Genomic DNA, 288,358 nt, shown 5'->3' with positions numbered 1-288,358 from the left:
CTAGTGAGAATAGCCCTAAATGGGTTTACTAAACAATGGAGTGTCTTTGTTCAAGTTGTCAGTGGACGAGATACTTTACCGATTTGGGATCGACTATGGACTGATTTCACTCAGGAGGAGTTTAGACTGAGTCTTGTCAATGGGGCCAACAAGAGTCAAAAAAATGAGGTGGAACAAGAGAACATTGCCCTAGTGGGTAAAGGGAAAGCAAAGAAGGGATCTAGCAAATGATCAAATTCACAAAAAGAAAAGAAGAAGAAGGACCTTTCTACAGTCAAGTGCTTTGGATGTCATGAGTTTTGCCACTATGTCAGTGATTTCCCAGAGAGGAAGAAGGGTAAGAAGCAAGTGGTAGCTTCAACAAGTGTAGAAGAACTCTCCAGTAGAATGGAAGATGATTTTGCACTCATAGCTTGTACGGTTAGCTCAACCTCATAATGTGTTTGGTATATAGATAGTGGGGCGTCATTTCATATGACAGGAGTTAGAGAGTACTTCTCTTGTTACAAGGAGGAGGACACCAACATCCAGATTTCTATGGGAAACTTGTCCAAACTTAACCCTATTGGGAAAGGGACTATTCAATTTCAGAGGGAGAATGGAAAGATAATTCCACTTCATGATGTGTTATATGTGCCAGGCTTAGGTATGAATTTGATTTATATATCTGTTCTTCAGGATAGGGGGTATAATGTACTCTTTAGAGGGACAAATGTGTTGATTAAGCACAAGGATTGGAAATCACCCATAACTATTGAAGTTAGGAGTGGTCACCTTTATAGATTGTTGTTTGATACTCCTAAGGCACTCATGAGAAACAGTAATCCTAGAGATCTTGGAGAGCTATGGCATAGGAGGATGGGCTATATTCATCGTGGAGCACTTAGATTGCTTTGTGAGACGGTGACAGGTGTTCCAGAGGTGAGCACAGAGCATGACGATGTATGTAAGGGATGTGTGTTGGGGAAGTTTACGAAAACATCTTTTCCAAGGAGTGACACCAGATCTAAGGGTGTTCTTGATCTAGTACATTCAGATGTTTGTGGACCAATGTCGACGAAATATCTCAGAGGATATGAGTACTATGTTACTTTTATTGATGATTTCTCTAGAAAGACCTAGATATACTTCTTGAAGACTAAGGATGAGGTTTTCAGTTGATTCCAAGAGTTCAAGGCTCTTGTGGAGAATTTGACAAGAAAGAAGATAAAGGTTCTTCGGTCAAACAATGGAGGCGAGTACAAAGGAAATGTCTTCCAGGAGTTCTATACCAGAGAAAGAATCAAGAGAGAATGGATTGTTCCTTACAATCCATAGTAGAATAGAGTTGCTTAGAGGAAGAACCATTCTAAATCAGAGGTAGTAAGAGCTATGCTACATGACCAGGACATGCCTCGTTACTTATGGGCAGAGGCATGTAATACAACAGTCTACATCCATAATAGAGTTCCACACAAGGTGCTAGAGAAGATGACACCAGAGGAGGCTTTCATAGGGAAGAAGCCAGATGTTAGTCACTTCAGGATATTTGGTAGTTTGGCATATTGTCATATTCTTAGAGATACACGTACAAAGTTAGATCAAACTGCAGAGAAGGGGTACTTTGTTGGGTACAGTGAGACCTCAAAGGCATATAGGATTTTCATTTTGGGGACTAATAGAATAATTGTCAGACGTGATGTCAATTTCATGGAGGACAAGACATTTAGGAGATCAAGAGATTTTCTAGTAGATGATCAGAGTGAGCAGCCAATAGAAGCTCCATGACCTAGTCAAGGGCAACAAAGCTCAAGTACAGTTACTAGTACGATTGTAGACTCAGTTAGTGAAGATTCACAGAGTATGGAGCAACAGGTGCAATAGGAAATGCATCTAGAAGACTTAGAAGTTGAAATTTCATCCTCTACAGTTGGTAGTGGGAACCATGAGGTTCCAGATACACAAAGGGATACTCAAGAGTTTGTGGGAGCTCATAGGAAGAGTACTAGATAGTGAAGACAACCAGCCAAGTTCAATGACTATGTGGCATTAGTTAGTCAGTTGGTAGATAGTGAGCCTTCTAGCTATCAAGAAGCTGCAGAACATTAGGTATGACGAGATGCTATGGTTGAGAAATATTCTTCAATAATGCAAAATGATGTGTGGGAGGAAGTACCTAGATAGGGTTGTAGTTGGATCACGCTAGATCTATAAGATAAAGCATGGTGCAAACGGTAGCATCAAGAAATACAAGGTGAGGTTCATGGCAAAGGGGTTCTCTTAAAAGGAGAGAATAGACTCTTAGGAGACATTTTCTCTAGTTGCTAGGTATACTTGTATATGAGCTATAATCTCACTTGCAGCACAAATGGGATGGAAAATCCATCAAATGGATGTCAAGACAACATTCCTTAATGGTGAGTTGAAGGAGGAGGTATACGTAGAACAACCACAAGGCTTTGTAGCACACAGCAAAGAGACCCACGTGTACAGATTGAAGAAAGCATTGTACGGACTCAAGCAAGCTCCTAGAGTGTGGTATGAGTGCATTGATACATACTTGTAGAAAATGGGCTTTGTGAAGAGTGAAACAGATGCTAACCTCTACTACTTTGTGGTTGGGGGTGAGCTTCTCATTCTTGTTCTTTATGTGGATGACCTATTTCTTACAGGTTCACTAGGGCTCATAGTGGATTGCAAGAGGAACCTTGTAGAAGAGTTCGAGATGAAGGATTTAGGACTTATGCACTACTTTCTAGGCATGGAAGTATGGTAGACAGATGGGGAGATTTTCCTTGGCCAAAGGAAATATTGCATTGAAATCTTGAAGAAATTCGGGATGAAGGATTTCAAAGCCATGTCTACACCCATGATTACGAATTGGAGGAAGGTAGATACATCTAAGGAGAAGGATGTAGATCCCACTTTATATAGACAATTGATTGGTTCGCTTATGTATTTGGTCAACACTAGGCCAAATATAGCATTTGCAGTTAACTCTCTTAGTCAATTCATGGTTGAACCAAAGAGAATGCATTGGATAGCGGCTAAGCATGTGCTACGTTACTTGTGTGGTACAGTCGAGTATGGAATCAGATATGTTCGAGGTGAAGGTATCAGGTTGATAAGCTATACTAATGCAGATTGGGGAGGAAGTACAACAGACAAAAGGAGCACTTTAGGGTGTTGTTTCAGCTTGGGATCAGGAGTTGTTTCTTGATTCAACAGGAAGCAAAAGCCTGTGGCTCTGAGTTCAGCAGAAGCAGAATACATAGCAGCTAGCATGGTGACATGTGAAGCTATATGGATTTGGAAGTTGTTAGTAGCTTTGTTTGGTCAAAAGGTTGAGACTACTGTGATACATTGTGATAATCAGAGTTGCATCAAGTTGTCTGAGAATCCAATGTTTCATGATAGGTCTAAACATATAGATATCAGATATCACTTCATCAAAGATTGTGTATAAAGGGGAGTTGTTTAGCTACAATACATACCTACAGAGGAGCAGGTAGCAGACATTCTGACTAAGGCATTAGGGAAGGCAAAATTTATCTTCTTCAGAGATAAGTTAGGTGTCCTGTAGAACAGCTTCCTCGCTAAGAGGGAGTGTTAGTTTTGTTAGCTTTGGACAGTTGTTCATCCATTTGCTATTATTTAGTAAGTAATTGTTTTGCTAACTAATTGGTTAGATTAGAAACAAATATTTGTTAATTAATTGACCACTTTTGGAAACAACTAGAAACCAACTTGGTTAGGGTTGTTAAGTTTTTTTAATCTCAACCGTTGATTATAAATCAATCTCGATTATTGGTTTACCAACAGGAGTAGTATAAAAGGAGGTCAGGGGGGCATTTGGAGAACATGAAGTTTGGAGAAACATTTGCAGTGCTAGTAAATGAGTTTGTAAGTTTGCAGTGTTAGCAAGGGCACAATGTTAGCGTGGGAATAGCAGTGGGAAATATCAACGGGATAAATTAGGAGGTTGTCAGAATTCTGCCAGTAAGAGGCAAGGAATTTTGTATCTCTTGATTTGCTGAAGTTTAATATAATTTCTCATCTGTAGAACTGGTTTTCCCTTAGGGGTTTTTCCAAGGACAATTTGTCCGAAAATATTGTGTTCATTGTGTTGCGCTTTCTTTCCGTATTTTATAAGTGAAGTTGCAGTTGTGTTATTTTTTTGATATTAGCTGGGAATTTATTTTTAGCAATTTAATAATCGTTTATGATAGGAGATTAATAATCAGTGATTGCAATAGTTAAATTTTTCACCGCAAATACATGAGGGACTTTCATTTCAAGGAAACTCAACACTACATTGTGCATAGATTTCATGCATATGGCGGCACCCTAGGTATATGAATTTTTTTTATTCATAACTACTTAATGTGAATATAGTTGTGCGAGTTCATTATTGGACTATCCAAGAACCTGATGGAGTCAAGTCCAAAACATGAAAATGCATGGTCATACACGTAGCTTGGGCAATGCATGTAATATATCTGGTATAGTGTGTGATATGACATAGCTTCTTCTTCAAAATTCAGAACTGATGGTAAAATTGCAATTATTCCCATTCACCACATGGCATCTATCGGGCCATAACCCAAGGCCACATACATGTCAAAACTTCTGCTTATTCCTGAATTTGTCATCCTTGTCTTGCGGTATGCAAACTCAAAGCTCAACTTGCAAGAAAACAATAAAGACCATACTACCAGAAGAAGTGAAACCTGTATGCATCCCTTTCTCTTGTGTTGTGATCCATCCAGAGAAGATGGGTAAAATCTTCGTGCTTGGAGAAATCTTAAATTAATGCTTTAAGTTGTAGGCTGAAAGATACTGCTATTGATGTTTCTATGCACTCAAAGATGGAGAACCGATCTCAAGATGATTTTGTGCAGATATCAGATGTTGTGATGGAAGGATGGGGTAATCGAGTTCCATCATAAGGAAATGTGGAGAAAAGCATATTATAAGAAATGATCGAGAGCTAGATGTAAATATATATATATATATACTGGATACCAGTATATATATATATATATACACTGGATACCGGTAGAGATATATGTCTATAAAGATTAAAAGTGCGGGTTGATGGAATATTGTAAAAAAGCATATAATGTTTTGACAATTCATTAAACCTTATATTCATTCTTGATGCTTTTTGTACCGAGGGGCTAATATTGTAAATCACACGAAGATAGAATATATCGACAAGAGAATTGGTGGTAGAACTAAAGCAATTATATCCTAATAGGAATGATCACCATGATTTGTAAAGTGATCGTGAAAGCAAGTTAGTGCCACCTGTCAAATGCAGTTATGAAATTTTCAAAAGGTCTAAATTCAAGAATATATCATTAGAATGTTCTTCTAGCTGAGCATAAGGAAATATCCGGAGCCTCTTAATCTATAAAAAAGAGTTAAATTGGAAAGGAATTAGTTTTAGTAACCGAAAGGAAAAAAACTCAAGAAAGGAAATAAAGGTATGACAAAGTAACGGCAGAGGGGTTCCACTTCTATTCTTTCCTGGAGACTGTAGACTATGTGCTACAGCAGGGAGGGGAAATTTTTCAGATTTGTTCCATTTTCTTGTGAGGAAGAGAGGGTAGAGTTTAGTTCTGAACTGTGTTAGAAATAGGAGAAATTTTGATTTGTTAATGTAACGTTAATGAAAAGAGTTTTAGCTTTTCTCAAGATAGTGATTTTGACCGTAAATGTGTGATAGAATCTTAGTTGTCATTTACATTTTGGAGAAGGGAGACTGGAGGATAATTGCATCAGAGCTTTGATTATGATACATTTTCCTTCCACTGATCACAATATTTGTATCGTTCTCAGTTTTCTCTGAAATACATTTCAATGACACTGTTTCTTGATTACATTATCATTTGAAGATATCTTTAATAGCTCTGACTCTTCATTTCCTCAAGAGGATGGAAGATATTTTCTTCATTTTTACTTTGTAATACAACATCTAGCAAATAGATTTTGTGTTATTTGTTGTTCTTTCCTTTTTAGTTTCTAAGTTTCTGCATCTACTTTGTGTTTATGAATAGATGTTTGCAATCCCTTCATGCTTTCTGGTTAAATGCATCCATATTTAAATTCATTGTAAATCATATAAGAGGAGTTGTACCCAGATAAATTCAGAGGGCGCTTACAGTTTTCAATAGTGAAGTGACCTAACTGTTAGTGCTGATTAGTCTTCTTACTTGGGCATTTAGAGTTAATTTGCATGTATTTTCTTGGAAGACAATCTGTTCACTAACAAATAGTAAAACAAGTATGACCAATGCCGCAAAATAGATAGCAAAAGAAGAGTAAGGTGACTAATCCAGGCATAAGAAATTTCAAAAATTCAATGCTAGGCATAAGTGAGTTTAATCTGATTGCAAGTTATACTACTTTTTATCTAGTGGTGTACCATATGCCTAGAGTTTTTAGTGTAGAAACTTGGGCTTTGATACCAAATGTAACACACCACTCGAAATCCCAAGATAAATTAACCTACTATGCTACAATGTTTTACTAAATATTTTTTTAATGTTTACACAACATAAGTTAACAATGTGGAAGTAATATGCAGATACACATAAAATACACAAGGAATTACAAATACAATTTCCATTCCTCAAGGGTTTCTTCATATTGAGTCATGCTAAGAAAGTTTTATTGATTAATTTTAATATTAAGTACAATGACCATAATCATAAAGGAATAATATACACATAATATAATAAGTAGATGCATCAGTACAACTGATAAAATGAGGCACATCTAAATAACCACATTCTATGTACATGTTGTAGGGTATGTAATAATAAATACAAGTACATCAATAAATAATACATTATCTGCATCAAAAAACATCCAACATCAGTGCCAATCTAAGGGGGACCCAAATGGTAAGAAGTCACTACCTCCCAACTATGTAATCACCTAGTCAAGCTCCCACTCCCATTGTGCAGGGGAGATAATGTACAATCAACATACGACTAATCAAGGCATACAATAAACAATACAAATCCTAGACAAGGATCCTAAAGGCTCTCTACAACGAGTGGTACTACTCATACAAAAAGACAATCCCAAAGGCAACCCAAAATAAAACCATAAATATAAATATAAATAGGAAACCTAAGCTATGTATGGGGAAGTGTCATCACATGAGTCAACTCTAAGGTTACACTAGTAGTCTTTCTAGACTCTGACCCCCTAGTAACTCTATGTGGCATCAGTAATCCTTTCGTATAGATAAGGAAGCTAACTATTCAAGTTCACAATCAAGCATCTTCTCCCACTCCCATTCTAGCTTGTACTAGTGGTCAAGACATAGGCGAGGGACACTCAACACTTTTAATTTATTTTTAAAAAATCCCATTTAATGTATAGTGTTATAACTTAATTAAGTTACTTAGAATGGGTTACCCTAGCAGTCACTTAGGGCCCTGACCCCCATTACAAGCCACTTCCCCCCTGTACACCTAGATAACCTACCCTAATGCTCCATTTAAAGTAAATCAAAAATACCAAAAACATTCTTGTAAACCATAATCATGAAAGTCGGCAAAGTAAAATAATGGAGCATAGGAAAGAATATCAAACCCATACAAGGATTCATTATCTATCTCAAGATTACATCTCAAAGAACCATTCATCCTATAATGAATATCTCATAATCATAGTAACAATCCATAAAGTCTCATAATCATGAGAACAATATATCAATATCAATAACATCCATCTCCATCATAGAGTACATCACACATACAGATAACCATTCAACTTATAGATTAAATCATAGAATAACATACTCAACAACACAACCATCCAAAACATAGATCAACATAATTGATAACATAAGGTGACCAGGTAAATCAGATTTAATCAGATTTAACAAAAATAATGGTCGTCGCCCCCTTTGGTTAAAAGATATAATGATCGAATCAAGAATGATTACTGACACTTACACTCCAAACAATACATGGACTAATCGAGACATAAAAATGGTTATATCATTTCACATAACAAATATAATCCCATTGCCTTGAGTGTACATTACTAATTGGTGAACTTCATAACCCCAAACATCATACAAGAAAATGCAACAAAGTCATATACTAAGAAATGACAATAATAATAAAAGTTTAGTTTTACAACAAAATAAATTTATATTCTAAGGTTTGATTTGATTATAAGAGTTTATGTATAAAAACATGCTTGAAATCCTATGGTATAGGTGTAAATAAATACTTCATATATATATATATATATATATATATATATATATATATATATATATATATATATATATATATATATATAATCGTCATAATTAATCAATATTATAATGATATTATTTATGATACTTTATTGAATAATTTAATATTCAGGTCAAAAATTAACAATATTAATATTTTATCAATGCTAATTATTATATTATTCATGTTATTTATTTAAATGATCTTAGATTATAAATGACTTATTTAATAACAATACAAAAAGCATTAGATGAAATATTAATATCAATATCATTCTTGAATTATTACTTTAACTTCCATAAAGTCTAATATTAATATTTAATTTCTAATAAACTTATAGTTCAATTATAAATAACTCAATTTAAATTATAATTATAATTATATTATATATAATTCAACCCCATGTATTAGTTAACTTTTTAAATTAAATAATCGATTGATCAAAAAGGAAAGTTACAATATCAAAAGGAGAGGTGAACCTCTATCCACCAAGTTCAATTTGAAAGCATAAGAAAGCAACTAGCACAATATGTAACAGTTTATCTAGTTAACAAAAAAGAGGACAAAGTATCTAATCCAGGATATCATCTTGATCCTCAACCCAGGAGGTCCATCCAAACAACTTTCTTACACTTGAGAATATGAGCAAATAACTCTAGCCTATCAAAAAAGGGGCCTCTAGTATCCCTCATGTCTTTAAGCAGATTCTTGAGAACTTCATCAAATGCTGCCTGATTATCAATAATGCTGGCCCATTCCAACCCATTCTTCATCTTGTAAATGAACATAGTGGCAAGCCCAGCATGAAGGAATCTTCTCAGCTTGTCTCTTTCCAGTCTCAAAATACAGCAAACCTACGAGACAATCTTAAAACATATGAGTTTCAATTGAAACAAAGTAAGAGTTCTACCAATACTTTGGAATTTGTCCTCATCTCTGCATTTCCAAATAAACCATAGAATATGAGAAGAGAGAATATTTCAAAAGAAGTTAGCATCCATTTTAAGACCAGAAATATTTCCAAGAATAATATCAAGAACAGAGGCATGATCAGTAATAGAGATCCCAAAAAACTTCCATATAATTCTATCAAAATGATAGCTAAAATATATATGCCTTATGTGCTTAGGGGTCTTGTAGATAATGCAAGAATCATTATCACCAATATGATTCCTAACAGGAAGTCTATCTAGAAGGAGTTGCCATTTAAAAAGAAGAATCTTAGGAGGAATAGGAGACTTTCAAAAAAATTTAAGGGTTTTCTGCCATTCAGAAGGGTCAAGGTTCATATACCAGAGGGAGTTAAGGTGGGAAAGAACGGAGTGGTCTTTATTTAAGGACTTTATAGATATCTTTAGCTTTGATCTTATGTATTAGTTAACTTCACTATAACTCACTTAAAATATAAATAAATAATAGTTAAATATCTATTAATGTGCAACTACACTTGCATTATTATATCTAGTAAGATTTCATTCCACCAAGAGTTAACTGAACTTGGTAATATAAATGCATTATTATTATTTTTAACTAACTTATAAAAATATTATATATTTATTTTTCAAAATAAATATATAATCATATTTTAAGTTCATTTATTTCAAATATGAAATTAATATTTCTTTTTAATTTCAAAAATTAATACATATTTATTATTATAAATAAAAATAAACTTGCACGCATTGTTTACTCTTAAACATGTAAAAATATTATATCAATTTTTCTAAAATGTATTTATTCACTTTTACATTCATAAATATATTTATTTATTTACATACACAACTAGATTGATTTACATGTATATTTTTATGAATAATTTTTTTCACAATAAATATATTATGTAAAATATGTAAATATAATTTTCACATATAATTTTTTCAATTTTATTTTTTCTAGATATTAGATTTAACTTCTAATTTGTATAATAATGTCTAATTTATCTTTGACTTTCAATTTATTTTAATTTTATAAATATTTTCAAAAGTATTTAATCAAACTCTAAATTGGATGGAATTGTCATATTTTCTAATTTTTGCATGTAAGTTTTCTCAAAAAGAACCTAGGGTTTTGATAGGTTTCATGAGACATGATTTTGCTAATTTTGAAACAAGGGTTTCTAGATTCAACGTGGTTTTGCTAACTTTAAAACAAGGGTTTCTATATTTAAGTTTTATGAGAATTTTACGCAAGAGCCTACAACACAATGGTAAATTATGAACCTCTTATCGAAGAGGTCTTGGGGTTGAATCTACTAGCAATCACGCTTAATAAATAATAATAATAATAATAATTAATTAAAACACATAATAATTAATCTTGGCTTCAGCCTCTTATTGATCAAAAAATAAATAAAATTATGAGAATTTTCTACACAACAACAATAAATGTTCTTCCTTCTAATTTCTCAAAATAATTTCTCTTTTTAATTTTAGCAATCACTACAATGCAACCTGACAAGCATGAAGAAGACAATCTTTTAAAGGAAAGATTTGCAAGATTCTCAAACCCTACCTCAAATCTTCCAGTGAAATTTCTAAAATAACACAAGCCCAAAACATGCAATCCAAAATATTCTTAAACTTTGAACAAATTATTTAACTTCAATGTAAGATCACCATGAATATCTATGTAAACCTATTAATTCTAACTCTCATTTCAATTGCTCTCCCAGAACCTATCTAACTCTAATTTGACAAAAAAGCCTCTAATAAAGAGTCCTAACCCTAACTAGGGTTTCCTAATAATTAATTTAATAAAAATCCTTTTACTTTTAATTAAATGTTAGATAACTAACTTATTAAATATTTTCATGCACACTCAAAACACATAGCCATGTCCCTAATGAGCAAAAACTCTCTCTGTGTTACTCAATTTTGAAACCTTCCATAGTATCAGTGGTTAATAGCATACCTATTGGATCCCAAGAAAAAACAAATTTATAAGCCTCCCATGTATTTCATTAATCCTTCCTCAAATTGTGGCCCATATATCGCTCCACATAGGAAAATGTCTTTGCAGAAATATGTCCAACATAAATTAGGATCTATTAAGTCAGATACCCTAGAGGCTAAGGAAATTTTAGCCAACCCTCCCCTAAAAATTTTTAATGGTAGAATAAATTTACTAGCAAAAGATAAAATGTTTCAATCCTCTGTCCCACTTTCCAACTCTCCCCAAGTTAAAATAATTAGCAACCAACACTCTGAATAAAGGTGGGCTGAATATCTCAAAGTTGGGATATATGGATACTGGAGTGGTCCAGCAAAGAAAAATGCTAGTTTAGTAAATTGGATTCAAAGAGTTTGTAAAAACTAGGTAAGTATCTCAAATCATATCAACTAGATATTTATTGTGATAATATTAATATTAGAAATCAATTCATTTCAAATTCGCATTATTTTTTACGTGTCATTCTATAAAATTTATTTTATGGGAGCCAAACCTAAATGAACATAGGTTAAAAGAGTTAAGGTACCTACCTGGCTTATATGCAAATCTTCCCGCCCCCACTCCCCCCCCCCCAAAAAAAAAAAATTAAATCAAATCCAAATAATAGAACAAATAGGAAGATATTTGGGAAATCTTATACGTATAGAAGAAGGAGATCATCTCTCTAGTGATATTAAATTTCTTCTATATCTAGAAGTAGGATCAACATAAATCAACAAAAAGATCATTAAAAATAGGTTCTTATACAATTTATCATTTGGAAAATATGAAGGAAAGATTAAAGTCAAAGACTTGGATACAACAATACCTCTAAAATACCTTAAAAGAACTTCAAACCTTGAACAAATTTTTAGAAATAGTAAGGGAAGAGAAGAGTCCAGAGATAAGAGATTTGGGGTCCCAAAACCTTCCCCCAATCTTATGAGCTCAATAAAAACTTTTGAGATGAAAATAGGAGGAAGAGAAGAGGGAGAAATCACAGATATAAAAGAAGCAAAAGAGGCAAAAATCTCTGCAAACAAGGAAATAGAACACATCTTAGCCTCCAATATATCAAGGTGTTATCCAAAAATGAGAACCCTACAAGAATGTGAGCATTGTTAAGAAAAGAGTTTACAATCAGAAGAAACAAAGATGAGTTTAAAAGCTTATAATAAGATAATTTATGAACTGCTACTAGTAGAAGAAGATGTAAAAGATCAGTTAGAATCATGGGAGATGGCATACTTAGATCATATGGATTCTCGTAAATTGGGAATGGAAGGAGAATAGATCGATATCAATAGACCCATAAAAGAGATTAAGAAAAATGAACATTGATCCCATTCAAAGATAGAGCTACCACCTATAACAGAGAATCAAGACACAACTATACAGAGGAAGAAGATTAAGACTGACAGCAACGAAGATGTCTATATACATAGAATAAATGAAGAATTTCCAAAACAAACAGAAGATGATAAAGTAGAAAATAGCAAAGAAGATTCAAAAGACATAACTCTTAATGAAGAACAACAGATACAGGAAGTCAACATAACACCAACTTCTTCAAATTATTGGGGTAATGTGAGCATGCAAAATAATATAAAGAAAATATCATACAAATTATGGAAAACTCTAGAAAATGGAAAAGACCCTTGGGTAAATAATGACATAAAAAAAGACCAAAAGGAAGTTACCCAAAATGAGGGTATTCAAATACTAGTTGAAGTATCAACCCTCCTTGACAAAATAAAAGTTGCTAGTTTAGAGTATCATAATATATGGGCTGAATATAGGATGGATAACAATGATCAGATAGTCACCCATGAACTATGGGAAGAACTTGGAATTATAAAAGAAGTAGAGAAATGTTGGGAGATGATGATACTTAAAAGTATAGATCAAGAGCAAGAAAGTGGTAGGGATCTAGATTTGGAAGAAACGTGTACACATGAGAAGTTAATGAAGGAGATAGAAGAGGAAGAAGGAGATTTAGGAGTTAATATTTCAGATAACATAGTAAAGGATCAAAACTGCTTGGAAAATCTAGGGATAGCAATTAATCAAGAAGGTTTTAAAAACCCAAAATGTGGCAAGGAAAAAATGAAGAGGGGAAGAAAGTCACTCAAATATTTAAGAACAACAATAGGACAAGCTAAGAACCAGAAAAGATTATTGAAATATTTAATATAGGGAAGGGGAAGATCCATCCCACAGACCAATGAGGATAACAACATGGAATTCTAGAGACTTAAATGCCTATAGCAAAAAATGCTTGTTAAAGCGTAATTTAACTTTATTCAAATCAGAAATAACTCTGATTTAGGAAACCAAACTGAATAAAGAAGAAGGTAGTAAACTAAAAAATAAATTGGGAAATTAGAGTTTGGATTTAGTGGAACCTAATGGAGCCTCGAGAGGAATAGAAGTTGTTTGGAATCCCTACAAAACAACATATACTCAAATAATCACAAATAATAATTAGATGGGGAGCAGAGTTAAAAGCTTTAGACATAATTTACAATTTATCCTTATCAATGCTTATGGGCCAACCCAAACAATAAATAAGAAAAAAAAATGGAATGAAATCAATTCCTTTATGGAAACTAACCACAATGAGTATTTTATTATAGGTGGAGACTTCAATGCAATATTAAATCTGGAAGAGAAATTTGGCAGATTATAGACAGTAAATCAAGTAACAATAGATTTCAGACAATGGGTCAGTATATATAACTTTATGCACATACCAACCAACAATGGGGTATACACTTGGAACAAAAGAAGAAAAGGCTTTTGTCATAAAGTAGAAATATTAGATAGATTTTTCTTCATAGGAGACCTAAGTAATATGGACTTGACATTACAATCATCCATTCTACCGTATGTGGGCTCAAATCATTTCCTAGTCAAAATTGAACTCATAGAACCAGTTAAACCTACAAGGAATCCATTCAAATGTGAAAAAATGTAGTTTTTGGACAATAGTTTTATGGAAAATATTAGACGATGGTGGAAACAAGGAAACTTTCAAGGATCGAGAATGTATTGCTTCATATCCAAACTTAAAATGTTAAAAGAAAATATTCTGAAATGGAGCAAAACACAATTTAACAATATTATAAAGAAAAAGTAGAGAATAAAGAAGAGATCAAAAAAACTAAACAAAGAAATTATTAAAAAAGGAATGGATAACGAAAAATATAATAAAGAAAAAGAATTATTAACAAAAGAGAAAATTTATTGGAAACAAAAATCAAGAGAGGATTGGACAGCAGTAGGGGATCATAATACAAAAAAAATTCATAACATCCCTATAACCAATAGATTAGTTAATAGAATCTTAAAAATAAAAAACAATGAAGGGAATGGAGAAGAAGATACTACTAAGATAGCAAAGATATTTGTAGAATATTATAATAATATTTTAAATAACTTTGACTGTTCTAATCTAAAAGCACAAGAAACAATGTTGAAAACAATACCCCAATTGGTCACAGCTTCAGATAATCAATTTTTAAATAAACCCTTCACCCTAGAGGAAGTCAAACAAGCTCTTTTATTCTAAGCCCAGATAAATCACTAGGACCAAATAAATTTCAAGCATTTTTCTTCTAGAAATGTTGGGATATCACACGAATAGACCTTTGGAAGGCAATAGAAGCATCAAGGAATGTTGGGGGGTCAATTTTGATGGAGATTAATCATACATTTTTAATGCTTATACCTAATAAATTGAATTATGAAGGACCTATAGATTTTAGATCTATAGCATTATGCAACACGATTCATAATTTTTTATCAAAAACCTACCTTTTAGACTCAATAGCATCCTCCCTCAGCTTATTTCTAAAGAAAAAATTGATTTTGTACTAGGAAAATCAATTTTAGATGCCATAAAAATCATTCAGGAAACCATACACTTAGCAAAAATAAACAAAGAAGCTTGTATGCTAATGAAACTAAACATACAAAAAGCATATGGTATGGTAGACTGGCGTTTCCTATGTAAGACACTAGAAGCTTTTGGGTTTTCTCATTAATGGATAAACATTATCTTTAAATGTATATCAACACCAAAAAATTTACTCCTAATAAATGGTTCTCCAAAAGGTTTTTTCAGTATCTCCACAAGGATCAGACAAGGAGATCCTATATCACCATTATTTTTCATCATCATCGCAGAAGCATTTGGTTGAGCAATCACAAAAGCTTAGGTATAAGGAAAAATTAAAGGAGTTACTGTAGTAGAAAATATCCTAAATGTTTCTTATCAACAATTTGTTGATGACACAATTCTACCAGAGGAAAGTACTATAGTAGAAGTAGATAATTTCAAACAAATCATACAAGAATATATGAAAGCATCTGGACAAAAGGTGAACATAGAGAACTAAGATTTTTTTTTTTCATCATCACATCACCAGAAATAGAAGATGTCATATACAATAATATGGGATTCAAAAAGGGATCCTTCCCTGTAGGTATATAGGGATACATTTAGAAAAATATTCAAAAAGCACTAAAACATGGAATAATATCTTATAAAGAGTTGAAAAGAAAAATGAAAATTGGAAAGGAAAATGGTTAACTAAGGCTGGAAGAACTTCAAAAATTAAAATGGTTTTATCAACCATCCCAACATACCAAATGTCATGTCTACCCTTACCCAAGAATGTTAATAAAAAAATTAGAAGGAAAACTTAGAAATTTCTTTTGGAAAGGAATAAAAGAGAAAAAGAAATGAGCATTAATTAAGTGGGACAATATATGCAAACCCAAAGAATTGGGAGGACTAGATATTAACAATCCAAACTAGAAGAACAAAGTATTAGGCACAAAACTGGTATGGTGAATGTATCAAGAAAGAAATAGAAAATGGGCCAAGATTCTATATCATAAATATTTAAATATCATTGATCCAACATCATTATTCAAAATAAAAAATTCTCCAAAAGGGTCTGAGGTTTGGAACTTCATGCTTAGTTGCCAACATCTTATCAACAAATCTTTGACTTGGGATTTAGGAAATGGATAACAAGCTCTATTCTAGGAGGACTCTTGGAGTGGTCACCATCCTCTAGATAGCCTCAAAGTTCCTATAAATATCAAAAAATCTTTAGTGAATCAATGGGGTAAGCAGGTAATAAATTACAAATAACTGCAAAGGGTGAATGGGGAGGAAATTTGGACGTGGAAATCTCTAGAAGGTACAAATTTAATATATGAAGATAAACTTACCTTTGAACAACTTCGTAGTCAATGAAAAGTCAACCATAAAAAAAGAGAAGATAGACTCATATGGGGTGCTTCAAAAGATGACCAAGTAAAGAAAGGATACGAACTAATAATCACCTCACAAAGATGGGAGAAAGTGAACACTCCTCTTAAGCTATGTTGGGATTCAACATATTTGCCAAAGGTAGGAGTGTTTCTATGGGGCAACATCTCAAAAGAGCATACTAATAGCTAATAGATTTATGAAGACGAGGTTTGAGGGACCCTCGAGATGCTCTCTTTGTAAAGAAATTTTTGAAATGATAGAGCATATATTATATCAATGTCCATACACTAAAGCCTGTTGGACCTAGCTTCACAAAATGTTAAATTGTTCTTTTCCATTCCTAGAGCATATGGATTGTTATCTAATTGGATGGCCTGAAGGTAGTAAACCTAAGGTATATAGTAAATTATGGAACATTTCTCCTTCCATTCTCCTATGGGAATATGGAAAGAAAGAAATATATGAATGTTTAAAAATTCAGAACTCAATATTTCCCCCCTCCTTAATAAAGTGAAAACCTATATAATAGAGGTAATGAGTAGCCACTTAATAAAAGATGAAAAATAAGAAGGGTATTTTTTAGTATGGGATGTAGAGATGAAGAAGAATTAGATCAATTTAATCAATCCTTCATTAACTTACCATAAGAAAAACCACCAAGCTCGTAAAGATTGTATATGGGAACTGCCACCAACTGGGTGGAAAAAATTAAATTTTGATGGAGCATCAAGAGGAAATCCAATGAAAGAAGGGATAGGATGTATCATTTTTTTTGAGTCAGGAGACTGGATTCTTAAGGGAGCTAAACCAATAGGCATTGCAATGAATAATATAGCTGAATTAGAAGCGCTACAGGAAGGGCTCAATCTTACATTAAAATTAGGTATAAGGAGATTAATCATCGAAGGGGATTCTTAAATCGTCATTAATGTCTTAAGGAAAAAGATGACACCAAATTGGACTATTAACTCAAAACTTTAGATAGTTCTTAACCTCATAGATAAGTTTTAGGAAACAAGACTTCTTCATATTTATTGAGAAGAAAATAAAAAGCGGATCACCTAGCAAACATGGGTACAGATGGAGAGGGCATTATTATTCTAGTGTTAGAAAACATCTGATAACATGCAATTACTTTCTCTCTACTATCTATAAACCTAAGTATACTCATATCATCTCTACTTTGTTTGGATCTTCCACTTTGCGTATCATTAATTTGTCTTGTATTTATTCATAATTCCCCCTTAGATTATAATCGACTCTTATTATCAACTCTTATAATATCCTATAATATTATAAAAAATTGAATATAGAATATTTTATGGATAATAGAACCAATATAACTATTTTCTAACCTAAATGAGTACTTCAACAAGTGTCTCATTATAATATGGTATTGTTGTTTGCTCCTCGGTAGAGTTGATGATGAATAATCTAGAACCATCTAGACTTCTACTAAAGGATGAGTTAATTAAATTAGTCTATTTAAGACCTTCTCCTCCACTCACCTTTCACCATCGCTAAATACTATTTTTTTTATGAGTTGTAGTTTAAAAGTGGAGTCAACTATATCTCTGTATCATGCATCTGAAGCTAGAACTATGGCGTTTATCGATACAGTTAAACTAGAGCAATAGAATAGGATGCTTAACCCTATTGACGTTATGACTAGGGTCGTTGTGTGTAGGAATTTAGGGGAAAGGTCCTTCTATTATGGGTATACATGGCGAACCAACAGTAATGTTATAGGGTATTTCATAGCATGTATGTTTAGGGCTAATGTAGGTCAGTGGGAGATAATCTTACTCTGTTATAATATTTTTTATCCTATCTAGTTAGAGGGCCTCAAGGAAGCAATCTTGAGTGTCAATAGGAATTTGGAAATTCTATTTGCAGAAATATACATGGAAAATCCACCAGGTAGTTTAGGGTAAGAAAATGTAATTAGGCCTCCCATTTTATATATCAAAGATATTAATCAGTTCAACCTTGTATGGCCTAAGATTGAGGCAAGTGTAAAATTTTTGCTTTGTTGGAGATGTATTGTCGTGGACTTGGATAATGCATGGTTGTTTCATTATCTGCATATCTTTGACTCCTACATTGAGCCAGGGGTAGAAACTGACAATCTTAACAAGCTTAAGTTGTTCCTTCTAAATCTATATAAATCTAGTAGGGAGAAGACAAACTATGTTCTTGCACTAGGTGCCATGGTAGCAGACTTGGAGGAAGTGGATGATATGGTCATGGTTTTTTGGAAGCTAGAGGAAGATATGTAATGGTTCCTACCTCCTTTCTTTTTTGGTGGATGATAGATATATCCTCAGGGGTCTGTTGATTGGGGTGTTGGTTTCGAAAATGTTCCTCGTATGGTTCTCTATTTTTGTTTGGACGATGTAGGTTTTCAGTTTCTTTTTGGCCTCTTGTCCTTCTTGTGGCTGTGTCAGGTTGGTCTTAGTCTTATTTCTTTTTCCCTTTGTTAATCTGTTGTTCTTCTAGGCTTCCCCCTAAATATCATCTCAGATCAGAGGACATGTTTTGGAATTTTTCTTTAATGTTGTATTACATAATCCTAGTTCCTTGGTTTTTGCATATTTAGCCAAGAGGATCTTAATGTTACAGCCTCTTGGTTCTGGTCTATTATCAACATTATGAATATTCTACATTTTACCAGATAATTAATATAATGAAATTTACAAGCAATGAATCGATTTGGGTCCTATCTATATATGTGATATTATTATCTTATTGTTATTATCTATTAAGATATTACTTGCAAATTTTCTTCCTTGAGATTGACTTTTGTCAAGATTTTTCAATTCTCATCAGCTCTCAGAACTTATTTATGCCTCTCATGGTATATTTAGGATAATTTTTGTATTGTTATTTAGGATGGCTAGATGATTTGGAATCCTATGTTATTACATATGGACGATGGGTAAATGAATTGGTTGAAAATTTAGGTTTAGACCCTAAACAGAATAATATCACAAACTTCTAACTAGACATGAATAGAACTGGCATTATTAAGGATAGTTATACTGTTATAGGTACTCCTTTTTAGATAATTCATTCACATATCAGAGAATAATTCTTAATTTTTGGTCCTTTTTCTAGAATTCTTTTAACGTGATTAGACCCAGTTATACTCTTTATAGGGTTATAAATTTAATTTTGGAATATTTTTGTTAAATCTTTCAAATGCCAAGTTTATTTTAATCTAAAAAGATATTTAGATGAAAATCCTAACAATACCTCAAGAGACAAAGTTAAAAAAGAAGCAAGATGTTTAAATTATAGAATATGTAATAGTAATTAAGGACTAATGTTTCTTGTGAGCATGAAGTTTTCAAAAATTGCAGAAGAGATAGGAAAGAATAATATCTAATCTTAATTCATTTTGATGGAGTGAGACATTTCATTTGATAGCAAAAGAGCACCATTATACTTGTAAGAACTTCTCCCAAGGTATAATCAAGATGTAAAAGAAGGAATGCCTTCTTAAGACTCTAAATGTGATAAGGGAAAATATTCATAATTTCAAATATTAATGATGGTTTTCATCATGAAACCAAGCATAAAAAGACAAAGAAGGATGTATTTTGAAAAAATTGAGACTGAGGCAATCCCCTTATAAATATGTAATTTGTATAGGACCTCAGTCTTGGGCTTGACTATTGTCATCATTACAAGGGTTATACACATCATTAAAGTTATCATCCCCAATATCAATATGTCCTTATCTATTCACATTCATGTATGCATTATATCCCATCAAAATTAGTGACATGTTACAAGGCTCAAATTAAGAGACGTAGATTCATAATATGTCATATGATGAGAAGCTTGTAAATCTAGAATCTATATCTTTAATTCATGGGCCATAGTAGCAAAAAGAGATTGTCTTTTCTGACATGACCCAAAATTGTGTCTCTTTTCCTTATCAAACTCTATTTGTTGTGAATAAGAAGTTGAAGGAAATATTCTTTAAGGAAAAAATGATTCTATATTCTTAATAAAATGCCTTGATTCATCAATATCCCTCTTACAATAGTGGTGTTCTTTAAGTTAATTCTTCTTGCAATGTGCACAAGTAGACATCTCCTTCTTAGACAAATCCCTTTTAGGAGAGGATGTAGAATCTCCTTATTCAGGAAACAAATATTGTGCTATATGCTTGTGTTGTTTTGGTTTTGACTACTTATGCTTCTTGTTGGATCCTTTCTCGTGACTAGTCATTAGTGCATTTTACTTAGATGGATTACAAATATCCAATGTGATCAATTCTGAATACTCAAACATAAAAATAGCTATGAAATAATTAAATAATGAAGGTATAGCATAGGAAATTCCCATTCAAAACTGAAAAGTATGAAAACTTGAAAAAAAACAAGTATGAAACTTGAAACAAAAGTTAAACACTCTAAATTTAGCTTCCCCAAAATATTGAAGACCAACTGATCATCTTTCTTCTAAATGCCACAACATTTGAGTTGTGCTCTTAGCTCATTTTATGTAATGACATAGTTTTTGATTGCAGTGATTTTTTTAGAATGCAAGTTGAGAAGTGCATTTTCAAGTGTTCATCCCTTAACCTCATCCACTCGACCATATTAATGAGAAATTTTATCCTAAACCAAGTGATATACATTTCCTCAATTTTCCAAGAGAAATAGAATCATTAATGAGTCACTCAGTTTTTAGATCAAGATCATCCTTAGAATCAAATTGTTCTGAAATTGTTCCATCAACGTAATGATTAAACATTTTTTTATCAATTTACTCCATGCATTAATTTTTCATGTGGCATAATTATGTGGACTTAAAATTAGAAATTTAGGATAACCCATAACTATAAATGAAGAGACAACCAAAGATACACATAGACAACCAAAGATACACATACATGCATACATACATGCATGCATACAAGCACACACAACACCCCATAAATTACTCAATCAAAGAACTCCTAAAAAATGTGATTTGATATTTTATGCTTAGTATGTGTACAATGGTCAATTATAAAATAAGAGAAAAGTAGGATTTGATTTTGATGTTTACAATTACCTATATCAAACTATGTCGCACTAAAACCATTGATGTAAAAGATCGAATCAAGATCCTCAGACTACTATTAGGAAAAAAATGATCAAGTTTTGAAATTGGTATTTATGCTAGAATGACTACAAGATAATAAAATAATATAGAAGTAGATAATAAAACTATGTACTTAAAAAAATGACACTTGAAAATGATTTTTCATGAGTTTGAATGAATCTTTTCAAGTTGCAAAAATGGGGATTAATCAACTATAATTGTAAAAAATAGTTTTTTAAAATAGTCCATGCATCAAAATAAAAAACCAATGCCATTAAGAACCTCGTGGAATTCTACACCAAATAAACAAATACTTGACAAAAAGAACATCGATAATAACTTCTTTTTTTTGAAATTTGCCTACATAATTATGATGCCCAAATTGTCGCTAGACCTCCAAACTTTAAATATATTTAGATTTGGCCTCCAATGTCTTATTTGGATGAAACAAAGATTGATCTCGATTTAGACCTCCTCAATGTGATGCCAACCTATGAATTTGACTTGAATCTCTAATTTTTCCTTGTAATGGAAAGCTGCAAAGTGGACCCCCCTCCTTAAATCTACCAAAAAATACACTCAAACTTCTCAATAGATAATCCAATGAAACTCAAGTAGTTCTAGATGGTGTAAGCTTTGGCTATGCCCATAAACACCAAAGATCTAGAATCCAAATGAAAAACAAAATAACAATAGAGAATGAATATGACAAGAATACATTGTATTCCTATAAAGAATGTAACACCAACTAAATGAAATAATTAAATTTTATTGGATGACCATCACATGGGAGACTCTTTGTTAATATATAAGGTGAGTAAAAAGGAGTGAATGAGACAATGACAAGTGTTTTTATCTCGTTGCATGACAATCAACATGAAAAACTATCACTCCATGAAAGGTGGATAATCAATATTGTGATAACACCACTAAAGGTGGAATATTTCATCCACAATAGATGAATATAACAAAATAATAACATTGAAAGTCAACCTTATTTGGAAATGCTCCGACTAATCCTATGTAAGTCCCTAAATAAGCTTAAGTAAAGTGTAACTATGACCTAGGTGAGAAATAACCAAGGTAGAATACCTTGATGAAACCAAAAAAGAAAAAGAAAACATCCGGGTTTGTATACTTTAGGGGCTTACCTTTGTCAAGCCCTCATATTGGTCTTTCAATCCCATGAATAGTCAAATTATACTTTTAAATAAAAGAAGTGACAAATCATTTTTTTTAATTACAACATGATAATATAAAAATGTAAGTTTGAAATATTTAAAGATTTCCTATGATGATAGAGATAATATTTTTGAGGAAAATAAGCCTAAAAAACACCAAAGAACCCTAACATGGACTTACATGTAATAGCCAAATTGTCCTTCACAATGTCACCATGAATAAAATAAACAACATTGCAAGAACCATTTTCAACTTCAATTTGGTATGGTGATTGTTGATAGGAGGCTAGCTTTGGGCAAGAGTTTGTAACCTCCATTTTTATGTGAACTTTTAGTATCAACTAGCTATGTCCACTTTGGTGTGAACTAGAATTTTTGTATAAAAAATTTCATGGTGTGCTACTTTGGTGCCATCTAACTTGGCATGAAATTTGGCATGATAATTTTCAATAATTATTTTGTGAAGGAATTTCCTAAATTTACATAAGGAGGGGACAAAACCTCTAATTGAGTGAAGCTCTTAGTCATATGATGTTCAAGCCCTTGGTTTTCTTCAATGCAAGCAAATTCAAATTCATCTTCATTTATACTCTCCTTTTTTCTCCAAATTTACAAAAGCAATTCATTTTTAACTTGTATTTGTCAAAAGAACGTTAATTTTTTTGTATAACAATTTTAGTTATAGAGGCAAAAATTGAAATAGACATAACTTTTATTTGGAAACTTGAATTGGAGTTTCATTCTTATAGTGGTTAGTTCTTTATGTTTGGTCAATTGGAGATAATTTTGTAATAAAATTACAAAGTGTAAATTTTATGTACCAATTTGACTTGCCTATACACAACAATCATAAAGTGGCGAGTTATGTGTGTGGTGGCATATATGACAAAATTGGAGGGGGGAGAAGGGTGTTCATGTGTTCTTTTCACTTGCACATAACATATTCACCTTTTTAATATCATTTGATGAGTTATTCACTATGCCAACACTAATAACATGTCTCCTTATTCACAAGTCTTCATTTCAACCCACCCTACAAATTTCTCAAAAATACTAATAATTGATTGATATTTGAATGGTAATGGACAAATAATAAGAGATACATGTGTTGCTACACATATAATGTCTTATACATTATGATATTGACAATTTATTCATTTATTCATTTATGTTATCTCACTTTCTTATGGAAGATATTTTAGTTTTCATCTAAATTGATATTCATAGAGATTCTTAGCATAGAGAGATAGTTGTAGTTGAGAGATTATTTCACTTCTCTCATAACTACATTTTTTCTTACTTTACATATGATGATTCATTTGAAGTGGATACCTCTTCTCTAATATTTCTTGCAACTTCATCAAAAATTCTTTTTAATTATTTTTGAGTTGTCATTGATCTTTTGTAATTAGATCTAGAGGATTCATTTTATTGACTTGATTTCTTAGATGTTTCTTTGTTTATTTGTAGAGGTACTTGATTTTTTAGATCTAGATGACATTTCTATTATACCAATGTCCATTCAAAGTTTTGAGTTGCTTCTTTACACTGTTACATTTGGGCCCAAATTGCGGCAGCGAGCCGTTGCAATTATGATAGTAAACTGTCACCCAACCAACATCAGTCAAAATTGGCTCTTGTTAGACGGATGTCAAACTTTTTTTATCACAAGTTATGACAGAAAGAGTTACCATCACAATTGTGATGCCTACAGGTGTCGTAAATTGTGCTATCATTCTGGCAAATCGTTCATTTTCACCATAAGCATTGTGACAGAAATCTGTCAAAGACACCATCATAATTGTGACGTTCGTGCAATAGAAATGCTATGGGTCTAACGACAAGCCGTTAGAAACTTCCATTGCAATTGGGATGGGCATGTGGTAGGAATGTTGTAGGATCGACGACTAGCCATTGCAATTGCAATGTTGTGATGTATTATTTAAAAAAAATTGATAGCAAGTGTTGAATAGTTATGATGCAATCATAGGTTAATACTAAGCTTCACTTGGTTTAGAGATTAGTTTAATATTCTCTACTAATCAGGGCCAACCATGTGAAGGTGGAAGCTCATTTTCCCCTCGACCTCCCCAACATATAAATTCCTTGTTAACATCTAAAATCTTTAATAAATGATCAATGTTTAAAGTACAAAAAAGGTTCCAAACCTACAAAAGTGACATCACTTTCCCATCTTCTAGTGCATGTCATTTTTTTGTTGCATCTAAAATAAGATTCTACCACTCTGAATCGAGAATTCACGTGCAACTGCATTCTTTATGCATGGATAATAGGCAAAGCTAAAAAAATGCAGCACAATTACATTTATTTAATAGGTCTATTAAGTTTTTAAAATTAGAGACCATCATCATGAACAATGTTTGTGATGGTCTATAACTTAAAATACCTAATTAAAGACCCCGAACAAAAATATAAACCTGTTGTGTTTTTTAGTTCTGCCTAATGTCGTATGCATATGAATTGACATTGCATATTCAACAATGGCGTCCTTTTGCATTGCTTGAAACCAAGAGATCCACATAATCATAGGTTATTGTTGAGCTTCACTTGGTTTCAAGAATAGTTTAATATTCTCTACTAATCAGGGCCAACCATGTGAAGGTGGAAGCTCATCCCCCCCCCCCCCCAAAACATCTAAATTCCCCGTCAATATCTAAAATCTTTAAGAAATAATTAATCTTTAAAGTACTTGGAATGTCCTCATAGCCTCTTGTACTTTCAGGTGAAGTCCATCTTCATTGCTCATGGGCAATTCATCACACAAATACATCTAGGAATGTCCTCATCACCATATGCATAAAATGAATCCAATATTAGAAAATACCCTCTAAGAAATAATAGTTCAAGTGAAATAAACACATAAAAAATGAGAGAGACAAAGAGGAATCTACTTACCAATAGGCGTTGCCATCGCATCTATGACCATGCTACTTTTTGAGTGAGTTTTATTATTTTTTCGTTGTGTTAAGATCTCTTTGTTTATATACATGCATACATACATACATATACACATATATATGTATGTATATATGTATATGTATATATATGTTTATATATACATATACATATATATGTATATATATGTTTATATATACATATACATATATATGTATATATATGTTTATATATACATATACATATATATGTATATATATGTTTATATATATATATATGCATATATATATATGTATATATATGCATATATATATATGTATATATATGCATATATATATATATATGTATGTATATATATATGTGTGCATATATATATATATATATATATATATATATATATATGTGTGTGCATATATATATATATAAATATGTATGTATGTATGTATATATATATATATGCACACATATATATATATATATGTATATATGTATATATATGCATATATATATATATATATATATATATATGTATATATATGCACATATATATATATATATGTGTGCATATATATATATATATATATATGCATATATATATGTGTGTGTGTGTGTGTGTGTGTGTGTGTGTGTGTGTGTGTGTGCATATATATATATATATATATATATATATATATATAATGCATATATATATGTGCATATATATACATATATATATATAATGCATATATATATATATATATGCATATATATATATGTATGTATATATGCATATATATACATATATATATGTGTGTGCATATATATATACATATATATATATATATATATATATGCACACACACACACACACACACACACATATATATATACACATATATATGCATATATATATATACATATGCATTTTATATATGCATATACACACACACACACACACACACACATATATACATACATACATACATATACAGAGGTCACAAGGGCACGACAACCTGTTGAGTGAGTTTTATTATTTTTGTGTTGTGCCAAGATCTCTCTCTTTAGCAACATACAAATGGGGAATGTTTAATATCATGTTTTCTTTTTTTTTTTGGTTTATAATCCATAATCCACAAGATCTCTATAGTGATGCCCAAATTAACTTCAATACCCAACTAATAAGCAAGTAGACCAATTTAACTAGGTTATGGCTCGGGCACGTGCTATTCCCATTTAACATATGGTTGCAATGTTGGAGGCAACATTTTTTCAAAAGTGGCAGCAGGTTTTATTTCATTGGTGGGTAAAAGCACAAACCTGTGTCACCCTTTTGTAAAGGAAAGGCTAACAAAAGTATAACTGTTCAACTTCACTGATATAAAATTGGTATTATTATTTAGAATTTAAAAATGAAGTAAACTAATGAAATGTGTAGAAACTGGTCAAGTTTAGGATTATAATTTTTAACAATTATTTGGAATAGGAATTGATATATTTTCATATTTTTTATGTATGATTTTTTAGTTGCTAAAAAACGTTGAGGTCTAGTTCCCACCACAAAACTATATGGAAATAAATGTATTTCCCTTTGATCTCAGACTGTGTTATATATAACATATATATGTAGAACATTCAAATATAAAAATTAGCTTTAGACCTATCTTTTCTCTTTTATAATGATTCAAATTTCAACACACCTGAAATTGACAGTTTTCATCTCCCACAACATTTTTCAAAACAAATCTATTCTAACTTGAATAAAAATTATACATTCTAGAAGAGGACTGTCTCCTCTAGAACATCATATAATTTTTATATTTTTTTGATATGATTAAATAATTTTTTTCTTTCTCAAAATTGACATCTTTTCGAGTGTTAAAATGCATGCTTGTAGAATTTTTTAATTACAATATACTATATCTAATTAAAACACTATAAGATCTATATGAGAATATTCTTGACTTTGAGCTATATAAAATGGTGTTTATAAGTTATTAAAAAAATCATAAAATATAGTAAGAGTTATTGAAACATCAATTTTCTAAAATAATTATACATCTTTAGTAATTGGATACAAACTAGTATAGAACATGCATTCAATAGACATTTCCAATTGAAAAAGTATGAGACCATATATAACTTAGTTATAATGAATTTATCTTAGATCATATGTTTGAACAAAATTGGTTTTTAGATAAAATACTCAAATTATTTTGTTTTGATAAGTCATCATAAAAGGTGACACAACTTTGAACTTTTACCCTAGCTTGATTTTAATAAAGTAACAAAGTGATTTTTAGAGTGGAAAGGATTATTTTGCCCTGAGCTTCTTGCTAATGAGAGGATAAGAAGTCGGGTAAATGTAGCCCTTGAAATGATAAATCAATTTGTAGAGGGTACGACTGTGGGACAACATGGGGCTAGAGAGAATGTAAGTTATCTTATGGTGACAGAGCAGAGCCAATTTGAGGCACTTCAGCAGCAACATATGCTCAACAACAAGCCTGTACTTCCATGGGTAGTGGGATTCATCTGAATAACTCCATGGGTGCACTTCAATTGAGTTTGAAGGAAGTGATTGTAATATATGCACAAGAACATGACATCCAATTGTTCCCTATAGTGGGATGCACACATGATGGTCTTCGGGTTTATCGCTTTGTAACTTTTAGTATCTATCTAGATTTTGTAAATCAACAAGTGCTTGCATAATGTGGAGATAGATGGTTGATTGCATCATTGGAGCAACTAGTTAAGATGCACTATAATTGAACTAGAGGAAATCATTGATAAACCAAACATATAATGAAGAGCAAACTTGAAAACCTAAATGTTAAAATGTTGAAATGAAAGCTATCGAGGATCAAACATCTATGCTAGAGTTACAACACAATGTGAAGTTGATTTTAGATATAAAAAAGAAAAAAGAAAAAAAAATGACATAAATCATTCCCAAATTTATGTTCACAACTCAAATGCTCTCCCATGGCCTAAGCTAAAACCCTCATTACTACATCCAAAATTAAGGAATAAAATATGATTATGTCAATTGAAATGTAATTTAATTTAGGATTCCACTTAGCATTATGTCAATAAATTCAAGAAATTCTACTACCATGCAAATTAACATGCATTGATTCCAAAGCTTAGGCCCTAACAATAGTCGAAAGGTAAATTGTTGTCAAAGAATGTGCTAAAAACAAGCAAGAGTACATATTGAGAATGAAGATAGATATTGGCAACAATGAAGAAACATATAATCCTCTTATAAATAATTAGAATTATGTCCAAGGTGAACTCAAGAAATTGAGCAATATAGGAGATTCTTAGCCAGATATTCTAGCCATCTTAGATGATTTGGTGAGAGGCTTTTGCAAGGGAATACGCCTCATGAGTTAACATATAATGTCTAAAGATAGTTAAGTGCTACCTAACTATGTCCAAGGCTGTCTGCACACTAAAGGCATACTCTGCCTACTAGGCTTCCTATATTCCCGTATCCACAGGATCAAGACCCTTGAACTACTCAGTCTTAGGAATATGTAGTTTTTGGTTTCTAATTGTTTTGATGTAGTTGTATTCCTATAACCACTAGTGAGATTTACTCACCTAATAAAACTCTTCGCCATCATACACCCACTCAAGCAAACCAGGTTGTTTTTTATAATTATAATACTATAATACCCTAGTGCAACCTTTGTGTTGTAGTTTATAATTAATGTAAGGTTAACCTATATATGTCCTAACTCACTCCTTATATAGTTCAAGTGAAATAAACACATGAAAAATGAGAGAGAAAAAGAAGAATCTACTTACCAATAGGTGTTGTCATTGCATCAGTGGCCATGCTACCTGTTGAGTGAGTTTTATTAGTTTTCTTATTGTGCCAAGATCTCTCTGTTTATATACATACATACACACATATATATACACATATAGATATATATATATATATATATATATTCATACATACATACATACATATACAAAGATCACAAGGGCACATTAATGAAATGCATCAATCACAAGGGCACATACATACATATATACATACATACATATATGCATATATACATGTATGTATATATATAGAAAGAGATCTTTTTTAAGGTGCTAAGTGACTTACCTCAAGATCCTCCACAAAAATAATGCAAACCACGAAAATGGGCAGAGTTTACAAGGAATTTTACAAAAAACATATCATAACAAATATTTTTAGAAAGAAACAAGCCATAACCAAGTTAAATGGGTCTAGTTGCTAATTAGTTGGGTTGATATACATGTATATTTAACTAGGTTATGGCTTCTCCAAGGGAATGAGCCTTGTGATTATGACATTTACATAGACGCAAAACTTGCTTCTTCAACTCGTTACACTCAACTCTTCACTGAAGTTATTAGCTACTACAAATTCTTGGGAACCAAGGGACCCTGAACCTATGCTACATTTCTAGAGACATGGGAGAAGTTACTATTGATTTTAGTACTTCATAACATTCTGGATCATATAGTGATGCCCACATTAACAACAACAATAGATACTTGGGATGCAAAGATCACAAGGGCAAAACAACAAAATCCTAGATCTCCACATGATACATATATATATATATATATATATATATATATATATATATATATACATACATACATACATACATACATACATACATACATACATACATACACACACACACACACACGTGTGTGTGTGTGTGTGTGTGTGTGTGTGTGTGCAGAGAGATCTTTTTTAAGGTTCTTATTACATATTAGCTACACAACAACAAAAATTGATCAAACTGCATACATAATCCAGAATCCAAATAATAAAACAATCAAACTTACTCAACCTGTGCTAAGTGACTTAGCTTGAGATCTTGTGTGTGTGTGTGTGTGTGTGTGTGTGTGTGTGTGTGTGTGTACAGAGAGATCTTTTTTAAGGTTCTTATTACATATTAGCTACACAACAACAAAAATTGATCAAACTGCATACATAATCCAGAATCCAAATAATAAAACAATCAAACTCACTTAACCTGTGCTAAGTGACTTAGCTTGAGATCTTGCACAAAAATAATGTTGATTGTTCCTTTTATTGTACCTAATATGATGACAATTCTACAAGAATTTGTAATCAACCTAGCTAATCAAAAACTGGACCAAATTAACAGCAACAATAGATACTTGGAATCATCATAGGGAGAGCATGCCAATACAATTCAAAACCTGCAAAATTTAAATCAAGTTATTTATCTACAATTCTTTTAAACCTTTAAAAAGATAGGCATAAAATACCAAGTCTACCAGATCCATACATTCCATTTAAATTTACTGGCAAACATAGAGCAAATAATAACATAGTCCACTGGGTTTCCCAACATGTTCCTACATTGTTAATACCTTGTCTTAACTAATTTTCCTGATTATAATTGAAGTCAAACTGGAATTTCAAAAGTTCATATTTCTTGAGCAAATAGAAAATATAGTTATAATTAAGAGGTGCAGAAAAGTAAACATATTTCAAACCCCATTGCAAAAGAAAGAAATCATTAAACACATATATTCTTTAAAAAGTTGAACAAATTTGCCCCTAACAAAATTAGATATATTGTACAATTCTATACGATATTTCAGCTAGATTTTCTTGTTAGAAATCATAGAATTTGGGGGGAAAAAATAGATTTGAAATAAAATTTTGTATTAGCCAAAATCAAATAAAAATCAACTCAATTAGATATATTCTAAGATTTCTATTAAATAAAGAAATAGGTCTTATCACCTACCTAATTAGTTTGGAATATTTTTCTCACCAAAAATCAAAAAATGTAAGAACAATTATGCCAAAAAGAATGTAAAAAGTTGATTATTGTGCACAATCAATTTTTTTAGCTCTTTTGGTAGAATCGTTCTTACAATTTTTTGGCTCAATCTCCAACTGGTCAGTATGTGTTTTGAAAAATTATTCTTGGACCGTGAGTCAAGAAAAAGAGAAATATTAGACTTGAAAAAGATGTACGTAAATGCAATTAACTTTTAAACTTTAATTTTATAAACTTACAAATAGAAACATAGAATTATAAGAAACTATTGTGGTTTGTACTATTTGAAAATTATAGTTACAACTGATAAAGTTATATACCTTTGATTCAGAGAGTGCAAATAATGATAATGAAGTATATCACCAAATAATGCAGAGATATATCACTGGAAAGAAATGCACCAAACACATATGCATAATCACGAGGATCATTCCCTTGAAAATGCCATAACCCAGTTAAATATACGTATATATCATCCCAACTAATCAACAACTAGACCCATTTAGCTGTTTATGGTTTATTTCTTTCTTAAAATATCTACTATGATATGTTTTTGTAAAATCTCTTGTGAACTCGGCCCATTTTTAATGGTCTGCATTATTTTTGTGTAGGATCTTGAGGTAAGTCACTTAGCAAGAGTTGAGTGAGTTTTATTGTTTTATTATTTGGATTCTAGAATATGTACACAGTTGGATTGTATATGTAATAAATACCTTGAAAAAGATCTCTTTGAATATATAAAGACATACATGTTTACAAGAAAAGAAAAATTCATTTACATACGTACCCCTTCTCACCCTTGAAAAAAATCACAGAGCTGGGGCACATAGATTACAAGGGCACAAGACAACAATGAAATCGTAGAGCAAGGGCACGACACAATAATTAAATTGTAAAGCAAGGGTACGACACAACAATGAAATCATAGAGCAAGGGCATGACAATGAAATGTAGATATCATAAGGTCACAACAACCAAATGTACTGATCACAAGGGCACCATAACAACGTTCATACCTCTCCATCTCTTTCACGCACAACTCTCTCCAAAATCAAAACAAATGAAAAATTATTGTCATGTTTCTTTTTTTATATACTCACGAGGGTGTTGCAATTATGATGCCAGCATCAGTATTGTAAAATTGTCAAGGACAATTGCAACAAAAAAGAGTGAAAATAAGCACAAATTGCACCACTGTCGCAAATTGTCATCACAATTTGAGCCCAAATGTTATAGTGTCATGAGCTTCAAGTAACTCTCTACAATTGTTCATCTTACTCTTTCAACTAATTTTTTGTTCTTCCACCTATGATTCTAAGGACACTTTATAGAAAGCACTTAGAGATTCTTTCTAGTAGGACTATTAGTACAAGAGATTATGGGAGACTTCACAAAGAACATCCAAAGATTCTATTTTTTACAACTATTATTACACAATATTATAAGTATACTTCATAGATAGTATCGAAAGATTATTTCTTATTAATCACATGGACCATTTGATTGATGTTAAAAAAAGATCATCTTGTTTTTCATGTGTTTTTGAGTGCTCTCTCTCTCTCTCTCTCTCTAGGGAGGCTGTTTACTCATTTTCTCCACTTTGTGAGAGTGTGAATTGTATTTAGGTATCTTATTAAGGCTTCTTGTTGGGACCCACTTGTTTTCTAGCTATACTTGGTGGGGGGGTGGGGGGGTGGTGGTTTGGTGTATAATTGGTCTTACATGACAACTTGTTTATGTGGTGAGTTGGCTATAGAGGTGGTTAGAGAGGTTGTAAGTTTAATACATTTTTCCTACTAATTTGGAAATTTCATTCCCCAAATAATTTTGCCAACTTTTCCCTCCAAACTAGGAATTATGTTGCCCTAATGTATAATCATCAATATTCTATTGACGTATTTTTTCATACATTTCTCAAAATATTTTTTCCAAATTTCTTAGTTTATATATTACGTTATAAAGTTTTAAATTTTATTCTTGAAATATGTGTGTGTGTGTGTGTGTGTGTGTGTGTGTGTGTGTGTGTGTGTCTATCTATATATATATATATATATATATATATATATATATATATATATATATATATAGAACTATAATCAATAAAGAAGAGCTAGAGCCACTCATCTCCCCACTGAGTTTAATATATACTATAAAACACTCTTATGTTTTCATTGTTTACTTCAACAATTGTACTTATTCTTGTTGCACATTGTTTGTTCAACAATCACTTGACATAATACACATAACCCCTAGCTTGTATATTGTCCTTTAGGTTTTTGCATTATTTAGATGTCATTTTCATATTAATGAATGAATATTATGTAAATTCAAACACATTGATAACATTCCTCAACAATAATTACATATGCATTTCCTAATAACTTTTTAACCATAACAAAATTTTAAAAAATGAATCTTCAAAACAAATATGTATTGAATTGTTAACATTATCTTCTATATTTAACATTTCAAATACAAAATATGATCATTTACATAGTAAAAATAAACTCATATCATGTATGAAGAATAATTTTTAAAACATAATTTCATAAACAATTTATGGCCCTTCCCTTTTATCAAGAAAAATTAAAGAAAACACAATTTGATAAACAAATTAAAACCATCTCTTCTATGACTACTACCTCCCTGCCTTGTAGTGCCCACCTATAGTTTGATTTTTGTGAGGCCTCGCCCCGACCCTTCGTAGCCTTAGTTATTACTTTATCATTTTGATACTCACGACTCGGGATGTTGAGACATTATCAGATACCTAAACATATTATATTATTTCATGTTGTGTGATGTTACTTCTAGATATTTGATGTTCGTCATTTAAGGTTTTAGGTATATGTATGTTGATGAATTAAGTAAAATGTAGGATTAACACATTGATTTTGGAATCTTTATGATTAAGGATATAAGTAGGATGAAAGAAACCATGATTGATGTATGTTGCAATTTATGTGAATTTCTGATACATATATATACATATGTACATGTGATTTTCGGGACTACTGATGTGTGCAATGAGTGTGCAGATATTTTAGCCAAGAAAATTGATGCAGGAACAGAACTGATCTCTATATGTTAATTTTGAAAACCTTGTTGTTCGTAATTCAAGTATTTTAACTATGAGATGTATGTATTTTCTTTTTGTGTTCAGTGAATGTTAATGTTTGTAACTATGTTCTTTTAGTGTCACTTGACACTCGTGAATTGTTTGTGCTCTTTAGCGTGCTAGTTAGGGTTAGTTGTGTAACACATGGATCTAAGTCGATTTAAGTTAGTGTTAGTTTGGTACTTGGGTTCTTAATTGAGTTTAGTCACCCTTAATCTGGATTAGTGCTTATCTGCATTGTTAGAGTTGTTGGATGGTCTTATTTAATTTTCTAGCCTTTGTTTGGCTCTAAACCTATTCCTAAGGCATTAAAACATGAAATTTTTATACCCAGGGGGTATGGGTATGGGTTAGGGGTCTTTTCCAACCCCTAAGCCCCTTTTATTGACTTTTGAGGCCACTCAAAAAGTCTCTTTTTGCTTTTGTGCGAAAATTGACTATGGCTACCATGAGTTGGCTCACCCCACCTCCAGTTAGTGTTTAACCATAGTGTGGGTTGAGTTAGGAGCTTCTAGATTTGTAGGTGGGTGGGAGAAGTTATTGATCCCTTTGGTGGTTGAGTTTGAGATTTATTTAGGGGCCCTTCTTGGGCTAGTGGAGGTTGTTACCCAATCTCTACATTTAGAGAGGAGTCTTTGAAGATTGATGCAAGGAAGGGGAAAGCTCTACTCAAACTTGTTCATTGCCATTACCTCTTTGTGAAGGTAGGAATTGTCATCTCCCTTGTTTAGATTTCATTCTTGTTTCATGCTTATACTACCTTATTGTTGCTTGAATGTTTGTATGTTTGTGGGTATGTTGGGAAGATTTGAAAACCATGTTATTTTTTTGGATGTTTTCCTTTCATGTTTATGTTTGCAATTTTGAGATTTTCTTGCATGGGTGTTTTGGTATTACTCACCCTTGGATAGGGCAGAAGTGACCAATTTTGGGAAAGGTCTGTTTAGTTGGACTCCAACCAATGTAGAGTCTCTTCTCAGGGTGAGAAGAGGGAGAGACAATAGGGTGTTATGGCCCCTACCTGTTAGCACAAACCTCGTATGAGTATGGCATGTTGAAATGGAAGAATGGAAGTTCTTGGTTTATAGCCCCGATTGGGCATCTATTTTGGTGTTGTGTTTGACTTCTCCTGGTTGGAAGAATCCACCTTTCCCTAGTGTTGATTCATTGTGAATCTTATTGTGATAACCTTGTGTGAATATGCATGGTTGAATTGTTCTTGGTCATGCTTGTTGTCACCTGATCAGAATTATGTTCCCTCCATGGTTCTGGAAATATGATGCAGAAATTGTTATGAATCCCTTGATGAGGGTCATGAAGAAAGTTCAATTAAATTGTTGAAATTCAGGATTGAAATCCTATGTAAATTTGTATTTCAAACTTTGTTTTAATGGCAATGAAGCCGAGTTTTCTTCCTGATTCTTTCCTGGCTGAGCCTTTGAATCAGGTTTGCCAATAAAATTGGTATTGAGTATAATTGTTATCATGTGATTCTATCATAATCTTAAATTAGATGGATGCATATCAGAAAATAGGACGTAAATAATGATGATGTTTAAATTTGGCAAAATTTCAAGTTTTCATATATGTTGAAAATGAAAATTATGATCATGGATGTAGATTCAGTTTGCATGATTATTTGAATCAAACAATTCTTGCATTATTGATTAAAACGGATAATTCAAATTCTTGGTATATTAAGTTGTAACAAGTCCTTATAGATTTTCTTTGAAAGGAAAATTTTAAATTTTCCCTCCCTTGGTTACAAATCAACTGAAATTTTATTACTTAGAAAATTTAGACCAAAAAAATATATATATTTGCATTGCCTTGTAATTCTATACTTAGAAAGTTTTCAAAAAAAAAAAAAATGTGGATTAAGAGAGTAAAAACTCTCTGCCTTTTGTATGGGAGATCAAATTAAATCCTTTTTGGTAACAAAGAATCAAAAGATTCCCTAAAAAAAAAATCCTTTTTTCTTTATTGAAAAATTAGATTTAAAATTAAAAACAATAATAAAATAAACATCTAGTAGAAAAGGGTATCATAGCAAATTATTTATATACTAAATATCCTTTTAAATATCTATTCTACCTAGAAAACTTTAAGACTTAAAGACCTATCACCTCTACTTGGATGTCAGTTGGAAGGAGGTTTTAAAAAATAATAATAATAATGTTTTATTTACTTGTCTTTGTGTCATCATAATGATGATGTCACCCCTATTCTGCACCCCCCCTTGACTTTGTGCTTGTCACAGCTCATGAGGAAATGTGGGGCCTTCGGATGAAGTGATAACTTTATATTCAAAACTTTATTTCTTTTCCCCATGTCCCATCCCCTCAGTTTGAGCGCTCACTTGCCTTCTCATTTATGGAATGTTGTAGTTTGCTTTGTTTAAATTTTGCCGGGGCACTATTTTCTTTGTTGGGGCCTGCCACCATACTGCTCACATACTTGACCCAAGGTTGGACTGCACCTTGCAGACCTTGGGCTACATGGGGCAGCTTTGGTATCCGCCCAAGCATGTTGGTGGGGGGGGAGGGGGGGGGGGGTGAGGGGTAGGTTAGATGGTTAGGTGTAAGTTAGTAATAGGTTTTGGTATTTTGTTAGTATATTTTGTTTAATATAAAATAAGTGTAAAATATGTTTTAGTAAGTATTTACTTTTATTATTGTCTTTTCATATATTTTTAATTAATTAAATTTTAAATGTAAATTAAATTTGTTAGTTGATATTAGTAGATAGTTAACTAATTAAAGTTTAAGTTAGTTATTCATTTTGTTAAGTGATTTAAATTATTTATTTAATAATTGTTTTAGTTAGTAGCATATATTCGATTTTATAGTTACTTTATTTATTTTTTTGCTAATTTGTTATTTATTTTAATTAGTTAAGTTGTAAACGTAAATTAAGTTAGTTTTAGTTAGTTATTACTTGTGTTATTGGTGTAAGCCATTGTTCAAAATTTAAATATAATTTTCTTAGTAATGTTAGTTTTTATATTGATGTTATATTAGTTAAATGTATTTAGTTTTAGTAATGAAGTTAGTTTAAATTTTTTAGTATTAATTGGCTTTAAATTTAGGGTTATTGTTTTATTTAAATGAGTTTAAATGTAGATGTTAATTGCTTAGATTTTTTAATTAAGCTAATTTGAAGTCATCTACATTATTATTAAATAAATTGTACTATAATGTTGTATAAGAAATGTAAGATCATAACTTTATCGATATAAATCTAATAACAAAATTTTCAAAATCTTAACAATGTATTCATCCTCTAGAGTTTTAAATTTAAGATGTATTGTAGTGAACTTGCACTTCTCATGCAAGAGATCAATTTTAAACTTAGAGAACTTTAATTAATAATTATAATTAAAAAATAAATAAATAATTGTGTGTTTTTGTCCTCGTAGTTTGTGTTAGATTAGGTGATTAACTAATCTCCCAAGAACACCTGCATGCATAAACCTGTCACATGGATGAAGCAAAGAACAGAGGCAAGGAAAAATCAAGGAGGCCAAAAAGCCAGATCCATCTTATGGACATGCAAAGAGCAATCTCACATATAATCCAATAAGTGAATGTATAAAATACAAAGAGGTGAATCCTTATAAAGGAATCATGAAACCCGAAAAGGGAAACTAAAGCCTAAAAAAGCTAGGGTTGCACAATATAATTAATAAAATATTAATTATATGCACCTACAAGATAGCTTAAGAAAACTAGAGTAATAGGCAACTTAATTAATTAAATCAAAGTGATTTAATTAATAAGTTAGAACAAATAATTACTCTAACACCCCCCCTTAAGCAAAGCTTGGGAGGAAGCTAACCTAGCACAACTATGAAAGAGAATTGGGTCCCGACAACAAGGCCAGATTAGGTACCCAATCACAACAAAATCTCTATAAAGAGGAGAAATAGAGAAAACCACATGGGAAAAACCCTACTCCAAAAAGAGATAGAAAAGAATGTTCCAGAAGAAGGAACAAAGAGATCAGAAGAGAATCATTGAAGCATGAAGAACCGCAAAACTCTGTCAAAATGCTGATCTGTAGAACCTCCATGGAAATAGAAGGCACGAACCATCAACCAAAGAAGCATAGAACAACAATATAACCTCCCCTTAAGGCAGGTGAGGTGACAGGCAGCTGAAAAGATGGGCCAAGAATCTCCTACAACACAAGAGCCAAACACATCGAGAGTGAGGTACAAAACACCAATAAAGGCATGTGTCATTGACACTGCATGAGGAATTAGAGAAAGAGGGCCTATAAGCGGCAAACAACTATCCCCCCCATGGCACTTTATATAATAGTGCGAGTACAACGAATCACAATGATGAAAAGGATCCCGAAACGCAAGAGTGGCACTTTATCTCAGTGCGTTGCATAAAAATGCTTACAATGAATATCAAAAATGATTAGAAAAGACATAAGGCTGAAACAACAGAAGGTAGAGCCCAAAACGAAGCAACTGAAGCAACAAAATCAATCTCCGGACCTGAAACAAACAGGATATCCACCAGAATGCTAAAATGCAAAAGACTGAATAGGATGTGCTTGGAATAGAATCTGGAACAACAACTAGCATCACTGGAAAGAGCATAGAAAGAGCTTTCCAACGATATAAAGAAGTCCAAAATCGGAGATCGGAAGCTCAAGATACGCCTCCCAGAGTGCAAAATAGAATATCTAGCTTTGACTGCCAAAATAGGCAACCAAACTATATCAAAAGTCCAAATAACTAGTAACATCATAACGGGCTCGGAAAGAGCTTTCCGACGATATAAGATTCATCAAAAAATACCTCCGTATGACAAAGATATGGCCAAAAAACCACAAACAGCTTTTAAAACAAAATAAATTATAGAAATGATGATTTGAAAGCCGTCAAATTTCAGCCCAAAGATGGATGACGTCAGCACCTGCGGCTGTCAGACCTGCTTCAGTACCTTGCTGATGTCACTTCTTTGTCATACTTTGCTGATGCAGCGTCCTTTTTTGGAAGATTTTGAAAATGTTTTTTTTTTTTAAACAAAAAACAAAAAACTTTGAAGAATTTTTGCAAAAAAAGCAAACGCTTTTTTTAATAAAAACTCATGAGCCTTTTTTTAATAAAGCCTTTTGATTTTATGATTTATTTTTTTAATAAAAAAATAAATCTTTTCTTCGGAAAGCGTGCCCAAATCTGGTAACAAATTTTTGCATCAAATTTCAACTGTGTCCAAATTGGACAAATTTTATATGGAAACAGGGGATTTTGGGTGCTACGAATCCAACGGTGAGGTCCATTTGGGCTCAAAATGCACCGAAAAAAATGACCCCTCCAAATCCAATACAAAATAACTCTAAAAATTGAAACCCTCTGAAAAATGCAACTTCTGAAATGCTTCAACAAACCACGAACAGCGAGCAGCAAGCTTGCTCTGATACCATGTTAGATTAGGTGATTAACTAATCTCCCAAGAACACCTGCATGCATAAACCTGTCACATGGATGAAGCAAAGAACAGAGGCAAGGAAAAATCAAGGAGGCCAAAAAGCCAGATCCATCTTATGGACATGCAAAGAGCAATCTCACATATAATCCAATAAGTGAATGTATAAAATACAAAGAGGTGAATCCTTATAAAGGAATCATGAAACCCGAAAAGGGAAACTAAAGCCTAAAAAAGCTAGGGTTGCACAATATAATTAATAAAATATTAATTATATGCACCTACAAGATAGCTTAAGAAAACTAGAGTAATAGGCAACTTAATCAATTAAATCAAAGTGATTTAATTAATAAGTTAGAACAAATAATTACTCTAACAGTTTGGGCATGACAATTTTTCATTATATTTACCAAACTCTTTTATGTCTATTTCATGGATGTGTTAGTTTCAAAAATATTATTTCATAACTTGGAATAGAGATATATCAACAATGATTACTAGTTGGCTATATTTCATGTGTTGTTTAATGATTATGGTTACTAGTGCATTAATGATACTTTAATGATTTGTAGTTAATAAATAGGATTTCTGTCATAGCAATGTCAGATGATGCTTTAATAATGATTGCTTCATTTTCATAACAATGTATTATTTTATCTAAGCATTTGATGTTTGACTTATAATTATTAGGGTACTTACCCCATACTTGCATGTGTATGGTGTGCGTGTTTGTTTTATCTTTCCGTTTGTCATGTTTGATGTGGTTAAGGGAGGGAGTTGTAGTCACCTGTTAGTCAATATCTACACGATGTACCACTCCCTGCCATTGCATGTTTAGTTTAGATATATTTATATACATGTACATACTCGTCTTTTATGCAGGATGTAGGTAGCAGGCATCGACTTCCCTGAATTGCCAGGATGAGCGTGCCCTATCGCAATAACTCAATGGTAAGAATGGGGAGATAATATTCAAGTCCAATCCTAGCCTTAGCCTAAATACTTGTCTTGCAAGGAGGACTCGTAACTGACTTTCCACCCTTTTTAAAACCCATGAGTTTATCTTTGTCTGTGTTGTTTGATTTTGAGTTTTAGTCTGTTTTGGTAATGTTGCTTTTATGTGGATTTCACTATGTGACTTATTTGGTAAATGATTTAATTATAATATTTGGGTTAATCATATAATTAAATATTATTTGATTAAAAAGAAAATATTAAAGTATGAGAATATTCAATTAATTTAAAAACTAATTAAATGTGCTTTAATTTAAAAGTCTTAATTTAGAAAATTGGTTAAAAAGAAATTAAAATATGATGATATTTAATTAATTCTTAATTATTTATTAATTAAATATGTACTTCAATTTAAAAGATTTAATTTAAAAATCTAATTTAAGAAGTTGGATAAAAAGAGAATTAAAATATTAATGGTTTAATATTACTTTATTATAACTATTTATTTATTGATAATTAAATTAGAGTTACATTTAAACAATGAGCTTTGATTATTATTATTAATTTAAATAATAAACTATGCTTTAATTAGTGCTTGCACTAATTCATAAACTGGAGAAAAATAAAATTTTAAAGAATACAATCTAAAAATAAAGTTAGAGTTCTAATTGTGGCATAGTTATATTTATTTAATTTAATGATAATTATTTAGGAATTTTATTTTAATAATAAACCCTAAATGATGTTATTAATTAAATTAATAAATATATTATTAAAAATGTTTCAAAAATTAATTAAAGAAATAAAGCTTATTATTTAAATTAAGATATTTTATAATTACATATCTAAAAGAGTTGTGCATGAAAAGGTAAAATGTAATAAAGTAATAAACAACAATTGATGAGTTCCCTCTCATGATTGCACAATCAGAGCCCAAATTTAGGGGAGAACTCAGCTCATTTTGCAATTACATGGATTTTGGGGAGCAAAATTTAGAATTGGATCAAAAGAATTATCGAAAATTTCAAAAGATTTGGATTTGCATGCATTCACAGAATGTCTCAGATTTTAGCTATGGTTTTGAGGTAGGGTTTGAAAACCCATTGTAAAATTTTATTGAAAGATCTGTATACTTCGTGTCTTCCTGAGTGTTTGCATATTGCTTATTAATTTACTATAGTGATTGTTGAATAAGGAATTATGTTGTAGATTTTGAAAAAAAAAAAAACTTATTAATCAAGAAAACTTGATTGAGGAAAATTATAGAAAAACATTGTACAAAATTATTGTGACTATATTCTTATAAATCCCTTTCTAATATAACGAAAATTTGATTATTGAAAATTGGAAGAAAACAATAAATTGAACAGTTAGGGTTTCAACTTTAAATTTGTCATTAGAACTATGTGATTATCATGAATTTTCTAAATATAGATGAATATTCTTCTTATGTCTAAAATAATTTAATTGTATTGTTTATTGGAAAAAGAAAAAAGATTAATTAAGAGGAAAACATGTTGTAACTAAACTTATGTATGCATGTGAAAACAAATATACTAAATTAGAAACTAAGTATAGTATGGTTACATGCAGGTGAAAACAATTATGCTAAAAATAGAAAGCTAAGTATAGTAGGGTTACATGCATGTAAAAACAATTATGCTAAAAAAAGAAAGCTAAGTATAGTAGGGTTACATGCATGTGAAAACAAATATGTTAAAAATAGAAAATCAAGTATAGTATGGTTACACGCACGTGAAAAAAATAATGCTAAAAATAGAAAACTAAGTACAGTATGGTTACATACACGTGAAAACAATTATGCTAAAAATAGAAAGCTAAGTATAGTATGGTTACATACATGTAAAAACGATTATATGCTAAAAAAAGAAAGCTAAGTATAGTAGGGTTACATGCATGTGAAAACAAATATGTTAACAATAGAAAATCAAGTATAGTGTGGTTACATGCATGTGAAAATAAATAAGCTAAAAATAGAAAGCTAAGTATAGTATGGTTACATGCATGTGAAAGCAAATATGTTAAAAATAGAAAACTAAGTATAGTATGCTTGCATGATTTGAGAGATCAAAGACATGCAAAAATACTAATTGCATGTTTATTTTTATTTTATAAAAATATAATTTAATTTGGCACCAAGTAAAGTAGAATTATTTTAGGTGTTGAGTTGTTCAGTACACATAGTTGGTTGTTGAGTTCAACAAGAAGGTAATTGAAGTGGAGTAATTCTGATAAGCTTTAGATACCTACGTTTAGGTGCCGAGTGAAGCAGAATTGTATTAGGTGTCGAATTGTCAACAAAGCATAGCTGATCCTGTTCTAGTTTGAAAGTGATATATGTCGAGTGAAAATAACAGGTGCCGAGAGGTGCCGAGTTAAGATGCTGAATTCAGCAGGATTGTTTCAGGTACTGAGCAGAGTTCTTGGTTGCTGAATTCAACAAGAAGGTAATTGAAGTGGAGTATTGCTGATTTAGGTGTCGAGTGAAGTAGAATGATATAAAGTGTTGAGTTAAGGTGCCAAGTTTAGAGGGATTGTTTCATATGCCGAGCAGAGTAGATTTTTTAGATGTCGAGTCAAGGTCATGTGTATTAGGTGTCAAGTTGCCTGGATACAGAGTACAATTCAAAGATCATTAATGTCGTATGATTTTATCATAAGCATTTATGATGACATGACATGCACAGTATATTTTGACTGTTTCAAATCTGATTATTCTTTGATGACATTTAATTTATGTTTCTGTGATTCGATTTCCTCATGTGGCTAAATTTGAGTCATTAAAATGCATCATCATTAGTACTTTTTCCAACTCTTTCTAGGATGTTTTCTATGCGAGCATAGATGGCTTATATCATGTTGCACTGTGTAATTTATTGCTTGAGGAATGACATCTTCAATTGCACATATATGCAAGAGCTCAATTCTGTGATCTGTGCTCATGTTTGTGTTACAAGATGAGTTATGGGTGGGATATAGCTCTAGCTTGTGAAATGTGTCACAAACAACATTTTGCCATCATGCCAAAGAATTTTTGTATATGCTTGCCACTGGCATTGGAGGAAACTGTGTTACCGAGTATTATTTCGGATGAGGTGTTGGATCAAATGTTTTTAATTTCTTCACTCACAGTCTAAAGAGTTATTCGGCGTATCATTAGTGAAGAATTTTTACATCCTTCGGCACTTCTATTTTTCTACCCGTCTCAGCTCATTTCAATTTTCCTTTCCAATGCTATGGATCTCCTGTAGTCTTCTGAGATGCTTCAAGCTTTGGCCCATAAGATGGTGGGTCAGGCTATGATTGATTTGCAGAAGGAATCTAATGTTTCAAACTCCAAGGATATGAATTTTGCTTCTTTGCAGCCGATTGAACAGAATTTTTGGGATTTAATTGATGAAGTTAACTTAGATTTGGATTGGATTCATGGCACTTTAGAGTTTTGTTCTGGCTGGGGTCCTATTCCTGGTGGGCTTGGGTCAATTGAAGGTGGTTTTGTGTTTGATTGGAAAGATTTGTAAGATAAGTGCTAAGTGCTAATTGCTAGGATAAGTTTGTCATGAAGATAGTGCTTGGAAAAGTCCAAAGGAATCATTGTCAAGGTACTCTTTGGTTCACTGTTGGGTGGTAGTTGATACACCCCTTGTAATTATTTTCTTAAACTATTTAAATCTATGTATATATTAGGGATGATGCTGGGTTTTCTTCACTGATTATTTCCTAGTTGACCTCGTTGAATCAGATTTAATAGAATATTATAGTGGCTTGCCACTTTTGCCTATAAAAAATAAAAAATTTAGATTTATTTTTTAATAATAATAATTTATTAATTTCTAAATGAAATAAGTATTATCCATCTAGTTATAAAGTGAATGGTAGTATTAGTGATTATTTAAATTTAATTAAACTCTTAGTTACATATAAATGATTTTATAATTATTAATGCAAGAGGGAAGTTAATATATAAATATTTATAATTTTATTATATTTTAAGAGAAGTTGTGGTATCATTTGGTTAATAACTATTTGACTTTATAAGAGAAATTATAAATAATTTAATCAAATTTATAATTTTATCTCTAGTTGCATTATGAATTAAAGGAAAAAGTAAATATTAATATTAGACTTAAATAGAAGTCATAGTAATATTTTAGAATTGAAATTGATATCAATATTTAAATATATTAATATATATATTTATATTATTAATTAAATCATTTATGATTTAAGATTATTTAAATTAATAATATGATAATGTTGCATGATATTTTATATGCACAAAGAGATTGAATATTCGAATACTTATTGTTTTAAATAAGTAAATTAGCATAACAATTTATATTAACATATATATTCTTACTTTCTAAACACATCCTTATGACCCAACCTAAAGAAGAGAAAATGACGGAACTAAATCATTTTGCTAAATACTATGTGTTTTCTAATATTCTAGTTATGGTCTTGTGATGTTTATTTTCATAATGGTTTTTCTTTGTGGGTAGTTTAGTTGGCTAAGTTGGGATGTGCACTAGAGGCTTTTTTTGAGATTTCTTTTATGATTATTTGACTGGATGTCATGATAAACTTTATTATTTGAATTGGAATTTTTGTTTTATGAGTTTTATGCTATTGAGTAATTATGAGAACTTGGGTTTTGACAACCAATGTTATTTTTTTGGGTTGCTTGTTAAGGAACCAAATTCGATCAATATTACTTTTTGTGGCATGGAACACTATTGTGGTTTGCAATTTTTGAGAAGGTAGTCTAGGTGCATGTCTATGAGAGTGGCTTGCAATAGGGGCCAGGGCCCAAAGTGGCTGTCAGGGTAACTTATTGTAAGTTGTGTAACAAGTGATAACATAGTAATTAAAATATCTTGCCTAGCCCTTTTTCTTGAGATACATTAAAAAGATAAGTTAGAGATTTTTCCTCATCCATGCCTTGAGTGCTTGTATAGACTAAGGATGAGATGCAAATGATACCTTGAGAGGTATGCCTAGTTTCATCGTCATCACAAGAGGGTATTCTGGTTTCGCATAGAGTCACTAGGGGGGTGAGGTCCTGAGAGACTGCCATGGTAACCTTAGAGTTGGCTCATGTGATGACACTCCATAGTATGTAGCCTGAGTCTCCTTCATGATTTTTTATATATTTGCCTCTAGTGGTGTACTTGTTGGATATTACTTTTGATGGTGCATTTATTGTGAGTTGTTACTCATGATTGGATGTAATTCATTGTTGACAGTTGACTTTTATTAATGAATGATTAGTTATTCATTGGTGGTGTTTTTATTGTTGGAGCTAGTAATTGGTAGTTTACTTTTATTCATGATAGTTGTTATCTATTGGTCATTGTGCTTATGGCACTTGACATTGATTTCGAAGTGGTTGTATATTTTTGGTCTTGGTATTTGTATGTTGACTTGGTACAAGATGTTAGTATTAGAATGAGTGTCCTTTCGATTTTGATTATCTCTTCTTCTTGAGCAGTTTGTGTTACCCTTTAGGTAGTTTTGACTATCAAGATTCCTTGTCTAGGATTATTTTACAATTTGATTATCTATGTGTGGATCGTACATTATCTCTCCTACACGGTGGGAGTGGGAGCCTGATTAGGTGACCACACGGTTGGGAGGTAGTGTATTCTTACTATTTGGGTCCCCCTTAGATTGATAGATGTTGGATGCTCCTTGATACAGTGATACCATTATCATTATTTTCTTATCTTGAAGACTTCTATTCGTTTGATGTATCTATGTATCATGTGTTTTGAGATCCTACGGGATATTGTATTGTTTATTGATGTACTTGTATCTATTTTCACATACCCAGTGACATGTGCAGTGGATGTTATTAAGTAGATATGCTTTCATCTTATTAGTTGTACTTATGCATATGCTTATATGACTATGTATGTGTTTATTCATTTTATGATTATAAACATTGTAATTGAGACTAAACTTATTAATAAAACTTTCTTAAATGTGACTCAACATGAAGGAACCCTTGAGGAATTGAAATTGTACTTGTAATTTCTTATGTGTATTTGATGTATATGTAAATATTGCCTCTGCATTATTGTTACTTTGATGTTGTTTAAATTTTTTTTTAAATAGTTTAGTAAACTTTGTAACATATTAGGTTTATGTCTTTTGGGTTCCCGAGCGAGGCCTTACATGCCTCATACCCTTGGTAGAAGTAAACTAGTTTCTATTCGTGGTAGAAGTACTAAGGACATCGGGGGGTTAAAAATATGATAGTGGTTGTTGTGGGGGTTGTGTTTTTAATGAGGAGGAAACCATGCAAATAAAAAAGGGACTTTGATATTCTGGATAAGACCTTCTCTAGGATGATTCATTTTGCATTGAAAGTCATACATTATTTGGCTACAACTATGTGCCTTGTGCAAAAAAATAAGGAGAACAATGAGGACATTGGTGGAGATGTTTAAATTCCTTACAAATGATTGAACGAGATTGATCTTGTTGAAGCTGAGGGAGGAGGGAAAGAACAATTAGTAATGAGCTTGCTCATATATGTATTGGGCATTTTGTGGCTTGGTGCTCCTAATTTTCAGGCTCTCTATAGTTCTAGGTATTAGTTTCTAAGTTTTAGTAGACTTTGGTGGATCCTCATGGATCTCTTCAATGACTTTGCCCTATGTGACACCTTTTGTTAAGAATTGGTAGCTTTAGTTGGATAAACTATAGTGCAAATATATATATTATAAATATAAATGTGAGATACTATATATATATATATATATATATATATATTATATATATATATATATATATATATATATATATATATATATATATATATATATATATATATATATATATATATATATATATTTATTTATTTATTTATTTATTTATTTGTCATTATATTAATTGCATTCTAATCAATAGACATGTCTCATGAAGAGACATGTCTATCCATACTTTATCCTATATTAGAGAGATGGTTGTCATTTGGAAAGTACTTACCAAATACAATGGTAGTACTATTACATTTGCAGTTGATCAGGAAAACTCAACATGGTATCAGAGCCAAGTTGGACTGAAAATATATGGAAAGAAATTAAGATTAGAAAAGTGATATTATTGCAGAAGATAATGAAGCAAGTATCAAGCATTTTTATTTGAGAAGTGTTTTCTTTATATTGGGTATAGAGAGTCCCAATAAAATATAAATAAAAGTCTAGATAGAAATATCAAACACCAAATTAGAATAATAGCTTGTAGATTGGTTTCAATATTATAGGTTGACTTCAATGGTCCATCAACGTGCTTGGTAATGGATAGCGGAGAATTTTGATAGATCATTGAGCTCTATCTTTGTCCACTAACTCATGGACTAATACGATTGATCATATGTGTTTAGTCATTGAATACACCCAAGGAGTCTGTATGAAGAAAGTTGTGGAACTCTCTGTCAATGTTTTCCATGGGCGACTAATGTGATGAAATCAGTGGGTCTTCTTAGATGAGCCCTATGAGATGTTTTTTCGGCAATGCTCCATAAGAAATCTGAGATTGTTGGATCTCTACCCTCTTGGGTTGAGAAATATCAACACTTTCCTTGTCATCAGCATTGAATGCAAGGAGGAATCTAAATTAAAGAGTGTGCATAGTTCAAACTGATTGTTGGAGGTGACGTGGAGAAAGAGACATCAAGCAAAAATCATTAAGTGTAAAAGCCACATCAAAGGATCAACAGTACAAATACTATGTCAAATATGAAATGTTGCAACAAAGGAGGAAAGATTTAGAATAGTAAATGGTTCAAGAAGTTGATTCTACATCAACCCTCTATTGGTTAGTTTTACATGGCATGTGAGAGCAATGTGAAGCATAAGACAAAGCATGAATTTGATGAATATGATCCTTCGGTCAAGATAGAGAGTGGGGGCATGTGGAAATCTAATAGGGAGCATGGTAAGAAATAGAAATGTGCAGAGAAGGCATGTGAAAACATTTTTCAATGTAAAATGTCCTATGAAGCTGCAACTCTCATTTGTTATGTCTACACTTGAGTTGTAAGCCAAGATAAAAAGCAACTAGCCTCTATTCCCTTTAACTAAATTTTGCTTGTGCCCCAAAAATCATCCAAGAATAATATTAGAATGATTGCAATGTTGTATGTGAGTAGAGAAAGCAAGATCCACAAGCATTTAAAATAATTTTTATTTAGTGTCTTAATGTTTTTCAAACAATGATTACACTTGTGACTATAAAGGCGGATTTGTGCAATTAATGAGTTTTGAATAAAGGTATTTGTAAATACTGACACCGTTAAAAAATGTTGGAATTAAAAGTTGAATGGGTGATACATGGAGGACAAACATGTAATGCCAAGTGTATGAGCGAGACATTCCTACACATATTTGATTAAATTAATGGATAGTAGCAATCTTCCTATATTATTCCATGAATCGATGGGGAATAAACAATTGCAGTAGAAAATTATGTGGAAGTAGGAGGTTTATATTTCTACAGTCAGCAACCTTATGAGTTGGAGATACAATAAGAAACACATACCATATATCTAGTCAATGGATGGTAGAGTCAAGCGATAAATATTCATGAAGGATGATAATTAATTCATGTGTTATATTTCGTATATGGGTTCACCTTATGAAAGGAAAAATTTAAATCATAAGGATGAAAGCACGTGGAATTCATATTCAGTGGGAGTGTAGATGCTTAAAGTCATCCCAAATGCTATATTAATTCATTTAATATTTTCTCTAACATTATAATTATTTATTTATTTATTTATTATATTTGTCATATTCTTCTACTTATTTAATTAAATAGGTTCATTTCCCTAATGTATTTAAATTTAATTTAAATGCGTACCCTCTAAAGTATTACATTTTTTAATGCATAGTGCTCCATAAATCCCCTTTTAAATAAATTCTAATTTATTTAATTCCTTCCACTTCATTAAATTCTTTAATCCTGTAATTAAGTTAATTCTTATCTAATTTAATCATAATCTCATCCTAAAAACCTAGTCTACACCCATCACTCTCATCCTTCTAAGCCTATCCATTAGTTAATCCCACTTATTTATCTTAAACACCTTTCCAAAGACCTTTTAGCTCCTAAGTGTTTGCTCACACGTGCGAGAAGCAGCTCCTAAGTGTTTGCTTACACATGTGCGAGAAGCACGTGATCCAATAAAGCTTCCACTTTATTTACACCTCTTACACACTTGTCCCTAGTCAGGCTTTCCTTTCTCCAAGGTTTCTCACACATGTGTGAGCAAACCTTGAGCTATCACTTTCATCTAAAAGGCTTATGTTGACTTTTGCATGGCTTGTCCCTTAGTTCGCATGTCTCCCTTGTGACACCTATGTGGATACCACATAGATGCTACCTCCCCAAGGTCTCTCTCAAACTTATAAATAGAGTCGTTGTCTCAAGCATTTTCCATCTCCCTGATTTGCATTGTTATCATGCTAGTATAGTTCTAGAGCTTTTAGAGGTTTTATGCATTGTTACTAACCTTTGGTAGTTGTTAGTTCATTTGCATTTTCATTGTTAACTTAGTTTATTTATTGCATCCACATTCACCTTCCTTGAGTGTTTTGAACATAGTGCTTAGTTTATTTATTGCATCCACATTCACCTTCCTTGAGTGTTTTGAACATAGTTGTATCCATAGCCATTGTTGGAAACACTCTCTTCATATCTAGTTAGTCCATACACTTTGCATTTCATTCTTGGACATATTGGGATTCAATAGTTGTGTTTGGGGAGAGCACATTCACATCTCTCTAATCAAAAGCACACCAACAAGGCCTCTTATGGGCGCCCTTGTTGAGCTGCTTTGAGGTTGCATGAGGAGTTTTCTTTTTTGTTGCATTGAGTTGTAAAACTCAAGCATAGTGTTAGTTATATTTTATTTTCTTTTGAATATTTGATATACATGTGCAACTAACGTTTGCTTGTTTACACGTGCTCCTGATAGATTAGGTTTTCTTGTATATATTTTGGCACGCCTAGTGGGACCCACGTCCCTCTAACCATTTAAATTTAAAGCTAAAATTTGTCTTTTTTTGAAAAAATCATAGATTTTGATTTTTGTTGCAATGTCACCTATGCAAACGAACTATCGTCTGCATTTTTTTAAGCGTCTCTGCCATGTAAAGTGTCATCTATCCCATGTAAACTAGTGTCTTCGCCTCTTAATTGGCATTTATGCCTCTAAATTGGCATCTATGCCGCTAAACTAGCGTCTCTGCATCTAAACTAGCGTCTTCGCCTCTAAACTAGCATCTTCATTGTAAACTATCATCTGCATTTTTGTGGCGACCTTCTATTTTAGCATCTGCGATTTATCGGTGACCTTCTATTTTGTCGTCTATGTGGTTTGGCATCCCCGCTTTGCTACTATTGTCTATGATCTGTGAATGTAAGTGACAGGTATATCATACTTTCTTTTTATTTTGTTATCTGTGTGTTTTGTCATCTCTGTTGTTTATCATCTTTGCCTACATTCTGTCATCTGTGATTTTATTTTTTAAAAATAGTATAAAACAAAATTTGACTTTTAGTGGTTTTGCGAGATTGGAGTCATTCTAAGCCTATTTACGTATAGAAAAATCCCAAAAAAAAGTTAAAATATATTTTTCCATATTTAGTCTTCATTTTGGGGATTTTTTTTTGTGAGACTAATCAAGTTGTTTATTGCAGCATCTACAAATTGGAGCATTCTAAAAACAACTAACCATGTTTCTTGCAAGTTTTCCTTTTTTTTTTTTGGGGGGGGGGGGGGGGGGGGGGGGTGGGGAATGAACTTGAATAATTAAACACTTGTTTTTGAATGTATGTTGCACTTAATTGCATAAATCAAACACACTCTTAAATGTCTTCAAGCTAAAACAATCTAAAACTCAATCTTGACTAACTTAAGGGAACTTACAATCTATCATTGGAATGAATTCTCTAAACTCAATCTTGAATGCCATGGATTAAAACCTACCTGTATTTTATTGGAATAAATGCTAAAATACACTCTTGAGTTCCCTAAAGTGAACACATCTTTTATTGGAATGCATGTTAGTCAAATACACTCTTGAATGCGTAAAGGTCAAAGAACAATGTTGTGATACACATTTCAATTTGGGTTTAAAATGAATCTCATCAAATCTTGAATGCTTGAGGATCAAAGAACATTGCAATGAACCTTTGGATTTGGTGTTTAAAATAAACACTCACTCAATTTTGAATGCAATAAAGGAACTTGCTCTATCTCTACCGATTTTCTTATGTTGACATTGATCGATTTATTTTTGTTGACGAATCCTCAATTTTATTATGTTGACAATGTTGTCAAGTTGAAAAGAATATTATATGCTATAAATATGAGTGTCTTCAAGAATATATCACAAAACCTAAAGCTCCATTAGGAAAGAACAAGTGTCTTTTAAACCCCGAGGCCACTTATGTATTCTCTCCTTTCACACCTTCAGGTGATCTTGAGTGCACAAGAAATAAGTGGTCTTATTTTTATTTTTAGGAGGCCTACTTGGGAATTTCATCACCCCTTGGGATGACCTCAACTCTAGCATTCTGGCAGAGTATAAATATTGAAAGGTGAATCAAATGACACCTCTCTTGGAAGTAAAACTTCACACTCTTGACTAAGCCCTAAAGAACTTTATACCTTTGGGAAGTGAAGGTGGAGATCTGGGTTACCGTCTCCTCTCAGTTGTGTGGCATTATTTTCTTTCATCTATAGATTTGGGCCTCATGTACCTTGCGTATTACGAGGACACCCCTCGCTAAGTTTGTGTTAGTGTAGTTTTTTTATTTTTCTAGTGGGTTATTTATTTTTTCCCTATATTACTAGTTTTTTTCTACACTTTTAATAATCTTGCTTAGGTTAATAAAGCATGTCTTATTTAGAAAGTGGTTGTGAGGTGTCACCTTCCTACATGTGAGCATCCATTAGCTATCTTAGAAAGATACTTTGCTATCTTTAGTCTAATAGATGGTTGCTCCTCATTGGTCGGTGTTGCCATCTCCTCCCTCTTCCTAGTCTCTGTAAGCATGCTACTTGACTTGTATTTATAATTTATTTATTTTGCATCCTCTTAATACTATTTTGCTTCTAGCATTTGCATTACTCTCTTGGAGACTAACTCTATGTTTCTATTTTGATTTTGTATCATTTGCATTCATAGTTTAGATAACTATTCTTTGCACTAGCTTTATGGGTTATCAATCTTTTTAGATTCTAACATGGTAGCAGAGCTTTTCTATGTGTAAGAGTAGATTTTAGTTTCCTTATTTGAGAGATTCGGGGAGGGGGGGCTAATAAATCTTATTGTAGATTTTTTTTTAAATGAAGTCTTCTCTTGCATCTTTGGATGATCTTGAGAATAAAAACGTTTTTAATCTCTAGGGTTTCAATCTCAAATCTGACAACCAACGTGTATATTTGAAGTTTTAAATCAATATTACAGGTTCCAGCATGCCATTGATGGACTTAGAAAGCTAATTCAACATTTGTATGTCAACTTTTGGTTACTGGGGTCGTTTCTTGGTTTTTGGTGCCATTTTTTATAGTTAAAGGCGTCTGATTTACATTGCACCTACATCTTTTGTACATCAGCAAGACAAATATTTTTTGGGTTTTGTTTGCAACATCAAAAAACTATTTGGGTATATTTTATTTTTTGCATGCAAGCTGTATATTTTGCAAAATCGAGCGCGGAAAGCTACAGTTGTACCCCTCTCTGTTGGCAGTCACAGATTTGAACATAGTTTTCAAATGCCTCATTCTTGCTCATACAAACTCTAATTTCAATGATTCTTATTATGACCTTGGCTATTATTTTGTGCTCTATCCACTAGTGGAGTTGTTTTTTAATTTTTATGCATAAATTCTCTAGAAATTGTAAATTCTTGGCTGTGACTGTGCACAATTCTCGTTTTGAAAACTTTGGAGGATCATAACTTTCTCATACAACCTCATATCGAGCCGATTCTTTTTCTGAAAGTGCATGATTTTTTTTAGTAGATCATAGTGGCGCTATTTGTTTCTTTAATTATTATGCCCAAGTTTTACTTTCAACATATGCTCTTCATGAGAGTTTTATAATGCATTAAAACCAAGACCACTTAGTATTCTTGCTAGTGGTAGTTGTAAACACACTAAAATAAAGTGCCAAATAATATTTCTTTGCGAGGGGGGGTTCTTTGATTAAGTAAAATGAGGGGGGGCATTGTTGAGGCTAGGTTTTTTTGGCATCTCTTCTCTGCATTTCTTCATCATGGATCAAACAAATATGCCCATCCTAACTCCATAAAATTACTTTGAGTGGAAATCACGCATGGTAATTCACTTAGGGAAAGCTGGATTAAATAGGATAACTATGTGACTTGAAACTGAACCTGATAAAGATGAAGATAAGCTTAAGTGGTTTAACAAATGTGATAAGGCATATGGAACATTCTATTTGTTTGTTTCTCCTGATTTGTTATTTCACATTAAATCTTTGGATACACCAAATAAAATATGGTTAAAGCTAGAAACACTATTTGGCACACAAGATTCAATGAGGGGTCATATGTTGGAAAATGAATTAATTAGTTTAAGTCTAAGCAATTTCAACACAATCTAAGATTTCTTCACTAAATTGAAGTCACTAAGGTTGTAGTTAAAACAATGTGAAATTGAAAAGCAAGATGAATAATTGATTCTTAGTATTCTCTCTAAGCTAAGTTTGAAATATTCTATGTTTGTCTCTACCTTCTATGCTACTATGGGTGCACTTGGTGCTTAATTCACCATGCCATCTTTAGATGATTTTTTTGTCAATCTCATTCAAGAACAGGACAAGCTAATCCAGATGGGCACTCTTAAGTCCTCTGCCAACCAAGGCACAAAAGAACAAAAAGGAAAAAGTAGTAACAACAATAGTAAGGAGAAGAAACAAAAGAATAGTAAGGAGAAGAAGGATCAGATACTGGTTGCCTCAAAAGAAACTATTGATACACCATCTTCCAAGGGCGATAAGCCTAAGAAAGAAAAGGTCCAATGTACCTATTGTAAAAGACCTAGTCATGATGAACATAAATGTTTGAAGAAACAAATTGATCACTTGACACACATTCTTGAGAAGAATAATATCAGTGTTCCTGAGTCTATCAAACAAATTTTGAATGAAGGGTCCAACAAAGCAAAAGAAAACAGCAAGGGGAAAGGAAAGGGCAAGGCCCTTGTTGCAATTGCTTCCTCACCATCCACTTGGATTCTTGATTCAAGTGCTTCGTACCACATGGCTTCATCTAAGGAAGAACTTTCATCCTTGGAGCCGTGTACTATGCCTTCTATTTTGATGGGTGATGACACTCCTGTTGAGGTGTGTGGAAGAGGGTCTGTTGATGTAGGGGATGGCACATTTCATGATATTCTTTGTGTACCCTCATTGTCAACTAATCTCCTATTGGTATACTAGATCACTCACATAGGTTCAGGCAAGCGGGTTGAGTTCGCTCCTAATTTATTGGAGATAAGTGAATTGCACAATGATTCTACAGTTGCAATTGGGAGAGTAGATCATCAGTCATGACTTTATCTATTTTCTCACTTTGTTCCTGATCCTCCTTTGACTATTTTGCTCACTCACTCTAATGATGTGAGTAAATTATAGCATGAGCGGTTTGGCCATCTTAACTTCCACTACTTGCATCAGCTCAACAAGAAGAGCATGGTCATAGGGTTGCCTTCAGTTTAGTTCTCAAGTGGTGTTTGCCAAGGTTTCATTCTTGGTAAGCATCCTAACAAAAGGTTTGACAAAAGTAAGGCATGGAGAGCTTCATAGATACTAGAGTTAGTTCATAGTGATTTGGCTGGTCCATTTCAGCATCCTTCTTTTAGCAGGGCTCGATATGTCCTCACATTCATTGATGACTTTTCTCAATATACTTGGGTGTACTTTCTCAGATAGAAGTCAGAGGTATTTGATCATTTTCAAGACTTCAGAACTTTTGTAGAGAAGCAATCTAGGAAAGCCATCAAATTTTTGCGCACAAAAAATGTGTTAGATTGTGGTGGCTAATAAGGAAAGTATTGTACATACTTCATAAATTCTTTGGAGTTCAGGTGGAAAAAAAAATTTGGGCCCTATTTTATTGGGATTTTGGGCCAACATGTCATTTTTAATTATAACCCTAAAGCGCTTAAAATACTTGTATAAAAGGGCTTAGGGTTAGGGATTTTTTCATAAGGTGTGATGCAAAATTGGTTCTTGTGGCGGTATTGAGTTGTAAGGGATTACGGATTGTAATCAGGTTGTAATCACTGGATCGTAAAAATATTGGACTTGCTATTTGGTGGATGTAGCCCAGGGATTGGGTGAACCACATTAAATCTTGGTGCCTTGTGTTCTTTTCTGTGTGATCTATTATTTTTTTGTTAATTGGTTATATTTGCATGTAATTATTATTTATGTCTATGGTTTAATCCTAACAAGTGCTATCAGAGCCTAGATTTTTTTTAGTTATCCTGTGCAGGAAAGTCTCACAGTTGAGTGGGAGCAATGGCATATGAGGGTAAGCTGAGGGTTGATAGGTTTAATGGGAAAAACTTCCAGTTATGGAAGATGCAAATGGAAGACTATCTGTATTAGAAGGATTTATGGAAGCCTTTGGAAGGAAAAGCCAAGAATCAAAGAGGAGGATAAGATCTCCAAGGTACCCTATGCTTCAACTATAGGAAGCTTGATGTATGCTATGGTATGTACTAGGCCAGATATTGCACATGCAGTGGGAGTTGTTAGCAGGTATATGAGTCATCCAGGAATTGAGCATTAGAATGCAATCAAATGGATTCTTAGATATTTGAGAGGAACATCCAATAAGTGTTTACACTTTGGGGGCTCTACTACTAATTTATAGGGCTATGTTGACTCAGATTTGGTAGGGGATATTGATACCAGGTGGAGTACTACAGGTTACATCTTTACTATTGGTGGGGTAGCCATGAGCTGGGTTTCTAGGTTACAAAAAGTAAATGCTTTATCCACGACAGAGGCAGAATATGTAGCTGCTATAGAGGCAACCAAGGAGATGATATGGCTTCAGTTCTTCTTTCAAGAATTGGGACATCCTTGGAAGGATAATTATTTGTTCATAGATAGTCAGAGTTCCATTCATCTTGCAAAGAATTGAGCTCTGCATTCAAAGACCAAACACATATAGTTGTGGTACCATTTCATTTGGTCAATTTTGGAGGATGGATAGTTAAAGTTGGAGAAGATACATACCAATGACAATCCAGTAGATATGTTGACAAAGGTAGTAACAAGGGAGAAGCTAAACTCCTCTTCAGCTTCGGTTGGTCTTCTAGACTAAATATGAATGAAATAACAGTAGAGTCCAGGGTGGTTTGATCCAGTGGGAGCCCCATGTGGTAGCAGTATTGCTACAGGATCAATCTCCAAGTGGGAGATTGTTTTTTAGTGTGGAGCTTGATCAGTCCTCGAAAAAAAAAATTGGGCCTTATTTTATCGAGCCCTATTTTATCAAGATTTTGGGCCGACATGTATTTATTAATTATAACCCTAAAGCAGTTTAAATACTTGTATAAAAGGGCTTAGGGTTAGGGATTGTTTCATAAGGTGTGATGTGAAATTGGTTCTTGTGGCGGTATTAAGCTGTAAGGGATTACAGATTGTAATTAGGTTGTAATCACTGGATCATAAAAATATTGGACTTGTTGTTTGATGGATGTAGCCCAGGGATTGGGTGAACCATGTTAAATCTTGGTGCCTTGTGTTCTTTCCTGTGTGATCTATTTTTTTTTGTTATTGGTTATATTTGCATGTAATTGTTATTTATGTCTATGATTTAATCCTAACAAAATGGTGGTGCGTATGTCAACCATCGGTTTGAAAGATTTTGCACTTTAGAGGGGATTGATTTACAACATTCAATTCCATACAATCCTCACTAGAATGGTGTTGTAGAATGGAAGAATAGATCCTTGAAGGAAATGGAAAACTATATGATTCACTCTAGATCTCTTGCACCACAGTATTGGGTAGAGGCCATTAATTGTGCTTGTTATATCCAGAACCGTGTTCCTCACTGAGCCTTGAAGGGAGTTACTCCTTTTGAAGCTTGGAACAATCAAAAACCATCATTTAAGCACTTTTGAGTTTTTGGCTCTCCTGCATGGGCCCATATTCCTGTAGAGAAATGCAAGGCCTTGGATTCACAGAGCAGACCTTGCATATTTGTAGGTTACCTTGATGATGTGAAGGGTTATTAGTTGCTCCACCCTACTACACATGATTTGTTCATTGAGAGTAGTGTTCAATTTGAGGAGGGACCTTCAAGCTCCATTTCTATCACTTCTCCAACTCCTTCTACTTTGACATTGAAGTCACTTGGAATACATGACAGATATTTTGATGAGTCAGATTCACCTGAGCAATCTTCTACCTCCACTTCTGATGTAGAGAGTGATATAGAGGACTCACCTCCTTCCTCTCCTAGTCATCATTCATAGGTTGATGATTCTCCTCTAGATTCTCCATCTTCCAATCTACTTTGGGCTAGACAAACCTTGCAGTCTTCTGGTGATTGGGTTGGGGATCCATCAAAAACTAGGCAAGCTCGTTCACAATTCTAGGATGCTCCACATGTCTTCATTGCTACTGCCTCAAATCCACAATCCTTTCATGAGGCTTTTGGTATTCCTAAGTGGGATACAACTATGCAGGAAGAGTATAGTTCCTTGATGAGGAACCACACTTGGGATCTTCTCCCTCTTCCTAAGGTAAGAAAGCTTGTTCAATGTAAGTGGATCTATTGGACAAAATTTGGAGCAGATGGATCAACTGACAAACACAAGGCTCACTTGGTTTCCAAAGGATTCTCCCAGGTTCTTGGGATTGACTACTCTAAGACTTTTGTGCTAGTTGCCCGAATGAATTCTATTCGACTTGTTCTTGCCATTGCTATAGCTAATCGTTCGAAAGTACATCAGATGGATGTGAAGAATGTTTTTCTTCACAATGACCTTCATGAGGAGATCTACATGGAGTAGCCACAAGGTTTTCTTTAGGATTCTTCACTTGTGTGCCACCTTTGAAAGTCTCTTTATGGCCTTGAACAGGCTCCTTGGCCCTAGTATGCCAAGATGGACTCCTTTCTTCTATCAGTTGGGTTCACTTGGTGCCATTCTAATGCTAATGTCTACATTCTACAACTGGGTGATTCGCTCCTATTTTTGGTTTTGTATGTTGATGATTTTCTGATCACGGGAAGTACTTCACCCACCATTAAGGCTATCAAAGTTTCCCTTTAGGACAGTTTCTTGATGACTGACTTGGGCTCGTTGCATTACTTTCTCAGGATTGAGATCTTTCAGTCTCCTTTTGGGATCACCATCACATAGTCCAAGTATGCTTTAGATTTACTCTTGAGGTTTCATATGGCTGACTATATGCCTACTCTGACTCCCTTTCTAGATTCAAACTTGAGGCTTAGTGTTCTTCTCCACTTGTTGATGGCACCTTGTATCACCAACTTGTTGGGAGTCTCATTTATCTAACTCATACAAGACCTGACATCTCATATGTTGTAGGCATGGTCTCTCGATTCATGTAGGAGCCTCACGAGCTACACAGGAAAGCAACCAAGTGGATCCTTCACTACATTCAGGGTTCTCATGATTATGGAATTCATTGTGCAACAGGTATTGAGCTTGATCTGGTGGGCTACATAGATTCAAATTGGGCAAGTGATTCTCAGGATTGCAAGTCTACTTTAGGTTATAGCTTCTCACTTAGCTCTGATCCTGTTTATTGGTCGAGCAATAAGTAGTCTACTATTGTTGTATCTTCTAATAAGGCTGAGTATCGGGGGGCTGTGAATGCTGACACTAAGGCCATTTGGCTTCAACATATTCTCACTAAGTTTGGTATCCAGATCAAATGGCTATCAGTCATATTTTGTGACAACCAGAGTGCCATTCAGATCTCACGAAATCCAATCCATCATTAATAGACCAAACATATCAAGATCCACATGCATTACATCTGGGAGCTCATCCATGGTCATTTCATCGACCTTCGCTATTGTCCAAGTTTCAAGTAGGTTGCTGATATCTTCACCAAACCCTTCACTGAGAGCAAGTTCCTTCATTTGCGAGCTTTGCTGGGGGTGCAGAATGTTTCATCTTTTGGGGGGGGGGCCTCTTCCTCTCACTCAAAGTCCTAATTATTTTTGGGGGTCTCTTCTCTCTATTTTTTGGGGGAATTTTATGTACATGGGTACCTTATCAGGTCTGACTTTTCGGGACCATTTCTACATCCACCTAAGCTTTGCTTATGGGGGGGTGTTAGTGTAGTTTTTTTAAATTTTCTAGTGGGTTATTTATTTGTTTCCCTATATTACTAGTTTTTTCCTACACTTTTAATAATCTTGCTTAGGTTAATAAAGCATGTCTTATCTAGAAAGTGGTTGTGAGATGTCACCTTCCTACATGTGAGCATCCATTAGCTATCTTAGGAAGATACTTTGCTATCTGTAGTCTAATAGATGGTTGCTTCTCATTGGTTAGCATTGCCACCTCCTCCCTCTTCCTAGTCTATATAAACATGCTACCTAGCTTGTATTTGTGATCAATTTCTTTTACATCCTCTTAATGCTATTTTCCTTCCAGCATTTGCATTACTCTCTTGGAGACTAGCTCTATGTTGCTATTTTGATTTTGTATCATTTGCATTCATAGTTTAGATATATATTCTTTGCACTATTTTTTTGGGTTATCAATCTTTTCAGATTCTAACAGCTTCTATATCCTAGTCAAAACCTTATAGGATTGTTAGTGTGTTTGACGTGCTAAGTGTTAAAAAAAAAACCTCCCCATTTGAAGGGGACACACCATCTAAGATTTTCTTGTATATATATTTCATTATATGCTTTCCATGTTATGTTTCAAAAAAATCCAAAAACATCATAAAAGTTCAAAATCCAAAAACATTTTAAAAACAAAAATAACAAAAAGAAGCTCTTGTTTTCCACACCACTTCTTCTATCCATCAAATTCATCATCTCTTATCTTAATCATTCAAATCATTCCTCAAAGTCTTAATAATTTCTATTCATCCAAATCATTTCCTCATTTTCTTAATCATTCAATCAAATCCATAATCGTCATCCTAGTCATGGTTCATAATCCACATCAAGATCCAATTTCCTTAGTGAATCTCATAATTCATCCTTAATCCAATCTTTCAAATCATCATCATTCTAATTCAACCGCTTATCAAATTCATTATATTCTAATCAATTCCTAATTCAATCCATTTACATCTTCAACCCAAAATCAATCTTTCTAATTTTATCTATTCAAATATTCTTCTAATTCAATTTTCATAAAATCTTCTACTTTGGACTTAGGAGCACCATCATAATCCTTAGACTTTAATCCCAGTTATCTTGAATGACCCAAATCTTATCAAGGTTATCTCAAACCTTCATCCAATATCAAATCAAATCAAATCCAACCAAATCCAATCAACATCAAGTAAATCTAATCCAAATCAAATCAAACACAAAGTCCAAAATTGCTCCTAGTCCTAAGGTCATATTTCACCCATCATCAAATCTTTTATCACTCCTTATCTAGCCTCATGGACAAAAATTGGCTTAACCAAATGGTTGGGAACCTTCACAGGCAATATGGAGTCACACCTCCAGCACAAACCCCATATCAAATCAATCCTCAAAACTTCATATCTAAGTCTAACCCATCTTATGTTCATTATTCTTCTACCTTTCACAAGGGAAATCCACCTCATTATCCCTTAAGCACATACGATTCCGCTCATAGCCCACACAATTCCTCAAATAGAAATGTCATTGGCAAAGAGAGGAACTCAAGAATTCTATCTAGAGCCTAGCAAATCAAAAGCAAAAATCTATCCTCCAAGACATATGTCTTCTTCCCCCATGTTTTGAAGACCATAATCCTCATGTTCCGTCCAACCCAAATCTTCCATGTGGTTCCCCATACTTCCAACTTGATGTTCAAAACCGTCCAAAACCATCATCCCAATCCCCTACCCATGCCTCAACCTCCATGCAATCTTAATACTCCAAAATCAACATCATCCCTACCTTTTAATAGGTTTATCTCACTAGAAACCTTATCTAAGTACAAAACTAAAGTGCTCCAATCACCTAAATTCATACATCCAATGCCATCTCAAAAACTTGTTCCAAAGCATGTCATTATAGATTCCTCTTCTCCTCTAGATCTGAGCATTTCTCCATCCCATTATTCCCTTATCCCTTGAGATCTATTTATCCCCCTTAGTCCATCTCATGATCCCCTTCCTAATCAAGATCAAAACATTCCATGTACCACACACATTACTGATTCCATTTCATCTCAAGGGTTGGCATCCATACATCCTCCACTTCATGAAGATTCTCCTTCCAATCCATCCACTGATACTCCTCCATGTCAAGATCAAAATGTTCCATCTCATAATTCTATTCCATCCACTCCATTATATGATTCCATTCTGTTATATGATCCAATCATTCCTTCCATTCCACTACATGGTCGTCTTTAAGTCAAGATCAAAGTACCCCTTCATTTTCCTTTCATAATCCCACTCCATCTCAAGATCCTATTATCCCTACATGATCCTTTTTTAAGTCAAGATTAAAGTACCCCTTCATTTTCCTTTCATGATCCCACTCCATCTCAAGATCCTATTATCCCTCATAATCCCCCTTGTGATCCTAATCCTCCACATGATCCTATCACACCTATCCACTCATGAACCCCATATACATGGACTCACATCTTGTATTGAAAATGATAAGTATTCCATTGAAGAAATAATGTCTCAAGATGTTGGTACACCTTCCACTCCTTCCAAATCTAAAATTCCTCCATCCAAACCTAAATGTTCCTATCATCCATATTCCAAGTCCATTTTGGGCCCTTATATCCACATTCCCATTCCTTCCTCATTTCCATCCATTTTGGGTCTTTATGTTCCAAAGCCAAGCCCTTCATCCCTTCCTTCCATTTTGGGTCCTTACATACATCCATCCATCATATCCATATTTTCCACTCCATCCCCTCATACTCCTAATCAAGATCAACAAAGACACATATCCTTGAATTCCTTACAATGTTCACCATCCATAAGCTCTCCATATCATTTATCTACATACACCCTTACCATGGCCAATGGAAGCAAATTGGATGCCAAAGATAAAGTGCATAAAGCCAAATATCCATAAAAATCCAAGGATCAACATGTCCCCTCTAAAATACATGTTCATGAAAAGAAGAATACGATCCAAAAGAAAGAAACAATTCAGAGGCCACAAAGACTGAAAATAAAAAGTGTAAAAATTATGTGGATTCCAAAGCTACTTAATGAAGCAATGAATCTAAAATAAAGATTCAAAATGGCATCCAATTTTGCTAATCCAAAGGCTTTCCTCATTCATAAATTATCCAAGCTTCCATTTTTCAGCTCCATTTTGGGTCCTTATGTCCCAAAATCCACCATCCTAAATCCATTATCTGCTTTATCCATTTTGGGTCCTTATATCCCAAAATTCAAACTTTCTCCTACATATCCTCCAAAATTCCCTTATTTCCATCACCCTTCAAGGTGTGTGCCAATGGTGATCTTTCCAACTCCTTCATCCACTCATTCACAAGTCATCCAAACTAGCATCCATCAACCATGTATTCCTCCCCACCACTCCACCCCCTTAATCAAAACTTTTTCATAAGTCCTTGACCTTCATTTACCAATCCACTTCATCCTTATTTTCACTATCCTTCCAACATCTATGAGAAAATAGTCAAAATTCCTTGAAAATAAAAAAAGAAAGAGAAATAAATATCAACAGATACCATCCATATATCTAGATGCTTGATTCCTCCCTTTGTATTTAGTGTCTTCCTATTCGACTCATCCATCCTCTTCCACTTACACTCTACACCAGGGGCAAGCTCCATCCATATTGCATTGCCTTATATATCTTCCATATCCCTATCTACCATTCATCATCCTTGTCCATCTTTAATCTTGACTATCCTATTCCTTCCATCCATATGCTCACTTTCCATATCCCTTGCACATTATCCATACATTATCCTATATACTTCCATAATCCTTTCATATATTTGATCTTGACATCATATCCATATCTTGTATCTCATAGTCCTTGGCATTTTCCTTTCCTCTATCCTCCATCCATACTCCTACATACTTCCATGCTCCTTTCATATGTCCTTGGTCTTGGTTACCCCATCCATTTCATGTCCCACATTTCATCCATACTCTTCATATCATTATCCCTATTTCATACCCTCCCTCACATATCCCTTATTCATTCCACTTTCATGCCTATGCTCATGATCAAAATTAGAGGCACAACAAAAAACGTTCATACATACTTTGGAAATATACATGCCTTCACTTCCTCCATACAATAGCCTTCGCACCATCTTTCCATTTCCATGCATCCTTTCCCATCATATTTCCTTCCATTTTCATATCCTTCATATGGGGCATTTTAACTCCTTTGAAACATGGTCCTTGCCTCCCCATTGTCCTATATCAGATCCTCCAGTCCCCCATATTATTCCTCCATTTAGATATCTCCACCCTTCTCATCCATTTACCACTCCTTGGATTTCCCTTATTAGTGGTCACAATATGGTTATTTTCATCAATTCAATCAATTCATTTCTCCTCTAATCTAATCATATTCACTTCTTCTAAACATTTCATACAAATCATTTTGCATAATCAATTGATTCATTTTTCCATCTATTTGCATATACCTTGATCAAATTTCTAGTCTCCCATTAAACAAACTTTCCTCCAATGAACATTTATCACTTGCTCTCTCACATTCCCCTTCCATTCCAATTCAATTCATTGATTATCTTATCATATCTTATCCAAATTCTTCTATTTATCTCATAAGATTGAGCTTCAACCCATCAAATTGATCTTATAAAAATAGTGATTGCAAACAATCTCACACAAATTCACACTAAGACTAAATGTTTTGAGAACCTTGTTCCTTTCACAAAATTGCTAGCGAACAATCACAAACATTTCAATACAATTCAATAAAACAATCAATTTTTGCTTTACAGGATGAATCCTTCCTACATAGGATTTAAAAATTCACCATCTGAATAAGGTTCATGGCAAGAACTATAGACTGAATGACTACTTGGTCATAAGGTCTTTTGTTGATTTTATCTTTGCGTGTCAGTGATAGCCTCCTCATGTGTGCCTCGATCTTCAATATCTTGGTATCATTTGAACGGCTTAACCTGATTACACAGGTCATTTTGTGATATGATTTATTTTCATAATTCTTTAGCACATCTATGTCAGTTTCAAGCTATGGTTATGCATTGCTCACTGGGGGCAATGGTTAGCACACTTTTTACCAAAATCCTTGAAAAGACTTTGGGTGTGCCTAGACCTCTCCACAATGTATATGTCATTTGTTCCATCATGACTATGAAAACTACATCTAATTTCCTAGAGTCTCTATTTTTGAGAGTCTATTCCATGCAAAGGAATCTTGTCATCTATGCTACTATAGCATTTGATGCATAGCTCCTTTTGCAATATCAAACTAGGGTGTGCTCTCCCATATGAACACAACTGAATCCCATGCATTCATGTAGTTAGGATCCATTTAGATTAATCATTATCCAATTCACCCCGCTTCATTCCGATCTTACCAACAAGTCATGCAAGGCCTTATTTTAAGCCTTTTTCCTTCCCTTTTCCTTACTGTGTCTATTTTCAAGAAAATTGGGCAAAATATATTCCTTTTTCACCCCATTTCCTTGAGAGGGCACCATCCTCCCTTGTCGTTGCTACAACACAACTCCTAAGACTCCTATCCTCTCTAGGGCAACCTATATATTCTTTTCTTTGATATAATGTCATCTCGACGTCACATCAAAGAGGGACAAAATGTAAACGCTTAAAATCATCCCAAACACTATATTGATTCATTTAATATTTCCTCTGATATTAATATTAATTATTAATTAATTAATTATATTTGTCATATTCTTCTACTTATTTAATTAAATTTATTTAATTGAATAGGTTCATTTCCCTATTGTATTTAAATTTAATTTAAATGCATACCCTCTAAAGTATTACATTTATTTAATGCATAGTGCTCCATAAATTCTCATTTAAATAAATTCTAATTTATTTAATTCCCTCCACTTTATTAAATTTTTTATTCCTATGATTAAGTTAAATCTTATTTAATTTAATCATAGTCTCATCCTAAAAACTTAGTCTACACCCATCACTCTCATGCTTCTAAGCCTATCCATTAATTAATCCCACTTATTTATCTTAAACACCTTTTAGCTCCTAAGTGTTTGCTCACACGTGTGAAAAGCTCATGATCCAATAAAACTTCCACTTCATTTATACCTCTTACACACTTGTCCCCCTTTCCTTTCTCCAAGGTTTCTCACACATGTGACCAAACCTTGAGCCATCACTTTCATCCGAAAGGCTTATGTTAACCTTTGTATGGCTTGTCCCCTTAGTCCATGTGTCTCCCTTGTGGCACCTATGTGGATGCCACATAGATTCCACCTCCCCAAGGCTTCTCTCAAACCTATAAATAGAGCCCTTGTCTCAAGCATTTTTTATCTCTCTCATTTGCATTGTTATCATGCTAGTATAGTTCTAGAGCTTTTAGAGATTTTATGCATTATTACTAACCTTTGGTAGTTGCTAGTTCATTTGCACTTGCATTGTTAACTTAGTTTATTTCTTGCATCCACATTCGCCTTCCTTGAGTGTTTTGAACATGGTTGTATCCATAGCCATTGTTGGAAACACTATCTTCGTATCTAGTTAGTTCATACAGTTTGCATTTCATTCTTGGAAATATTGGGATTCAATAGTTGTGTTTGGGGAGAGCAGATGCACATCCCTCCAATCTAAAGCACACCAAAAAGGCCTCTTATGGGCACCCTTGTTGAGATGCTTTGAGGTTGCATGAGGACATTTCTTTTCGGTTGCATTGAGTTGTAAAGCTCAAGGATAGTGTTAGTTGTATTTTGCTTTCTTTTGAATATTTGATATACATGTGCAACTAATGTTTGCTTGTTTACACATGCTCCCGAGAGGTTAGGTTTTCTTGCATATAGGGATATTTAGAGGGAGTCTGGCATCTTCAAGAGGTCTAAATGTTGATGAATCGAGCTTTAGAGGGAGTAGATGGGTTCAGTCAACTTGTGCAATCTTGATCGTAGCAATTGAGATGGAGTTTCACTATTAAAGGTGAAATACTTATGAGTTAAACTTGATTTAATTGATTATTATACTAATGATATCATTTAAATGTCTTATGGGCCCTGTGTAAATCATGAGGAAGTGACAACTTCCAAATGTTTGTCACCTATATTTGTTAATGTTATTGGAAGATGATAATCTTACACTAACTTAATCTTCTATCATGATAGACATCATGTGATGGTTGGAACAAATTAGGATAGATGATTTCTAGCATGGTAAATTTAGTTCCTTAATTAGACCATGACTTTCTAGATTGTGGTAGACATCGTGTGATGGCTCAAACCAGTCACAATAGATTATGAATGTTCCTATGGTAAGTACACATTACCTTTGAACAATTTTGAGCTATGGTGAATATCATGAGACTTGATATTCTTGATCAAACCATATCTTTTCTATTATTGAGATGATGTCTAAAACTAGGTATCACATGTTAGGTGATATGTAAAACTAGGTATTACGTGTTAGGTGATATGTAAAACTAGGTATCATGTGTTAGGAGATTCCTCATATCATGTGTTAGGTGATACGTAAAACTAGGTATCACATCTTAGGTGATATGTAAAACTAGGTATCACATGTTAGGTGATATGTAAAGCTAGGTATCACATGTTAGGTGATTCCTTATGTCACGTGTTAGGTGATATGTAAAACTAGGTATTATATATTAGACGATACTTCATATCATGTATCATATGATCACAAGATATGTAATGTGATTATACCATTTATCTTCCCTAGCTAAGAGGGAGTGTTGATGTTTGTAGCATCGATCACATGTCAAATGAGTCGATGTTCAAATATCAAATGAGTTGATATTCAAGAAAATAAAAATTCAAATGAGTTTACATTTGCCAAATGAATTGGCATTCAATAACCGAGGAAGTCAAATGAGTTGACATTCTAGAATTTTTTTATATTTACGTTGAGGTAATATGTTAGTCATATTATGTATGAATCTTGTTTATCCTCTTTAAGCTAAGAGGGAGTGTTAATAATTGGTAGCTTTAGTTGGATAAACTATAGTGCAAATATGTGTATGTGCGTGTGCACGCGTGATATATATATATATATATATATATATATATATATATATATATATATATATATATATATAATATGAGATATTTATTTGTCATTATATTAATTGCATTCTAAGGAATAGACATGCCTCGTGAAGAGACATGTCTATCCATACTTTATCCTATATTAGAGAGATGGATGCCATTTGGAAAGTACATACCAAATATAATGGAAGTACAATTATATTTGCAGCAAATCAAGAAAAGTCAACACTTTTTTATAGTTTCATTAGTATTCTTTGGACTAATCTCTGTATGACTAGCCTTTGACTTTTATGTTTATTACTGCTTATAAGACTTATGTGGATACATTGCTATACTTACTTCCTGTTTTGTTCCCTGGATAGGGTTAGCAGAGAGCGAGACACGATTTTGTTAATGTTGATTTCCATTAGCTTATAGGAGAGGTTTTTGATATTAAGGGTGGCAATTATTGTTAGTTTTCTATCAATGTATTGTTTATTTGTTGTTGATTTTTTTTTTTTTTTTTTGTAATTCCTAATATGTAGCTTGACCACTCTAGCTTGTTGTAGTTGAAGGACAACTCCCTTGTTTTGATTGCTTCAAAATAAAAAATTAAAAACCCATCTTATATAAATATTTTAAAAATATATTTCAAATATACAAATAAATAAAGAAAATAAGTTAAACAATTGAAACCAACAACACATGCTTATGCAATAAAGTTAGTGTCTTATAAAGTTTTTAATTTTTTTTCTTAAAATATGTATATATAGACATTGAATTATAATCAAGAAAAAAGATCTGGAACCACTCATCTCCCCACTGAGTTTTATATATATTATAAAACTCTCTTATGTTTTCATTGTTTGCTTCAACAATTGTTCTTATTCTTCTTGCATATTGTTTGTTCAACAATCACTTGACATAATACACACAATCCCTAACCTATATATAGTCCTTCAAGTTTTTGCATGATTTAGATGACATTTTCATATCAATGAATGAATATTATGTAATTCAAACACATTGAAAACATTTCTCAACCATAATTACATATACATTTCCTAATAACTTTTTAACCATAACAAAATAAAATTTAAATCTTCAAAATAAATATTCATTGAATTTTTAACATCATCATCTATATTTAACATTTCAAACACAAAATAATCATTTACATAGTAAAAATAAACTCATATCATGTATCAAGAATAATTTAAGAAAATACAATTCCATCAACAATTTATGCCCCTTCCCTTTTATCAAGAATACTTTTTAAAAACACAATCTCATCAACAATAACCATATCTCCTATGGCTACTACCTCCCTACCTCATACACTTGATGGAAGTAAACTAACTTCTATTGGTGGTAGAAGTACTAAGGACACCAGGGTAAAAAATATGATAGTGGTTGTTGTGGGGGTTGTGTTGGAATTCTTTAGAATGATTGAGAGGGTGGAGGTGGGGTGAATCGGTTATCCAAGGTCCACATGTACAGATAAAACTTTTCACAGCTTAGTGAACCCATATCCATTAAAACTTAATATGCATGCATTCATTAGATCATACAATGTTAAAACTTGTATGTTATTGTCTTAGGTCAAAATATATTTGCACAAATGTAAACATGAAACATAACAGATTCAATAACACATTTGACAAATGGATTTTACGTGGAAACCCAATTTAGAAAAAACCACCAATAACATGTTACTAATTCTCGCTCTTCTAAAGTGATGCTTTATGAAAGGCCAACCCTATTAAAAATTACAATACACACTGTTAAATGTGACCTGGTTAGAGGATTTCAAACACCCTATTAGGAGTGAGCCTTGTTAGAGGAATTTAGATCCCTCACTTGTAATGCCACTTGACTAAAGGATTTACGAATGACTATTAGGTCAACCTTAATCCACAGGATTTACCTAGACAAATACAATGATTAGAAAGTAATAGTAAGGCTAGAATTGATAACAATTTACAACTCACTTGCAAATTATAGATCTCTATTTTAGTCATCCATTGTGCTTGAATTTCACACACTTCAGATTTGATAGCTCATTTACCCTTCAAGCATTCATACTCTTAAGCCGTCTTGCTTTGCTTGCCAATAGTAGTCTCTTCTATTTAGCCACTGAATGAAGCAATACCCTAGAAACCTTGGCTTCCTTAGGTTCTCACACATGAAAACCTTTGCTTTTGATCATCTTTCTCTATAAATAGAGATTTAAGATCTTTTGTCATTCAACCTCACTCATCCATTTTAGGTTTAGGTAGGATTAGGTAGTATACAATGAATCTACCCACTTTTCTATTTGGTTCCTCTGGAAACTTCTCCCTCAATCCTCTTTGAATTTGCCTCAAAATGGTTTACCTTGAATTATATGTCACCAACTCATCATAGTTATCTTCCACATGCTTCACACAATTCAAGAAAAAAAATAGTTGGCTCAGATTCATCAAATCTACGATTTAACATGAATACTGGCACTCGACATCAATATGTTGTCACTCAACTTCCATATTGTTCTTCCACTCGTCATCCACTAGATAACTTGGAAAACACTAAAGTTTATTGGTGTTCAACATCAACTAAACTTTACTCAGCTTACACTACGTTTACTCGACATACACTAAAACTTTACTTTGCTCGGCTTCAGTTGATTTTTTGCTTGACTTGTACTAACTTTTCTCGTCACCTACTATCCACTTAGTCAAGCTTGGCCAACTCAATTCTTCTTACTTGTTCTTCTAGACTTAATCAATGTATCCATCCTTTGCAGCCTCAAGTAGATAATCAAAACACTATGTCATCATTGTCTTAACTGATCTTTGTACTCATTTTAAATACCATAACTCAACCTTTCTTCTAGGTGTTCTTGTTATCTTATTTGATCAAAACCTCCTCGTTAATCAAACAAATGATAGTACTCAAATAAACTAAGTAGTTGTCTTACCAGCAAGTAGCAGGTTTGACATCAGTGACAAAACAATGATTGAAACATTACAATCTCATACTTTTATCAATCAATTTTCAACAATCTTCCTCTTTGGAATTGATGGAAAACTATACCAAAAACAATATAAAAAAGAAAACAATTCTTTATATTGAATTCTATCCCTCTATCAACATCTTTCATCTTCTACATAGGCTACAAAACTATGTTTTGATCAATAGATAATCAACTCATCCTTATGACTCCCTCTTGATTACTTCCTCTTTTTGATATTTAGGGTTCTTTGTTCTGTTCTCATATCTCCCTCAACACTAGGTAGATGTATTTATTTTAGTCATGTCTCCCTCTGTAGTAAACATCAAGTACACTAACTCCCTTTGAGTAGATATTTTCTCCCTTTACTATACTATTTCTCTCACTGTCTGATATCCTTTTTTTCTTTATATCTCCCTTTTTGACAATAATGCCAAAGACTTGTCATCTTAATATGCAGATATGAAAAATTTTAGTTGCTCCATCTATCACCTTACTTGTGACTAATCTTCTATTTTAGCTCTTTGATTACTTTAGACAGCTCCTAAAGTAATATCCAGTACATCAATGTGTAAAATACAACATTAAGCTCCAGTGGATGCAGTGCACTACTTAGCCTTTTAATCAGCTTTGGATAGGGATAGCACCTTACTTTACCTCTTAGATACTCATGAGCATCCTTAGGTAATGCTTTTGTGAATATGTCAACTATTTGCTCTTTTATATTCACATATTCCATCTTCACCTCTTTGTCTTGAACTAACTCTCTCAAGTAATGATACTTGATTGCAATGTGCTTAGTCTTTGTATGCATCACATGGTTTTTTGATATATTTATAACACTTGTATTATCACAATAAAGCATAATAGGTGCAATGATTTCTCCTTTCATACCTTTGAGTAGTTGTTTGATCCATACAATGTTTGTACAATTTACTGCAACAACAACATATTTAACCTTATTAGTAGATTGAGATGTGCAATTTAGTTTCTCCTTGGTCTAGGTGAGCAACCTCTTTCCTAAGAAAAATGCTCCTCCACTAGTGCTCTTCTTGTCATCAATGTTTCTAGCCCAATCAACATCAGTGTAGGCTTTCAACTCAAACTTCTCATTTTTCTTGTAGTATAGACCGTTGTCTTTTGTTTCCTTCAGATATCTCATAATTTTCCTAACAACCATCAAATGATTCTTCTTAGGACTAATAGAGAATCTTGCAACTTAACCAACATATAATGCAATGTCAGGTCTACTATGCACTACATATTGCAATTTTCCAATCATAGACCTGTATAATATTTGATTCGCATCAGCTAAATCATCATTCTTTGACAACTTGTGTCCTATCACCATAGGTGTGCTAACTAGTTTGGAATCTTCCAGTCTAAAAGTTTTCAATATCTCCTTCACATACTTAGACTGAGTGATGCATATACCATATTTCATTTGATATACTTGCAAACCAACAAAGAACTTGATCTCTCCAAACATAGACATCTCAAATTCTTTCTTCATTTCATTTGCAAATGTTTTACATAATCCATCTTGACCTCCAAATATGATATCATCAACAAAAATTTCAGCTAGTAAAACACCTTTACCTCCTTTCGTCTTCAAGTACATATTGTTGTTATCATCAATCCTCTCAAATTCAATTTTCACAAGATAATTGTGAAGTCTTTCATACCGTGTCTTGGTGCTTGCAGCTTTAAACCATATAATGCTTTGTGTAGTCTACATACCATATTCTTGTTGTTAGCATCAAAAAATCTTTCTAGTTGTTCAATATAGATCTCTTCTTCTACTATGCTATTCAGAAATGCATATTTCACATCCATATGATAAGCTTTGAAACCTTTGTATGCAGAGTAAGCAAGTAAAATTCTTACTCCTTCCAATCTTGCAACAGGGGCAAATGTTTCTCCATAGTCTATCCCTTCTTCTTGTGCATACCCTTTACAAGCTAATCTTTTCTTATTCCTTGTGACTTGACCATTCTCATCTAACTTTTCTCTATACACCCACTTGGTTCCAATCACATTCTTGTCTTCTGATATGGGAACTAGAGTCCATGTCTTGTTCTTCTCAAATTGTTCAATCTCTTCTTTCACGGCTTTACTCTAGTCCACATTGCCAATGACATCTTTCATCGACTTAGGATCATGCATGCTTAGCAAACATGCATCATTTCTTAGCTTGTTCCTTGTCATGGGTCTAGCATTTCTGTCTCCAATAATTTGTTTAGAGGGTGATGTCCCTTGACATACTTTGACAATCTTGGTTTTTCTCTATTTTCCTCATTAGGTCTGTCAACTTCAGAATCACTATGTACTTCTCTATTAGGTAATTCAACATCTCTTTTGTGTACACTAATATCTAAATCATAATATGTCTCAACTTCAATTTGCAACTCGACACCTTATTGCAACTTGGTTCTTGAATGTGGCTCGACATTCATTGTACGTGACTCGATAGTCATTGAAACTTGTTATTGATTTGCAACTTGATTTACAACATCTTCATCAGCAATTATACCTTCATAAAAGTATACAAAAGGTTTGTCTCCCTTTAGTTCCTTCATAGGTTTAGCCTCATGTACTTTTGTATATTCATCAAACTTCACATTTGCACTTTCCACAACTTTGTTAGTGTTAGTATTTAAACACTTGTAAGCTTTACTTCTTGTGGAATAGCCAAGGAATACACCTTCTTCACTTTTAGCATCTAATTCTCCGTTCCTAAAATCTTTAAGAATATAGCACTTGCTTCCAAATACCTTAAAATATTTTACATTGGGTGAGTATCCATACTATAATTTAAAAGGTGTTGAATGAGTACCTTTCTTGACTTGCACATAGTTCAAGGTATAGACAACTGTACTTACAACCTCTCTCTAGTATTTCAAAGCAACATTCTTCTTCCATCATGAGTGTCCTAGTACAATTCATTACATATATGTTCCTCCTTTCGGCAATTCTATTTTGTAGAGGGGTCCTAGGTGCAGATGTTTGTCTTTTGATTCTTTTGTCATTATAGAATATCTCAAAATTATTTGATGTAAATTCTCTTCCTTTTTCAAATCTCAAATATTTCAAGCTTTTAACTATTTCCTTCTCAACTCTTGCTAAGTGTCACTTAAACATTTGAAAAACATCAGATTTCTGTCTCAGAAAGAAACATAATTGTTGTCATCATAGAATAATCATCAACAAATAGCATAATGTACTTGTCACCCTTGTAGCTTTGCACATTAATTGGTCCATATAAGTCAACATGAATAATCTCCAAATTTCCTTTAGAGGTGTGAGTCTTACTCTTAAAAGTAGATTTTGTCATCTTGTCTAACTGACATTGTTTGCAAATTATAATGTTAGATTTTTCAGTTTAGACAGACCTCTAACTCTTCTTATGTTACTAATACTAACCAAGTTATCAAAATTAACATGACATAACCTCTTGTGCCATCACCACACATCATCAAATTCTACAACAAGACAAGTAGCATCATCCATATCAAGATAAAATAGACTACCGCTAGTTTGATCACCTTTTCCAATTAGTTTCGCATCAGTATCATATATCTTAGCTATCTTGTTCTCAAACTCAACCTTGCAGCCTGAACTATTTAGTTGTGACACACTCAAAAAATAATAGTTAAGTCCTTCAACATAATAAGAATTATCACATATAAAAAAAATTGCGAGTTTGATAAAACCTTTTCCTTTTATCAGACAGGGTGCATCATTACCAAACCTTACACTATTTCCATCATAATAATTTAGGGTAATGAACTTACTTTTATCTCCAATCATCTGATGTGAACACCCACTATCAATGATCCATCTATCATTCTTGTTCACACAAGACACTAGTGCAGTTGCCTTATCCTCATCAGATTCATCCTTCATTGCAACATACACCACTTCATCATCATGATCATCTTATCCATCTTTGGTTTCCTCTTTTTCAATGTAGCAAGACTTTCCCTTTGTCTTTGTAATCTTTGTTGTCCTCATCTCTTCTACCTCTGTATTTGTCACCACCTCTCTTGTTCTTCTTCTCTGGACATCTAGCAACAATATCACCAACCTCATTGTCACCACCTCTCTTGTTCTTCTTCTTTGGACATCTAGCAACAATATGACCAACCTCATTGCAACTAAAACACACGATAGACAACTTACCTTTAAATTTTTCTTTGCCTCTGTGAAATCTCATTGCTAGTGGTGCTTCAAGTTGTTCTACATTTCCTCATCTGTGTCACTATCACTAGAAACATATTTGACCTTTTTCTTCTTCTCTTTAGGTTCTTTTAATGACAACTTAACTTTGAAAGCATATTCAACATTGTTAGGTTTGAAATTATGAAAATTTTAGAGCTGAAAGGCAATAAGCCTGCCTACCAAACCTTCCAGAGTTAGATTAGAACTTGGTATACATCTCAGTTCTTGTATGACAGAAACTCTAATAGCATTGATGGACAATAGTGTTCTTGGTACTTTACTCAATACAATATCACCATCTATCTTTCCAGTAGCTCCTCTTATAACATTAACATCTTTTATTCTAGAGCAATATTGAGCAACATTCTCACCTTCTTCCATTCTCATATCATCAAACTTACCTCTAAGACTTTCAAATTTGGCTCTTAGAACATTTGTGTCTCCTCCATAAATGGTGTGAAGAGCATCCCACATCTTCTTTGCACTATCACAACCCTTGATATCATCAAACTTATAATAACTTAGGGCATAGGCAATCTCCAACATTTCCTGGTTGTGTTCTTTATTCTTTATCAGATCTTTAACAGTTAGGGCTCCAACAAGATCAACATGCTCATTAGTAATAGTAGATTGTACATGATCTCCAAGACCTCCTAACTATAGCTTCATTAGACTTTGTCATGCAAGGAAGCTGTCCTTGTTAAGCATGGGTACCTCTCTTTTTGACATCTTGATCTTTTGCTTCTAGTACCTTCAAATTAGTCCTCTTAAGCAGATAGCTTTGATACCAATTGTTGGAATTCTTTAGAATAACCGGGGGGGGGGGGGGGTGCTGGTGTTGAATAAGTTGTCCAAGGTCCAAATGTACAAATAAATTTTTTCATACCTTAGTGAACCCATATCCATTAAAACTTAATATGCATGCATCCATTAGATCATATAATGCTAAAACTTGTACGTAATTGTCCCAGGTCAAAATATCTTTGCAGAAATGTAAACACGAAACATAACAGTTTCAATAATACATTTGACACATGGATTTTACGTGAAAACCTAATTTGGGGAAAAAACCACTAGTAACATGCTACTAATTCTCACTCTTCTGAAGTGATGCCCTATGAAAGGCCAACCCTATTAAAGGTTACAATATACGTTGTTAAATGTGACTTTGTTAGAGGATTTCAATCAATCTATTGGGAGTGACCCTTGTTAGAGGACTTTAGATCATTCACTTGGAATGTCACCTGGTTAAAGGATTTACAAATGACTGTTAGGTCAACCTTAATCTAAAGGATTTACCCTAGACTGATACAATGATTAGAAAGCAATGATAAGGCTTGATCTGATGATAATTTACAACTCATTTGCATATTACAAATCTTTGTTTCAATCCTCCATTCTGCTTGGATTTCACACACTTCATAACAGTTTCAATAATACATTTGACACATGGATTTTATGTGGAAACCTAATTTAGGAAAAACCACCAGTAACATGCTACTAATTCTCACTCTTCTGAAGTGATGGCCTATGAAAGACGAACCCTATTAAAGGTTACAATACACGCTATTAAACGTGACTTGGTTAGAGGATTTCAATCACTCTGTTAGGAGTGAGCCTTGTTAGAGGACTTTAGATCATTTACTTGGAATGTCACCTGGTTAAAGGATTTACAAATGACTGTTAGGTCAACCTTAATCTAGAGGATTTACCCTAGACTGATACAATGATTAGAAAGCAATGATAAGGCTTTATCTGATAATAATTTACAACTCACTTGCATATTACAGATCTCTGTTTCAGTCCTCCATTCTGCTTGGCTTTCACACACTTCGGCTCTAATAGCTTGTTCACCCTTTAAGAATTCATACTCCTAAGCCTTCTTATTTTGCTTAAATAGCAGTCTCTTTTGTTCGACCACTGAATGAAGTAATACCCTAGACTCCTTGTCTTCCTTAAGTTCTCGCACATGACAACCTTTGCTTCTAACCAACTCTCTCTATAAATAGAGATTTAAGATCTTTTGTCGTTCAACCTCAATCACCCATTTTAGGGTTAGGTAGGATACAATGAATTCACTCACTTTTTCATTTGGTTCCTCTAGAAACTTCTCCCTCAATCCTCTTTGAATTTGCCTCAAAATGATTTACCTTGAATTCTGTGCCACCAGCTCATCATAGTTATCTTCTATACGCTTCACACAATTCAAGAAAATAAAATAGTCAGCTCAGTTTCATCAAATCTATGATTTAACATGAATACTGACACTCGACATCAATATGTTGTCACTCGACTTCCGTACTTTTCTTCCACTCATCATCCACTAAATAACTCGACAAACACTAACGTTTACTAGTGCTTGACATCATCTAAACTTTACTTGGCTTACACTAAGTTCACTCGGCATACATTGAAGCTTTACTTTGCTTGGCTCCAATTAATTTTTTGCTCAGCTTGCACTAACTTTACTTGACACCTACTGTCCACTCAGTCAAGCTTGATGGATTCAATTCTTCTTGTTCTTCTAGACTTAATCAATGTATCCATCCTTTGCAACCTCAAGTAAATAATCAAAACACAATGTCATCACTGTCTTAACTGATCTTTGTACTCGTATTACATACCATAACTCAACCTTTCCTCTAGGTGTTCTTGTTATCTCATTTGATTGAAACCTTCTTGTTCTTCTAGACTTAATCAATGTATCCATCCTTTGCAACCTCAAGTAAATAATCAAAACACAATGTCATCACTGTCTTAACTGATCTTTGTACTCCTATTACATACCATAACTCAACCTTTCCTTTAGGTGTTCTTGTTATCTCATTTGATTGAAACCTTCTTTTTAATCAAACATATGATAGTACTCAAATCAACTAAGCAGTTGTCTTACCACCAAGTAGCAGGTTTGACATCAGTGACAAAACAATGATTGAAACATTACAATCTCATACTTGTATCGATTTGTTTTGAATAGGTTGTGTTGTTAATGAGGAGGAAACCATGAAAATAAAAAGGGAGTTCAATATTATGGATAAGACCTTCTCTAGGATGACTCGTTTTGCATTGAAAGTCATACATTATTCAGCTACAACTCCATGCCTTGTGCAAAAAACAAGGAGAACAATGAGGACATTGGTGGAGATGCCACCAAGGAGTTGTTTAAATTCCTTACAAATGATTGAATGAGATTGATGTTGTTCAAGCTGAGGGAGGAGGGAAAGAACAATTAGCAATGAGCTTGCTCATATATTCATTAGGCATTTTGTGGTTTGGTGCTCCCAATATTCAGGCTCTCTATAGTTCTAGGTTTTTGTTTCTCAGTTTCAATAGGCTTTGGCGGATCCTCATGGATCTCTTTAATGACTTTGTCCCGTGTGACACTTTTTCTAGTTTGATTAGTAATCTCTGGACTAATCTCTATATGACTAGCCTTTGACTTTTATGTTTATTACTACTTGTAAGACATGTGTAGATACGTTACTATACTTACTCCATGTTTTGTTCCTTGAATAGGGTTAGTAGAGAGTGAGATGTGATTTTGTTAAGGTTAATTTCCATTACCTTCTAGGAGAGGTTTTTGATATTAAGGGGGGCAATTATTGTTAGTGCATTGTTTATTTGTTGTTGATATTTTTTTGTTGTAATTCCTAATGTGTAGCTCGACCACTCTAACTACTTGTAGTTGAAGGACAACTCCCTTTTTTGACTGCTTCAAAATTAAAAATTGAAAACCCATCTTATGTAAATCTTTTAAAAATATATTTCAAATATACAAATAAATAAAGAAGATAAACAATTGAAAACAACAAACAAATGCTTATTGTATTTGCCGTAGGCAATATACTATTGTAATTAGTTATCTATAACTAGTGATTATTCTTTTTTTATTTCAACCAATCAAATGCAAGTATTTCTACTTTCAAGTTTAAGTTTTGAGTTTTGTAATGTTTAAAGGTATGATTTTTAACTTTGAAAATTATGAAAATTATTTTCTTACAATTTGATTGGCTCATATAGTTTGGGTCTTATAGGAGCGGATTTGCAGAAACCACTACCCAAAATTTTCGAATGAAATATTTATTAAAGTTTAAAACCAATATAATAACATATGATAAATTTCATATTTGATTTTTCTACCTTAGAGCTACGAATTCTTTTCTAGCATTTTCCTGATAAAGTTTAAATTCAATAATAATTAAAATTCTTCCTATTTCAATTTTTAATTTTTAATTTTAATTTTAATGTTTATCTCTAATTTTTAATTTCTAAAATCATCAATTTATTTTACTTGGTATTTTGAGTCTTACTACTCTATTAATATTTTTACTATTATAACAAACAATACTATTATAACTGACAATAAAACATATTATAACTAACAATAAAACATATAAAATAATTTATATTATAATAATAACATTACATTAATATGAAATGTTAATTAGATTAAATACTATTAACTATTATCAGCACAATTATTGCTTTTTAACTATTAAATTTTTAACTTTCAACTATTAGAACTTTAGGCAAATACATGCCACTATGTGACACTTGTTCAATTCCGTTGCCACTTTATTTTTCTTAAATGTCAAATTCTATTATTAAAATATTTCAAGGAGATGTAGCAACATTCACTATCAGTCCGTACACTTCATTGGATACAGAGTTCATTTCCAATCGGGACTTCACGAGACGATGCCACCTAACCAAGTCAATCGTTGTTTCCAAACATTAAATTAGTATCGAAATTCAATATTTCGTCCTTACTTTAATCTCTGTCCATTCATTAAAACATAATTCAATTCAATTCATCCGAAGTAAATTACAAATTTCTTTTCCATCCAAAGCGAAACAGAGGAGACGATAGGTACGATAGAGGCATACAGGCATTGACTCGCCATTTTGAGGAAATGGAGGTCCAACATACCAACGGAGAGAAAACAAGTCCACAAAAGAATCGACGCCGTGTGATCAACGCGTTAAAATAAACGCGCGAAAGATAACCCCGCACAATTCTGTAGAATTTAACCAGTTATAAATACCACGTCTCAGGATCGATTCTCCCCACGTTCCTTAACCTAATTGTGAACCAATTAGCTGCCGTGCTTCCACGTTTAGCGTCGGCATTGTTGTCTTCACACAATTTCAAGGTTAGTTCTCTATTGCCACTTGCTTAAAATTTGAGGCTCATGACTCTCAATAGCCGTTTGCTCTAAGGTTAACTTTAATTAATATTCAAGTATTAAGCTACAGTAGCGGCAGACTGTAATGTTTATGGAAATGTTCGAGAATTAACGTAGAATTAAGTTGAATTTAAATACGTTTGCTGTATTCTTAGGACCATTTCAAGGCTGTGAGAAAACTTGAGGAGTTGTAGAGTTTGCTCCCCGACATTCTTTGTAGCGCTTTTGGTCAATCTAGAGTGAAGTTTCATGGAAAGATATGAAAAGTAGAATCTAATTTTCTTTTGATATATAGAGGTAGTCGGTCCTGTTTCTTTGCTATGTTCTGTTGGACTCGTGTCATGTATGATTCCTGTTCTCTTGACAACTTGTTGGCTGTTTCCTCCTTGTAGCATGCTTTGTTTTGCTTTTAAGAATTTGTAGCATCATTCTTTACAGTGCTCGTAGGTTAAGCTGTAAGTAAAATAGATTTTTTTGATACTTGCCGTATTTTTAGGACAATTGTTGTTATGTATCTCGTCATGCTTTTTATTTGGAACTACATGCCAATTTAAAGCTTGCAATTGCACTGAGTTATTTAGCATTAAAAAACCAGGATTGTGGAAAACGTTCAGGAACAGTTTTCCGAGGCTAATCTGAAATAAGATCATTCTGAAGATATTTGCTGCATTTTGAGGTTTTTTTTTTTTTTTTTTTCCCTTAACAGTATTTTTGATTGGCATTAGCTCGAACATAGCGTATGGAATAAGTTTAGGAATTCGCAGCATTATTCTTTGGAGTATTCTTAGGTTAGACTTGAATTAAGATGGATTTAAAAATATTTGCTGCATTTTTAGCATCATTTGTTTTTTCTGATCGGGCGATGGCTGGGCATCACGGGGGAATTTTAAAGCTTAGAATATAAATTACTAGACTAATATCAAATAATTTAGACTAGATCTATGAACTTATTATGGAAAAAACTCAGAAATTTGCATTCGTTTTTTTCCAATGTTATTAGAGTAATCTAGAAATTAGGTGAATTTAAAGAAATTTGTTGCTCTTTTAAGATCTTTTGTTAAATCAGGCTGTTTTCTTTGTATTACGAGCCAATTTAAATCTCAGAGTTGCAATGAGTTAAATCCTAAAATTTACTATTATTTCTCAAGACTGTTATGCTCCTTGTTCGATACATAATGAAGTAGGTTGAAAGTTATTTGAAGTTTGCAATAAATACGAGCTTTCTGCTTTCAAAACTTTAGCAAGATTTTGCAACTTGTATATAAATTTTTTAGGAATTTTTAGGATCATTCTTTGCAGTGCTCCCAGGTTAAAATAGAATTAAGATGGGTCTAAAGATTTTTATTGAAAGTTTCAATTGCAGTATATCTCGAAATATTTAGGACTAACTCTGCAGCCTATCGTGCCATGGGAAACTTTTATGATTTACAGCATTTTTCTTTACAGTGCTCCAATATTAATCTATAATTAAGTTGGATTAAATATGTTTGCTCCATTTTTTAGGTTTGTTGTTTTTATTTTTTTCAGCAGACTTTCAAATGTAGCATTACAAAGTAACAATAATCTTTCAATCACTGTAAGTTATCTAGAATCAAAAAATTTAAGCCTGGTTAAGTTGGCTGTTATGTATTGGAAATATTTCTGGAATTTGCAGGATGCCCAGCATCACGTATTTTAAAAAAAATTCTGCATCCTTAGATTATCTACTTGGCTTTAACAAGCTGCCGCATAAAAACTATGATTCAACTAAATGAATTAGTGTTGAAAATTCTATCACCAGTTACCTGTGGTAGACTGTAACGAATGAAAATATTTGAGAATTTGCAGCATAATTCAGCTCACAAGTCTTAGATGACTGAAGAATTAAGGGTGGTTTTCAGAAATTCTCTGCATCATTTGGATCATTGTTTTTTTCGTTTTTCTTAAAGGTTATATTCTTGACCTTGCATCAAAAAATGATCACGTTATGCTAACGAAATATTCAATGAATGTGCATCATATTTATAATTTATTTGTTGTGACCTTTGTTTAATTTGGGATTAAGGTCAATTTAACTTCACATTTTGTTCATTTTCTTTAATCCTCTTTTTGTCCTTACATCAACAAATCACCAAGCTATTTTCGCAGTAGATTGAATTCAAAAGTTCACCCACTAGCTTGCATACAGATCGCCATGTTTGAAACACTCTTGAGTCTTACAGAGTGTAAATCACATGCTTGCAGTTACATTGAATTCAAAAGCTCACCTGCTAGATTGCACACAGATTGCTATGTTGGAAACACATAAAAACTTTGCAGTGTAAGTTTTACAGAGTGGTCTGAGCTATCCAAATTAAGGTGTAATAGAAGAGATATGCTACATCCTTATAGTCACTGTTTTACTTCAATAATATTTCTTGTTAGGCTATCTTCTTGGCCTTACATCAACAAATGGCCAAATTAAACTTTTAATTATAGCAAACCATATATTGAAAATCTATACCTAGCTCCTATACAGGCTGTTATTTGTTGAACAAAATCTCAGGAATTTGTAGTTTAATTATTTGCAGTGCTTTTAGGATGATGTACTGTTAAGATAAAATTTAAGGACTTAGCTGCATCCTGAGGATCATGGCCCTTATTCTTCTTATCAAGCTACCCCCTTGTTCTTTTGGCCTTACATCAACAAATGATCAGATTAACTTAGATTTATACTGAATCATCTAATATTGATTTCTTTCTAGGGCCAGTTCAAGCTTGCTGTTGTGGAAATTCTTGAGGAGTTCACAATGTAATACATAGAATTGATCTTAGGTTAAACTGTAATTTAAGGCAAATCTAAAGATACTTGCTGCACTGTAAGATCATTGTTTTTCTTTTTCTTTTCTGGGTTTCTATTTTCCCTTACATTAACAAATTACCAAATCAAATGTGTATGTAATTGGTGCATGATATACCATGAAAATGGTTATCAGAAGTTTGATCACAGATTGTTAGGTTATTGAAGAGTTAAAATAGTTTTTGGTGTAATCATTTGCATTACCCTTAATGTAAAATATTTTGCTGTGTCTTTTGGATCAGTTTTATTTGCTTAGTTGCGTTGTTTATTTGGGCTTACATAACATAAATTGTCATGTCAAACTCTTTTGCTTTTTAACACAATTACAATTTACTTCATCTAATCAAGAGGTGTGAAGCCGAAGTTACATAGATCAAATTCAACAAGACACAAGAGTAGACAGAAGAGACGAATGCAAATCAACTGTTTTTCTTGATCTATCACTAGATTTCACATAAGAGGGACTTCTTGATTGGAAATTTGGCACTCCCAGTAATAGTCAGGTATAGTCAGACCACACCACCTCTCCTGAAAAGAAGCTGACTCAAAAGAAATTGAACTTCTCCAAGGTTTATATTACAAGGTCATGGCAAGGCAAGATGCCTCTGTGGTCTATGTACTAGTCCCACTTTTAGTTTGGTCTTTGGTGAGATCTTAGTTCTGCATCACATGAAATTTCAGTTAAACGGTAGTAATTCAAAATATAGAAATTTCACTCCTCATCGCATCACCACCCTGCCCAAAAAGTTGGGGTTCTTAAGATCCTAGCCTTGAGAGCTTATCATATTTGTGATGAAGACCATATTAATGAGGAGCTTGACCATCTTTGTCACATCTTCAAGTTGAATGGTTATTCTTCCAAGTGAATCTCTAGACCACTTAACCAAACTTGTTTGTGTTTCCTTTCCCATCTTGTTCATCCTCATATTCTTTGTGTTGATCGTTCTTTTGTTTCCTTACCATACATCGAAGGGATATCTCACAAGTTATCCAAAATCCTCTCCAAGAAAGGCATTCGTTGTGCCTTTAAATCCCCCTCTTTACTGAGCAATTGTATTCCTTTTCTTAAGGACCGCAATGACATCCTCTAAGAGTCTGGGGTTTACAAGGTGACTTTTTCATGTGGCACTCACATTGGTGAAATGGGACGTTTAGTTAGCACCGGATGTTAAGGTTGTAGCTTCAGTTGGATTGAATTGACCTAGAGATAAAAATAAATATGGTTATTGGTAAATCATCATTTAGAATATACTCTTATATCTACTTCTATATATACTAGTTCTACTAGATCTACTGACCATTCTAGATTTGTTAGAACCCGCAGCAGTTTCTTGCATCACCAACACTCTTCCACGAGTACACAGAGACTGTTTAGGGCTCCTCTTTGCCCATAGTCTTATCCTTCTATGACTGATTTCTTTTCACTAAGAAAAGACTCCTAGTCTTTCCTTGGCCTCTCTCTTCTTGGTTCTTGTTGTTTGCTTTTCTCGGACACCGTTTGGTGCTCTTGCTGTTATCAGTTGTCTGATTGTGAACTCTTAGTCCCATAGACCTTTTGTGGTCTTTTGTTGGACATTAATAATTTTATCTTATCTTATTATATATATATATATATATAGTTATACATATGTCATTGTTAATATATTATTTAATGATGATTAACCATAGAGACATGTCTCCTCTCATATTTTATAAGTCATTTAGATCTGCATTTGGAACACATCAATACAATGACAATGTTATTACATTTGCAGAAGCGATCCTTGTAACTCAACATGGTATCAGAGCCAAACTGTAAATGTAAGAAAATAAAAGAATATTAGTAATTGAAGTTAAAGAAGTTAGATAAATTATTGTTAGATAAACTAAAGGAATACATCTCGATGAAACATATAAATGCAATGTCTCCTATTATTTGATCAATAGATCAATGTTTGTGATTCTGTGGTAAAAAATAGAAGAACACATCATTCGTCAATGAGCCGAGAGGATGTGCAATAGTCAACTCGATCACAAACATTCCTTAGGCAACCAGTGAAGAGGTACAGTTGGCACACATCAAATCCTTTAATCAAACCTTGTTTAGCGAGGATGCATGGTATTAGATATACACTTGAACGTTGTGAATTTAAATAAAGATTGGGGCTGAAATATGTCATCTTTGTTAAGCCATCTCTCAAGGCTGAATTCCAGGGCATTGTTTCCCCAAATTCTCTGCATTTGCCCAAATGCGTAAGGGAAAAGTATTATTGCCAAAAGTAAATGGTCGTAGAGTATGGGAAACTTGTGGATATGCGATATCCAAATCCATAGTTTTGTAGCTCACATACAGTCCATAAGGATAGAGGGACCGTTCGAAGTTAAAATAATATAGAGCCCCAATGATATATAATGAATCCATCGACACTTGGAGAGATATGTGATCTTTGTCACAAAAGTTTGTGGGCTGACATTACCAACTCTTCAATTGCCTGCGGACTGGGTGATGAGGCAACATTTCTTCGCTCAATAGTGATTTGAGTCATTCAAATACTAAATGATATTGCTGTGATATGAATGCGATCAGTTCATACTCCATGTAAAATGATATCCCTGGATAAGATAATCTGAGTTAGAATGAGCAAAAGGATATATGGAGCAACGTTTACAGATTAAACACAATTAAAACCTATGGAAGTCAAAAGGCAGCGTTAAAAGTATTTGGAAGAAGCATGATAAGGGAGTAAGGTGGAGAAGTAAAGTATGGAAATAGTGGAAATAGAGATGAAAAGAGTAGTATGGGGATGGAATACAGAGCATCTCATATACTTGTCGACACATAGGAGACAGAGTAGACAACAAATGTAGGATATAGCAAACATAACATACACACTGAAAGTTCAACATGATAGGACATGTATTTGATAAAATTAGTTCATCCTGGTTGAAAAATTCCTTCAAGTTGTGAAGCTTGTGTGTCATTCATGGTCTCTAAAGAGTAACTGTCAGCGCACATGTTCTTATCTTTGCCAGGTTAGAGTTGTTACACTTGGCATTAGGTTGATGACAATCAAGGAACGACTGTCTTGTTGTCTTGCATTTATGAAAAGAGGAGTATTGGGGATAGAATACAGAGCATCTCATATACTTGTTGACACATAGGAGATGAGTAGACAACAAATGTAGGATATAGCAAACATAACATACACACTGAAAGTTCAACATGATAGGACATGTATTTGATAAAATTAGTTCATCCTGGTCGAAAAATTCCTTCAAGGTGTGAAGCTTGCATGTCATTCATGGTCTCTAAAGAGTAATTGTCAACGAATATCTTCTTATCTCTACTAGGTTAGAGTTGTTACACTTGGCATCAAGTTGATGACAATCAAGGGACGACTGTTTTGTTGTCTTGCATTTTGTCACCACAAAATGTTGGTAATAACACAAAACTTTTTCAAGCTAGTTTTGCGTATCTCTAAGTTTAATTTGATATTCAATTGCTCAATGTTGATTGATCAATCGACTCCAATTCGTATATCGAATTGTTTTATTGAAGGCTTTTGTCAAGTCTTTTTTGTTTTGCTTATTGTCGAGCCTTTGTTTGATTTTTGAGCCCTTCATCGTCCTTTTCTTTGCTTTTGAGCTTGCGTTTGTTGGTTTTTAGTCTTTTGGTTTTGCTCATGTCATGGCTTTCAGTTTCCCCTTCGATATGGTCTAATCTAGAGCGTAATCAAAGTTGTTATTAACAATTATGGTCATTTTAGTGCCTCAAAAGTGGACCCTTTTGATGCAACAACACGAATTAAAAATATCATGTTATATTTTTAATTTGACATTCACTTTTTGAAAAATATAACTTAAATTCACTTTATATTTTTAAGTTACTTAATGATTAAATTTTTCACTTAAAGTAACTATAGTGCACTTTATGTTATAATTTTAAGTTGAGTTGTTTTTTGACTTTTCACTTAAAGTCACTATATAAACTATATAGTTTCATAAGTAGGAGATAATTTCCACAACAAGTCAAATTGTTTCGGTTTAATTTTTGATATTTAAATCAAATGTTCATTTAAATGTTACTTTTTAAATGATATTTATGTGTTATATTTTTAATATGATATATAAATATGGTTTATGTCTCATTAAAGTAACATTTTTATGAAATTAAATTGATATATGTTTATTAAAAGACTTTAAGTTATCAAAAGTGGACATTTTATATGCTATTACATGCAAAATCCATCAAAAGTGGACATTTTACATGTCACTGCATATAAAGTTCAACTTAAAAGCATAAGACTATCAAAAGTGGACCTTTTTGGTGTCATTACATCAAAAAGTGATTTTTATGTGCCATTGTATCAAAAACATGAGATTTCACTTAAAATATGCAGTCCTCCCCAAAAGGTCCGACTTTAACCAAGTGCATGTTTTAAAATGTGTCCTGCCTTTCAAAAGGTCCGATTTGCCTTGTGGGAAGTTTTTAAAATATGTAATCCGTCATAAAGGGTCCAATTTGCCTTGTGGGAAGTTTTTAAAATATGTAATCCATCATAGAAGGTTCGATTTATGACTCGTGCATATTTTAAAACATGTTATGGGCACTAAAAGGTTCGATTTTAACCATTTTCATGCATTTACCTCTAAGAAGTCCAATTTTGGAAGAACACATGTATTGGGCCTCCAAGAACCCGATTTTGGAGATTGTGAGAGATTTTCTTGATAGTTTTGCATGAGATCTTCTCCAATAGGGTCGTTTTTGCTTGGCAATGGATTTTCTAGCATAAAAAATGGATTCATTTTGCTGAAAATCATTTTTCTAAGCTCTATCCTAGAGCACGTTGTTGAAAAAAACTTCAAAATGCATTATTTTTAGAGCACGTTTTTGTTCGAAGAGGAACCGATTTGATCTCTTTTGGTGTTTACATTACATCTTGGTGCTTGTTTTGGTGTTTAAACACCAAAATGTTTTGATCTCACTCCTTGGTAAAAAACATTTTTTACAAAAACGTCCCATAAGCTTATGTAACTAAAAACGTTGGATCTTGGAGCATTAATAGGGCATGTTTTGGCATCTTCCATCCAAAATGCCTTGTTTGCTGCCTTCTCCCATTCGACTTTGTAAAGTTGGAAAAAGTGTTTTTGAAGAAATTTTCAACACTGGAGCATCTTTTTCCTTCAAATTTGGCACTTAATATTCATGTAAGTGGACTTATTCTTTTTTGCTATTTAATTTGTGCTTATCTTGCTGATTTTATGCACATTATTGCTTGATGATTGCTACTTGTTGAAATCAATGCCATGGAAAGTGCATTTTTTCTTTAAAAATGAAGAAATTGTTCATTTTCATGTTTTTGATTTTTTCCCAATTTCCAAATTCGAATGTGTGTTGAAGTGCTTTGCATCTTGACATGTTTGAGTCACTTTCCAAAGGTACGCTTTTCTTTTGAGTTTTTGTGCTTTGTGCTTGCTTGCTAGGTTTTTCCACTTTGGAGAAGTTACAAGTTCTTTCCCAAGAACTTGTTGTTTCACTTCATGCGAAAGCACCATCACATTTCACTTCAATCTTCCATGTCACAACACTTCGTATCTCATCCGACAAATGCAATTACATGTTTTCCATCTCATTCACCATACGCACATGCATGTAATCCCATTTTCCGCTTCCTTTCATACTCATCTCGCTTTTCGCATCCACTTGCATGACATGATAAGACGAAAGCCTTACGTGTAATAGCATCTCAAAATCCGGATTTTGACTATAAGTCACTTTTTGAAAGGTTATAAAGATGTCATTTTCATCTTCCATGTACTTTGACTTCACCTTTTCACCAAAGATGAATATAAAGTTCATTATCCCTCTTCCATTTTCCATTTCCATCTCTCCATATGCATTAGTGCCTTCATGAACAAATACATGTTTCCACACTTTGCACCTCATCCTTCATTCGCACTTGCATGTAAAATGTATCTTCCATTTGCATTTACATCTTATCTCACTTTCATCTTCCATTACATGTTGCACTTACATGTACTCATTTTTCATGCAATAATGTCTTGAAAACCCTAAGTCACGTTTGAAATCAACAATCTTCATTCGCATGCTTTTTCATGTGTTCCACCTTCCAACATTTTCATTTCATTCCATCTTCCATTTTCCACCTTCATAATACTTCATTCCTCATTCCGTTCATTTCATCTTCATTCACTGCATATGCTAGTGATATGCATATGATGGAGCTAGTTAGACAACTCATGGATGTGCAAAGTGATCAGCATGCTATTCATTGGCTTGGTTTCGGTATTACTTTGGCGTAGTTCAACATTTTGGTTTGGGTGGTTGCATCAGGCTCACCAGAGGCAACAACATGATGAGGCGAAAATGGATGCTGAATTTATCATCAGAGGACTGCAAAATGAAATCATTAAAAGGTGGTACTTTGGGTTCTTCAAACTTATCTTCAGAAAAAGAAGTCTTTTGACCAGAGAGGATCATTCGAACATGAAACACTGGTTGAACAATGATTACATTGGAGACTGTCGTCATCAACCAAATCCTTGGCGATTGGCAACTATTCAATCAATTTTGTGCCCAAAGCAAAGAACATGGAAGTAGAGTTGCAGTTGATTGCCTTGAAGAAGTTCAAAGCCAGATTCGACTTTGATTACTGAGAAATGAATTCTCAAATGAAAGAGCTTACACGCATGTTCATCGCATCGAGAACATTTGGATTGATATGAGAATAGAGCTTGACATAATGAAGATGGATTATTGTGGATTAACCTTGCAACAGATAATCGATCTCAAAATGTTGGAGATCCCTTCAGATTTTCAAGTTGAAGATGACGACAACATGCTTGATCCGGAGTTTCATCAAGCCGACTTTGATAAGAAGTGCCCTTTTCCTATTCAGTGGCAACAGAAGGAAGGTACATCTATCATGGATAAATTTCAATCCATTTTGGTAAATACCGACAAAATGGCTGAAAAATAAAAGCCTAAAAAGAGTAAATCCTAAGATGGGCTTGGATTGTGGAAGCTTTGGCCCTCTTGGTAGGAAGTCATAGCTAGAGATTACAGGGAAAGATGGTGCCTCATCTTCTGATGCTAAGGGTTCTCTCAAATTCAAATTAAAGGGTGGAAAAGACTCTAAGTCACCTCAGATCTCTGAACCAGTTCGAGAGTCAGAGGAAGAATCAAAAGAGGAACTGGAGACAGAATCAAATAAAGAAGATACAAATGAAGAAGGGGATGTCATGATCATATCTCCCTTAAAACCTGTAGAAACTTGTGCACCATCTATGCATGAAGCACCTTTTCTAGATGAAGTAGATGATGATATGGATTCATTCTCCACTGTTTTCATTTCTATTCCAGTCTCGGAAGTCAATACAATGGCCCTTCCTATTTCTTCAGCTACTCTCATTCCTGCAAATGAACAATATGAGCATTTAGCAAATGTGTTTGAGGATTTTCCAACTCTTACAAGCGGTCAAGTTTCCCAACTTGATACATCTTTGATGGGTTTTGAGCTTTTCATGTCGGAGTCTTCTCAGCATGCTCCTATGCCTTCAACTGTGTAGACTGAATCTTGCTCAGTCACTATGGAAATACAATTTGGATCAATGCCAATGGTCTCCACTGTACCTGCTTCTGCAGATGAAAGTTTTAGTTTGTCTACATGGTTGAGCAGAATAACGACAAAGAGAAGAAAAGTGGTTGTACCGTTGGATAATCTTCCTGTTAAGAAGACCAAATCCAATTCTTTGAAAGATAAAATTGTTTCAATGATTTTGGTTGATTCAGATAAAACCAAATTTGTTGAAGTTGCTGAGCCCTTGGTGGACAAACCTGTAGAAGAACTTACTTGTTCTGATTACAAGTTTACTAAAGGTGAAATCGGGAAACAATCATGTCTGAGTTGTTTACAGGATTCTCAAGATGCATTGGCTAATGTATCAAAAAGCAATCATGAGCTGTGGGAGAAGAAAAATCAACTGAAACAAGAGGTTTCTCGCTTGAATGAGGTCATTTGGCAACAATCTTCTCAGAGTGTTGTTATGTCTTAGACATCCAAGGAGAGAAAGCTGATTGAAGCCGCTAAGTCTTGGACAGGAGAAATCATCTCTGAAGGAGTTAGAGCTATCACAAAGACATTTGCAGTTCTTAGGCGCGTCAAAGAGATAAATGAAATAGAGCAAAACTTGATCTCTTCTTTGACTCGAGAAGCGGATAATTTGAAGGAAATCCTCAATGATTGGGATGAAATGACAAGATTTGATCTAGATGCCTTGGTCTCACGTGACATTCTTCTGTCATGTGAAATGTTCTTCAGATTTCAAGGACTTATTGGTTACAAAGAGGAAACATTGAGGAAGCTAATCAAAAATTAGTTGCAGACAACACTTGGAGATTGTCAAGCAATTGAAATAGGTGTTACTTGTGATTTGGAACAAATGGGATGCCAACTTATTGATGAATTCGGTAATCTCATCGCAGTTGAAAGGGTAAGCTCGGAATATACAATTAGGATCAATGCTGATGTAGATTATGAAGACTTTGGTTCGCACACAATGAACAAGTTTGTCTTATATAAATCCTCGACAAAACACTTGTTAAATTCTCTAGCAACAAATTCCAAATTTGTACAATTAGCGTATGTAGATGCAGTAAGGATCGAAGCCATATCAAAGACCATGGAAATTGCTAATCTTCCCAGATTGCATGATATCTGTTGACATTACAGTCAGGTTTGTTTATTAGTGACACACACTTATTCAGATGGTTAGCAGTTACCGAGCTTATTAATAGTGTTAACCAAGTAATTCAGGCTCTACCAAGTTCTACAGTTGCTATCGAGTTCCAAGAACATCATTCAGTTTGCACCGAGCAATTTCTATCAAGTTGGTGATTATCAGCGTAAATCGGGCTTCATAGTGTTTACCGAGTTTTTATAGTGCTTACCGAGTTCATAGCTTCAGTAATGTGAATCTAGTGTTGACTGAGCTATGCAGTGTCAACCAAGTGATTTAGTTTATATCGAGCTCTTAGTGATAGTGTTGATTGGGATATGCAGTGTCAACCATGTGATTCAGCTTATATGTTGAGTTTCGCAGTATTCATTGAGTCACCAGTGCAGACCGAGTTCAGATTACTTGTAAGTGATTAGTATGAGTCGAGCTTCTTCATCTACCGAGTGCATGACAATGCCAAGCGTCGACAATGGTTGCCGAGTATCAGAACCCCACCAAGCTTGTCTTCAAAACCTGAGTACCTGCAATTGGGCCGACTTTGTGTATTTTGGTGAAACTTGTATTGTAGTAGAGTTTGTTGAGTTGTAATTTGGATTGGTATATATGTAATGTATTGTATCACATCGAAAGCATGGTATGTGGACTATTGAGAAGATACATAAAGAACAAAAGTGCGAAGTAAAAGGCTACAACAGTATAAGGAGCAGCAAAAATTTATCAATTAGAGCAAGATAATTATTACGCTCAAAAGAATCTCATTCAGCAAATCAAGTTGCAGAGCATAGATCATCCACTGATTCATCCAAATAGGTGGAACAGTTAAATCTTTTCACAAGGTAGACTTAACAGTCTTTTGTAAATCTCTTTACCGAATGCATACTTCATTGTATGTTTATAAATCCTTTTGCAAGGTGGACCTAGCAATCCTTATTGCTCCTAATAGGGCAGATCATCAGAAGTGACCATTGTAAGCCTTAATAGGCCAACTTTATACTGTAGTACTAAAGCTTGTGGGTATCATAGCCACCCCAGTTTTACTTTCTATTTGGAAGGTTTCTAGGTTACCATATTGTGTGTCAAAGTGTTATGAATGTTTTAATGCTTTCAATTTTTCATGCATGCAATTAGATCAAAATACAAATGAAAGATTAATTGGTAAATAAAGTTTTCTTAGTTACTAATTCACCTCTCCCCTCTCAGTAACTTAGCCTATCATATATTTTCAACAATTGGTATCAGAGCTTTGTGGTTCTAAGAGAAAAAGTTTAACAACTTGAGAAAAGATCAAAGGCAATGGAGGTATTCAAACTTGATAAGGCTATTGACAATGAAAAGCTATATTTGGAATTGGCTATTGGAAAACTTAAGAAAGCAAAGGAGCAACTGTCTCAATCCTTGAAAAGAAGAAAAGATTTTACAGTACTAATGAATGACAAACTTTACATTGAAAAAAGAATTGAAGATATACATTCAGAAAATAATTTAGATGAAGCTAATGAAGCAATCAAAGAACTAATAGAAAAGAATGGTACACTTTAAGAAGAAATTAGAAAGCTGAAAAGAGAACAAGAAATTCAGTCAGTAAGATTGTGTGAAGTCATGGAAGAGAGAAACAAGATAAAAGAAGAGTTAGAAGGAAAGAATAATGAAATTCAACATCTATCCCTTCAACAGGCAAATTTCACTAATCAACTTACTAATGCAAATGAAGAAATCATTAATTTAAGGTTAGAAAATGAAAGGTTGCAGAATGATCTAAACACTGAAAGACAAATCAATGAGAGGATGGTGAAATCTCAAGCAGACATGGATCAATTAAATGAGCAAATCCAATACAGACAAAAGGGCAAAGCAAGAATTGGATATACAGAAGAAGATAAATCATCCAAGCAAGGAGCTCAAAAGAATCAAAGACCTACTTGTAGTCATTGTGGTAAGTTAGGTGATACATCAAACAAATGTTAGAGCAATGGTAAAGATAAATTCAATGGAAAATGTTACAATTGCAATAAGCATGGTCATAGAGCTAATGAATGCAAAGAGAAACCTAAATTTAAGGGCAAAGATCACAAATGCGAGAAGCACGGGCATAAATCTTTTGATTGCAAACCTAAGATATTGTATCTAGCAGAACAATTTATAAAAGCTATATTTGATTGGGACAACACTTGGTGTAGATGTCATTACTGTGGAGAATTTGGACACATTGGAATAAACTGTGTAAAACATCACATGAGGACAAGAGACTGCACTAGAAGATGTTCCATTTGTACAGAACTTGGTCATCTTGCCAAGAATTATATGAACACTGGAAGAATTGAAGATGAAAAGAAAGCCAAGGTTGATAACATCAGAAAGCAAATGAGACATTAGTGGATTCCAAAATCTTCTGAGAATGCAAGTTCGAGCAATGAAGCACATGTCACTTAAGAATTGGGTGACTCAAGCATTTCTACTTGATCTACCACAGGGATAACTGGATCTAAGATTTTGAAGTAGACATCTTACATCAGTTCCAGTCAGCTGAAAGGAAAGATCCATATCAACATTCAAGATGCAAAGGGATCACAAAGTATCTAAGGAAATTTTGGAAATTACTGAGCTAGGTCGCGTTGCAAGACCTTGCTGAGCAAGGTTGGGAGTAACTAAGTTGTTGTATGGACACTGAGTCATGAATGAATCTGTCGAACAATTAATGCAAGCCGAGTGGAAGACAGTCTGGCATCAACCAAGCGAACGTATCAAGCATTTATGACAATGGAAAGGTGAAATTTGATAAAAAGGGCAAAATCGAATCCATTTGTCACCGTGAATTTTCAAGAGCTATTTATGGAGTGATTTCTGTGCATCCAAGTGATCTGTGCGAATTATTGTTGAAGTTTTCCGTGTTCTCACAAACCCTATTGAGCAATAGCATCCTCCAGCAGCAAGACAAAGAAACGGTTCGAGATGTTAGTTCGAGGAGTCGAATGGAAAGCACCAAATTTTAAGTTGAGTTCGGCGATTGCAAAAACTCTTGATCCAATCGGAGCTCAGTCTGAAATTCCATCCAAGGTACTCCTCTTAAATGATATTCGCTCACGTTTTCGATGTTCAATTCAAGATATAGGAACCCTAGAAATGGACGAAACTTTGGAAAAGTTGTGTGAATGGTGTGTTAAATCGGAGCATCAACACCTAGAAGCAAAGAGTTTGACCCACATTTCACATATGCCCCAAGATTTTCAGATAAAATGGATAAGGTTTATCCTTAGCCGTGTGCACAACGGGTAGTTATGGTTAGAGCAGCCTATTCGCATAACAAAGAAAACGATTCATTAGATCACAGGACTTCCAATGTTGACAAAGGCAAAAACCACCAAAACCCTAAACTGGAGAAGAAAACCCTTGCCGAATGGGATGGAAGGGGTATGAAAATCAGCAGTGTTATTGATATGGAGCTGAAATTTGGAATTCATATAATTGCACACAAGATATACAGCTCCAGTTGACTCAATAATGTATCATGTGAAGCTGTGGTTCTCGCTTTCAAAGTGGTCAAGAGCAATACGTCCTTTGACCTTGCCGAATTGATGTTGAACCAATTCAACAAAAACATGGAAAGCATAAGAACTTCAAAGAATAACCCTTGTAAGTTCGGTTCACTTTTAACCTGTTTATTTTTCTTTGTACAAAAGTTTTTCCCCTCAAGAGGTACAGTTATATGGAGAAAAGATGTGCCTATTCTTTATCAAATCAATGAGTATATAGCAGAAATGGGTGAAAATTATGTCAGTATCATGGACAACTATTTTAATGCATTCAAGGATAAGATGAACAACAAATTCAAAATACCAAAGAAACTTGTAGAAGACTACAAGGATGATATTTGTTTTATGGTAGATTGTGACAAAGTGTATATACAAGCAGTCAAACCGAGAATTGTATGGGTCGAGCCTGTAGGTTATGAGGTCAATATTGATGACACCAGGGATATTATTGAAGCATTGTTGAATCAACCTATTAATTCAAAGACTACATATTTTGGAACATTTGATGAAGCTAAAGCCAAAATTGAATTAGAGATAAAACTTCCTTAGGCTTTTAGCAAAGGTAAAAAGAGGATAGCTAAACTACAACAAACTAGCTCTACTCTCTTGTTGACAGAAGGTAAAGGAGATGATATAGAAGAAGATGATGCAGAAGATGAGGCAAAATCAGAAGAGGAAGAGCCAATCAAGAAGAGAGATAAGGTTATCATAACCAAACCTGCCAAGTCATTTGCTATAGTGTTTACAAGAAGATCATCTAGAAAGAAAGTGAAATTGGGTGAAGAAGCAGGAGATGTGATTTTCAAACAGCCTCCACCCATATTTCAAGAGAAATTGAAAGAAATTGATTCTGGAGCCAACATGGCAAATTTTAAATCATTGAGGTATGAAACTAGAACTGCAGAAGAGAAAAAGCAAGTTGAAGACATGTTTATGTCTAAAATAGGTAAATGGAAATATTCTCCAAACCAACTTGCATAGCAGATTCCTAATGAATTAATGGAGAAAATTAAGCCAAGATGGGAGCATGCCAAGAAAACTGCAAAAGATATATATGAGTAGACTCTGAGGCAACTCATGCCGAGCTTAAGTGATAAAGAAGTGAAAGAGTCCATCAAGCAGAATGAAGAAAAACTTATGTTGAAATTCAACACTTGTCTGATATTGATCAATGACATTGAATATGTGGTAAGGAATGCCACTAACACATGGAAGAACATCTACAATCTTCATAAGCAAAGTGATTTTGTTGTTCATGTTAGTGACATGGATGATGATGAAGATGACAAGGAAGAAGAGGACAAAGATGATGAAGAAGAAACAATTGATCAGAATAAAGATGATGAGGAACAAGAACAGGAAGCCACCGAGGAGAATCTCCTTGAGATTCAGAACATTAAAGAGACCGACCTTGAAAAGATTGCAGCAGCAATTATAGCCTCATTTGCTCACTCTCCAAGCAAAGCTTCAAAGCCATCTAGCTCAAAGAAAGCTACTGCCGAGTTGGTTGTGTCAAACACTTCAAATCTAAGTACTCAACCAATCTTTGCACCTGTTCAGCTTAGTACTTCATTAACTGAAGTGATCGTCACTTCATCTACCGAGCAGTCAGTGCTTCCTCCTCCATCAATTTTGGTCACTCAGCAACAAGGTATTACTTTAATCAATGCAATATCTACTTTTACCGCTAGTCCTTTCATTTCTACTATTGTTACTATTTTGAACATGCAAATAATAAGTACTAAGACAGTTGAGAGCAAGCCTCAACCGAGTACAAAAGTTTCTAGCGAAGGAAAAGAAAAGGAAGAAGACATTGATCTTGATGAGGATATAGTTATCTGGAATTGGGATATCTCTACTCCAAATCTTGATCAAATGCATATAGTAGGAGAACTTCTATAGAAGAAAGCTAAGCAGCAAAGGCTTAGAGAAGAAAGAAACAAAGAACATCAAGTGCTTGAAGATGCAAAGAACATTTTTGCAGAGGCACTTAGCACTGAGGTTGACACTTCTCAACCTATTTTGGTCCAATTAGCAAAAGTGGTCCAGAAATTCAATGAAGATTTGAATGGACAAGAGAAATTATTGCAAAGAGCAGAGAAGAAATTTGAAAACAAAGTATTGGAGCTAGTTGCACAAAAGATTGCCATATACCAATTAGACTTGTGTAACAGCTGGTTTCTTACTAACTAAATTTTCAGTATTGATCTAAAACAATTTCTTTTAATTAATCACATTACAAAGTTCATCCTATAATAGTTTAAACTGAAATAAATCTAGTTTACAATATTGATCTATCAAGAAATTACAAAAGTTAACAATAACCATTAATCTACTTGATCAACTGAAAGTAAATACTTAACTAATTCTATATTTCAACCGATTGTAATGAAAGGAAAAACAGAGATAAATACGTTCTATCTTAACAAAATATCTATCTTTAAAGTAAATGACTAATAAACTTAAAAAGAGATACTAAACTTACAGTTTTTTAAAAAAGCATACAGATTATATGTGAAGCTTCTTTAATCGGTTGTCCAAGCTCTGGCATTGGTGAGAGGAGGAGCATTAACATAGGCTTAACCTCCTAGCCGTGGACCATTGCTAATCCTCACAGGTTCTAATTTAATAGAACGACCCTCCCTACCCCGAGGTCGGGCTTGGGATGTTCATTGATCCAGCCATCAGAGTATTCAGGTGGATTGAGGTCCCAACAGTTATCCGACGGAATCACTGAAGCATTTGAACAACAAGATCAATTGTTCTGGCAAGTCTACCCAATTCCACCCTGGCCAAGGATTTTGAAATGTGGGTTTATAACCCGATCTCCACCACTTAGCTTGACAACTTATTTCAAAAGTGGAACTTGCATGAGCTAATGCATTGGTTTATTTATGTATGCATTGGTTACTGATTTCATTCTTGTATTTTTTTTTAACAAGTTCATCTACACCTCCTCACCATAAAGAGACCATTTAATTGGTGATTCTTGGTGCCATCAATTAACTTTTCAGATATATCTTGTACCTTCTTCACCATATTCTGGCTCTTAGCCTAGTGAATTCCTTGGTACTTTGATTTGTTAGTCATCTTAGATATAAACAATAGTCCAAATTGTATATTAACTTTTATCAAGGAAGAAAATCATTCGAGAAGATCTATAGAATAATACATGTTTGGATATTATGATGATAACAATCTTATAACTGGGTCAATACTATGGTAGTCGATTAACCTTGAAAGATGTATTAAACTTGGAATGATTGCAGTTAGCTTCAAACATTACTTTCATTACTAATAAATTAAAGACAAAAATGAAAAATGTATGGCTTCCTTCACAGTTCGTTTTCTCTAATGACATACTTTCAAATAACAATGAATATGTATGTAGACTTGCATCGGTTTAGACCTACGATTGACTCAGCAACATGTTGAGATTCAGAAAGCATTATAATTAGAGTCCTTATGTGACTTTAATGCAATCTGAGAAGGGCCGATACTTTGGATGAAATCGTCTTCCTTGCTCTGGTTTCCATGTTTGAGATCCTCGGTACATGGTATTGGCTTGAATTGTCTACAAAGAAAATTCAGAACCGAGTTCTATTGGTTTAACAACATTGTCCAAAAGGATTTCGAAGCTCTGGGATTATTAGTCCGACAAGGAATGTAAGAGGGAAGCCGTAGGCAAGGTGAATGCTGAGATACGACAGAGGTTTGCATAAATAATTTTGAGCCGACCTTATGGCTACCCAATAGTTACAAAGATCACTCGAATCTTTAATCAATCGGCTTAAGGAAAATAAATAGAAAGGAGGGAAAATTTGAAAAGAAAATAAGATGAAAAGTTTTAAAATAATTAATATTATTTAATTTGTTTTATTTTCTTAATTAAGTTTATAGGTATGTAATGGTAAGGTGGCATTATTGGATTAATGATTTTAATATAATGGTGCCACTTTATAACTATTTATCTATGATCTTAATTGAGAGAATAAAATAATATTAAATGATATTATTATTTGATAATTTCTTAAAGGTAAGAACTTGTTTATTTTTAATATTTATATTGTTGTTACTTATAGCTCATGCGGTTCCACCATGAAAAAAATTGCCAAGTCCTAATAACCTTGCCAAGGCGGTTTTTAGGTCAGACCTGTCACTTCTGATGACTGAACCTTATGACCATCCCCTTTTGATGACCTCGTTTCGCAATGCTTCCCCTCTCTCTGGTCTTCATCCTGTAAACATTTAAAACAACATTCTCGCCAAAACATCAATTCAAGATTCGTAAATTGTTAAATAAAATCATCAAGTGACCGTTAGGAATTTCATCATAATAATTGACTTATTCATCATATATGTACAACAACTAAAATTAACTGACTCTATTTCACATGATCATGAATAAATTAACACAACGGCTAGATTTAACTAACTTAATTTCATATGATAATTAGATCGATGCAACGGCTAAAATTAACTGATTCAATTTCACATAAACATGAAGGAATAAGTAACTACTATAACTAACATTTTATAACAACGGCTATAATGAACTAACTCAATTTCACATGAACATGAAAAATTAATTTGGTTCAACGCCTATAATCAGTTTAAAATTTTAGGGCAAAAATTGGGATGTAACTTGTCTGCTATTCTAAGCTCATTGGAAACCTCTGCCAACAATGTCACTTCTCTATTCGGTAAACTCTGTGACACATCCATCTTCACATAGGAAACCAAAGAGAAACTCTCCAAAATACATGAAGATCTGAAGGCAAGTGCACACCAGTTGTCACTTGATCCGAGTTACAGTTCTGCTCATTACTCAAAGATTAGATTTCTGACTGATATGCAAGCGGAATTGCTAAGGGAAGAAGCCAGGATAGGGGCTACACTTGTAGATATACAAGGCATGATTCTTCCTAACATGGATGCATTGTAGAAACATATTGCACATGCAAAAACTCTCATCCATGATAACAACTTCTCCGTTGCTGATCACATGATGGAATTATCAACAAAAGTGCATATTGCATTGCATACAAGTAAGGTGTTGCAAGAAAATTGGGACAAGACAATGTCGCTAATTCTAAAGGTACATTCTAATTTATTGTCACATTTTGGAATAACCATGTAGCATACACCTTTGACATTTATGTCAAAAAGGGGGAGATGTGTATAACATGTAAAGCATATTGTATAGGGGGAGAAGATGTAACTTAAGATGTGATATAAAAGGAGAAAATATGAAAAGATGCAATAAAGGGGAGAAGATGAGAAGATGTATATAATGTGTAAAGTATATTGAATATATATGTATGGGGGAGCATCATAATATTATATACATGTACAAATATTTAGATAAACATCTCTTATAAAAACAATTTTGAAAAATCTCAAAAACAGAGTATGTCACCGAGTTGAAGACACAAGATGAAGACTAAAGATTGTTTGAAACTTTTTGAGAATTCAGTTTTGATTGATAAGTGTTTTGGCACTAATGCCAAAGGGGGAGATTGTTGACATTACAGTCAAGTTTGTTTATTAGTGAAACACACACTTATTCAGATGGTTAGCAATTACTGAGCTTATTAACAATGTTAACCAAGTAATTCAGGCTCTACCGAGTTCTATAGTTGCTACCGAGTTCCGAGAACATCATTCAGTTTGTGCTGAGCAGTTTCTACCAACTTGGTGATTATCAGTGTAAACTGAGCTTCATAGTGTTTATCGAGTTTCTCAGTGCAAACCGTGTTCTACAGTGCTTACCAAGTTCATAGCTTCAGTAATGTGAATCTAGTGTTGACCGAGCTATGCAGTGTCAACCAAGTGATTTAGTTTATACCAAGCTCATAGTGATAGTGTTGATCGAGCTATCCAGTGTCAACCAAGTGATTCAGTTTATATGCTGAGTTTCGCAGTATTCATCGAGTCACTAGTACAGATTGAGTTCAAACTACTTGGAAGTGATTAGTATGAGCCGAGCTTTTACGTCTACCGAGTGCATGACGATACCAAGCATTGACAATGGTTGCTGAGTATCAGAACCTCATCGAGCTAGTCTTCAGAACCTGATTACCGAAAATTGGGTCGACTTTGTGTATTTTGGTGAAATTTGTATTGAAGCTAACTTTGTTGAATTGTAATTTGGATTGGTATATATGTAATGTATTGTATCACATCCAAAGCATGATATGTGGAATATTGAGAAGATACATAAAGAAAAGAAGTGCGAAGGCTATAGCAGTATAAGGAGCAACAAAGATTTATCCATCACAGCAAGGTGATTATTACACTCAAAGGAATCTCATATTCAGCAAATCAAGTTGTTGATCAGAGATCATCCACTAGTTCATCCTAACAGGTGGAACAGTTAAATCCTTTCACAAGGTAGACTTAATAGTCTTTTGTAAATCTCTTTACCGAGTGCATACTTCATTGTATGTTTATAAATCCTTTTGCAAGGTGGACCTAGCAGTCCTTATTGCTCCTAATAGGGCAGATCATCAAAAGTGATCATTGTAAGCCTTAACAAACCAACTTTATACTGTAGTTCTAAAATTTGTGGGTATCATCCCCACCTTAGTTTTACTTTCTATTTGGAAGGTTTTTGGGTTACCATATTGTGTGTCAAAGTGTTATGAATGTTTTAATGCTCTCAATTTTTCATGCATGCAATTAGATCAGAATACAAATGAAGGATTAATTGGTAAAGTTTTCTTAGTTACTGATTCACCCCTCCCCTCTCAGTAACTTAGCCTATCATATATTTCCAACAGATATCATCATCAAATTCAAGGCGCTAAGAAACAATCTTTAAGATTGTTGTTTTTTGTTTTTATTTCTATTTGTAGGTCTAAGAGAGTGCATTACATGAAAAGATGTAATTGCATGTAATGCGAGTTACATGTGTATGTAAAGATGTAATGCAAGTTGTATGTGCAGATGCATGGAGCCCTATAATTTCTCTTCTAGTTAGATTAGGTCAAAGTTGGTTGAGTTGCTTCCACTTTTTCCTCAACCTTTTTCTCAACTCCTGTGTCTATATAAAAGAGTGCCCCCTCATTGTAAAAATCATCTTTATCTTTATGCAAGAGAGCTTTGGAAAAATTGTGCCAGCAGAACTTTGTTTGTGTAGCACTATTTTGAGAGAAAGTGAATACAAAGGAGCATTTGAGACTTAACTTTGGTTATATTGAGATTGTTACTTGTGTGAGTTATAAGCTTTGTCTATAATTCATCTAAGTTATCTTTGATTCATGTTATCTTGTGTTCTTGGTAATTGCATCCTTTGAATTGAATATAAAAGAGTTAAGAAGCAATTGGAGACAAAGCTTTGACTAGAAGCAATTGTGGAAGTGTATAGCTAGAAGCTTTGTCTATAGCTTATACTTCTTTCTTAATTCGCAAAGTAGTTAAGTTATTCTTACTTTTAGTAGTCATTGTGTCCTAATTGTAAAGCTTTTACATATAGAAGTATGACTGGACTTAGAGCCAAACCAGTACATTTTCAGGTAACCTTTGAGTTAGTGAAAGTTTATTGGTATCATTGTGTCCAGCGCTTGATAGAAGTGTAGTTAGAGATTCACCTTGCCCATCACTCACTCCACAAGTAAGTGGATTCTTTCTTGAAAGTTAAGAAAAAAGGATATTGGTAACACGCATTTTACAAAATCTCTCGACTTCTTGCTTACCTTGAGTTGATACAAGGAACGGTGAGAAGGGATAGCCTTCCCTTTAAGGTAGGAGAGATTGTCTCACACGATATGGCTGGTCATCCTATTTTGTGACTGGATTTTATCCAAAACTGTTGGTTGCAAAATATCCACCCAACATGTCTTACTCGCTTCTTGGTTCTCTTCAAGAGATAAAAAAAAGATTCGACGACAGTTACACCATTAAGAAACACCACATGGTTTATATGAGAGAGAGTTTCGACCTATCTTAAAGATACATCTCTGTAGTATTAAGTTCGGTTATGATTATTTAGTGGTAGTGTATTTGAATGTAGTCCATTAGGATTACTGAGGATATAGATTGATGTATTTTGCATCCTATAAAGTTGTGTATTTTTTCTATTGGCAACGAGAGTCGTGTTGTTCATCAGTTTGCATCTTCCATTTGTAAAGCTCGTTGGTGTCGTGGAACAAGCATACTTTAATCTAGATTGAATTTTATATCACTCCATCAACACTTATCATTTGGGAGCGAAATGAATTCATGGTCTAGGTGTAAATGTTTGTGCACTCTCTTTCATATGAAGTACAAAAGATACTGTGTACAACACAAAGAGTATGGATTGCCAAGGAAGCCGTCGATGATAAGATCACCAAATTATCTAAGGCCCAAATACATTTCAAAGGAATATCTGCCACAATTGATATGAGAATTACCAAGTAATATATGAGTGGTCATTATTGTGACTACATTAGACAATTAGTTTTGCAACGGTAATATATGAAGCTTTTCGAGTACAATCGACAAGTATTTCTGCATGGGCCTCTCTCTTGAGCATATTATTAAAATCTGTAATCGGAGATAAGCTATATTGTTTTAGGAATAAGTCATGTATAAGAGGACCTCGTGGTGGAATCGTACAATGGGAAATGGTGTACAAAAGAAATGACTCAGTTGAGTTACACTGAAGTTAAAATCACGGGACAAGTTTATTTGTGAGAGTATCTGATTGGTCGCTATCCACACTACAAAATCCTAACAAGGAATTTCTATATATCAAAGCTTCTATAAATGCTCAAACTAACTTAAACATTGAATCCTAACTTATATGTTGATGGTGATTTATTCGATCAGAACTAAGGACCATCGACTCCATATATAATGCTTGCTTGAGCAAGTAAATATTGTAATAAAATTGTTGTCAATAAGATTATGAGAATTAGGAGCTATTCAAGTACAGTGAGTTCATCTTCTTCACTCTCCCCTTTACTATGAGTGGAAAGAATCTACTTACGAGGAAATTGCTGCTCTTGGTGACAAATATGGTGATAGTGATGGGAGCTATGATTATACAAGAGCTAGTACTACTATTAAGGCAACTCTAGTGATGAGTGAAAATTGATTGATTGTCGCTCATTGGACTTGACTTGATATTAACTGAAAACTCTATAAACAATGGAATAAGTGGGAATTTACATTGTGGGGGGAATGATAACAAATGTTCCATTCCCACTTGAACCATCCTTAGAAAGGATATGTTTAATTCTCAAATGTCTATGGACCCTCATGTACAGATAAGTATATATTATCTTTGAGTATTACATTTATCTACTCATTATAGTCTCTCTCTTATTTGTAATTCCGTACATACTTTAAGAGTTATTTGCCTTTTGAACTTTTCCTTAATGTTCGAGGATGTTCATGCAAGAAAAGAAGGTTGCTACTTTACCACATATTGTGTAGACTCAATCTTATGGCAGCAACTCTAAAGAAGTTGTGATCTAGAATTCATTAGTCATCTAGAAGCGAATATTCTTGATGATTGAGATTATGAGTATTCTTCCATTGAGAGGGAGTCTAATGCTTCTTCAAAGGCAATGTTGGAGTTCTAAAGATTGATATTCTAAGGGCATCTAAAAATGCAAGTATGTGACTACATGATTTTGATGGGCCTACCCCTGTATACATCACGAGGAAGTAATGATTTGTCACTTGAAAGTTGAAAGATTAATATCAGATTCAGAGGGAGTCTAACAAACATGCTTTGGCAAAGAGAGGCTCTAAGGGAGTAACTAGAGGACCTGACTTCCCAGGATCTTTTGTTCGGATGGAGAATTACAAGGTGCAATTCCTTGTTAATGAGTTCTCTATGAAAGAAAAGTTTGAAGTGAAATTCCTTGATAGAGAAGTTTGAGGTAAAAAACCCTTGTTCCACCCTCTAGGAGCAGCTATGGTGGGTCCACCGTCTGACTTGGTTCATGGTGGATATCATGTGAGTTACTAGATGATGTTGTTGTGATTTATGTCATGAAAGGTGATGATCTTTCATTTGATAAATGTGTGAGGTCGCTATTGTAAGGCGACGACCTTAGCAATAGTTTGGCCTTGTTATCATGATAGACTTCATTAAGTTGTTGTTCTGGAATGTGCCGATAATCATGTTAACAAAATGTGTCATAATCGATTACATTAAATCGTTGAATGAGTTGGAAATCATGATACTTTGGTTGTTCTGATGTATTCTTGATCCATTGTCATGATAGATTGCATTAACTTGTTGTCCTGGACTGTGCTGAAAGTCATGACAATAAGTAAATCATGATAGTCTTGGATTGAACCGAAAATTATGAGATCAAGAGTCAAGACTAACTATCTCATGACTATGTTTGTGTCCTAGAATGTGCCGGAAATCAGATAGTATATATTCTTAAAGGGATATAATTTTGTATAAGCATTTTTGATACAAACTCAAATATGAGATTATTGTGATTAAGAAATTGATCATATCCTTCCTCACTAAGAGGGAGTGTTAAAGTAATAGCTTCGGTTGGATCTGATATTAGTAAATAGAACATACATATACATATGTATATGTAAATACGTATACATACATATATGTTTGATTTACTTTACATACTGATATCTCATGCTATTTGATACTTTATGATCATGCCCTGATCGGGCTGTATATATTTATATATATGTTGAGATAGTTCCTCTCATCGATTCATGACATTAATGATAATAAACATATCATGACAGACTACATTAACTTGATGTCCCAGAAGGTCATGATACTTGTTATGATGGACTACATTAAGTGGTTGCCATTAAGATCATGACTGTTATCTGATAGGCTACATTCAGTTGTTGCCGTGGAGTGTCAGAGATCAGATAACACACATCTTTCCAAGATATAACATATTCTTTTGGTAGGCATCTAGGATTTGATGTAGTGCACATACTAAAAGAATATAAGTATGATGAACAACATATGATTGATATCTCTTGTTGAATCATACTTCGGATTATATTGAAAGATAACATGTAAGTTGATGGATATATGTTGATATCCTTAATTATGACATTCTAGGAAGGAATATCATACTGAGATGATATCTCTCCATATACTTGAGAGCATAATTTGTTCTATAACGGTCCTCCCTAGCTAAGAGGGAGTGCTAAGGGCTTCAGTCAGATTGAATTGACCTGGAGATTAAAAAATTATGGTTATTGGTAAATCATCATTTAGAATATACTCTTATATCTACTTATATATTATAATATATATAATATAATATAATATATAATATATATAATATAATATAATATATAATATATATATATATATATATATAGATAAAGTCTATGTTCCCTTGAGTTTTCGGGACGGGGATGGTAGGGGACAACAGGACGGTAATTTTTTTTGCCTATTTAAGGGGATTCTAGTGGTGGGCCTACTATTCTATGCGGGCCCCTACTATTTTATAGGCTATGCTATCTTAATTGATTAGTTAGTAGATTAGCAAGGCGCCTTAGGTTAGGATCGAATCCGTTGGTTGGGGTATCTCTACTTTGCCACCGGAGATTGTTTATCTAGTTCTCGCCCTATCAATGTGTCGCTAGCTTTGTTGGAAGGTGTTGAGCCCTAGAATTTTATGGGGGGATGACAAAAGTGATAGTTTTTTTTTAAATAATTTTTTTGGGTGTTAAAAAATTGGGGATGGATGCAAGTCCCCAGTGAAGTCCCTGGGACGGGGACGTCCTCGTCCCTGGGGAACATAGGATATAGTTATATATATGGTATTGTTAATATATTATTTAATGATGATTAGCCATATGAGACATGTCTCCTCTCATATTCATAGTCATTCAGATCTACATTTGGAACATGTCAATACGATGGCAATGTTGCTACATTTGCAGAAGCGATCCTTGTTACTTAACATTGGACTCTAGGAACATTGTGCTGATATTAGGCACGAACAAGTTGTCAAGTTTACCATTGTGGAGCATTCTGCATTAACCAAGCATAATATTTGCCATGAGAGCACTGTAGTTCTTTCGAAAGAAGATAATTTCTTTCGTAGGAAAGTGAAGTAAGCCATTGAAATTAACAACCACCCCTCCAATCTTAATCGCGATGAAGGGTGGAGCTTAAGCACTTCATGGCAACCTTTGCTTTTTGGGATTAGGGACTGATAAGCTCTCTCTTCCTTGACCCCTCCCCTCTCTCCGTCCCTCTCGCCTTCTTGTTCTCTTTCTTCTCTTAGCTCTTCTATCTGGCTTCCATCCTTTTGCTTGGCTTTTGTCTGTGGCTCTTGCCTTGGCCCTAGATCCTGGACTTCAATTCTTGGTCCTCTTTGTTGTGTTGTTTGTCTCTCGCCCCATTTTAGCGGTTTCCCCTTGTTCCTCTTGTAGTCTCTTCATTGCTATGGTTGGGTGGTGGTCTATGCGGTTATCTTTCTTCTTTCCCTAGGTCCCTTGTTGTCTTTGTTAGGTCTAGTTGTTAGCATTGTTTTTGCAGTTGGTGTGTTAATATTTCTTTGCATTGTTTCGTGTGCTATTGATTATTTTAGTTCGAGTATTCCTGGCTCTCTCTTACTTTTGCTTAGGTGTATATTTAGATTTTTGTGTAATTTTTTTTGTTTTTATTTAGACTCATATATATATATATATATATATATATATATATATATATATAGAGAGAGAGAGAGAGAGAGAGAGAGAGAGAGACACACGCACACACATATATATAGACACACATTCATATTCCTTTTTTTTTTGTCCTTTTGCATAATTTTTAAATTTTGTTATTGTTGTTGCTTTGGTTTTATTTATATTTTTACTTATTGTTTTACTTTTCATTTTTATCTTTAATTTTGTTAATGAGTCCTTTATTTATTTCGTTGTGGTCTCTTTCTTTGTTTTTATTTGATTTTTGTTAATTTGTGTTGTTTTATTTTTATATTTGTTGGTTTTCTCTTTTTTGGTTTATTATTGGTTTCTATTTAATTTTTGTTAGTTTTTTAGTATTAATTTATTTTAGTTGCATTTATATTTGTGGTTGTTTGTTCCCTTCTATAATTATTAATTATTTTTAATTTTTGACTTTTCATTTGTTTTTTATATCTGTTAAATTGTTGGGATTTTTGTTTTTCATTATCTTTTTTGGTTGGTTGTTAGCGTCCCTTGTGAGTTGTTTATTGGTTTTGTAGCTTTAGCTTTTGATTATTCCCTTTTGTTTTTTCCTTTTTCTTTTTTTTGTTGGACTTATTCTTTCTTTGCCACTTGGCACTCTCACCTTGATTTTTGTTCCCTCCCCTCTCCTCCCTTTCCCTCTTTTTAGTTTGATGAGTGTGCTACTTATCTTACATTCTCCTCTGGTTTTCATTCTTTCATCTTGATGATGGATCACAATGTGTGATCCGAAATGTTGATACAAAAAAATTTACACAATCAAATCCAGAAACTACTTTGGCATGCAAAATTTTTGTTATATTGAAACCATAGATCCCTGAGATTCAAACATCAAAATCATTTATTTGTCATATGTATTTTTTCTTTGATGGGCATGTCAATTTAGATGTCGAGTTTTAGCACTCAGATGGTTAACATATATTTTGTATTTTATATTAATAAAAGGAAAGACAAAAGATTATGATTATAGGAAAAAAAAAAATGGTTCTATATATGAACATCACCATTGGGATGAAAGAAAAATAAATAAACCAATTTTGCTTGATAATTATCACAAAATCATAAACATGATGTGGTACAATCGCGTAAGAATTTTCTTGGGGATGAAAAGTAAACATGCAAAATTAGTATATCGCGCATGCAAATTTTATGCCACCTTCCCTTATCAACCTATTGTGAAATATTTGTCATGCAACATGCCTTGGCTTCCACCCTTCTCGCTGATTTTCAAAATTTGGGTGTTTAGCATAACCTAGTTAAGGTTCTTGTGATTACAATCATATTAACTAATTAATTTCTATCATTTCTTAGCTTCCTACTACCATGTTTCCTTGGACACAGAAAAAATGGAAGAACCAAAAAATTCCTAGCTAAGTGCTTAGATTTATTCTTTGTAGTTAGTGTACAATAACTATTATTATGTTTCGATAATATTGGCTATCCGCTTAAGTATTAATTATTTTCAGGCTTTGGGTAGCTATAAGCATCAGTTGGTTGACAATTGTGTTCCTCTTGGCAACCATTGAGTCTTTTGAATAGATTATCTATCATCAAGGAAAGTAGTATGATTTGGTTGGATTGGATGTGATCCTTGGCTAATCATCTCTAGTCTTCTTTTGTAGTGATATTATGTGTGAATAAAGACATTATTTTAATCTTATATCTAGTATGCATTGTCATCCTTAATTATTAATTCATGTATTTATTTTAGTAAATTAATCAATTAGGTTCTCTTGCCAGTATGGCTCCTTTGGGTGGTGCACTTTAAAATTCCAATAATTTCTAAGATTGTTTTTTCAAATTTGGGACCCTTGAATAATAGAAGTGGACCTTTTGAGAAGGCCTTCTTGATCAACTTCCATATTTCTTTCATCTCTATCAAGCGCTCTTGGAACACATTGAAGTTTACTTTGATCCTCATTATATCTAGAACTAAGTCTTGCTGACAATTGTTGTAGCAAGAAGGATTTTGCTAGGTGTTTCCTCAAAGGTGTAGGGAATTGCTTTAATGAAGCCTTGTATTTTGACCATGATAGCATTTTTTGCTTCCTTCATAGTGAAAAACTTCTTACATTGTTTAGAATCCTAATCCTCTATTTAGTGGTTTTTAGCCACATTAGCTTTGATTTCATGTAGGAAGAATATCACCTTTCAAAAGATTTACAGATAGTACCTTGGCCATCATTTGGAACATCGGTAAGTAATCCTCAAGGGCGATGAGCTCTGTCAATTTTCTCTTCAAATGTTTCCATAGCACTAGGTTCATTGTTTATCTAGTGGTTGCACTTTATAGCCTCCTTAATGAATCTTCTTCCTTGAGGCTCCAAAGTGTCCCTCCAGACCCCTATTGCATGAATGACTTCTTCAACATCCTCCCTTTGACCTCCCTTATCCAAAGTTGCAAGGAGTAGGAGTTGGTGCATTGGAGTCAGTAGGACCTATGAGGTACTTTGTAGTGCATCTCCCAATGGATTTCTGTAAGTCATCCTGACGGATGCAACTCTGGTGATATTTCTTTGTGATGTTTTATGCGAAAGTGAGTGATGTAAATGGATTATTTTAGTACAATTAAATAAATGGTTAAATTAGGTGATTTAATGCATTTATCGCTTCGGCTATGTTATCATATACAATTGCACTTGATCATGTGTTTTAGTGTGCAGGATTTGTATCCTTGGTAGTGGCACATGGAGTTAGTGATTCAACCGTTCATTTTACCAATGTCATCCCTATATGGTCAACGTATCTTATTTAAATGTTATATTAAACCTTTCGGTGTTTTGATAAATCCAGACTCATTTGCATTCTGTGAGTAGACCTACGAGCATCTGTGTGCATATAGAGGCTCCCATTGTCGCAAAAGTTGTTAAGGAATTTCTATGATTTTGGGGTTTTCGGGCTTTATTCTTATTAATTTTAATTTTTGGCAGCTTTGCCATAGATGAATTCCAATTACTTGGAATAGCCTGTTTTCGTTTGGGTCGATTCGGGGTTTAACTAGGTTGGCTAGTTATTTTCCCTAATTGTTTATTCACTCGAAAAGTGAATAAGTTTCAAAAGAGGAATTTAATTCCTCACTTCTCACTCTTGAATTAGAAAGCCTGAGAGTAAAACCCAAAATCCTCTTCATGAGGAATTACTATTCTGTTCATTGTGGGAGCTACGAGCATGGGATCGTTGCAAGATCGGTCTCGTTGGATTGAGCTTGGGGAGACCTTGGGTTGCCGCGATTTTCGGCTATTTCTTGCAAGATTTTTATTTTATGGTTCAGATTCTTGTTTTGCCCTTTTGGTTGTGAGGCAGGGCTCTCCCGTTTTATTGTTTCAGCTTTTGTTTTTGGTAGCCTTTTGTTAGGAATCTGAGAACTAGTGTTCCCTCCCGTTTCTGTATACTAGCTCTACTTGGTTGGGCAGGTATATGAGCATTTCCTTTTTTTTGGGATGAGGGTTTGGGATTTTGCATTGTTATGCTGACCGTTTTTGCATATGGACTCCAAACCTAGTTTATATTTGATATTTGTGGCTTTTGTGCTCTAAGACCAAATGGGTTTTAATTTCAAAGTTTTTGAGTTTAGAGGTTTTCGTCTAGATTTGCATGCCACCCAGTTTTCTCTAGTTTTCTTGGCATTATATTGGTCATGGACCTAGATCATTTGTAGGATATCAGTTAGACCATTGTTGCACTTTTATGTTGCATTGGGATGCGTGTCGCATCTGTTCTCCCGAGCTTGTACTTTGGTTGAGTGATTTTATACCTGGTGTTATTGTCTCTTATTGAACCCTTGTTTCTTTTTCATGGACGCTACGATTCATGTAGAATCCATACTTTCGGATTGAGGCCGGTTGAGTGAGTTTATGGTGTGGTTTTGTTGCATCATTGGGATTTGTGTAGATTTCATACTCTCAGATTGAGGCTATTGAGTGAGTTCAAGATGTTTGATTTTATTGTTCATTGGGATTCGTGTAGAATCCGTGCTCCTAGATATAGGCCGGTTGAGTGATTTTGCTATACTTGGTATTTTTGCTTGTGTTCTCATCCAACCCTTGTTTTACGATCTTCGTGATGGTGGTGCGCCACACACGAGCGTGTGCGCGTGCATTTGTTGTGTGACTTGCGAGGCCCGAACTCTCGGTTGTATTTCAGAGGAGTTATGTTCATTGGGGTTGGGTTGGGAATATGCATTGCCTACAAGCACTCATCATGTGATGAGCATGGGTATGTAGGGTGGACAGTGGAGGGGCTTCTCTGGCAACCTTGGTGACTATTTTCCCCATTGGCATGAAGAAGTTTCTAAACAAGTGATAACTAAATTAATCAATGGGTAATAAAATTTAATTCAGATAAGTAAATGCCCGTATGGTTATTTTGAAGGCATGACATGATGGTTTCTTGAGGGATTCGTTCTGTGTGGGTGTGATGGTTTCCTGAGGGATTCGTTCCGCACCGGTGTGATGGTTTTTCTGAGAGATTTGTTCGGCACCTGATCTAAGTGTGATGGTTTTCTGAGGTATTCATTCCTCATTGATTCTAGCTTGGGCTACTTGATGTCAAGTGACTTACCCTCCATCGAGTCCCTACATAGTTGACCCATAGAGTTCTGATCAAGACCTGTAGTACTTGCATTGTCTCATGTTCTTGGTTTCAGTCATCATTACTGTCTGGTGTGAGTGTTAGCTATGGACATTTGTTTTATGTGTGTTTGTGGTTGAATCATTATCTCCATCGGCACGGTGGGAGTGGACCTATGGGTTCCATGTGGTTGGGATGCTTAGCTACCTATACCACTGCAGGGCATCGGTGTACAAAGATGGTCTATTGTCCTAATGCGACCATTGCTGGATATATTCACTCGGTACTTTAGGTTTCAGAGTATGCTTTCATTGGAATGCTTGGATATCATGTTAGATGATAGTTTAATTGATGAATTCTTGTATTATGATAGTTAGCATATGTTAGATGAGTTGGATTTATGGGAATATCTTATGCCTTACTTTTTAGCATGTTAGATTTCCTTATTCTTATGATGTAGTACATTTTAGTAGTGATGTCCTCATAAGAAAACTCTGACAATTTGGTCAGTAGTTTGGGATGTTACATGCGAGGGATGGCTAGGACCTTCGAGGTCTCATGATGCTATTATGGTTGGGAGGAACCCCGCATGAGTTTTGTTATTCTTGTACATTGTGATGTTGTTTTTGTATATTGCGATGTTGCTTTCAGTACATTCTCTTATTGCTATGTGTTTAGACATAGTTTCCATCTTGTTGTTATATTGTTCGAGTGTCTATGCCTCGATTGTGGATCCAGTGCTCCCCGATGTGGAGGTTCCGACTCCTTGATTTATCCGTCGGTTTGCCCTTGGAGTGTTTTTGGCTTTTCTTGGGTGACAATGTGTTAGCATTGGGTGATAGTTATAAAGTATTGCACGTCCAAAGAAGAAGAATCGTGCAATACTGGGAAGTATCGCATGCCCATAGGAAAACTAGTATTGCACGCCCATAGGAAAACTATCGTGTTATACTTGAAAGTATTGCATGTCCTTTAAGGAACTATTGTACGATATTGGTAAAGTATCGCATGGCTTTAGGAGTGTCGCCCAGACCCTAAAAGTATCGCACACCTTCTTTCGAAAGGTTGTACGATACTAGAAAGTATCACACAGTGCTGAACTAAAGTATTGCCTGGGCCTTGGAAAAACCTGTCTAAGTGGACAGCGGGCACTTTTTGGTTTGACTGGAAGTTTTTGGGAGGTGTTTTGGCTACCCTCTACGGTGTTCTTGAATACCTTGGAATCACATTTTGATTTTAGAATTTGTCGGATTTGAAATTGTTTGCGTCCTTCTGTGGTTAGTCGTTTTTGGTCAGTAGTGGCGTTTGGAGATCCGTTGGTGTTTGGTTGTTTGTTTAGTCTTCCGTTGCGATCTTTGTAATCCTAGTGTGTTGTATGTCGTGTGCATCCATACTTGTTTTAAAAAAAATTGTCTTGGCTTGTATTTATCCTTGTTCCAAGGATCTTCAGGCGGGGCATTACATACTTTAGTGGCTGCACTTTATAGCCTCCATAACGAGTCTTCCTCTTGAGATTCCAAGTGTCCCTCTTATCCCCTATTACATGAATAACCCCAACATTCTCCCTTTGACCTTCCTTATCCAAAGTTGCAAGGAGTAGGAGTTGTTGCATTGGAGTCAGTAGGACCCATGAGATACTCTACATAAGTAGACAGTTTGCCAACTTGGGCCTTGAGTTCTTCCTTGGCTTGTTCATATTTGTTCATTTTGTCCAAGATGGTGGAAATTGCCTCCTAGAATGATTGTTTCTTCTTCTCTTATATGTATTGCCCCAAGTCTATCCTCGTTACCTGATAGTCCTTTAGTTGCATCAATCTTTCTCCGTTGTCACTCATAGGGGTGTCTATCTTTGTAGTTCCAACTCCCCATGCATTTGTTTTGATGGTAGGCAATTTTATTTCTCTTTTAGTCTTGGGTTGAGGCTTGAACATTCCACCATTTTGGTAGAATTTTTTATAATGAGCTTTAGCTTCTTTGTCTCTTGCTGGTGGTGAAACTGAACTACATAGGATAACTTGTACTCTCTATTGTGTTTTTTAGAGTAGGCGCTTTTAATTGACTTGGGATTAAGGGGTGAGGAGAGTGAGATGGACAAGGAACTAGAGAGGAAGTATGGTCTTCGATGATATAGACCCGAGGCAACAAGGAGGTGTTGGGGTCTTTATCTAGGTTGGGTATCCTGAGTAGAATGTGACCCCTCCCAAGAGGAAGACACAATCTGATATTACTTCCTTGGGCCCTCAGTCTATTTCCCTTTCATCTTTGACTGCAACATGTATCTCAATATTTACTTGAGAAGGCACATCCTGCTATGACTCCATTTGTTGCCTAATTTCCCCTCTTACTTGTTCTTCTAGAATTGGAACTTTGGCTTGAGGGAATGAAGGAATGGGAAGATGAGGAGGAAAAAGTTATACAGTTGATGTTTATTTGGTGTATTTTGGCCTTATCCTTCTTTACCTTTTTAGAGGTCATCATCCTTAACTTCTTCATTATACTGACTTGCTTCTTCATTTTCTTCTTTGAGGCTCTGGTCTCACAAATCTCCTTTGAATCATGATCCTCTATCACTTCTTTTCTCTTGGAGGATTCCCCTTGTTTAGTAGATGAACTCTCTAGTTTGGTGGAAACCTTTGGCAAATTAACATCATCAATGGGCAAATAGTTTTATGACTATTTCTTAATCCTATCAGTCATCCTTTGTTTTCTAACCTCAATAGAAAATCCTCTATTTCTGAGTAGTTGATTGAAGATCTTATTCTTGTATTAAGCTAGATCTAGGACTTTCACATTCTTTGAAATACCCTTAGAAATTTTGCCAATGTGAAACTTGTCAGTCTATGGGATATTCATTTGATAGTAATCTCTTATCTTGACCTCATGTTCATCTAGGCAATCTTCTAGCTGTAGCCTTCCAACTTTGGATTACGCTTGAAGAAGGATCCAATCATTGGACCAAGTAGGATCAATTTTGTTCTGAACATCATAGCTGAAAAACTTGGACTCAGCAATAACTTGACAGGATCAAAATTTTTGAAATTTTGGGACTTACAAGAACTTGGGAAAAACTTGGCAATAGCACAACCAATTTATCGAACATTTGAAAATGCATAATCTTTTAAAATTTTTTTGGAGTTGGTTACATTTTTAACCATGGTTATAATTGTGACTATATTGTAGTAACCACCACTGAATTGTTTTTGAAAATATATGGTGCAATATATTAAACCAATGTAGAGAAAATTAAATGCATGATAAAACCTAACATATGTAATGCTCTTAATAACAATTGGATGGACTGGGGGTTTGAACTATCACAACTCTGTCAGTACAATAACATAAAAAATAGAAGAGCACCTACATGAAGTAGGGGCAGTGTGTCCACCACTTAATTAGTTCACTGCATAGAATTAACAAGGATTGAATTCCAAATGATAAGATTAAGAGGGGTCTGGGCCAATGCTCTCTGACATCCTTACATAAACATAGGAAACATTAATGCATTGTAAAGAAATATCCTTTCAACTCAATAAGCATGTGTTATTCCCAAAGCATTATCAAGAGAGATGAGAAAATAAAATCAGATTCTCTGATAATAAAATCAGTCCATAAAGCATGCAGCAATCTCACTAAAACTTCACAAGAAAGGGCACATGCAAGTGCCAAAAATCCCAATAACCTCTTATCCACCACATCCAGTGTATGAGCACACAAAAGATGGCACCCAACAATGAGGAGTACAATGAAGCAATACCCTAAACAATATCTCTAAGAACTACTTAGTTATGAACATAAATCTGATTCTCTGTTATTTTATGAAAGCACACCAGCACTTAGAAAAAGCTCCAATACTGTATCGATCTCGAACAACGTTTCAAATGGTACTCTACACAACAAAACCACAATACCCACATCAAAATACTACAAATAACATCATCTTCCTTGAACCCAAAATTACTGACAAAGCCAAAATCACTGTAAATCTTGAACCACAAACACTAACTAGCTAAGGTGTGTTTCTCACCACCAAAACTAGCAAGACAAGAAGACGGTTTTTGTCCTTAACCAGAAAAGGAACTCCTTGAGCTCATTCTAGCAGCATAATGTTATCTTCACAATATTCAACATACCAAATGAGAGCTCCAATCTCTCTTTTCTAACTTTTGAGAGCTATTTTAGAAATTGCTTTTTATTTTTTGCTGCTTCTCAAAATAAAAAATGAAAACACTTTTTTGCTTTTTCAGTATTTTTTCCCTGGCAAAATAAGTTTTTGCTTGTTCGGAAAAAGTATTTTTGTTTTTTCCCTAATTTTTTGGAACAATGCTTTTTTGTTTTTCTTTTTTTTTTGTTAGATCACTTTTTTTGTTTTTTCTTCAAAAAAGCACTTTCAAGACTTAATGAATGAAATAAAATTCTAGCAGCATAATGTTGTCTTCACAATATTCAACATACCAAATGAGAGCTCCAATCTTTCTTTTCTAACTTTTGAGAGCTATTTTAGAAATTGCTTTTTATTTTTTGCTACTTCTCAAAATAAAAAATGAAAATACTTTTTTGCTTTTTCAGTATTTTTTCCCTGGCAAAATAAGTTTTTGCTTGTTCGGAAAAAGTATTTTTGTTTTTTTCCTAATTTTTTGGAACAGTGCTTTTTTGTTTTTCTTTTTTTTGTTCGATCATTTTTTTGTTTTTCTTCAAAAAAGCACTTTCAAGACTTAATGAATGAAATAAAAGTCTAGCAGCATAATGTTATCTTCACAATATTCAACATACCAAATGAGAGCTCCAATCTCTCTTTTCTAACTTTTGAGAGCTATTTTAGGAAATTGCTTTTTATTTTTGCTGCTTATCAAAATAAAAAATAAAAACACTTTTTTGCTCTTTCAGTATTTTTTCCTGGCAAAATAAGTTTTTGATAGTTTGGAAAAAGTATTTTTTGTTTTTTTGCTAATTTTTTTGAAACATTGCTTTTTTTGTTAGATCACTTTTTTTGTTTTTTCTTCAATAAAGCACTTTCAAGACTTAATGAATGAAATAAAACAAATCTCTTTTGAAGACAACATAACTTTCCAAGTCCAACTGAAACTCTTTGCATTGAATTGAAGGAATTGAGACCATAGCCAAGTGCTGGAAATAGTACTTTCTAAAAATAGCCCATGGTATCCAAAGCTTGAAACTGAAGATACTGAATGCTGAAATTGGGAGGAGGCTGAAGCTAAGAACATATGCCAAAAATAGTGATTACTATAAATTGTAACTGCTAAAATAGTAAGCCATCTAAAACTCCCAGCTAACCAATTTGTGTCCAAAATGACACTTTTAAAAATAGTAACTTACAAAAAATAGAAAGTCCTAGATAACTTGTTTGAGATCACTTCAGAAAGTGTTGTTCAACCCCATTAACCTGTCTAGACTCTAAACACATTGATAACATTGGAAAAACACCTGATCCTGCAGACATTAACACAGAAAAAAAACCCTGTAGGGACATCACATGTATTGATTGAGAGTTAAAATAATTTTATTTATTTAGGTGAATATTATACAATTTGAAACCTTGTATATTGATTGCATATTTTGTGAATTTTGCTAGGGTGAAGGGTGTATTAAGTATTTCTATTTTTACATTTCTGTTGATAGAGACTGCGCAGTGCTGGTAGTCTTCAAACAATATTTTCCAAATTAACCGCAACACATTCCCTTTGTGCCTATAGGCTATAACTAATAAAATTGTGTATTCATTAATCAATATGATGCACAAAACATGCTTACAAACATCTTTCCTCGTACCCTATTCTCATCCATGTATCTGTTGGCTGCATTGTTTTAAATATGGGGTTTATTCTTAATAAATACAAGATTTCTTCACTCTTCCTAGAATAAACAAAACATTCGTTATGTGTAAAATATTCCAATTTTCTTTTATGCTCATGTTCCATCACAAACATGTGTAATATCCCTTTCAATTCTGAATTAAATTTTCTGATTCCTTAACTTGAGAATTTCGTCGAACACTTTGCAGACAAGGGATATATTGTAGATCTAAATTCTGATTTCTTTCTAAATGCCAAACTTTGATAGATATGCTAGCAAAGAATTCCAGAACATCTAACAATGAAGATGCAAATGTTTTTGTATTTTTTGAAACATATAGCATTGATTACAAATGAGACAATATGCATCTACAACAATAAGTTATTAGGGCAATACCTGTCATGATTTTCAATGATATTCTAATCACTTTTGAGTTTGACAACCTTTTGATATAAAATTCTGATATAAATCAGATTACAAGACTTCCACAACTGATTTCTTCTAAATCCCTACAAATGCCCTAAGATATTCAGATTTAACCTCAATGCAATGCAAAATGTAAACGGATTGGAATTTGGAAACCGCTCAAAAAATATGGATTTTACTATAGCGATGGTATTGTAGCAGAAATACTGCAGCGACAACACTGTAGCAAAATACTATAGCAACGACACTGTAGTAGCGACACTGTTCACCTTCAGTTACAGGAAAGTCTTTCAACTCTTTCAAAATCATTAACCAAATATCCCAGCCCTACTACAATATTTATGGAGATTAATATCAGACCTATTCCTTCAAACTTTACTCCTCAAATCTGGCCCTAGGCCACAAATTTGACACAATGAAAACTGATTGTCTTCTCCAATAGTTGCAACCCTTCGGAGGATCTTTCAGCACCTTAGTTATGTGAATCAATGTGAGTGTTTGTTCTCAATGACCAATGTAGCAAACTGCAGAAACCCTTCGGAGGATCTTTCAGCACCTTAGTTATGTGAATCAATGAGAGTGTTTATTCTCAATGACCAATGTAGCAAACTGCAGAAACCCTTGGCTCCACAAGTTATTAGGCAAAGTAGATGACAACACATTCGATATCCAACAATGAGGCTTCCCTCCATATTTATTCTTTTCCTCCAAGAGGTTCGCCTCCTTCTAGAAGAAATAAAAATAATATTTGATTTCACTTTCTAGAAGATTCACCCTTTCTTACAATAATAATTAATTGCACTTTAAAGTAATATTAAAAATATAATTAATATAAAATGCAAATATCATAGGCTATAGGAAGTGCGTGGCTTAAAAAATATGGATTTTACTATAGCGATGGTATTGTAGCAGAAATACTGCAGCGACAACACTGTAGCAAAATACTATAGCGACGACACTGTAGTAGCGACACTGTTCACCTTTAGTGACAGGAAAGTCTTTCAACTCTTTCAGAATCATTAACCAAATATCCCAGCCCTACTGCAATATGTCTGGGGATTAATATCAGACTTATTCCTTCAAACTTTACTCCTCAAATCTGGCCTAGGCCACAAATTTGACACAATGAAAACTGATTGTCTTCTCCAATAGTTGCAACCCTTCGGAGGATCTTTTAGCACCTTAGTTATGTGAATCAATGTGAGTGTTTGTTCTCAATGACCAATGTAGCAAACTGCAGAAACCCTTGGCTCCACAAGTTATTAGGCAAAGTAGATGACAACACATTCAGTATCCAACAATGAGGCTTCCCTCCATATTTATTCTTTTCCTCCAAGAGGTTCGCCTCCTTCTAGAAGAAATAAAAATAATATTTGATTTCACTTTCTAGAAGATTTACCCTTTCTTACAATAAATATTGATTGCACTTTAAAGTAATATTAAAAATATAATTAATATAAAGTGCAAATATCATAGGCCATAGGAAGTGTGTGGCTACAAGAAACTTGTAATTGCCAGACATTTGTGGCTGCAGGAAGACTGTGACAACAGTAAGAACTGTCCACACGACCTCTCCTCAACACCTTGGCCTACGAGGGTCTAATTATAGGCCAAACTCCATTAAATCTTAGTGCTAGTAAGAAGGGGACATTACAATATGTCCTTCCTGAAATTGCTTGTCCTCAAGCATCTCAACTTTGTATGTTGTAAAATTTTCTCACCTTCCCAAGTAGCATCCTCAACAAGCAAGTCCTTCCATTTGATCAAATATTCCTTGATAACATGTCCCCCTCAATTGTTTCTCCCTAACATCCAATATAGCCTCAAGTACCAGAGTCCTTACCCTCATCATCTAATGGTGGTAGAGTTGTGGAAGGGACCACCTGATGTCCTAACGCCTTCTTGAGCCGTGACACATGAAAAAATTATGGACCTTACTATCAGTTGGTAACCCACACACCTAATGATTTTGAAGGGTCCATAGTATCATGGCTTGAGCTTATTTGCACCATTCTTTTTGAGTGTAGACTGTCTATAAGGCTGTAGCATCAAGTGCACCATGTCTCCTACCTCAAATGGATGTTCAACTCTTTTTTGATCTGCATATTGCTTCTGCTGGTTTTGTGCTCTCTGAATATTCTCCTTGAGAGCCCTCGTGATATCTTGATTTTCCTACAGCAAAGCTCTAGCACTAGGCACTCTACTATCACTCATCAATAATTCAAGAAAGTTGGGTGCCTCATAACCATACAAGGCCATAAATGGTATCATTTGAATGGAAAGATGGTTGGTAGTATTATAGCAGTACTCACAAAGATATATCCACTTAATCCACCCTTTTTGTTGTCTTGCAATGTAGTTCTTGAGATGCCTTTCTACCTATTTGTTGACTATTTCTGTTTGACCATCAGTTTGTGGATGGTAACTAGTATTTGGAGTAAGCTCAATCCCACATAGTCTGAAAATCTCCTGCCAAAAATGACTCATGAACCGACTGTCTCTATCACTGACAATGCTTTGTGGTAGCACATGCAATCGGAATATCTCATGGAAAAACAATTCTGCAACTTGTGAAGCTGAATATGTAGTAGTGATTGGAAAGAGATGAGCATATTTAGTTAAATGGTCAATCACCACATAAATACAATCTCTGCCCTGGACTTTCGGCAACCTTGTAATGAAATCCATAGATATACATTCCCACTTTCTGTCAGGAATCGGTAGTGGCTGTAGTAAGCCAACATGGTATGTGTGATCATGTTTATTTTGCTGGCAAACAGGACATTCTTTGACATAGTGAAGAACATTTGATTTCAGTCCCTTCCAATTGAACCTCTTGTATTTTCTTACAAGTTTTGAAGTACCTTGGGCGTCCAGCCATAGGTGTGTCGTGCAAAGTCCTCAACACTATATTTTTCACCTTTGATTCGGGTGTCAAGAAGATCCTCTCTTTATAAATGATAAGTTCATTCTCAACTGAATATTTGTCATCTTGTATAGACCCCTCAATAATACCTGTAGCCTAAGAGCCCTTGGCATACTCTACAATAATTAGATGTCTCCAATCCTTTGAAATCTCAATGATAGAGCTCAAATGGGAATGGCGAGATAAAGCATCAGTGACTATATTTTGTGATCCTTTGACAAAAGCAATGTGAAAGTCATAAGATTGCAACTTGCTCGCCCATTTGTGCTGATGGTCATTAAGATCTCGCTGCCCTAGGAAATGTCTCAAATTGTTATGGTCCGTTTTTACAATAAAATTACTGCCCACTAAGTATTGTTTGAACTTGGCCAATGCATGCATAATGGCCAACATCTCTTTGTCATATATACTGTAGGTCCTGTCAGGGCCTCTTACCTTCCTGCTCTTCCTGCTCTCAAATGCAATCAGATGTTTGTCTTGCATAAGGACTGCCCCAATTCCGTTACCTAAAGCATCACATTGAAGTTCAAAGGGCTTGGAAAAATCTGGTAATGCAAGTACTAGACAAATAGTCAGTAGATGTTTAAACTTTAAACATCTCAAAACAATCATGTGCTTCCTGCGTCCAAACAAAAGCTCCCTTCTTGGTTAGATTTGTAAGTGGTGCTGCATGCCACGAATATCCATTAACAAATCTGCGGTAAAAACCACATAAGCCCAAAAATCCTCTAAGCTGTGGAAGATTTTCAGGTGTAGGTCAATCAATGATTGCCTTGACCTTGTTTGGATCCATACGAATTCCTTGTGCATCGATGATATGGCCTAAGTACAACAGTTTTGTCAAGCCTAATTTACACTTGGATTCCTTAACATACAAGGATTCTTTGCCAAGAATACCCAAAATTGTATCAAGATGTGCAATACGCTCCCTCCATGACCAACAAGTACACCAAAATGCCATCAAAGAAAACTAGTACAGACTGCCTCAACTGTGAATGAAATACTCTATTCATTGTGAATTGAAATGTAGCAAGTGCATTAGTCAACCCAAATGGCATAACCACAAACTCAAATGCCCACAATGACAATGAAAGACTGTCTTTCAAATAGCTTGCTTCCTAACGTGTATTTGATGGTTTCCCGGATCTTAAATCAATCTTTGAAAAATCTTGGGCTCCATGTAACTCATCTATTAACTCATCAATTCTAGGAATTGGAAATCGGTTTTTAATGGTCTTCTTGTTTAACATCGTATAATCAATGCACATCCGCAAAGTACCATCCTTCTTCTTGACAAAATTACAGATGAAGCAAATGGTGATTTACCAGGTCTGATGTGTCCTATAGCCTCCTATCTCATCCTTGAGCTGTTTGGGGTGCCTAGAGGGAGTAACTATCATAGGCTTAACACCTTCCTCCAATTCAATAATATGTTCTATCCCTCTATCTGGAGGTCTTCCAGGTGGAATCTCACTGAATACCTTGGTATGCTTAATCCTTAACTCTTGTATGTTTGGATGATAAGCAGGTTTTTGCCTGCTCCTCATGAATTGGCATCAAAACACAATCCGCTGCCCACTCAACCATGTCATGACTCATGACACATAAGTTGTTCCATCCTCCTAAAAGATATAGTCCTATAACTAGTGTCTCTAAGGGCCTTTAACACATGGGTCTTCTCATCCAGCTGAAATCTCATCTCCATGACACAAAAATTAAGTGGGAATTCACCTATGTCATGCAACCACATCATCCCCAATACTATATCAGTATCTCCCATGTTCACCACATAAAAATCTGCCTTAATCTCAAAATTATTCACATGCATGGGCAGATCGAAAATCTTCTCGTCACACGTAAGAGTGTACCCATCTGCAACCTTTACTCTTATACCCTCAAAGTCCTCCGTTTGTATGTTGCGTCTCTCAACCAACTGAGCATCAATGAAGTTATGCGTGGCTCCTATATCAAGCAAGGTAATGATCTTCTGCCCAACTAAAACTCCACGCATCCTAAAGACCCCCTCACGCTGTATTCTAGTGAGACGTGCTTTTTGTAGCTGAACCATCTCTCCCCTTTAGCCTTTTCTTACTCATGTTCTAATCCTGCAGCCCTTGAGTTTTCTTGATCAGATTGCTGATCTGAATTTTCAGATTTAGAATCCTCGTAAAATGCCCACATGACATAGTTACCCTTCCCCTTAGGTCTCAATGGACAATCATGGTTTGCATCATATGGCCCTTTGCAATGAAAACACAAATTTTTTCTACACAAATCATTAAGTGTTTCTCTATCTAGGGGTGCTGCTGATTTACCCTTTGGATCAAGCTTTCCCTTTTTCTTAGGACATGTCCTATTGTTTTTGTGTGTAGATGTTTCCTTAGATGTAAACTTGCTTTGGGGGGCTGCAAGTTCCATGCTCCTAGCCTTTTTCATTGCTTCCTGTAGTGTTAGAGGATTAAAAGCTTTTACCCAACCCCTCAATGGTTCCAATAGGCCTTCCATAAATAATACAATTAATTGCCTCTCTGATATGTTGGAAACCATAACTGATGACTTTTGAAAATCACTAATGAAACTCTCCAAATTCCCTATTTGTTTGAGCTGGGCCAAATCCATGAAATATGTCTCGGGATCCTTCTTGTCAAAACGCTCGATCAACCTATCCACAAATTCCTAATAAGAAGTTATGTGGTTATGCTGTAATGTGATCATCCCATGATACCACCATTTATGGGCTACACCTTCAAAGTGTAACGTAGCATATTTTATTGCATCCTCCTTTGCCATGGGTTGAAGGTTCAGGAAAGTGTCTAGCTTGTGAACCCAAGATTGAGTTGTAACCTTCCCACTACCATCAAACATAGGCAATTTGAATTTGCTGGCTGCATGCTTTAGATCTTTGTTTTGATCTTGTGGCCTTCGATCTCATCTTGTCTTGTAATGCTCTCTCCTTTGACCTAGAAATCTGTTAAAGCTTAGGTGTTCCCTAACCTTTGGTGTTAACGATTCCCATTCAACATTCACTGCCATAAGATGATATGCAAATATTGCCTCTCCTTTAGCATTATCATCTTCGATTTCATCTCTAAGGAAGGTAGGGTGTGTAGGCCTATCAACGGTACGGGTGGGAGCTCTTTGTGCTATACTCCTGTCATCAACTAACACTTGGTTTTGTCTAACCTATGTATTCACTTGTTGCATCATGGTAGTAAGTGCTCTTAGAGCTTCAGCTACCTGTTGCTGTCCCACTGCCAAATGTCTAAAAAGCTCTTGTGCTTCTCTTTCTTCATTGTTTCTAGCATCTCTCCCTTCGTTTCTTGGCGGTTCATCTCCTCCCCTGTCACCCATCTCTTTTAGGGGTATATTCTCAAACTGATTTTGCTCTTGTTTTGATCTCCTACGAGTGTAAACCCTAAGGTGACCTCGTTGTTGTGGCTGCATATGAACTTCAACCCTCTAGGATGGCAGGATCAAAGCTCTGATACCATTGTAATATCCCTTTCAATTCTGAATTAAATTTTTTGATTCCTTAACTTGATAATTTGGTCAAACACTTTGCACACAGGGGATATATTGCAAATCTAAATTCTGATTTCTTTTTAAATGCCAAGCTTTGATAGATATGCTTGCAAAGAACTCTAGAATATCCAACAATGAAGATGCAAATGTTTTTGTATTTTTTGAAACATATAGCGTTGATTACAATTTAGAAAATATGCATCTACAACAATCAGACATTATGGCAACGCCTACTATGATTTTTAATGATAGTCTAATCCCTTTTGACAACCTTTTGATATAAATCAGATCACAAGACTTTCACAACTGATTATTAAATCCCTACAAATACCCTAAGATATTTAGATCTAACCTCAATGCAATGCAAAATGTAAAAGGATAGGAACTTAGAAACCGCCCAAAAAATCAAGATTTTATTGTAGCGATGGTATTGTAGCAAAAATACTGTAGCGACAACACTTTAGCAAAAATATTGTAGTGACGACACTGTAGCAGCGACACTGTTCACCTTCAGTTACAAGAAAATCTTTCAACTCTTCTAGAATCATCAACCAAATAACCCAACCCTACTACAATATGTTTGGAGATTAATATTAGACTTATTTCTTCAAACTTTACTTCTCAAATTTGGCCCTAGGCCACAAATTCGGCACAATGAAAAGATTGATTGTCTTCTCCAATAGTTGCAACCCTTTGAAGGATCTTTCTCCAGCTTAGTTATGCGAATCAATAGGAGTGTTCGTTCCTAATGACCAATGTAGCAAATTGCAGAAACCCTTGGCTCCACAAGTTATTAGGGAAAGTAGATGGCAACACATTCGATGTCCAACAATGAGGCTCTCGTCCATATTTATTCTTTTCCTCCAAGAGGTCGACCTCCTTCGAGAAGAAATAAAAATAATATTTAATTTCACCTTCTAGAAGATCCAACCTTTCTTACAATAATATTTAATTGCATAATAAAGTAATATTAAAAATATAATTAATTTAAAGTGCAAATATCATATGCTATAGGAAGTCTGTGGCTATAGGAAACCTGTAACTGCCAAACATTTGTGGCTACAGGAAGATTGTGACGATAGTAAGAATTACTCACTCGATCCTCTCCTCAACACCTTGGCCTACGAGGGTTCAATTATAGGCCCAAACTCCATTAAATTTGAGTGTTAGTGAGAATGGGACATTACAACATGTCTGTACATCTATATACACATTCTAATTCTAGATTTGAATTCCTTGAGGGTCTAGTTATAAGTCGTTTTCTGTACCATATTGAACAACCCAATTTATACCTTAAGTCATTTCCTTGGCATTATATTATGCATATTTTCTCTAGTACTCATTGTTAAACTTATAAGGTTGCAATTTGCAATCACTTTGGCTATTAACACCTCAAATGGAGGCATTGGACACATAATACATTGATTTGCAAGTGAGGTGTTTAAACCGTAGTTCTAAGACTTGCCCTAAAATTGCCAAAATTGCCAGTTTGGTGATTTGATTCATGCTTGGTATTTTTTGATGAGCCGGTCAATCGAATCGCCGATTTCTTTTCATGAATCGCCAATTCATGCAAAAAATACATGAATCAGCACGGGCAGCCAGAAGTGAAGAGATTTTTAAAATAAAAACACATCTTTTTAATATTTTTTTTGCCTTTCCTCTTTGTTTTAACCCTAAAGGGCATGGTATTTTTTAGTGGCTAATATTCATTAATTGGCTACTTTTAGGAAATTTTGGCTAATAATTTAGTTCTTGAAAATATTTAAAATCGCCACATTTTTATAAAGTTTAGTTGTAAAAATATTTAAATAGTGTAAGATTTTCCAATTAAATAATATAAATTATTTTTATTTTTCAAAATAATGCAAGATTCGCCAATATTTTTATATCTCTTTTTTGAGGGGGGTTGCTTAAAGTTTACCTTGCTAAAGGGCCTTCTGATTATTTAGCATGAGTAGAAGAGAGGATCTTCATCTTAGATTCTTACATACATTTATGATTTGATGTCTTATGGATCTTCATCTTAGATTCTTACATACATTTATGATTTGATGTCTTATGGATCTTCATCTTAGATTCTTACATACATATGTTTCATGGATCTTAAGCTTAGATTCTTACATACATTTATGATTTGATGTCTTATGGATCTTCATCTTACATACATTCTATGATTTGAATTATTATGATCCTATTGTTTCTATTTACTTCAGTGACAACCTACAATTTATATTTTACGTGTAACTACAAAACATAGTTACGTACGTGATGGATTTATCATATTATCCATGTTTATGTAAACTTCTATTTGATGATGTTATAGTGTGTTTAGTTATATCAGTAAAAGGTGTATGAAATAAGTTTTAAATTGTTAAAATCTCTAAATTTCAAAGGTTTTTAAAATTTGTTGATTTGATTCCGATTCATGGCCAATTTGCGATTCGATTTGCCCTTGCCAATTCTAATCCGATTTTGATTCTCATCACTTTGGTTTAAAATCATAGATTTCTACCTTCCATTCCAAATGACTTTGTACTAGATACAAAATTTATTGGATACTTATAAATGAATTGTGAATTTTCACTTGGTTGTATTGTGACCTTTCACACATTGGTCCATTGCAAATTGCAAATGGGGACCCTCTCCTTTTCTTGAACAAGCCAAGTCTTTTCTTCAGACAGTGTTGTCTCCCAACATTTGATGTACTTTGATCGTTTGTCCTAAGTCTAAAATAAGCTAAATGCCACTTGCCTTTGGTTTTCAAAATGGATACTGTGTAAAAAAGTGAAACTTGGTCAAGTGTGAAGAGAAATTAAGTTATTGCAGGGAACACCCATGAAATTTTGTAACGTCCCCATTTTTAGCAGGTTCTTGCAGTTGGCGAGGTCAGTTCACCATCGCAACCCTCGTGAGCTAAAAATAGGATTTGAGGGTCTTAGTTGTTTGGTTATAGGCTTTCTAGCACCCTATGGTGTGTTTTGGCTCCGTTCGAGGGACTTACTATTTATAGTAAGTCAATCTGTTGGTTCCGATGAGCTTAGTTGAGTCAGAGGAGTTGGAGGATGCTCTTAGTTTTTATTTCGGGCTTTCGGTTTGGGCTCCAAGAATATTGGAGGGAGCGTCTATTTATGGTAAGTCATCCCGTCAGGTTCATGCACTGTCTTTCATCATCAGGATCACTTTGGTATTGTCAAATTTCAATTCTGATGCTTCTTCGGTTGTTTTCACAAGATGGGTGAATTATTATTGTTATAAGCAAGGAGAATGTATTTCTAAACCTACAAGTAAATTGGATTATTTATTGAGAGTTGCAATCCGTATTTCATTTGTTAGAAGTCAATTTCCAGGTTCATTATTGCATTCTTGTAAATTTTCAGAAGTCAATTTTTGAATTGGATATTAGTAGCATTGCCATCAATTATAGAATTACTTCTGAATTGTTTAGTGGTGTTCATTTGTCCAGCGGGCTATGAATTAATTATGAGAATTGTCTTAATTAAAGTATAGTATTTCCCGACTGTTATGTATTGTACTTGGAAATTTCATTATGGCTAGAGAATTTGTGATTTGGAACGACATTATTGTCTACTGTTTGGCGTGGTTAAAGAGGAATCTACTGTGGCTATTGTCCCTGTATTTGGTAGCAATTTCAGACTTTGTGGAAGGCTGCAATCAATTATTGGAGTGCAGCAATCAGGTTTTATAGTACCTGCGATTATAAGCAAGGGAAAAGAAATCAGCAAACTCAAAAACTCTTCGCAGGCAACAAAAGAAAATAATCAATCGGATTTTTAATTGCAGGTGCTCTAAAACCTGATTGCTGCCCTCCAATAATTTTTGGAGCCTTCCACAAAGTCTGAAATTGCTGCCAAATACAAGGACGACAGCCACAGTAGATTCCTCTTTAACCACGCCAAACAGTAGACAATAACGGCATTCCAAATCACAAATTCTCTAGCCACAATGAAATTCCCAGGTACAGTACATAACAATCAGGAAATACTATACTTTAATTAAGAAAATTCTCATAATTAATTCATAGCTCGCTACTCACAATTTTAATAGAGTAAGTCTTTATCAATTTGGACAAATGAACACCACTAAACAATTCAGAAGTAATTCTATAATTGATGGCAATGTTACTAATATCCAATTTAAAAATTGACTTCTAGAAATTTACAAGAATGCAATAATGAACCTAGAAATTGACTTCTAATAGATGAAATATGGATTGCAGCTCTCAATAAATAATCCAATTTACTCGCAGGTTCAGAAATACATGCTCCTTGCTTATAATAATAATAATTCACCCATCTTGCCAAAACAATTGAAGAAGCATCATAATCGAAATCTGACAATACCAAAATGATCCTAATGATGAAAGATGATGAATGAACCTGACGAGGTGACTTACTATAAATTAACGCTCCCTCCAATATTCTTGGAGCCCAAATCAGAAGCCCGAAATAAAAATTGAGAGCATCCTCCAACTCCTCTGACTCAACTGAGCTCATCGAAACCAACAGATTGACTTACTATAAATAGGAAGTGCCTCAAATGGAGTTGAAACACACCATAGGCTACTGGAAAGCCTATAACCAAACCACTAAGACCTTCAAATCCTACTGTCAGCTCATGAGGGTCGCCATGGTGAATTGACCTGGCCAACTACAGGAACTTGCTAAAAATGGGGACATTACAAATTTTGAGCATTTGTATGTACTTGCTTTCTTTGGAAATTTCTATTTTTAGTAAGCCTCATTGTATTCCAATCTTTCTAAGTTTAGTAAGTCTATTTTTGGTAGGTCTGATGAGCATTGGCAAAGGAACCAACTCATAATGGTATCTAGTCTTTAAATGGGAAAGTTGAACAAATATAGTTGGTCTAAAATGTGCTAAGTTTGGAAACATCCTCAAAATATCCAAAAGAGGAAAAAGGTTGAGAAAAAGTTGAAATTTCACTATGCAGGGAAAATTATTGGCTCCACCTATTTTAATGCCCAAAAGGGGAAATCGAGTAGAAAAGTGAAAAAAAATGGTGTGTCGGATGATTCCCCTTGATTTGTCCCATTAACGCTCAAAATAGAAAAATTTGAAGAATATACTAAGTGTTGGCTTAAGAGTGTGAAGACATGCAAAAAAGACCAAGTATGGAGATAATCCTTGGCGAAGCCTCAATTACGCTCTAGAGCGCAAATCCAAGGATTGTGCCTTGAGTCATGGAATCCATCTCCTATGCCAAGTAGTGCCTATTAGCACTCATTCATACATGGCAAGGAAAATGTACTAAAGTGAGAAATCCTCCAGCAAGGCAAAATAGCGCCCTTGAGTGCTAGTCCTTGGGTGGTATGGAATTGTGCCCAACGTCAAAAATATGTTATCATGCTTAAAGTTTGCCTAGCAACGCTAACACACAAAACGCCAAGGAATGTTTCAAGACTTCAAAAACCCTCCTCCATATTGAATCCATGCCCAACAACACTTAACACAAAGGGTCGAGGAAAGTTCATTGCATAATGAAAAATCCTCCATCTGGCATAATTCATGCATAAGGAGGGGATTTCGTGGGTTGCTAGGAATTCTCAAGAATGTTAACATTTTCCATGTATGCTGGAATTTATCTCCAAATCCCAAAATCCAATTCCAAAATCAAAGATAAAAAATTAAAATTTTGAATCCCAATCAAAATTCCACATCTGGGTTTCTTTTTTTCCAAATGGTAATCACCATATTAGGAAACAAAGATTCCACATGAAAACACTTGTTCAAATTACGTAAAAGCTCAAGGAGTATCATCATATCAAGGAATTTGTGCTTGTAGAGTAAAATTTGAAGGACCAATTGTTTTCAAGATTTTATCAAGTCATTGATCATGATTTTGTGAAACCTGTCAATCTTGCTATTCATCAACACTTGAGATCGTTTATCATGCAATTTGTTAGAAAAGGTAGAAAGGCCTCTTCTTGTTCGATTCATGATGACATTAATGATTGTAAGTCTAGTAGAAAAGAACAAAAGTTAAAGAATAGAGCTTGTGTGATGAGGCTCAATCTGCAGATATAGAATATGCCTTGGATTAACAGAGCATATAAGTTCCTTCTCAGAACATTAATCTTCCCAACAAAAACTTTGCATTCATAACTCCTTGATTGTAGATGATATCATGCTATTATAGAAGCAACCCTGAAGTTGATCCTTGACTTCAAAATCTTGAGCTTGATACATGCCTAGAAGGGCATGATATATGGTTTAATTATTAGTGTAAGGAATATATAGTTCAGAATCCACAAGGAAATTGGACAAGTGGCTCTTTATTTCAACATGTGTCAAATCTCATGCATTTGGAAATTTAACATTACTGGTTGATTTCACAGCTCTCCCCTTGAAGATTGGTATTAGAAATTGGTGCTTATGGTAGAAGAGGGAATTCTTTTTAAAGGGCTTAGTAAAGATTATGATTTTTTAACATTAACATCCCTTTACGTTTGTCTATAACTAATTATTTTATTTGTCAATTAATTAATTAATTATTAAGGGCTGATAATTTATATTAGTTCATATTGAAATAGAAAATAGGCAAGGCGGAAAAAATAGATTTTTGTATTTTCATGTCGCAATTCAAGTCTAATTTCATTTATTCTATAGGAAGAATGAAGCAATGAAAGACAAGGATTCGAGTGAAGTTACAATTATTTGAAGATGAACGTTCATTGAAGGCACTATCAACATAAGTTCACGATTAGAGAATTGGTTGAATAAAAGAGGAAGTGACTGAACTTGATTGTTGACACCATTTTGGAGAATTTCAAGTGCAAAGGAATCGGGCTAGGCTATTCTTGGTGAATGGGAATTTATTACTCAGTGGGAATCTTGCCTCCATTACGGGTCAACTTTGACCATTTCCACTAAATGGTTGACTTTCTTCTTATTGGTCCATGTGAACTCGCTTATGATTGTTTGATTTGCTTTCTTTGACCTAACCCTAATTAAGGATGAAGTGGCAAAATCTAGGCCCTCGATGTTGTTTTAATCTGAGCCACACATTGTCATTTGAAAAAGTATATAAAGGCCATGCCTTCTCATTTGTAAATTGTAGATAGATGGATAGATAGATAGTTAGCTTATTAGAAGTAAAGAGCTCTTGCTTCTTAGAGTAGAAGTAGGATAGGAGAAGGAAGACATTTTTGTAAGTCTTAGGGAAATCTGGTGCAGGAGCACTGAGACCAAAGACAAAATCCTAAGAAGACACTAGGGTCACTAAATAGATCCTAGGTGGGAGCAAAGAATAAACATGACCATGTTGGGTCATTTAATGTAATATGGTTAATAAAGCCATTAAAAAGGATGTATTGCACTAAAAGTGCCCAAATGATGTAATTTGCCTAAAATGACAACTAATTTTAACAGTCATAAAACTGACTGATTGCCAGTTAGGAGGAAGTTACATTGGGTAACCAGTTGGGAAAGTTTTCTTGGTTGTGTGAGCATGATTTTTTTTAAGAGGAGGGGGGAGTCTTAGAGAGTTAGTAGTGAGTTTTTATCGAAGGAAAAAGTAATTTAATGAAGTTTCATTGAATACAGAATTAATTCTCTACAATTTTCTTTGTTCTATGTTGTGAGGGAACAGTCCTTTGTTGTGGATTGTTAAATTTTTTTTTTTGAAGGAAATATTGATTAATAATGGAGTAGGATAGTAAGGGTTTGAGTCATTGTTCATTCCCATGCTCTGGCTTATTGTTTTGTGAAGTTTAAAGCAAGAAAAACTCAGATTGTCTTGACTGTTCCTAAACAGAGGTTTAAGTGCAATCAGAGATTTATTTTGAAGTTGCTATGAATACCTAGGCCCTCCCACTTATTGTGGCTATTGTGTCTTGTGGGAGGAGCCAATCCATGCATCATATGTTTCTATAAGTGTTTGTGTGCAGGAATGGACAAGGGATTGAAGAAATGGATCACACATTTTGAAGAAAGTTGAAGATGACCGTTCCAGAAAAAGGCAGTTCAGTATGGGGGCAATATTATTCCAACCAACCATTGGATCTTGCTCAGATTTAAGTATGCTTGTGAGAACCTAATTATGCCCATTCTCACCGGAGCGATCGAGAAGTTTGTCTCATCTTCAAAAGTTATACGTATTTGTGTGAGGGTCTGTCCGGAGACAGCAAGGAAGCATATTTTTGGTGATTGGGCTAGTGAGCTCTTAGTAAGAGATAGTTGCTTTATTGAAGACACTGATGTATTTGAGGGACATTGGTGATGGTTATAAAATATGTAGAGCCTATGGTGGCATAAAGACAAGGTGTGCATTCCGATAGATTGTGGAGTTGGCTTGGATCAAGGAGAATGATCCTCATGAAGATGCTTGGTTGGTATTGTAGTGATCTGTAAACTAGGATTTACAATTTTACAGCTTAATCCAAATTATAGATTTAATTCCCGATCCAGGAAGTAATTGCGTGGCTATGTGTTTTAACCATTGAAATTACAAGAATATTTATGCTAATAACACTTAATTAAATAATGTGTTTAATGCATATAAAAGAGGACAATAATGGATGAGAGAATAAGAAAGAGAATAAGGAGACACAAACAATTTTATATGGAGTTTGTCCGGGTAGGACTATGTCTCCGGGTTCGCTTTTCAATTGGGGGACTGCTTTATTAATTCTGCTAAGGAAAACACTTTGTTACAGAATCCAAGCTTCCAACCTTCACAGTCTCTCCTATGCACTTGAAGACAAAACACAACACCTTCGTGCTTACAAATCCTCTCACAAGGAAAAGTTATTCCTTTACAAAAATGCTCTCTCCAAAATTTCTCCAAGACTTATTTTTCTGAAGGACTAATACCCAAAGTCTAATTTCTTGCCACTGACTAATTCCCCTTCTAAGGGAAAATAATCCCCCTTTTATACAAGTTTATTTGCCTATTATGGTGAAAACCATAATAGTTACAAATCTCCCATTTTTATATAATAACCTCCCTGTCAAAATAATATCTTACAAAAAAATATACTTTCCAAGGAAGGAGTATCTTATAAAATCCTTCTTGGAATTTATCAAAAAAAATTATAAATCATATTAATATTTGTTTGGCTCTCCTTAGAAAAAGCTTTAATATTTTAAGGATTTGTATCCTTAATTATAGCGGAGAATAGAGCTTGCTATTTTATAGGGGTTCATAATCCAACCCTTTAAACTAGGGATGGTAAACGACATTTTTTTTTCAAAAAAGGTTTGTGGCTAATTTGTTAGGAAATATAGGCCCACAAAAATAGCGGCGCTTGAAAGTAGGGAGCTCCTTTTTCTGAGGTGAAAGTAATTTTGCAATATCTTCCACATTTTATCTCAGATTTTGATGAAATAAACACCGTTGGCAAGCTCTTAAAAAAACTCTTCGCAATGATACCAATATTGACCCCTTTTGATGACTTTATTTTTTTAATCTTTTTTTGAGCCCCTTTGATTTGCCGATTTCACCAAACCTTTGACTGAGCATAACTTTTGCATATAAGATCCTTTCGACCCTGTCCAAGTTATGTCGAGTCTAATTTTTTGAGATCTTTGGAATTATGTTGAATTTGAGAGATTCTGAGATTGAAAGTTTTAGGCTTGCTAGATCCACCTGGATCATTCCTCCCCAATGAGAATCTTTTGGACCTTCGAAAGTCTATTTTTACATAGATTGAAATTGAGGGCATGTTCGCCTCACTTGTCCAGTAGCACTTGTACAACCTGCTAGAATTCTGAATATCTGACTCATCATAAACACAATAAAAAATGAGATAGCATTGCTGACACAATTAACCATACATCCACCAAGATTCATTGTTGCATCCATCACCCACATAGTACCAATTAGTAGAAAAAGAAGCAACAACACTGAATAAATTGATGAAAAGGGAAAAGTATCAACTCTTTGGATCTCCTGCACAGGAACACCATTAGAAAATAAATCATCCAAACCTTCTTTTACCATCACTGGTTGAAGACTTGATTCTTCTTGCACATGATCCTCACTTGTGGTGGCAGGCATGAGAGTCAGTCTACTGCTTGCATTTATAATTATTTCCAAATGCCTTGTATTTGTAATCGATCCTTCATTCTTCATGTGATGAGCTCTTATAATGTATTCAATTCCATCCTTAAACAAATGATACTTATTATGCTCCTTGTAGAAAATAGCTTTCCTATCATATAAGTATGAGCTACCCAACACAATCCCATAGATGTCAAGTAGAACCACATCAAAATCAACCTCATCTATGTACTTGGATGTAATTGCAAATCTTAACCTACATTGCTTAGTTATTCGCAATCTGTTATCATTGCACACCCAACCTAAAGGATAAGGTCTCTTATGTGGCTTAGTTTCCAATTCTAACTATTTAACAACTTCCTCTAAAATTAAATTAACTTGGGACCCACTATCTATCAATGTCTCGATTTTAGTGTTTTTTGAAATCACCCTTACGAAAAAGTTCACACCTTTTATTATCTTCAATAGCATCACTCCTTTTGGAAGTAGAACATGAAACACTAGTTGAAGAATCATGACCAATGAAAGATTTACCTTTTAGACCCACAACTGATATCTTGGTTTCATCATCAGAGTTTGACCCAAGATATTGAACAATAGCTGTAGTCTTTTGCTTTCCTTTGTGATCCTTCTCAAACCACTTTGGTTTCAACTCTGTATGCAATTTCCAACACTTTGCATCTGCATTCTTCTGGCAATGTGAACACATAGGCTTTTCACCTTCCTCTTTCTTCACTATGGCTGTTTTCTTGCCCTTGTTTCCTTCAAAAGGAACAAATTCCTTCTTTGAATTGAAACTTGTGTTTCCTCCACCTGCTTCAATATGGGTTGCTTGAACACACACTTCATCAAAGTTAGGAGTAAACATCAATATTGTATGTTTCAAATGAGAATGCATTCCACCTATATACTTTAACAAAGTATTTTGTGTATGAAGAGGAATTCCAAGAGTTAAAGCCTCCTTCCTAAATACCTGTGTATACTCTTGCACAGACTGCCCTTTACCTCGTTTCAAATTTTGCCAATGCATAATGGCTTGTTGCATATGACCCAAAGGATAAAATTGTTTCTTCAGAGCAGAAGTAAATTCATACCAAGATGAAATGATTTTACCATGTGTAGCAAGATCATCCTCAATCTTACTCTCCCACCAAACTAATGAAGTACCTCCCATTTTGAGAGTCGCTAGTTGGATTTTGGAAGAATCATCCAAAATATTTTGAACCCTGCAGTACACATCAATCTACTTAAGCCAGTTATCTAGTCTTTCTGCATCCAATTCGCAATTATATATGGGCAAATCAAATTTCACATCAAGTTTTAACAAAGGTGTCTTCACATGTTTCTTTTTAAAAGAGGTAAACAACTTAGAAGAAGAAGAGGAAGAGGATGAAGAGGATGAAGAAGATGGGGATGGAGGTTCAGGAGGGTCACTGCTACCTCCTACTCCTTTGCCTTTGTCGTCTTTTGATGAAGATTTAGCTTCTTCCTTCTTTCTAGCCTTGTCCGCCTTTCTCAATTGTCGTTCATGCCTCTCTTGAAGAAAAATGTCCACCGAAGCTTTCAATTCCACAAAAGCTCTTTGGAAGGTTTTCGCATCAAACTCGGAATGATTTTGTTCAGATGCCATGACTGGTCAAAAAGTTCTTTTCCCAATCTCTAGATTGAACTCTACAATTTCACCGCCTTTCTCAATTGTCGTTCATGCCTCTCTTGAAGAAGAATGTCCACCGAAGCTTTCAATTCCACATTTCTAGCCTTGTCCGCCTTTCTCAATTGTCGTTCATGCCTCTCTTGAAGAAGAATGTCCACCGAAGCTTTCAACTCCACAAAAGCTCTTTGGAAGGCTTTCTCATCAAACTCAGAATGATTTTGTTCAGATGCCATGACTGGTGAAAAAGTTCTTTTCCCAATCTCTAGATTGAACTCTACAATTTCACCTTCTCCTTGTTTCAACTTCAACTGGGTTAACATCCACCACTTGCAATTTCACTGCAAACTAGGCTCTGATACCAAACTTGCTCTATAACCTAGGATTTACAATTTTACAACTTAATCCAAATTACAGATTTAATTCCCGATCTAGGTAGTAATTGCATGGCTATGTGTTTTAACCATTGAAATTACAAGAATATTTATGCTTAAAACACTTAATTAAATAATGTGTTTAATGCATATAAAAGAGAACAATAATGGATGAGAGAATAAGAAAGAGAATAAGGAGACACAAACACTTTGATTCGGAGTTCGTTCAGGCAGGACTACGTCTCCAGCTCTGCTTTATTAATTCTGCTAAGCAAAACACTTTGTTACAGAATCCAAGCTTCCAGCCTTCACAGTCTCTCCCATGCATTTGAAGACAAAACACAACGCCTTCATGGTTACAAATCCTATCACAAGGAAAAGTTATTCCTTTACAAAAATGCTCTCTCCAGAATTTCTCCAAGACTATTATTTTTCCCAAGGACTAATTCCCAAAGTCTAATTTCTTGCCATCGACTAACTCCCCTTCTAAGGGATAATCCCCCTTTTATACAAGTTTATTTGCCTATTATGGTAAAAACCATAATAGTTACAAATCTCCCATTTTTATATAATAATCTCTCCATTAAAATAATATCTTACAAAAGAACATACTTTCCAAGGAATGAATGATTTATAAGTTGATTCTAAAATCCTTCTCAAAATTTATCTAAAAAAATTATAAATTATTTTAATATTTGTTTGGATCTCCTTAGAAATAGCTTTAATATTTTAAGAATTTGTATCCTTAATTATAGTGGGGAATAGAGCTTGCTATTTTATAGCGGTTCATAATCCAACCCTTTAAACTAGTGATGGTAAACGACATTTAAAAAAAAAGAAAGTTTGTGGCTAATTTGTTGGGAAATATAGACCCACAAAAATAGATGCGCTTGAAAATAGGGAGCTCCTTTTTCCGATGTAAAAGTAATTCTGCAATATCTTCCACATTTTATCTCAGATTTTGATGAAATAAACACCGTTGGAAAGCTCTTAAAAAATCTCTTTGCAATTATACCAATATTGACCCTTTTTGATGACTTAATTTTTTAAACCTTTTTCTGAGCCCTTTGATTTGCTGTTTTCACCAAACCTTTGACTGAGCATAACTTCTGCATATGAGATCCTTTTGACCTCGTCCAAGTTATGTCGGCTCTCATTTTTTGAGATCTTTCGAATGATGTTGAATTTGAGAGATTCTAAGACTGTAAATTTTTTAGGCTTGCTAGATCCACCTGGATCATGTAGAAACACTATTGAAGTCCCTCTTTTATTTGTCTATTGCAAGTCCACCAAGGTCCTCTGCATCAAAATCCAAAGTTGATTTCATTGAAGATATGGTAGATTCATGTTTATTGCAACCACTTACTTTTTTTTTCCAATTTCTCAATTGTTAGATAAAGAATTTTGATTTTAATGGATAATCCATGGCTCGTACTTTTTTCATCTTGTTGATTACAAGTTGCAATGTAAAGTTAACCTGAGCTCGTGTTATATTGATGCTTGACTTCACTTATTAAATGTGCATTGTTTGTTATGATGGTGTACATAATGATATGAAAAAAAATTGCATTACCCTTAGAAGATTGTACCAGTTCCTGTAGAGTTGTAGTTGATCATGGCGGAGCAGAATTGTATTATTTTAGAATTTGTCTAGTAGAACACTATCATTGATATCATTGTCCTTAATTTTAGTCCATTTCAGTTGTGTCTGTTTGAAGAAGCATCACCAAGTTGTAATATCCAATGAAGAAGCTCTAACTAGCATTGTAAAAGAAGTGTAAAATGATACAAACGTAAGTCCCTTTGTGTTACTAGCATATAACAATGACCTTCGAGCTTATCTACATGTTGAGACATGATAGAAAAGAACCTCGGAATCACTTGTATGATCTTTCATGATCTTAGTATACATGAGATTTTGCTCGATTATGTATTGTATTTTGTATTGGTGTGGTCATCAAACACCTACCAACAAGTTGCTGCCATTGTGCTTGTGCATTACAAAAAAAATATGAAAAATTAAAAGTCAAATTGTATTTCATCTTTATCGAGTGTTAGACAAGTGTGGAATGGATTTTAGGGTCTTGACTCTTAAGTGCACAATTTCATGAGTTTTTGGTTGTAAAACTCGGTACGCATTTTGCAAAACATCATGGTTGAGTAAATCAATGAGTGACTCACCAAGGCTCATGCAATGTGAGCACTCACATGTTGAGTGAGTACTCATTGAGTCTTTTGCTTTTGCCTTACATCATGTAGGTCCATGGTTTATATCCCCATCTTCTACTTTGTCACTTTAGCACGGTGCATGCCAAGACAAGATGAACACTTCTAGAGATGTGAAATTGAAATCTTGTCTTGTGCTTAGTAGCAATCATCTTTTGTACATTTTCATTGGAGCACCTTGGGTTCTTGTTTGGACCTTGTGAGATTTTCCAATTGTTATATATGAGGTCTCCGATTGGGTTAACCAACTCCCCAACTTGTTGATTCTTGGGTTGCCTCTAAGGACAACCTTGTGATAGAGTCAATCTCCAAACATTTGATAATGGAGAAGATGAAGGCATCATTGTCCTTGTTACAATGTTTCTAGCTCTCCTCGAGCTCTACCTATGGTGATGTCCATAAACTAAAGTTCCCCTAAGCTACATCTGTCCAACTTGGTTCAGCCTAGAAAAATCTGCCCTTTTGGGCAGTAGGTAAATCAAGTTTAATGTCAAGTAGAATTGGTTTTGAGACCCAAATAGTTCTCATTGTACAACTGTTGGGCAAAATATAATGGAATCTATTTGTTATTAGGATAACAACCATGTGCTGCAAGGAATAGAGGGTATATCATGCAAGCTATTTGAGGAATGATGCTCGTATATCCTCGTATCTCCTCACCTTGTTTAGTGACAGAGGATGACTGATTTGATTGACCTATTAAATTAGTGTGGTTTCAAGGATTGTGATTCAGTTTGAGTTATCTTGACTAAGCTATGAGATTGTTGTTTGAATCTGTTGGGTGGATATTTTGCAACCAATAATTTTCGGTAAAAATCTGGTCGCAAAATAGGATGACCAGCCACAGCATGTGAGATAGGGTCTCTCCTACCTTAAAGGGAAGGCTCTCCCTTCTCACCGTTCCTTGGATCAACTCAAGGTAAGCAAGAAGTCGAGAGATTTTATAAAATGGGTGATACCAATATCCTTTCTTATCTTTCAAGAAAGAATCCACTTACTCGTGAAGCGAGTAATGGGCAGGGTGAATTTCTAACTACACTTCTATCAAGAGCTGGAAACAATGATATAGATAAACCTTCACTAACTCAAAGGCTAGCTGAAATGTACTGGTTTGGATCTAAGTCCGGCCATACTTCCCTATGGAAAAGCCTTACAATTAGGGCACAAAGACTCCTAAAAGTAAGAATAACTTAACACTATTTTGCGAATTAAGAAAGAAGTATAAGCTACAGACAAAGCTTCTGGCTATACACTTCCACAATTGCACCTGGTCAAAGCTCTGACTCCAATTGCTTCTTAATTCTTTTTATATTCAATTCACGAGATACAATTACCAACAACAGAAGATAACGTGAATCAAAGATAATTTAGATGAATTATAGACAAAGCTTATAACTCACGCAAGTAACAATCTCACTTAATGAAAGTTAAGTCTCAAATGCTCCTTTGTATTCACTTTTATCTCAAAATAGTGCTACACAAACAAAGTTTGGCTGACACAATTTCTTCAGAGCTCTCTTGTATAAAGATAAAGATGATTTTTACAATGAAGGGGTACTCCTTTATATAGGCATAGGAGTTGAAAAAAAGGTGGAGGAAAAAGTGGGAGCAACTCAACCAACTTTGACCTAGTCTAACTAAAAGAGAAATTATAGGGTTATATGCAACTGCACATGCAACTCACATTACATGTAATGACACATTTTCATGTAATACACCCTCTTCAATTACAAACATGAAAGAAGAAGAAAGATGGAAGAGAACTGATACGATCCTAAGGATTTCCCTGAAAGGCCTTGCACTTGGTGATGCTATTCCGAATGATCATAGGATCAAGAGTTCCTGTATTTTGTGTCATTGCATTCACCTTGATAACCATGGTGTTGCATTTTTTGATAACCTCTTTGAATTGTCCGTTGTCATGTGGAAACTTGATGTGATCCAACTTTTCTCGCTCAAGTTGTCGTGAATTCTTTTTTGTAGATCAACACAAACTGGAGTCTTTGACACTTTGAAAACCTTCTCGATGGTGTTTGGATGTAAACTCGAGACAACTTTCCATCAGCATTTTAAACTTTTTTTTTTTGAAGCAAAGTGCTTGGAAGGATGGAAATCCTTTGAAACATGAAAGTGGAATGCTTGGGAATGCGTGCAAATGAAGATTGCTGATTTTGAAATGTGACTTATGGTTTTCAAGACGTTATTGCATGAAAAATGAGTGCATCTAAGTGCAACATGTAACAAGGGATGAAGGATGAGATGGAAATGCGAATGCGGATGGAGGATGAGATGCGAAGTGTTTTGACATGGAAGATGGAAGTGAAGAAACAAGTTCTTGGGAAAGAACTTGTGACTTCTCCAAAGTAGAGAAAAGCGGCAAGCAAACATAAAACACAGAAACTCAAAAGAAAAACGTACCTTTGGAAAGTGACTCAAATACGTCAAGATGCAATGCACTTCAACACACAAATTCAAATTTGGAAATTGGAGAAAAACCAAAAACAAGAAAATGAACAATTTCTTCATTTTTGAAGGAAAAATGCATTTTCCATGGCATTGATTTCAACAAGTGGCAATCATCAAGCAATTATGTGCATAAAATCAGCAAGATAAGTACAAATTAAATAGTAAGAAAGAAGAAGTCCACTTACACGAAGATTAAGTGTCAAAAATGAAGGAAAAAAATGCTCCAATGTTGAAAAATTCTCCAAAAATGCTAATACTTTTTCCAGCTTTGCAAATTCAAATGGGAAAGGGCAGAAAACAAGGTGTTTTGTGTGCTAGATGCCAAAACATGCCCAAAATGCTCCAAGATCCAACATTTTTGAATGCACATGCTATGGGACGTTTTTAGTGAAAAACGTTTTTCACCAAGGAGAAAAATCAAATCGATTTGGAGTTTAAAGGTGGAGATTTGTGTCACAATGCAATACAATCACCATAAAACACCAAATTGATTCGTCCACATGCAAAAACATTCATAAAAAATGGATGTATTTGGAGTTTTCTTCAAAAACGTGCCCTAGGATAGAGTTTCCAAAAATAATTTTCAGCATGATAAATCCATTCTCGATGCAAGCAAACTCATTGCCAAGCAAAAACGCCTTCAATGGAGAAGATTTCATGCAAATCCACCAAGTAAATTTCTCACAATGAACAAAAACGGGTTCTTGGAGAGCAAATGCATGCATTCTTTCAAAATTGGACGTTTTGAAGGGCACAACACATTTTAAAACATGCTTTTAGTTAAAATCAAACCTTTTTTTGGGTGCATAGCATGTTTTAAAAACTTTCAACAAGGCAAATCAGACCTTTTTGGGTGCATAGCATGTTTTAAAATATGCAAGTGATCAAAATCGCACCTTTTGGGGTGACTAGCATATTTTAAGTTGTATCTCATACTTATTGATGCAATGACACAAAAACTTACCTTTTTGACGTAATGACATCAAAAAGGTCCACTTATGATTTCAAATTGAACTTTATATGCAGTGACATGTAAAATGTTCATATAAAAGGTCCATTTTTGATAACTTAAAGTCATTTAATCAACTTAATTTCATAAAAATGTTGCTAAATGAGACATAAACAATATTAATATATCATATTTAAAAATACAACACATAAATATAATTTAAAAAGTAACATTTAAATGAGCATTTAATTTTAAAAAAAAAAAAAAAAACTGGAACTATATAGTTATATAGTTACTTTAAGTGAAAAATCAAAAAGTAACTCAACTTAAAATTATAACATAAAGTGCACTATAGTCACTTTAAGTGAGAAATTTAAAGAGAGTAACTTAACATAACAAAAAGTGAATTTAAGTTATATTTTTCAAAAAATGAAAGTCAAATAAAAAATATAACATGATATTTTTAATTTGTGTTGTTGCATAAAAAAGGTCCATTTTTAAGACACTAAAACAACCATAACTCCTAACTGACAACTCCGATTGAGCTCTAGGTTAGACCGAATTGAAGGAAGAAGCGAAAGCCATGACATGAGCAAAACCAAAGGATTAAAAACCAACAAATGCAAATTCAAAAGCAAAGAAAATGACAATGAAGGCTTTGAAAATCAAGCAAAGGCTCGAGAGAAAGCAAAATGAAACAGATTTGATGAAAGCCTTCAGTGAAACAATTTGATATACGAATTGAAATTGATCGATTGATCAATGTTAAACAATTGAATATTAAATTTATCTTAGAGAAATGCAAAACTAGCTTGAAAAAATTTCGTGCTATTACCAACATTTTGTGGTGACAAAATGCAAGACAACAGAATCTCAAGATGATTGGAGTACTGGAAGGTATTGTTTCAATGAACAAAAGATCATTTTGTGTTGATTGGTATTAGAATATAATAATATTTCTTTAATGATCATCTTAGTCAGTCTTTAGTTTATTAGGTAGTTTCTATATTTCCATCTTTAGTACACGATTGTTTCTTTTAGAAACACTGCCTTTGTAAATCTATATAAGGAGCTCTCATCTCCTTTGTTTAATTCAACTGCAACAACACTGATTTACCATAACATGTCAATGATTGTAGCTTTGGTTGGATGATTCCATCTAATGAAATCAAATGATTGAATGATCTATCGGCCTTAAACATTTGATATCTATCCTTCTCTATTATTATCATGGAGCATTATTATTAATGATAATAAATTATTAAGGGTATATATATATATATATGTATATTATATATGAGATATATCATACATACACACGTATATATATTATTATCTATATATAATATGAATATTATGTATATGAGATATATTTATTCATATTATATATATGAGATATATTATACATACATACATACATACATACATACATACATACATACACATATATATATTATATATAAAATTTATTATCATATATTATAATCATGATAATACATTGAACAAAGATCATTTTTGATATATGTTAAAGCAATAACTAATATGAGTTAAGATATTAACAAGAGACACGTCTCTGCCGGAGACATGCCTCTTCATATCATATACATATTCGTTGAAAAAGTAACTAGAAACACACATAAATCAATAAGTGTTAACACTCTGAAATAGTGACTTGTCAAATAATTAAAATCACCTTACTACGAACACTATCATTAAATATATTATGATCTCTAATTGTCCGAAACAATATCTAGAGTAATCATAATGCATTCGTTATCAATGATCTCTAATTGTCCGAAACAATATCTAGAGTTTTCATGATAACAGGCTTATCATTTGCAAGATCATCACCTTACAAATGACTACCTTTTGAATATATCTCTATGAAAGATTGTCACCTTTCATTACATATCTGATGCAACTAAACAACAATAGAAGCATAAACTCATTCAAATTCAATATTCAATATTACAATTTAATCATACAAAGTTTTCTTCTGAAGTATTCCAACTTCACTTTAGCAAGAGGCTTAGTAAAGATATTTGCTGTTTGCTCATTAGTACTGATGTACTCTAGTTGAATAACTCCTCGATCCACCATATCTCTAATGTAGTGATAAGGAATTTCAATATGCTTAGAATGATTGTGGAAAATAGATTAGCTGAAAGCTTGATACAACTCTAATTATCACAATGAATCACAGTGGGCTTCAAAGGTCTTTTGAACAAATCAATTAGCAATTTTTGTAGCCATACAACTTCTTTAGCTCCCAAGAAAGAGGCATCGTATTCTGCCTCGGTACAACTTAATTCAATTGAAGACTGTTTTCTGCTGAACCAAGAAACCATTCCAGATCCTAGACTGAAGCAACATTTAGAAGTACTCTTACGTTTAGTAGGGCTGCTTGCCCAATTAGAATCAGAATATCCATGAAAGTTGATGTTTGCTTGATCATATTTGACTCCCATGTCAATAGTGCCTTTTAGATATCTCAAAATGTATTTAACTACATGTAGATGTATCTTCTTTGGTGCACACATAAACTGACTCGAGGTGTTAGTTGCATAACATATGTTAGAACGAGTATTCACTAAATACATTAAAGATTCAATAATCTGCCTGTAGTAAGTAGGATCTGTAGATTCTGATTTGATTATATCATCCTTCAACTTGTGTAGATTGACTTCCATAGGAGTAGAAGCTAACTTATATTCCATCATTCCAAATTTTGTTAAAATATCAACTGTATATTTTCTTTGATTCATAAAAATGTAGTTACCTTTTTGCCAGACTTCCAATCCGAGGAAGTAGTGTAGAAGACCTAAATCTTTCATATCAAACTCTATTGTGAGTTCTTGTTTGCATTTCTTTATGAGATGTTCTTCCCCTGTTATCAACAAATCATCAATATATAATACAAGAATAATCATATCATCACCATCTATTTTGAAGTATAAGTTAGGATTAACTTCGTTTTGAAAATATCATAACTTCATTAGATAGTTGTCTATCCTTTCATACCACGCTCTGAGAGCCTGTTTGAGACCATATGGTGCTTTCTTTAATTTACAAACGTGAGTTTTGCTGTCATGAGTGTAGAACCATTTTGGTTGCTCGATATAAACTTCTTCAATTTTACCATTTAGAATTGCTTTTTTGACATCCATTTGATGAACTTTCTATCCTTTGGATGTTGCGATGGCCAAGATAGTTCTAACAGAAGTGTATCTAGCAACTGGAGCAAATGTTTCTTCATAATCGATGCCTTCTTTCTATGAGAAACCTCGTGCTACAAATCTGGCTTTGTACTTTTCAATGCTGCTATCAAATGCATGTTTAATTTTAAATAACCACCTAGAAGAAACAACTGATTTGTTTTTAAGTTTGGGTACAACATCCCATACATCATTTTTTAGTATGGAATTACATTCTTCAATCATTGCTTCTTTCCAAGGTTGATTTGATAGTGCTTCTTTAACATTTGAAGGTTCTGTTTTTATAAGTTCAGTTTATAATGCAACATGGCATGACTGATTTCTAGTGCTTTTACTTTCTCAAATCACTTCATCAGGTTCAACTTGATTTTCTTCTATCATTTTCCTAACCCAAAGCGACCTCTTATTATTGTTAACATTTTCAGAATCTTCAAGATTAGATGTAGTGGTCGAAGATGGTTCAATATCATTCTCACTCTCAATTTCTGCTGGGTGATTTTCATCTATTTCAGGAATAGGTTCAGTAAGAGATTCATCATTGTTTCTAGAAATATTAAAGGCAATATCTTTTTCAAATTTCAAATCTCTACTAATCTCAATTGTTCTTTGACTCGGAACAAAAACCCTATAGCCTTTGGTTGTTTCACTGTATTCAAAGAGTATCCCCTTCTTTTCGAATGGTTCTAGTTTTGTTCTTTTCTCTTTAGAAATGTGGATATAAATAGGATATCCAAATATTCTTAGGTTACTTAGATTTGGTTTATTACTCGTAAATACTTCTTCAGGAGTGGTGTTCTCTAATCCTTATTGTGGACATCCATTTTGAATGTAGACTACAGTGTTAGATGCTTCAGCTCAGAAAGAAGTATGAAGATTTTGATCGTGCATCATTTCTGTGGCTGATTCAATAATTGATCTATTTTTAAGTTATGCAACTCCATTCTGTTGAGGATTATATGTTACAGAAAAATCCCTCTTAATCCCAACTGTAATACAAACGTTTTTGAAAATTTTGGAGATGTATTCACCTCCATTGTCTGACCTTAGTATTTTTATTTTTTGTCAACTGATTTTCAACTTGATTTTTGAATTCTTTGAAATTTGATAATACTTTAGCTGATTCTTTCTATTTTAGAAAGTAGATCCAAGTTCTCTAGAGTAGTAATCAATAAAAATTACATAAAAGAGACACTCGTTAAGAGAAGGTACAGACAGGACCACAAAGGTCAGTGTGAATTAGTTCAAGAATGGATTTTGATTTGCGAACACTTTTAGGAAATGATTGCTTTGTGTTTTTGCTTAGAGCACATCCTTTGCAAATGGCCTAGAGCACATCCTTTGCAAATGCTTAAGTGATTACTTTTGAGACTAGGTAAACCTTTTACAATTTTTCTTGTAGATGATAATGCAAGATAGTGAAGGTGACCTAGCCTCCTACGCCGAATTTCGGTAGAATTTGAGGTTTCATGACTTAGAGCTAAGTTTTGATTGTTACAAAGTTTATATAGACTTTTGTCTCTAAATCCAATAGAAATTGCTTTCTTGATGTTCTTTGGCCAAGATAGAACTTTGTCCTCTTGAAAAGTGATTTGAATCCTTGATCAACAAGACTAGAAATAGAGACCAGATTTCTTTTTATTCCAGGTACATATAAAACATTTTTGAGTTGGAGAGTAATTCCCGAATTTAGATAAATTGAGCAGGATCCAATACCTTTGACAGGATGAGTGGAGTTATCTTCAATGGTGACTTCTTCTGAGGAGTGTTCTGAGAAGTTTTCGAATTTGTCTCTAAAACCGGTTATGTACTGAGATGCTCCATTGTCTATAATTTAAGTGTTGTTGTTTGAGTTTAATTCACTTGAAAGAGCTAAATAAAATGCATAGTTTTCTTTTTCTTCTTTCTCTACTTCCTCTCCTTTGATTTGTGCTAGGGCTGCTTGAATTCTCTTTCATTTAGGGCAGAAGTTATGAGAGTGACCAATTTTATCTCATTTGAAACATCTAACTTTTGACCAATCATGTTTCTTATATGATTGTTTAGTTTCCCTTCTATTATGTTTGAATTTTCTTTTCTTGTTTGAATTTGCATGAAGAGCTTGAATGTCTCCCTTGTGATTTATACTTAGTCCTCTTGAGACTAATCTTGATTTTTCTTGTGTGCATTCGTTTTTTAGTAATTCAAATTTACAAAGCTTAGGTCGGGAGCTTACACCTCGTATAAATGTTTCCCAAGATAGAGGAAGTTCTCTTAATACTATCATGCTAAGTTCTTTGTCATCAACTCGATTTTCCATTGTTGCAAGTCGATCTTTTAATTCAGAAATCCTTAAAAAATAGGATGTAATAGATTCTCCATTTTTCATCTTTATATATGGTAGATCTTGTTTTAGGGTTAACAATCTACTAGTATTGTTGATTTCGAATGTCTCTGATAGTAGAGAACATCTTAAATGCAGCCTTGAGATTGGCTATGGATGGAAGAATATGATCTTTTACATAATCTATTATAATTTTCATTGCCTTGTTATTGTGTCTTTTCCATGTCGTTTTAATTGGATCATTTTCAAGCATAGATTTGTTTGTTTCTATATACTCCTCTACTTCCATTTCTCTTAATATTATCATCACTCGAATTTTCTATGATGAAAAATTTGATGCTCCCTCAAGTCTATCCTCTAGCCTTACATGATTGACCATTTTGATTTACGAATATAATTTAAATTTTATAAATCTAAGACTTTAGATTTTAATTCTGAGTAATAGAGTTCTTTCTGAGAATAACGTTGATACCGTGTTAGTTTTAGTGATCTTTGATAGACAAAACTATTACAACAAATATGAACAATAATGAATATCCTTTCTTGATTAATTGCTGAAACAGAGATGCAAAATTTGTTCTTCAATGGTAGTCACTAAGCCTTTATCTTTAGTCTACAACTTCAATGTGGATCGTTGAGAATTATCCTACAAAGGAAATATGCAGATCGCTGGGACTTGTAATGCCATGTATTGATTGTTATCTCCAACGATCTGCATTTAAACACACACACACACACACACACACACAATATATATATATATATATATATATATATATATATATATATATATATATTTGTTAAGGGTCATGCCTCCCGTAGAGTCATGCCTCTACGGAGGCATAACTAACCATTAGTTTACATAAACATCATATTTTCGGTGGACTTTATGCAATCGACGCCAAACCATAAGGCCTTCGATAATAATAACAACTTTCACAATGTTTACTGATAACAATACAAATTGTTATGATAATAATCCAAATGCATTTATATATGTGTGTGTGTACATTTGAAGAATAGGATTCACGTAAGACATCACAATTGATCATTACTTCTACTGATGCTATACATCAACAATCTTAAGTGGAAAGCATAACCTTATGCATCTAGGAGACAAACATTAAGATTAAAATTTACTTAACCTAATTCTGATTCAATTTTCAACGGTATCAGAGAGAAGCCTAGTTAGGAATATTCAATTGTTGAAAAATATAAATGGATGATCAAAATGCAATCAATGGACAGATTAAAGGAAATGCAAACAAACGTCTTAGAACTAGTAATGTAGAGGCACATGTTCAATGTTGATAAATACTTAATTTGGAAGATGTAGCTCAAAGAAACATTGGCTAGTAACCTACTCAATACACCAGTGGGTGGTAAAGACGAGATTCTTCCGTCTATATGTAGACAACATGAACACAAAAGTCTCCTTGTCAAATTAATAGCAAGTGTGTGGCATTTGATACAACTTCATATTCATTGAAGTCAAGGACATTCTCAATTCACATCCATTATTATTGGCCGAGTCAAAATATCGCCTAAAGAAAGGAGAGCTTTGCTCATGTTGGAGAAGAATACGATTTCAATATGGATGATATAAATGCAATATATATAATACTTACAAAAAATTGCGGTAGCAGGAAGGTCCATTGAGGAGTAAAATGTGCTATAGCATGCAAGCACAGAGAGAAATTGAACTGTCATAAGAACCTTCTTAACGTAGGCTATGGGGAGAAACGATGATGTGACAGTTACACTGTAATGTCCCCCACTTAGCCAGTTTGGAGGTATGTTGTCGTTAGCCCATTCTTGTATGGTCCCGAGGGCTAACCAGGACTTCAAAAGGGATCCTGAGGTTATTTGGCCTAGTCAAATTTAATTACAAGCCAAACGGAGTTCGTTTGTTGGGTTGTCAGGAAGACTTACTATTTTTAGTAAGCCAATAGGGGGATGCAGTGCCTTCAATTTTCAGTGACAGGATGAGATGTGTTTTGTTGGGCTCTTTCTAATGAGCTATTATATGTGGGATTTCGAGTTTATTTGGTATATTATTTTAATGTTTGAAGTTACAACGGTAAAGTGACTATTTAAATTAAATATTATAATGTTTCATAAAGTCACTTTATAAAAATCAAGAGTCCCCCTTTTGAGTACATACATGGACTTTGTAAAAAGAAAAAAAGAAGTAATATTAAAAGTCATGTATTATCCCACATTGGCAAGACGGAAGCGTGGAGCAAGTGAAGAAGGGATTAAAAGAAAGAGGATAGCTCTCATTTATTCATGCTTAGAAATATCAAAGAAATTGGGGAATTTTTTGGAGATTATATCTCAATAGTTTGAAGGACGAAATCCCTTCAAGCTGGAAATCTTGACACCATTGAAAGATATAGTCTTGAGATTCAACATAGTAGCAATCCGAAAAAGTAGATACGAAAAAGCAGTCCGAAAAAGCGGAACCGAAAAAGCAGGCTGAAAAAGCGGGTACGAAAAAGTAGTCTGAAAAAGCAGAACCGAAAAAGCAGGCCGAAAAAAGTAGTTCGAAAAAAGCAAAGTAGAAAGGGCAGCATTGAAGGAAATTATTACAGCTATCTACAACCAGGTTCTTTTGTTAGTATTGCTTTTTAGGGTGTTATAAGCTTTCAACTGTAAGTGTGCATTATACCAACATTATCATTTTGTAATCCATGTAAATGCCAAAGTCTTGGCCATATTTCATAAGCATTGTAATTTTCATTGCAATTAAGAAGATAATAGTTGCTGGTGTCATTTAAGCAATTTAATATCATTATTTATCAGCTAGTTAGTTTGCATACCAACTGTTTGTAAAAATGCCAGTTGGCTGTAAGTGTTCATTTCTCATGCTTAGATCATATATATGCACTGAATATTGTCAAAATTAGTAGCACACTGATGTTAGGTCATTGTGTAGTCCATTGTAGTCTTCTAGCACAAGATTCTCATTGATGCAAATTGAAGAAAAAGTCATTTGAAGCTAGCTGAAATACTATATCAGTCATACGTCCTTTGCATGTGAATTGTTTGATGAAATTCTTTGAGCTTTCATGAGCATTTTTGAGAGCAGATTTGAGGAGGGTTATTACAGTGGTATCAGAGCTTGCTTGCAAAGTGTTTGACGAAATGTCAAACCACTGAAGTATAAAGATTTTTTGGTGTTTGTAGAAGTTATAACCTATTGGGGTTATTACAGTGGTATCAGAGCTATAAGTCTTGCCATCTTGTGGAGGTCTTATAGGGAATTTGGAACAGCCAGATAGAGGGGAAAGTGTTTGACGAAATGTCAAAACACTAAAATCAGAGCATTTATGTTTGAGCATGCGATAGGGGCCTTATAATTTTCGCAATACCAGAGCAAGACAAAATAGGATTTCAGACCTGCAAAGCAAATAGTCTAGTTCATCCGTGCAGCTGGACATAGAATCCAGTCATACAGACACAGAGGAGATATTCTTTGATCAAGGCGGCAATATGGGAGACAGGAATGCTCGGGATCCTGGAGAGGAAAGATTCTTAAAGTTATTAGAGACCTTGGCAGAGGGACAACGATTAGCAGAACAGAGGGCACAGGAACAAAATCAGAGAATGGAGCTTATGATGCAGATGATGGCTCATCAAATGGGTTTGAATGCTAACATGTGTGGAGGAAATAATCAGAATGGTAATAATCAAAATGGTAACAATCAGAATGGGAACAATCAGGATGGGACACATAATTGAGGTGAACAAGTTGGGAACAATTTCGGTCATGCACCCCAGCAAGCTAGGACAGTGAGTTCAAGGCCCATGATTCCCACATTTCCTCCTAGAGGCCCAGAGTAGCCCGTACCAGAGCCCCAGATTACTGATATACAGGATCAGTTGAGAAGAGATTGGGAAGCCGGAGGTCCAGATTTTACTGTTGCAATTACCTTTAGGGAGTATATGGATGTGCGGATTAAACATATGCCACGTGGACATGACAGGAACCAGAGCTATGAGCTACGGAAGAAAGTAGGGAAACTTCAGTTACCATATTATGATGGCTCGGGAAAGTCTACAGCAAGAGCTTGGGTTCAAAAGCTTGATACATACTTTCAATTGAACCCTATGCCTGAGGAAGAAGCTATTGAGTATGCAGCAATTCATCTGGATGGGTTAGCACACGAGTGGTGGCATCATGGTATGGTCACTATGGGTCATGCACACATTACCTCATATGTGGAGTTTACGGAGAGACTGATTGAACGTTTTGATAGGAAGGATCCAGAACTACATTTCAAGGAGTTAGCTTAGCTTAAACAATGGGGATCATTGGAAACATACATTTCAGAATTTCAAAAACTTGCAGTGTTAGATGTATCTGAACGGAGGATACTGGTTCTATTTATGGATGGGTTAGCTGATCCGTTGAGAGGGTGGATTAAAGCTCTCAACCCTCCCACTTTGCAGGAAGCCATTAAGAAAGCTCGTGACATGGATTCCTCTTCAGCTTCTAAAAATAAATTCCAGGCAAAGAGTTTCCCTTCGAAGAAAGATAAGGACAGTAAACCTTTGCGTAGAGAGGGTCAGCCACCTAAGGAGGAAAGTAAGAGGTTGGACAATGATACACTTAATGATCTCATGAAGAAGAAGCTTTGTTTTCATTGCAGGGAGCCTTGGGATTTGTCACATAAGTGTCCATTGAAAGCAAAAGCCAAGCAGATGGAATACTTTTCAGCCGAAGAGTCAGTGGATGGAGATTCAGAGCAGTCATCAGAATCAAATGGAGATGATAATTCTTCACATGAGGAAGCACACAGTGATAGCACGATAGCTTAGTTGTCCAGTATACAGGAGGCCGTCACTTTCAGAGTTAGGGGAACTTTGGATGGACAAAGATTTGTGGCACTCATTGATACAGGGGCAACACATAACTTCATTGATGAAAAGTTTGTGACACGTAGAGGGCTACATACAGAAGAGCATAGGGGATTTAAGGTGATGGTTGCCGACGGCTTCAAAATCGACTGTACCAAGAAATTCTCCAACTTGCAGCTTTGTTTGGGAGATATGACATGGTGGGAGATTTCTTTGTTGTCAACATTGGTGATCAGGATATGGTGCTTGGGATGAATTGGATGAAATCTCTGGAAGAGTTTACATTTAACCTCCAGAAAATGGAAATGAGATTTGAGGCAAATGGTAAGAAGATAGTACTCAGAGGTTTGTCAGATGGGAGACTACGAGTGGTGTTACTCAAGCGGATGCAGAGTTTCTTCAGACACGACCAGGTGCAGTGGACAGCAGAGTTCAGAGTAATGCCTGAGGTGACAGAGCAACATAAACAGGAGTATCCCCCTGATGTACAAAAAATAATATCCAACCATACTAAGCTGTTTGGTGAGATACCTCCAGGGAGACCCCCGGATAGGGGAATTGAGCATGTTATTGAGTTAGAGGAAGGGGCTAAGCCAGTCATCATCACACCCTACCGCCATCCAAAGTGATATAAAGATGAAATAGAAAAGGCAATCAAGGAGTTGATTGACATGGGGCACATACGACCAAGCAAGAGGCCTTTCGCTTCTTCAGTAGTATTGGTGAAGAAGGATGGTACAATGAGGATTTGCATTGATTATAGGGAACTAAACAAGAAGACAATCAAGAACCGATACCCTATTCCGCGCATTGATGAGCTTATTGATGAATTGCACGGTGCCTGCTACTTCTCTAAGATTGATTTGAGATCCAGCTACCACCAAATACGAGTTAGAGAGGTGGATGTGGAGAAGATAGCTTTTAGATGCCACTATGGACATTTTGAGTTCTTAGTCATGCCCTTTGGGTTGACTAATGCCCCTGCCACTTTCCAGTCTTGTATGAATAGAGTATTCAGAGATCAGTTGAGGAAGTTTGTGTTGATTTTTTTTGATGATATACTGATATATAGCCATACTTGGGAGGAACATTTGAAGCATATTAATGCAGTGCTCAGCATTCTAGAGAGGGAGTCATTATATGCCAAGATGAGTAAATGCGAGTTCGGGATGATAGAGTTGCTCTATCTAGGGCATATTATTAGTGTAGGAAGTGTTCGGGTTGACCCAGACAAGATTAGGGCCATTTTGGATTGGCCACCCCCGAGGAACACTTCGCAACTCAAGGGATTTCTTGGGCTTTGCGGGTTCTACTACAGATTTGTGAAGGGATTTTCACAGATAGCAGCACCACTTACAGATATGACACGGAGAGACAGTTTCAAGTGGTCAGAGAAGGCTCAAGATTGTTTTGACAGGTTCAAGGAGCTGATGAGTACATGCCTTGTTTTAGCCATTCCAGATTTCACCAGGCCTTTTGAACTGCAGTGTGATGTCTCAGGAGAGGGCGTAGGAGCTGTCCTCATGCAGGACAAACATCCCATCGCATATGAGAGCAAGAAATTACGAGGTGTTGAGAGAACTTACAGCATCTATAACAAAGAAATGCTAGCAATCATGCACGGGCTAGCTAAGTTCAGGCAATACTTAGCAGGGAGCCGATTCACAGTAAAAACAGATCATAACAGCTTGAAACATTTCCTTGGACAGAAGGATCTCAATGACAGGCAACAGAAATGGGTGAGTAAGTTACAAGCTTATGATTTTGACATAGTCTATGTCAAAGGGAAGAAAAATATCGTCGCAGATGCTTTATCCAGAAGGCCTCATTTGCTTGTTGTTGGGATAGTCATGGACGATTGGAGAGAGTTGATCTTGGCAGAGTATGCCAAGGGTAGTTGGGCATCTAGTGTTATTGAAGGAACTATTCAGGATAGTCGATACACTGTTGTAAATGATTTGATCATCTACAAGGAAAGGATTTATTTAGTACCTGGGTCTGCTATGAAGCAGAAGATTTTAAGGGCATTTCATGATTCACCATTGGCAGGACATCCTGGATTCTTTAAGACATATCGACAGGTGAGAGAGTGCTTCACTTGGAAAGGACTCAAAACAGAGGTGCTTCAGTTTGTTAGGGAGTGCCCAGTATGTCAGCAGAACAAACAGGGACATTCCTTTCCAGGTGGTTTACTACAGCCCTTACCGATACCAGAAAAGAAGTGGGATAGCATTTCTATGGATTTCATTACAGGCCTCCCCAAGGTACAGGGTCGGGATTGTATTTTTGTTGTGGTAGACAGATTGACGAAATTTGCACATTTCTTTGCAATTTCGTCCACACATTCAGTAGTATAGACAGCAGAGCTATTCTTTCGAGAGGTATTTAGATTAGATGGGATGCCACGGAACATAGTCAACGACAGGGATAGTAGGTTTATGAGCCACTTTTGGTAGGAGTTGTTCAGGTTGTGTGGAACAGAGCTAACTCCGAGTACCAGTTACCACCCCCAAACTGATGGGCAGACAGAGATAGTGAATAAATGGGTTGAGGGGTACCTTCAAAACTACATTGAAGGAGAGCAGAAGGCTTGGGTGAAGTGGCTGCATCTAGGGGAGTACTGCTATAATACCTCTTTCCATATGTCTATTCAAATGTCCCCTTTCATGGCACTGTACGGGTATGATGCTCCTAATTTTCTGGATTTGTTATTTGGGGATAGTAGGGTGCCTAAGGCCAAGGATATATTGTAGGAGTGTCAGGACATTATGCGATCCTTGAAGGAAAATTTGCAAAGGGCACAAAATCAACAGAAGCAATATGCTGATTAGCACAGGGTTGAGAGATCTTTCGAGGTAGGAGACATGGTGTACCTCATGTTACAGTCGTATAGACAGTCCTCTCTCAAGAGGAGTGGAGCAAAGAAATTGAAACCACGCTATTATGGACCATTCAAAGTAATCAGGAGAGTGGGTGAGGTAGCTTATGAGTTGGAGTTGCCTGCAGACAGTAAAGTACATAACGTGTTCCATGTGTCACGCCTTAAGAAGGCATTGGGGCATAATGTGGTGCCTTCAGTAGTATTGCCACCTCTCGATGATGAGGGAAAAATTATTTTGATTCCTGAGGCTATACTTGACTCCAAGGAGAGGGTGCTTCGCAGGCGGACTATCAAGGAGTACCTAGTAAAGTGGAGGAACCTACCAGTTGAGGATGCGACATGGGAGGCAGAGGAGATTATTCAGCATCCTGAGTTGAGATTGCTTGGGGACAAGCAATTTCAAGAGGGGCAGACTGTAATGTCCCCCACTTAGCCAGTTTGGAGGTATGTTGTCGTTAGCCCATTCTTGTATGGTCTCGAGGGCTAACCAGGGCTTCAAAAGGGATCCTGAGGTTATTTGGCCTAGTCAAATTTAATTACAGGCCAAATGGAGTTCGTTTGTTGGGTTGTCAGGAAGACTTACTATTTTTAGTAAGCCAATAGGGGGATGCAGTGCCTTCAATTTTTAGTGACAGGATGAAATGCGTTTTGTTGGGCTCTTTCTAATGAGCTATTATATGTGGGATTTCAAGTTTATTTGTTATATTATTTTAATGTTTGAAGTTACAACGGTAAAGTGACTATTTAAATTAAATATTATAATGTTTCATAAAGTCACTTTATAAAAATCAAGAATCCCCCTTTTGAGTACATACATGGACTTTGTCAAAAGAAAAAAAGAAGTAATATTAAAAGTCATGTATTATCCCACATTGGCAAGACGGAAGCGTGGAGCAAGTGAGGAAGGGATTAAAAGAAAGAGGATAGCTCTCATTTATTCATGCTTGGAAATATCAAAGAAATTGGGGAATTTTCTGGAGATTATATCTCAATAGTTTGAAGGACGAAATCCCTTCAAGCTGGAAATCTTGACGCCATTGAAAGATATGGTCTTGAGATTCAACATAGTAGCAATCCGAAAAAGCAGATACGAAAAAGCAGTCCGAAAAAGCGGAACTGAAAAAGCAGGCTGAAAAAGCGGGTACGAAAAAACAGTCTGAAAAAGCAGAACCGAAAAAGCAGGCCGAAAAAAATAGTTCGAAAAAAGCAAAGCAGAAAGGGCAGCATTGAAGGAAATTATTACAGCCATCTACAACCAAGTTCTTTTGTTAGTATTGCTTTTTAGGGTGTTATAAGCTTTCAACTGTAAGTGTACATTATACCAGCATTATCATTTTGTAATCCATGTAAATGCCAAAGTCTTGGCCATATTTCATAAGCATTGTAATTTTCATTGCAATTAAGAAGATAATAGTTGTTGGTGTCATTTAAGCAATTTAATATCATTATTTATCAGCTAGTTAGTTTGCATACCAACTGTTTGTAAAAATGCTAGTTGGCTGTAAGTGTTCATTTCTCATGCTTAGATCATATATATGCACTGAATATTGTCAAAATTAGTAGCACACTCATGTTAGGTCATTGTGTAGTCCATTGTAGTCTTCTAGCACAAGATTCTCATTGATGCAAATTGAAGAAAAAGTCATTTGAAGCCAACTGAAATACTATATCAGTCATACGTCCCTTGCATGTGAATTGTTTGATGAAATTCCTTGAGCTTTCATGAGCATTTTTGAGAGCAGATTTGAGGAGGGTTATTACAGTGGTATCAGAGCTTGCTTGCAAAGTGTTTGACGAAATGTCAAACCACTGAAGTATAAAGATTTTTTGGTGTTTGTAGAAGTTATAACCTATTGGGGTTATTACATACACATTAGGAAACATACAAAATAATGTTACAAAGGGGGAATATAAGGATAAGATGACCATGCAAATTTGGATTATAATAACTGTGACAGTCACGTATGTAGCCCTATGATACATAGGCTCATCACACATAAGGAGGGTATGAATATAATGCAGAAATCATCTCCAATAATTGATATGATCCTATGGAATGAGTGTAGAGTCTAACTTGGGACCCTCCTCAATTTAGTCAAGATTAATATATTGATTCACTGTATACATATTGGAAATGGTTCGGGGTAATAGCTAGCAAACTCTATTATTTGGAATAATCAACTGCTAAGAGAAAACTATGAATGAAGCAATAACTAATACAAGGAGATTTTTGTTTATGCATGCAAGCCATACTTCAGTTGATAAGTAGCAAATACTTTTCCACAACAAGTCAAATTATGATATTGTTATCAGGATTTAACTGTGTAGTTTTTGAGTCAAACTCATTGACCCATGTTTCATGAGTAGTGATTCACCACATGAATCCATCTCATGAGAATAAATGGAACACTTAGCACTCATTGGATCTAAGTGATGCTCATAGAGGTGATTCGTACTTCAGTTGTCAAGGGATATACAACTCACTTAAATCTTTACCCTATTATATTGCAAGGCCGGTCCTTCATCATGGAGTCTAGAATCATAATCTTCCATGGATGACTAGGATAAATAATAATAGCCAATGGTGCACAATGACATCCCATGAATGAGAAAAATGCACTATATGGGTGTGTTATATATGCAAGCAATAGGAGTTAATAATTCTAATGAATATCATATCACGAACAATATGGGGTTTTCCAAACAATTAGGAGTCATATGTATATACAATATAGATTATATGCAAGAGCAAATATACTTGTTGTTAAGGAGCGTTCTGTAGTAATGTTTGATACGTATACTCAAGTTCAGAAAATGTTTCCTCAAATGGTATTTCTTCTGCCCCAGTAGATTAGTCCAAAATGGCAAGTCCAATTTGTTCAAACCTTGACACATATACTAGAGAGGAGGTAAGAATTTCACATCCATGCCAGGCATTTGGAGCAGAATTAGTAAATAATATGAAAACAAAGTCCCTATTTGCTCCTGGCTTCTCGAACAGAGAATCGAAGTCTCAAACTATAAGTTAGTCTAAACTATTACAAAAGGATTGCAGTTAAGTAGTTCTGAGGGTGGTGAGAACAAATGGATCTGAGCCATTTGACACAAATAGCTGTACTCCAATGCCAAATGAGTAGGAATAGATGTGAGGCTAGTTGATGTGGTAGTAGAATATGATGAGACTGTAGGGCATGATCAGTTAGGGATCTCTGCTTTTATTGAAGTAGTAATAGGTAGTAGCAGAAAGAGGGCTATGAGTTCAAAATCTTTGCACACTGAACAAGGAAGATATATAATAAGGAATTCCATCGAAAAGACAAGTATTGTAAGGCAGAAACAAGGGCGTAATGACAATTGTTCTTGTGGGTTAGAACGGAAGTGGAAGAAATGTTGTGGGTGGCCAGATGCACTTAGACCAATAGCAGGGAGGTGAAAATTGCTTCCAACCTGTATTGTGGAAGAATCTAGATATTTATTGGTGGGAAGCAAATTTTGCAAGTGCCACAATGAGCAAGAGTTAATAATTAGTTATCTATAGTCTGACCATTTATTTAAGCAATCGATAGACATGAAATTACCACAGTTGAGATCAATGTTACCATGGAGCAAAAATATATTAATAATTCCCTTTGTATTGACTTGTGTGTACACGGTAAGAATAGTTGGATGTCACAGACTCCCTAATTACATTAAACTAGTAGATAACTAGATGAATGTTGTGATATTAGTGATTCATCTTTACAACATGGCTATTGTGCCAGTTTTCGTAGCACCAAGCATCTTTTAGTTCACATGACTAATCTAGCAATATAGAAAATATGATATTTAAGGATTTGTCAAAAGTTTGTTGGTAAACTATGTTGTCGATAAAATGTATAGTGTAGCCGACAGGTAGAATAGTATCCGAACGGGCGCGTGACGCTTGAGTCACCCCTTTGGAAAGGTATATGTACACGTTCGAGATGGACTTTGGAATCATCATTGTGATAATTGTAGTCATTGTATTCGGATTGTAATCATTAAGTGCATATATGAATAAAGTATCTATTCTGCGTTGAATCGTGTTATATTACATGTGTTAAGCTTTTACTCTGTATAGTAAACATTTGGCGTTGTTGCCAGACAGTCCTGGAATGAAGGAATGATATGAAGATTAATGCCGAATTTGCTTAACAAGGATAGGAACAAGGTGAAAGATAAGGATGAGCTACGTACAACATAAGAAGTTTTACTTCTAGCATAGCAGGCAAAGACTTTAGCAGATTGCTGAGGGGCACCGAAGGGGTGAAGAGGCACAGACAGAGGGAGTGCACTCACCTAGTAGGCTGAGGAGTGCCGAAGAATTGCTGGAGGAGACTCGACAACGCTTAAATTTGGTGGAGGAAACAAGGGAGGAGTTTCTTAACCTGTATACGCCGAGGGGAGAGTGTCCGAACGGAAGGGAAGGAACTCGCACGACTCAAAGTGCCAAGGGAACACGAGCGTGGAGTGATCTCTTTGTTCCTGATACATTGGACAAATGGATACAGGCGGAGAATAGAACAACATCACTTGAAGACCTTTCACCAGACAACGCGGTTGTTGGAAACAAGACTATTATACAGAACAACACTGGAGTCCAGAACAGTGCGGAAGTGCAGAACAGTGCGGGAATTCAAAACAACGCGGGCGCTCAGAACAAGGCGGGTACACACGTACCTCAAAATCAAAGGAAAGTAACGATGGCAGGTCCTAAAGAAAAATTACCCAAGTTTCATGGTGATGGTATAGTAGACCCTATTCGACATTGTAAAACGTGTGAAACCATATGGACGGCAAATGGTGTGACGGATGAAGAAGATTGGGTTAGACAGTTCCCAACGACCCTGCAGGGTGTGGCAATCGATTGGTTTTCCAATACTGATCATCAGAAATTCACTACATGGGAGAACGTTAAAAAAGAATTTATAGCAGAGTTTAGATTACTTTGGGACGATAATGAAATAGTAGCAGAGATATATAGTATTAAACAAGGAAAGAATGAAACAGTCCGGGCCTATGCCAGACGACTGAAAGAATTGGTTGGAAAGATGGAAAGTCAACCAGCGGACGGTTTGAAAAAATGGTGGTTTGTGGAGGGGCTACGACCGACTCTAAAAAAGAAGATGAAGATTGTACCATTGTCGTCGTACACTAACGCGTATACTCGTGCAATGGATTTAGAAAGTGAACAAAAGACGAGTAAGAAGAAAAAGCATAAATCCTCTGATTTAGATGATTCATCCTCAGAAAGTAGCAGTAGTGATGAGGAGTCAAACAAGAAGGTGCGAGCATTACAGAAAGATATGCTTCGGATGATGAAAGAATTCAAGAATTTGAAAAAGAATCCGGACACAGTGAAGGGAGAACTGTGGTGCACAGATTGTAAAGAGGATGGCCATACGAAGGGCTCGTGCTCGAAGAAATAGTTTTGTGACATCTGCCAAGTGGCGGGACATTCCCTGAAGGAGTGCCCGTTTAACATGAAAGCAAAAGCACACCAGCAGGTGTTACTAATGCAGGAAGCGTCCAACAACAACAATAACACGAGCAATGATGCAACTACGGGTGGCTATCAAGGTCAACTCAGGAGACAGTATTGTGTTAGCAGAGGCTATAGATGCAACGTGGTTTGGAGACTAGATTGGTGTAGGCACGGGATGAATGTGGAAGTGGTGTGAAAGAAACAGATTTATCTTGTTGTAGTTAGTCAGTTAATGTATTCCACTTTGTTAATCTCTTTCGGATATTTTGTAAATGTCGTCCGGAGACGACTGTTCTTTTGGGGGGGATGATGTTGTCGGTAAAATGTATAGTGTAGTCGACGGGGTAGAATAGTATCCGAACGGGCGCGTGACGCTTGAGTAACCCCTTCGGAAAGGTATATGTACACGTTCGAGATGGACTTTGGAATCATCATTGTGATCATTGTAGTCATTGTATTTGGATTGTAATCATTAAGTGCATATATGAATAAAGTATTTGTTCTGTGTTGAATCGTGTTATACTACATGTGTTAATCTCTTACCCTGTACGGTAAACAAATTGAGGGTGGCGGGTCGTCCTCACTGGAGGTTTATTTAAAAGACATGTTGGTAGGAGAAATCTAATCCAATAGTCAAATATTAAATATTTAGTGTGATACCAATTCTACAGTGGCAAAGATCATCGAATTTGAAAAATCCCATAGGGATAGTTGGCAAATGATTAAGGAAGATTAAGCTGATATGTATTGAGTTGTTGTGGAATAACTGATGACTGAAAATGAATACTTTGAGCATGTTGATGCACAAGAGAAGATCTTGACTGTCGTGGAAATTATGGTCACTAAATTGATTGGAATGTTGTTTGATATGGCATGTGATGCCATGATTGTTGGATTGCTTGCATTAGAGGATATAGAGGAATATGTTGAGACCATCATAATGGTTGTTAAAGACTCTTTGGGGTTGTGACCGTGTTGTCATTGGCACTTGACCTTGTTGCCCCTCATGCATCTATGACTACTGCTGTGGTTGTATTCGAATCTGCACTGGATTTGTCTACCCCTTCTACTTGGGTTGAACATTTTCCCATCAACCATTCTTCTTTCATTGTTAGAAGGTTGATATCAGATTTAGCGAGAGCCTGACAATTCATTAGAGGCAACCTTAGACAAAGAGGTCAAGAGGTTGATGCATGTACTTGAAGCTTTAGAAGGGAACCACATTATCTTAATATTTGGTGTTGCCAAGCTTGAGGATAAATCCATAGTTTAGTACACTCACTCCTGTTACTATGAGTCAAGGTATGCTTTCCTGACAAAGGGAGCAGATCGAGGATATGCTTCAGTTGACTTTTGAGGAACTTGGTTAGAGTATACCATGTCAAGATGGCTTCTCTAGTGATCAAGAAACTAAAGCAGTCAGAGGACTCTGATTAATGAGATGAAGTTCCATATGTGGAGATTGAAAGGCCTTTATGCAAATGCCTAAATCGTAGATGAATACTTGGAATGCTATTCATTCAGAGTACATGATTATTGAAGATCTGACAACGGATATTTTCTCTGAAGCCTTTAGCCAAAGTGAAATTTGTACAATATTGAAGACAAGCTTGGAATTATGGATTAGAGCCCTACTGGAGAGGGAGAATCAACATCACTGATTTCTTGAGATGTACCTTACTGCATTATTCTCTTTGAGAGAAAAGTTTGAGGTGAAAACCCTTGTTCTACCCTTTGGGAATATTCATGGTGGGCCCACCCTTTGATATGGTTCATGGTGGATGTCATGTGAGTTATTACATGATCTTGTGAAAACTTCTTGAGAGGTAACAATCTTTTAATAAAGTTTACATGTGGTTACTATTGTAAGGTGACGATCTTAACAATAGTTTAACGTGCTATCATGATGGATGCCATGTGGATGATGTTTATGGAGATCATGATAATGCATACTCTTATGTAACTAAGTAGTGTTCATACTACTATAAATTATATTACTGAGATATGGCATGGTGGATACTGAGGCATAGTATCAGCGAAGACACCATGAGCAAGATATCTTCTCTGGTAGACATCATGAGACGTAATATTAGTGCATATACCAAAAAAAGTATGGTGAATATCATATGGTTGATAATCTTGGGCATACCACTCTTGAAATAGTACTACACTGTGTTGTTTATTTGGATAAAAATCATCCTCCCTAGCTAAGAGGCAGTGTTAATGATCTTAGCTTTGATTAGATGATTCCAATTGATGAAATCAAATGTTTGAATGACCTATCGGCCTTAAACATTTGATATCTATCATTCTCTATTATTATCACGGAACATTATTATTGATAATATATTATCAAGTTGATATATATCTATATTATATATGAGATATATTATACATATACATATATATAATAGATGGAATATTACATTGAACAAATATCATTTGTGATATATGTTAAACTGCATAGTTGAAAAACTTGGTTTTGGCAATATCTCGGCTAGCTCAATTTTTTTGAAAAACCCAGAATCGCCAAAAAGTCGGCAATAAATCAACACTTTTATCGAATATTTGAAAATATATAATTTTTATAGATATATATTAATAAATAATTATGAAGACTATAAATAAATATATTTGTTCTCTAGAATGAATTTATAAACACTATAAACTTATAAATGTTGTTAATAAACAATACGTATGCATATTAGCATTAAGAATAAATATACAATATTATAATTTATTAGATATATAGTTATTAGTTTATTCTAATTTATAACTCTATAATGAATTTATTAATATACAATATTATACTACTTTAGTATTAATATATAGAATAATAGTATTATAAATCTATATTATAGTATTATAAATTTACAAAACTTGTTCAAATAAATTAAAATTTGTATATTATAAACTTATCTATAAACTCATGATCATCAATTCATTACTTATATAGATTTAAACTTATAGCTTTATAAAAAAAAATAGTGATGTTGATGTGTATACAGGAGCATAATAGTGATGTGTCTATGAGGAAATTTGACTCTTACGCGTTGACTTTCCGAGGCATTAATTGGGGATAAAATTTGGCATACTTAGAAAAACTTACATTAAATTTCCAAAAATGTTTTCTATAACCTGTTGAAGAGCAAACCCATTGTGTGTGTATCCCACAATCAACACTCCATGTGATGGCATCTTTGAGGCATATCATCGAAATAGTTCCTATGTCTGAATCTATGCTTCTACGTTTTCTTAGCACATTGAATCTATGTGCCTAAATAGTCCTTAGTAATCGCACCTTTCCTCAACAACCATTGAAGCCCTTTTGTTGGCCGTCGCAACTTGTGGGAAAATGAAAAAACTCTAAACATTTTTCTAGATAAGATAACTTTATTGTTTTTCAAGTTGACTTAATCAGTGGTTTTTTGACCAAAAAAATTGTAAAAACCATGATTTTATCATCCCAAATGTGGTGCGATTCTTTCAAAATATTGTCGGCGATTTATTTGGCAATTATATCGGGTGGTAGTTTTGCTCGCAATATCTCACGATATTAGCAATATATCGCAGTTTTTTAAAATTGTGTTAAAGCAATAACTAATATGAGTTGCAATATTAACAAGAGACATGTCTCCCATGGGAGACATGCTTTTTCATATCATATACATATTCATTGAAAGAGTAACATGAAACCCACATAATCCAATGTGTTATTACAAGTTACAACAGAGATATATCATATCATCTTAAGTGGAAAGCATAAAATATGCATCTAGGAGACAAAAATTACAATTAAAATTAAATAAATCTAAATCTGATCCAATTTTCAACATAACATGGAGTCAAAGTAGGTCGATGGGATTTCATAAAATTAGACAATTTTTGTATGAAAAATTCGAGCCTCTTTTGATTTATAATTTTTTCCATAATTTTTTTTTCAATTTTTGAAAAGCAAATTATTAGAGGTATTTTATGAAATTTTGTGGTTCGTCTTCAATTTTTTTTGCTGAAAATCATGAGCCCGGTTGAGGATTTTGATTGCGTGATTTCTTGGTTGGAAAATATTCTTTGATTTTCAAAGGTTGCATGTATTTGCATGTACATTTGGTTATTTGCATGTGTTGTTTTACCACATGAGGCCTTGTGGTTTGCCACATGAAGGTTTCTTTGGTGGGTTTTCTTAATTTTTTCCCTTAAGAAAATTTCTGATGGGTTTTTAGAAAATTTACCCTGAAAAATTCTCTTTTGTGTTTATAATTTTTTCCTCAAAAATTATCTGTTGGGTTTTATCGTTTTTCTTCCAAAATGATGCTTTGTATGTTAATCCATGTCTCAGATTATGTTGTTTGGTTTTGATTGATTTTCCACCGCAAAAATCGTGTTTGGTGTTTTTTATTTTTCTCCTAAAAAATCGCGCCTTTTTGGAGTCTATTTTAGGGCATCATGCTCATATGCAAAGTTTGGAGGGTTTGTTGATCATTCCTCAAAATTGTGCTAGCTATTCTCACTGTTTGTCTCTGTCTCCAGGGAAGCAACTTCATCATCCAACATCAGGTTGGATGTTTTTGTGATGATTTATGGTCATATATTTTGCTGATTTTGGTAGGTTTAGTGACAGGCTCTTGTCTCTTTTTGCAAAGCTTTTTGAAGAGGGGACCCTTCCTTGTTCTTTTCTGGACAAATTTTGGCTTCTTGGTCATTTACATTTTGCAGTTCCAGGGAGGGTTTCAACAACATCACTGTTCTTTGAAGAATTTGTGACCAAAAGACAATAGTTAGACAATGACCATTAAAGGAGGGTATTAGAATATAATAATGTTTCTTTAATGGTCATCGTAGTTAGTCTTTAGTTTATTTGGTGGTTTCTATTTCTATCTTTAGTTTACAATTGTTTTTTTAAGAAACATTGTCTTTGCAAATCTATATAAGGAGCTTTTATCTCCTTTGTGTAATGCAACTACACAACATCGATTTACCATAACAAAGCCTTTCTCCAAACATTTGATGATGGAGAAGATGAAGGCATCATTCTTCTTGTTTAAATGTTTCCAACTCTCCTTGAGCTCCACCTATGGTTGATGTCCATAAACTAAACTTCCCCTAAGCTACATTTGTCCAACTTGGTTCAACGTAGAAATTTTTTCCCTATTGGTCAACACATAGATCAAGTTTAATGTCAAGTAGAATTGGTTTGTCTCGTGCATCGATTGACTGTGTAGGTAGCCATTGATAAAGGATGCCTAGTTAGTCCTTTTTCTTGTCCAATTTGGACAAAAGTACATCCAAGGGTAGGAATCCCTAGAATTTGTCTTTCCTATTCTGCTCAACAAGTTGAAGGCATTATGTGGATCTTCTTTGAATTTGTTCTTTACCTTGGCCATTTCGAGGGAAAAACTCCTCTTGGTGATTAGCAAATTATCATTGATATAATTATTTGGTATTGAAGTCTTTGTTTCATAATGATTTAGGGCCTCTTTCATTCCCATGTTATCATACGGTACATAGGTTGGGAGACCAAAGGATTCCTTGATAGAAGCTAGATTATTGTTTAAAATTGTTAGACGTATTGACTTAAAGACTTCTATTTTCTTATAGTTATAGCATTTTGCAAATGCAAGTACTAACTTTGAATATTGTAGTGTTGCTGTGAATGCTACTACCTAGATCTCTCCACTCTAGGCCATGCATTTGCCCTCAAATGTTCTATCACCTTCTTTGGGAATCCTCTACAAGGACTCTTGAACATTTGCATAACTCTTGAAAATTTAGATGTCTATTATTAGCATCCCTAATGATGTTCTAGGGGGTGAATATCTTTGATGATATCCCATGTACTCAATCTCTTTTATTGGTTGACTCGCTTGAATACTATAATGCGAACATAAAATCCATTAGATAGTTCAAAGATATCCATTTGCTATTATACAGTGGAAATTGAAAGATAGTTTTAACATCAAAGAAAAGCTTAAAGTCTGAAGAGTATGTAGTAAGCAAGCTTTAGGGTTTCTAGTTGCCTCAAACTTTGTTGTTTAATTAAGATAATTTCACCTAATAAGCAAGGTTTAAAATCTGGTAGAGACCCTAATAAAATGCCTACCTCATAGTTATACAATAGGGACCTTAGGAGTTTTAGAAGTTAAGCCTTGAGACCCTAGGATGATTAGTGTTTTAGTATGGGGAACTAGGAACTTCGTTCCTTCACTTGAATTAAAAAACCCTAGAGGCAACATGTTCGTGGTAGTGTAATCTTGGAAATTTGTGCTACCAAAGTATTTCAACAATCATGACTAAAGTTTTGGGCAAGGGAGGTCTAAAATACTCCATTGCATATACTAAGAGGACAATTAAACAAAAATAAATTCAAAATCCTGAGCTTGAAAAGATAAATGGTGTAATGCGTTGAGGTTTGAGAATCAACTATATTGCATAACTTGTACTGAAAGGGCATCCCAATATTTGCAAAGACCGAACCATTGATCTTGAAGAAATGCAAAGCATAGGTTGTTAGGGATCAAGTGTTCAAATAAGAAATAAAATTAGAAGTATCCCTACATCTGTGATCTTGAAGTGTGAAGCATAAAATGCAAGAGATCAAAGATTGGAAATATTATAGAACCTTTGCCAAATGAGTATTCAAATATAGTTAAATGTGGACCCTCAAATTAAAAAAGACTTAAGTGTTAAGGATGTCTCGAATTGGGGATTGAGGGTATTGAGAAATTTGTATGGAAAGGTATCGAGATAAGAATATCTTTGAGGCATTGTGTACACCAACTAGGACAAAGTAATGATCAAGATCAACATATTAGGGACACTTATATGATGTAAACCAACAAAAACCTTCTTTGCATGGTGGCCCGGAGGAACTTAATTGATGAAACATTCCAAAACTGTGAAAGTTTAATGTCAATGGGATGTGGGATAACAAAGTCATGACAATAACAAGAGGGAGACACAAAAGGTCTTGAGACTAACAATTGTAAATTTGGATTTGACAATAGATAAATTTTGAAATGATGATGCTCAAACTTAGGGATATAAATACATTGGAATTAAACAAGGAATATATAGGGATCTATTAGGGCAAGTTAATTAATAGACACAAGCAAGTCAAACTCAAATAAAAACCAAAGCCTTAACATAACCTCAAAAATGGAAAAATGTAAAACACTAAAACCCTAGGTGAAGTAGGCGTGTACTCAAATGGTCAAGTAGGCATTAAAAGAAAGAAAATGACATTAAAAATCAGTAGGAAGTGTAAACCTTACATGGGAAAAAGGAGGAAACCAATGATTGTTGGTGAAGAAGGGCATGGAACATAACTAATGATGATCAAGCAATTTCTCACATGCAAATGACAAATGCAATTGAGAAAAAACCCAATTAATGCAATAGTTTTCACTCCAATTCACATTTGCAAAGGGAGAGAAACTTTTTGTTGCTTAGGAAAAAAAAGAAAAGCGAAGTGACAAAATGGAGGACAAATGGATCCTTAGAGAAAACTCGTGTGGGAATCACTATTAATGTAGAGTCAAGGGGTGGACTCGGGTTAGGTAAAATCTCGTTACAAATGTTAGGGCTTGGAGTTAAAATAGCTTTCGTTGCAAATGTACCAGGGTCTAAGAAAAGGAAACTATGCTACGTTGATAAGATCTATCGAGAACTTGACAACGACCACGCCACCTCAAAGGAAATAAAGAAGGATTGGGATTTTGGAGACCCCTACTAGCATGCCAACAGGCAAGATTCCAAAACTCTAATAAAACATAGAAAACACAAAGAAGCACTTCAAATCAAAAGGATCAATCACAAAACTTGACACAAAATGCACCATCGATAAGAGGGGAAAAAATTAAAATGAAGAAGAGGGTTCCTACTCTGTGAAGGAAAAATGGTTCCTACTTCATGAAGGAAAATTGGGACATTTGTGCAAGGCACGATAGGATTGACATTGTTTCTTGCGCAATTGTCCCCATGGAAAAGATTTGGTTAGTTTAGGAGGCCAATCCCTACTCCTCTTGTGCCAAAATGCGTAGACTCTTATGGACATCTTCAATGTCACGAATGTTTGTATTAGCAGCATTAAATATATCCACTTGATCCTCCAAAGTGATATTGCAATTATGTTCATCAATTTGGATTTAGGACGAGTGGTTTGTATTGTTATTAATAAAATCTTGGAAAGATAATTTGTATTCATACAATCGTTTTTAAGTTTAGGAAGTAAATTTCAGCTACAAAGAGTTAATCTCATGGAGAAGAGAAACAACGTTTGGCATGACATGCATTTAATGCTTGCTTGATGATTGTTGCAAAGTTCTTGAACTAGCTTCTATGTAATAAGAGACAAGCCCAAAAGGGAAGGGATTTCCTATAATGCATATTGTTTCCTAAAAAGAAGTTTGCACTTTAAGTTGGATAACAAACAAGAACAACTTGGGCTATATTCCTCCTACAAAGAAGATGTGGGGAGAATTTCAACACACCTACCTAGATAACATTTGGCACTAGTAGAATGATCCCCATTTCTTGGAAAATGAGCACCTCAATGATGTAGAGGAGAGTCCATAGAGAAAGAAGAGTGATACCATTCTTGTTTTCATCCAAAGTAGACAAAAGATCATTTGAAGTGAGTCTTAAACCATGCACCATCCAAATGGGAAGCTGTAGAGGCACTAGCACATGAAAAAGTGCCAAACAAAAAATCAAGAGGTCTCTATTTATGGAAAAGACAAACATGTGACAAAAAATTAGAAGTGTGGTTTCATAAGGTAAGCTAAGGGACAAGAAGAAAATCTAGAGAAAAATAAACAAAATATAGTGAATAGGTCTCCTTTAAAGAGTGTGTAGACATCAAATAGTCATGGACAATCTAGAAAAGACAACAAAGAGGTTGTACTTGCTCAAAAAAGGACCAAGAAATATTAGGGATCAAAGCAGAAAAACAGCAAACAAAAGAAGGCCAGGAAAATATTAGGGCTAAGATATCTCTTTCTCAAAGAGGAACAAGAGAAACAGTTGGCAATGTTAGGAATCAATGCTTAACTTAGGTTATTAAATAAAAAAAAATAATGTAATAATCACTCTAGTTAGTAAGAATTAGTTATTATTTGTTTGTTAGTTGTTAAGAAAGTGGTTTGGGTAGTTAGTAGGTTGAAAACTTGAGAGCCTTTATAAATCCATATAATGTACTTGTGTAAATATATTGAAGGTGAATGACTAATTGGTGTGTTGAAGCCTTTGGCATTCCTTTGTGTCTCAATCTCAATATGGCATCAAAGCAAGTGCCTTGGAGCAATTACTAGTACATATTATTCATAACAGGTTAGTCTTTATTTTACAAGGTTCTTTCTAATTTAATTTGAAGAGAAATTCTACTACAACTATTTTAAAAGATTATATGAGTACCTTATTAAGCCCATTGCGATGCGATAGTGCAACCCATGAACACCTCACTATGATTTTAAATCTCAAATGGTATGTAGCTAATTTTTGGATATTGCCTCCAATTCGTGACTTATGTGTTGGCGAGGAGTCTACTTTACTTCAGGCATAGTGGGTAGCCTTTATCAATCTATTTAGTCTGACATTAAACAAATTAGAAGTGAGGATGGATAGAGATACATTAGCTCGTACCAACTCTATTGAATGATGGATGTGGCACAACAATGATCCACCAAGTTGAAAATACTTTCCATTCACCTCTTTCTTAGGTCATCAGTTCTTCTATTGCAAAAAGGAATTGGTCGACATGTAGCTACATTCAATGCGTCATGAGGAATAGACTTATCTCCCCACAAGTGTAGGATTTAGTATCATCAGACTCTAGGATCAAGATTTTTGAAGTATCATCAGACTCTAGTTAGATAGTGGGATTTTGATGCTGAAGATGCTACATAGATTGTGAAGAGAAAGGATAGGAAGGATTGGATAGGTTTCCATTCGATTGGACAACCCTTCACGGTGGGAGATTTAGACGCCAAATCTAGTTTCAATGTAGTTTTAGAATATGCTAACTTGGGGTAGTAGCATATCTCGTCGGTAAATATTGTATAGCCGACAGGGTATGTGTCAGGATGTATCCCATCGGTATAGACTCCTTCGGGAAGGTTCTTATTGTAGCCGACGGGCCCTTCGATAATTGTCATGTAGCCGACGGACCCCTTCGGAAAGGTTCCTCGAGATGTATGTATACCCCCTCTGGGTAATCATTGTAATCATCTTATTAAGCATAATGTGATGTCTTTGGCATATGCGAATAATAGTTCTGCTATTCTGATCTAGTATCCATATCATGGTTCCGAGAATCGCGTTGAAATCGCCTGAATTGCCGATTCGGCGATCAGATTCATGCACCTCGATTTTTTTGGTGTCAGAAATCGTGATTGGCGATTTCATCGGCTGAATCGCCAGTATCGGCGATTCAGTCCAAAAATTGCCAAAATCGGCCACGTGAATCGGTGTGAATCGGCTGGCGTCAGCAAACATGTTTAGTTGGAAATAATAAAAAAATCACTTATTTTTTTACTTTCTTTTTTACCTTTCCTCTTTGTTATAACCCTAAAGGGCTTTCCAATTGTTAAGCATGAGTAGAAGAGAGGAAAAGTGGGAGAGAAGAAGAGAAAAGAACCATAGGTTTACAAAAAAAAAAAAAAAAACGACGACAAATAAAAAATGTTTAGAATACATAATGGACGATGCCCAAGGGAAGGGAAGGACATGATCAGGTAGTAAAACATCAACAGTTCCCAGAAAGAGTGTGGGATCAGAAGAAAATCACAAAAATATTGTGTTATGTGCAGTTTTGTGTGGGTTTTAGAGTGCTAATTTGGTCTTGGTGGCAGGGGCGCTGCCCCTTGACGTTGCCCCCTAGACCCCCAGTCGCTGCGGTTATTAGTCGTGGGAAGTCTAACCAGTTGATGAAACCTGAAGCTGCTGCAGGCATGGAGTGTCTGTGGTGGAGAGAACAACAGAGCAAGCCTTTCGAGAGGGGTGATACACTTTGAAGCACTTGGAGTAGGTGTTGGATGTGAAGCTGTCTTATAATAACTAAGGCAGCTGTCTTATAAAAACTCTTTACCCCATGCCGTAAACACAAACTTCCATGTTTATGTTGTTAAGTTTTAACTTCTATTTGATGATGTTATAGTGTGTTTAAGTTATATTCAATAAAGGGGGCATGAAATAAGTCTTAAATTGTTAAAATCTCTACATTTAAAGGGTTTTTTCAAATTTGCCGATTCATCGCCGATTCACCGGCGATTCACCCCCGATTCACGATTCGATTCAGCCATGCCGATTTTGATACAATTTTGATTCTCGTTACTTTGATCCGTATGCATTGATTTCTTTACCAAGTATGGTAAACATTTGGCACCGTTGCCTCATGAACTTGGAAGGAGGGAGGAATGAAGATTAATGCCAAATCAGCTTAACAAGAATCGAAATAAGATCAAGGGAAAAGATGGAATATGTACTGCACAAGAAAATTTAATCTTGGCACAACAAGTCGAATGCAGAAGGAGGTTTCAAAAGATTGCCGACAGACATCGAAGCTCTGAAGAATTGTTGAAAGAGACTCGACAGTGGGTGGAATTGGTGGAAGAAGCAAGGGAAGAGTTTTTGAGCCTGTATTCGCCGAGGGAAGAGAATCCAGACGGAAGGGAATCGACTCGCACAGCTCGGAGTGCCGAGGGAGCACGAGCATGGAGTGAACTCTTTGTCCACGATACACTTCCAGGAAGGACCAATTCACTTAATGGAGAACCTTCTTCACCAAAAAGCACAACTTTCGTAGGTGTCGGAGTACAAAGCGTTGGCGTCGGGATACAAAGCGTTGGTGCCAGAATACAGAACATCAATGTTCCTACACATCCAGTAGTAATGGCAGGACCAAAAGAAAAATTGCCAAAATTTGATGTTGATGGAGCAGCCGGTCCGATCCAACATTGTAAAACATGCGAAACGATTTGGAGGGCGAATGACATAATAGATACAAACGAATGGGTCCGACAGTGTCTGGCCACCCTACAGGGTGTTGCAATTGATTGGTTCGCCGATGTGGATCCCCAAAAATTAACCACTTGGGATAACCTTAAGAAGGAGTTTACTACCGAATTTCAACTGCTTCGCGACAACAATGAGATCATAGTCGAGATATACAACACAAAACAAGGGAAAAATGAAACAGTTCGAGTCTATGCCAGGAAATTAAAAGACTTGATAAATAAAATGGAGAATAAGCCGGCTGATGGGTTGCAGCAAAGATGGTTCATTGAAGGCCTACACCTGAAGTTGCAGAAGAAGATGAATATTGTGCCGCCATCGTCGTACATGGAAGCATACAATCGAGCGATGAATTTAGAAAGCGAGCAAAAGACAAAAGAAAAAGAAAAGTAGTTCATTCGAGTTTGATGACAATGCGTCTTCAGAAGAAGAGAGCAGTGATGATGAAAAGGGTAGCAAGAAGGTCCGCGCTCTCCAAAAGGATATGATTCGGATGATGAAAGAATTCAAAAACATGCAGAGGGAGACCAAGGGAAATGAGCTTTGGTGCATCGATGCAAGAAAGAAGGCCATACGAAGGGATCATGTCTGAAGGACCAATTTTAGGAGATTTGCCAGATCATGGGACATTACACAAAGCAATGCCCTTTCAATATGAAAACAAGAGGTCCTCAGCAAGTGTTCCTGACACAAGAGGCTTCCGCGTCAAGAGGGAGCAGGAACACCAGTACAAAGGGTGCCATGTCGGGAGGATACAAAAATAATCGGCGAGGTCAAAACAACAACATTGGCAACAATAATAATGGCAGCAGGAGTCAAATTCAGTACGATGCGAACAACTGACCAATAGTTCAATGCTGAGCATGTAATTTGTGGGGCCACTTTGCCTGTGACTGTACAACGACAAACACACCAAAATTATTATGCAGATGGTGCGGACCTAGCGATCATGAAGTTGCCAAGTGCCCGAAGTCAGGAGTAAATTTGATCACTATTGAGACAGATGAAGAGAAGGTTCTAGCCATCACACGGAAGCAAACGAAAATGTACCTCGACCTGATGGAAGAAAAGAGACTGGAGGAAGCACAGGCGAAGATTCAGAAGGCAACGCAAGCAGAGAAAGCACACCTGAAGGACACTACTGGTACCTCCACACAAAATTGCGCAAAATAGAACATCGTACGACAAATATTACAAACCGAGGTACCCGTCAAAATAAATGATCTATTGCTCGCTATGCCTCAACTCCGTACGACACTCACGAACATTGCTCCAATTACTAAGTTACCAGCAGAACAAGAAAGGAAAAAGAAGGTGGCGTGAGTGTAGAAGATCTGATGCTAGTAGCCCTCTCATCTGGACAACATCTGAAAGTCATCGAAATGGGAATTCTGGGGACTGTTCTGACAAACAAGATTGTGGATGGAGGGTCCGGTGTCAATGTGTTACCAGAGGACACTTGGAAAAGGTTGGGATAGCTGACATTGTGGCCACCTACATTCCAATTATTAACGGTGGACCAGCAAGGGATCAAACCATTGGGAGTCCTCACGGCGCAATCGGTGACAATTGGAACACAGCCATTCCTGCTTGACTTTGTCGTGATCTTGTTGAAGAGGAAAGGATACAATGCCATTCTTGGTCGGAGGTGGCTCATACAAGACAAAGTTAAACACGACTAGAAGAAGAATACTCTATCAATGGAGCGTGGAGGTAGAAGATTCATAATTGACCTGCACACACAAATGGTAGGTGAGGAGGCAACATCGTCAGACTCAGAAGGTGAAAGCAAGAATGATGACGAGGGGAAGAAGAGAATGGAACTTAATGAAGAGGGAGTATTGAGACTGGAAGGAGGGTCAGATGAGGATGACCTAGACTCGTTGAATGGCCTTTTCCACTGGCAGATGGAGGATTACGGGCTCTTTTCGAGTTGTAATATGTTAAGGGTCGACGAAGGTGAGAAAGAAGAGGAAAATGAATGTCTGAAGGAATATAGAAAGTGGAAGAAGGAAAGGCGGTTACGACTGAAGCTGAAGGAAAGAACATATAGTACGGACTTAGAAAAAGGAAAGATTCGACCATACGGAACACAATGAACAGACCGCGTGGAAAGAAAATGTTACGTAAAATAAAAAGGTGTCGATAGCAAGGAAAACACATCGTATGGTCTGCGGAGGAAACAAAGAGGAAGGGTTTAATAAAAGTTTCAATAGTACGGAGTGGAGGTTCTAAAATCAAGAATGCAGTTATTGACAGCAAGAAGGAGCAACCAACGGAATCAATGGTACCGAGCTTCGGGAACAAACTGGGCAATATGGAAAACTGGAGGGAGAGATCGTGTACCTTAAACAAACTTGATGAGCGACGATTGTAGGCACAATAGGCCACAGAGGTGATGCAGAATAGGTGCAAAGCATGCCATGATCAACACCTCAAACTGAACAAATTCCAATCGGGATAGTGGGTGTTAAAGTATGATAGAAGGAACGGAATCAGATTAGGCAAATTTAAAGTCAAGTGGGTCGGACCTTACCAGATTCGGGAGGTAGATGATAATGGAGCAATAAAATTGCGGACTTTGGATGGACAAGAAGCGCCTCAGGCAGTGAACGAGTCGAAGTGGAAGATGTACCATGCTAGGAAGACCCCCTTGTTGTCATAGAATGAAGTCCGAACGACTCCCTTGTTGTTGCAGGATGGCGAAAATTGACTTTGTGGTATTTTAAAAATAAAGAAAAAAAGAAAAGAAAAAAACAAAGAGAGAAAAGCACCGTACGGTCAAGTGGCCGTATGACAACATGAAGGAATCGTACGCCGAAGTGGTGTCCACCATACGACAGATCCTAATGGTGTTTTAAGTGTCCTCGCACCTTCAAAAAAGATTGTACGACCTTTTCCAAATGTCAAGGTACGACATTTTCATGCAACATAGAGCAAAGTCATAATACGGCAGCTGGGGATATTGTAGGTACTGTACGGCATCAAGCATTCACCGTACGATGTTCACACTAGCTATAAGCTACCGTACAACATCCTTTTCACTGCAACTGTCGACATATAAACACTCCCAGAAGCACTGTACGACACGACAAGTACGGCCAATTCTGAGCAAGATTTTGTACGGCGACCAAGTTAAGTCACATGCATCCGTACAACATTCCTTTTAATGCCTCCATATGCAGGATAGATATGTACCGTATGGTAAACAAAGGAGTTTGGCAAATATCGAATAGCTAAGAACAGAGGATCGTATGCCAAATCCAATAGATGCCAGCATTCGTACGATTGGAGCAATAACATTAATTGGTATGGACAAGAGTATAATGCAATTCCAACGCAATCAGGGCACAAGTTATTAAGGTTTGGCAATACAAGCATGGCGTTTTCAAGTCCATGGCGTGCAAAGAAAGCTTGCAGATGGAGTATAAGATAAGTTCTACAACAAACATATTGTGGAAGGTGCCCAGTGGATTAAGAACGCATAGACTAGAAGTTGTGAATTGATGCAATCAGGAAGGCAAGTAGAGGAGCGCAATCGCACAGCGTCCAGAAATAGATATAGAAGAAGGGTGACAGGAGGTTTTCTATAAAAAAAAAAAAAAAAACGGACGACAAATAAAAAATGTTCAGAATGAGTAACGCATGATGCCAAAGGGAAGAGAAATACATAATCAGGTAGAAAACGTAAGTGGTTGTCAGAAAGAGTGTTGGATCAGAAGAAAATCACAAAAATGGTGTTTTCTGTGGCTTCGAAAGTGCTAATTTGGTCTTGGCGGTGAGGGGCGCTACCCCTCAACCCCGCTGGGGGCGTTGTCCCCTAGACCCTGACTCATTTGCGGTTATCAATCGTGGGAAGTCTGACTAGTTAATGAGACCTAGACTTGCTGCAGACATGCAATATCTGTGTACCGGGGTTGGAGGATCAGAGTGCAGCAACAGAGAAAGTAGATGGAGGGGTGCAGGTGGTAGACCCTCTACAGCTAGCAGAAGAGAAGGATAAGGATGTTCATTCATGCCTTGCTAACATCACAAAGCGAAGCAAGACCCTGGTAGAGTTGGTGCTTACAGAGAGGACGGGTAGAGGCTGGGCAGGAAGCTCGAGAGACGGTCGAGAAGGCTTGGGAGGAAATGGCCAACCGACTTGCCACCTAGCAGATTGCATGGGAAGCAGAGCGGACAACCCTGTTAGCACAACTCGAGGAAAGTGCACGAGGGAAGTAGCAGGTAGAATAGCAACTAGTAGCAACAGAACAGCGTTTGGCAGCAGCACTACAGGAGGACTCAGCAAAACAGGCTTATGATCAGAAAGAAGTTGAGTGCCAAGAGATCACTTTGATGTTGAAAGAAGTAGTGGAGGAGAATTCCTAGATCATAGCTGATTTGAAGGTCCGGATGGATCAAGTGTATCAGCTTTGACGCAGCCGGTCTTCACAGTTTGAGACACAACCTTCTGGTTCATGATGTCGGCAAATATTGTTTAGCCGACAGGTTGTGTGTCAGGATGTATCCTGTTGGTATAGACTACTTCGGTAAGGTTCTTATTGTAGCCGACAGGCCCTTCGGTAATTGTCATGTAGTCGACGGACCCCTTCGGGAAGGTTTCTCAGGATGTATATACACCCCCTCCGGGTAATCACTGTGATCATCTTATCGAGCATAATGTAATGTCTTTGGCATATGTGAATAATAGGAGTTCTGCTGTTCTGATCTAGTATTCGTATGCATTGATTTCTTTACCCAGTACGGTAAACAGCATATGCTCTATGTTTTTGTCTTTTTGTAGTTGAAACATGCAATCTTCAGGCATTTTGTTGCAAATATATATATGCAAGTTGACAATAAAAGCAATTAAATTTTGTTAATTTATTTTTCACCATGTGTGAAATGTCAATTCAAGTCTAATATTATGTATTGCTGTTCTATGATGTATATGCTTAATGTCCTATCAATGTTATCATATGAATGTGACATTTTCTATAATTCTGAAGTTATTTTTATAATAGGCATTTCTTGTTGCCCCCTAAAAAGTGGCCTCCCCAAAAATATATCTTAGAAATGCATTTTCTTGCTTCTTGCCAGCCTTGTCCTAGAAATTGCTTGTAAAACAACTGTTATGGTGTTATTACATCATCAGCATAGGGGATTAAAACATGTGTGAAAGTAGTGTAAGTTTATGTCAACATAATAATATATCTAGTAATAATGATGTATTGGTATTTTTATTTTCCATTTGTTATCATTTGTATTACTTTAACTTGCCCTATATATCTTTTGACTGCATATTGAGAATGCTTCTCTAGGTTTCCATGCTAAACAACAATGCATTTAATGTCAGTTATTTGTGTGGGATTATGCCATGTAAATTGAGGGCAGTTAGAACTGTTTGTATGATTTTTGAATTGTTTTCGAAAATTGAAGTACTTGTTTATCCTCTTCAAGTAGAAAACTCTAGGACTTTTGAGATGTAAATCTTCTTTTTTCGTAAGCACTGGATATTTTCATCTGTAAAGTTCCTTTTGCTCATTCAACAGTTGTCAATTTATATGCTTATGCTCAATTCAGGAATAATTATTTCATATATCCAAATAATCCTAATCAAGATATATTTTAAACTTTTTGATGTGTCAATATTCTGTTTTAACATTTGATATAATCTCCGTATATTTAGTCTGCCCCTGCCCTATATTTATTTTGACTGGGCAGAATCAGAATCCTTTTCTAGGCTTCCATACTGAATATATTACCTCTCCAATATTGGCTCTTTATGTGGAATTCTTTTACTGGAAATTACAGGCCGTGAGATCTGGTTATTTGAGAATGGCTTTGGACAATTTAAGTAAAAGTATGAGCCCTTCAAGTCAAAGAAGGCCTGGACTTCTGAGAGATCAGGTGCAGTTGGTAAAGAGAAAGGACTGTGATCGATATGAAATTGCTCCAATTCCTGAAGTTCTTTCATTTGAGAAAGGGTTCTTCATAGTAATTCGTGCATGTCAACTTCTCACTCAGCATATGGATGGCATCATAGTGGTAGGACTGGCTGGTCCATCTGGGGCAGGAAAGACTGTGTTCACTGAAAAGATGCTCAGTTTTATGCCCAGCATAGCAGCAATTTCAATGGACAACTACAACGATTCAAGCCGTCTCATTGATGGCAATTTTGATGGTGAGTTCTCTTCAATTTTTATAGTATATTATTATAGAACCGTTTTTTTTCATGACTACAAAGCATTAAAAGAATGGGAATATCTGCAGCACTGCTAATTTAATACATTAGTGGCAAGTATTTACATGACTTTTGGTGAGCTTGCTCTGGTGTCATAGGTAATGTTTTGTGGAATCAAAATTAGGAAGTAACACGTTCTTTGATTTCATATGCTAATAGAAAACAATGATCTTTGAAAAACTATAGCCAACCTCATCAGGCTTCGTTGTGCCTTAAAAGCATGTCTAGCATCCTCCTATTATGCATATATTGTTTGCTTGATATTAGTTTTTTCGAGTTGGCTTATGCATTGGAACAGTGTTAGATGCTTTTAAATGTAGCAATATTCCGAATGCAATAACACTGAATGCTTAGATTATGGAGGAAATAAGTCTATAAGGGGTACAAGTTACAAGAATCATAAATAATATTTCGTTCAATTCTGGAAATGTTATGTTGAGCCTGCAATTGGAGTATGTTTATGGTTGAAAAGTACATTAAATTTATAATAATTGAGATTCAGAAAAGCATCATAATAACAAGTTTTGTTGGAACATTATAGGGTTTTTCCGAACCTTGATTTTCTTTATTTGGCTAAATCTGCCAGTGTTAGCTCAACACATCAACTTTAGCATCAGTCCTTATTTGTTTGAAGTAAATTCTGTTTTTCAGCCTCTCTGCTTTGGAAACTGTGATTTACATAGTTAATATTTAGTGGTAGTGCAGATGCAATAGAATAGTATGCTAACACTTTATTAACGATCATGAATAAGAACATGTACCAACTCCTCTTTTTTAACATTTCAATTGCTATTTCAAAACCTATTGGCCTTAAGCCATAGATTATGGATAATAGAGAATGCCTCTGTAAATTTTGTATCTATTGAACTTGTAGATACTGAGAACAATGGCATTCAAAATTTTCTTAGATATCATTTTTTTCATGTTGTGGTGACATTATTTTGATCTTTCATTAACTTCAAAAATTTCCCAACCATTATGAAACTTAAAACTTAGGCAAATTATCACCATCTTGAACCTACTAATTTTTTGAACCTTGCAATAGTCCTATATTTTTGGTACAAAACAGGTGGTATTCTGGTTTGGGTACAGATCACTGATGATATAGTAGATACCCTGTGCTGGGTGTCCATGAGGAGGTGCTTGTACATCAAATTGGTCTCCCACTTGGTAGTGACCTATAAAATAACCTTTACCTTTACCTCGCATCTCTATAACTGTGGTTTATTGTCTTGATGCTGCATTCATTCAACATACTCATACGTCTGTTGCACTTGCATTTTGCTTTCTTAGGGACTGAAAACTCATTTCTCGGGCACTTTTTTTTTCGTTTTTAACTTGTACAAGTAGACCACATGCATTTTCCCTAACATGTAACCTGGATTTGTTTTAGATGAAAGTTATGAATCAAAACCTGGAATTAGAATATGTAACACCAAAAATCTCTCCATTTGTGTAGAGGAAGTCTGCTACAGCCACTGGTATGTGCACAACTAGTTGGAGTGCTATGGTTGAGAAATCCACTCACATTGCATCCCTCACATGTGGTGAAAGAAACATTCCTCAGCTTTTAAACATAATCATCCTGAAACCATAATAGTGTCAGTTAAATATTTAAATTATATATTATACAATTTAAAATATGTCTTAGTTAATATATAAAAACAGTTTTAGTTTTAAACTATTATACTATGTTTTAATATATTCTTTATTAAAAATATATGATAATAATTATATAATAAAATTTTAGATTAGATAAGATAAGATAAGATAATAATATTAATGTCCACAAAAAACCAAACAGAGGTTTATGGGACTGAGCATACAAATAGAAGAGTCAGCCAAAGTAGAAGCACCAAACGGTGAAGAGAAGAAACAAAAGCCAGAAACAGTAAAAGAAAGAACACAAGATAAGGACTAAGGGTCCTTCCTTGTCACAAAGAAGTTAGCAATAGGATGGTAAACCCTTTGACGGTCTATAGTCGTAGACTTCCATGTAGAACCATTGTAGGATTGTCGCTGCCTGGAGAGACTAGTGCAGTGTCTAACCGATCTAGAATGAGAAGTACTAGAAGGCCTTTTCAAACCCCATGGAGGAGACAAGGGAGAGAAAAAGGCAGTAATTAGCTGGCCTGAACTATGCCCCTGAGGTATAAAAGACTGTAAGGTAATCTCTCGAAGATGGGTGGCCTCTTGAAGATAAAGTGCAAGGCACCGCTGATCAATCTAATTGAAGAACATCGAGAGAGAAGAACAATCTCTGAAAAGGCAGTAAAATCTCCCTTTGATCTCATAGTAGAGAGGACATCGAAAAATGAAGTGGATCTCAGTCTCAACCTCTGCCAAAGTACACAACTGACATAACCAATCAACACAATCCATATGGTGATCGGTTTGAGCCCGAAGGTGGTGAGAACCAACCTTGAATGAGCCTAAAGAAAACCGTAAGGCATGATTCCAGGGCCGATAAAGATAAGCAAAGCGATCAATAATACCATCCTGAATCACAAGAAAATGCTCAGCATAGAATGCCATCCTAGGTCAAAGACCTCCAGGGGGATTACTCCAGGTAGTGGTAATTTACTATCTGTAAATATCCTGTTTGACGTGCTCGTTCAACTCGTGACGTGAAGGGAGGAGATGAGCAGGAGCATCAAGTGAAAATTAATATGGAGGAAGTCAATCAATCTCGATACTGATCGAACCCAACAAAGAGGTGGCTTGGGCGTACCAACAACAAGGTCTAGTAGAGGTGTCAGATCTCAAAATCTTAATAGAAGAACAATATGCTAGATAAGAGTATCTGTGCTGGTCAACCCCCGACTCCATAAAGCCACGAAGCCAATGAAGAAACCAAATCAAGTCAAAAATGGTTGCAAGTTTGAGAGGATGAGCTCCAAACTCAGCTAAGACAATGCTGTAAGGGGTGTGTCTGTGACATCTTATGATATGCCGTAACATTAGCATTTGAACCCTCTCAATAGAAGCCCAATCAGAAGTAATAAGAGAAGGCCCTCAAGCTACCGAGCCATAGAGGATTGTTGGATGAACCAAGGAGTCAAAAAGGGACAACTTGGATGAAATATCCTGGAAGTGATGTCTGAAGCATTTTCTTTCCATCAAAGTCAAGGAACCCATGCCCTTACTAACTCTGGACTGAATAGCTAGTCTCAAGCTAAAGCGCGGCCCTGAAAACTTCACACCGAGATACATATAAGAGGAAGTAATCTCAATCTCCTGGCCCTGAAAGAAGAAATGAAGATGAGAGGTTTTTAAACAATTAAAGACCATAACCCGAGTCTTAGACAAATTGACCACAAGCTGCCGCTGATCACAAAAAGAAGCCAGACCATCAAGGAGTCTCTGCAAGCTGTCCGGAGAAGATGCCAAGAGAACCACATCATCAGCAAAAAGGAGAATGGAAATCAAGACCTGATGTAAATAGCACCCATCGTCCGGTTGAGAGGACTTTACTAGGAAATCCTCCAACTCATCAATATACAAGCCAAAGAGTGTACGAGAAAGAGGACAGCCCTGTTTCACTCCAATGGTACTCTGAATCAGAGCAGAAAAACCCTCCGGAGTCCTAAGCCTACTGGTTACCTTCTCATAAAGCCTCATAATAGCAGCCTGTAACATATTTGAGATCCCAATCTCATGAAGTCTCTGAAATAAGGCCAACTTGGGAACACAATCGAACGCCTTATGGAAGTCCACAAAACAACAATATACCTTTTGAGAGCGGTGCCTAGCCTCCTCAATGATAGCACGCAATGTGAATACATGGTCTATAGTTTGATTGTTTGCTCGAAAACCAGCCTGCCCTTTAGCTCTACAGCCTCTTCTATCAAGTTCACTAGATAATATGGTAAATTAAATATAAATATATTAATGTTTAGTTTATAATTTATATTTTTAATTTTGAATATATTATTAATACATTACTTTTATATATTTAAATTTATTAAATTTATGATTAGTATATCTTTTTTTTTGGATAGATAAATGGCCTAAGCCTTGATACATCATAAAATTCATAGATACATTTGGATAATCATCTTTTAGTCCCTAGTTACATTTTCCCACCTTCTAGGTTGTTCCTCATCCTTCCCTTCTTCTGTCTCTAATCAGGATTTGTATATTTTCTTAAGTACTACATCTTGCACTTATGTTAAGGATAAGCTCTGAAAAGTTATGAAACATTAATACAGAAAGGGCACAAATATGAAATATAAAGTAATAAAAGCATTTTCCTAAATAAAAATAAAATATACATCTAAAGCGTCAGAAAAATAAATCTAATACAGTGAAGAGTCATTTCTCAGTTGAGAAAACATATCTTAGGCGACGCAATTATAATTTTATTACACTGAAGGATGTTTTATTGGATTGGTTACAAAAAAAACAATAGAAATAAACCTTTTTTACTCTATTGGCATGAAATGGAGGGAAAGAGGGTCCCCATCATTCTGAATTTCTATCGAGTCCCAATTGGAAGATTCCATAACCTCCAAATTCACCACCAACTCATTTTCCCAGGCTCCACCATCATCTCCCACAATGAATTTGTCTATCCAATCATATTGTCTTGGGATACAAAATGTAGGCAGTAGGTAAAAGCTAGAGAAAGACCCCTGGATCTTCCTTGAGATGATGAGATGTAAACTGTGGTTGAAATTCTAAAAAATCCAAACCATTCTTGATTCATATGGAGTACCCATATTGAAATATTGACTACCTATATTTGAACTTTTTCTATAGCTATATTAGCTAATTCATCCTCTCTTTGATTTCCCTCCCAATATATATGATTGATTGTGATCTTGTCAAAGGTTTGACATAGTCAGAGGGCTCTAGATAAAATTGAGTCCACTCTCCAATTAATGAGGCATCCTTTCCTTAGAGCATTTATTATAATTGTAGAATCTCCCTCAATCTCTACATTCTTGCATCCAAGAGTTTTACACAGTTCTAATCCTTCAACTAAAGCCATTAATTCCACTCAATTATTAATTTCTATTCCTATATATCTTGCTAACTTTTCTATCTCCATGCCTTCTGAGTTATGGATACTACAACCAATGCTTGCTCTTCCTGGATTCCCTCTTGAAGCTCCATAAAAATTGAGTTTAAACCTACCCTCCTTTGGTGGTTGCCATTGGCACACCTCTCGTTTTCTTTTTGAAGTTTCCTCCCTTGTTCCAATAAATGGGGGTAATTTTATACCTATCCAGTTGCCCTTCATTTTCTCATCCCAATGAGACATTATAGACTCCTTTTGTTTATTCAAAATCCGACTGTTGGTAAGTTCAATGACAAAAGGCTCAATTTTAATTAGAAGTTGTACTACAGTCATCTTTTTATCTTGAATTTTTTTTTGATTGTGTTCCTTCCATAATTCCCATACGACTATGGAAGCTGTAAAACCATTAAGATCTACAAATACTATCCTTTCAAAGGAGGGGCCAAACATGAAGCATATCTGTTATAGTTCTTGGAAACGCTAATACCCACCCCAATTGTAAACAAAGCCATTTCCAACATTGACTCGAATAGTGGCAATGCAAAAAAAGGTGGTCAATGGATTCTTCCACATTTTGCATAAAGAACATCTACTAGGGCCTTGGTATCCCATTTTCTTAAATCTTTTTGAGGTTAGGACCTTCCTATTTAAAACTAACCATGTGAAAAATCCTACCTTAGGCAGACAAGCTTTACTCCAACATAATGTTGTAGGGAGGGAGTCCTATGTGCTCATTTGGAGAGACCTAAGGAATTTATGCCCTTTCTTCTAGTTGTATTCCCCGCTCTTGCTTCCATCTCACATCAATCTATCTTTGCCAAAATTGAAACTTACTTTCATGTTTGATAAGGCTCTTTTAAGATCTTCCGCTTCCTTAGGTGGTAGGTTCACGTCCTTATAATCCTTCCACTTCCAACCTTTTCCTTCATGCTCAAAGGTCACATAATTTATAACTTTTTTCTCCCATCTAGCTTCAAGTGCTAACCTTAATTGGGCATGTTTATAATCTTTTTCTAAATCATCATATCCTCCCCAAGGGAAGAGAACTTCTTCCCCCTTTCCTAAGTTCCATGTTAGTTTATCCAGGATGGAGGATATATAATCCATCATGAAGTTCCAAATTCTTGATCCTCTGAGCAGTGATTTCTCCCCGAATATGTTGATTGGATCAATATTGCTCACATATTTCTTTATTAGGATTTTTGCCCGCTTGAGGTGTGGATTCCTATACGTTCTCCGTACTAGTTTAGCTCCTAAAGCTTTACCTTGGATTTTGATGTCCTTGATCCCTACACCTTTCTCATCTTTAGGTCTACATACCTTGTCCCAAGCTAACAAGGAATTTTTTCTCTTTTCCTCTATTCCCTACCAAACAAAATTTTTGAGGAGACTATTGATTTCACCCGTACTTTTTCCAAGGAGATCAATACAAGATAATTGATAAATAGGTTGTGCTGAAATGACATATTGAACCATCCTTTCTCTACCCACAGATGAGGTCCATTTTCCTTTCTAGGAATCCATTTTTCTTTTAATCTTTTTTGTTACTTGATCCCATAATTTTGTTGAACAAACCCCTTTGTCTAAAGGGAGAACCAGGTATTTACAAGGTAAACTTCCTCTTTTGAATTTCAAAATTTGGCAAAATCTATTGCTTCAAATTAGGATGGGTATTAAAGACAAAGATTTCAGACTTCGCAGGGTTAATCACTTGACCTAATGCATTGGTGTATTGACTTAATATTGTTTATATGCTTTTGCCTCCTCTATGGTACTTTGTCCACTGAGCATGGTGTCATCAACAAACTGTTGGTGGGTTGTTGGATCTAGGTCACTAGTGATCATTATTCCTTCAATAGTCTTCTCAAACCTAGCATTGTTTATTGATCTTCCTAACACTTCTGCCATTAAGATGAAAAGAAAATGAGATATCAGATTCCCCTATCTAAGACCCCTCCTAATCCAAGAAATCCTTTTGGTGATCCATTTATCAACATTGATAACTTAGGAGAGGATATGCATTCAAAGATCAAATTCACCCATTGTTTTGAAATCCCAAAGGCTTTGAGGCATTTCCTCAAAAAGCCTCAATCCACTCTATCATATGCCTTTTTAATATCTAGCTTAATTGACATACTAGACTTCTTTGTTGTTTTGAATAATATGTATGGTGTCTTGGGCAATAATTACTCCATCGAAGATAGATTTGCCATGTACAAAACCTGTTTGTTCCTTGCTAATCAGGTTTGGGAGAAGTTTCTGGATTCTCATTGCCATAGTCTTAGTTAATAATTTATTAAAAGTATTGCAAAGAGCTATGGGACGATAATCATTAAAATTCTTCGACTTCTACTTTTTTGGAATAAGGGCGATAAAGGTATTATTCACCTCCCTAAAGAGTTTTCCCAAATTTCATACTCCTAAAGCCTTAGTTAATTCTATCCCTATGAAGTCCCAACATTTTTGAAAGAAACATGCCGGAAACCCATCCGACCCTGGAGATTTATTTGGATTCATTTGCTTGAGGGTTGCACTTACTTCCTCAAAGGTAAATTTTCCCAATAGTGTTTTATTTTCTCTTTGGATATAAACTTTGGGATGTTCCTAATGATACTTTCTTGTGCCTCTAGGTTCTGGTTACCGTTATGATTGAAGATTTCTCCAAAGTACTTTAATGCCTCTTTTGCAATGTCCTCTGGATCCTCCAGTTTTTCCCCATCCTTAGTTTGAATGGAAGTGATTTTATTGGCTATTCTATGTTGTTTTGTACTATTATGGAAGAATATTGTGTTTCTATCCCCTACATGTAACCATGTTTCTCTTGATTTTTGTCTCCAAAACAATTCCTCTTTGGATAAGATGTCTTCATAATTCTCCATCCCTTTCTCCATAACCTCCTTGTTTAGATTCTCCAGTTCTTCTTCCAATTCTTCCTTGTTTTCAAAGATATTCCCAAAGTGTTCAGAATTCCATACCTTAAGTCTTTGCATAGTATATCTAATTTTTAATATATATTTACAATTTTTAATTTTTTATACTGTTTTTGTATGGACATACCAAATGTACCCAGCCCACTTTTTTTTTATGTACCAGCATATTCTACCCGATTCCAATTTTAATTCTAATTCTAATTCCAATTCTGATTCAGATTTGGCAACTTAGCAGAACACGTCAAACTGTTTTAATGGTAGATTAAGTAGTTATTAAACTTCAAGCTAACTGGTAGAAATTTTATTGAACTATTCTTTTGTTTAAGGTTTCAGGAGACTATAATCTTGTGCTTTATTCAAAATGAGGTGTTAAGCTTATTCGTCATTTCAGAAAGACAAATAATTCTTGGAAATTGCATGGCCAATTACCTTCATCTGATCAACCATTTAATATGTTTCATTGCCCTTTTGAATCATTTTTACTATTTTAGCGTTCTTCAGTTTGCAGATTGAAATTAAACTTATGGTGGAATGACTTTTGGGTCTTGAGAAAATATAATTTCTGACATTAAATTGCATCTGGCAAATCAGATCCACGGTTGACAGATTATGAAACTTTGCTTGATAATATTCATGGTTTGAAGGCCGGAAAGCCAGTTCAAGTACCAGTTTATGATTTCAAGCAGAGCTGTCGCACAGGTTACAGGTTGTCAATACCTTCCTTTCTCTTTTCCATTGAAAATATATTCCAAACCTTGAAATACATCAATAGAATAATAATAACGGAATCCTAACTTGCTATAATATTTTCATTTGGTATTTATAAAAAAAAAACTCCACAAGAATGGCTTTATACTTTTATTCTATCTGCTTATTATTCTGATGAATCCTTGTACAGGACACTAGAAGTTCCTTCATCAAGAATTGTAATTTTGGAAGGCATTTATGCCTTGAGCGAAAGGCTTCGACCTGTTTTGGATCTTCGTGTGTCAGTGACAGGAGGTGTACATTTTGACCTTGTGAAAAGGGTGCTTCGTGATATCCATCGTGCAGGGCAAGAGCCGGAAGAAATCATTCAGCAAATTTCTGAAACGGTTCTTTTTTATTCTTTTTTCATCCATGTATAAAGATGCACAGTGAATCAAAGGTTAAGATAAAATTTAATATAACTGTCTTGAAGTAAAAGGAGGTTTACATTGTTCCTGATTTTTATGGTTCCCATTCCCTCTTTTCTCATCCATTTAGAAACATGCTTGGCAATATAAAAAAAAATATAAAACAATTTTCATGAAGTAGATTTGGATTTAAAGTATTTTTGGCTTTCTAAATTGTTATTTTAATCTCAGATCAACTGTATTCCTTGGGAATACACATAAATTACTTTATCTGGCCAGTTAGTATCTTAAGCAGTCTGCTTTCTCTATTGTCTTTTTTAAATTGGTAGAAAGTAAAACTTAGATTTTTACAGTGGCGCTACGAATAAGACCCATACTGCAAAAAATCAAATCCACATGGGCATTGGAAATTTACACAAGCCAAATCAGAAGATAGAAATGATAGGTACAGGAGTCAGCACTGAGAATGCTTCACTCACTAAAACTGAACTTATGAAAAAAATGTCCCTTTAGGCCAAAAGATGCAGGGAAAAATATCCATCTGTGGTCTATGTATACTGATTTGATCATTCAGACTATAACATGTTAAGCTTACAAGCAAACCACTGGATATCCACAGGACCATGCAGACTAACATATTAAGTTCACAGTCAAATCACCAACTGATTGCCTTAAAAAATATGATATGATAGATTTTAATGACGTCCACGAGGCTAAAGTAGCCTATGGGACACACACGATCACCCCTCCAAGGCAGGAGCGGAACTAATCTAGCTGCAAAGTTTTGGTTAACTTGTCTCTCCTCGGAAGTTTGATAATCAGAGCCGCTGTTCTCTTTACTTGATCTTCCTTGAATAAGTAGATAAAGTCCTTGTTTTGCAATATCTCTGTATAACCAGATCTGATGTCACTGTATGCTAGGCAATCCTTGACAAAGTGCTGCTCCGTCTCTACTGCTCCCATATTGCAGAATAAACATGTTCTGTCTGCCCACTCTTTCTTAGGAACTTGCCATCTACTAGTTTCACATCGCAGCTGGTGTGAACTAGTTCTGAGTTGTGCCATCAACATTTTTGCTTTCCAATTAATAGGTGCTCTTATATAGGCCTTTTCATCAGGACTAGAAGTGGGGTTAAATTCTTTAATGTAATAAGATTTTTTCTGCCCTATGTGCCTTGTCCATAAAATATTGCAGAATTTTTCTATGATAAACTTCTTTATTTCTTTAATGTTATCCGGGCAAGTATGGATGTTGATATCCCACTTTTGCATCCATTTGTCATTTTGTTTCATCTATGTGCTTTTCCATTTGACAAGATTTTTTTCTACGAGTAGCTTGGGCCAATGATTTGTTTCTAGACCTTGGGTTTTCTTTAAATAGCTTAGCATCCAAACCAATGCGATGGCTTCTAACAGAAAGGAACCCATCTCCGCCAATAAGATCTCATACGGCACCGTGCTCTTGACTTTAAGATTGCATGTGATGAAGTGTTTTTGAATTCTTTCTACCTGTTGCCATTTCTGTTCGGACATACTACTGCCCCATATTTCACATCCTTATAGAATAACCGGAGTGACCAATAAACCAAAAAGAGTTTTCATGGTCGTCCAATCCCATAATTCTACGTTCCTGCACCTGTTTTATAAAGAATATAATGCCTTCCAACCCCCTTGGATCCTTTTTGATCTGCATGTATCCCAATTGAGTTTTCTATGAAAATCTATGCCCAAGTATTTGTACTCCACAATCTCAAGAGGGTTACCCTCAAACAGTAACTCGTCATGTATACCCCTATTCTTCTTTAGCAAGAAGATCATAACTTCGGTTTTGCTAGTGTTCACTTGCATTCTCACTTTATGGCAAAAACTTTTTAGTGCTTTCAAGTGTTCTTTCAAACCTTTAGCCGTTCTAGCAAGTAATATGAGATCGTTTGCATATAAGAGCAATCTTATCACAAAGTGGGCCAATTGTACCCCCTCACCATTGGTCTTGTTTATCCATTCTTCTAACTTGTCAAAATAGACAAGGAGTGTTATGAGCATTCCTAGGTGATTTGATGGTACAATGAAATGATAATCAATTGATTGATTGAAGTAATTAGAAAGGAGTCAAAGGATCCTTAAAAATAAGGAAATACAAAGACGATGTTCCTAAAACAAAAAACAAAATAATTTATTAACTGAGAACTGAAATAGAAAAATGCTAACCTATCTATCTAACTAGATACATAAAGTGACTTAAATGACCATCATGAGTTAAATAGTACAATATTATTCTAATTGTTGGAGATTATAGCTGCGATAGAGATTTTTATCCATGGGCGTTCATATCATTATAGTCACCTTCAGCTGAAAAGGACATTTATGACAAATTGTAATATTAAATATAAAAACGTGTCCTAAAACATGCATTAGGGCATGGAAATACGAAGAGTTGTATTTGAAAATAAAGAGCTATGTTTTGGAAATTGAAGAGACCTTTGGTGGGATGTGAAGAGTCTCTCTTTATGTTATATAAATCACATCAAGCGAAAGGCATTGTACACTTGAACATTTTATTATTAATAAAGGAGATCTTTTGTTGTGTGGTTGGGTTTTTCCCTTAATTTTAGAAAGGCTTTCCCAGGATATTTTTTGTGTGTTTTTTTAATCTATTTTGGTTATTCTTCATTGCTGTTTGTCTTTATTTCTGGGCAAATGGGCAAATATTCAACATGGTATTAGTGCCGAGCTTGATAACAATGATGAAGAGATGCATGAACGGTGTGAAGAGTATATATGGATGCTTGAATTCACAGTTTGGAGTCCCAAAAGATATCATATCGGTGCTATTTAACTGTTAGGAACCTGTGTGTTCCTTCTGTTTATTTTGTTAGAGTAGTGTTGTTGGACGCATATGCTTTGTAAGTCGTCCCGTGAGTATATTTTATTATCCCACATGCATAGGTAGTATTACTTTTCTAGATCGTACCCAGTATATAAGAATAAGTTGAGGCCCTTGATGGGCACGGACGAATTTATTGTATTGAGCTTGCTCAAAGGAGGTTACCCCCTCGAAGTGGCCTGCGATCAGTAGATTCATTCTGAGTTCTGCTATCACTTTGTATTCTGTTATTTCGAGCATTCTCACGATATTGCTATAAGGAGGTTCTTCTCATTAACACAGATAGGAGATTTAAGGAGCCTACAATGATTTTTTTTTCCAGGAAAGCCCTGATATCCCTTGTGGGAAGTGCAGAGCCTAAAGATTCGTAACCATTTTCCTCTCTCATCGATTTGTATAATATTTTTTTTAATGGCTTGCAACTTCAAGGCGTTGAGATTTATTGGTTGAGATTTGTGAATCCTATGTCCAATTGTCTTATATGTGATTTTCTCTTATCAACTTTTTGATTTGATGGTAGAAATGCTCCTAGAAAATGGTTATCTTCCTCTTCATTGAGTTGTCATCATAAATTTTGTGCTACATTTCTTTTCTAGACTAATCATTTTCATACATGCTTTTCTTGTCTCTTGTCGCATGAGAATATGATTGTGAGCTGAAATTTTTTAATTGGGCGTCTATATTCTTGAAATATGAAGGAGATTAGTTCATAGCACTAGTAGAACGAATTGTAGAGTGTAGTAGTTTTGAAGAAGGAAGGAGCAATTTTGTTGCTGACATTTTATGTCAATCACAATGCTGTCCAAAGAGGGGTGCATCACCTTTAAGAAGCTCAAGCAGAGAATAGAAATTAGATCTTATGGAATTAGTTTCGCTCTGGAAATCATTGAATTGTTAGAAAGTAAAGTCCACCAAGATATCGGCAGGGGGTTGGGGGGTGGAATCAGTTATCCAATTAAAACAACTTTTGTCAACCTTATTAAATCTGAAACATGTAATCAATAAGCGCAATAACCATAGCAAGGTCATGATACACAATAACACTAGATTTGTTAACTAGGGAAACCCTTGATCTGAGGGAAAACCCCAGTGGGGATGGTACCCACAAAATGATGTACTAATATAAAAGTTCCTTGCAAGAGGATGGACCTTGTTAGGAGTCAATGAAATATATCAGTTTATATTAGTCCCTGTTAGGAGACTTTGAATTCCTGTAAGGAGATTCCAACCCTATTAGGAGTTGTGGAAGGCAGAAGGACCCACCATCCAAACAGCTTCAGGGGCAAGACCACCGAATTCACTGTCCAACTGATCTTAGAACTATCCTTTGCATAATGATACAAATAAACAACTGCCAACAGCAACCACTTTGCCAAATACAATCTCTCTATTAGCTCGTTGTCCCTTAGTCGCACCAAACACTTCTCTCATCAACAAATATTTAATATCAGGTTCACTAGATCTCACATCCAAGTTCGCATACTCACATTACACATTCATACGCTTAAATCTCACTTTGCACTTACTTCTTGCCACAAGGAAAAATAATTTTCCTTTAGACCAAGTCCTCAAACTAGTTACTAAGTCGACCTCGAGGCTTTCTCAAATTACAATTAATATAGAACCACATTAAGATAATACTATACATGTTACATTACAACTTTACATCTTTTCACAATTTCATATAGTCTCTCTATCAACTCTTCATGCCTTAGTCGCACCAAACACTTCTTTGATCAACAAATATTCAATATCATGTTCACTAGATCTCATATCCAAGTTCGCATACTCACATTACAGATTCATACACTTAAATCTCACTTTGCACTTCTTGCCACAAGGAAAAATAATTTTCCTTTATACCAAGTCCTCAAACTAATTACTGAGTCGGCCTTGAGGCTTTCTCAAATTACAATTAATATAGGACCACATTAAGATAATACAATACATGTTACATTACAACTTTACATCTTTTCACAATTTCTAATACTATTGACTCACAGTCTTCACAATCCTTCACACGTGCAACATTGGGATGTGCGCATTTGACCATTGCATCTTCGTCATGTCTTCTACTTTTGTACAATTGTGCTTAACCAGATTCTATCTCTATTAGGAGATATAATCAAAACAACAATAATTGCTTCTCAGGGACTTTGTCCGAATGCTGCCTTCAATAAATCTCAAATAATTGTCAACTGTCTTCATATTTCCGCATGCATATTTAACCACACAATTAGGACACTCTGTAATACATGTCCTCAACTATGCGTAGCCTCATCTTAGTCCTCAAATTGCGCGACCTCAATCTTTGTCTACTGTTCTATCAATCTCTACAAAATAACATACATGTTGACATCAATGACAAACATTGCCATGAATGCAACATATGATCACTGTAATATCTCTCCAACAATGGTAAGATACTCCCCCATAGGAATATCTTCAGCATTCATGCTAACATGAAGAAGAATAAATCTACTCCATCAGATCCTACTAAATTTGATGTGGTAGTAGAAAATGATGTCCAATTCGTGGAAGAAGGCTTTAGAAGTGTTGAAGTTGATGGAGAATTTCTCTGTGCAGGAAGAGGAAAGCAATGATGACATCAGGCAAACTGAACTTGATATTAATATTGGAGATGATGGGATTTGATCAGTGGTCATTTTTTATGACTGTAGCTCAACAGTTCAGGAACCCTTCGCTAGCCAAGAATTCATAAGGAGACTTCTGTCAAGTCATATTATTTTATTCAATTTTTCATATGCTTCTTGCCACATGACTTCGGTTACTCTTCCTCTGCAGTTGCAAGTGTTGGTTCATATTCTACTTTCACATTAGATCGACAGTTTACTGTATTTGATCTGTTTGTTGTTTTTTTATTCTACTTTTACATTAGATCGACTATTCACTATATTTGATCGATTTTTTATTCATTTTATTCTACTTTCAAATTAGATCGACAGTTCATTGTATTTGATCATTTTTTTCTTTTCTTTCATCACCTGTCCATTTTCATTATTTCTCATCGTGTATTGTCAAACTTTGAGATCGTGTATTGTCAAACTCTGAGTTCTGATTTTTTTAATTTTAATTTCTTGACTTACATATTTTCAAATAAAATTTTCCTTTTGATTGTTTTCTTTTCTTAGTTACCTTTTGGGTACTTTTCTGCTTTTTACTTCCGTCGCTGCCTTTGTCTTCTCTCTTCCTTTTTATCTCCTTTTGTTCTTTGTACTCAATTTCTTTATCTCTCTGGAACTACAGTGCCAGTATGTCATCCACTCTCACCATACCTTTGTACATAAGAGGGAAAGTGTCACTCACCACGTCAATTTCATCAATTCCTAACATCTTACATCTTGGGTGGAAAACTTCACAGTCTTCCATTTTCCAATGAAACAACCTTTGGAGAGAAATTGATCTCATTTTCAGAACAATTTTCTAATTTCAGTATCCCTTTGTGTGTGGGTTCCATTACTCCTTCCATGTCTATTTCTCCACTAAATTCAAAGTTTGATGCCAAATGTTGGTCGAGTGCTTGTTTTTGCAAGTCAATGATGTACTTCTTACAGTTGCTCTCAATCAAGAGTGTGTTCTTCTAGTTGTGGTTGGCCTTTGTTGTGATCAGCCAACCCCTTCCAAGGAGAGCATTGCAACCCTTCTTTTCTAGTGAAATGACCATGAAGTCCAAGAATTGTTGGGTCCCAATGGCTACTTCTTGGGCCATGAGTGTTCTAATTGATTTGATGTCATGTTGGTTGACACCCACAAAATGAAGGTCGACAACTAGAGCTTTGTCTTGCTAATTGCTTTTCATGATTCATCTGGGACAATTAGATTGAACCCTCCGTCCACAATGGTGTTTATGAGCTTGTGTCCCATGATTTTCATTTCGATCATCGTCAAGGTCCTTTTGATGCCAACCGCCAATAACATTGGATTTGTGGTGGAATTGGTGATATTTATCCTTTTATACCTCATTTATCCTGCCATTATCCTAGGCCCTGTTATTGTTACTACTTATGTTGGTGATTTCCACCTTTAACTATAGTAGGGTGTAATGCCCCCTTTTTCTTGAGTGCTAACTTTCAGAGGATCAGCCCTATTTCCTGACCCTCATAGGCTAATGGAGTTGTTTAGAGGGTCCAGTTGACAGAGTTGGAGGCCAATTCTAACTCTAGAGGTCAAGGATGTTCCAGATTGCTCTTTGTTTGAGTCAAATTAGCACACTTACTATTTATGGTAAGTTCGTATTTTGGGCAAGTTAGAGTTTCTATCTTTAGAAGGGTGCCTAAACAACTTGGGGGCACTATTGAGATTGAGTATCGTTGGCTAGAGGAGTTATTCAAATACTTATTATTTATAGTAAGACATTGTTGAGGAGTTTCTATATCGAGCAAGGGTACCCAGACTCATGGTACGCACAATGATTAACTCATTCATCAGTTGGCTTAGTTTTGATGACTTACTATTTGTCATGCCACGCCAGGGAAACCAAAAGGATAAGACAAAAGTTGTGAAAATAGTTGAATAATTTTTCTTGTTAATTAACATATCTACGAAACAATAAATTGGATCCTTGAAGTTCACTACATGATTAACTTTTAATCCTTTAACGAGTTACTTTATCTTTCCTTCACATTTGTAAACTTAGATAGATTCACAACATAGAATTCTTTTACTCTTTTAATTGAAGTGATTTCAATATGAGAGATAGGGTAAAAAACTAGTTATCATTTCGTTCAATAATTGAATACAAATACATCTTTTCCATCACAAACTAACATGTATAATTTATCACTTTGTACAATTGAAACCTAATATATTTCCCTTTTCTTTACCTAGATATACCCTTTCCCAATTACAAGGTTTTCGATAATACATCGTTATATAATTTGGCCCTTTCAAGGCTTACATAAAACAATACATCTTTTAGAAAATTTGCATGAAATAGATAATACAAAAGAGAAGGGATCTTGAACAACTCTTGATTAGTCTACATAGCAACACACGAATGCTACCTCGAATATTTTTACCACCCAGCCACATGGAATCAGAAAGATCCACTCCCCCGTGCTAGGAGATAGAACCAAAATCCACACAGAGAACTAGGGTAGTTTAAGGTAGTGGACATAACCCTTCCCAAACACAACGTAAACAAAGTTTTAAAAGCACATAATTGAAAACAGATATCATAAAGCCTTACAAACACAAGAGGAGAGTTTTCTAGGGTACAAGCTAGGTGAATGTCATTGCATAGTCCTTTCTATGTTGGGATCATGTCTTGTAGTCATGTACCCAGGCACCCTCATGTGGCCTACCCCAACAACTACGTATAACCCTAGTACTCCAATAGGACCTACGCGGACCATTAATCCATTCTTTCATCTTGTTATTAAATTTTATCCAACCCTTATCCATTCCCAACTATTTTAGTTTATGTTAGATTTTCTTTTCACATAACTCATTCGTAGGTTATCATAGCAACCTTCATAGCCCTAGATCCTGCAATGAGCCACTCACCTAGTGCACCTAGGAACCCTACTCACACAAAAGCCATCTAGGGGTTTTGGACTCTTTAACAAGACATCCCTCCCTTGGGTTCTTAGGTGTCTTCTTGTGATCCACATCACTAGGACAACCCCTAACACTAAAATGCAAACATGATGGCAAACCAAGAAGTGTCTAGAAAAAGGATGAAATTTGATTATACGATGAAATGTAATGTCATATGATGAAACTCTAGGATAGAAACGATAAAGCACAATGAAACTATGGAAGGAATACGACATGACCTAGGAAGCTATACGATATAATGCATTTCATTGTATTGTCAGGGATTTTGAGCCGTACAAGTTGAGGACCAGAAAGATAAAATTGAAAGTGCAAATTGATCTTATGATCAGATTTGTGCATGGTCTACTATATGAGAGAGGGTTTGGGTGTTCCAAATCCCCTCCAGATTGAGCGCCATACTTAGATCATTGGATCAAGGAGAACATAGAGATTCAGAGCAATAAGGATCAAGTGACTATTTGTAGAACACAATGTATTTTCTTTCACAACTAGAAGTCACATAGGCTCATCTTCCTCAACACAAGAACCCGACTAACACAATTGAATGGAAATCATAAAGTCCCAATCTCTTAACAATAAAAAAATCAAATTTCCTTCATAGAAGCCCAAACTTACTTAGAGAGATGAACATATACGTTATGTCTTGTTCTTTCCTTTAAGTTAAATTTCCTATTTTCTGGTCACATTTATCTTATACAACAAATGCAACACATAAAACAATATCAATTAATATTATTTCTATACACACTTTCATGCTTAGACAATTACAAACAATTCCTATCATGCTAGTAGTTCCCCTGGGATCCGGTCCCTACCTAAAGTCTTGCAGTGAATTCCTCTTCTTGAATGCTTGATCCTAGCCCGGAGTCCCCTTCTCTATAATGTCCCCATTTTTTAGCAAGTTCCTGCAGTTGGCCAGGTCAGTTCACCATTGCGACCCTCGTAAGCTGACAATGGGATTTGAGGGTCTCAATTGTGTGGTTGGAGGCTTTCCAACAACCTATGGTGTGTTTGGCTCCTTTCAATTTGTTGGTTTCGATGAGCTCTGTTGAGTTAGAGGAGTTGGAGGATACTCTCAGTTTTTATTTCAAGCTTTTAGTTTGAGCTCCAAGAATCTTGGAGGGAGCATCTATCTATAGTAAGTCGCCTCGTTAGATTCATTCGTCATCTCTCATCATAAGGATCACTTTGGTGTTGTCAGATTTCAATTCTTATGCTTCTTCAGTTGTTTTTGCAAGACAAATGAATTATTATTATTATGCATCTAAATATGTTGAGGTTGTTATTTTTGTTGGTGTTTTTTATTGGTCACCTTAGAATCATAGCTCGTTGGAACTGGGATGAAAAGTTTTAAATCGTGGGAACAAGAAATAGTGGCCTTGCATGTCAAAATATTAAGTTATGGTGGAAAATGTCACTTTTGGAGCCAAAGTAATTAATAAATTATATTAATGGTTCTTTATTATATTTTAATGTTGTGTGGGAAACTTCTTAAGTGAAGTTCATTTGGGAAATTTTGTGCCATTTGGAGATTATAAATATGAGCCCATTTGATGAGTAAAGCATCTGATTGATTATTTGTTTTTGTTGCCTGTGAAGAGTTTCTGAGTTTGCAGATTTCTTTGCCCTTGCTGAAGTATAGGGGTTTGGAATTAAGAAGTGCTTGGTAATTCACAACTGAGGTATTGTGAATTAGTTATGAGAAATGTTTGAATTAAATTATAGTATTTCCCGACAGTTATTACTGTACTTGGGAATTTCATCGTGGCTGGAGAACTTGTGATTTAGAATGCCATTATTGTCTATTGTTTGGCGTGGTTATAAGAAGAATGTACTGTGGCTGTTGTCCCTATATTTGGTAGTGATTTCAGACTTTGTGGAACGCTGCAATCAATTATTGGAGGGCAGCGATCAGGTTTTAGAGCACCTGCGATTGTTCTGAGAGGCGGTTGGGTATCATTGGAGGCTGCCATCCCTTTCTGAAGACAACATTAAGCATCAATACAGGCCTTGAACCAACAATTAGAGACCTGCAATCATTAATCAGTTGCCTGCGAACTCAATTTGAGGACTGTGGTTCATGTGAGGAGCTCATATTTACTATTGCAATTAGTGTTGAAAAATGTTGGTGTAATCATGGGTTCCGCACTATGTAATTTTAAATGTCCATTGAGTTCATATAAATAACAATGCAATAGCATTTTGATTTCTGAATTGTTTCATTTCCTTAGCAATGCTAGTCTTTTCTTTCATATATATTCATTCAAAAATACATATGTATTGAAACTTGTAAAAACAAGAAATGATACATGTGAACTATCACAACAAGAAGTTGCCAAGTGTTTGATTAAATGCCAAATCTTTGATTAGTAAAGGAAGCTGATGTTATTTGAAGCTATAACCTGATAGGGCTATTGTTGTGGTATTAGAGCGGTTTCCTGCCATCCTATGGGGTAGAAAAGTTATTTTATATTTAGATTTGGTGTTGCATTTGGAGTAACCAGCACTCTAGCATTTTCTAGCCATGGACAAACGTAAGACTGACAGTTCTAGAAGTCAGTGGAGTAATGAGGAAGTTAGCGCAAAATTGAATGCTTTACAGGAGAGTTTGGAGAAACTTAAGCTTCATCAACAGAGGTTGGTGGAGAACTTGTCGGATCCAGAGATAGTTGAGAGGGCAACGAGGTATATGGTTTCCGCCTTTAGAACACTGACATCGAGGTTGCAAGGAAGAAAACTTTAGTTTTCCCTGACAAGTGTCCATGATGCAGATGTTTAGTACGACACTTGCTAGTCCTATCGTCAGTGTTGATGATGGACTCATTTCACAAGGACATGTGGATGTGTTGGTGCCCAAGGTGGATAGCAACACTGAGCTTCAGTAGGTTTAGGCTCCCAAAGTAGTTGCTATGGTTAGTTTAGAGGCAGTTGATGATGTAGTTGTTACTGACTGTTCAGACTCTCTGGAGGAGGGAGTTGTTATTGGAGACTTATATGTCAACTACCATAGTGTTGCTCCAGTACAAAAGGCGATTGTTTCCTTAGGTGGGACCAAGGCACGTATGGAGTCACTTAACTATGATGTTGGTGATATGGGTATTACAATGAAGTCAGGAGATGTGGATACAGATAGTATGGACACATCTGATGATCCATTTGATGATGCCATGAGCTGCACTGGGTATGATATCCCTTGCCAGGTATCAACTGATGACTCCGAGGAGGTTTTACATGGGTCCCAGGATCAATGTTTTCAGGATCTTAGTATTGAGGTGGAAGCTGAGACTTGCGAAGAGATTGATACTGCGAGGGCTTCCATTTCTTTGGATGAGGAGTTGATTGAGTCACATAGTAGTTGTATCTTGGATCCAGAGTTGTGTGAGGACAATAGTTCAAGTATGAGCAATCTTGTGGTGGGCAATTTTGATTTAGTTTCCTATCACAATGTAGTTAGTGAGACAAAGGGCTTGCATAGGAGGTAGGGGTTATAGAGGCATCGTGTGACCAGTCAGTTGAAGGTGAGTGAAAGTGACATCTCTTCAGCTTTCGAGCATTATTATGCGATTTGTTAGATGCTAGCTACATCTGGTTGGGGTGCTCCTATGTCTGATGAGCACGGTGATAGCACTCTTTCTCTAGCAGAGGTTCATGCGCTTTGAGAGGCTGTCAGGATCTTGAAGCATAACTATTTGCAGCTAGTTGCTGACAGGGATTACCTTCTGGAGTGGGGTAGCACTTGTTATGAGACATTGTTAAAGAAAGAGGAGGAGGTGGTTGAGCTCACCCAAGAGCTTGAGGTAATTGTGGACTCTCTTTAGTATACTCAGTTGGGTCTTCAGGAGTCATAGTCATGATTGGATGAGGTGACCATGGAGTTGGAGCATGTTCGGACCACACTAGCCCCAGATCCAGTTCAATTGCATATTGTGGTTGGTGGTGAGTTTGCTTCTACGGTTGGGAATGATGGACATTATAATGTGGCCGACACATTCGTCTAGCATATGGGTGCAGTAGGTATAGAGGAGGTGAGAGCATCAGTTGAGACGAGCTCTTATGGTGATTTGCTTCCTTCTACCAGAAGCGAATCTATTTCTTCATTTCATATTGCTGGTACCATTGGACAGTTGCTAGTGCCACATTTTCAGAGGGATTAGCTGTGGGTCATAGGGGAGTAGGTTGATACTTCCACATATAATTTCTACCACACAGAGGCCTTCATGGAGTATCTATTAAAGAGTTCGGATGTGAGGGAGGATTCATACAGAGTGTCTGAGGGTACTCTCATCCTAGGCTCTCGTGCTATTCAGAGGTTGGTGGTAAAGATTGTAGAGACTCTGTCTGCTATGCTTCCCCACAAGGATTTTGAGGTTGGGTTTGCTGAGAGGATTCCCTAGGATCTTGCCCAACCATTAGTTTAGAGTCGGAGATTGGAGCCACCTTCTGATTGGTTTCCGTAGACTGATACTGATGAGCCTTTGATAGAGATTGGGAGTTTTTATTGACATAACACTATGAGGAGTGCTCATCACTTTTATGTTGACCCACAGGTAGAAGATTTGGTTTCGTGTCGATGTGGGTTGGCTCCAGTTTAATACCATTCGCTATGGGATGGGTTAGCACCATCTTTTGTAGATGGGATTGATAGCTACAAATTAGACCCCTTGTAGTATCTACACACCCAAGACAGTTTGATAGAGGTTGGAGTTGGTGGTAGTTTTTCAGGTACCTATGTTTACCATCTCCACAGTGCAGTTGGGTGTGAGTATCAGTTTGATGGGGACTCAGGTGTTAACAGAGTTGGTATTTCAGTTGGGTTGAGTTCCGATGGGTTGTTGCCTTCATTAACGCCTTAGCTCAGTTTTCAGATGATTTTGATGTTGATGTTCGTTATTTGGGTGTTGGTGCTATAGGAGTTGCTTGTACACATCAGGGATAGTATGCAATCCTACCTTTGGGATCCAGGTGGATTGTGATGTTTATTTTCCTTTGGGATTGCTTGGGGACAAGCAATCTTAGGGAGGGAGGACTGTAATGTCCCCATTTTTAGCAGGTTCTTGTAGTTGGCCAGGTCAGTTCACCATTACGACCCTCATGAGTTGATAGTGGGATTTGAGGGTCTCAGTTGTGTGGTTGTAAGCTTTCCAACAACCTATGTTGTGTTTGGCTCCATTTGAAGGACTTACTATTTATAGTAAGTCAATCTGTTAGTTCCGATGAGCTTTGTTGAGTTAGACGAGTTGGAGGATGCTCTCAATTTTTATTTTGGGCTTTCGGTTTGAGCTCCAAGAATCTTGGAGGGAGCATCTATTTATAGTCATCTCGTTAGGTTCATTCGTCATCTCCCATCATCAAAATCACTTTGGTGTTGTCAGATTTTGATTTTGATGCTTCTTCAGTTGTTTTCGTAAGATGGGTGAATTATTATTATTATTCATCTAAATACGTTGAGGTTGCTATTTTTGTTGGTGTTTTTTGTTGGTCGCCTCAATATCATAGCTTGTTGGAACCGGGATGAGAATTTTTAAATCGGGGGAACAAGAAACAATGGCCTTGCATGTCAAAATATTAAGTTATGGTGGAAAAAGGTCATTTTTGAAACCAAAAGCAATTAATAAATTATATTAATGACACTTTATTATATTTTAATGTTGTGTGTGGGAAGTTTCTTAAGTGAAGTTCATTTGGGAAACTTTGTGTCATTTGGAGATTATAAATATGAGCCCATTTGATGAGTAAAGCATCCGACTGATTATTTGTTTTTGTTGCCTGCGAAGAGTTTCTGAGTTTGTGGATTTCTTTGCCCTTGCTGAAGTATAAGGGTTTGGAATTAAGAAGTGCCTGGTAATTCACAGCTGAGGTATTGCGAATTAGTTCTGAGAATTGTCTGAATTAAATTATAGTACTTCTCGATTGTTAATACTGTACCTGGGAATTTCATTGTGGCTGGAGAACTTGTGATTAAGAACGCCATTATTGTCTACTATTTGGCGTGGTTATAAGAAGAATGTACTGTGGCTGTCATCCTTGTATTTGGCAGTGATTTCAGACTTTGTGGAATGCTGCAATCAATTATTGGAGGGCAGCGATCAGGTTTTAGAGCACCTGCAATTGTTCTGAGAGGCGGTTGGGTATCATTGGAGGCTGTTGTCCCTTTCTTAAGGCAGCATTAGGCATCAATATAGGCCTGGAACTAACAATTAGAGACGTGCAATCATTAATTAGTTGCTTGAGAACTCAATTTGGGGATTGTGTTTCATGTGAGGAGCTCATATTTACTGTTGCAATCAGTGTTGAAGAATGTTGGAGTAATCATAGGTTCCGTACTATATAATTTTAAATGTCCATTTAGTTAATATAAATAACGTTGAATTAGCATTTTCATTTTGAATTGTTTCATTTCCTTACCAATCTTGTCTTTTCTTTCATATATATTCATTCAAAAAAACATATGTATTGAAACTTGGAAAATTAAAAAAAATACATGTGAACTATCACAATAACAAGTTGCCAAGTGTTTGATTAAATGCCAAATCTTTGATTAGTAAAGGAAGTTGATGTTATTTGAAGCTATAACCCGGTAGGGTTATTTCATTCTCCAATCCTTCGTGGTTCTCTAGTTGCGTTCCCACTCACAAAGACCAAATCTGGATGGAATTCTAATTTAAAATCTAATTTTCTTGATCTAAATTTAAGATGAATCCCAATGTATTCTTCTCCAGATTTGCCTAACTCTTTCCTTTAGGAGTGACCCGCCTATTAATAAGCCTTTGAACAATTGCAAAGGTTGAGGGAGTTGCTTCCCATGGACCAACGTCCCTCCCTAAGGTTTGATTAGAAATATTTAATAAATAATTAATATATTGATCAAATTAAAAACGTAGTTTACCCGTAGGTAAAACCAACTTACCTAACACCTCCCCATGACTTACTAACCAAAATCATTACAAAATATTAATCATACTAACTTCTAAATTTTTTATTTTATTTTAATTTACATAAACAAATAACACTATTCAAAATATAAAATAGTGGGGTAAGGTTCTTAAGGAAAACACTTACCTCATTGGCAATTTGGGGCCCCTCATAGTCAAGAGGTCTTGAGTTCCACTCTCCTTCCAAACATATCTTAGAAAGAATAGTGAGAGAGAAGAAATACAAGTAATTCTAGGGATTAGATAATAGGTTTTATTATTTTATTATTTTCTTCTTATTCTTTAATTACTTTTGTAAATACACACTTTCTAGTTTTAACTTAACCAATTATTTATTAATTCCATTTCAAAAAACTCGTACACACGCATGAATTGTAATGTTTCCATTATAAAATAAATCATTAATCAAACTATTGTTAATGGGCCGATTGATTTAATATATGTCGGACCTATTATTGTTTTGTTTCTGTAGTTTGTGTAGCCGTTGACTATCTTTCTACATCGTAGGAAAGTTTTCCCTGACGGGTATTTAAGCATGGCTTGTTGGTAATCATTAGGTATGCAATTTGGATTATTTTTCTTTTTACTTCGAATTCATGTTGGGATTCTCTATTTTTCTCTATTTCGAAAGTGAAAGATCTTCCCTACTTGGCTTTCCAGTTCCAGTGGGATTCAACCCTCATCCTATTCCGTCGCCTGTATTACTTCATTTGAAGCACCATTTTTTGGGCATATATTAATATTGAAGGATTATTCGTGTTTGATCTCCATTATTGTTTGGATTTTATCTGATGAATTTGGAACTACAAGTTTATGTTTGAAAGACTAAAACCACCTTCCATCTGTACTCCTTTTGCTATCCGCGACACAGCTTATCTCCCACGACATAACCCATCCATACGGTTGGTCAGTCAATCCCTCTTCACACCCCTCACCACATTGTACGACCTTGTTATTCCTTACCGTACGGTTGCCCATCAACCCATACGACCTCATTAATTTCCTTCTGTACGGTTGTTACTCCCCCACCGTATGTCACCCTCCACCTCCACCATACGATTACCATTGACCCCTCCACCGTACAACCATCATTGACCGTACCCTCTTGTTGTCACCTTGTTACCATACGACTAGAGCATAGGTTCCTTACGGTCACTCCTGTGCCTAACATACCATACGGCCCCTGCCAAGACACCTTGTACAAGTATCGAGCAATTCATTTCAGTATAGTCTTAGCCCTCCGTACTTGGGAACATTACAGCAGTATTAGAGCTTTGATATTGCCAGCCTGTGGACAGTGAATGAGAGTTTATAGCTGGAAAAAACGAACTCATTTCGCGGATAGAATGGCCACAGAACCAGAACCCATAGTTGCCGAACTCATGGCACTACTGAGAGAACTTACGAGGAATCAGGTACAGATCAACGATACTCAGCAACTCATGTAAGGAACTCTCAAGAAGTTGGTAGACAATAAAATATCTAGTGAACAAAATGGTCACAACATGGACTCGGTGTTAGGTAAAGCAAATTGTCATTCAGCATGCTCCCGTCCTTCCATGTCATCTTTTCCCCCACGGAAGGAGGCACCACACGAAGGGAAGCAACAAACGTTTGAAGAAATGCAAGAACAGTTGAGAGAAGACTAGAAGAATGCAAATTTGGAGGAAGATATATTCTACAAAGATTACACAGACCTGAGAATGAGATATTTGGGAGGTGGAAATCGAGGTTATTTTAATGACGATCTCAGAAGGAAGTTGAGTAAAGTAAATTTGTCTCCATTTGATGGATCTTGATCCATATTTGTGCAAGCGTGGGTATTGAAGGTCGATACTTACTTCCAACTCAATCCTATGCCAGAAGAAGCAATTAAATTTGCAGTATTACACTTGCAGTGAGTTGTGCATGAATGGTGGCATTACAACACCATCACACTAGGGCATGATCAAATAAACACCTATGTGGAGTTCATTGAGAGATTGATAGATCGATTTGATGGTAAAGATTTGGAACTCAATTTTAAAGATTTGGCACAGCTGAGGCAAATTGGACCAGTTGACTAGTACATTACGGAATTTCATAAACTCTTTGTTTTGGTCATGGACATTTTTTATAGAAGATGGATAGTGCTCTTCATAGACGGACTGATAGAACCATTGAAGGGTTGGGTAAAAGGGTTCAATCTTGCCACCCTATCAGAGGCCATTAAGAAGGCAAGGAGTATGGCATCATCATCGACATCATACTCACGAAGTTACTCACATTTCAAACCACCAGTGTTTTCGAGGGACAAAGATAACAAACCTCCACTAAGAAAGCTGTCGTTGGACAAAGCTACCAGATAGGAACTCCGAAGAAAGAAGCTAGGTTTCAACTGTAAGGGATCATGGGAACCTGGCCACAGATGCCTCGAGAAAGGAAAAATCCTCTATGTTGAGGTGTTCGATGATGAGGACGAATAGGAAGATGTACCCTCCGAAGACAACCAACCCCACGATGACACCAAAGTGGTTAGTTTGAACTGTACAAAAAGATTTGCAGCATTGGTACAACGTGGAGGAACTCTCGCCCTAGCCGGTAGTTCGAGGTGCACGGTATTTTGTGTACGGGGAACCCTTCAAGGACAAAGGTTTATGGTGATGCTCGATAGTGGAACCACTCTAAACTTCATAAACTCATCTCTAGTGAAACAAAGAGGTCTACCTACAGAGACGCACGCTAGATTTCGGGTCAAGGTTGCCAGAGGGACTCTTCTGCCCTGCACACACCTTGTTCCTTAGCTAAGTATCACAATGGCGAACCACACTGTGATTGAGGATTTCTTCATAGTAGATCTTGATGATATGGAGGTTATTCTGGGTATACAGTGGATGGAGACACTTGATGAATACACTCAGAGCTTCAAATGGATGGACTTCACTTTTGTTGTCGATGGAAAGAACGTTGTTCTCTGTGGAATGGAAAATGAGGGTCCAAAGGAGGTTTCTGCACATCAAATGGAGGCAATTTTTCTGCGTGATGATGTTGCTTGGGTTGCACACAGTTTTATCTCGGCAGAACCTATAAAAGGACAACAGACACCTCTGCAAGATGATGATCTTTAGAATGTTTGGAGTGATCATGATAAAGTTTCTATAGATATTCCTCTTGGCATATCGCCTCATCGAGGGTTTGAACATACTATTGAGTTGGAAGCAGGAGCCAAGCCAGTCATAACCACACCCTACCGCCATCCCAAGAAATTCAAAGGTGAGATTGAAAAGATGATTTAGGAACTGCTGGAGAAAGGATGAATCTGTCCCAGTTTTAGCCCTTTTGCGTTATCAGTGGTATTGGTTAAAAAGGACGGGACGATGCGCATGTGTGTGGACTACCGTGCGTTGAACAAAAAAACAATAAAAAATAGATACCCCATTCCAAGGATAGATGAGTTGCTGGATGAATTACATGGCACAATCTATTTTTCGAAAATAGATCTCCGTTTTGGATACCATTAGATCCGTATAAGGGAAGAAGATATGGAAAAGACGACCTTTCGTTGTCACTACGGGCACTATGAGTTCCTGGTCATGTTGTTTGGGTTAATGAATGCACTTGCTACATTCCAATGATGCATGAATCGCATCTTCAACTTACAATTACGTAAGTACTTACTGGTATTTTTTGATGATATTCTTATTTATAGCAGGACATGAGAAGAGCACCTGAAACATCTAGATGAAGTCTTATGGATCATGAAGGATTACTCCTTGTTTGCCAAGCGATCTAGGTGTGAATTCGATATGACAGAAATATTGTACCTGGAGCATGTTGTTAGTAAATATGGAGTTCAAGTTCATTAGGAGAAGATTCAAGCTATCCTTGATTGGCCTCCCCCATAATCACTCACGGAGTTGCGAGGATTTTTTGGACTGTGTAGTTATTACTAGAGGTTTGTAAAAGGATTCTCTTAGCTCAGTAGCCTATTAACAGATCTTACAAGAAAGGGGTCCTTCCAATGGACTGAAAGCGCAACTCACTTTTGATAAGCTGAAAGAAGCAATGAGCACTTCTCCTATACTTGCATTTCCTAATTTCGCTCGACCGTTCATTTTTGGAGTGCGACGCATCCGGAGAAGGCATTAGCACGGTACCGATGCAACATAGACACCCCATAGCTTATGAGAGCAAGAAGCTTATGCAAACATAACGCTTATATTCCATTTATGATAGAGATATTGGCCATCGTACATGCACTAACCAAGTTTTGACAGTATCTGGTAGGTGCCAAGTTTGTTGTTCATATGAATCACAAGTCTAAGATATTTTCTGGAGCAACGACTCTTGAACAAGAGGCAACAAAAATAGGTAGCAAGGTTCATGCTTTTGATTTTGACATTGAATATGTGGAAGGAAAGAACAATGTGGTTGCAGATGCTTTGTCCAGGAAACTCGCCATCTGCTTACTGACCTAGATTTCAACTGATTGGAAAACACATTTTCCTGTGAGCTAATGGATGATAACACCCAGGATGATCGGTACAAAGTGGTGGATGACATCATTTACTTTAAGAATAAGATATTTTTAGTACCAAAATCCAAATTGAAGCAGAAATTCTTGAAGTAGGTACACAACTCACCCTTGGCAGGACACCTGGGCTTCCTCAAAACTTATAGATGTCTCAAGGAGAGGTTTTAATGTAAAGGTCTTAAAGGAGACGTATTGCAGCATGTAAGATAGTGTGCAGTTTGCCAGCAGAATAAATTCGAACATACTCTACCCGCTAGGTTACTACAACCTCTACCAATTCCAAAACAGAAATGGGAAAGCATCTCGATGGATTTCATTACTGGACTTCCCATGGTGAACAGAAATGATTGTATTTTCATGGTGGTTGATAGACTGACAAAGTACACACATTTCTTCGCCATCCCCTTAGACTTTCATGTTGCACAGATAGACGATCTATTTTTGAGAGAAGTCTTTTGTTTACATGGGTTACCCCAAAACATTGTCAGCGATCGGGATGGACGATTTATTAGTATCTTTTGGACAAAACTGTTTCAACTAGCAAGAACAGAATTGTCGCCAAGCACTAGTTACCACCTTCAGACAGACGGACAGATGAAGATTGTGAACAAGTGACTTGAAGGTTACCTTCGGAACTACATTTTGGCACAACAACAGGCGTGGGTCAAATGGATGCACCTAGGGGAATATTGTTACAATGCCACTTACGACATGTCCATCGAGATGGCACTATTCAAAGCACTATATGGGTACGAACCCCTTTCCTTCATCAACACAGTTTTGGGTGACAGTTGTGCACCAAGGGTGAGGGACTGACTTCGAGAGGGATAGGACATCCTGAGACACTTGAAGGAAAACTTACAATGGGCACAAAATAAATAGAAAATGTACGCCAACAGACATCGAATTGAGAAAAGTTTCAAAGTGGGAGACTTGGTCTATGTCAGACTTCAACCATACTAGCAATCCTATTGAAGAAAAAGGGAAAAGAAAAATTCAAGCCACAATTTTATGGCCCTTATCGGGTCGTTTGTTGCATCAGTGAAGTTGCCTTTGAGTTGGAATTTCTAGAGGGGAGCCATATTCCTAATGTTCTTCATGTCTCCTACCTTAAGAAAACTATGGGACAGAACGTTACGGTAGTTGTAGACCTTCTACTGCTCAATGAAGAAGGAAAGCTTGTATTGGAACCAGCCGAGATCATCAAAGTACGTGAGAAGACCCTGCGGGACCACATGGTGAAGGAATATTTGGTACATTGGAAACACTTGCCGTTGGACGATGTGACATGGGAGGGCAAGCACATTCTATAGCATTCAGGATTGCATTTGCTTGAGAATAAGCAAAATTTAGGATAGGACTGTAATGTTCCCATTATAAAATAAATCATTAATCAAACTATTGTTAATGGGCCGATTGATTTAATATATCTCGGACCCATTTTTGTTTTGCTTTCGTAGTTTGTGTAGCCGTCGGCTATCTTTGTATACCCTTAGAAAGTTTTCTCTGATGGGTATTTAAACACAGCTTGTTGGTAATCATTAGGTATGCAATTTGGATTATTTTTCTTTGTACTGCAAATTCGTGTTGGGATTCTCTGTTGTTTGCCATTTTGGAAGTGAAAGATCATCCCTACTTGGCTTTCCGGTTTCGGTGGGATTCAACCCTCACCCTATTCCGTCCCTTGTATTACATCGTTCAGATCTGGCAAATCGGAGCACCATCTTTTGGGCATATATTAATATTGAAGGATAATTCGTGTTCGATCTCCATTATTGTTTGGATTTTATCAGATGAATTTGGGACTACAAGTTTATGTTTGACAGATTGAAACCACCTTCTATCTGTACTCCTTTTGCTATCCGCGACACACAACACATCTTCCACGTCATGACCCATCTGAACGGCTCTCTACCCCCATTTGTATGGCTAGCTAGTCAATCCCTCTTCACACCCCTCACCACATTATACGACCTCGCTATTCCTCACCATACGGTTGCCCATCAACCCATACAACCTCATTGACTCCCTCCCGTACGATTGCTACTCCCCCACCATAAGTCACCCTCCACCTCCACCGTACGGCTACCATTGACCCCTCTACTGTATGGCCATCATTGACCGTGCCCCCTTGCTTTCACCTTGCTACTGTATGGCCAGAGCATAGGTTCCATACAGTCACTCCTACGCCAACCATACCTTGTACGGGAATCAAGCAGTTCATTTCAGAGTAGTCTCAACCCTCTGTACTTGGGAACGTTACATGAATACTATAAATCAAAATACAACCATATTTATCTGGATTCTAAGCACACGTATATATATACAAGTATGCATATGTCATGTCTCCAAATTTTAATGTAATAATTAAATTAAATTAATTAATTAATTGGTCCCAGAATTTAAATAATATAATAAAAGGACCTTTAATTAGTTACTTTAATTTGGGGCTCAAGTTAATAATATTTCTATTTGTGGTTCCGATTGATTTAGTTTATCTCAGACACATTTTTACTTTTATTGTTTCCATAGGTGTTGCCATCGACTATATGTAGGTAGTGTTGATGTATAGCGTCTGTAGAAGTAATTAGTTGTATGTAAACCTATATCATATATATCTGATAATTATTATTGGTGTTTCACACACACACACACACACATATATATGAGTTGTTAATGATTACCATAAACATACGATTGATATTCTTATTGGCAGATTACATAATCGACAAATTGCTTTATATTGGAGAACATCACAAGTGATATAATATCGATGGCATTGTGTTATTGCTAATGGCTTGTACTAAGCAGTATTGGTTTACTCTAAACTAAAGTGGAGCTAGTTATTCCTTCGTAGAGGCATGACTCTTTGTGGCCGAAGGCCACGTAGAGTCATGACTCTACATGGGTCATGACCCTTCACCATTGTATATATAGATAGGCAGATCGCCGAGGATAACAATCTATACAAGGTGTTATAAGCCCCAATGATCTGCACTATCATCTCAAGATCGTTCTAAACTATCTCCTCTGTATTTATTGCTGAAAGACAAATATAATATTCACTTTACAGTATAGGTTATTTGCAGACATTATAGAAGATCATTGTCATATCAGCAATCTTAGAACAGTTACCATTTGAGAATCAAAGCAATTCTATAGTCATACAAGTAAGAGTATTTATCCATATTTATTGTATTAGTTTTATCTATCAAAGATCTTAAAAACCTAACAGGTAGTAGTGGGTAAGAAATTTGGATAATTTTCTTTTTATTGCAATTCCTATTGGAATTCTATATTGTTTGTTATTTCAGAAGTGGAAAATCTTTCCTACTTGGCTATTCTGGTTTTGGTGAGATTCAACCCTCACTCTATTACGTTGGCATATTACTTTGCTTCAAATCTTGCACATTTGGAGTGCCATTGAAATATCCCAAATGGATATATGCTCTGCTGTTGCTATAATGTTTAATTATATAAATTATGTTTTCCTATAGATTTTTCTTTGATTTTATAGAGCTAGACAGAAGTTGCAGAAGAATGTTGTTTCTTTTTGTATTTTTCAGAATATAGGTATTACAATGAATAAATGACTGTAATTGATAAAATAGAAGTGATAGAAATCATATGCAGCAATACATACTAATCTGAAAATGATTCTAAAACTATACCAGCAGAGTCTGATTTATTTCAGAACAGTACCAATATAGATGTACTTTAAACAAGGTTGACACCAGCTGAAAATAGGAGCCAGCTACAACCAAACAAGTTCAAATGATAAAGCCCAAGCTGCTGCAATAAAACTACTCCAGTCTATTGCAAATAAACACTGTAGAATTCCTCACCTGAGCTGCTATAAAGAAATGCCAGGCTGAACCAAAGTGACCGCCTTCCCTAAAAATCAATTGCCTGCAAAGTGTGACTACAATTCTAAAAGTCGATCCCCTGCCTTGATCAAACTATATGCATAAGAACCTTCAAATCTGATCTTATTAAGGGCTACTTCTCAACAAATCTACTCTCAGCACTAGGGTTTGCGGCCTAGGTGAGGAATGCTCTTCCAGAGCAATGACGTCCAAAATCGGTTGACAAAATGATAAAAGATACTCACCTTTAGGTTACCATCTCCTTATATCCCCTCTCCAATGCAAATCAAACCCTAGAAGATCCCTAAAGTGGATTTCATTTGAACTTCATAATATAACATTATTTCCCCAATAAAGGTGTCCAACTAGAAGGAAATCATTACTTTATTAATGACAAATAGCTCCAAGCATCAAATAAGTCCCGACAAGTGATAATCAAATAGTAGAGACTGAGCTCTTTCCAACGAGCTATCACACATAGGCAAATCGATCCAAATGGAGCTAGAAAACTCCTTATTACTCCAAAATGGCTAAATATTTAGCCTTATTTAAATTATTAAAATGCTAACTTAGGAGAATATTTAAATATATTAGAATATTTCCCAAGTAACCTATTGTTTCCCAAAGTTGTAAATTAGAATCCTACGAGCCTTGCCTGCTCGATGTTGGGCTATCTAGTCGGTTGTGGCCAACTTGACAGCATTAGTCAATTCGATCTAGATCCTCTACACTTTTGGCTCTGCACCAAGGTCGGTACACCTGATCCTGGATAACAAACTAGGATCCAAGACGTTTATGGCAAATAGATTTAATGCAAAGACAATTTCCCGAAATGGCAAGAGGTTAAGGAAACTTCTGGATTGCTACTAGTGAGTATTAATCTTCGAAAATACAATTACTTTAATAAACTTGTGAATGATGAAATAAGATTAAAAGTGAATAATTAAAACAAATAGATATCAAACCCTTAAAGGAAAGATTAGAATATTGCGAGCATATAGATTGAAAATTATGAGTGAGTTAATGGTCAGTGCTGAAATTTAAAAGGGCGATAAAGTAAAAACTATACGTTTTCACATACAACTCTATGATATTATATATATATATTAAATCTATAAACAATTCAATTATCAGGATGCATCAAATCACTTTGTAGTCATGCGTATTTGAACTAGTCTATGATGTTTTAACCCTTATAGAGACAAAATAGATACAAATAAGAAAACAATCACAATATTTCACAATATTTGTATTTATCAAGTTTAAATAGCAACGAGCAATTTGATCCACTTATCCTAATAACAAATTATTAATAGAAAAATAAAGATGATCACAAAGAACGAACTATATAGTAATTTAACTCTAAAGCAAATAAAATCTTACTGATTATATTGCAGAAAAAATTGTATTGAAGACATTCAAATGTTGATGCTCCTTTCAACACAGTTTTCACACAATATTGAAATTAATGCCCAATAGTTCACTGTCCAAGAGCTCGGTTCAAACTTCTATCTTTTCAAGAAAGGAATTTAAACATCATATAAGTTTCAGGAATTGCAGAGAGTTTTTGAGAGATATGAACGGTGGTCTGTTTGATTTTACATGTCATATATTTATAGACGAGCAAAAGGTGTCAGTTGCTTTCCCAAGCATCACACCTCTCTATAAAAAATAACTGAACACTATTAAACTTTTAATGTAACATTAACAAAAAATAATCGATGGTTTGACAATTTTATCTCATCTTGTCTTCAACAATAATTAAGATCAGTTTCAGAGTCTTTGTTCAAATATATGAATAGGCTCCAGTCTATATTATCCAAATTGGCACAGGTTTCTCCTCCAGGAAGAGTCTCCTATAGACAAAAGAATATTATTAGATATGAACCACTAAATGAAACATGAATAGATAAGCACAATCGGTGATGAGAAATCCCCATAATTCCAGATGCAATAGGTTCGATTATTTTAAGATTATCGGGCTCCCTTGTTTTAAACATTTATTGGCATCTTTTACTAACTCCAATGAAAACTTTCCTCCTCCGTGAGTGCATTTCCAAATGCAACAACATTAGGAAATGGTTTCTGAATTTCCCGTGCTTCATAAGAGATAGATTTTGTGAATCTCTGTGGTGTGGCAAACAACCATCCAGCCCTCTTCATCATTCCACATATTGTCAACACTTCAACGGTATTTTCATGATATAGGACCACTGAAATTCATTGCACTAGTGATATTCACATTCCAAATTTTCAATGCTTATTTTCGGATGTTGAACTTGCTTGACTCTCCATACTCTCAAACATTGTGCTCTAGTACATAGTTTTTTCTAACGTGAATGATGTTCATGGCATATTTATCTTTTCCACACGGTGTCTCTATTGAAAAATCCTAGTGTGATGACAAAGTCACAACGTCCTAATTCCAAACTTGAGTGCTGACTCCTGATACACGCTTCTAATCTGACATGGATGTTCGCTATTTATGACTTATCAACTTCATATTTCTTCTTCGATCGGCACGTTCTAGTAAGACATATTCAATGCCATCCACTATTTTTAATGGAGTCGTCTTCAAAACATCTTGTAACTTGAGTCCCCTCACGCTAAAGAAATTATAATTGTTGTCTTTGTTTGTAGCCACTGTTTTCAAATTAATCTCAAATTTCACTGTGACTCAATGCTGATTGGGCAGGCTTCTTTGTCTTGCATGGCTTTATATATACATCTTCCAATCCCCCTGTGACTCAATGCTGATTGGGCAGGCTTCTTTGTCTTGCATGGCTTTATATATACATCTTCCAATCCCCCAGTTTCAGGTTTGTTCATTCCTCTATGAAGTTGGAGATGGTATCTTGGAAATGGATAACAGTGAAAAGGCTCTGATAATGGGTGTCCATAAAGATTTGTCCTTTTAATATTTGCTATCTATTATAGTTCTAAAAGTGGCATCTGAATCCTCTAACTGTTTTCTTAGCGTTGCAAATGCACATTCATCAAATGAGATTGCTTAGTTTCACTCTTTCCCTGCTCCTTATCTGTTGCATGTATCCTACCCTTTGTTTACTCATTGCAAGATATACTCTAAATAACTCTCTTCATAAGTAGTCTTGATTGCAACTTGATATGGTATTGACAATTCAACTAAAATTGATCCCTAATTTTTACTAGAATTTTAGGGCTCCACCATAGCCAAGGAACAACCCAAACACCTCTAAAACATGAAACTGAGTTTGTCACCTACTTGTGATTGATGTCGGATAACCTGGGCCAATTGGCAATCTCTATTTACCGTACTGGTAAAGAAATCAATGCATACAAAACATGAATAGCAAATAGCATAACTATTATTATTATTCGCATATGCCCACAGTACATTATACTTCCATGGTAATATCTGATGATAAGATGAATACAATGCTTCCCGAAGGGGTTATAAATACTTTCCGAAGAACTTTCCCGAAGGAGTCCGTCGGCCACATACATGTCGTTACATAAAACCTTTCCGAAGGGACCTGTCGGCTGATACACAATTTCTATCGAAGGGACCTGTCAGTTGATACACAATTTTCTTTCCAAAGGGACCTGTCGGCTGAAAAAAATAGGGAACACACCCAAATCTCCTAAAATTGAGACCAAGGGGTGATCTCATAGAACCTCAATTCTGGAAACATCACCATCTCCTAAAAGGTAGGAATCTCCTCTTACAATCAAGGAACTGCCTCCTAAAATCAAGGAATTGCTCTCAACTGATCTACTATTGCCTATAATACCAAATTTGGATGCTGAAAACCTTGATTGAGTCTCTGATCACCATTGCCACCCTACGAGACTTCATTATAGGCTAACTCTTATGTCACTACTAGACAGAGTTAAAGAGGGGACATGACAAATCCTCCCCTCTCAGAGATGCTTGCCCACAAACAATTGCAAAACTGGATGTTGTAAAATAGTCTCGCCATCCCAAGTGGCGTCCTCTATAGGGAGACCTCTCTAGTGAATCAGATACTCTCGAATGCTCTTGCTTCTCAGCCGGCGTTCCCTATCTTCCAAGATCTGGAGATGGTATAGTATGTTGTCCCAGTGCCTTTTTCAGACACGACACATGGAACACATTATGAATCTTACTGCTAGATGGTAACTAAATCTCATATGCAACCTCTCAAACAGACTTGATAATTCTGTATGGTCCATAAAAACAAGGTTTGAGCTTCTCAACTCCACCCCTTTTAAGGGTGCTCTGTCGGTAAGGTTGTAGTTGTAGGTACACCATATCGCCCACCTCGAATATCCTCTCAATCTTGTGTCGATCAGCGTAGACCTTCTACTGATTCTGTGCCTGCTGAAGATTCTCTCTGAGAGATCTCATGATGTCCTAGTTCTCCTGTACCCAATCCTGTGCCAAAGGAACCCTATTATCACTAATCACCAGATCAACAAAAGATAGAGTATTGTAACCGTAGAGGGCTCTAAATGGAGTCATAGCAATCGACATATGATACGTAGAATTATAACAATACTCGCCCAAGTGCAACTAACACACTCATGTCTTCTGTTGCACTACTCTGGTATAAACATCAAGATCTTCAAAGTGTAGCATCTCACCATGAATCCACTTGAGGAATGTATTATACACGTCAATTCCTGGATTCCAAATCAATTTAAAAAAAAATGCAACATATTCATATTGCACCTGTCTGAATAGAGGTGCAATCCCATATTGCCAATGCCTCTCTGTGAGGTCCCTACCTACAATCCTTGAACCTGATGCAATCCGAGGAAACTGACAAAATAACATGCTTAACCACAACATGTGACCCTCCATATATGTTTAACATACAACCAGTTGTTCCATTCTGACAAAAATGCTCAAACACTCCAAACCATGAAGCAATATATGGAAGTCTGTGTAAAGTGATGTATCTCGTGAACCAATACCTAGGTCCCATAACAAAACATATGTCGTACTGTGTGTGATTTAGAAGAATTTCATATTATCACCATCACTATCAAGTAACCCTTTGTGTATGTAGGACACCATAACTATGGGTGAGTAATATCTTGCATGCTCAAAAACTATCAACAATGGCCACCCTATCTCACTGTCATAACTTTGAGCAGCAACTCAAGTGATATCAAACATACTATCAAACCAATTCCAATCAACAACAAACACTCCCCACTCCATCACTAACCTATAGGGGCACCTCCCAACACTCCCATACTGTTGAAAACCTAATGTAGACGGTGAAAAGCTCGGATAAGTCATAAAATCCCCACTATGATAGTCACTAATCCTCAATGGATTGCAGAGTATAAAGTCACCAATCAGCAAGGTTATTTCTGCCTCGTCAAGGAAACCATGAGGCCACCTCTTAACAAAAGTATATGTGCCATCCATGCCCACAAGGGACAACTCTTGAGTGGCTGGCCCACCAAGTGTATGCTCAATTTCACAATCATACTCCAAGATTGAGCTCCTCATATCATTTGTGTCATCAAGATCAAGAGCCTCCCCATCATCCAATTCAAAGAGTGGGTTATCTAAAATCAAACCAGCTCTCATTTCATAAAAGGGGTTATCAACAATGACTAAATGTATATCATCAACTTCTTCAAGACTATAGGCAGCAAACTCATTAGAATGGGAAGTAAAATTGCTGCTATTCAAACTCAGAAATCAAGAAACTAATCTTAACAATAAGAAAGTAAACATGTGCATTAACAGAGTACTATCTGAAACATATATCCATCTGATAAATATCTCATCAACACATATAATATCCAAAACATATGAGTCCATAACTGACATAAATATCTTGTCAAATCTGAACGTAATAAATAGTATCGCTAGGGTAGTCACTACACTATTTAATATTCATGGTAAATCGGTGTAGAGAGCAACCTTCACTATTTTTAGTAAGGCAGTTGGATGCACAATGGATACAATGGCTAACTCCCAGGTTCAAACAGAAACAAGAAGTAATGATTATTTTTGGAGTTATTTTAAATAATTAATAAAGTAATACTTTACTAATAATTAATTATAAAGTGCAATTATAAAGTTATATTTTCTCTTACATGAATGGGGCCATTTAATGATGTAAAAGTCATTTAATAAAGTGCATTGCAATGATATAATATAACCTATGTTGCATGTGTACGCGTACCCACATCCCTGGGAAGCATACCCAAGTATTGGGTACTCAGTGGAGAGCATCGTAGCTAAGGACCTTGATTAAGATTTCTGATTTTTGTTTGTGTTTTTTGTTTGCGTATCAGCTTGTTGTTTATCAAGCTTAAACAATACATAATTAGTTTGAAACTTTGATAACAATACTAATTAACAGTAAACTTTATCATTGTTTAAGTCAGAAGTTTATCATTTGCAATATCTCATTGTTATATGATTATGATCTTCTGGTTCATGTTTAAAGTCTGCCTTCTCTGTTATGCATCTAAACATTTAGCATATATTATTATTGTAAACATATTGAAAATCTGAAATTGAAAAGAATACATTACATTTGCAAACTTTATCACTGTTCTTGTTTTGAAAAACCATTGTTGTGACTCATGTTTTCAGTGTTTCTATAAATATTAAAATATTATTAAAAAAATTGACGTGCCCAAGTATCCCAGCCCCCACACAACCTTGAATATAACTTTATGGTTTAAGTGCACTTTATTTAAAAAAGAGATATAAGTGTTTAATGAAGTATACTTCATATTGTGCACCAAAAGGAGGGGTATGATTGAATTGCAACAAAAGCAAATGGTCTAAAAAATTAAGTAATTTTAATTTATGATTAGTGTATTTGTGAAGATACAAATCGATTTCTCTTGGAGAATTATTAAAATCCAAGGCAAGAGAAATGGAATTCATTCATGAGTTGTGTATTTGCTTTTGTTGGTGTGGGGAAGGAATTGAAACAAGGGGTTCAGATTCTGGGCTTGAAGAATTATAAATTATTCCAAGTTTCAAAGTAAATTGGTGAAACACCCAACTAATTGTGCCAGGTGTTGGCTTCATCCTGAGACCCAGATCGATATCATTGTTTGCAGAGATCAACAGTTAGCAGCCCCATTTCCTTTCATACATATTAAGGGCAGAAAATTGAATATAAAGCATTTTGCAGCAATATGAGGAAGCGGCATTTGGTAATATTGGTTGTTGTGGCTTCATTTTGGGATGGCATACATTGTTTTAGAGGCAGCGATAATAGATTGAGGGCCTGCATTATGAAGGAAAGAGACACATTTTGCCTGAAGAGCATCTTCATCGCTTGTTTTAGCTTTGATATCAAGAAAACTCCATTTCTAGAGAGCTGCATCTACTTTAGGGAATTCCTTTGATCATACCATACCAAAATCACATTACCTGGTTCACTTTAATTCTGTAGTAACATTTCAATACAACAGAACTGGTATTTGCATGCACTATGAATACTTTGATTAAATAAAGGTCTGTATGCCAATTGTTTGGTTTAATTCCTATGACTCTTGTTTGACAATTTCAGACTTTATATATGTTGCCATTATGTTTTTCTATAACGACATGATGAAGTAATGATTTTCAATTAAGCATGACAACTGTTTGACAAAATGCACATGACACGAAATTGAAGATTTGAAAGCAAAACTACAAAAGATATTGCAATGGTTAAGTTAGAACCAGTTGGGGTTCTTATCTAGGGTCTCCAAAAGGTCTTCCATCCACACTAATATGGTGGCTTGCAACATCTGCTATATAATGTTTGTTTCAGACACTGACTGTAGGAGAGTGCTGGTAGTGCCATGTGACATTTTCCATTCCTCCATTGCCTGATCAATGTTGGTTTTCGCTTTCTTCAACCTTTCTTTCACTGTACGCAGGTCAGGGTACGTGTATTTTTTCGCTCGCATCCTTGTGATTGCCAAAACTGCCTCCTCTAGGCATGTGATATCTAACATGTTTACTCCTTGTTTGGGACAGTTAGTATCCTCGTGATTGTCTTGATCATAATACTTGCACGCCATACTTCTACCTTCTTTCCCGCCTTGACAGTCCCGTGCGAAGTGGCCCCACTCATTACATCTATGCATTGTATCATGGCTCGCTCATTTGCGTCATACTAGATGCAGCTTCTTGGTGTGTTGTTATTGGTACTATTGTTGCTTCCTCATCGACTATTGTGGTACTCACGCAGTGATGCATTAGACTTTGTAGGTCAAGGCGGTGTCTTTAGGTTGTATGGGCACTCCTTAATGGAGTGCTCGAGTACTTGGTTGACGTCACGAAATGACTTGCTTGGGCAGTTGGCCTTTGTATGCCCTTCTTCTTCACAATCCATACACCATAATTCTTTGCCATCCTTTATAGCTTCTTTCTCAAGTCTCATTTCCTTCATCATTCACATCATATCCTTCTATAGAGCCTATATGACCTTGGATTCTCCTTCACTTTGGTTGTCTGTGTTGTTTTTTCATCACTCGTTTTTTCTTCCCCCGAGATGTCTTATTTTTACTTTCAATGTCCATGGCATGATTATGGGCGTTCATGTAGGAAGACGGAGTTATCACTTTCAACTTTATCTATAAGGATGGATTTAATCCTTCAATGAACCACCTTTTTCTCAGGCTACTAGCTGGCTAGTTTTCAAATTTACCAATGAGTTCTTCTAGCCTACAATGGTAGGCACATACAATCTCATTCATCCCTGTTCTTGTATTCTAGATCTTTGCTACTACTTCATTGTCATCACAGAGCAATTTGAACTCCTCATGAAACACCCTTCTCAATTCATCGCACGTCGTTTTGTATAGCCCTAAGAGGTCTATATATCGGTCAATGATGACTCCTTGTAAGGAAGGCCTTCAACCAATAATCATGGTCATCTTGGCCATTAGTCTCCCATATAGCTATGCATGTTTTGCAATTTCAGGTAGGGTCCTCTAATCCATTCCCACTGAATTTATAGAGTTTTTGATTCTTTGAGGTGGTTACCATTTTCTTGGTTTAGTCAGCATTGTGTGTGTTGTTGGACTCAGGTGGGTTAGTTCCTTCTTTGTGTCCTTGTGCTTCACTTCACCTTTAGCCATGCACAAGCTCTCAACCCATCCGCCTATGTCATTTACGTCTTGGTTACTCCCTCGTTCTAGTGCTCCCTCTTCCCCAGAGTTTCTTGTTTTGGTCCTATTCTAGGCTCCTCTAATATAACTAGATTTGAGTGCCCTACAAAGTATTTTCAAATAATTCTGCTACCTCTCGTTCAAGGTTTTTTTTCCTTGTTGTCATCATCGTCAGAGTTCATTGACAGTTCAGTCAGAACTTAGTACAAAATCACTACTCTAAGTTCTCTTCAATCACCTCTTGTATTGAAGGAATGCTCACTTAGTTGGCAAGGTTCTCCTCTACCTCATTAGGAAATGGCAAGTTCCTTGTGATTTGTTCCCTCTCTCGCCTTATAAGTTGTATTCTACCTTTACTACAAATCGGACTCTGCCTTCCACCATTGTAGCTTCGGCTAACGCTCTGACTCTTACTTTGTGGGGGAGTTAGAGATTCCTCAACTAGTCTTTGTGGATTTCTTTTGGATTCTCAGAGATCTTTCCGAGGGTTATGTTTCCCTCTCTACTTCTATCTCTCTCCTAGTATATAATCTTTTGTCCTTATTTGACAGAATGGGCATTATTTGAGTTGTCAGGGGTACGATGCCAGCTTGTATCGCATTGCTTCTCCTCTCTCCAATTCCTCTCTTCATACCATAGCAATATTTGTTGCTGACATTGTTCTTGTTTCCTTTTTGTACATTATTCTTCTATTTCAACCAAGTTTTGTGCCAACAACCTTGGGATGCTTTCGAGAAGATCATAGACTACTAGTTGCACAAAGAATTCTTTGCGTACCATCAGGGACTGCACTCTCGCGAGCTTCCTTCAACACATATTAGTTGACTGACACTTTCCATGCACACACTAGTTCTTGTGTAAATTGATCTTCCCTCGTTACTTCCTCTTCTTCTACATTGCTGTCAGCTATGGGGACTTAAAAGATTCTTCAACTAGTCTTTGTAGTCATTGTCACCTCTCACTTTCCTCTTGGATTCACAGAGATCTTCTTACCGAGGTTTCTGCTTTCCTCTTTGCTTTTCTCTCTCTCCTAGTATGTCACATTTTGTCCTTGTTCAGTGAAGGATTCTTGATTATTCAAGTTTTTAGAGGTACAATGCCTACTTGTGCCGCATTGCTCCTCCTCCCTCCAGTTCCTCTCTTTGTATCATAAGAATATTTGTTGCCAAAGTTATTCCCGTTACTTTTCCACACATTGTTCTATATAAACTAAGTTTCGCACCAACAATCTCGGGATGCTTCTGAGAAGATCATAGACTACTGGTGGCACAAAGAGTTTATCATGTACCATGCCTTCAGGGACTACTCTGTCGCGTGCTTCCATCTACAGATACTAATCAACCGACACTTCTCATGTGCGCATCGGCTCTTGTTTCAATTGATCTTCCCTTGTTACTTCCTCTTCTTCTATGCCACTATTAGTTATGAGCACATGTTTGAATGATCAGCCCATTGCTCCACCATCACACCATTTGTTTATTTGATCTCTAGGCTTGAACATGCAGTGACATCAAAAAATTTACTCCCTACAAGTGTATTGTTTTATACAAATTAAACATAAACATTCAATAGAAAATGAATACCATTTAACTAAAAAATCACACAGTACAAATAGCTTTGGCAGAAAGATAGCTTTTTTCATATCATAGGTCAGTACAATCAACAACAAGACTTGTTCCGACCCAAATACAAATAGTGCTTGACAGTTGGTTAAGTCTGCCAACCATGAGCAACTGAGACCCCTTCGGATTAAATGTTTTATTATACTTCCAAGTATAACCAACAAAAGTATTATTTAATTACTAATGCCATATGTGTCGCTTAAACATCCCTCTGGGTCTCACTCTTAGCTTCTCTTTTTGAGATCCCAAGGACCCTCACTGCAGAGTTTTTTGGTAAGCTTACAGTCTTGTTGAGGTCACCTGTTTTCTAGACATTCACAACACTGTCACCAATGACTATTATTGATCGTTGAGATAATCTTTTGGTTTTCTGGTGGTTCTAAATGGCTCTATTGGTTGTGAATCTTATATTAGGGCCCTCCCTCCATTCCCCATTTCAAATAACTTTGATCAAGTAAACCTTTGTGTTGATGAATTTCCTACTCAAGTAGCTACTCATTCTATTTCTCTCATTTTATCTCACGCATATTGATAAGAGTCCTAGTAGATTACAATTCACATATGCGTACCAGAATTTATTTTCCTCTCCCAAGGGCATTCTGCAAGTTCAATGTGAAGGAGAAACAATAAGCCACTACGAATCTGCATCAAAGTCTTTTGATCCTACAAGAACAGCTAGCAATTCTTGGACCAAGGTTTGTAGACTTGGCACATGCTTTTCTTAGAGACATCAATTAGAGTTCCTTGTTACCCAAGAATAAAGTTTCTTACCTTATGCTGGTAGCTTGGTTATTTTTATGTTGCTTGCTTTAGATTACAAATTTCAAGCTAAGATAATTACAATATTCTATGTTAAATGTTAAATTCCATTTAGTTTTCTCTATTCTCATTGTGCTTAGCTCATGTTTTCTTGCATTGCCTATAAAAGTAGATTATATCCTCTATTCTTGACCATTGGTATTGCACCTTGGTAATTTTGTTTTAGTTTAGTTTGTGGTGAGCTCCATGCTTGCATGCTTGCCATCTACTTACTTGGACACTTACCATCTCCTGCCCACAATCCTGCTTTCCACTGCACCAAGCACAAGCATCCAAATTTGGGATCTTTTGTTTCCTTTATAACTCTTTTAACTAGATAGCCAATAGGTTCTTTCAATTTCATTACACTTTTTCACTGTGGTGGTGAGTATGTGAAGCCACTGTTGCTTGCTGCTTAAATAGCTATTGGACCCCACCATGCAATCTTAGAGATGATATTTCATATTAACATGATTTATATCTTGAAATTTTGGATAAGACATAATTAATTGGTATTAGGTAATATCAATGGAAGTTTGTGACATCTATGAATGAAAGTTGACTACTTTGCAATAACAATATTAAGGGTATTGATCAAGTTTTTTTTATAGGTTTATCCAATGTACAAAGCCTATATTGAACCGGATTTGCAAACTGCCCATGTAAGAATTAAAAACAAGTTCAATCCATTTTCTGGATTCCAAACTCCAACTTATATTTTAAAGGTAACCTGATCTTCAGCAGTAAAGAATGTTTATTTTATCTGTCTACTTTAAATGTTGACAATTTAATTTTATCACATGCTTTCCGGGGTGCAGTCATCAAGAACTTTGACTGAAGACCAAATCAAGGCCTCTATTTCCCCAAAGCATGTTGTGACAACGGAGGAGACTTATGACATATATCTCTTACCACCTGCTGAAGACCCAGAAGCATGCCAGTCATACTTGAGAATGCGAAATAGAGATGGAAAGTACAGCCTTATGTTTGAGGTTTGTCCAGTATAACCTTGTTATTTTTCATTGTACATTCTATAAGATTCTTTCATTGGAGTTCAATTTTTCTCCATTAGTAAAAGTTCAATATTTGTTGGAGGGTTGTTGAGTATACAATTTTAATGTTTTCTAGCACATATTAATTTCTTTCATCTGAGTTATTTTTTTCCTAATTGCAATGCGATATTTGACTGGAAGAATTCATAGAATACAACTGGGAACAAGGAAATATCATTTTGACAAATGTTGCATAACAAAGAGTCTGGTAATCAGAATTTCAATTATCTCTCAACACACTGATTTAGCAGAAAAAGAAAGATATCTATATAATCAGAGTATGAAATATTCCTCACTATGCCTAAGAAATTTTAATGATAGCAGATTACCCAAAGGAAACCAAAGCTAGTGTACAAACAAATACTATCAAAATTGGCCTTGGCTGAGAAATCACAACTATTTTGCCAAAAAGTTTTCTAGCATTATTGTGATATATAATAGAAGGTTTTTATTGTTTCTCAATAGAAAAAGAAGCATTAAAGAATAGAGCTTGTGTCCCTACAGGTCATAGCCTAGACATGTGATCGTTGACTTCAAACTACCACAATCAAAGCAATTGGTCTTGTTGAATAATTGTCATTGGTGTCAAAGTCACTGTAAAAGGAAATTGTTCTTCAAGAATTGGTCAATGCAAATCTCCTTAAGGTGGTTTCAAGTGCCATAGTAGATAAAAATGTTAGTACTTGTTTAAAGATGAAATCAATGTATTTATTATACTATTTTCTCACCAACTTTGCTTTGCTAGCTGACCTTGCCTAGCTGGCCAACCCTTATTCAAGAAGGCTGAGGTTAATTGCTGGAAAGTAATTACTATGTTGGAAATACCTGCTGGCTGTCTCATTATTAACTACCACTGCTGGCTGACTCTCCAAGTGATGTCCCTTCTCATTGTAAAGTCGCCTCCATGATATAAATGCTGATAATACGGAGAGCAAGAAAGTGAGTGATTTAAAGAATATACAATGCAATGCCATTCAGAATAAAAGAAAACTTAAATAAGATCTAGACCAAGATACTGGAGCAGATCTTCAAATTATAATGGCAGAAATGAAAATATATGAGTGAGAACTGTGAGATATTCAAAGAGAAGAACGATGGATTGAATATGTATGTGTGTATGTATTTACATAGATATATGTGTACATATGTACATTGGGTGGTGGGGGGGGAGGGTGGTGAAGGTGATAGTGAAATATGTATGATGAATATGTGAAAAGGTAATGTGAATATAAGGAAAGAACATGCAAGTGTATGTGATCATGCAAGTACATTTACATTATGGTTAATGAGAAGAAGGGAGTCATGGAGTGAATAAATCAAGGAGATTGTTTTGTCCATCATTTGTTGAAAAAGTGGCATTCAAGGGGGAGCTTTGTTTTGGAAGTTAGTGCTTCCTAAAGGAGAGATTGTTGTCTCCTACTAAGTTGGTGCCTACAAATTGTGGGGATTGGAGTCCCCAGTAGCTTGGTGTGTATGAACTGAGGAGTTGGTGTCTCTTGAAGGTTGGGGCCCACAAATTTTGTAAAATGATTTTTAGATAAGCAATATTTTGCCACGGTCTTCCCTTGTAAGGGTTTCCATGTAAATTGTGTGTTCTTATGTTATTGATATTGTGCAATTAACGATATTGTGAATTTTTCTTAGTTGCAGATTCGTGACATGAATCTGATTCGAGCTCGTGAATTGGATCCATGGATTTGGGATTTTTTTATATTCCCAATTATGATTCGTGCATATATATATATACACACAAAAAAAAAATTTAAGAGAAATATACATAATTCTAAAACTAAATCATTTCATAGGATGAATCTGTGAATCTAGTATACTTGATAATTGATCTATTTTCACAATTATAAAGAAAATCAACACATTCACGTTGAATTACTGAAAGTGAAAGTTTGTAACATTTAAAATATATATCATTAAACTTAAAGTTTGTAACATGATTTACTCATAAAAGAGTCAAGAGTCAAGACTAAAGTTTTTTATTTAATCATCAAATGGGTTTTCATGAAAATCCGCATTAGAGGGGTACTGATGAGCTACAAGAGCTATATCTGTATGAATAGAGAAGCCCAAACCACTAGTAGTAGAGGGGTTGTGAACTCATAATTCTCCTCATCATCCACATCAATCAGAGTGGATCTAGCATGATCCTAGATGGTCATATCTAAATCAGGAGTCTCGGGTGCTATATCCCAAAGCTTTTTGGGCCCCATCTTGTACTTAGGATCCTTCTGTGACAACAAATGCAAATTGTTCTGAATGAACACAAGGTCTTTTTCTTTTTTTGCAGCCAACCGGTTGCGTTTGACTTAGTGGATAAAAGAGTAAGTACTCCAATTTTGTCTCAGCTACAAAAGAGCTGGCAACCTAAAGAGAAATTAAAAAATATCAATACAACAATCATGATAAATTCAAGGAATCGAGAGTGTTAACTTTAAGCTTAAGAAATCAACTTAAGGTGCTAAATTTTACAAACTTACTTGAGATAGGACCTTTATGGCAAGAGGTTTGAGGTACATGAAGGCTTGCCCAAGAAGGTACCACCATTTGATGGCATCCATCTTGCTTTGGTCTATTATAGCAATAGGGTGGAAAGTCTCACCTGAGATGAAGGCAGCAAATTCACTCCTCACAATTGCCCCAATTTTTGGATCTTGGAATTTTTTAGCTAGTGCCCTCTTATACCCATTTACAACCTCTACATCTCTAAATGGTGACACTCTACCTAGAAGGCGAAGTACATCTGCACTATAGTACCTGGGGGTAACGAAAGACAATTGAACACTATCAAATATCAATAGCACAAACATTGGATAACATAAGCACAAGCATTTGATAAGCACTATAGTACCTCGAAGATAGAGCATATGCAAGGAGGTGCAAAGGTGTGGTCATCTTGGTCCATCGATGATGAACAATTGCTTCCACCTTTTTGTAAAAGGTGTCCTAAGGATCATTCTCCCTCCTGTGTATGACCTAGGATATGAGATATGAATAATAATTATAATTAGTGATTATGTCAATTTAAACTTTAGAATCTAGATAGCTCTCAAATAAACAATTGTTGTAAAAGAGCATAGAACTTACCATTTTAATTTTTTCCAACATAGTGTCCATGGAATCATAAATATCCCCAAGGCATGGCTCATCACTGTCTGCAAAGCGAAGCATTGCCATTATTGGATCGATGAATTCCAACACATAAGTCACAAGACCCCGCCAATCCTCATCTAGTATCATTCTTCTCACATTTAAGGCCCTTGTTGTATTGAAATTATTCCAAATGCCCCATTGGGGGCTAATGACCATATGTTTCAATGCTACCTTCACAAGTCGTCTCAAGACGATTGTGTGAGAGGCAAAGTGGGTTTCAACAACCTAAGAACATGTTAAACTCGAGTTAGTAATACATTTAAAAATTAAAACATGTTAATGTAAACAACAACAAAATTATATTATGGAATCCAATAATATATGATTGAATATTAAATTTACAAATTTACCTTCAATAATTTGTCACAAACATTTGAATCTCTTCAATTTCCTCATATATTTTTTTCACCCAATCTATTTCAGTGCCAATTGATTTCATCACCAAATTGAGAGAGTAGACAGTGCATGGTGTCCTAAAGATATGATCATATCTAAACTCTACAATTATCCCTACAGCCTTGCAAACTTTCGCATTGTCTATGACCACTTGGACAACATTATCAAGACCCATTGACTATATGGCATCACATTTTGAATCTTTCACTTGCCCTTCATAATCAACTGCCTTCAAGAACATTGCCTCCTTAGGGCATACAAAAATAACATTGATCAATGGATGGTTTCTACAATCTTTCCACCCATCTGAAATAATAGACACACCCAAATGAACCCAAGAATCTCTTATTGGTTGAAATTCAACCTTTGCAAATTTTCTCTCATCATGTAATATGGTAGTGTGCAACTTCTCATAACCAGGTGGTCTGTAACCATGGGGTGCTTCATTTATTTCTTGCACCATCTCCCTAAAATAAGGCGATCTCACAAAATTAAATGAAACACCATTTGCAATTAAACAACATCCAAATTTGTGATCAGCAATGTCTCAATTCATTTTGAAGTGCCCTATCTAGTGGCCTTTCTTGCGGGTGAGTGGAGATAGGTCTACATCTTCATCATTTGTAGTTGGCATAGGCAAAAAAGGATATGTTCTTGTGCTTGCTTGATTGGATGGTGGTGCTGGTGTATTTGTTCCTTTGGAAGCACCACGTTTTGGTTTTTCAACTGCTGTATCAGCATCCTTCTTGCTCTTTTGCTAATGTTGCTATTTGTATAGTTGGTAATCCCTTCTTATCTGCCCACTACCGTAACACATGTTAATTCCTTCATTTGCAGGGCCCAAAAAATGTAGTTTCACTCAAGAATAGAAGCATCTATGTTGTACATTGCAATAATTACATTTCCATATGTAAGCCCCACCCTTAGGACATTGTGTGATTTTTGTTGTGTCTCCATAAGGAGACCCCTTATCAATTTTGAAGCTTGGTGATCCAACCCCACCCACTAAGCCTTGACAACTCATTGTTCTATTCTTACAATCTAGAAAAAAAAATGAAAGAGAACCATGTTTCACACTTACACAAAAACTTGAAAATTTGGAAAACTAGAAATAAATCAATAATCTATGAAAGAACTAAAGAATATGGTTGAAATGCATACCTTAAATACTTCTTGCAAGGTATTTGGAGCTCCGCGACTGATCTCCTTCGAATCCAAAAACTTTACTTCAAACAAACAACTATGAAAGAGAAAAATAGAGATCAAATGTGAGTGTAAATGAACTTGCATAATGACTTAAAGGGTTTGCACAAAAAAAAATATTAAAAAACTTCATTGGGCCAACTTATAAATTTCTTTTTGCTCCCTTTCATGCAGATCCGTGGTGGATCCGTGCAGGATCCTTGATCTTGCTTGTGTATCCATCAGGATCCGCATATTTTTTTTGCTCCCTTTCATGCGAATCCACTATCTGTGCAGGATCCTCGATGTTACCTGTGGATTTGTCAGGATCTGTAGGCCGCGGATCCTAACAGATCCACAAGCAGGACCGGATCCGAACTCGAATCCAAATCCAGTGTCTGACACGCGAATCTGGTAATTGAGGAATTTTGAGGTTGAATTCATAAAACATTGTGTTAAATTGATTCATTGCCCCCAACTCCCTCATTATGATTGATCCTGTGCTCATCGGATCGTAAAGACCAACTATAGTAAAAAAGAAAAATTGGCCTACATCCAAGTTGGGTGGCAACATGTCACCCGTCAAGTTATGGTAGGTGACCAAAATCCCCAACTGTGGCATCTAGCTTTGGAACACATCTTCACAATTTCCCATTGTAGCAGCACCATGATCATGTCCTTGCTTGACCACCATGACTGCAACCTTAACCCATGCCACCCAGAACATCCAAAAATATTGTCTGGAGGATACAGCTGGTGATGATCAACAAGAATATTGTTTTTTGGTTGTATGGTGAACTACTTCATCATATTGCTGTAGACATTGTAAAACATGAGAAGTCCAATCAATATGCCTCTTCTTCATATCCATTCACCGCAACAGTTGCAGATTATAAGAATTACCTAATAGGAGCACCTCCATAGATATCAAGCAGCTTGTTCTTGGAACAACCCTTGATGAATTTTAATAAGCTGGCTAGTGTTTTGGCAATTTTCGCAATGTGCACTAAAGGTTACACCTTGTATTGTTTCACTATGATAGGGCAATCTGAACAGCCGTAATGCTAATATTATTTTTAAATTTTGATTTCAAATGTGCGCACTGAACAGTGAATATTACTGCTGTAATTAGAGAGCTAAAAATGATTACAAATCCTAATATCCAGGTCTGAAAGAAAAATGCAGGCTGGAAGCACCTTAATAACAACTGCTGTATCATCAATGTCTTTGTAGACGCATTAATAAACTCTGATTTTATGTGTGAATGTCCGAATTATATAAATTAAACTGCCTTTTACTGTCATGCAACTCACTTGCTAGATCCGCATATGCTGCAATTCACCAAAAGAATCCCACAAAGCATAGGAGATGACATCTATGGCTCAATAAAGTACCTTTTAAACTTATGATGCCTCTTTTAAAGTTTATAAAATTATCAAAAAGTTGGAATGACAGGAATAATAGTCTTATAAGCTTTAGGACTGTTGAATGCGTCAATAACTCACCATTTTACTTAAAGCTCCACACAAGTCCCAGAAAATGAGTTTGAATTTAAGTGTTCACTTTAATAAAAATAACTAATTAAACCAAAGTTGCCCATAAATAATCAGTTGAGACAATTTAATTTTATGAATTATTCCTTACCAACATCCCACTAGCCAACGGGAGTTAAATAGCATAACGGCTTTCATCGACACTCACTCCTCCCTCTGAAAGTGTGAAGTAGATCACCCTTTGACTATGGTGGGTGTTTGAGTTTCTTACATGTTCTATAAAGCTTCTTTACCAAAACTTTTTTCACTGGATAAACATGATTCAATTTAATACACCCAAGTATTTATAAATCTGTGATTTTTCTGTCAAAACATAAAACTGCTAAAACCCTAATGTATCCACTGAACACTATTATGCAATTGTGGAATGTTGACATGTAAATGCATATATTGAACACCTGCAAACCAAAAAAGTTTGACTATCTAACAGGCTGGCAGAAATTGTGCTATGATACCTCTGTAATAGACTGGCCTATTGTTTTGGTAATTTTTACAAATGTTTGACTAAATGCAAGTAAAATAAATACATAATATAACATGCTAAATGACACCTCTTTTTTTAACTATAATAGGTCATTCCAAATAGCCATAATGGCAACAATACTGTTAAATTTAGATTTCAAATTTGCACAATGAATATCACTATTGTAATGAGTATAACATAACTGAAAATGATTACAAATTCCAGTTTCCATTTTTGAGATGAAGATGCAGGCTACAATCTCCTTGATAATAATCGCTATAACATATATGCTACTGTATATGCATTAAGAAAATTTTATTTTTACACCTAAATGTTTGAAGTATTTAAATTAAACTGTTATTTGCTTTTGTACAACTCACAGGGGAACATTAGAGGAAGGGAGATCTACCATTTTGTGTGTTGGTCTAATAGGATTACACTTTAGTCTGCATTACACTTTAGGATTACACTTTAGCTTAATATGCTTTGTTTCAATATAAATGCAGTTATGAGTTTATTAGGTTTTATATCCTTTCTGCTGTCATTCAAATGTTGTATTTGCACATTTTTGTGATAGTAAGCTCAAAAATATTCAATAGGCTTTTCTAGTTACCCTGCTTATGTACAATTCAGAGGAATGCCCCATTGAAATAGTATAAATATATTTTCTTATTGAAACGAAATTAAGCTTTGAATGAACTATTTTATTAGCTACGTAAACTAGGTTATATGTTGTGAACCAATGGTAAGGTCTAATGAAATTTAAATTTTCCCTGTATTATAGGAGTGGGTCACAGACAATCCATTCATCATATCTCCAAGGATTACTTTTGAAGTTAGTGTGCGACTTCTTGGAGGACTCATGGCTTTAGGGTACACTATTGCAACTATATTAAAACGAAAAAGTCGTGTATTTTCTGACGAAAGAGTTTGCATAAAAATGGATTGGCTTGAACAACTAAACCGAAAATATGTGCAGGTACATTGCATTCTCTACCTTTTTTTCAAATGCAAATTATAAATATCAATTATTTTTTGTTCTAATTATTAATGATAAGAGGAATCATGGAAACATCTACATTGGTGGCACAAATATTATCTATAATGAGGTTTTAATGTATAAAATCGTATCTTTAAATGTGTCATCATTCGTCTATGTATATGATCTTATATCATCATTAACTTGTTAGCAAGGTGCACGATTGATAATTCTTTAAATTGTTTCTGAAAATCATATCCACAAACATGAAAGAAACAAGCAGATTTTTGGGGGGAGCATATTTTTGGTGGCAACCCCCCCATTGCCATCTTCCATAGTATTGAAATGGAAATGACATGTAATCAAAACAGAGAAATGAGCTTTTCCTTAAAAGAATTTACAAATTCTATGTCAGATTGGTATCCTATTTGCCAATTGTAGTTGTTAAAATTTGTGAACTCTAATGGATACAAACTTGTAAATCTAAACAGCTAAAGGAGACCCTAAAACCTCTAGTAGAGGCATAGATTAAAATTTTGTAAGTGCTTCTCTTACCCTTGAACTTGGACGGGTTTAAAATCCCAACCTAACAGGCATGATTGGGTAATGTATGTTGAGAAGAACTATATAAACATGGTTCTATTCACATGAGAGTAAAGAAAATAATAATGAGTAGTGTTTCTAGAAATCTCAAATTGGGGTGATGCAAGGACTTGGAATGGATTTTGGGGGTTGCTTTTTTTATTGCCAAGATTTGGAGACAAAGGCTAAAAATAATATTTAAAATTAAAAAAAATTATTTTAAAAAAAATAGTAAAATAAATTGTAATTTATCATAATGAAAACAATTTTATAGAACAATTTTTAAGTTTACAATAAATAAATAATATATTAAAATTTTAGTCAATATATATTATTAATATATTATATATGGAAAAGAGAATTGAATTGGGGACAAACATTTGGTCAAAGTTCAATAGTATTACTTTGTGAAATAACGGGGGTTGAGAGCAAGAACAAAAATTAGAGTGGATGGAGCACAAAAGTGAATAGGAAAAGACAAAATAGATAGATTAGAGAGAAAGATATCCTGTAAAAATTTGGCAAGACATTGAAGGAACAAGTAATAATTTTAACACATTGAAGAATCAATGAAAGTGGAATAGAAGGAAAAAAATTGGCAAGAAATTATTTTCAAAACCTTGAAAGGTAAGACTAAAGAAAGATAATTAAGTGTCACAAGAAGGGGCTTTCAAAAGAAAATACAACTCTCCTATGTGAAAAATGTTAGGGTTTTAGGCAGATATGAACAATAAACTATATTAAACTAATGTAGAAATAAGAGAAGACAGAAATAGAATAACCGAGAGATTTAACATGGTTCACCCAATACGAGCTACATCTACCAGAGAAACGGTCGTCCATGTATTTTATTATCTAGCAAAGAGCAAATTGTAATCTGATGATTTGTCACACCACAATCACTTATTTGTAAAGTTATCTTGAGGCACTTTACAAAGTTGGTTAGCAAATAAACCCTAGTAGTAGTTGCATGATTAGTCATCACAAACCAACAAATTCTCACTCGAAGACTGATCAGGCTCAACACTAAAGAATCTCCCACTTGGAAGGTTGGTCCAATAGCAACACTGCTGCCCCAAAAGCTCCCACTATCTTTGTAACGTCCCCCCTAATCATGAAATCTAATATCAAATCATAATTGACATCCTTGACTCGTACAAGAATGTCTCTAAAAAAATCACCTAAGTATTACTTTAACAATAAATACATTATTATTATAACAAGTCGAATATAATCATAACCAATATTACTAATTAATCATTGGTATTAATATAATATTGATTCTATGATCAAAATAACTAGTAATATCAATATGATATTAATTTATGACTAATCACTAGTACTGAACTATACTACTAATATTCAATTATGTAAATATAAAATTATAACCAAATAATAGTGAAAGAATAATCACTAAATAAAGTTAAAGAGGGCGACCCTTCCAAAGGATGTATTAAATAACCAGCACATATATAATAACCGTACTCAGCATGTGAAGAGGAGCGAGGAAGATCATAACACATTCAGTTTACAAACCATGTTATGGAAAAATAATAAGGACTACATGGTATCCAAGTACGGAAGGAGGATTGACATAGCGGCATGGAAGTGACTGCCACCCAAGTACGAATACAACTTGTAATGTAGGGTTGACGTGAATTGAGAAGTCTTCAAACAATACAGATGGGGGAGATAATTAAGTAGACGACCCACCAATATATGAACTCACATCGAACAAGAGCCATCGTACTATTATATGCACCACCTACGAAGGAAGAGAGAAACAATTCTCTAAACACTAACAACAAGTTCACAATATGGAGCACATGAAATAAGAATTAAAGCGGCGGGAACAAATAGAAACATTTCCACTCACATACTCACCAAGCAACTACGTGGCTTCAACGTAAGGCATATAGGCACGGAGATAGGGATTAAATAATAAGAATTCTCCTTGGAAAGTGCAAGGTCGGTAACATAAAACAAGGTCACTTTAATGCTGAAAGTATAAGCATCGAACTCATGCATTAAGGTAAACATATAAGGTATAACACTTTACAAATATTGCTATCATACTTGTTCTTTTCTAATATTACTAAATATTAAATAGAATACTATATGTTATGATACACTTCACCTTACACAAATGTAGCGTGTCATTTAGTATATGATAAATATGTAAGCATATTAAAATACAAATAGATACTAATTCAATATACTGATCATCTAAATCTTGATATTGGTTAAGTATATAAACTAATAGATAAAATCTCGATAGTGCCAGTATAAGGACTTTGCTCACCTATATAAATGGTTTCATGCCATTATAGAGTTAGGAGTCGTCTTTATATAAATGGCTAAGATGGGATTTGATGAAATCTTATAGTGGTAGTGCAGGAAGTGAGATCGTCGTATAAATGGCTATCGTGCCAGTGCGAGAGATGAGTAGCCTTGTATAAATGACGAGATGAGAACAAGATAATGGCTAGAATAAAGGAGAAAATAATATATTTCTACTTTATTAGTATTTAATCCTAACATTTATTTTGCAAGTATTAGTGTCCCAATCTGACCCTAACAGTGGGGACATTACAGTGGTATCAGAGCATGATCTTGCCATCTTGTTGGGTAAACATGATTATAAGCATTTTTAATCAATAAAAGCTGAAACTACTGAATATAGGTGATAATTTAGCATAGAGACATGATTACATAAATGATGAATATGAATTCATGATTAAAGTATTTTATTGTCAAGAAGGGAGGGGCAGAGTAAATCCACACGAGTTAGGTAGATTCCAAGATAGGTAAGGACATGGGTTCCAATGTCTTGAGGAAAGATTCCAAGATAGGTGAGGACATGGTTTCGAATGCCCTGTGGAAAGAGTCCAAGATGGGTAAGAACATGATGTCAAAATCCTTGAGGAAAGAGTCCAAGAAATTTATGAACATACAGTCCAAATACCTTGTAGGAGCCTACTCGTAGATGAGTATCTAGCACTCTACGACAATGAAATTTCTATCCTCTAAGATGTCATGTAAAAAGCGAAAATGACTAAGAAAAATGATCCTCAAAAAGACCAGTAAATGAATCAACTACAACAATAAGACATTGAAACTATATATCACAATCACACATATCATTCATAAGTGCACATTTCAAGTCATCGATTATTTTAAATTTAAAACTGAACAAGTCATGGATTGATTTTTGATCTAGTCAGTGAAATGAAAAATTGTAGTTGCTTGAGGACAAGCAATTTCTAGAGGGTAGGATTGTAACTCCCTCCTTAATCATGAAATCTAATATCAAATCATAATTGACATCCTTGACTCGTACAAGAATGTCTCTAAAAAATTCACTTGAGTTTTACTTTAACAATAAATACATTATTATTATCATAACAAGTAAGTCGAATATAATCATAATCAATATTACTAATTAATCATTGGTATTAATATAATATTTGATTCTATAATCAAAATAATTAGCAATATCAATATGATCACTAGCACTAAACTATACTATTAATAGTCAATTATGTATATATAAAATTATAACCAAATATTAGTGGAAGAATAATCACTAAGTAAAGTTAAAGAGCGTGACCCTTCCAAAGGATGTATTAAATAACCAACACATATATAATAACCGTCCTCGACATGTGAAGAGGAGAGAGGAAGACCATAACACATTCAGTTTACAAACCATGTTATGGAAAAATAATGACTACATGGTATCCAAGTACAGAAGGAGGATTGACATAGCGATGTGGAAGTGACTGCTGCCCAAGTACGAATACAACTTGTAATGCAGGGTTGACATGGACCGAGAAGTCTTCAAACAATACAGACGGGGGAGATAGTTAAGTAGACTACCCACCAATATATTAGCACACATCGAACAAGAGCCATCGTACTATTATATGCACCAACTACGAAGGAAGAGAGAAACAATTCTCTAAACACTAACAACTAGTTCGCGGTATGGAGCACATGAAATAAGAATTAAAGTGGCGGGAACAAATAGAAGCATTTCCACTCACATACTCACCAAGCAACTACGGGGCTTCCACATAAGGCATATAGGCACAGAGATAGGGATTAAATAATAAGAATTCTCCTTGGAAAGTGCAAGGTCGGTAACATAAAACAAGGTCACCGTAATGCTGAAAGTATAAGCTTCAAACTCATGCATTAAGGTAAACATATAAGGTATAAAACTTTGCAAATATTTCTATCATACTTATTCTTTTCTAATATTACTAAATATTAAATAGAACACTATATGTTATGATACACTTCACCTTACACAAATATAGTGTGTCATTAAGTATATGACTTTGCTCGCCTATATAAATGGTTTCATGCTAGTATAGAGTTAGGAGTTGCTTTTATATCAATGACTAAGATGGGATTTGATGAAATCTTATAGTGGGAGTGCAAGAAGTGAGATCCTTGTATAAATGGTTATCGTGCCAGTGCGACAAATGAGTAGCCTTGTATAAATGGCGAGATGAGAACAAGATAATGGCTAGAATAAAGGAGAAGATAATATATTTCTACTTTATTATTATTTAATCCTAACATTTATTTTGCAAGTATTAGTGTCCCAATCTAACCCTAATAGTGTGGACATTACAAGCTTGACATCATGAGGAATGGGTTGTTTCTCATTTCCAATATGATCAAGCTCAAAGACCAATAGAAACTGAGTAGGAAGTTAGTTTCTTTTGAGTTACCACCTTGGTCAACATATCTACAGGATATCTGGTAGTATGTATCTTCTTCAACTTCAATTGTCCATCCTCTAAAATTGAGCATATGAAATGATACCAAAGCTGGATGTGTTTGGTTTGAGCATTTTGCAAAATGAATCACACTTTGCTTGTCACTGTACAACTTGCTATTCTCTTGTGTCTTTCCTAGTTCCTTCACAAACCTTTGTAACTAAATCGTCTTCTTACTAGCTTCTATGGCAACAACATATTCTTCTTATGTGGTTGAAAGTGCTACGACTTTTTGCAATTTGGAGATCCAGCTAACTGCTATGCCACTTACTTTAAAAACATACCCTGTAGTGCTCTTCTTGCGATCAATATCTCCTGCTAAATCTGAATCAACATAGCCTTGCAAAGTGGAATGGGAGCCTCCAAAACATAAAGATTGAGTTGTTCTACCTCTCAAATACCTAAGAGTCCACTTTTTTGTACTCCAATGCTTTTTTCTACGATTGTTCATATACCTTTTCACAACTCCTATTGCGTGTGCAATGTTTGGCCTTGTACACACCATGGCATACATCAAGTTGCCAATTGTTGAAGAGTATAGAAAGTTAGACACCTGATCCATCTCCTCCTGTATCGTGTGGCTCGTCTTCTTGGAAAATTTAAAATGTCTTGGTAAAGGCATACAGCTATGCAACTTCCATTCCTTGCGCTAAAGGTTGAGGGGTTCCATCATACAGATTTCTTCTCAAAGAACTGTCGCTTGATGAGTAGAAAGATGTGCAATTATTCCATTTCTTAGCACTTTATTCCATGCCTTTAATCCTTTCTTACATTTGCAGCCTTGCTTTGATACCTTGTTGAGTTTTCTAAGATCGTTTTCTGCAAATGCAATAACACTTCCATTGTTATTGGTGTGTTCCAAATGCAAATTTGAAAACTTATAAATATGAGAGGAGACGTGTCTCATGAAGAGATATTTCTCTATGGTTAATCATCATTAGATAATAGTATATTAATATAAATAACTATATATATATATATATATATATATATATATATATATACATATATATATATATACATATATATTTGTCTAAATGATGATTTACCATCAACAATGTATCTCACGATCGAATCAATCCGACTGAAGCTACAAACTTAACAATCTAGAGATCTATGGAGTTGCATTCTAAGTCATCCCTATAGGAGTAGCACCAGGTGCGATGTCTCCAATAGGGGTGGCATCTGTATCAATAAGCCTCCTAGGAGTCTGTAGGGGTGTCCCTTAAGAGATCTTTATTTTAATTCAATCTTTATGTTTTAATATGGAAGCAAGTACATAAACATTCACGCCCGCATAGTAGTAGGAGACTTAGTATATAATGGTGGCATTGCTTAACTTCAATAGTTGGTGCATAAAAACATCCCTTTAAAAAAAAATCAAACCTAGACCATGAAATTAAAATGAATTCATTTTGCTCCCAAATGATAAGTGTCGATGGAGTAATATGAAATGCAAGCTAGATTAAAGTATGCTTGCTCCACCACATCAATGAGCTTCACAAATGGAAAGATGCTCACCGATAACCGAAAATGACTTTTAGTGTCAATGGACAAATGGAACCTTCCAGCCATGATGAACTAAGCTTATCAAATATGAGCCCTATCATGTTGAACTTTCAATGTGCATGTTTTCATTGCTATATCCTATGTTCGTTGTCTGCTCCATCTCCTAAGTGTCATCTAATACATTAGATACTTCGTATTCTATCGTCCTTTATTCCTAATACTTCTCTTTTCATCTTTGTTTCCACTGTTTTCATTCTTCACCACCTTACCCCCTTATCGTGCTTCCTTTGAATATGTTGCCTTTTGACTTCAGCAGAATTTGATTGTGTTTAATCTATAAATGATGCTCCATATGAAACCCTTTTGGATTTTTTATTCCTTAGTGAATCCCCTATAGCAAGGTGTGTTAATTTTTAGAGCAAGCAACTAGCTCTTTTGTTTTGATCACCAAGCACATTGACTATCAAACAACATTGCAAGACGACACAGCCATTGCAGCTTAGAAGCATCAAAAGGCATCAATCATTTATTTTTTATTTTTTATATCAGCCTTGGAACAAGCGCATGTGACATCCATTGGACATGTATTGATCTTGCATGACTTTATAATCCAATTCAGATCTGACATTACATTGAGATCATTGTGAAACATTGTTCAGTAAATCTCTCTGATATTACGTAATAAAACTGCCTTGATTCCTCAATTCTACTCTCTTGTATTCTGCATTTTTGTAATCTTTTCTAAAATCTCTTATCCCAGAAGTTCGTAGTTGCTTTGATGCTATGTTAATTTTGTAGGAACGTTTTCTGCAAATGTAATAACACTTCTAAGTATGCAGATTTGAATGTTATATAGATATTCATAGAAGAGACATATCTCTATGGTAATAAATCAATCATCAATTAGATAATACTAATATATAATAATATATATAAGTAGATATATGAGGGTTTGTCTAATTGGTGATTAATCAAAAATGTAGAGTGGTAATATCACTCAAGTTCACAGATACAAAATAACACAATTGATAAACACATGCATAGAACATAGAATGTACCAGTAATACCACAATCTAGTAGGCAAGGAAATGATTTCTTTATTAATACCAGAAAACCCACACCAGTACATTGACAATCATCCAAGTACTTATAGAAGGGTCCATTGGTTGGAAACCAACTGACGCATTCCCTCACCTCCGTACTAGTCAGCCCAACTAGCTTAACAAATGCTAAACATAATAGTTACTTTATTCTGACTACATCTATCCCCCCCAAAAAAAGAAGTCGTCTTCCAAACAACTACTGAACATGAAAACAACAACAAAAAAGAACTTTGATTGCAAGAAGAGGGATGGGAGGACATCCTTGTGCGCGGATTTGCTTTCTCTATCTTCCAGGCTTCCTCCATGGCCACTTTTTTTGCTTCCCATTGATGAGAGGTGGCAGCCATAACCTGCCAATGCTCTTGCTGCCCTTTTCCATCTCACCCTTGGCCTTTGCCATCTCCCTTATCTCTTCTTCTTTAATTGCTTGTATGTGCCACCTATACGAACTTGAGCTTCCTCCTGTCTGAGAATTGATAAGTACGCTTGCTTGTACTTTAATTGACTCTGCATGTACATATGTTATATCTACCTTCGTATTGATTTTGCCAGCTGTCTCTGCCGTATGGATGTCATAGATTGCCCATGTCGTATGACCTGTGGCTGTAGTACGGAAGTCTTTCGTATGGAAATTTGTCGTATGGTCTGTTGCCTGGATTGATGTCGCAGTACAAAATTATGTCATACGGTCTTTCCTTTGAATGATGTCGTACGTAAGGATGCTGGAAGTGATGTTTTCGTATGAGATGTTGTCGTATGGGATGATGTTGTCATACTGGAAGTTGCCTTGCAGGGTGTGTCGTACGGTGTCTTCAAATGAAATTTGGAACTGCCAATGCCGTAAGCTTGGTCCGTAAAGTGTTTTGTCGTACGGTGGTCCTCTTTGTGCTGCTCGGCCATACAAGTTCTTCTTCTCAGATGACCATATGAGTTCTTCTCCGATGACGAGGTGTGGTCCTCTTTGTACGGCTATTTTCTTGACTGCTCCGTCCACCCTTTACTCCTATTGTATGGCTGTTTGTACGGCCACCCTTTCCTCTCCTCCGGCGGCCGTCACTTCAACTGCCTCTGCACTTTCCTGTTTGTCACTTCCTTCCCCAATAATTCCTTCTCTGTCACTCCGGGTAATGTTTTGGGTAATCTTTTGTAATTTCGTATCTTTATAAGGACTTGGTTTGGTTTTTTCTCTTTTTGCTTTTCGTCCTTTTTCCTCTCTCATACTTATTAAATAGCTACTTGCCAATTTATTCCGCCTCTTATACGCTTTTAACTTAGACCCATTTACGAGGTCTCTGATAGGTTTGTTATCCCAAGTAGATAACTTTATTGCCCCATTCTCTTTATGCTTCGTGTACTCCTTCGGGTACCTTCCTTCTGACTGAGAGTCTTGTACTTGTAACATATTACATTCTGCGTGGGAAACTTCATAGTCTCCCATTTGCCAGTGGAATAATCCATTAAGGGCCCGTTTGTTTGCTGGAATTAACCTGGAATAAGGAAATGGGAATAGGAAAATTGGAATAAATCTATTCCAATTTTGGCCCAAAATGAGAATAAATCGAATTCCAGTTTTTTTTAGGAATTAGATTTATTCTTGCATTGGACCAAAATTGGAATAGATTTATTCTAATTTTCCTATTCCCGTTTGCTTATTCCAGGTTAATTCCAGCAACCAAACGGGCCCTAATAAGGGAATTTGTGTTGTCGTCTAAGCATTCCCCTAGTTTGAGCAACCCTTCCTCATTTGGTTCCATCCCTTCATAGTTTTCTCCTTCAGAATCTGATGCCAAGTCCTGACTTACTGACTGGTTCTTGAGATCTATAGTGTACTTCCTTCCTTCCGATTCAATAGAGAGGGTGTTTCGTTTCCAGTTGTGATTGGCCTTTGCTACTACTAGCCATTCTCTCCCTAATAAAGCATCATACCCTTTCTTCTCTAAGGTAATAACCACAAAGTCTAAAACAAATTGTTGGGTTCCTATTATTACCTTTTGCCTTATCAACGTGCCAATCGGTTTGATGCCATGCTGATCTGCCCCTATGAGTTGGAATTTGGGTGGCCACAAGGTAGGTTTCCTAATCGCCTTCCAAGTATCTTCCAATAGAACATTCACCCTAGAGCCTCCATCAGTTATCGTGTTTGAGAGTTTGTACCCCATGATCTCCATCTCTACAACTACTGGTGCTCTCCCTAAACATATTGTAAATAAGGTGTTTTCTTCCTTTTCCACTGAAGTTTCTTCTTTTTCTACCCACTCTACTGCTTTTGGTTCCACTTGTTTTACTGTTTCTAGTTCCCCTTGGGGATCCTGTTGAGTTGGCAGCGTTCCTTGTGTCAATGTGACTTGTAACTGGGGTAGTGTATCCAATAATTCCCCAATGGAGACCGAAATGGTAGTTTCTAATACTTTCCTCATGATGTTAGGTACCCCTTTGCCCCTAGAGGTCTTGGCTGGCTTAGCTGTTGTTTCCCCGCTCAACTCATGTTGGACGTTCTGCTTTGCCTCCTCAAATCTTGCTTTTTCCACAATCACCTCCTGGGACATGGCTTTCTTGACTTGCATCCTTGTCATTGCAAGTACCTCACTTTTTGATTCTGCAACATCCAACATGTTCACACCTTTTTGCCTCGGGCAATTTGCATCCTCATGGTTGCCAGGCCCACACCATTTGCAAAGCATTCCTCCATTCTATCCCCCTCCGTTTTGACATTCTCAAGCAAAATGGTCCCATTCGTTGCATCTTCGGCATTGGATCATAGGTCGTCCTCGAGAATCATATTGGATTGCCCGTCGGGGTGTGTTCGTCTTGCTATTGTTATTACTATTATTGGCACTGCCTCTTCGGCTATTCCTGTACCCCCCTGGCAAAGCTTCTGTATTATTGTTCTTTGGGGGAGTTGCTGGTGGTGTAGACTGTTCTCCAGTAAACAGTATCTGGGTGTTCCTTTTTTTTAGGTTATAAGGGCAGTCTTTGATTGCATGACCCCCTATTTGGAAAATCTCGTAAAACATCTTTCTTGGGCATGCTCCTTTGTTATGACCCTCTTTTTCATAGTCTATACACCATAGGTCTTTACCTTCCTTCTTCTCATCCTTAGATCCGGCTACTTCCTTCATTAGCCGTTTAAGGTCCTTCCTCAAGGCTTGCATCGTTTTCAATTCTTCCTCACTCTCCTCCGAACTCTCACTAGAGCTTCCATGTTGTCTCCTCTTCGAGGTTTTATTTTCACTTTCAATGTCCATGGCACGCGTACAAGCATCTCCAAAAGTCGATGGTGGGACTATCTTCATTTTTTCCTTAAGGATGGGGTGAGTCCTTCAATAAACCATATTTTCTCTAACCCGTCTGCAGGCTTATTGTCCAATTTGCTAATGAGTTCCTTCAGTCGCTTGGTATAAGCCTTCATTGATTCCTTCTTATCTTGCTTGGTGTTATAGATTTCTATGACAATTTCATCATCATCTCTTAACAATTTGAATTCCTCCTCAAATGCTCCACGCAGGTTATCCCAAGTGTTCTTCTTGCCAGAATCCAAGTCTACATACCAATCTATGGCAATCTCTCTTAATGTGGCAGGAAATGCCTTCAACCATTCATTACTATCATTCTCCCCGTTCGCTTGCCATATAGTTATACGAGTTTTGCAATGGGGAGCAGGGTCCTCTGATCCATCCCCCATAAATTTAGGCAATTTTTGTTTATCTAATGCCATTTTCTTTCCTTGTTGCCTCCTTCCCAATGGAACCCCTCCTCTCGAGGGAACACCACCACCGGATGGAACCCCACTTCTCGATGGAACACCCTTTCTTGATGGAACACCACTTCCTGATGGAACACCAATTCTGGATGTAACCCCACTTCTCGATGGAACACCACTTCCCGCTGGAACTCCACTTCCTGATGGAACTTTACTTCCCGATGGAACACCACTTCCCGCTAGAACTCCACTTCCCGATGGAACATCACTTCCCGCTGGAACTCCACTTCTTGATGGAACTTTACTTCCGAATGGAACCCCACTTCCCGATGGAACACCCCTTCTCGATGGAACACCACTTTTCGATGGAACACCACTTCCCGTTGGAACTCCACTTCCTGATGGAACTTTACTTCTTGATGGGACACCACTTCCCGATGGAATACCACTTCTCGCTGGAACTCCACTTCCTGATGGAACTTTACTTCCAGATGGAACCCCACTTCCCAATGGAACAGACTCTTGACTCTTTATCTCCTCCTAACAAAATTCTTGTCGTGCAGGGGTTTTTGGGTTTCTGCACCCGAATTGCCTTCCTAGTGTTTCTAAAATAACGAAATTGGCTAGTTCCTCAATGGTATGTTCAATCCACCCTTCCTGACTTCAGTAGGAATCCCCTTGTGTTCTCAAGTTATGACGTCTCTCTTCTTGCTGTTGGAGACGCAAGGTTCTTAGAGTGACTTCCTTCTCAGTTTTGTCCTCTAGTGCTATCCTCAAGTATTTATTTGGAATCAGGGGCATGAAGTAATTCGGTGCCTATCTCCCTTTCTTGGCTTATTGGGTTCCTCTAATTTGTGATCCCGTGTCCTCTCAGTAAATTGTTGAAGAACTTGTTGCCTTCTTCATTCCCTCTCGATCTTTGCTCTTTCATCCTCAATATGTACTAAGTTCCTTGCTAAAAGCCGAGGAATCTGTCCTAGGAGATCATGCACTGCCAGTGGCACGAAGAGTTTGTCATGCGTCAATTGATCCTCCCGAGTTATTTCCTCCTCTCTATCGCTATTAGTAATTTGGATGCAAGGTATGAATGGTCTTCCCATTAGCCCATCCTCTCTGGTAAAATATGTCTAGATCCGAACTTAGGCAACGGCGCCAAAAATGTAGAGTGGTAATATCACTCAAGTTCATAGATACAAAATAACACAATTGATATACACATGCATAGAACATAGAATGTACTAGTAATACCACAATCCAGTAGGCAAGGAAATGATTTCTTTATTAATACTAGAAAACCCACACCATTACATTGACAATCATCCAAGTACATATAGAAGGGTCCGTTGGTTGGAAACCAATCGATGCATTCCCTCACCTCCTAACTACCTAGCCCGACTAGCTTAACAAGTGCTAAACACAATAGTTACTTTATTCCGACTACAAAAAACTTGATAAATACCCCTTATTTGCTAATGAGAAATCATTGTTAGGCCTTCAATTGTGATGAATTATATTCTCTCTTGCCTTGGAAGGTTTTTTAATTTTTCCTCAAAATAATGCTAGTTGTTCTCAGTGTTTGTCTCTGTCTCTAGGGAAAAGTAGCATATTATGCAATATTAGGTTGGATGTTTTGTGATGATATCTGGTAGATGTTTTGCTGATTCTGGGAGGGTTAGTGGTAGAGTCAGTGACAAGCTCTTGTCCCTTTTTGCAAATCTTTTTGAAGAAGAGGACACTCTTCTTTGAAGAGAAACTAATCTTAACCATATTATCCATCTACACCATATAATTGAAAATGCGGAAAAATAAATAAATATCAAGTACCTGAATTTCAGATGTCTTGCATATACACTTTGAGCTTGAGTTGTGCAAGCCTTAGCTACTGGAGGAGAGGAGAAGCTTTGCCAAAGGCTTGACTTTACACCTGTAGACCCTTAAGTATCCTCACACAATCTCTACTGAGAAAGACCCTTCCTTCCTTAGGATTAGGCTTAAGACACCATTGTTTAGCCACCGAGCATGTTGGTGTTAGGGTGTCGGCTAAACAACCAACTAGGTTTAGGATACCTTCCATACATCTATCTGCCAACTATTAGCAACCCTGACCTCTAGTGATCACAATAGCAAGCATGCCACTAACCTACCTTGGCCAAGGATTTGTGAGGGCACTATGTACTTGATCACCCAACATTCAACTTGACAACAAGAATTATATCATGGACTACCATGAGTTGACATGAAATTTAAACATCTTTTATTACTTGCTTAAGTTACGTATTGTTCTTTTCTTTTATCATGCAAAAATAAACCATAATTCAATGATTTCCATTTCACACCCTTCATCTTGACCATGCTGGTCTTCCTAGATGAATCATTGGGTGGATGTATAAGCATTTGCAATCACAGCCAATGCATTTGTCAGCCTGGGCCTTGGCATTATAAAAGAAAATTAATTTTGGAAAAATCTATTCTTGATTCACAATGGTGGGGTCTCTTATCTCAAGGAATATATTTCAGATATCCTTGTATAAGCTTGCACTCCAAATATCCATGATTCTGAAAAGAGAATTTCTTATATGAGAAATGTCATAGTTTTGCTCAATCTAGAGCATTTTTACAATATCATACATAAAGAAAGAAGACATTGGGTCATATCTTGATCGGTTCTACCATCAATATTATTACTTTTCAACCAGGCTTCAACTATGCCTCAATATATATTATAAAAAAAACATAAGCAATGGTAATCTGATGAGACCTGATTGGAGGTCATCCCTTGAAAAGGCTCGAATGGTTCCTGGGCAATGTTGGAATCACGATCACTAATTTCTATGAAAAACAAGAGTAGTATCAATCGACTATTGTCGTTCTGGTGCTAGAAGGCTTGACACCGAAATAATGAATATGATCAAGGCAACGTCTAAAGAAGGTGGGAGAACTATCTAAATGTAGAATGGAGATGGTGGATGGTATGTGTCTTCTGGAAAAATGTATGGAACATGTAGAGAAGAATGCGAAGCAAGGATGAAAAAAAGTAATCCCGATCGTAGGTGATGGTATTTACCCTGCTAGAGGATAAGAATGTTGTTCTCCAAATGAGTTATCATTCCATAAATCTGATGCAGGAGCATCCAGAGGTATAAGGGCAATCCTGTGTCACCCAAAAAAATGTACTTAGACTTAGTTTCTGTTTCATGTGTTTTCATTTTTGGACACCCATTTGGGTCAAATAAAGGTTCCAACTCTCACAGTTCCACTATCAGTGTGCTAGAAAATCCCGAAAAGATAGGAGCACATAATTGGGCCATCATTTTGGTGAACTAGAAGGTGTGAATTGGCCAGATGAATGTAATTGTAATTTAGAGCATTCTAGAAAAAGAATCAGGTCAAAAGGCCCCATGGTTTGAAAGTTATTGCAGTTTTTCGAGTTTTGGAGACCTCCTAAGAATGCTTCAAAGTCAGGTTAGGGGCATTAAATGACCTTGAAAAGGGCCGAAAAATGGGGGACGAGCGAAGCTGGTCCGTAGGGCTATAAAGCACTTCGAGAGCTTTTCGGAAATGTAAACGGTTCGTCAATCGGAGCTACGGTTCAAAAGTTATGCCTCTCGGAAGTTCGGTTACCGTTTCTGGATTCTTCTAGATTTGCACCGACTTCTAACGCAGCTTCTGGAACCTTCTATTTGGTCGGTGGATGCCTACTAGCACTTTCTAGAATGTACTCCTAGTCCTTAACCCTCCGGGGTCTATTTAAGAAGATTTCTGGCATTGTAAAAGGCAGTTCGGAGTGGAGTTTGAGAGGAGGTACTGAAAGGAGAAATTATCTCCACATTTATGCTATTGTAAGCCCTTAGGGCATGTTTTGAAGTTTATTTTCTCTGTACTGAATGTACTAGCTTATTTTTTCAGTTAATACAATTTCTCTTTTTCTGTTGTGTCCATTCTGTTCTTGGGTTGTGTCCCCATCAAGTGGTATCAGAGCTGGTTTTCCTGAGTGTGTAGACAGAGCGCCTACTGTGAGGCAATTTGCACCAGGACTATGTGGTTGTGGGTTTGAGTTAAGAAGATGCCTCCACGAAGAGAGCGTGGCGGAAGGGCCAGAGCTATTAATCCTAAGGAGGTTAGAGCCCTCCAAAGGCAGGTACAAGCATTGCAGGAGGAGCTCCGTAGAGGAGCAACTGTGGCCGCAGGTGATGAAAGTGAAGATGACAACGAAGAAGATGAAATTGGACCAGAAGGGGAATTTGACGGGGAAGTTCTGAATCATGCAGAGGAAAGGCTTTTTAGGGCCATTACTAAGTTTGGGAAAAGACCTACAATTGAAGTGGGTGTATTTTCAGGAAATCTAAAACCAGATGAGTTGATTGATTGGATCAATGAACTGGAAGAATACTTTGAGTATGAGGATATCAGGGACCCAGATAGGGTTAAGTTTGCAAAGGCCAAACTGAAAGGCCATGCCAAAATTTGGTGGCAAGAGGTTCAATTGGAAAGAAACAGAAGTGGAAAGGAGAAGATCACAAGATGGGATCGCATGGTGGACAAATTGAAGAAGCAGTTCATTCCTATGGACTACGAGCTTGATTTGTTTAAGAAGATGCATGGGTTAAAGCAAGCAGGAAGATCAGTCCAAGAATACACAGAGGAATTTTACTGACTCTTGATTAGAGTGGGGCATGCAGAAGCAAATAAGGAGAAGGTTGCTTGTTATATCAGTGGGTTGCGACCTAGCATCCAGGAGGAATTAAGTCTGGTTAGAATGACCAACGTTGAAGAGGCATACCAGTTTGCCCTACGAGTTGAAGAGAAGCTGAATAAAAGGTTTGAAGGAAGACAAAGAGGGCGCGGTCAAGGAGGAAGGGGAAGCGGTAGATCATTTGGAGGCTGCAATGAAACCCAAAAGAAAAATGAAGATGTGGGTACTAGCAGGAACCAGAGGAATGAGGGTTTCAACCGCTCCCATGATCAAGACTTTGGAAATCAGAGAGGAAGAGGTAGAGGATGTGGACAAGGAAGAGGAGGCTTCCGCGGTACCTGTTTCCATTACAATGAAGAAGGTCATCGTGCCTTTGAATGCCCTCAACGACAAGGAAGGACAGATAGGAGAGCTGAGGGTCAAGCTAGGGTTGCTCATGTGGATAAGGATGCACAATCATCACATTCAGAGGATGCAGAAAGAGGAGAGACCTTGGTAAATGAAAGAGTCCTATTAAGTGGTGAGATTGAACCAGGACAACGGAGGAGTTTGTTCTGTACCAGATGCAAGTGTGAGGATAAATGTTGTGATGTGATCATTGATGGTGGTAGCACTGATAACTTGGTATCAGAAGAGATGGTCTCTAAGCTGAAGCTCAAGAGGGAGAAACATCCCCAGCCCTATCGGATTGCTTGGGTAAAAGATGATCATAAGGTCCTGGTAAGTGAACAATGTTTAGTGAAATTCAAAATTGGGAGTTACCATGATGAAGTTCTCTGTGATGTTATTCCGATGGATGTTTGCCATCTATTGTTGGGTAGACCATGGCAGTTTGATAGACATGCAGTACATGATGGGCATGCAAACACATACTCTCTGACAAAGGATGGAGTTCGCCACAAATTGAAGCCCATGAAAAAGGAAGGTGAAAAGGTATGTAGCAGTGCTAGGATTTGTCTTGTTGATAGAAGGATGTTTTTAGATGGCATGAAACATCAGCATATGTGCTATGCTTTGATTCCTAGGAAAGATAAAGAAGGTAGTAGTGAAATACCACTTGAAGTTTCAGATTTACTAGGGGAGTTTGGACATATTATCTCTGATAATGTTCCAGATGGATTGCCACTAGTAAGGCAAATCAGTCATCAGATAGATCTGATTCCAGGAGCTAGTTTGCCTAACAAGGCTGCTCACAGGATGACTCCTACTGAAACAGAGGAGCTAAATAGACAGGTTCAGGAGCTGTTGAGGAAGGGCTTGATTCGAGAGAGCCTGAGTCCATGTGCAGTACCTGAAGTACTCACACCAAAGAAGGATGGAGAGTGGAGGATGTGTACAGATTCTCGAGCTATAAATAGGATAACCATCAAGTACCGGTTTCCTTTGGCAAGGATGGATGATCTTATGGACTGCTTGAGTGGAGCTCAGTACTTCACAAAGATAGATCTCAAGAGTGGCTATCATCAGATACGGATTCGAGAAGGAGATGAGTGGAAAACAGCCTTCAAGACCAAGGAGGGTCTTTATTAGTGGTTAGTCATGACCTTTGGATTGATGAACGCCCCAAGCACTTTCATGCGATGATACGGATTCGAGAAGGAGATGAGTGGAAAACAGCCTTCAAGACCAAGGAGGGTCTTTATTAGTGGTTAGTCATGCCCTTTGGATTGATGAACGCCCCAAGCACTTTCATGCGGCTCATGAATGAGGTACTTGAGAAGTTCTGGGGAAAATTTGTTATTGTCTATTTGGATGATATTTTAATTTTCAGCAAGACTTTGGAAGAACATTTATTGCATATTCGTAGTGTCTTAGAAAGGCTAAGGGAAGAGAAACTGTTAATTAATCTGAAGAAGTGTATCTTTGCAAAAAGGGAGTTAGTCTATTTGGGGTTTGTTATATCACCCGAAGGTCTCAAAATGGATCCGGAGAAGGTAAAAGCCATCTTGGAATGGCCTACTCCAAAGTTTGCTACTGAGGTAAGATCATTTCATGGTCTGGTTAGTTTTTATAGGAAGTTTATTAAGAATTTCAGTGGCATATGTGCACCCCTAACTGATACAATAAGATGGGATAGAAAAGAGTTCAGATGGATTGCAGCAGTTGCGAGAAGTTTTGAATTGCTAAAGAAGAAGGTAACAGAACAACCTGTGTTGGCACTTCCAGATTTTAGAAAGGTTTTCCAGGTGGATTGTGATGCCAGTGGCAGTGCTATTGGGGCTGTATTAAGCCAAGAAGGTAAGCCTATTGCATATTTTAGTGAAAAATTGAATGATGCAAAGAAGAAGTATTTTGTTTATGATCAAGAGTTCTATGCAATAGTTCAGGCCTTAAAGAAATGGAGGCATTATTTATTGCCAAAGGAATTTGTTTTGTATACTGATCATCAGGCATTACAGTACCTAAATAGCCAAGGTAAATTGAATCAGAGGCATATGAAGTGGGTAGAATTCTTGCAGAGTTATACATTTGTGTTGAAGCATAGAAGTGGAAAATCTAACAGGGTTGCAGATGCACTAAGTAGGAGATAGTTGTTGCTTACAATAATGCAGGTTGAAGTAGTTGGGTTTGATGAACTCAAGAAATTGTACCCCGAGGATCCTGATTTTGCTGAAGCATGGAAAGCTTGTAAAGAACCTATTGCTGTAGATAGAACCAAGTGGTTAGACTATTTGATTCAGGATGGCATGTTGTTCAAAGGTAGTCAATTGTGCATTCCAAGGAGTTCCATGAGGGAAAATTTGATTAAGGAGAAACACAGTGGAGGGATGGCAGGACATTTTGGTCGAGATAAGACCATTGCCATTCTTAGAGAACATTATTTTTGGCCTCAAATTTCACAGGATGTGAAAAAGTTTGTACAGAGTTGCCAGGTTTGTCAAGTTGCCAAGGGGTTTAGTCACAATACTGGCCTATATTAGCCATTGCCTGTTCCATCAAGGCCATAGGAGGACATAAGTATGGATTTTGTTCTTGGATTGCCAAGGACACAAAGGGGTAATGACTCACTATTTGTGGTGGTTGATAGGTTCTCCAAAATGGCACATTTCATTCCATGCCACAAAACTCATGATGCTGTCCATATTGCAGACTTGTTTTTCAAAGAGGTGGTAAGACTACATGGTCTTCCAAGGAGCATAGTTTCTGACAAAGATACTAAATTTGTGGGGTATTTCTGGAGGACATTATGGAAAAAGTTAAGAACCGACTTGAAATTCAGTTCTACGCATCACCCACAAAATGATGGCCAAACAGAAGTGGTAAACAGAAGTCTGGGCAATTTGCTGAGATGTTTAGTTGGGGATAAGCCCAAGGGATGGGATTTGATTCTACCACAAGCAGAGGTTGCATACAATAACTCTATAAATAGGAGTATTGGAAAATCACCATTCCAAATTGTATATGGGAATAGCCCAAGGACTGCACCAGAATTGAGAAAGATAGAACAAGGGGAGAGGACAAGTGCTGAAGCTGAGGAATTTGCTGAACATATCAAGCGTCTACATGAGGAGGTTCAAGCACACATTACCAAGATGAATCAAGAGTATAAAGCTAGGGCTGATCAAAGGAGAAGACATAAGGAATTCCAAGTAGGGGATCTAGTCATGGTGCACTTACGAAAAGAAAGATTTCCAGCCGGTACTTACAACAAGCTGAAAATGAAGAAATTTGGCCTCTGCAAAATTTTGAAGAAACATGACTCAGGAAATGCATATGAAGTGGAGCTGCCAGATGGTATTCACATTTCTCCCATTTTCAACATTGCAGATTTAACAAAGTATCATGATGATGGTGCAGATGAGGAGCTGGTGTTAGAACCATGTCCAATTCCTACTTCTAAGAAGGAGGAGATAGAAGACATTCTAGATCATCGTGTGGGTAGGAGTACCAGAAACAGGCAGTATGAAGAGTATTTGGTCAAATGAAAAGGACGACCGATCGAGGACTCAACTTGGATTTCAGCAGCTGAGGTTTCCCATTTGGGATTTCCTCTACCATTCATAGAGTGACAGGGTCACTTTTCAATCTACCCTGGGTGTCTGATGCAGGAGCATCCAGAGGTATAAGGGCAATCTTGTGTCACCCAAAAAAATGTACTTAGACTTAGTTTCTGTTTCACGTGTTTTCATTTTTGGACACCCATTTGGGTCAAATAAAGGTTCCAACTCTCACAGTTCCACTATCAGTGTGCTAGAAAATCTCGAAAAAATAGGAGCATGTAATTGGGCCATCATTTTGGTGAACTAGAAGGTGTGAATTGGCCAGATGAAAGTAACTGTAATTTAGAGCATTCCAGAAAAAGAATAAGGTCAAAAGGCCCCACGGTTTGAAAGTTATTGCAGTTTTTCGAGTTTTGGAGACCTCCTAAGAATGCTTCAAAGTCAGGTTAGGGGCATTAAATGACCTCGAAAAGGGCCGAAAAATGGGGGACGAGCGAAGCTGTCCATAGGGCTATAGAGCGCTTCGAGAGCTTTCCGGAAATGTAAACGGTTCGTCAATCGGAGCTATGGTTCAAAAGTTATGCCTCCCGGAAGTTCGGTTACCGTTTCTGGATTCTTCTAGATTTGCACCGACTTCTAACGCAACTTCTGGAACCTTCTATTTGGTCGGTGGATGCCTACTAGCACTTTCTAGAATGTACTCCTAGTCCTTAACCCTCCGAGGTCTATTTAAGGAGATTTCTAGCATTGTAAAAGGCAGTTCGGAGTGGAGTTTGAGAGGAGGTACTGAAAGGAGAAATTATCTCCACATTTATGCTATTGTAAGCCCTTAGGGCATGTTTTGAAGTTTATTTTCTCTGTACTGAATGTACTAGCTTATTTTTTCAGTTAATACAATTTCCCTTTTTCTGTTGTGTCCATTCTGTACACACGTATATATATGGATGATATTTCAACAACTTATCTAGTGTATACGTCTTATATCAAGTGGGCATATACATGTCTTATTCTAATTCACGCATACATACATATATGTGTATATATATGTGTGTGTGTGTGTGTGCAAGCATATGCAGACATTGTGGTATTATTGTATTAAGGCATGACAATATCATAGGAAGCTCTGAGATCATCCAATTTATAAGGTAACCCATTTTTAATTTAATGCTTAGTAATCTTCTTTTCAATAATGTATATCTATTGACCGAGTAGCTCATGATTGTCCTTAGTAACTCTTGCTTGCCTAGTTGTTTACCCCTTAGTCTTGGTGGTTAGAATTCATACCTGTTGACTCATAGGTGGAGTGGTGTCCCCTACCCAATTCCTTTCCACCAATGCTTCCCCCGCTCCCCTTCGACATGCTTCTGCAAGAAAAATAATTCTCCGTGATAATATCATATTCCTCAAAAAAATCAAAATTACTATAGCAAGTTATTATTCATAAAATATCATAATGGCTAACCACCATTTCACTTCCTATGAATTTATAATGAATATCCAACATTCCATGATTTCAAGATAACAATATAATAACATCGCAACGATTAACTAACATGTCACCTTCACATGAAACTTTAATGGCTATATGAACGTTTTTAAATCAGACAAAATTTGGGATGTAACACCGCTGCTGTTTATATAGGGAATTCTGGAAGCCTATAGTTCAAATGCAATCTATGTGAATGATTACAACTATTATGTTTGAGTCGCCATTGCCAAAGACAACTCAAGAGTCGGTTCAAGTCTGTGGTGATTACAACAGCAGTCTGGGTGTGACTGTAGCAACAACAATGGAAGAATATTGGTTCAACAGAGGTATAAACCAATCCATATGTTGGCAACAATAGTTTATTGTATAATTTGTCCATTTAGAGATTGGATTAGTCTCCGTCACTTAATGTGTAAATGTAATGCTATAATAGATTATATATGCAATGTATGCTAGTAACTTGTTGAAAGAAACACATATATGCAATTTATTTATGTTTGATCAATATATGCTTTTTGTCAAACATTTAAAATTTACAAGTTTAGAAGCTTCCCTAGTAGCATTCTATCAAAACATTTGTAAAAATCTAAAACTAATTAGTTTAAAACTCTACAATCCATGCTGACCCTTTGTCATCTCTACCTTCATGTATAATGAATTTAAACACAGGTTGAAAGCAGCAAAATGGCCATCTTTGTCAAGAAATTCATGGGCATAAGGAGTCTAAAGGAATTGATTGGATGTTTGCTCTAGTAAGCAACAACTAAAAGGGGGAGGTGTTTGATAGTGGTTGTGTTAATGGTTTGCCTGTTTTGTTGGTAATTTCATAGGCATAAGCTTTAATGTATTATTCAATTAGATTGTTAAGGTTTTATAGTTCTCCCAAGCGACATGGGGAAAGTAAAAGGTGAAAGTTGCATGGACACGGATACAAATACAAATACGTATGTGGTCATATTTTAAAACCCCCAATATGGATATGACCAAATACCTTTTATAGAAAAAGCACATATACATATATTTCACACAATTTTCTAAGTTATTAGAAAAAATTTCATAACTTCAAAACCAATACAAGCATAAATGCTACATAAACAATTATAAGTTTATTTAACACATTACAATTGTTTATCGTACAAGGTAAACGGTTTATTAATGCATTCAGACAATAGACACAAACATGTAACACAGAAGTATTCTTTTTATTATTCGCATGTATATAGAAGATACTACAATATTCGATATGATTGATTACAATGATGATCCAAAGTCCATTTCGGACGGTGTACATATACCTTCCTGAAGAGGTGACTCAACCGTCACGCACCCGTTCGAATACAATTCTACCTGTTGGCTACAATATAGAATTTATCGACAACATCATCCCCCTCAAAAGAAAAGTCATCTCCGGACGACAAATATCCGAGACAGATTAATAAAATAGAATACACTAACTGTGACTAACTATAATAGGATAGATCTTTCTTTGTTACATCACATTCACATTTTTCCCATGCTTGCACCAAATTGGTCTCAAAAACATGTTGCATCTGTAGCGTCTACTAACACAGTATTGTCTCCTTAGCCAAGCTGACCTTGATAGCCACCTGTGCTGCCTTCTCTGCTTCCAAGTCCTGGGTACACTGAGCCAAGTGTCGCTCTACTGTCTCCAACTAGATGATCAGCTCCTCTTGAGCTCTCAATGCATCCACCAAGATAGCCTCACATCAAACACCTACTCTGAGTGCCTCGACGCGTAGGACTCCTCTCGAAAGGCTTCTCCAATGCCCTTTCCACCTCTGGCATACAAACACTCCATGCTTGCAACAACTCTAGGTCTCATCAACTAGTCACACTTTCCACGACTGATAACTGAACTAACTATAACACACTTTCCATGACCAATTTAGCACTCTCAAACCCACACAAAAGTCCATGGAACACATCATTTTTGTGATTTTCTTCCGATTCCATACTCTTTCAGCCTACCGCTTATGTTTTACTACCTGTTTACGTCTTTCCCTTCCCTTCGGTATCATGTATTATTCATTTTGAACTATTTTGATTTGTCGTTTTTTTTATTTTTACAACCTCCTATCACCCCACTTCTGTGTCTACCGGTGTACTGCAATCTCCTTCCCTTCAAGAGAGCCTGTACAATGATCTCTCTCTGCTATGTTACAACCTTTTTGCCAATACCGTACAATGTATGCCCACACATTGTACTACCTCCACAGTATATTTCGTACGGTCAACTCAATCGGCCATACGACAGATTTATATAGCCTTCTAATGGCTCCGTGATCTTGGTGGGGGTCGTACGGTGTTCTAGGTGGGAGCCATACAGTGTTCCTTCTTGGTCGTACGGTGTTCCTTCTCGGCTGTACGGTGTTCTATTTCTTTCTCCAACTTTCCGTATGGTATTGACTCCCTTCTGTGTCGTACGATGGTTGCTTCAGTGCTCTTCCCAAGCTGTACGAACTTCTGTATGGCAATTGTGTTACTCTCTTCAGCCATACGTTGCACCTCCAGGTCTCTTCCTGCAAATTTCCAGCCGTACAATGTATTCTTCGGGTCAAAGCTCTCTCTGGATTTTGGTACAATCTTTCCTAAACATGCAAATTGTCGTATGGTCTTTGTGATTTCCTTAAGGCCGTATGGTGCATTAACTTGTGTTCTCCTTGAGTTCGTACAATCCAATTCACTAGCTGTTTATTACCCGTACGGTGATACTTCTTCCCCTCTTGAGCCGTGCAGTGTGTCATGTACAATATCTTCTCCTGTTTGGCCATACGGTGGATCACCTGTGATTTCCTGTCGTCTTTTGCCTAGCCGTACGACATCCTTCTTAGGTTACTACCTTCCTTTCTTGCTTATGCTCTTGATAGGTCGTATGGCCCTATTTCATGGTGAATGTACTCCCTTCTACTCTCCTCTACATGTGCCCGTACAGCTAGAATTCCTTTTGACACTTGTCTGTACGGTGTACTTGCTTTGCTCTCCTAAAAGGTTGTACTATTTTTAATGCAGCTGTTCTTAATACTGGATTCCAGTTATCTCCCACCAGTATGTTCTTTGGTTCAGAATCACCTCCCAAATTCATGGTTTGTACTGTGGCCTCATCATATTTTATTGGCTTTTCCTTATTGATTACATGTGCAAGTGTTTCATCTAGCTGTGTGTTTCCTTTTTTTATTTCTCTAAATTCTTTTGGAAATCCATCCCCGTTGCGTTCTTCCTCTCTCGTTAGTATGTTGCAGCTTTGGAATAGTTCATAATCCTCCATTTGCCAATGAAATAGACCATTTACCGAATCCAAATCGTCATCCTTCGATCCACCTTCCAACAGTAGGACTCCTTCCTCATCCGGTTTCATTTGCTTCTTACCTTCATCCTCTCCTTCCAAATCGAACGATCTGGCTTCTTCTCCCACCATTTGTGTGTGTAAATCAATAATGAATCTTTGTCCTCTGCTCTCCATTGATAGTGTATTCTTCTTCCAGTTGTGTTTAACCTTTGCTTGTACGAGCCATCCTCGTCCCAAAATGGCGTCATATCCCCTTCTTTTTAGCGGTATGACTACAAAGTCGAGCAAGAATGATGGTGTTCCAATAGTCATTGGTTGTGCCATCAAGATCCCAAGAGGCTTAATGCCGTGTTGGTTTGCAGTTAGCAATTGGAACGTGGGTGGCCACAATGTCGACTGTCCCAACTTCTTCTAGGTATTTTCTGGTAGGACATTTACTCCTGAACCTCTGTCCACAATTGTGTTTGAGAGGATCGTTCCCAATATACCCATTTCTATGACCATCGGATGCCTTCCTGATGTGAGGGCTAGCAGCATTGGGTCTGCTGCACTTGTTCCTCTTTCCTTCTCCTTCCTAGGTTCTTCTGGTAGTTTAGTAGCCGGAGCCATGTTTGTGAGTGTTGTTCGTAGTTGGGGCATTGTGAGGATCAGATTATTTAATTTTACTGGTACTTCAGTTTGTAATATTCACCTTATGATGTTCTATTCTGCACAGTTCCTCATTGAGGTACCTGCAGTGCCCCCCTTCTCCGTTTGTGATTTCTCTAGCTGCATCCCTTTTTCAATTTCTTTCCATGCTTCTTTCAGTCTCTTCTTTTCTTCCGTCGGGTCTGGGTACGGCTTTGCCTGTTTACGTCTGTTTGCTAGGACTTCCTCTTCATCCATTCCTGATTCGATATTGATCAAATTATCTCCTGATTTCGATTTCGGGCACTTGGCATCTTCATGGTCTCTAAGACCACACCATTTGCATAACAACTCTGGTGTGGTCGTACAATTTCATGCAAAGTGGCCCCACAAGTTGCATGCCTGACATTGAACCATCAGTCGGTTGTTCGCATCATACTGAATTTGACTACGGTGCCCATTATTTATGTACCCACCTGAGGTGGCACCGTCATTGTTTGTGTTTCCATTCCCTCCTGACGTGGAAGCTACCTGTGTCAAGAGCACTTGTTGATGCCCTCTTGTTTTCATATTGCACAGGCATTCCCCTTTGGAATGTCCTGCGATTTGGCAAATGTCACAGAACTGATTCTTTAGACAGGATCCCTTAGTGTGACCTTTCGTCTTACATTCTATGCACCATAGCTCATTTTCTTTAGTCTAGCTATTTCCTTTTTGTATTTTCTTAAATTCTTTCATCATCCTGATCATATCCTTCTAGAGAGCACAGACCTTCTTATTGCCCTTTTCATCACCACTGCTATCTTCAGAAGAGGATTCATCCGAGTCGAATGATCTGCTTTTCTTCTTTTTTGTTTTCTGTTCACTTTCTAAGTCCATCGCTCGATTGTATGCTTCAGTGTACGACAATGGCGGTACAATCTTCATTTTCCTTTTTAACTCCAGGCGTAGTCCTTCTATGAATCATCTCTTCTTCAGCTCGTCTACTGGCTTACTTTTGATTTTATTTACTAATTTTTTAAACTTTCTAGCATATACACAAACAGTTTCGTTTTTCCCTTGTTTCGTGGTATAGATTTTTGCTACTATCTCATTGTCGTCTCGTAGCAGTTGAAACTCTGTAATAAATTCCTTCTTTATGTTTTCCCATGTCGTTAGCTTTGCCAGATCGGTGTCAGAAAACCAATCGATTGCTACACCTCATAAGGTGGCTGGAAATAGCCTTGCCCATTCATCGTAGTGGTTTTCTCCATTCTCTATCCAAATCGTCTCGCAAGTTTTGCAGTGTCTGATCGGGTCAGCCGTACCATCCCCGTCGAACTTTGGTAACTTTTCCTTTGGACTGGCCATCGGTACCCTTTCTTTTGTTGTGCGTTGTTCTCTATACCTGCGTTGTTCTGTACTTTCGTGCCGCTCTAAACACCCACATTACGGACACCTACGTTCTCAAGTGGCATGAAGGCTTCCTCAAGGACTTGGTTGTTTCGACCAAACTGTATTTTCTCGTCAGGTGTATTAGGGACGAATAGTTCACCCCATGCTTGAGTTCCTTCGACACTCCGAGCCGCATTGGTCCTTTCCCTTCCATTCGGATTCCCCCTGGGCGTATACCAGTTTGCCAATTCTTCCTTTGTTCCTTCGATCACCCTTCGCCTTTCTTGGGCTTCTTCTATCAACCTTTCCCTTGATTGACTTGGCGGCTGCATTCCATTCGACAGTGCTTCTGTAGTACCGTGGTCACCTCCTATGCCACCTTTGCCGTACCCTTCGACGAGTTGTTGGAGTCTATGCCTTTGGTTGCTTTGCTATGTACGGTTTAATACTTCTCATTCCACCCTTATGCCGTCATCTTCTGGATTCTTATTTCTATCTTTATTCAATGTGTTCGACATTCATAGCACCTAGTCCTTATAGGCAACATTGCCAAATGTTTGCCGTACAGGGTAAACGGTTTATTAATGCATTCAGACAATAGACAAGAACATGTAACATAGAAGTATTCCTTTTATTAGTCGCATGTATATAGAAGATACTACAATATTCGATATGATTGATTACAATGATGATCCAAAGTCCATTTCGGATGGTGTACATATACCTTTCCGAAGGGGTGACTCAACCGTCACGCACCCGTTCGGATACAATTCTACCCGTCGGCTACAATATAGAATTTACCTACAACAACAATATGCAAAAATAGGAGAGTTGCATTGAAAGATAATAAATGGGCCACTGAAATAGGAAAACATTTCATTTGTCTTTCTCATTTGATGTAGGTTTTGTTTATACCCACGAAAGTTAAAAGAATTGCATGAATGGATTTATTTTAAATTATATTTGGGAAGATTTGCATCAATTTTCAGAAAAGTCAAATCACATAGTATTCGGCATGGTTGGAAAATCAAGGTTTTTGAGCACACATGGGTACACTATTCAACGTGTATCTAGGCCATATTGGATACATATCTAAATTGGATACGGGGATATGCGCACTTGAGGAGGGAGAGAGGAGTTTCGAGCTAGTCTAGGAAAGATACTTCAATTTATCAATTCATAACTATTTCAGAAACTTCCATGCTGATTTTTGTACTTTTTTTTATTGTGATGTTGATAAAAAGGGCGCAGACCCCATAGTAATAATTCACCAACAACAAAAAATATTTATCAGTTATTATAAATATTATCTTTTGAGCATATTAATTAATATATATTCATAATGGCATCATATTTTGGTACCGTGTTGGTGCTTTTATAGTGATCATCTAAGTTCAAGCTCCCAATTTTGATGGTAATTGGAGCCCTCATTATACTTCAATTAGATCAAGGGACTGCTGACTCCCTCAGAGCTACCAATAAAGAAATATATAAATAAGTATTATATAAATATCAATTATAATAAATCAATTGAGTTTTTCAAAGTTGAAGAGGTTGATACTCAGATACTTGCATCTACTTGAACCTCGAGGTTTAAAAAATAAAAAATCAAAATCAACTGATATTAGCTTTTTTTTAAAAATATTTATTTTCAAATTAAGACTGAATGAAGAGGATAGTGTAAAGGCTACAGAATGGCTGTGTAATACACAGCATGGAACCTGATTGTGATGGCTGCAATTTGGAAGTGGAATAACATCGTTCTTTTATTTATTTTCTTCTTAGTTTGTATTTTGTCTACTTGTCTGGAAATGGTAATGAGGATTTACGGAGCTTAACTTTGATTTTGACAAATGAACATCTAGGACATGCAGCACCACAGGTGGTGCCCAAAGGGATGGGGAAGGGATATTTCATCCACTATATGCCATCCCTGAAACATCCCCACTTTGGGTTTGGCCCTTTTTATCTCAAGGATGTGTCCCTGTGAAACGCTGAAATGAGCAAGTTAAACTGCACACAAACCAGCTGTCACCAAACATTGGAACAATTAAAGATGGGGCTCAAGGTAACCCTATGGTTTTTAAATAGTGTGTAACAAGATTATTTTCCAATACAAAACTAAATAATGCATATGGGATCACAGGTACATTTCCTAGTTGCATAAATTTACAAATCAAATTGTAGTTGCAGAAATCCACATTTTCCCTCAAAGCAGAAATTTTTGGGAAGAAGTTTCAGATTTTTTATAGCATGGGAAATTGGAACAGCACACTGATCATTTGAGTTGAAATATTTTTATCATCATCAATAGTAAGTAGATGCATTTGCAAGCCTTACCAAGAACTTTATTTATCAGAAATTGGTTGGCTAAATTCAATCATATAGTCATATGATTTGTTGTGCTCTATGACTATGATGACAATTGATTTCCTATATGCTATTAGTGGCTGAGTATGCTAAGTCGAGTCACTTCCTTTGCAGTTTCCCCATTTGTCTGCAGTTCCAATCCGGCCCAGTCTGCTACTACTGAGGCTTTCCCCAAAGATCTACATGCCACACACTGTCAAGTTAGTTCATTTGTAAATCTAGGGGTGAGAAGAAGGAAATAGATGTAGGCATCAATTTAAATGTAGTCAGCTTTGATATATATTATAATAACTAGGAAGTTGGCAAAGACTTGATCAAATGAATGTGCTAGCTGACCCATATTGTGCTATGTCCAGACGGTGAAATCTCATTCCTTTATTAGTTGGGAACAGTGTATCTGGAAGTGTCATCAATTATTTACATATACACCCCTTGGGCGACCTTGCATCATATTTATATAGTTGCATGCAAATGTGTTGGGAATTTCTCTGATGCAACTGTTGTACATTGCATTCAGTACATGAATAAAACTGACAAGTTCTTATTCATCCTGTCCATAGTTATTTCTGGTTTGGTTGAGCATACCACTATTTTATATGCTGTACTACATGATTAAGTTATTCCAGTCCTTTGAAAACACAAAAATTAAAGTTTGAGTGCAAAGCTTCAAACCATGAACACTGAAATGGTTTATTTATGTCTTGATTAACGAATATTCTTAGATGCTTTAACTGCATTTGGTTTTGTTTTCTCTCTTAAAGAAATGATTATGTTGTGCACCATGTAATTTCTTTGAGAGTCCAACTTCCGATTCCAATGGAATGTCAAGAAAAAAAATAGAATACAGACTGTTAGAAGCTTTGAAAATCATGTGTTGGGGAAAATGATATTGATTGGGATTTGTTAAGACTGGTAGGTGTATCTATTTTGAGATTAGTGCTATCTTTAAACTAATGTGTTCGGGAAGTATTTTCTGCATTCTTGGATTCATTTACCATCGCAAATAAATGTTATCTTCATTATTAAGATATCTCTAATAGAATTTTGATGGAAACCCATCCTACTTAGTCTTTTATGATTTTATCTGATTGTAGAGATAAAGCTTGATTCTTGAGAATACAGTTTCATCGGTTCCTTATTTTTGTTGTTGTGTTGAAGTATTCCCAAAATATGTGGTAAATAGGTTTTTTTTTGATATTTTTCCTTTTTGAGTTAGTGTTACATAGGAAGCTTTGTTTATCTTCATCTCTTCAATCTTTGGTTCCTTAATGATCATACCTTTCCATCTTCAGATTGAAGCAATATGATTTGAAAGTATACATAGGCTTCATTGTCTAAATTATTGACTGCTTCCATATTACCATCTCTTTGATGTTGAATTCTGAATCTCTATTTCCAAAATTGTTCCTTTAAATGAACAGCTGTCATTTTTTATCTATTAACAGCTGGTTGGTCCTTGTACTGAAACTCATTTTTCAATTTACTACATTGGGGTATGAGATCAAGATTGGAGTGGATCATATTTATCCAAAGCTTTTAGGCCTTTCTGTTGGAGCAGCAGTATAGTGTTTCACTTCTAATTTCATTCTAAACTATATATCTGATGATATTCATGTGCTAAAATAAATTAGAGTAAAATATTGTCTTTCTGGAATTTCTTATTGCAACACTGTACCACATTTGGTGTTGTTTTGAGATTCAATACAGCTTTAGACAATGTTTCATGGTTTGGTTGGTGAAGTTACGCCTGTCCAAGCTTTTGGAAATAGGTGGAATATTATAGTAAATAGTTGAAGGCATGCTGAAACTTAAAGAGATTGTAGAGCTTTATAAGTATCCGCAAGATATAAACAAATTATACGCAATGTTTTGCCAGAGCTTTTACTTCAAATCAAATGGACTGAAATCTCATGTACCCTCCCTGTGAGATTTCATATTCCTATTGTGGTAAGGAGAACAAAAATACCAATGAGGAAACCAAACAAACACTGCAGTTGACATATTGGCAATCTAAATCAGGTATCGTTTACTTTTGTGACAAGTATCTCCCATTGGTTAATATCTCTCATTTTTGTAAATATTAGAACAGGTACAAGGTCGAGACCGTACTACAGTAAGAGATGTAGCAAAACAGCTTGGATTGGAAGGTTCTTATATTCCTCGTACTTACATCGAACAAATTCAACTGGAGAGACTTCTGAAAGAAGTTATGGTATGGCATTTTTGTAATATTGATGGGAAATTTCCTAGGAGTGATACACCTATAAACTCATCAATGGACTAAAATTATTTCTATATTTATTATGCCCATGTTGTGATTTATTCAAATCTTTTAACAGACATGGTCTATTTTCTCTGGATTTTGTAGGCATTACCTGAAGATCTCAAAACAAAGCTCAGCATTGATGAAGAATTTGTTTCTAGTCCAAGGTTGTCACTTCCTGGAACTCCTACAAATAATCTACCGACAAACAAGAAGTACTCAAAGAGGTAACGTTCGAGCTTTGTGTATGGACAACTGACAGCGTTGGGTACCAAAAATTTTATTATTTTGCCAAATGATAGAATTTTGTGGTCATCTGAGTGACAATCTAACAAGTAATCTCAATAACTCTAGTTCTTGTCTGTGTGCAGTCTGAGCTTGACAAGAAATCCCACCAAAGGCATACCAGTAAGGTGATTTGCTGTTTTTGGAAATAAGTTAACCAAAGTAGCCAAATACACCTCTGTACCTCCCTGGGCGTATGTATCCCCACATACAATGTGGATATGTATCCCAGACGGATACTTGTCTGATAAAGCTCGAATACACGTCATATATTGTATCCATGCATGCCCAAAAAACCATGATTTTCCAGACTTGTCAAATACTGCATGATTTGTTTTTTTCCTTTATTTGAGGTACATCTTCCTAAATCTAATTTAAAAAGACCTACACCAAATGAGAAAGACAAATGAAATGATTTTCTACCTAAGCAACCCATTTTTTCAGGTTATCTTTCAATGCAACTCTATTATTGTTGCATATTATAAATTGTTAAATCAATTTATAGTTACTTAGGTAGCAATTACTTGTCTGTGTTGCTTTTGAAGTGTTGAAAACCTCTAATAACTTAGACCATGTTGTTAAGTGTTATTTATGAATATTGTATCCAGCCGTATCCATATTACGAGTCTTAAGATATTACCTATAAGATCCCTATCTTCGTGATCTAATTGGGTACTGTTGCATTCTTTTGAACAGTGAATTAGACCGTTTGCCTTTAAATCAAAGAGACCGCAATCGCACTGCGTTACCAAGACTAGATGTTAACAACAAAAGATTTGACAGTCGATTACTCGATTCACCAGCATATTCATCAGAGAACCAGGTGAGAACCACTGGAAATAAAGATTAGTAATTGCCAAAATAAATTTTTGACATTAAAAGCTCATTTATGATTTAACTAGCCGCATGATTCTGCTTAGTGTTTCCTTTTCCTTTTATAGGGAATAATAACTCAGCTATCAGAACAGATATCTACTTTGAATGAGAGGTTGGATGAGTTAGTTTCTCGTCTTGACAAATTGAATGCTAAATCTGCACCTGTAAGCGGATCTCATAGCCATCAAAATTTGACTCTTCAAGCTGAACCTTGCGGTGTCCCTACCCCAATATCAAGCAACATCATTAATGGGCCTCGAATGCCAGTTAGTACATCAAGTGGGCAGCTAACAGTTGAATCTTCATTGATGGAGGAGGTAAAGATGATCCTCATTTCATTTTTTTGGTTTTCTTTCACAGTACTCACACCTATTCCATTCACATGAATTGAAGATTGTGTTTTAATTATTATGATGGCAGATAACACTTCTTACCAGGGGTCAACGGCAAATTGGGCATCAGTTGGACATTCTTAGCACACTCCTACATGAAAATTTAGGTCACCATAATCAGCAAGAGAGGAATGAGAAAACTAAGTTCCTACATAACATTAATGTAGGTTACATGACATGTTCCATTGTTTTTCTTTTGGCCATCAGTGGTGTGAGTACTGCACTACTCCGGACAACAAGAAAGCATTAAATTGCTGTCAAGAAGTACACATTTTTTATTCTTACAATTGGGAATTATTAGTTCTGTAAGTACACATAATGTTGTTTCCTACACTGATCTGTAAATAGTATTTCTTTTATCGAAAAAGAAAATGTATAGAAATCATAAATGAGAGCTCCTGGTGCTGTTTATCTCCAGGTCAGTATTAGATCTGAATGATCCACAAATCAGCAAATAAATTTGTGTAGTGGAGTAGTTCACTATGCCACAGGTGATATTCCAGACAATGAGAAAGCATTGAATCACTGTCAACGAGGTATTGTAATACTAGAAGCATTTTATGAGCATTCCCTGCATCGTCAAATTGCTTCTGTACTTTTGTCTGAGCTGTATATTACTGTCTGCTACATGTGATATTCTGGACAAAGACAAAGCATTGAATTGCTGTCAAGGAGGAACACATTTTGTTACTCACACTTGGGACCTGACAGTTTTGTAAATACACATCATGATATTTGCAACACTGGTCTGTAAATAGGATTTTTAAAATCTGATTAAGAAATGTTGGCAACCCTAAATGAGAGCTCATGGCACTGTTATCTCAAAATTTATATTCCAAATTTCTATTTGGGCTCAACATTTTGATCTGCTACATGTACTGATAGAAGCATTTTAAGAAACTCCTAGCATCTAAAAATTGGTATTCCGATTTTTATTTGGCTTCTCTATTTTCAGATCAAGGTTTAGTGTAATGTAATGTTCCCTTTTGGAACATTAGAAAATATTGAAGTCTGATTTCATGCAATATTAAATTGACTCTGAGACTTAGGCTCAAAATATTGAAAGGGTCAATTTAATGTTATATTAAGGACAAAGGGGGCAAGGAGGAACAAGACGAATTGCTTTAGGGAAGTGAAGAGCCACAAGGGAATAAAACGAAACCAGAGAGGAGCCGAAGAATCTTGGTTTGTGTTTTTAAAAGGAGAAAGTGGCTCATGGTTGGACATGCTTGATTTACTATTCAGATTTTCAGTTCTCTCTTGTGAGAGTTTTTAGAAAGCTTCAGCTTTCAGCCAGTGTGAGGACGTAGCCCCTCGTGCAGGCCGGCAGTGGACGAAAACCCATTGTCAAGGGAGATATCATTTCAAGTGTCTCAGTTGTGCTTATAGGTTCTTCTCTTTAGTTTTCCAATCTAACTGTAGAACTGTGTTTAAGATTGGATTTATAGTTGTTGGTTATTGTATTGCTGTTGTATAATACAATAACGTTTTAGGAGTTATCTAGAAGTTGCTGGTTTAGTATTTTGATTCGTATTGCACTTTTCATATGCCTGCACCTTTAATGCAAATTGGAAGAAGGCAGAGTGATTTTTTGTTCGTGTTTCTTCTTCATGTGTGTGTATTTCTGAATATTACATTCAAGAGTTGCAGAAATATCTTGCCGGGTTATCATCTGTTGTTCACTTTTGCTGGTTATTTGATTAAAGGGTTTATATTCTAGGGTTAGCATTAAGGGGAAAACGAAAAAATTATGATTCGAACATTTTAATGCTAGTTCGGGTCATCACAGTGGTATCAGAGCCAAGTATCCTGCCATCCTGTGAAGTGAAATTGGAGCTTTGAACTTGCCAACCGGTGACGTCAAGAAATAAATATAGGGGCTCCGAGTTTGGTAAAATTTCATCAAACAAATAGACTGTAAGGAGCGGGTTTGATAGATTTTTGTTCTCTGAAGGGGAGTCATATCAGGTTTTGGCATAAGAAGCCGTGGACTGTGTTCAGCTGTTTCACGTGTTGAGGAAAGCCCGAGGCACTAGAAACATCCGAGTGTTGCTAATAGACGTCATTCAATATTCCTTACTGCGTGAGACCATACAGGGGTTGAGTAGCCACATCAATAGGGAGTTGTTGCCATTGTTACTCGCAAAGTTAACCTCCAATGCTGCCAGTATCAGTCTGAGCGAAAATAAGGAGGATAGTGTGGTCGGGTGCGTGAGCAAATTCAGGACAGTAGCACTTTCATCTCGCAGGACTGTACACCTTGCGTGGAACCATAGTATTAAACCAATTTGCCAATGTGGGTGGTCTATTGCCGTTTCAAAACAGAACACAAATACGCATGCAAGTAACCACGCACGAAGCCAGAACCACGGGTTGAGTTTTTACTGAGAACAAACGGCATTGGCTTGCAAAGGTGTCATGACACTCTACAGTATAGCGGGAGTGTGGTTTCAGACACGACAATACCATTAATCAAACATACAGCAATTTCCAATCACGCCCAGGCAGTCGGGTTTGTTTACACGGGAAGGCAAGAAAGTTGTTAGCGTATAGCCATTAACTTGCACGTGGATATTCAAACGCCTGGTTACCGTCACATTGCTTGCGTGGATAGGAGAATAGGAAGGAGTCTGGATATTGCAGCCGTTGGAGTGTTCCGAATAGCATTGAGGGGACATCTGGAGAGTAACGTCCCTGTTACACGCCACTATCTCCAGCTGTTAACCGTTGGTTACAGAATTCTTCTAAATGGAAAAAGACAAAAAGCTCCTGCCGTAAGGAAATTACATGGGTTTTTGGAAGCTTCCGACTGTCGACTAGGAAGGGGGGAATCGAGGGGCAACAGATGGACGACTCGTACGTGTAATGTTCGCCATATGACTCATTGATAGAAGCTAATCCGTTAAAGCGTTACTACTCGGCATCATGAGTGGGTGGAGAGATTTTGTCTGCTAATTTTTTTCAAGTCTGGTTGATAACGCATGTAACCGCTGCATTTCATATGGGTCAGTCTCAACGTGAGGGCTCCAATACTCGCGTCCGACAGTGTGGGAACAATGCATTCGAGAACAGGTACACAGACGTCTCACCATCTATAACAGTTTGTGGGTGAGTTACAACCAGGCTGCTACGACTTTTCAAATACACTGTCACCGATCGTGGAAGGGCACTGATTTCGCAGCAAGGACGAGGGATTTGGTTGAGTTAGGGCCACATTTGGAGGCTCAGTTTCTTCACCCGTGGCAGCCACTTCCATACGGGCAGATTGTATTTGGACGCTAATGCTACTGGTCGGGTTGCATTGGAAATTGTTGAGAACAACCACGTGAATAACCCCAAGAATATCTCGTTGGTATCATAGGCGTCAATCTGGATAAGACAACTGCACTGGGTCAGATGGTAAGTTTTAGCACTCACGGTAACAGTCTGGGCCACCGCAGGGAAGGACATATCGACTGAGATTCTTCAAGGACAGCTTTACAGCAGTGAAGGAAGTCTTCACGGGATTCAGATTATTATGTTTTAGCACAGAAACATTCAGTTATAACATCCAATGCAAATTTAGGAGTTCATGGACAAGGTTGACTGAAGTTAACATGAGAAGGAGACACTGAAAAATACCCAGTAAGAGGTTCCAACAGTGGGCTTCGAGATTGCCTTCCAATCCTCATTATCCCAATCTCTAGCGAACTCAGCTTTTGAATGACTATTCTTCTTGGACTTACTTGGTGGCTACCAAGCCAGATTTATATGTTTCATTGTTAGCTGATTTAAAGAGAGGTCGGAATGCTGTGATGTTAATGTACTTTGTATACGTGACTTCTAATCAGAACTGTTGTCCTAACGCCTGTTCTAAATGTTGATCATTTCCTTATTTCTGTGGTATACCAAGGAAAGTAAAATTTAATAGATTATTTAGTTAGTATTGGTGTTCTGAGCCATTGGAAGTTGTGTGTTAATTATTTGACGTAATGCTACAGCTATCGTCCTGATTACAGTGATAGGAAAACTTATTGAGAATATTACAGTGGTATCCTTGTATATATTTCACATGGTATAGAGGAATGCCCCTAGATTTACGTGAATGCAAAGACACTAAAACATAAAAGAGAAATTTATTTTAGAGTACTTCAGTGGTATCAAACTGTATTCAGGCTGCCTATGAACCGTTTGGTTTAATGTCAAAGGCTAAACCTTCAGTATATGAGGGGAGAATTTGAGTGCAAATCACTACAATCTCCTTCAATTTCACATAGGCAAGCATTCCTTATTTCTGCCAGAGAACAGCAAAAGAGATTCTGAGTTTAAAAGCAGAGTGAATACTGTGCCTGTTCAGATATAAGTTTTGTTGGGAGGGAATTTAATTTGCAAACTATTTGATAAATTGTCTCCGTATATATCAAAGGAAAATCTAATCTCTCGGCAGGGTCAATTGAGTGTTTAAGTCCAAAATTTAAGCAGAGATTATTACATTATCATCAGTGGACTTCGGAGAGATTTTAGTTCAGCTGCATAAGGGTGTGAGAACAGAACAGCTATGAAACATTACCAGTTACAATTTCAGAACTCTGATCAAAACTTGCGGAGAATATTACAGTGGGTAGTCAGCTAAGAGACATGTTCAAATTTAAGTTCCACAGGTAGCTGAAACTAGTGGTTCCAGAAAGTTGTATACCCTCCATGGGTTTTTGAGTTGGTGGATTGTTATTACAAGTTGGAGGCACAAAAACAGTGGTCACGTAATCCTCAGCATTTGAATCAATTGGTTAATCATGTTTACTTCAAGTACCCAGAGGCAGTGGGACAAGAATATGGAGAAGCTTAAACAAAGTTTGAAAAGGCTAGATGAAAATAAAAAAAGAATGAATGAATTTATCTCAGACCCTGCAAAACTAGACAAAGTGGCACGACGTATGGTTTCCATTGTTAAGAGCACTACATCACATAACAAAGAGAAAAAGGAACAAGAGGTCTCTATAGTATCTAGAAGCCTCTATGATGAATTTCCAGTAGTTAGTGACCATCATACAGCTGACTTTATAGAGAACAAAAATCAGATCTTGGAAAACAAATCAGAAAATTCATTTGATGACAATGAATCCCAAGATCATGATGTGGATGGACACGCAGTCACCTTGGAGGTGGAAGTGCGCGATGATACTGTTATATCAACAGATTCTATTTCGCCAATTGAGCCATCCTATGAGGTGCATAGCAACAAAACCCTAGATATTGTGGAGTGCCTAGATGATAGCATACATGATGCTGCTTATCATATGGTGAGTGACATTGATTCAACCTCATATCACAGTGTGGATGACAAATTGGAGGATTTGTGTGGAAATGTTTCATCACAAGGGGATCATCATCTAGCAAGCCAATTGAAGGTTAATGATAGGATGGTTGCCACAACCGTTAAGCATTTTGATGTTGCTCGTCAAATGTTGGCTACCTATGGTTGGAGTACTCCTTTGACAGATGAGCATGGTGATAGTGTTTTTTCCCTTGTAGAGATACATGCATTCCGAGAAGCGATTGGAATGATGAAACAAAATTACCTACAACTACTTGCAGATAGAGATTTTCTTCTCGAGTGGGATTGCATATGTTATGATGCATTGTAGGGAAACGAGGAGAAGGTTGATAAGCTCACTCATGAGCTTGAACTGACTATGGACTCTTTGCAGAGTGCTCAGTTGGCCCTTCAAGAGTCACAATTGCAGATTGAGAAGCTCACAGAGGAGTTGAGTTTGGCACAATCTCCACCAGCTGCAGATATAGTACAATTACATACAGAGGCAGCTGATGAGGATGTTATATCCACGGGTTGTAGTGGGGATGTGGTTACATCTATCACAGATATGGTTACACAGGTTTCAGCTGGGATGAGTACCTTGATGGAGAACAGAAGAGAACCATTGGTTGTATTGAGTTCTCCCAAGGTTAGTGTTGTGACAGTTGATACAGGACAGTTTATTGGTAGCTCTTGTGTCATATTGTGGAGTGCCTAGATGATAGCATACACGATGCTGCTTATCATATGGTGAGTGACATTGATTCAACCTCATATCACAGTGCGGATGACAAATTGGAGGATTTGTGTGAAAATGTTTCGTCACAAGGGGATCATCATCTAGCAAGCCAATTGAAGGTTAATGGTAGGATGGTTGCCACAACCGTTAAGCATTTTGATGTTGCTCGTCAAATGTTGGCTACCTATGGTTGGAGTACTCCTTTGACAGATGAGCATGGTGATAGTGTTTTTTCCCTTGTAGAGATACATGCATTCCGAGAAGCGATTGGAATGATGAAACAAAATTACCTACAACTACTTGCAGATAGAGATTTTCTTCTCGAGTGGGATTGCATATGTTATGATGCATTGTAGGGAAACGAGGAGAAGGTTGATAAGCTCACTCATGAGCTTGAAGTGACTATGGACTCTTTGCAGAGTGCTCAGTTGGCCCTTCAAGAGTCACAATTGCAGATTGAGAAGCTCACAAAGGAGTTGAGTTTGGCACAATCTCCACCAGCTGCAGATATAGTACAATTACATACAGAGGCAGCTGATGAGGATGTTATATCCACGGGTTGTAGTGGGGATGTGGTTACATCTATCACAGATATGGTTACACAGGTTTCAACTGGGATGAGTACCTTGATGGAGAACAGAAGAGAACCATTGGTTGTATTGAGTTCTCCCGAGGTTAGTGTCGTGACAGTTGATACAGGACAGTTTACTAGTAGCTCTTGTGTCATAATGGTGGATTCTCCTGAGAATTGTGTGGTAGTGCACGACGCTACTCCATCATCCACACAGGGCATTCACAGAGTGTCATCTGGATGGGAGTATAGCTCTCATGTTGATTTGTTTCCATCTCCTGGAAGCAAATCTGTCACTTCAGTCCATGCAGCTGATTTTGGATGCTGGCTTGTCGATTTTCAGAATCAGAGGGATCAGTTGTTTGACTCAAGTGCTTTTAGTGCTGAGCCATTGACAGAGGTTGGAGCATTTTACCACGAATACACAATGGGGAGTGCTCATCTTTTTTCTTTTGACCCACACCCACAAGACTTGATGGTGCATCGGTGTGGATTAGTCCCAGAATTATACCATCTATTGTGGGATGGGTATTCACCATCTTCGGAAGATGGGATTAGCGGCTGCAAGCAACCGACTCAGTTGTTTGTGGGGGATTACTTGTGGGGAAAGCCGTCGATTTTACATCATGCTGATATGTTTCCAACATGGTTTGCTACTTCTATGTCACAAAGTTCTCTTATGGGTACATGGTTACAAGACAACTATGGTGCTAGTTGGCATGATGGTTTGGTTAGTTATCACATCCATGGGAGTTTAGCGGGAGTTGTAGATGGATGTTGTGTTATAGATGCTATCAAGTATTTTTACCTCTATATGGCGAATGGATGTGGGGTTCGATTGTTTTGGGATCCAGGTGGCGACAGGTTTGATACGATGTATTGGTTGATCGGGGATCCAGGTGCAGGTGTTGAGTTTTTCCAGAGAGTTAAATGGGATCCAGGGATTCAGTTGAGAGATAGATTGCGGAGGGACATCTGGCTTCACAGTTTGGCCAACATTGTTTTCAGCCTGGATTACAGGGCTGCCTACAAACTCGTATGGGATCCTGGTACGAATTGCTTGAGGGAAAGCAATTTTAAGGAGGGGAGATTTGTAATGTTCCCTTTTGGAACATTAGAAAATATTGAAGTCTTATTTCATGCAATATTAAATTGACTCTGAGACAGGCTCAAAATATTAAAGGGGTCAAACTAATGTTATATTAAGGACAAAGGGGCCAAGGAGGAACAAGATGAATTGCTTTAGGGAAGTGAAGAGCCACAAGGGAATAAAACGAAACCAAAGAGGAGCCAAAGAGTCTTGGTTTGTGTTTTTAAAAGGAGAAAGTGACTCATGGTTGGACATGCTTGATTTACTATTCAGATTTCCAGTTCTCTCTTGTGAGAGTTTTTAGAAAGCTTCAGCTTTCAGCCAGTGTGAGGGCGTAGCCCCTTGTGCAGGCAGGTAGTGGACGAAAACCCATTGTCAAGGGAGATATCATTTCAGGTGTCTTGGTTGTGCTTACAGGTTCTTCTCTTTAGTTTTCCAATCTGACTGTAGAACTGTGTTTAAGATTGGATTTATAGTTGTTGGTTATTGTATTGCTATTGTATAATACAATAACGTTTTAGGAGTTATCTAGAAGTTGCTGGTTTAGTATTTTGATTCGTATTGCACTTTTCATATGCCTGCACCTTTAATGCAAATTGGAAGAAGGCAAAGTGATTTTTTGTTCTTGTTTCTTCTTCATGTGTGTGTATTTCTGAATATTACATTCAAGAGTTGCAGAAATATCTTGCCGGGTTATCATCTGTTGTTCACCTTTGCTGTTTATTTGATTAAAGGGTTTATATTCTGGGGTTAGCATTAAGGGGAAAACAAAAAAATTATGATTCGAACATTTTAATGCTAGTTCGGGTCATCACATGTAAGCATCTTATAGATCCTTTACAAGGCCCGCAAATGAGAAAATGTAGGAGTTTTAATAACATCCACACAACCTAGTGGTCTAAGGGATCAAGAGATAGAAAATAATACATTTTCGAATGTTTTTTCATGTGTGTAAATCTTAAGAGTAGGAAACTAGCCAATTTGTGAAGCCCAACCTCCTCAAAAAGATCAAGACTGTTCACCTTTAACTTGCTTATTTCCAACGTGTGGAATGTTGTGGGGTTATTAAAATGATAGAATGTTTATCTACATCGTATGGAATTTTTATTTGACATCTTCGTTTTATTGATAAAGCAACAACCACATGTGCAATTTTTATTTGACACGTTCATTTTCTTGAAAAGGCAACAACCATTTTTTTAGTTTCTGCCAATCAAATCAAAAAATTTAAAAGATTATATGACACTTCAAATGTTTATATCTTTTTCTAATTTTCCATAATTTTATAAATCACATTTTTCATTCATAGTATTGGTCCATTCTATTTTTGGTGGGGTAGAAAATTAATTTTCTTCAACAAAAATATAAATATTTTCTAACAACTTCATCTTGCATTAACAAACCACATTAATTACAACTTTATCTTTTTCAAATTTATTACAATTTATCTTTTCTACATTTATGACAAGTTGATAAGATTTTTTTTCAATCATTTTATCTTCCACGTCTAATCAATTTTAATTCTCAATAGCAATATAATTTCAATATGTTATATTTTTGGATTTGAATTTCTAATTTTTTTAAAACTTTGATTTTTTAATAAAAGTAGTTAAATTATTACTATTATTTTACTTTTATAAAAATAAAACAATAAAACTTTGATTTTTTATAAAAATAAATTAAACAATATTATTTTTTAATTATATTTTATAATAGTGTTTGTAATATGTATAATTGATAAGTGTTACAATGTGTAAATTATATCATTTATTATTATTAATATTTTATATTTAAACAATTTATCATTTAGTTTAAATATATTTAAAACTTAAATATATATTTTAATATTAAATTAATAATTATACTTTACATCAAAAAAACAGAAAATAACCATAAAAAAATAATAATTCAATTCTAAAAGATATGCAAATTATTATTAAGTTTTTATAAACTATGTGTTAAAATTAAATAGTTATATTCTATTTCTTATTTATTACATCATATTTATTCATCAACATCAAATTTATATATATTTCATCTACTTATTATTTACAAATGTATATATTAAATTATATAGATATTATTTCATAATTAAAAATTACTTAATTTTATGAAAAATTTGGAAATACAAAATATTAAATAGTAAACTTTATAAAATTAAACAATTAAACAATTAGTTTTATTTATAAAATATTTTTATATTTCAATACATTTCATTTTTTCTTATACAAATGTGAGTTTTAATATAAAAATTAAATTCTTAGTTTCATTAATTAAATATAATATATTTTAATTTTTTATTATAACCATGATTTTATTTTGACTATTTGTTTTATTAAGAAAAATAATTATATTTAATTCTCTCTCCCACACACAACTTATGTTGGTATTGCTCTATCTTATTATTTTATCTCTCTTCCTTTTCCTCTATATTCTCTATCATTTTTTTCTATGCATATATGTTTATGTTGTTATTGTTCTATATTGCTATTTATCTCTATCTAATGATTAAAAATAGTGTGATTTCCATTTGATAATCAAGATAAGAATAATACATAGTTACTTATGGTTCTCTAGTAGCATGCATAACATGCTTAAACATATAATATGTGATACTTTCCGCATTGCACATATTTTAAGTTGTCAATGTAGAAGGTGCAAATTTGTCTAAAGCATATGTATTGATCGTAGTATGATATTAGGTACTTAGTGCCATATTGGGGACTTTGGCATCTTATTCTTGGGCTTAAATGCCCAATGATATAATAATATAACACGAGAACTTAACAACAAAATATGAACCATCCTATTAGATCACAAGTACATTTTTGGGACGAAAATTTAACAACAAAATATGAGTCATCATATTAGATCACAAGTGCATTTCTAGGCAAAAATTAATGCATTCACAATGTTAATTTAGAACTATTTAACCTTATTCTCATTCATCTACACCTTTACAACCATTATGTGTTAGGCAGGAACTATGATGCATTGCATCTCTTGTTATTTAACACATTCATTTTATTTGACTTAAGATAATGTAAATGGAATAATAAGTTTTTTTTTTTTTTTTGAAATTTATTCTTTCCCTTTTTTTAATGTAGAACCACCACCACAAAGAAGTTGAAATGACAATTAGATAAGAATATATCATTATTAGGGGTCATATATCTTTATAATTTTCGTACAAAGTTTTAATATTAATTACGTATTAATAAAAAAAATTCAATTAATAATCTAGTTAGTGTTGTAATTAGTAAATTATAGTTATTGTTTATATATGTGATCAAAAGGTGTGAAAAGTATCATAGATGTATTTTTATTTTCTCTATATTTAAAGAGAGGATTTAAAAAATACGATTGTTCTAGTAGATTTTTGATTGGTGAATTCTTACTTTAGAAAAGGGGATTTGAAGTTGTTTCAAAGATAAAGAGGGCAATTCATCTCAATGTTCACAATCTATTTTATGATGAGTATTAATCATTTTTTTAAAAATGAAGTGATGATAGGATGACAAGGTGCATATTTTGAGGAAAATAGTTTGAGGTTCATTTTTAGGGACAATGGAAGGACAATAATGTATATTAATTTGTGGAGACATTCAAATATGTACAAATGAACAATAGTGAAATAATAAATTAATCATGTAAGTAGTGTAACAATAATTTTTAAAAAAAAAATTGTTTTCAATAATACACTTGCGCCTTTAGCATTTTATGAATGTAAAATTATTTTTACATCCCTATTCATAGCTTCAAAAGTTGAGCTTTTGCCAACTCACATTCCCATGTTGTGTTCACCATACTATTGATCCTCAGTTTTCGCCACCTCCTTTGCAACTAATTGTGTCTCCATATTAACCATTTTTTCCTTAAGCCACTTTGTTTTATTAATTTGTGCTTGTTGTACCAATAGTTCTTGGAACTTCTTAATCCTATCAACCATCTTGAACTAACATGTTTTTACCATCCATGGGGCCTCATCTACATATCATGTAGTATCATTAATAGATATGATTTGGCCCTTCAGTAAAAGTAAAAAGTCTTTAAAACAAGTCTCTGTAGGATTTGAGCAATACAAATCCACAAAATTCGAAGAACATGTGCATGCAAGAACTTGTTATAGAGAAGAAAAGACAAACAAGAGGCAAGGGTTTGACTTTGAGAATATGCAAGTTATATTATTAGACTAAAAAAAGATAAATGAAATTTACAATTGATCAATCCTTATATAAGGAGATCGTAAAACCTAAAAGGGAAATCCTAAGAGGGAAATGACATTTAATAATTATTAATTAATTATTAAATGTAAATCCAAGTGCATAAAGGGAAATCTTAAAAAATGAGTAAAGCTAATTTAATAAATGAAATTAAATAAACCTTTTACTTTAACACACCGACCCACCTCCCTTCCCCTCCCCCCCTTAAGATGAGCAATAATGCAACTACAAACAATGTAAGAAAAAGTAAGGAAACTACAATGTTGAGAGCAAACTTGGGTCCCAACAATAAGGCTTGATGGGTACCCATGGTGTCAGAGCCTACATGGTCCTATATAGTGTCAGAGCTTGACCTGTTGTAACTTGTTCCTATTTGCAGAAAAAGAATAAGGGTTTGATAGAACAGATTTGGCAGTTTTCAAATATTTTCTATGAAAATAAGGTGGTCTCTGATTTTTGGAGCACTTTGAGGCCAAACACACCTCATGGTTGACTTCAGAAGATGTCAAAACCCCTATTTTCATATAAAATTTGTCAATTTTGGACAACGTTGATTGGGGAGGCAAAAAAAATTGCATACCAAGGCCATATGGCCTCTGGCACACATTTGTCATGTCCCCTTTCTAGCGACATGATTTCCATAGTAGATTTGCCTATCATTGACTCTCGTAGGCAAATGATTTTGGAGAGATAGTCATCCTGTTGATCAGTTGGTTGTATATTGCTCTTGGAGAGTCATAGTTGAGCTTACATCCAGTTGAGCGGGGCCTACATGTTCTAATTTTGAGTTGAGATTGCACTTTTATTTTATAAAGTTGTTTTATAATAAAATGCATTATAATAAGATTTTATAAAAGATGTTTCTAGAAGTTCCTAGTGACTTCTTAGAAAAGTTAATAAATTGAGGGCTAGAGGCATCCATTTGAACAAGTGATTTTGTGGATTCAACTTCTATTCATCTTGGAGTAATTTGTAGTCGTTTGGTATGCAAATTTTCATTAGATCTTTGGGAACGAAAACTCCCTTGGATTTGCATAATTGAGGCAGTGGAATATCTTATGAAGGGTTGCTCATTGGAGATGGTATTTAGCCATTTCATGGTGGATTATTCTAAGAATTGATTTGAGAGTTTAAAACTGTCTACAAAAAGGGGTTTGGAATTCATCATATCATTGGAAAATCAGTTTGGTAAAATTGGGAGGTCATTCAGTGCAATTTTCTGATCAGTCCATACCGGGGCTTGGACTCACATTTTTACTCATAACTTCATATTGCTTGGGAGTTTGAATTTATGCTTTGGAGGGGTTATATATTTACCCTAGGTGTTTTCGATCATACCAATTTCAGCATCCAATACCCAACAAATTATTTTATAACAGGGTCATACATAACAGTGTCGTACTAGGGCTTAAGACACAAATTTGTTCATATCTCACAAACTATTCAGAGATTCATTCAATGCTTTTAAGAGGTCATTTAACAACCCTAGGCGTCCCTGTTTGGGGTATTTTCGGCAGCCATTAATTTGCATAAATTTCAGTACAAGTTTCGTACTGTATGGCCTGTACCAGGAAGCTGTACGGCAGGGAACAAAGGTGAAAATTTGGGCTGCAAAATTGTCATCAGTACATCAGGCTTTGACAACAAACAGTGGCAGCAAATCTCTAGGTTCTTGTATTTGATTTGGATAGTATAAATTGCATATATTCAGTTCTTGTAATGCCTTAAATCAGTCACTGTTTCTAGTTAAAGAATATTGTAGCAACAGTCCATTATACTCTCAGAATTAAGTCCTTAATAACACATTGTAATCAGATTTCCTGAATATTGTTATTGGTACTATTATTGTTAATTGTATTGCATTGTTATTTCAGTCATACCTTGTGAATTTTTTGCTATACTACATTTTAAACAAATAATCAGTTGCATGCCAAGTGTTTGACGGATTGTCACAGTTCAGCATTGAGGTTTTAGTGGCCTTTATAGTAAGGGTCATCACAACATTCCAATGTGATTTTTTGTAAAAAATGATAATTTTTAGTGGTTATTGAAACCACACGGCAGTTACACGCCCACTAGAGTGGTTACACTAACCGCGCAAGGGTATAACACACCGTTGGTAGTTTGTGTTTACAGTTTCAAACAAATCTGTCACAACACGCCTCCTTCGTTGGTGCCACCACCATGATGCCACTTGGAAGCTCTACTCACGGGCCACCCCCACTTCACTTGTGGTCACATGGTAGATCGGGGGGCTTTATTCTTAGCCTCCTTTTCAATTTTTTGAAAGGGTTCGCAGCTTTTTCTTTGTTACGAAAGCCTTGTTGATTTTTTGGTCATATCTTTAGCATACGGAGACATTTTTTTGGATCTGAAAGAAGTGTCGAAAAGTTGATTCAGACATGAAAATGACAATCAAGGTATTTTTTGGAGTTATTTTCCAAATTGGTATAATTTTTTTTCTCGAAATCAAGTGATGTTTTCTATCTTTCTGAGGGTGTAACTTGCTCATTTTAGCTCCATTTTCCGATCTGAAAGAAGCATAGAACTCTCTTCTCAAGCCCTATCCAGATTCTCTATTATTTTCATCATTATTTCTTAAATTGAATTTGTTTTGCTCTCTTCTTGTTTATGCATTCCTTCTAGTAGCTGGGGTTCAATTTTTTGCATTGTAGGGGATGTTTTGTATTATTGTTTCTGTTATTTACATCATTAAACCAAAACATTTTTTAAAAAAAAATCTAACACCTTCTAGAACAATGGTGGAGACCTCTTCTTATCTAGAACTTCTTACCCCTCATAACTATTACACATAGAAGTCCCTAATGACACAACTTCTCTAGCTAAAAGAGTTGTGGTCTTGTATAGACACAGTGCAACCAAATACACAGAGGCCTTTTGAGGTCATGCAACACAAGAACAAGATGGATGAGGCAATGGGGTTGATTGTTTTACAAGTATCTGATAGTCTACAATTTCATCTTGATGGATGCAATACCCCTCTAGCTATGTGGACCAAGCTTGATGACTTGTTTAGTACAGTGAATGAGTTCGAGGCACTTCAAATTGAAGTGGAGCTTACCTCTCTTATACCAGAATCTTTTACTTACATTGAGGACTTCTTGATGGAGTTCAAACAATAGATATCTTTACTACAGAGTTGTAGGAAAACCAAGACTGACATTGAGTGTATTTACCTAATTCTTTCTAAGCTTCGTGGAAACTTTCAAATTTTTGTTTCTACTGTCTATTCCACCAAGGATGCTTTGGGTACTAGATTTACCATGTCATCCTTTGAGATTTTTTTGTGATTGTTTGACTTCAGAGCAAGCTCTCTTAGTTGGATTCTCTCATAGGCTCACAAACTTACGCATTGGTAGCTCGACCATCTTTTGGGACGAAGGAGAAGAAACAAAAGTCACATCTTACAAAGTCTCGGACTAATTCTAGCTCTCACATCACATTAGGCCCATCTCCTTGTAAGGGAGATAAACCAAAGCTAGAAACTGATGTGTGCTTATTGTAATAAGCTTAATCATGACAAGTCACGTTGCTATGAGAAGAAGTTAGATGGCTATGCGAAATAGGTTTCATACCTGACAGCTCTCCTTCAGAAGAGAAACATTGATATTCCTTCTACTTCTCATAGATCTTCTTCATCATCATCATTTTAATCAGATTCTAAAGACATAAGAAAGGGTCATGCACTGTGTGCAACTACTATTCCACATTCTTCTAGATGGTTACTCGATTTAGGTGCTTCACACCATATGACACCTTCTAAGGTTTTTTTCTCTTCTTGTTAAGCTTCTCCTACTCCGCACATTTTGATATGAAATAACATTGTTATGACTGTATGTGAGAAAGGTTCTGTTGGCATTGATGATGGTACATTTCATGATGTACTTTGTGTTCCATATTTTTTCTCTAGCCTTCTCTTTATCTATCAGATTACACACAGTGTGATAGAGAATTGAGTTTGCACAAGATTCAATGCACATCATCGATAGTGAGACAGACAATATTGTTGTTGAAGGGATTGTTGATCACTCTTCCTACCTATACTCTTTCTCTCATTTTGGTCCCCCATCTCCACTATTAGAGACTCCCTCTCCTTCTTCATGAGAGACTATTGAGGTGGAGTTACGTCACTTGAACTTACGTGTTGTTCCTAAGACTAGTGTTGTGAGTTCTACACCTCCACCTCCTATTCAGATTCCATCTATTGCACATGATTACTGTTGGTGTAAATAAGTACTTTACTATTTACATTTACTTAAGTTTACTTAGGTTAATGCATTATTTAATTATATTGCATTATTTTATTATTTTTATTTGTGAGACACTTAGGAGTTTACACATCTTGTGATTTGTCATGTAGACAACACAGGAGTATGCAACTTTATTTGAGCACATGGTGTCTACAACACTGTTTTGCGTGTCCCACCCTTGTAGGCTTATCCTTACAACACCACACTTACTTCCGTGCTTAATGGAGAATAATCCATATTTGGTGGACATGTGCTTAGTTTTCTGACACTTCATGGTGCTAACTTCTATGCATTCTAGAACCTCTCATGTAGCCTTTATAATCAGGCACTCCTAGTGTACTCTTGCATAAGTTATTGAATACATAGTTATTCTGATCATACTCTCTACATTTTTGGTCTACAGTTGTGCTTGTGTTTGAGTTCGTAGTTCTTGGAGAAATTTTTCTCTAACACAGATTCTTACATGGTATCAGAGCTTGGAGACTTTCTCATCACATAGTCATTCGAGACCTCTTGCTTCATCACCTCAACCTGAATCCAGAGTGCTGCAGAAATTGGGAGCATCCAGCATCAGATTTGACCTCCCCATTGCATCTGAAACGCTGAAAATTGACTATAAGCACGCCTACCTTGGCCCAAAGTCGACTGCGAGGCAAATTTTTTTTGCAAATCGACATCCGAAGGCACCGATTTGCAATTGGGTATGATCGTTTTTATTGATCTGATTTAATTTTTCGGATCTGAACTATTTATTTCTCTATAATTATTGGCCTTTTCGGAATTATTTTTTGGATTAGCAGCAGAGAAATTTTTTTCACCCGAACCGGGCAGTGACACCCTAGCTCAGATCTCTATTTGGCGGATTATTATTTTATTGCAGGTTAATACCTTTATACTGTGAGCTATTGTTAAGTACGAGTTATATTTTATATAACCTGCGGCTTATTAACACCGCTCGACCGTGGCCCGTATAACATCGTCACCAACTGGTGGTCCTTTTTCCATTTTCGAGAATTCATTTTACCACTGGCGAGCTCAACCCACACGCCAACAACTCCAATTCAACTGGCGGTCGAGTTTGATCCATCGAGACTCGCTGTTTATTGTGGTAGTCTGCAGTGTATGTTTTAAACTCCCGAGACTTCCCACGCACAACGAATGTGGGATAATACCCACATTTCTGGCAAAGGAATTTAAACCACCAGCGATGAAATTGTTCCCTCCGGCAATCGCTGCTTCCATCCTCAGTAGCAGCAAATCTAACACCGCAGTCGACGCGACGGTCTCCCATTCACTGCTTGCTGCCATGTCTGCGACCGCCATGCGGCGTCATCCCTCCGCAGCACACCAGTTTGCCACGCAGACACTGACTGGACTGCCCAGCTAGTACCGAGGAAGCCACGCCTGCAGACTTCTCCTCCACGCGGAGCCTATCATCGCTAGACTCGCGGCGCCATTTGATTTGGTCGACCAAGTCCAGTCAGCATCTGATTTGGATGACATGTCAACCAACACGTCATAATTTTCTGTACAGTTCGTACATTTCTGTACGGTACCGCTTTGCCACGTCAGCTAGTTTTTTGCTGACATCATCAATTTCACGAGTCTAAAATTGACACCCGTCTGGACGTCATTCCAGGGCATTTGAGTACTGCATTGACGACCGTTTGACTATCAAATTTAGACTTGCAATTTCTCCTCCAAACCCTTCTCCAGATTGCTTTTCAGTTTGGCAGCCTGACTTTGCGAGCTCATAACGTGGACATTCAGACTCTGATTCAAGTGTAATTTTTTTTTGAGATCAGGTAAAATTTCCTGAATTTTTTAGCGGTGGTGTTGTTTTCTTGTTTTGGTGCACAAATTTTGCAAAAATTGCATTTTTTGGCGATTGTACCTGCATAATGCTGCCTTTTGCAACTTCAGAAGCTCCATACAGGCACATCTGGTCACCTTTTCAGGTTTTTTTTTTTTTGAAAGTGCGTATTTTTTTGTCTACTTTCCAGATCTGAAGTTAGATTCTAAGGTTGTGTGAAAAAATTTCTCACTTTCAGAATTAGGCCTTCTTTGGCATTGTATAGCTTCCATTCTTTTCAGAATTGTTGTAAAACTAAGCTACAGTGCTTAAGTGACAAATTTCAACCTCATAAGGCAGTTGTAAAAGCAAAATCAGAAAGTCCACTTTGTTTATTTTGACAAGTGGCTCATTGTAAACGCACTACTTATAAAGTGCCAACAACATCTCTTTTGGGGGGGTCTTTTGATTGAGTGAAAAGAGGGGGGGGGGGTGTAGCGTGTTCTTGTGTCTCTATTTTGTGCTCTTTCGTTTCTACATCATGCGTTTTAAATGTCCACCTCTAACTTCACGCAACTATGCTACTTGGAAAGATATTGCATGGAGTAGATTAATGGAAAAAGGATATAGTTTGTATGTTGATGGTACAATTACCAAACCTACTAATGCTAAAGAACTCATTGATTGGAGAAGTCAAGACTGACAAGCTCTAGGTGTTATCAGGAGTTGTGTACATGGGGATCTTCTCTTTCACATTAAAAATTGTTTAGAATCTAAGGAAGCTTGGGATAAACTTGAACAGTTGTATGGTAAAGTGGATGAAGAAAAGGGATTTCAGATTGTGGATGATCTACTTCTCTTAGATCCTAAAAATTATGACACAATTCAGGATTATATCATCAAAGTCAATGAGTATAGGGCACTTCTAAATGATTGTGGAAATCCCATGAAGGATGATAGGTTGATACATCACATCTTGAAAAAGCTACCTACTGAGTATACCAACTTTGTTTCGAGTTTTAATACTCACAAGTTGACCATGGGATCTACTTACCACAAGCCTTCCTTTGATGGATTTGTAGACATGTTGATTGTTAAACAATCTCACTTGGTGGATTTTGGCCTTCTCAAGTCATCTAAGACCAAAGCCTTAGTGGCTTGTGATGATTCCAAATCTAGTCAAGGGGGGAAAAGCAACAACAAGAAGAAGCAGTGGAAGCAGAAAACACAATTTAAGACACAACATGACTCCTCTCAACAAGGCAATTCTTCTCCAAACAAGAAAGGAAGTAATGAAAAGAAGGACAAACTCTTTTGTGCATACTGTAAAAAGCCAAATCATGATGAGCATCATTGCAAAACAAAAAGAATTGATGAGTTAGAAAATCTACTCAAGAAGAATAAGATTCAAGTGCTAGGTACTTCCAAGGATTCTACTCCAACCTCTTCGAAGGGTAAAGGTCAAGCACTTATGGAAAATTCAAATTCTTCTTCGGAATGGATACTTGACTTAGGTGCCTCTTACCATATGGGTTCTGCAAAGAAAGACTTTTCTTCATTGAAGCAGTCACAGGTACCACACATCTTCGTCGAAGATGATGCAAAGATGGAAGTTGAAGGGAAAGGACATGTTGAAATGGAAGATGGGGAATTCAAAGATGTACTCTATGTTCCAAATCTAAGCTCCAATCTCCTCTCAATTTACCAAATCACTCACCTTGGAGATGGTCATAAGGTTGAGTTCCTTCCCAATTCAGTGATGGTGTGAAGTCTCAAAGATGATTCATTGGTAGCAGTTGGGAAAGTCAATGATAGCAGGAGGCTTTATTCCTTCTCCCATTTTGTGCCTAAGAGTTCTTCTCAAGCCTTGTTAACTCACTCTAATTCAAACATCAACTTATGGCATGAGCGGTTTGGTCACCTTGACTACCACTATCTTTAGCAACTTTGCACATACCAAATGGTCAAAGGTCTACCTCAAATCAACTTTTCTAAGAGTAAATGTTCATCAGATTCAGTGGATATGCATCCAGAGGGAAAGTTACAAAGAGGGAAGTCTTCTAGAGCAACAAGTGTTCTTCAAATGGTTCACATGGTATTAGCAGGTCCTTTTGCATTCAACCAAGGTCGCTATATACTCACTTTTGTTGATGAATTTTCAAGGTTCACTTGGGTGTACTTTCTGCATAGTAAGGATGAAGTATTGGATGCATTTCTAGACTTCAAGACTCATGTAGAACGACAATCCAGAAAGGCCATCAAAGTACTCCGAATGGACAATGGAAACATGGATGTGAACAGAAGACTTAAGGACTTTTGTGGACATGAGAGAATTGATCTTTAGACTCCTTCAGCATTCAGTTCACACAAGACAGATGTTGCAGCATTGAGGATTAGAACTCTTAAGTCTATGGCAAGTTGCATGATTCATGCCAAGTCTCTCGATCCATCATTAGAAGTCGAAGCAATCTCCAGTGCCGCTCACATTCTTAATCATTCTCCTCATCTAGCCTTAGATGGAAAAACTCCTTTTGAGGCATGGTGTGGCAGAAAACCTATTGTGACACACTTCAGAGTCTTCAGTTGTCCTGCTTGGGCAAACAGATCTTCCAGGGGTCGCAAGGCACAGACATTTCGACCTTGTACTTTCATTGGTTATGAAGACAGTTTGAAGGCATATAGACTTCTAAATCCTGAGACACATCAGATTTTTGTGGAGAAGGATGCTCACTTTGAGGAAAGTTCTTCGAGCTTGTCCTCTACTCCTCTCCACACTTCATACATAGTGAAAACTGATAGTGACACCAACGATAGTGCTTCAACAGGTTCAGACATATGGGGTTCTATCGACAGTTGCAGTGAGAGGTCACATTAGTCCAGTCAACATGCTTACATTGCCATAGTGAAAGGTCCAACATAGCATGGTACATCTCATCTTCTAGCTCCAACTTCATTTGACTTGGGAGACAGACTTGAGGACTTACATCTTCTCATTGATGATGATTCTTCTACAGTTGTTGCAAGGGCTCACTCTGACCCTCATGTCCATTCTCTACATGATCAGTCTTTCGAGGTTGATGTGATTGTGGATCCTTATGAACAACAATTAGTGAACATCTCTTTGTCAGTAAAGGAGACAAATGGTTCAATGGAACAGGTTCAATAGACATCTTTGACAGATTTGCACTCATTCTTTTTAGCACAGTTGGAAGGGGTGAACTTCAGCATCAGTACAGGGATACTTGAGCAGGTTTCAGGGCCAACATACATCTTCAGGACAGTACCTTGGGCATTGTTTCTTCCTAAGGGGAGGAACACTATTCTGCATTCTTGGACCAGCTTCTTCATTGGAGGAGTTTTCACTTGTTG

General features: G+C 35.7%; 1 protein-coding gene across 9 annotated transcripts; it reads left to right on the top strand.

Moving 5' to 3' along the window:
- Positions 1 to 80,705: 80,705 nt before the first annotated feature.
- Positions 80,706 to 267,808, top strand: LOC149537698 (inorganic pyrophosphatase TTM1-like). 9 transcript variants are annotated; one of them, XM_089799066.1, is made up of 14 exons: positions 80,706 to 80,789; positions 81,418 to 81,498; positions 180,119 to 180,488; positions 189,093 to 189,207; positions 189,400 to 189,595; positions 225,534 to 225,647; positions 225,741 to 225,914; positions 233,515 to 233,709; positions 265,284 to 265,406; positions 265,563 to 265,684; positions 265,829 to 265,870; positions 266,439 to 266,565; positions 266,684 to 266,935; positions 267,039 to 267,808. In XM_089799066.1, the coding sequence occupies exons 3-14, from the start codon at positions 180,143 to 180,145 to the stop codon at positions 267,258 to 267,260; spliced, it is 2,028 nt and encodes a 675-aa protein (XP_089655192.1). In that variant the 5' UTR covers positions 80,706 to 80,789; positions 81,418 to 81,498; positions 180,119 to 180,142; the 3' UTR covers positions 267,261 to 267,808. The 9 variants fall into 9 exon arrangements, with proteins under 9 accessions (XP_089655192.1, XP_089655190.1, XP_089655198.1 ...); XM_089799064.1 differs by lacking the exon at positions 81,418 to 81,498; XM_089799072.1 differs by lacking the exons at positions 81,418 to 81,498; positions 265,829 to 265,870 and adding an exon at positions 82,650 to 82,750.
- Positions 267,809 to 288,358: the final 20,550 nt, after the last annotated feature.

The sequence above is a fragment of the Cupressus sempervirens genome, chromosome 9, assembly GCF_028749045.1.
Source record: "Cupressus sempervirens isolate cs-2001-9-10 chromosome 9, ASM2874904v1, whole genome shotgun sequence".
Taxonomy (NCBI): Eukaryota; Viridiplantae; Streptophyta; class Pinopsida; order Cupressales; family Cupressaceae; genus Cupressus; species Cupressus sempervirens.
This window is presented reverse-complemented; position numbering and strand designations above follow the sequence as displayed.

Coding starts and splice junctions, on each gene's coding strand:
- LOC149537698 (XM_089799064.1), top strand. CDS start 180,143: ATGGCTTTGGACAATTTAAGTAAAAGTATGAGCCCTTCAAGTCAAAGA. Junction 266,566..266,683: donor CATATTCATCAGAGAACCAG/GTGAGAACCACT, acceptor TTCCTTTTATAG/GGAATAATAACTCAGCTATC. Junction 266,936..267,038: donor AATCTTCATTGATGGAGGAG/GTAAAGATGATC, acceptor TTATGATGGCAG/ATAACACTTCTTACCAGGGG.